Source organism: Zingiber officinale, chromosome 6B (genome assembly GCF_018446385.1).
Source record: "Zingiber officinale cultivar Zhangliang chromosome 6B, Zo_v1.1, whole genome shotgun sequence".
Taxonomy (NCBI): Eukaryota; Viridiplantae; Streptophyta; class Magnoliopsida; order Zingiberales; family Zingiberaceae; genus Zingiber; species Zingiber officinale.
In genome coordinates, this window is record NC_055996.1 from 129,748,057 (window position 1) to 130,004,044 (window position 255,988).

The window sequence follows — 255,988 nt, forward strand, 5'->3', positions numbered from 1 at the left end:
AAGAGATAAACAAATTGAATTAATGAAAAAAGGTATAGAGAGAATGGAGGATAGAGGAATGGTCTGATTGTACTCTCCCTCAAACAATCATGTAGCTATTTCCCTTTTTCAATTGCTCAACTTTCAATACAAACGGGTTTGGACCCTATCATTTCAGTAAAACTCTTCAATTACTCATTTTATGATTTGGTGATTTGGTAGTACAGAGAAAATACTAACATATTAAACAGGGTTGACTATATTCTTGTGACTTCTTCAATAAAAATAACGACTTTAAAATGAAAGTGATGCATGTCCATGGTTAAATTAGAAGCAACATGAGGTAAGACGAGCTTAAATCATTCATCCATAAGTTTGCTATAATCATGTCTCCCAAGATTTAGTACTATGTATCACATAATTCCATCAAGGCTATCAACTATCAAGGATTACTAAACAACATGAAACAACAAGAAATAAAGAAAATGAACGCTGTTTACAACACCTGATTAAGGCATTAGGTTGTTAGAGAATTAAGGATGGTTGTAAATACACTTGTTAATCACTGGAAACTGGAAATCTTAAGATACGAGAGAATGAATTGTGCCACAAGTGTGAGTTTCATGAACATGACATGTCTATCTAGACTCCCAGTGTAACTCCGAGACCACAGATCTACTATTGCCATTATAGTAGTATTGTACTTTACATAGATTCTCAAATATACCCATAGAAAATCACCCCCCCCCCCCCCCCCCCAAAAAAAAAAAAAACATTTTTCTTGCATTGCCTTCATCACGTCATAGTTAACTTAGGGGATGATAGGAAAGAGTTTGTAGCTTATATAATGACAGCTTTATGAGCAGCTACATATGATTAGGAAAATCCAAGTAGATTGAATCCAAATCTAAAGTTAATACAGAAATTTGCAACAACAAAAAAAACGCTATTTTATTTGCTAGAAGTGTTGGGCCATAGGACTAAATTGAAACAAGGATGAATACTTATATAATTCGTTAAAGATATCCTTGGAGGATCATGTCTGCTATAAAAGTAAAATTAACATGATTGTCAAAAAAGAATTAGAGTTAGCAATTCGGTATAAAACTTGAACATCTGATGAAACTTAATAGCATTGCTCCTCTCTCCTTTTAGAATAGCAATAGATGAGCCCAATGCCTACTAGCCTATGGACAAATGCATATATCACACAACACAAGCCATACAAAGCTGATTTCCGGCATCTCCCCCATATGATCAAATTTCTATATCAGTCACCTGTTGGAATGGTATGCATTATCCATGTCAAGCAATACCTACTGTACCGTTAGTCTGAACGAGGGAGAAGTTAGCATATAAAATGAATAACAGAACCACATTCAAATCTTCTAGAACTGATTGCGCCATCAAATCAAAACTTGGACATCTAAACTTAAATTTAGATTTTAAAACATAATGATGCCATATCCGTATGTAACAAAAGGGCGTTGCAGTTAACATTTTGGCATTAGGAGTATCCATTTGCCAATGAAGTTAGCGTCAGAATGGCAGCTGAGAAACACCATTGGCCAAAGGATGGATTTAAGCAGAAGTATAAAAAAAACGAAGCTTTATAGAGAAGTAGTGGACCTGTAAAGGGATCCAAAAGCCAAATTGTCCTTGTCACCATCAGCATCGAAATAGTAATCCTTTACGGGCTTCATGACCGATCCAGACCACGCTCGAACCGCTGACTTCCTCGGAGCACCATCACCTACCCCCTCTCTTTCCCTCTTCCTCTTCTTCCTCCTCGCCTTGCGCTTCGAGCGCCGCTCGTCCTCCGAGGAAGAGACCGACGGCGAGGACGGCACGAGGTCGTAGGATGGCGGAGGAGGCCGCGCGGCTGCGGGGACCTCATCGTCCGAGTCCAGGTTTGCCGGCTCCTCGCGAAGAGCATCCCCGGCGCCGCTTCCGACAAGGGAGGAGACGTCGAAGGTGAAGCTGGTGTTGGCGAGCCACTGGGAACCACTGGAGAAGGGCGGATCGGAAGGAGAAGAGTTATTTGGGAGGGGGAAGAGAGGAAAGAGCGAGGGTTTGGGAGTGTTTGGATCTTCCCCTTCTTTTGCTTCTCCGCCTCCCGCCCGCTCCGCCTCCATTGTGTTCGATCTTCAACAGAAGAGGAACGCGAAGACTATGATATCGTGTAATCCGGCCACAGGATCGGGAAAATATTCATGATTCCCCTTGGCAGTTTCATTATTTTAGTTTTGCCTCCCACATAATTTTTTAAAAAAATTATATTAATATACTTGCGTTTTAATTAATAGTTCAATTGTTCTTAATGCTTCAAATTTTATACAGTTAGGAAGTTGTTTTAGTTTCTTTTAGCAGTGTATAATATTTAAAAATATAAGAATAAAACCAAAAACTTGTAAAGTAGGAGAGGGGGAAATAAAATTTTCTCCTTATTGTTTATTCAAATTTTATTTATAGAATTCAAGTAAATATTTTACTAATTATTTAAATGATTTTCACATAAAGCGATTGCTTCAATAGGAGTCTTCTTGCTATGTATTTTGTTTTAAATCCAAATGTTCAGTTCTTGATATCTGATTAATTTGAAAGGTTTCCACAAAAATTTCTCACATATCACATACAATAACTTTTTGGTACTTATTCATAGGATCATAATTTATTAATTAACCAAAATAGAGAAGGATATAAAAGAAATTTTTAAACCTAATTAAATAATCAGGTATTTGGGTATGAATATTTTTGGATTCAAGATGGATATGGTAAAACCCTACTCATACCCTATCTGATATCTGATATATATTTTTATTCAATAAAAAAAAATTTTAGTCTGCTTCCCGCATTAAAAAAAACTTAGTCTGCTTCCCGCATTAAAAAAAACTTAGTTTGTTTCTTTATCCAGTCATCAACACGTATCTCATTTTCTTTTCTACGAAAAATCTTCATCCGATCAAAGGAGTGAGAGACGAGGAAGAATAGACTAGTACAATAATTTAAAAAAGTTTTATAAGTTTATTGAAATATTTTTTTTAAAAAAAAAGAATGGTATATAGTAATAGAATGATTGATAGTATGAACAAAGCAAATAATACAAATAGAATGCAAAAGACAACACAAAGAGAAAGAGGTAGCCGCAAAAGAAGACTAGCGAATTGTATTACAAAAAACTTAGGTTTACAGAGGAAAAGAAAATATAAATAAACAATACAGTAATAACAAAAGACTAATCTACCCTTATATAATAATTTATGATATACTAATATCCCCTCAACTCACGATGCACTAACAGAAAGTATTGAGTGTTTGTTAACCAAAAATTGAGACCATGTAGTGGAATGCGCTTTGGTGAGCAAATCTGTAATTTGCATAAAAGATGAGACCGATGGCAAAGTGATGATGTCATTCTGATAGTGATGGCGAGTGAAATGACAATCAATTTCGATATGCTTGGTGCACTTATGAAAGACAGAATTGTGAGTAATTTGATTAACACTGGAGTTGTCACAATGCATAGGGGTAGGGTTCGAGAGAAAAATGTTAGGACCTTCAGATGGCTAGAGAGGGGGTGTGTGAATAGCCTCCTTTAAAAATTCAATCAATTTCCTCACAAGAGTTTGTTAGCACAGCGGAAATAAGTAAAATGAAAACTGATGCAAGGAAAAGAACAAACCACCACCAACAAAACGATGTACGAGGTTTGGGGATAACTTACCCCTACTCCTCGGCGTGTCCGTAAGGTGGATGATCCCTTGATCTTTCGGTAGATCACACCCCGGACAAAATCCGGCTAAGTGTTTCTCCTTCTCGGTGGAGTAACCTCTCCACAAAAGTCACAGAATTGATTTGAAAACAAAGCACAATGACTTACAGAGTTTTGGTGGCTGAAGGAATGAACAAATGAAACTTACAGCCACGAAGTGAAAAACGCAAAGACAGAAGGAAGCTTCAGCCAAGAGCTCAACGACACAGCCTCTTGCTTGAGCGACAGAGAGTTTTTCCAGAACCTTAGCAAACCTCTCTTCTTCCTTCTTTTATTCTGCTTTCTCACTGTCCCGAATCACTGTCACCTGTGTCGAATCACTGCAACCAACCCAGGCGTCGCCAATCACTCTTCCTTCTCATCTGGTCCTCTGAACTCACACCAATACCATCCATGGTCTTCACTGGTGTCTCTGAGCTCGAACCAATGAGCAAGAGTCCAACTGATCGCGGCCAGTGAACGTTGAAGCTCGAAATGCATCACTTGCAGTGAAATACAGCATAAAGGGCATTTGTTCTTATTCTTCTTATGGAGCTTCATTTGAAATTAACCAATGGCACGATACCTGCAACCTGCAACTTAAAAATCTCACAGCAGATGATTTGATCAGGTGAATCAGAAGTGAATCAGAAATATCAGAGAAGCAGCAGACACAAACGACATGTTGTGGATCGGTCAACAGACCGATCCATAGCTCTCTGGACCGATCAGGACTCATCCTAATCGGTCTGGGAAGTGTCTGATCGGTCTGTGGACCGATCAGCCTATGGGTGGATCGGTCCACAGACCGATCCCCCCTAGTGCTTTGAGTCCCAGCGCATCCCAGCGCTTCTTTCTGATCGGTCTGTAGACCGATCAGATAACCCACAGAATGCTTCTGTGTGGTTACTGATCGGTCTGTGTACTGATCGGTCCACAGACCGATCAGATAACCCACAGAAACTTTCTGTGTGGTTCCTGATCGGTCACGAAACCGATCAGGTGACTCATATATCACTGGATCGGTCTGCCGACCGATCCAGATAACCAGAGTATCACTGGATCGGTCAACAGACCGATCCAATGTCCTTAGGTTAGTTTTAGAGCCTCACATCCCTAAACCCTAACGGCTTCCTGGTCCAGAGAACGAGCTACCAAGCCCTCTCTGACCTAGTCCGGAGAACGAGCTGCCGAGCCCTCTCCGACTTTGTCCGGTTCAGAGAACGAGCTACCGAGCCCTCTCTGACCTAGTCCGGAGAACGAGCTGCCGAGACCTCTCCGACTTCGTCCGGTCCAGAGAACGAGCTACCGATCCCTCTCTGACTTAGTCCGGAGAACGAGATACCGAGCCCTCTCCGACTTCGTCCGGTCCAGAGAACGAGCTACCAAGCCCTTTCTGACCTAGTCCGGAGAACGAGCTACCGAGCCCTCTCCGACTTCTTCCGGTCCAGAGAACGAGCTACCGAGCCCTCTCTGACCTAGTCCAGAGAACGAACTACCGAGCCCTCTCCGACTTCGCGTGCCAAGTATCCGTACTTGGACTTTTCCTTTCCACATGATCAACCTTGATCATTAATCAGTCTGAGTTTAATTAATATCTGATACAAACTTAAATCAGTGTCAACATCAAAACAATAGCCAGGTCAGACTGTATCAACAATCTCCCCCTTTTTGTTGTTTGACAACACGATTTAAGTTTAGATCAGAAATGTTCATATTTCCATATTTCCCTAATTTTAGGGGAATCAAGATCCTCCCCCTAAGACAGATACAACATCATGTAAGGATAGGGGAATCAAGGTCCTCCCCCTAAAGCCAAACTTTCATTTATCTCTAAACTTAGTTATTCTCTCCCCCTTTGTCAAACACCGAAAAGGTACGAATTAGGTAAGAAAACGTTAAAGGACTCCCCCTCAACCCATACTGTCTTTTTCTTAATTCACCTAGAGTACCCTCGAAGTGTATTATAAGACAGGGATAAAGAGATAAGAGACATACAAGACATGACATATGAACAGCATATTAAAAACTAATAAGAGGTGAAACATAAAGAAAGACAAGAAAATGAACAGCATAAATAGATGAAAGCAGCAAGTATCCAGGTCTGACATAAAAATCCAACAAACAACATCCAAAACATAGGTAATCAGAATGACAGCATAGAACAATGTGTATCAATCAGCCTCCTCATCCTGAGGAGCATCAGCATCATCAACGGGAGGAGTGGGTCCTTGAGGTGGCATGCCGCCGCTCGAGGATGGATAGCCCGGGAAATCCTACGGAGGTGGGTATCTGGCCATCCATCCCATAATCGCCTGATGTGTCGCCAACTGCTGACTGCGTAAATCATCGAGCGCTGGTCAATCCAGACGCGCAGCCCGTGAAGCTCAGCAACCAGCAGCTCATCGTGCCGATCAAAGCGACTCTCCAGCTCGGTGATCTGCCAGCGCAGATCAGGATCTAGGGGTGTCAAAAATGAACCCGACCCGACGACCCAACCCGAGTCGACCCGAAAAAAATCGGGTTCGGGTTGGGCATTTTCGGGTTCGGGTCGGGTTCGGGTTGGAGGGTTGGAGAGTAAATGAGTCTCGGGTTGGGTCGGGTTGGGTTCGGGTTGACCCGGGTTGACTTAAATATACCATTTTATGGGTTTTTTTGGGGTTAAATCAAATTTTATTTTAAAAATTTAGATGTTTTTATTTATATTAATATCATGTTTGTATGATAATGATGGAATATTGAGATAAAAGTGAAGAATTATAGGGAAAATAGCCCAAAAAAGTCGTTTTGAATCGAATTTTCGGGTTATATGGGTCGGGTTCGGGTTAATCGGGTTGGTCGGGTTCGGGTTCGGGTTGAGGTGTTTTGGGTTGAACTCGGGTTCGGGTCGGGTTCGGGTTGGGTTAAAAAAAAAAAAAAAAAAACTAAACCCACCCAACCCGACCCGACCCACCCGAATTGACACCCCTATCAGGATCGGCCTCTCCATCGTCAGCAGCAGGAGGAGCAGCAACAGGAGCAGCTGCAACCTATCGTGGAGGTCCCCGTGGTAACTCACCTAGAGCTCTCCCATCCTTCCACCAAACATCCCCATTTTGTCCTATGATTCCAGACTTGGAAAATGCCCTCTTCCCAAGTCTGCAATCCTGTCTGACCATCTTGACTATTCTACCCTTAGAGACATCAATCTGAAGGGTCTCGAGCCAATCTATAATTATATGCTCATAAGGCATATAAACAGTGTAGCCGCTCGGCTCACTATAGGAGATGATCGAAGAGTAGATGCTAGATATGATGTCAAAGTCGAGACGCCGACGCAATCCATAAAGCATCAGGCAATGATATGGTTGGATCTCAGACAATGGTTTAGATGTGATAGGCAGAAGGCAGTTTGTGACAATTTTAAAAAGAATGTAGTCTTGAGGAGATAATCTCAAGGCTGCAAAAGTAGGAAAGTCAACATCTAGCTCATCAAGGCCACCCGGTCTAGGATGTCTGAAGAAATACTCATAAATATAATCAGATGAGATATCAAAGGGTGGAGGTAAAGGATCTGGTAAATCAGGAAATATCGAAAAGACATTACCGGAACACCTCCAACAATCGAGGTAGCTAAAGAAGGATGAGAAACTGAAATCAAGAGTCCGCTTAGCAACTCTTGTTTTATAACCTACATCATTAGTCTGATGAAAGTTGTTATAAAACTCAGAGACCAAGTCATAGTTGATATCCCGTTCTAAGTAGACAAATGAGTCAAGTTTGTAGTAGGCAATGATTTTAGACACAGTTGGACAAAATTCGTCCATGAATCTACGATCTACAGACCTACAAGGGAGTAATTTAAAGGTTCTTTGTCTAAAGGCTTCCTCAAAATTGTGGTTCGGGAATCTCCCGGAAACAGATGGTTGAGGTCGGGAAGGAGCCTTAGACTTCGACTTCTCAGGTGACTTAGAGGTCCCCTCACCCACTGGTTTATTTCTAAGAGTTAACAAAGTGATATAATGGGGCAAGTAAGTGAGCACCGGAGCCACCCGAAACAAAAACCACAGATATGGTTAGAAATGAGACCGAAATGCCAAGTTCTAGAGAAGTAAGGAGTTACCTTGGTGCCATTGAAGTTTTGGCTAGAGCTTTGGCTAGGGTTCCGGCGTGCAAAGAGAAGAGAGGAGGTGAGGTGTAGGGAAGAGGCGGCTAGGGCTTCCGCGTGAAGAGGGAAAAGAAAGGATCAGGAAGTTTTAAGGGTTTTCTGATGGGTGTACAGTTGATGAAATGATCAGACGGCTGCCCGATCAGGAGGTATCAGGAGCCTCCTAATCGGTCTGTAGATCGATCAGGAGACGATCAGTACTCGCTGATCGGTCCCTGGACCGATCAGGGAACTTCCTGATCGGTCGGTAGACCGATCAGAGAATGATCAGTGGTCGCGTATCGGATTGATTTGATCGGTCTCCGGACCGATCAAGGAACTCCCTGATCGGTCTGTAGACCGATAAGAAAGTGATCAGTAGCGGGCTCTGCGTGCCAGGCTGACCTGATCGGTCCGTAGACCGATCAGTGTCTGATACTTAGATCTCTCCAGTAGTTTCAGTAACTGAAATTAGATAGAGATGTTCGATAGTTCGTGGAAGTTTCTCTAGGAAAACTTCCAAGTTCAGAACCTAGAACTTGGAGGATCTACAAGCATAACGATTACCTAAAAATTATGGTCTGAACTTGTTTATAGCCCTAAAGTTACAGACATTTAGAAAACAAACAACTTAAGGCCTGAAAGCTGAAATTTTTGACCTTAGTTATGTTCAGTTTCAAGTTTGTCAAAATATAACCAACTTGCTATCATTCTTTCAAGGACTTGTCCTAGTATTAATCAAAATCATGTAAAGCATCGTTTAAGTGTATCAAACAGTCCATCAACTAAAGTTTCATAATTTCTAGGTAAAGGTCCAACCAAATTTCCTTGGTTGGAATATATAAGTAAGATCTAGGAACCAAATACACATGAATTATGTAATGGTCTTCCCCATACTCAATTTATGTCTCTTCAACCTAATTATTCAAGGGATGCATGATACATTTTGAATAATTCGGCTGATCCTAGCATCTCACCCCATTTCTAGCAAACAAAAATCATTTGTTAAACCTTATAGTTTGTGTGAGATGTTCCCAAGTTGCCCAAATTAATTTCCCTATTTCTCTTGTTGTTTTAATTGTCCTTATTGATCATGATGAAGTCCTAATGGCCTATTGAGCCAAACACATTCTCAATTCTCTCCTCAAATGACTAAATTCATTTTTCGGAAGAGGTTTGGTGAAAATATCGGCTAGGTTTGACTTTGACTCAACATAGGTGAGTGCAATGTCTCCCCTAGCTACGTGATCTCTAATGAAGTGGTGACGCACTTCAATATGTTTGGTCCTTGAATGATGGACTGGGTTTTTTTTAGGTTTATTGTGCTGATGTTGTCACACAGCACTTGCATTCCCTTATATGAAAGTCCATAATCTTCTAGAGTATGGATCATCCACAACAATTGTGATACACTCTCTCCCATGGTAATGTATTCAGCCTCGGTCGTGGAGAGAGCAACACAATGTTGCTTCCGACTTGACCAACTAACTAATGATAAACCTAAAAATTGGCAACCCCCACTAGTGCTTTTCCGATCTAATTTGCACCCAGCGTAATCGGAGTCGGTATAACCTATCAAGTCAAAAGACTCCGTGCGAGGGTACCATAGACCTACTCGAATTGTGCCCTTAAGGTATCTCAGAATTCTCTTAACTGGAATTAAATGAGATTCCTTGGCACAGACTTGATATCTAGCGCACATGCCCACAGCAAAAAGTATGTCCGGCCTACTAGCTGTGAGATATAGAAGACTACCGATCATGCTTCTATATTGCGTTAGATCAACTGGTTTTCCATTCTCATCATTGTCAAGGCGAGTGTTTGTCGCCATTGGAGTGGATACTTCCTTAGAGTCACTCATTTTGAATTTCTTGAGCATCTCTTGAGTGTATTTTGTTTGATGGACATAAATGCTATCTCGAGTTTGTTTGATTTCAAGTCCAAGGAAGAATGTCAATTCTCCCACCAGACTCATCTCAAACTCACTTTCCATGTGAGTGATAAATTCATTCAAATAGCCCTTGTTGTTTGAGCCACAAATTATGTCATCGACATACACCTGGGCTACAAATATGCTTTCATCATCTCTACGTAGAAATAGTGTTGGGTCTATTTGACCTCTCACAAAACCCTTTTCTAATAAATAAGTTGACAACCTTTCGTACCATGCTCGAGGTGCTTGTTTAAGCCCATAAAGAGCTTTCTTGAGCTTGTACACGTAGTTTGGAGCTTCGGTATTCACAAACCCCGGTAGTTGTTCAACATAGACCTTTTCTTTAATGAAACCATTTAAGAAGGCCGATTTAACGTCCATTTGATAGAGCTTGAAACCTCTATGTGCAGCAAAAGCTAGCATTAAACGAATGGACTCTAATCGAGCCACGGGAGCATAAGTCTCATCATAATCGAGGCCTTCGACTTGACTATAGCCCTTGGCTACAAGTCTTGCCTTGTTTCTCACTACTTCTCCCTTTTGGTTTAACTTATTTTTGAAGACCCATTTGGTTCCAATAATGGTGGTCTTCTTAGGTCTAGGAACTAAGTCCCACACTTGGCTCCTTTCAAATTGACCTAACTCATCTTGCATAGCTATGATCCAATCAGGATCGTGCAATGCCTCATCAACTAATTTTGGTTCGATTTCTGAGATCAAGGCGACCTAATTAGACTCATTTCTAAAGAATGACCTAGTCCTAACCCCTTGTTGAATGTCTCCCACAAGCTGGTCTTGGGGATGACTAGAGGCTATCCTAGATTGCCTTGGTGTTGACGGTGCCTCATGAGTGATTTCACTAGACACATGCAAGGGCTCAGTATCAGGTAAAGGATCAGACTGAGCTCTCTCTTGCCTTTGCTCATCGTCATCGGAGTCAACTTCGACTCTCTCTATGTTTTGATCATTTAAACTTAGTTTTCTAAGTTCAAATTGAATTTCTCCTACATCCCTTGATTGATCATTTGATTTAGGGATTTCTTCAAATGCTACATCCGAGGACTTTTCAATCAATTTAGTCCTATTGTTGTAGACTCGATAGGCTTTACTGGTGAGAGAGTACCCGACTAGTACCCCTTCGTCAGCCTTAGCCGTGAACTTTCCAAGATGATCCTTGGTGTTCAAGATAAACACCTTACAACCAAACACCCTAAGATGTTTAATTGTAGGGGGTTTCCCAAACCAAAGTTCATGGGGAGTCTTTCCTAAAAACCTATGTATCAAGACTCGGTTTTGCACATAGCAAGCGGTATTTACCGCTTCAGCCCATAAGTAGCTCGGTAATGAGTACTCATTGAGCATGCTTCGTGCAGCCTCTTGCAAGACTCGGTTCTTTCTCTCCACAACCCCATTTTTTTGTGGGGTCCTTGGAGTAGAGAACTCATGCCTATATCCTTTTTCTTGACAAAATTCTAAAAATCTATGGTTTTGAAATTCTCCACCATGATCACTTCTAATTGTTTTAATTGCTGTTGATTTTTCATTTTCGGTTCTTCTACAAAAAGAAACAAAAACATCTATGGTTTGTTCCTTATTTTTTAAAAAGAAGGTTCATGTATATCTAGTAAAATCATCAATGATCACTAAACAGTATCTACTCCCATTCAATGAAATAACATTACTGCAATCAAACAAATCCATATGCAATAAATCTAAAGCAGTAGATGTACTTACAGCGCTTTTAACTTTATGAGCTGCTTTTATTTGCTTACCCTTTTGACATGCATCACATAGTTTTGTCTTTTGATACTTGATGCTTGGTAAGTTTCGCACTAATCCTTTGTTGGCCAGCTTTCGAATGTTCTTCATGTTTACATGGGCCAATCTTCTATGCCACAATCATGATTCTTCTTCTTTTGACATGAAACACTTAGCAGAGGCATTAGTAGCACTTTTAAAGGATACTTGGTAAATGTTATCTACCCTTGTGCCTACTAGTACCGTGTCAAGTGTGTCAATGTGTTTGACCAGACATTGACTTGAATGAAACTCAATTGTGTAACCCGTATCACACAATTGGCTGACACTTAGGAGATTAAAAGTCATCCCCTTGACTAGAAGGACATTTTTGATTTGAAGACATTCGGATATTTGAATATCTCCAACTCCTATAACCTTAAGACTACCATTATTACCAAAGGACACATTACCTCTATTTTTGTTTTGAAGGGTGGTAAAGAGTGACTTGTCCCCGGTCATGTGCTTGGAGCATCCACTATCAACAAACCAAGTTGATAGATGCTCCCCCTTGACAGATGCCTACAAGACACGAAAGATAGATGTTTTAGGTACCCAAATCTTGGGACCTAATGCATCTACAATGAAAGACCTAGGAACTCATGCCTTGGTCACACTCTTCCTAGTCTCATGAACCATAGAAGCATGTGATCTATGAAATTGGGTTCTATACACTAAGGAAATGAAACTAGACTCCTTAGGTTGGTATCCTAATCCAGCCTTGTTGTAGACCGCCCTTTGGGCATTTAGAATCATATCTAAGGTCTTAGAGCTAGTTGAGAATTTCTCAAACATTTTCTTGAGTTTCTCAACTTCACTCTTTAGGGCATTATTTTCATCCTCAAGAAGCTCTTGATGAAGGTCATCAACCTCATCTTCCCTAAGAGTCTTCAAGTGTTCTACTTCTTCTTTTAATAATTTGATTTCAGTTTTTTATTTCTTAAGCAGTGTAGATAAATGAGCAATAGTCTTATAGCATTTTTCTAAATGTGGAGAGGTTACCTCTTCATCATCCGAAGATGATGAAGCCGCGGTTGATGTATCACTTTCGGAGTCCGATTCCTCCCTTGCCATGAGTGCTAATTGACGAGTGCTTTTCTCCTTCTCTTCCTCCGATGAGCTTGAGGAGGATTCATCCCAAGAAGCTTTGAGAGTTTTCTTCTTCTTGGCCCTTTCTTCCTTCTTCTTGAGTTTCGGACACTCGCTCCGATAGTGTCCTTTCTTGCTACACTCATAACAAGTAACGTTAGTCTTATCAATATTTTGATCAATAGACTTACCTTTCCCTTTGTATCTTCGGCTCCTTCTCATGATTCTTCTCACGAAGTTGGCCATCTTGCTTGATGATGATCCTCCTTCATCATCGGACTCGGAGGAGGATGAGGATGTAGGAATTTCTTTCTCCTTCTTCTTTTCTTTCTTCCTTCTTCCATCCTTGCTCTTTTCTCCTGCAACTAAAGCAATACCTTTCTCTTTTTGACTCTTGTTAGCAAGCTCATGAAGTTCCATTTCACAAAAGAATTCATCTAACTTAACAATTGAGAGGTCCTTGGAGACCTTGTAGGCATCTACCATAGATGACCACAAGGCATTCCTTGGAAAAGCTTTGAGAGCGTACCTTACGAGATCGCGATTTTCTACGCGTTCATCCACGGAATGAAGACCATTGATGATCTCCTTGAACCTTCCGTGTAGTTCACTTATCGTTTCGCTCTCCTTCATGGTGAGGTTTTGTAGTTGGTTTAGGAACAAGTCTCTCTTGGCGATCCGAGAGTCTCGAGTTCCTTCTTGGAGCTCGATGAGCTTGTTCCACAAATCCTTTGCACTAACGAATGGACCTACCTTGACAAGCTGATCTTTGGCTATTCCACATTGTAGTGTGACCACCGCCTTGGCATCGGCTTGTCCTTTGCGAGTTTGCTCGGCGGACCACCTCGACGACTCTAGTTCCTTACCTTCTTCATCCTTCGGAGGTGTGAACCCTTCCTTGACCGAGAACCACATGGAGATGTCGGTCTTGAGATAATACTCCATACGACTCTTCCAATATTAAAAATCTGCTCCATCGAAGTAGGGTGGGCGATTGGTACTAAAGCCTTCCTTCATAGCCATCTTCTTGCTCTTTAGGGTGTTAATCCGGATGAAGAGCGTCTTGCTCTGATACTACTTGTTAGGACCTTCGGATGGCTAGAGAGGGGGGGGGGGGTGAATAGCCTCCTTTAAAAATCCAATCAATTTCCTCACAAGAGTTTGTTAGCACAGCGGAAATAAGTAAAATGAAAACTGATGCAAGGAAAAGAACAAACCACCACTAACAAAATGATGTACGAGGTTCGGGGATAACTTGCCCCTACTCCTCGGCATGTCCGTAAGGTGGACGATCCCTTGATCTTTCGGTAGATCACACCCCGGACAAAATCCGACTAAGTGTTTCTCCTTCTCGGTGGAGTAACCTCTCCACAAAAGTCACAGAATTGATTTGAAAACAAAGCACAATGGCTTACAGAGTTTTGGTGGCTGAAGGAATGAACAAATGAAACTTACAGCCACGAAGTGAAAAACGCAAAGACAGAAGGAAGCTTCAGTCAAGAGCTCAACGACACAGCCTCTTGCTTGAGCGACAGAGAGTTTTTCCAGAACCTTAGCAAACCTCTCTTCTTCCTTCTTCTTATTCTGCTTTCTCACTGTCCCGAATCACTGTCACCTGTGTCGAATCACTGCAACCAACCCAGGCATCGCCAATCACTCTTCCTTCTCATCTGGTCCTCTGAACTCACACCAATACCATCCATGGTCTTCACTGGTGTCTCTGAGCTCGAACCAATGAGCAAGAGTCCAACTGATCGCGGCCAGTGAACGTTGAAGCTCGAAATGCATCACTTGCAGTGAAATACAGCATAAAGGGCGCTTGTTCTTATTCTTCTGATGGAGCTTCATTTGAAATTAACCAATGGCACGATACCTGCAACCTGGAACTTAAAAATCTCACAGCAGATGATTTGACCAGGTGAATCAGAAGTGAATCAGAAATATCAGAGAAGCAGCAGACACAAACGACATGTTGTGGATCGGTCAACAGACCGATCCATAGCTCTCTGGACCGATCAGGACTCATCCTGATCGGTCTAGGAAGTGTCTGATCGGTCTGTGGACCGATCAGCCTATGGGTGGATCGGTCCACAGACCGATCCCCCCTAGCGCTTTGAGTCCCAGCGCATTCCAGCGCTTCTTTCTAATCGGTCTGTAGACCGATCAGATAACCCACAGAAACTTTCTGTGTGGTTCCTGATCGGTCCACAGACCGATCAGATAACCCATAGAAACTTTCTATGTGGTTCCTGATCGGTCACGAGACCGATCAGGTGACTCATGTATCACTGGATCGGTCTGCCGACCGATCCAGATAACCAGAGTATCACTGGATCGGTCAACAGACCGATCCAATGTGTTGGATCGAGACGCGCTAGAGGGGGGGTGAATAGCGCTCGCGGCTATTTCGTTCGATTACCGGAATCGTAAAACGTTTGTAGAGTAATTAAAGCAGCGGAAAATGTAAATAAACACAAACACAGAGACACGGTCGTTTACTTCGTTCGGAGCCTAAGGCGACTCCTACTCGAAGGCCCGCGATCCTTGATCGCTTCCGGTGGGCAACAACTATAAGCTCGATAAACGATTACAAGTTGAAGTACAATAAACGACAGTAATTAATTATACCAACGACAAAGAAATGAAGATTCGGAGCTCCTGGTCGTCGGGCACAAGTAGCAGCACTTCGGAACGTCGTTTGGAGCAGCACGTAGCACTTGAGTCACTTGGAAGAAGATATTTGAAGCTGCTGGTCGAGACCCCTTATAAAGGGGGTTCAAGGCGCCTTACACTGTTCATCAAGGCGCCTTGAATGAGCCGAGTCACCCGCGTGGATCAGCACTGACCTGGTCGAACTCTATCTGGTTCAAGGCGCCTTCAGCCTATCCAAGGCGCCTCCAACCTCCGGTCCAAGGCGCCTTGAACTCCATTCAAGGCGCCTCCAGTCTGCTGCGCTGGCCTTTTCCGAGGCGCCTCCAAGCTCCATGGAGGCGCCTCGGACACTGTTCATCCGAGTTGTAACTTGCTCCTTTGTTCCTGCAAAATGTGTTAGTCCCAAACACATACCCTGCAAAACAAAGTTAGCACAGAAACATAATGAATAAAGGATTTGACAGCATTCGAACTGTCCGGGTCTGACTTCGGGTTTCCAACCGGAAACCCTAGGTCGACCCGACGCCTACTGTTCCCTCTACGGGGAACGCGTCCTCACCTACTCCACTCAGGAGATTTACCTGTTGCCAGTACGATCCTCCAGATCGACTGGACTTTTGCTCGGCACTCGATGCTTCCGGACTTTCTGCTGAACATCCGCTTCACCGGCCAGTCCAGACTTTCACCTGGTTCGCGACACCAGGACTTTCCACCTAGGGTTACCACCCCCTAGGACTTTTGCCTGAAGCCATCGACCTGCCAGGACTTTCCGCATAGGGTTACCACCCCCTATGACCTAGGGTTACCACCCCCTAGGTTTTTACCTTGCCTAACCGCAGTTAGGACTTTCCTGAAACACTCAGCAAAAGCTGTCAGATAACAAAGCACCTTAACTTTGAATCCTTTGCCATTATCAAAACTTAGGTTCGGTCGTCGGATGCTTCCCGCATCAACAATCTCCCCCTTTTTGATTATGGCAACACGTAATTCAAAGTTAAGAAAAATAACATATGTAATAACTGCATAAAGTTAACCAAGCTTAAGTAAATAACCTTCAAATGCAATAACAGTTAAGCTGGAAACTTTTAACTTTGTAATATAAGACTCCCCCTTAATAAAAGCCCTCCTTTTATTCAATACTTGAATTTAACTTTACTTTACCTACTCTCTGCCTTGAATTTTCCTTTAACTTTAATTTACCTACTCTCTGCCTTGAATTTTCCTTTAACTTTAATTACCTACTCTCCCCCTTTGCCATATATCAAAAATAAACCAGTTTGAGAGTAGATTTGTATTTTCTGAAGGAAAGTTTTCAAAAGAGGGAAAAAGAACAATTTTCTTCTTAGCAAAAATGACTTAGCTTTTTGAGTTTTGGAATTTGCCAAATTTGAAACTACTTAGCTATATATTCAGCTTCAAAATGATTTGTATTGAGAAAATATTTTGCCAAATAGCTAAGTACAATCTAACTAAGTCTAGTTCAATTAGTCTTTAAAATTAATTAGGTTTGAAAATATGAGCATTTGAAAATAAAAGGATTTGCTTAGAAGTTATAAAATATGAGGTCAATTGGATGAAAATATGAGGTCACTTAAAAAAAATAACTTTAACACGTTCTAAAAAGTTTACTAGATTTGAAACTATTTGAGTACTCAATTACATGGACAAGTTTTTTGAAAAAACTGTAATTAAGTTTTGAATACTCATTTTGAAGAAACTTTGATATTAAAAAATGTTTAGTTTTAGGACAGAGGGAGTAGCAGTAGTTTGTTTTCTAGTCCAAGCATGAGTCAAATTAAATTATTGAGTTTAATTTGATTAAGTATCAGAGCCTTTAAAATAATCAGGTAAAGTAATTTGATTAGAACCTTAAAGTACAATCATGCTTAAACAACAAATTGAAACACACTTTTCCCAATTGTCTAACCTTTAGCTACTTGCTGATTGCCTAGAGGGCAGTAGCTTTCACATGGTTAGTCAAATTAAGTCCATTTGGTCCAGTTAGAGTTGGCTAGAGCTGGAAGACTTGACTTGATTAATATTTATGATGTATTTAACGCCCAGACTCATATCGATGCACAAATATAAGCATTCCTGAGTCCAGGCTGTACCCTATGCATCTCACGCCTTTCTAAGTTTTTCAAACACAAGCAAGGTAGACCTAGGTGTTTGTGAGATGCTCTGGCTTTAATCTAGGGGTACATAATATCTAAGGGAGAACCTAAGCTAGATCCAAATGTTGAAAATTCTAAGAAATTGGAATTTTGAAATCATTATTTTCCTAGAACTTTTAAAAGCAAATGATAACCAAACATTGTCTATTCTACCCAACACATTCCTATTTGTCTTCTAAGTGAGCTGAACTCAAGTTCGGGTAAGGGTTTTGTGAAGATGTCAGCTAGATTTGATTTTGACTCAACATAGTTGAGTATAATATCACCCTTAGCTACATGATCCCTTACAAAATGGTGCTTTACTTCTATATGTTTAGTCCTTGAGTGATGAATTGGGTTTTTTGTTAAATTTATGGAACTTATATTATCAATAGAGATTTTTGTGTTATGATAGTTCAGTTGATAGTCTTTAAGAGTGTGCATCATCCAAAGCAATTGTGATGTGCATTCACCTAAGGCTATATATTCAGCTTCAGTGGTAGATAGAGCAACACAATGTTGCTTTCTACTTGACCAACTTACTAGGCATTGTCCTAGAAATTGACAGCTACCACTTGTGCTTTTTCTATCTAACTTGCATCCGGCGTAATCCGAGTCAGAATAGCCAAGAAGGTCAAATGTGCAAGTTCTAGGGTACCAGAGTCCTATATTTAGAGTACCTTTAATGTACCTAAGTATTCTTTTAACATAGGTTAAATGTGACTCTTTTGCACAAGATTGGTATCTTGCGCACATTCCAACCGCAAATAATATGTCGGGTCGGCTTGCAGTTAGGTAAAGCAAGCTTCCTATGGCACTCCTATAGTACTTTAGATCTACTGGTTTTCCTTCAGGGTCAGAGTCTATGTTAATGTTGGTTGTCATTGGAGTATTTATTATTTTTAAATTTTCCATGCTGAATTTTTTAATTAATTCCTTTGCATATTTAGTTTGATAAATGTATATTCCATCTTTAGTTTGTTTTATTTGTAGGCCTAAGAAAAAATTAAGTTCACCAACCATACTCATTTCAAATTCATTTTCCATTAATCTAATAAATTCTTTTAAAAATTTAGAGTTAGTTGAACCAAATATTATATCATCAACATAGATTTGAGCTATGAAGATGTCTTTTTCTACAGTTTTTACAAATAGAGTTGGATCTATTTGACCTTGGTTGAAGCCTTTGGATATTAAGTGATTTGATAATCGTTCATACCATGCCCTAGGGGCTTGTTTAAGTCCGTACAAGGCCTTTTTTAACTTAAATACATGATTAGGATATCCTAAGTCTTCAAATCCTGGGGGTTGGCTTACATAAACTTCCTCCTTGATAAATCCATTTAAAAATGCTGACTTGACATCCATTTGGTATAGTTTAAATCCTTTGTTTGCTGCATAGGCTAACAACATTCTAATGGATTCAAGTCTGGCTACTGGGGCATAGGTTTCATCATAGTCCAAACCTTCAACTTGGCTAAATCCTTTAGCAACAAGCCTAGCCTTATTTCTAATTATTTCGCCTTGATCATCTAGCTTGTTTCTAAATACCCATTTTGTATCGATTATTGATTTATTTGAGGGTTTAGATACAAGTTCCCAGACTTGATTTCTCTCGAATTGGGCTAACTCTTCCTGCATAGCTATGATCCAGTCCGGGTCAGGTAGTGCTTCTTCTATTGTTTTTGGTTCAATTTTAGAAATTAGGGCAATCTGACTGTGGATTCTATAGGAGGATCTAGTTCTGACTCCTAGATTTGGATCACCCAAAATTTGATCAGATGGGTGAGAGGTGCTGGCCCTAATTGGTCTTATAAGTGGGTCAGGGGCTGGTTCCTCTGGTTTATTAAGATTTGGTTGAATTTCATCATCTTCTATATTTCTTGGATTAATATCAATATTCTCATTTATGTTTGGTAGATTATTTTCTTCATCAAATATTATATTAGTTGTTTCTTCAACTTTTAGGGTGTTTTGATTGTAGACTCTATAGGCTCGACTGTTTGAGGAGTATCCTAAAAATATTCCTTTGTTAGATTTGGGTGTGAATTTTCTTAAATAATCTTTAGTATTTAAAATGTGAACTTTACATCCAAATACTTTTAAATAATTTAAGTTAGGAATTTTATGATAATATAGTTCATAAGGGGTTTTCTTGTGAAATTTGTTGATCAAAATTCGGTTTTGAATATGATTTGCAGTATTTATTGCTTCTGCCCAAAATTGGTGATTTAAATTATATTCATTTAACATGGTTCTAGCGGCTTCTTGTAGAGTTCTATTTTTACGTTCCACCAGACCATTTTGTTGGGGGGTTCTAGGACATGAAAATTCATGTTGATATCCATTTATTTTACAAAATTGTGTAAACCTATGATTTTCAAATTCTCCTTCGTGATCACTTCTTATTCTTTTAATTTTGGTATCTTTTTCATTTTCTATTAATTTACAAAAGTTATTAAATATTTCATAGGTTTCATCTTTAGTTTTTAGGAATTTTACCCATGAAAATCTAGAGTCATCAATTATTACTAAGCAATACTGGTTCTTGCTTAGTGACTTAGCTCCATGTGAATCAAATAAGTCAAGGTGAAGGAGCTCAAGCAAGGAACTGGTTCTTTCAAGATTTGTTGATTTGTGTGTTGACTTAGTTTGTTTTCCCTGTTGACAAGCATTACAGATAGTATTTTCAATGAATTTTAGATTTGGTAAACCTTTAACTAGACCATTATGACTCATTTTTGAAATGAGTCTAGTGTGAGTGTGACACAGTCTTCTGTGCCACAAAGCAGTTTCCTCTTCTTGTGTTAGAAAACACTTTGTTGAGGATGTCGGTAGATTGATTGAATACATATTATTTATCCTAAGTCCCTTAAGTATGATTTCAAGATTTTCAACGTTTTTAACTAAACACCTGGTTTTGTCAAAAGTTACTAAGTATCCGCTATCACACAATTGACTTATACTTAGTAAATTAAACTTGAAATTTTCAACTAAAAGGACTTTTCGAATAATAAAATCGGAGTTGAGTTCGATATTACCTCTTCCGATTACCTTAAGTTGACCTTCGTTACCGAATGCAACTGATCCTAAGTTCTTGTACGTGAGTTTAGTAAACTTCAATTTATCTCCAGTCATGTGTCTGGAGCAGCCACTATCCAACATCCATTGATCCAATTCCTACATAGGAAGTGGTTGAATTGTTTTAATGGATTTCACGATAGTTAAATTGAAGTAAACTTGTTAGAGATAAATTTTGAAATTGAGTTTTTAAAGATAATTTTGAAATTGAGTTTTTAAAGATAGTTTTGAAATTGAGTTTTAAAATAATTTTGAAATTTAGTTTTTAAAGTTAATTTTGAAATTGAGTTTTAAAATAATTTTGAAATTTGAGTTTTAAAATTGATTTTGAAATTTGAGTTTTAAAATTGATTTTTAAAATTGATTTTGAAAATTGAGTTTTAAAATTGATTTTGAAATTTGAGTTTTAAAATTGATTTTGAAAATTGAGTTTTAAAATTGATTTTGAAAATTGAGTTTTAAAATTGATTTTGAAAATTGAGTTTTAAAATTGATTTTGAAATTTGAGTTTTAAAATTGATTTTGAAAATGATTTTTAAAATTGATTTTGAAAATGATTTTTAAAATTGATTTTGAAAATGAGTTTTAAAATTGATTTTGAAATTTGAGTTTTAAAATTGATTTTTAAAATTGATTTTGAAAATTGAGTTTTAAAATTGATTTTGAAATTTGAGTTTTAAAATTGATTTTGAAAATGATTTTTAAAATTGATTTTGAAAATGAGTTTTAAAATTGATTTTGAAATTGAGTTTTAAAATTGATTTTGAAAATGATTTTCAAATGAATGTTATTACTTAGTCATCTCACCCGATCTAAATTTTCAATCAGGGAAACCTATGATTGATGTGAGATGATTTATAATTCAATTTTAAGGTTTGGGTTAACTTTGTGTTAGATTCAGGTTTAGCTTTGGGTTCAACAAGTAAGCATTCTTTGGATAAACTTCTGGGCTATGGTGAGTCACAAGGAACTCATTAAAGTAACCATGCCTTCGAGGTTTTCCAAATAGTCCTACCCATTGAGCTTAGTACTAAACCTTGGTCTAACTAGTTAGGATCCATTTAAGGGTAGCTTCGGTCAGTTCCACTTGGCCAAATGCACCAGGTCGAAGCCATATCTTCCTAGACATGCGATGCCCAAGCTTCCCTAACGTACTATCATCCAAAAACTTCACCAGTACTGTGGTTCAAGTTAACCTTAGTCCGTTTTAATCTAACCTTAATTACCCTGCTGGGTAATCTACTCTTGTTTTACCCATTTCGGGTAGATTAGGTTCAGTTACCCTCCCGGGTAGTTTAGTTGGGGGTGCCAGCGAGTCTGGATCCCTTATCTTCATCTTGAGTTTTAATTTCTTAATTTGAATTTTGAATTTTGAATTTAATTTTAATTTTGAATTTTGAATTTAATTTTTAATTTTAATTTCAAATTTTGAATTTAATTTTTTAATTTTAATTTCGAATTTTGAATTTAATTTTGATTTCGAATTTTGAATTTAATTTTAATTTTGAATTTAATTTTTAATTTTAATTTTGAATTTTGAATTTAATTTTTTAATTTTAATTTCGAATTTTGAATTTAATTTTGAATTAAATTTTCTTTCGAATTTTAAAATTAAATTTTTAGGATTGTTTTTCTCTTTGCTCCCCCTGGATCATGGCCTCGATATGGTCTATCGAGGTAGTATATTTGATCCTTTGGAACCCAGTATTGGCCAAGTCCAACTTGATTAACCAAGTTAGACTTGGAGACCCATGCTTGGACTGTTTTAATACTTTGTTTGTTTATTAATGATAAATAGGATCTATATTTACTTTTGTAACCCAGCCCAGTTCTGTTGTAGATGGCTCTTTGTGTCCCAAGAATCAAGTCCAAATTCTTGGAGCCCAAAGTAAACCGTTCTAAGGTATTTTCTAAATCTTTAACCTTATTTGTTAAACTTGAATTTTCTTCCTCAAGTTTTTGAACTTGAGTTGGAAATTCAGTCTGACTCTGGTCAGGTAAGGGTTTGGTGTCACCACTTCTTTAAGGACACTTACTTCCTTTAGAAGTGACTTAACTTTCAGGTTTGACTTAGCTAATTTGCAATAAATAGCTAACTAAACTGTTCAACCGGGAGATACTTACAGTGGGTCTGGTCCCTTCGAAACGGATACGGATCCGTGGCTTTGCTCGGACTCGCCTCGGACTCGCTCTCGCATCCGGATTCGACGACTTGGTCCCGGCCATTAATGCGAGTAGACTCGTTTGTTCGAGCTCGTCGTCGTCCTCTCGATGAAGATTCGTCCCATGTTGCCTTGAGGACCTTTTTCCTTCTTTGCTTTTGATCTTTCAGTTAGGGCGGTTGGTTTTGATGTGCCCTTTTGGTTACACGTAGCATGTAACTTCAAACTTCATCTTTGTATTTTGTGGGCCTTCCTTTGATTTCACTGCCTTCTTTAGATCTCTTTTGTCGAATCCTTTCGTCTTGTAGAGCTTCTTCACGAGATTTACCAGCTCGGTTGTAATGTCACCTTCTTCATCATCAGAGTCTGGTTCAGCTTCCGATGCTGGTTCGGTTCTCCGTCGTGGTCTCGGTTCCCGGGTTCGGCTTGTACCTGCAACCAACGCAATACCTTTCTCGGTAGGCTGTGCATTAGTCTGCTCATGAAGTTCAAATTCACTAAAAAGTTCATCTAGTTTTAAAGAAGATAAATCCTTGGAAACTTTGTAGGCATCTACCATTGATGCCCACAATGTATTCCTTGGAAACGAGTTTAGGGCATACCTTATTACGTCCCGATTTTCTATCTTCTGGCCAATTCCGTGAAGAGAGTTAAGGATGTCTTGTATTCTCGCGTGAAGAGAACTCGCCGTTTCGCCTTCCTGCATTTTTAGATTATATAATTTATTAAGTAAAAGATCTCTTTTACTTACCTTAGTGTCGTCAGTGCCTTCGTGGAGTTCGATGAGCTTTTCCCAGAGTTCTTTTGCGGAGGAGAATGGACCGACTCTGTTGAGCTCTTCTTTGGTAAGACCACATTGGATGGTGCAGGTGGCTTTTGCGTCAGCTTCCACCTTTTTGATAAATGCCGGCTCCCAATTTTCACAAGGTGTAGGCTTACCGTCGGTACCAGTTGGCAGTTCCAGTCCTGTTTTGATGATCATCCAGGTATCGAACTGGATCTTCAGATATATCTCCATTCGCCCCTTCCAATACCCGAAGTCTTCTCCGGAAAATAGTGGGGGACGAACGGTGCTATATCCTTCTTGTTGGGCCATTTTAGATCTAAAAGAACAAAAACAACAAAATCTATTCTAAGACTGAGTCTTGGATTAGTAGTGCGAGAGTAAAGGATAATAAAAACGAACTCGAGTGGTGTTGCACCTACTTCGAGCAAAAGTCGATTCGAGGGAAACAAAAATTAGAATATAGCTATAAGGCTAAATTCTAATTCGACTCCGAAAACGAAAAAAACTGCGAAAAAAAATTATTTTGAAAGGTGGTTGCACCAATTCAAAACGACCCCGCTCTGATACCAATTGTTGGATCGAGACGCGCTAGAGGGGGGGTGAATAGCGCTCGCGGCTATTTCGTTCGATTACCGGAATCGTAAAACGTTTGTAGAGTAATTAAAGCAGCGGAAAATGTAAATAAACACAAACACAGAGACACGGTCGTTTACTTCGTTCGGAGCCTAAGGCGACTCCTACTCGAAGGCCCGCGATCCTTGATCGCTTCCGGTGGGCAACAACTATAAGCTCGATAAACGATTACAAGTTGAAGTACAATAAACGACAGTAATTAATTATACCAACGACAAAGAAATGAAGATTCGGAGCTCTTGGTCGTCGGGCACAAGTAGCAGCACTTCGGAACGTCGTTTGGAGCAGCACGTAGCACTTGAGTCACTTGGAAGAAGATATTTGAAGCTGCTGGTCGAGACCCCTTTCAAGGCGCCTTACACTGTTCATCAAGGCGCCTTGAATGAGCCGAGTCACCCGCGTGGATCAGACCGACTGGTCGAACTCTATCTCGGTTCAAGGCGCCACCTATCCAAGGCGCCCAACCTCGGTCAAGGCGCCTTGAACTCCATTCAAGGCGCCTCGAGTCTGCTGCGCTGAGGCGCCCCAAGCTCCATGGAGGCGCCTCGGACTCATCCGAGTTGTAACTTGCTCCTTTGTTCCCGCAAAATGTGTTAGTCCCAAACACATACCTGCAAAACAAAGTTAGCACGAAACATAATGAATAAAGGATTTGACAGCATTGACTTTGGGTTTCCAACCGGAAACCCTAGGTCGACTGACGCCTCTGTTCCCTCTACGGGAACGCGTCCTCACCTACTCCACTCGGGAGATTTACCTGCTGCCGATCCTCCAGATCGATCGGACTTTGCTCGGCACTCGATGCTTCCGGACTTTCTGCTGAACATCCGCTTCACCGGCCAGTCCAGACTTTCACCTGGTTCGCGACACCAGGACTTTCCACCTAGGGTTACCACCCCCTAGGACTTTTGCCTGAAGCCATCGACCTGCCAGGACTTTCCGCATAGGGTTACCACCCCCTATGACCTAGGGTTACCACCCCCTAGGTTTTTACCTTGCTTAACCGCAGTTAGGACTTTCCTGAAACACTCAGCAAAAGCTGTCAGATAACAAAGCACCTTAACTTTGAATCCTTTGCCATTATCAAAACTTAGGTTCGATCGTCGGATGCTTCCCGCATCAACACAATGTCCTTAGGTTAGTTTTAGAGCCTCCTATCCCTAAACCCTAACGGCTTCCTGGTCCAGAGAACGAGCTACCAAGCCCTCTCTGACCTAGTCCGGAGAACGAGCTGCCGAGCCCTCTCCGACTTTGTCCGGTTCAGAGAACGAGATACCGAGCCCTCTCCGACTTTGTCCGGTTCAGAGAACGAGCTACCGAGCCCTCTCTGACCTAGTCCGGAGAACGAGCTGCCGAGCCCTCTCTGACTTTGTCCGGTCCAGAGAACGAGCTACCGAGCCCTCTCTGACCTAGTCCGGAGAACGAGCTACCGAGCCCTCTCCGACTTCGTCCGGTCCAGAGAACGAGCTACCGAGCCCTCTCTGACCTAGTCCAGAGAACAAGCTACCGAGCCCTCTCCGACTTCGCGTGCCAAGTATCCGTACTTGGACTTTTCCTTTCCATATGATCAACCTTGATCATTAATCAGTCTGAGTTTAATTAATATCTGATACAAACTTAAATCAGTGTCAATATCAAAACAACAGCCAGGTCAGACTGTATCAACAAAAAATACTCATATTAACAAGTAGCCAACGTAACCAAACAATTTCAACAGTAGCAGAAGCCATAGCACCGATATTTTACTTCGATAGAAGAACGAGAGACGATATCTTACTTTTTACTCTTCCAATAGATAAGGAATCTCCCAAGAAAGCACAAAATCCTATAGGAGACTTACGATATGTAGAATCACCATCTCAATCTACATCTAAATAGGCACGCAACTCTAAAGTAGAAGTGGAAGAATAAAGAAGACTATAAAACTAGGTACCTCGAAGATATTGAAAGATGCGAGACGCAGCTCCCCAATGTATTGAAGTAGGAGAAATAACAAACTGACTGACAATATGTACAACATAAGTAATGTCAGGTCTAGTGATGGTGAGATATACTAGACTGTCAACTAGAATGCGATATATAGATGGATCTAGCAAGGGAACACCATCAGCATAGAAGAGTACAGAGCATTAACTTCAAACAGAGTATCAACAGTACGAGTGTTAGATAGATGAGCTTGCTCCAGAATGTCACCAATATATTTGGATTATGAGAGAAGATAGTCACGGGGAGAATAAGCCAGTTCTTTAACTCCTAAAAAATAACGCAGAGGACCCAGCCAAATCTTTCATATCAAACTCACGAGTTAAATGCAATTTCAACTCTTCTATTGATGGTGTTCCCTTGCCAGATCCATCTTTATATCGTACTCTAGTTGGCAGTCTAGTATATCTCACCATCACTAGACCTGACATTCCTTATGTTATGCATATTGTTAGTCAGTTTGTTACTTCTCCCACTTTAGTACACTGGGGTGTTGTGCTTCGCATCCTTCGATATCTTTGAGGTACCCAGTTTCATAATCTTATTTATCCTTCCACTTCTATCTTAGAGTTACGTGTCTATTCAAATGCAGATTGGAGTGGTGATTCTTCAAATTGTAAGTCTGCCATAAGATTTTGCATTTTTTTTTGGAGATTCCCTTATCCCTTGGAAGAGTAAAAAGTAAGATATTGTCTCTTATCCTTCTACCAAAGCAGAATATCATGCTATGACCTCTAGTACTACTGAAATTGTTTGGTTACGTTAGCTACTTGCTGATATGAATATTTTTCTCTCGAACCCTATCCCTATGCATTGTGACAACTCAGTATCATTCAAATTACTCGCAATTTTATCTTTCATGAGCGCACTAAGCATATTGAGATTAATTATCATTTCACTCACCATCACTATTCAAATTACTCCACTGAGACACCTTCATATTATTCTATTATAGTAAAGTTATGATTACAAAGATCTCTCACAACTCTCATTTGTTGCTCCTCGTGCGTTTCATCACCAAGTTCTTTAGCCTCAACCACCTAGACTGATCTCATCCTCCTCCTCATCTGGTCAAACCTCCCTCTTGAGGAGAGTCTGATTCGAACATGTTAGTATATGATAAATTATTACAGAGGGGTAAATTAGTCTTTTTGTTATTTCTTTATTATCTATTTATATTTCCTTTAAAAGTTAAGTATTTTAAACGAGAAGAAGAAACATGTCCAAAATGAGAATGTCATAAATAAAAATCAAAAGAAAAATACAACTTAACTAAAAGAATGACAAATCAACATTAGAAGCTGCAATATCCGGAACTTTCAACTCTTCTAATACATATTATCTCCTTGCCTACGACCTATCCCAGTCAGCTTATGGGATCGCAAATCCTGTACATAACATGAAGATGAAGTAAAAGAAACTGAGAAACCAGAATCACATAATTGACCGACCGAGATAAGATTCAAAGTAAGAATAGGAATATAATATACATTAGACGTAGATAAATTAGACGTACAAATAGAACCAACATCAACTAATGACATGGGAGAACCATTAGCGGTAATGACCGACACAAAAGGAGATGAATTTATAGATATAAAAGAATTAACATTTGGTAACATATGATGTAAAACTCTAGAATCAAGGATCCAAATAGGGAAATGAATACCTGAGATACCACTAGAGGACAAACTTATGTGAGAAGAGGCAGATATGGCATGTGGCTGAGATGCAAGAAACTTCTGAAACTGTTTGGTAGTAATAGCACCAAATGTAGGTTGACTGGATTGACTGAATAGGGTTGTGGAACCAAAGAGGCTGCTCCTAAATGCTGGTTGTGTTGGCTGAAATATACTACTAAATGGACTTGATTAGTTTGGAGATGAACCAAAAGCCCCAAAGGCTAGCTTCTGTCCAAACAAAGAAGAGCCACCAAATGAAGAGGAAGCACTGCTAAAAGCAAGAGTTGATGATGCACGAAAGGCAGGCATTGAGCTCCCAAAAGCCAGAGTTGGTGAAGCACCAAAGGTAGGTGTTGATGGTTGTCCAAAGACCCCAGTAGACGTGCCTCCACAAATCGAACTCCCATTCTATGCACCAAACAGATTTGGGCTTCCAAAGAGTTTGGGAGTAAACAGATTAGTAGCAATATTGTTTGTTTACCCAAACATCGGTTGTGAACCAAATGGAATAGTTGAAGATTGACCGAAAGTATTATTGGAACTAAACATGGTTGTAGAGTGACGGAATCTCACAGGTGACCGAATAACAATTAGGGTTCCTACAACACCACGAGCATAACTTACAAAATGGCTGAGAAAAATTGACAACCAAGATGGACAAGGAATGCCTAATCTGTCGCATCGCTTCACTTGATTGGATCGTCAATATCCAGGAGAAATTTGCAGCCTAATAAAGATTTTTGTGCTTGACTACCAGATTTTCATGAAGATGGCAAAATCAATAGTCATATTTTTTTTTATCATCAGGTGGATTCAAAGAACTCAAAATATGATCTCCACTGTTCAAAATGTAACCCTGGATGTGAGGAACGTTCTCTCAAAGTTTCAAAGCGATTCAACGATTGAAACTCAAGAAAATATAATTCTTCTATAGATGCCTCAAAGAATTCTGAAAATAAAACTATTCCATAATTCAGCAAGAGAAAAGATGAGGAGATAGATTGACTCTGATACCATGTAAACAAAGCAAATAATGCAAATAGAGTGTAAAAGGCAATACAAAGAGAAGGAGAGAAGGCGGTAACCGCAAAAGAAGGCTAGCATATTGTATTACAAAAAATTTAGGTTTACAAAGGCGAAAATTAAATATAAATAGACAATAAAATAATAACAAAAGATTAATCTACCCTTATATAATAATTAATCATATACTAATATATAGGACATGGATAGTTGATCCTTCGATGGGGATAGGAATGATGATAAAAGTTAAATACCCAATGGATATAGAAATAAATATAAAAATGAATATTGATATAGGTTGTATCGAGCAGGTTTCAGAGAAGACAGGAAGATTCTGGTTAAGGTAGTGTGGTGATTAAAATTAAGATAGGAAAGCAATCCCCACCTGGTTCAGTTGATCACCTAATTATCGGGTCTCGCTTAGATGATTCTAATGTAAAATACTGGGATGGGGTAAACCTAAACGAATATTAAACTTCTCTATCAACACTAGGTCGGGCAAAGCCCGGACGGATACAGAGATACTGAACCTTATATATAGTTCTTGATATGCATTCGGTCGGGTAAAGACTGAACGGGCATAAGGTTCTCTGTGAACACCTGGCCAGGTAAAGCCCGAACGGACCCAGAGATACCTAACCTTATACATAGTTCTTGATACACGTTTAGCAGGTAAAGGCTGAACGGACATAATCTTCTCTGTGAACACCCGACCGGGCAAAGCTCAGATGAATCCAGAGATACTTAACCTTATATATAGTTCTTGATACGCGTTCAGCCGGGTAAAGGCTAAATGAACATAACATTCTCTGTGAACACCCGGTTGGGCAAAGCCTGGACGGACCCAGAGATATTTAACTTTATATATAGTTTCTGATACACGTTTAGCTCGATAAAGGCTGAACATACATAAAGTTCTCTGTGAACACCCAGCTAAGCAAAGCCCTGACAGGCCCAGAGATAATTAACCTTATATATAGTTCTCGATACGCGTTCGGTCGGGTAAAGGCTAAATGGACATAAGGTTCTCTATGAACATCAACCGGGCAAAGCCCAGACGAACCCAAAGATACTTAACCTTATATATAGTTCTTGATATGAATTCGACCGGGTAAAGGTTGAACGAACATAAGGTTCTCTGTGAACACTCGACCGAGCAAAACCCGGGCGGACTTAATAACATTTTATCTCATAAAAACTCTTTATACATACACTATCATTCGAATGAGGATAGATTGAACATATGACTCTCTATATATGGCTGGTTTATCAAAGGTTGGGTAGGTTTAAATTACCTGAAGGTATAATACCCCTATAATATAGTTCTAACATACGTGCTTTATTATACGACTCCTCAAGTGAACTTATGGCATAATAAGAGTATTATATTAGTTTCTGAGCAGGTTTTTACAATATTTAATGTATGGTCGAGCAGATTAATACAATAACAAGTAGGGCGGCCGGCCTGGTGGAGCGGCTGAGATGCATTCAGCAGGTAAACAATAGACAATATTTTGATAGTCTGTCATAATTGTCTGAAAATATTTCCTTGAAATCTCCTTTGAAAACTAACTAATTTCCCATTAATAAGTCAGTTATAACAATGTTTTCCTTCAACAACTTCAGTAATAGTGTGGAGCATAAACGACAAAAGAGGTACATCCGTGGGTAGAAAAAAGATTCCTCAGAACCATCATGAAACATCAAATTATATTTTCTTTCATCACCTAACAAACTCTAACAAATTAGAGCATGATATGGAGGTTATGTGAGGTGGTATAAAAAGGAAAATCCTCTCCACTAGGAAGATACGTAAACATTTGCATCTGAAGTCTTACTTTCTACTACTTTCTCTACTGTTCTTTTTCGACTTTCAAGAGAGAAGACTGACTTGAGCATTGGAGGGTCTAGCCAGGGATTTCTACCGCAGTCTTAGGTCACTAACACTTTGTTGGCTCGTCTGATTGTGCACAGGATCCTTTCAGATCGTGAGAAGCTTATTATTTTTCGATCAATTATCTATCGGAGTCAACGCGCCATCTTATAGTCTTCAGACATGATCAAATATAATAGATGAAGATGGAAAATCTGACACAGATTCTACCTAATGTTATCCCCTATTTGTTTAGCTCATGCCTGATTCAGTTTACTAACACAATTGCTACAAGTTTTCTAACACAGTTGCTACAAGTTTAGCGGATAGCTGGAATTCCTGTTCAAGCTTTTTATCTCCAGCTGGAATTCACAGTGCATTCACATTCCTGTTCAAGATATTTTCCCCCCAAAATTAATAATAATAAATAAAATGAACATTTTTTCCCCATAACATATAATCTGATTAATTAACAGTAATTGATTTTCGGTAATAAGAAGCATCAAATCAACCAAACAATACAGTTGAGTGTAGTAAAACACCATCTAACTCCAACAAGCACAGGCAACAGCTAGCTTTTATATTAATTCCTCGTGGGGGAATTGGAAACGCCCCAGCAGCTTCTCATGTTCCATCTCCACTCACATCTTCCGTAAGTAATTAATTTCTTGATTTAATTCATATTTTTTTCTCCAAATAATTGTACAATTACGTACCCTAATTACATAACCATTACCCACTAATCGTATCTTAATGATTTGCCGAAACACCACCATCATGCGATGATCTCGTCCGGCAACGCCACGAACCTCGTCCTCTTCTGCAAATCACAAAATAAAGAAAAAAATTAATTAATAATAAAAAAAAGGGGAATTGAATTGTGATTTAATGCACAGTGTGGGATCGTGGACTTATTTAACCGCCTCGTTGACCTTTTCTACGGGTCTACATTTATGTAACACAGTGTTGTTATTGTATCAAACACGACTTTGACACGCTGCTTTAAATTGATTTTGACTTCCCCATTAATCACGGGCAAGCTTTCCTTTCGCTACACTTCATTCATTTAATTTGAGGAATTCACGAGGAAGCTTCTAATTCTATATATTTTTTTTTATCAGACAAATTGTTTTTGAGACTAGAATCCAGACAATAATTTCATGATTTACCAAATTTATTGAATTAAAATTATTTGGTAGTTTGATCATTTGAATAGAATAATAGAATTGTGTGTGTGTGTTTTTTTTTGTGTTTATCGAAAATATTGAGAGGGGAAAAGGCATCAAATTATCAGCATTTTGAGGTTTCTTATCTATCACTTACCTCCGTGCGTGGAGTGCGAGGGGTGCGCGGGGTCCGGAGCGTCGGAGTCGCCGGCTCCGGCGACGACATGACCGACGACGAGGGCGTCGGGGCCGCGCTTTCTCTGGCGGCGCACAGCTGCATGATCCTCCGCGCGGCGTCGGCGGCGTCCTTGCTCTCCAGCATCAGCTTCTCCACCTCGGCCTTCGGCAGCCTCATCTTCAGCCGGAGCCCGCCGTCCTTGGTCTCCTCCGCCGCGGAGATATTAGGCGACTGGCCGCCGGATCCCGCGGGGACCGAGAGGTCCGACAAGGAGCGGCGGGTGAGGCGGAGGCTCTCCAGCCGTTCCTTGGCGCTGACCTGGAGCGCGCCCGACCAGGCGCGGCGCGGCGTGCGGTGGCTCGGCGCGCGGGGGAGCTCCACCAGGAAGTAGAGCCTCCCGGGGAGCAGCGGCGCCTCCGGCTCGAGCGGCGGCGCGCGGACGCCGAGACGCTTTACCTCGTCTGCGTCGAGGAGGGTGTAGCCCGGGTGGTCCCTGAGCACGGAGACGGCGTGCGCCGGCGGCTTCATCCTTAGGGTGGTGCCGTCCACCTTCATCACCTTGGCGATCTTCTTCTTCTTCCCTCCCAAACTGTTCCCCATACGAGCGAGCGATCGATCGATCTCCTTCTATTGAATTCTAGCTAATTGCAATTCAAGAACAAAGAACAAGAACAAGCTCTTGAGCAATTTAAAATTGTCGTTGTTGTTGTTGCCGTGTTGTGTGAAAGAGAGAAGGAGAGAGGAAGGGAGGGGAAGGATTATAAGGACGGTGAGGTGGGAAGTCAAAGAAGGAAAGCAAATTGGATTTTCAATTGATAATTTAATTTCCATCGATATTGCGAGATGTGCTTGGAAGGTGAACCTTATTATTTTTTATTTATTTGAATATTGTATTTGTATTTTTTTATAAATTATTTGGAACTTTTCATTTTGACCCTCGAGTTTGTTGTTTGACCATACAGAGAAATAAAGTTTAATTTTGCTTAACTCATGTGCAACCCTTTAATATGTTTTTATTGCTTTTTTAGTGAAATAATATTTTTTTTTTATAAAAAAATGGAAGCATTCTTAAAGGTCGATAAACTCCGAGGGCAGAATTGAAAACTTACAAACATAACATATAAATCCTTTTTGATATATTCCGCTGACGTAAGAATGATGGACATGAGTCATCATGGTTGAAAATAACGGTCGTTTGGTTGGGCGTAACAGACCACAGGAGCGTTATCTGATTAATGATGCCGATTTGACAGTCACTGAAAGCGATATATTTTCAGAGACGGCTGCCTTGTCGATTTCGGAATTTTATCAGCGTCACAATAAATAAATAAATAAAACGGAATCGGGCGGTATTTGATGCAAATAACGTCATTTTAATATGTCTGTAACAGTTTTCTTTTGTTTTTTTTTACCGATAAAAGAATGTAACGGTGGTGCAATATGCATAAAGAGAAAAAGCGGGCTTCAAAGCATGATCATAGCAAGTCAAATTGAGACCTAATTTGTCATTAAATAATAATTTATTATGGATATGGTTTGAAATCTTAGATAATTTATTATATTTTTTTATTGCACCAATCTATTTGAGATCCACTTGGGTCTCAATTTATTCGATAATGAAATAGTAAAAGATATGAATGAGTGAAATAATCAAGTTGAGGTTAAAAGATATGGTAATTTAGTGAAAGTCAAATCGAGGCTAAAATTAACCAATTTATTGAAAGCTAAAATAGTTATTTTTTGAGCTTAAGGTTGGTTTTGTTTAATTTGATTTTGATTCATTTAGATATTATAGAGTTTTAACTTAAATTTATTTTTAAATTTAATTTAAGGTTGTCACTAGCTCTATTTATTTACAAGAGTTTTTTTTATATAAATATGATTGATAAGTTTTGTTCACAAATATAAAAAAGTTAAAATCTTTAAATTTATTTATTTAATTTAACGAATTATTTAAATTTATTTAATTAATCGATAAACTTTTATCAAAAGTTTGATTTATTATAGTCTTAAAATAAGGTTCAAATCAGAGTGAAAAGAGATGCCATTAGATCTAAGTAAAATTGGTCTCATTAACTTTAATCATTAATCAAATGACGGCTAAAAATTAATTTTCCTTATCATTTATTTATATTCAAATATTATAAAAGATCGATCTTCACATAAAATAATATAAAAGTTCTAATATTTCTTTATGGAGCCAAAATAATGTGAAACGGATCTTTAGATTAGATCTGAACAAATTTAAGGTGATCAATTTTAATCATTAGTCAATTGTGTCCTTTTTTTTTATAATTATTATTATTTATCATGGTTGTTGTTGAGACAAATTAAGCTATTTTAAAGAAATGGTGGGGAACACTTGCATTTCCTACTTCTCTATTTAGTCGTCAAGGTTTAAATAAATTGGCATTATAGTGCTTGTCACGTATTTTCGAAATGAAAATATAAAATATTGATATTATTATTATTTTTTCAAATCTTCAAACTCAATTAATAGATAAATAAGTAAAATCCAAAAAAGTACTATAGCTCGTGACGTCTTAATTTCATTATGTAAGAATTGAATTTAAATTGCTTGAAAATGTACTATGTCATTTATCATCGTAGCAGAGTTAGTCGTGTAAATGAGCCAAGCCGCTCGTGAGCTATTCGAAGCTCGATTCGATAAAAGTTCGTTTGAGCTCGTTTAATGAGGCTCGTTAAGAGAAACAAACCAAGCTCAAACTTCACAATATTCGGCTCGTTAGCTTGTGAACATGTTCGTTAAGCTCATGAATCAACTTTTAAATAAAAAAAAATAATAGTTTTGATATGAAATTTATAGATTTTACACTCTACTTATGAAAAACATAGATAAATATATTAAATTTATTTATTAGAATAAAATTATAAATTTTAACAAGAATATTATAATTTTTTAAAAATATATAATTTAATTTTTAATAAATATTTAAATTTATAATTTAGATTTATTAAGCTCGTTTAGGCTCGATAAAAGCTCGTGAGCCATGAATATATTCGTTAAATAAAACTCGAGCTCGGCTTGATTATAAACGAGTCAAACTCAAACATCCAAGAGTTCTGTTCGGCTATTACACCCTTAAGCGGAGCTATTATTATATATGTTTTTTATTTTTTTATTAAATAGGTGGAATAAGTGGGCATCAAATAGACGCTTGCCGTCCATCTCATAGAAAAAAGCTTGGAAAAGAGATACGCGACGTGTTGAGTGAGGGCGGTGGTGGAGAGTTAATGTGGAGGCATCAATCAATTTTTATTTTCCATCACGTTTAATATTTGTATTTTACTTGGAAAAAAAACATAAATACTTATCAAAAACATCAAAAACTATTAACGAGGATCAATGTTATTATAATTAACATTCACAGTCCTTATATATAATTTACATAAAATATTTATTTAACTCGTGAAATTTACATTGTTTTTTTATTTTTGATTTATCATAAATAATTTAAGATTGTAAAATTTTATAAATTGGGTATTTAAATAAAATATTTTTGAAATAAATTGCAGATTGCCAAAATTATAAATTATCACTGAATATTGAATTAATGTGCGTACGATCACGTACCACGTGGTCCATTCGAGATACGTAATTTGCACATTAATTTCTCATGTGTTCTCATTTCATTAATAAAAAAATAACTACGTGTGAAATACTTGAGTCAAAATGTATTTTATTAATTTTTAAGATGTCTCAAACTAGTTCATCTATCTAAACTAGTTGTTTATTAATATGAAAGGCAATATTTTTAATAATAGAATAAAAATTTTAAAAGTGTTTTGACAATTTAATATTTTGAAAAAGATGATGAATGTTAGAGGTATTTTGAAAATCATAATATATGTTTTTTTTTATTATTATTAAGTTGGAGCTACTAAATGAATAGGACATTTAGGATGAATTCATATTTCATACTATTAAAAACTCAATTTTGGATATGAAAAGGATTTAATGTGGATCAAAAGAGATTTTATTTTAATTTTTTTTTCAAATAAATTGCTCTTACATTCATATCTATTAGTGGGGACTTTGACTATAAATACCGACGGTCATCTTTTAGTGTGAACTATCACAAAAGTTCATGTAAACGGTCATCACAATTTAGAATTTTATGTGATAGTTTTTTAATGCTTATAGTAGAGTCATCGATAATTATGATTATTTTAAAAAAATATAGAATCATCATATCAACAACCCCTAAAATCAATCTTACGAATATAAATCTTACGAATATAAAGAAAGATAATTATGATGATTTTAAGTTCTATCTTAGAGATGACAATTTTCCCCACGGATTTGGAGTTCCACGAGAAAAATCCAAAATGAAAATAGAGATCTCCAATGGTGGATCCAGGAATTCAAACATGGAAGGATGATTTTTACGTGAAACAAGGGGCGGTATCTTCTATCTCCACAGGTGGAATCCCATACTACTAGGGGTTCCATTACCGACAAAGGGGGGAGGGGCGACCGCCGATGCCGCCCCCCCTCTGGATCCGCCCCTGGGGATCTCCGATTTTTTTGAAATGGGACGAGTTCGGGACGGGTATGAGAATACTATCCTCATCCCCAAACCCGCCTCGAATATTATTATTATTATTATTATAAATAATAATAAGATTTTTTTAAAATATTAATAATAGTGTTAATATTAATATTAATATTTTTTAAAATATTAATAATAATATTATTAATAATATTGATATTAATATTAATATTAATATTATCATTAATAATAATATAAATTAAATTTATGGATGGGGCGGGGATGGGAGTGGGATGAAGATTTGATCTCCGTGGGTCAATGTTTAGGGAATCTTTGAACTCGAAAAAATAAAGACGGGACAGGGATGAAGATGACAAACTCACCCCCACCCCGCCCCATTGCCATCCTTAGGTATATCATAAATAATCATTTTTTTTTGTCCCTAGAGCGTAGCACGATTGGGGGAGCATGGTTTCGTGATCGAGAGGTCTAGGGTTCGATCCTCGAGGTGTCATTGCCTGGAGTTAGCGTCCCAACCATGCGCTTTCAGCTGTGTACTTGCATTTACCTCCCTCTATATCAGTGGGACTGACTCTAGGGGCCGCTGATGTGGCAGTTCCACATAAATGATCATTTTTTTAATGTTTCCTATGTCGACTATAAGCAAGATCATGATGAACAAATAGAAAGCGGTAAGCGGCCCTAACTCCGCCAAATTGTTACGACTTATTCAAATGAAAAACGAAGACCAATCATCTATGATTCATTCGACTAATATATGGCAAAAAGTGATTCGTTCGCTCTTAGCACCCCCACCAATATGTTCTTAGGCTAACAAGAAGGAGGTAAATCACGAAACCTCATGGGGGAGGGCATACTCAGACGCGCTGAATTTCAACCCCAAGATCTCATATGACAACACCCATGCCTCAACCATCGCACCATCCCAAGAGGACTACACTTCGACTAATATGTGGTAAAAGGTGATTCGCTCGCCCCCAACACCTCCACCAACCCGTCCCTAAGTCAACATGGAGGAGGTAAATCACGGATGACTACTAACCATTGGTACAAGTGACAAGACATGGGAGGAGACATGCTCGGATATACTGAATTTTAATCCCAATACCTCATATAACAACATCTTATATTTTAATCATCACATCACCCCGAGGGGACTGCGCTTCGACTAATATGCTAAATCTTCACGTTGCTAATGAATGAAATGGACATATTAATTGTACCTAATATGAATGTGATGGCAAAGGCTGCCACGTGGCAAGTTCTATGTTGATTAATTAGTGACATCCATGTTAATTAATTGAAATTGATGGTTTTATAATGGTCAAAAAGTGTGGGCTCATCTAACTAAGAACAAAGTGAGAGTGGGCATAATCGAGCCCCTAGTCGATAGGAACGACTCGATCAAAGCATGCTTAGATTCACACACATTGGCCTCCTAAAGATACACATGTCACGGAGAAGTAGTCCAAATTTGATTATGTATCGACATCTTAATTTGACAAAATGTTCTCCATGACATATTGACATTCATTCAAACACATACCTAACTTGGATGACATCAAAAAAAAGGAAAAGAGAGATCTCTTTCGTAGGAAAGAAAAGGCCCCTGCTCTATAAGCTTCGTCTGCCAATCAAGCATATTAGTCCTATCTGCAACTATCCCTTCTGGCTGATAAATGTCGATATCATAACATATCGATCTTGATCTAACCAATCAGCTTGAACTACGAGTAGATGTTCTCAGGCTCCACAATGATACAATTTTGCCCTCAATCACCACAATCCTGGTGTGCACTATCAAAACTAAGTTGGTATTATGATGCTCCTCAGTAACAGTTGGTCACAGTTGTGCCAATAAAATAAAGAGCCTAGATCAAAGAACATGAACAAAAACTGAAATCTACTTCTAGTTGAATTCAATTTAATAATTCCTAGTCGGGCACGACAAATTGAAGCCCGAGATTAACGGGATAGATGACTAAGTTAGTTAACTAGTCAATTAGGGAGACATACAGCCAAGCATGGATGCCACCTACCCAAACTTTGACTCCTCACAATATGACAACCATAATCTCCTTTTAATAAAATGCAGCAAATAACGTGGCCCCAAGGAAAAATTGAATTTTGTAGTCCTAACTTTGAAACTGATTCCGTTTGATGTTACCTGTGTATGATGCCAAGCTCCATGCCTGCCCAGACAACCAAAGGGAGGTGGCCCTTGTTCAACTCCAGTCTGAATATATGTTTGGTGCTGTGATCAGTAAATTGTGAAGTTTGGCTCTCATTCTTGTTTTCTCTTTGAACTTTCACCAACCATGAGTCAACGAGTCATCAAGAGTGTGAAAGCATGAGCTGCATGATGATGACTGGAGGAAAATAAAGGAGCAATTTTTTGACTAGTTATAAGCAAAAACACATGAGGAGGAATCTTACCTCCTCCAGTTTTTTAATCCTCACAGTGAAGGATAATGTGCATGGTAAATGCAAGTCTTTGGTAGCATATATATATTATATGTAAAAGAAGATTATCTGAATTAAAGAAACTGTGTTGATCTCATATTTACCTTTTTAAATATCTAGAAAACATAAAGAACTCATTAAAGTATACAATTCGCATGACATACAAAGAAGATTTCCATTGGAATAGTTGGGCTATCTAATATCAAAGAGACAATTAATAGCTTTAAATCCAAAGAGGGTTGCCTTTAATTCATTCACGATATCATCCAATCTTAGAGATCATTTGAATGTTAAGCTATTCTAAATGACAATTTAGGATCAGATATTCAATATGCAAGGTGTTCTTGGTGTAGTGACATTACACTATCAAGTAAGAAGAAGATTGAGATAACGAAACATTTAGAAGATCCAATAGTGAAGAAAAAAATTGGTATCAACTGCCTGTGAAAATCAATTTCTTGGTGGGATTAATCAATGGGAAAGAAGAATGAGTTAGTTAAGTAGATCTTGTCCATTTGGGACACTAAAATCCAGAAATTCCACCTACCAAAAGTTTGACTGCTACTAGTTAATTAATGCCACCTTCTAATAAAACCAAATATGCCTCATGTTGGTGTGCAATGTCTACCATGGTTGGTGGATTAAGTCTAGTCCTTATCTTTCCCGTCTTTCAGACTGAATCGATCAATTCATTGGCATTTTGATCGAATTGCCTACTGGTTCTCATTCTTTGATTTAATCAGGTTTGGAAGACTCATGGTCCTAGCAGGAGGCACATGCTTAATGTGTTAAAAATTAATCCTTTCACCATGCAAGGTGGCGTAAAACTTAAAAGGGATTATTTTTTTGACTTCCAAAGAGGCTCAGAGTAATCGGTCTTCATGAGTGTGAAACCTTGGACTGTAGGATGACTGACCGAGGAGCAATCCTTGAATTGACTAAACAAACAACAGCCCATAAAATAGTGTTATTTAACCTATTTATTTATATGTACACTTTATTTTAATCTAAAGAAAAAGCATGCTCATGGAAATTGGAATGGACCAAGAACAACAATATGATAGAATTTTGTAAGCCTATTTATCAAACACTGGGCAATTTTTTTTAACAAATTTTGATGAGATTGTATTGTTGGTGTTTTGAGGTATTGCTAACTTATACTAAGGATTGACACTGTTTACTAGAATGAACAATAAGTCAATTATAACTATTTTGTTTCTTTGCTCATATTCTCCTAGAGACAACAGATTCCTTATGTTTCATACAATATTAAATCATGAAGTATGTCAACCATTTTTGGGGTTCTATATTTGGACCATTCAGAAAACCATAATCTCATCTATGGCGAACCTGAAGTTTGCCTACCTCATCAAAGGTGTGAAACATCATCCTCTTTGTTAGCAATAATTTCATCCATTTGTGCTCCATCAATTCATGGCTGGCTTAGTTGGAGGAGAATGCACATATATGCTTCGTCGGTGACACTAAAACTAAAGCCTATATCGATGTCATCCCCTTCCCTAGTTTCATAAACCTAACAATTAAAGGAGAAATCCTTGTGCAAAGTTTGTAAGTACATAGTGTGCAAATGCACACGAGTGAAATAGAATCAGATGGGCCTCCTTGTGTAGTTCCACATTTTCTTGGTTTTAGTTTCTTGTATAGTTCCATATTTTCTTGACAAATCAACTGTCAAGAAAAATATATCTCACCAAAAGAATCATTTTGTAAACAGTGAAAGGAAGGTGATTTCTAGTACAATGCTTCATGAGATATAATCTTATCCGTTGATAAATGGACAAACAAACCTTCTTGATCCTCTATGGTCTAACAATATAGGAAACTTTATTCTTTCCATCATCTAAATGCCAGATGTGTTCAAGATGAAATTACCTATATAAAAGCAAGTATCAAAGTTAGCATAGGTGGGAAACCATCCTTGCACATGAAGAAGCTGTCTACTTGCCATAAAATGGAAACGGCCAGTGAATGACATCAAATTTTAATGATGCATGAATTGACTCCAAAAATGTTGGATTGCTGAATCACAGAAACAGACACTCTTTCACTCAGAAGACAGTATTAACAAAATGTGAAACTTGCAGCTCTAAGGAACACAGACAATACCTGTGAAACTGGAACTTCTCTTGAATACGAAGATGGATGTCAGTTGTCAGCAATGAGAAAGCGCGACTTTCCTAAGGAGGTAGACAGCCAAAGAAGTGAAGAATAAAACACAAAAGACTATGAATCAACTTGGCCTAGGGTTTGCGACGTAGTGTCCACAGCCGATCTCGATCCGCCACCCTCATCAATCTCATATCTTCCACGCAAGGCCAATCCACAAAGGGGAGCAGGAGCTTGTGGCACTGGAGGCCTTGTGTGCGGGGGAATATAAGTTGGGCCAGCCCATCAATAGCCCTTGAACCGGCCCATTACATTTCTCGGACCTTATCCAAAGCAAATTGAGATCTGAAGGGCGTGAAACTCGCCAGCGAGAGGGGAGAACGGAGCAGCGAGAGATTGGCGGGGAAGATGCAGTGCGCGAGCCCTGTCACCGCCCAACCCATCCTTCCCGCTCTGCGCCATGGCCGAGTTCCATCCCCCAAATCTCTCTTCCCTTCTCTCGCCGGCGGAGCAACCGTTACTTCCGAATCCAAGGCCAGGGTACGTTTCCAGCGGCGTACACTGTCGGCGGCCGCTGCCTCCGCCTCCGCTCAGGTCGTAGAAGCCTCGTCGGATGTTGACCAATTTGAGGACGGCGAGCAATCCGCGGAGAAACAGGTAGTTGTGTACTTAGATCTCGTCTTCCTGCGGTTACCGTTGTAAATTAATTTGGTTTCGTATGATGGAGGGCGTGGTGGTGAAACCCATAGAGAAGCCGCGGCTGGTTCTACGGTTCATATGGATGGAGAAGAACATCGGACTGGCGCTCGACCAGGTGATTCCCGGCCACGGCACCATACCGCTGAGCCCTTACTTCTTCTGGCCGCGAAAGGACGCGTGGGAGGAGCTCAAAACCAAGATCGAGGAGAAGCCTTGGATTTCGCAGAAGCGCATGATCATCTTCCTCAACCAGGCCACAGATATCATCAACCTCTGGCAACAGAGCGGTGGCAACCTGTAGCACTCCCTCCCCTTCCTCCACTTGCTTCGACCTATTTCCTTATTCTCCATGGTATATAGGTTAGTTTGATGTTGTTACTTTGTTGTAGAATTTTGTCTATTATGCATTTACTTCAAAGATATTTATGCTGGATCAACGAAACCTGGAAGATATTTTCCATAATTCAAAGATCTTGTGCTCAAAAGTATTGTTGTGTGGCTTCAAGTAGCTTAAAGTTCGTCAACCGGTCCTAAAGTCAATACGGAAGAGGTAATTCATGGGCGGCTATTAATCTTTGGAATAATGACTAGTACATGAGGGAGGTATTTATCTCGATTTTATCGAGATTCGAATCCCAGATTTTATTATGACAATATCTCATGCGCTAACTATTAGACCCATCCGAGGGGACAAATTTAATTAAATGTTCATGAGGCATGATTGCATTGCATATCTTCTGCTGATCAAAGATAATTTCATTCCTTGATTCTCAAATCTTTTCTTCAGGCTGTTTGTCTAATCTGTCTTATTCACAGCTACTGCATTCACCACACTGGTTAGGTTGTTCTTGAGGCCACAGCACTAAAGCTTGTAGATCATATTACAATTTGTTATGTCATATTAGTTACATTTGATTGTAGCTACAGTTAGTCGTTAAATTTTTTGAAGTTCTCAAGGATTTGTGATTTAACAAATGTATTCCGGAATTCATTATATTATTTTGTTTTTGCCAAAAACAAACTATAAATAGTATTATGATTCATTGGTATATAAAATTTAAGATACTCCTATATAAATTAGTGAGGAAGATGTTAATCAATTATTTATTTAATCAAATTTTTAATTATATATATATATATATATATATATATATATATATATATATATATATATATATATATCAGAGTGCCCATAGTTGGCAATCACAGTGAGCACCTTTCACATGGGAGGCACCTCGATTGGCGACCACTGTGTGCGCCTCTCACATGGGAGGCACTTCTTGTATGTGAGAGGCACACACGATAGTCGCTATATATATATATATATATATAGGTTTTTTAGTCAGAGTGCTTATGGTTAGCGATAATCGTGGGCGCCTCTCACATGGGAGGTACCTCGGCTGGTGACCACTATGTGGTCTTCTCACATGGGAGACACTTCTTGCATGTGAGAGGTATACACGATAGTCGCTATATATATATATATTTTGTGGCACCCTTATGCTATACACCCTGTGAATACTTCAATTTGTTAAGCTCTCGATTAGATTTTATCTTTAGAATTTAGTGATTGAATTATAATATTAAGCGAAAGAAAAAAATTAAAACAAAATTTTTTTTGAAGTGCCCAGAGGTGTGTATAGTGCACATCCACATCATTTTTTTTAAACTTCCTATTATGCTAATTAAATTTTATTTTTAAAATTTAGTTGTTGAATTATAATATTAAATTAAAAAAGATTTAAATATTTTTTTTTAACAAAATGCTAATGGATGTGCGATTCGACATGTCAAAATTATATATATAATATAATATAATATTTTGATATAATGTAGACTCGTTTATACCTGAGGCGCCTCAAATGAAATACACAGATTTTTTTTTTGTTTATTTTTTTTAGCTATGGGATTAAGCCAATTAAATTTTATAGGGATTGAGTTATAATATTCAAGTTAAAAAAAAAATAAAACTAAAAATTTTTTAGGTGTTCACATGATATAATATATATATTTAGGATGTTTAGGGTTTAAAAATTTAAAAAATCGAAGTCCCTAGATCAATTACCTCGGCTAAAAAATAAAAAAAAATTTAAAAAATCGATCAAAGGGTATATATATATAGAGAGAATTGTTATAGTACGAACTTGATCCTGCGAATTCTTACGGACCTGCCATGTCACCTTATTTAATTTTTTAATACAATATTTTCTCTCTTTTTTTTTTTTATTTCTTCCTTCGTTCTCGCTACAGACTCACCACACCTCGCCGCACCTCATCACCGCACCTCGCCGCGCCTCGTCACCGCTTGCCACCCGCCCGACCGTCGGCCACCTGCCCCGCCGCTGGCCACCCGCTAGGCCGAGCCTCGATTCCAGCCATGATCATGGCCGTGTTGGGCGTGCGACGATCACGAGGGATTCCGGACGCGACCGCGCCGGAATCCAGACGTGACCATGTCGGAATCCGGACGCGCGTCCGTGTTGGGCATTCGACTGGAATCCTACCCAACACCTCGTCGCCGCGCATGCACATCGCACCTCGTCGCCGCGCATGCACATCGCACCTCGTTGCCGTGCATGTTCGTTCTCGCTTTTTATTTCTTCTGCTTGTTCGTTCTCGTTGCATGCACACCGCACCTTGTTGCCGCGCCTCGCCGCACCTCGTCACCGCTGGCCACCCGCTCGACTTCCGGCCACCCTCCTGGCCGCCGGCTACCCGCTAGGCCGAGCCTCGATTCTAGCCGCGATCCGGCGTGATCAGAGCCGTCACTACAACAAAAATGGCTTTTCGCAGTGCGCAAATTCACTTTCCGCAGCGCACATTGCGCGCTGCACAATTAAAAGCTGTTGAAAGTCATAAATTATCCGCGGCGTACTTTGCGTGCTGCAGAAAATATTTTCCGCAGCGCACAATGCATGTCGCGGAAAATATTATCCGCGACATGCGTTGCGCGCTGTGGATAATATTATCCGTGGCATGTGTTGCGCGCTGCGGATAATCTTTTCCGCAGCGCGCAAAGCAACCGCGAATAATATTTTCCGCGGCATGCAAACGTACGCTGTTGATGGTCTTAACTATATTAAAATAAATTAATTTGACGAAAATAATAAACCAAAATTTTACAACAAATTTAGTACAAATCAAATCCATGCAAAATTCATAAAAGTCATAGTTTTTCATTATACCAATAAACTCTAAAGATCTAAAACAAGATGTGAAATCTCTAACAAACTAGCAATTACATAACAATTAAACTTACAATCCACACAAATTAGTATAATATGTATCAATCAGACAATACTATAAATTTAGACAACCATGCGACCATGCTTCCTATTGCATAATCGAGAAACTGCATTTTCATCATTTGGTCGAATTAGGTCCACATTTTCCACCAAAACCTTATCAACCCAAACTTTCCAACATGATCCACCAAGAATAACATGATGCACTTTTGTGTTTGGATCCGTGGATGCAATTCGACCTTCTGCAACAACTAATTCATCGGCAGACCAATGAAGCATCTTACATTTAGTATTAGCACAGATATCTCCATGACTCACATTTCTCAAATTTGATTGCAAATAAATAATACAAAGTTATTACTTCAATCATGTATATTTTTGTAACAATTTTGTGATTTAGAAATACATAATTTTATGATAATTACCTGGAAAGCATGACCAAAACCACCATTATTTTTTGCACCAATATTGGAATCGCTATTGCTACCAAAATCATTCCCAATACAACTACAAATGCCACCACTAGCAATCTAATTTTATAATCAAATAGTGTCAAACAATGTCATCATGATAATTCAAAAACATTTAAGTGTACATATCAAACTTATTTTATATATGTTGTTTATTTACTAACCTGTTCCGGATGATTTTGTTGCCTCATACTTTGTAAAAACATTGACCTCATTTCTTGCATTTCTAGTTGATTTTGTTGCCTCATTTCTTGCATTTGTTATTGAACATTCTGTACGATAGTTTGAAGTTGTTGAACCGTTCCATTTTGTTATACAGAAGCTCCAACTTTCGATGGTGTTACTCCAAAGTCCATTCTGCGCACTCTACCTTGAGCTTCCTTGCCAAACACAATGCTAATTGCATCATCAACAATATTAGTTGTATTTTGAGATTCGGATGAACATTCTAATATTTTTTTCTGCAACAAAAAAAAAATCAATATATTATCATTAATATAATAAATGACTATAAGGGTGACATCAACATGTAATGCATGTAATTCAAACATATAATGTATATAGTTCAATGAAATCAACATATAATGTATGAACGTGGTGAAGTTATAACAGTGGTGAAGTTTGACTTTTCTTATTCATTCTCTTCTTATGTCAACATATGCACTAATGTAAAGTGGTGAAGTTATGACTTTTCTTATTCATTTTCTACTTATGTCAACATATATGATGTAAAGACATTTAGATATCACCTTATAATACATTGTATTATCTTTATATTTATTTATGCTTCTAACACGTGGATAATTATTCAATACTATTTTAGGATCCATATCAGCTAGAAGGTGCCATTGTTTTTAAACCAGTACATGACTATAAGAAATCTATAGCAACAATCATTGAGCTACAACTCAATCTATTGCTATCATTTTGTAATGATGGAAACAGATGATCAAAACAATAGTACTGATTAATAAGTTTTGTTTCTTTTGAAAAAAATACTAATGTTGCACATGCAGCAGCTAATAGATGGATAGTCATGAAACTGAACACATGTACCAACTCACAAGTAAAAAATAGCTTGAACACATGTACAAAGAGGTATAGAAAAAACATTTTAGGCTGTAAAATATAATATATTGTAATTACAATGGATGAACCATCTTTTATAGAGTTGATATTACGGAGACAATGGTAAGAGTATAAATAGAGATTTTAAGTATAAATGCTTATGAAAAACAACATCAGCAGAATAAAATGTCAAAGAAATCTAAAATGAGTGGACATGTGTACCATTTTCTCTCCAACAGTTTGAGTACTAGGTTCCTTTTTTTTTTTTTTTGCGTCCATTCATTCTTGTTACCCGTATCAATCATTATCTCAAATGATATACTAGTGTCAAAAGATCAAACAAAATATATCAGTGCCAAAAACTAAATAATGTGCATTTCATGTAGAGCAAGGGTGACATAACTAATAGAATTGTATTAATATATTCATGTAACACACAAGATCAGTACTCAATTCTAATTCTAAGCTAATCAACGTGCATTTCAGTCAATTCTATGCATGTAACACAAGATGTAGAGCAAAGGTGACAACAAATCGAAGCATTAAGCAATCAAAACTATAAAAATCTTTTACTTAGATCGCTCACAAAAAGAGGATGTGAAATTATAATTATTAATTCAACTCCTCCACCATACTATATAATTGATCATCCCTAACCGATTCGGTTAAATCAGAGCATTTAAAAATCTTTGATCCATTTCTAAAATGAGCAATTAAGTGTACAACAATCAAAGTCGAACAAAGTTCACAAAAAATGAAAGCATCAAACATTGTCGCCCAAATAAGTTTAGGGACTTAGAGATTAGGGTTACCTTTGGCTTTGAACTTTTGGCTTGATGCAGAGTGTGGAGTGGTTAGTAGAGGGCTTGCTTACTCTTGCTGTGGTCCTACGATGCGGAGTGATGGAAGTATTGCGGCAGACGACGACGAGTGCGGAGAGATAGAGTGGAGTCGTGCGGCCGACGATGGTCAGTGCGGAGAGGCAGAGAGGAGTCTTACGGCCGGTGACGGTGAGTGCGGAGAGGTAGAGAGGAGTCCGGTGACGGTAGTGAAGAGAGGCGGAGAGCTGTTGTGGAATGAGGCGATGGCTTCGAGCGGCTTCGACTTGTTTTTTTAACCTAATACAATTCGTGCGTTCTTTTGATTTTAATGGTATTTTTTATTTAGTTATTACATTTTTATTTTACTTTAATTTTTCTTTACTTATTTTTTAACCAACGATTACTTACATTTTTAATCAATGTGTTTTTTATTTAATTTTTTTAAAGATAACTTTATTTTATTATTATTACATTTTTTTACTTTAATTTTTCTTTACTTATTTTTTAACCAACGATTACTTACGTTTTCTTATTTTTTTTATTTTTTTAAAGATAAATTTATTTTATTATTGTCTTTTCTTAATTTTTTTAAAAACTAATCGCAGCATGCTACATGCTATTGATAATAAATAAAAGTATTCACAGCGTGTCTATTTTTTCACGCCGTTATTGTTATTAAATATTTATAGTATTAACGACATGCTTTTAATGTGCACCGTTAATATCTGGATGCAATTTTTTTTTTCTTTTAGTTTATATTATTAACAGTGCGCATCAACATGCACGTCGTTAATAATACTATTAACGGTGTGCTTTTAATGTGCGACGTTAATAGCAAGCTGCGAAAAATTATTTTTATTGTAGTGCGTGTTGGGCATGCGACGATCACGATGGATTCCGGACGCGACCACGCCGGAATTTGAACGTGACAGGCGTGCTCTCTCTCGTTGTCAAACAAGCACATCTGCCAGCAGCAGAAAGCGTGGCATCCATTATCGCAAGCTGCAGCAATCATCCTCTCAGTACCACAATCAAAAACCCAAAAAAAAAGGCATATCGATCGAGAGCGGACAGCTGCAGCAATCATCCTCTCAGTACCACAATCAAAACCCCAAAAAAAAAGGCATATCGATCGAGAGCGGACGAATGCATTACTATCTGCAATACTTGACCTCAAATCCACTGAAGAGGATCCAAAGCTGGGAGCAGTGAGGCATCGAAAAGCAAATCTGATATCAAACCCTAAAGCGAGGAAGAAAAAAGGACCGATTCAAGGAAGGAGAGAGGATGATGGCGAGCAGCATCACTTCACCGTCCTTTCATATATCGCAGGAGGGTAGAGGTGATGAGGCGCCGCAAGGTGCGGTGATGAGGTGCGGCGAGGTGACGAGCGAGGCGTGGTGAGTCTGTAGCGAGAACGAAGGAAGAAACAAAAAAAAAAAAGAGAGAAAATATTGTATTAAAAAATTAAATAAGGTGACATGACAGTCAGTCCGTAAGAATTCGTAGGATAGAATGTATAACAATTATATATATATATATATATATATATGCGCCTGAATATAAGTCTCGAGGATTCATTATAGTAATTTTTTTTTTCTAGTTTTAATTGAATAAAAATGATGTTTTTTTAAATAATAGAATGAGATATTTAGTAAATTGCCCCACGTTTATTGGTTAACTCGACCGGTTCATATATATATATATATATATATATATATGCGCCTGAATATAAGTCTCGAGGATTCATTATAGTAATTTTTTTTTCCAGTTTTAATTGAATAAAAATGATGTTTTTTTAAATAATAGAATGAGATATTTAGTAAATTGCCCCACGTTTATTGGTTAACTCGACCGGCAGCCGAACCAAACAATTAAAAATGATAATTAAAAAAAATTTGAATGAGATATTTAGTAAATGGCCCCACGTTTATTGGTTAACCCGACCGGAAGCGAACCAAACCGATCCGACGGAGAAAACCGAGGCGTCGAGAACGGAACAGCGAAAGAAGACCCACGCCTTGCCAGTTGCCATTTCCCTCGCCTCCCTCGCGAACACCGAAACGCCAACAAGAAAAACCCGGAGAGAACGAGCGTTTCAATTTTGATTCGATCGAGAGAGAGAAAGAGAGAGAGAGTGTGTGTGAGTGAGAACGAAGAAGTCGGAGCTCTTCCGTTTCTTCTCCTGATAAGCCGCACGAATCGCCCCTGTCGCCGCCGCGCTGAACCCAAATCGAATCGACTATGGCTTTGTGGAATTGCTCCTCCATGCACTGAGATTTCCTCTTCGTTCTCATCGATCTGAATTCCCCTTTAGGGTTTGGACTTCGCTGCAATTTTTCCGTTAATCTTAGATTTTTTTAGCCTTTAAACTGCTGGATCTTTCTAGAGAAGTGCTTCTCTGGAGGGGGTGCTGTGTGCGGGTTTAAAGGGTTTGGTAGATTGGTCTTCTGATGATGCTGATTTGCAATTCATTTTCGGCCAAGTACTCTATGATCTTTTGAAAGCATGTTTAATACAGAAACTATTTTGATTTGTGAGTTGGTTGTATAGGCTGTCGATAGATAAGAGGGTATTTTCTGTCTATAGATAATGTTCTATACTATAAATGGAGAGAAGTGAGCCTGCATTGGTTCCACAATGGTACAAGTTAGCAAATGGGAGCAGTTCAAACAACGCCCTGCGGATCAGCACTTCCAAACGTCCAGGTACTTCTTTTTCTGCATTCTTTGTGATTCTCATTGTGTTATTTCTTTCAAGTGTTGAGACAGCAAATTTTTATCATAGTCATCCGCCGTTCCTGTAGGTGATAATTGTACGGCGTTTGGATTAAGGGATAAATTAATCAGAGACCAAGATAGGAATTTGAGGAGTTTGAGTTCTAACAGTTCTATTAATCGGGATAGAAGTAGCTTTGTTAAAACACAGACTTATGGCAATTTCCAAAGGTCTCGTGAGAACAACCAGGAGAAGAATTTTGATCACCTTAATCGTGAAAATAGGTCATCTTTGATTCACAATGGCTTCGACTATCATGATTCATCTAGAGTAAGAGCTAAAAAAGATTACATGAGACGCTCCCACTCTATGGTCACAGGAAGGCAACTCAACTTACCTAAAAGAGAGGAATTTCCATCACTTCAAATTAAAAGGAGGCAGAGCTTTTCAGATGCAGATGCCGAATTATCTATGGGTCCTAAGACTGCTGTCCACAGTCTTCAGGTTGTCACTCCTCTCATAATTGGAACCTCAGCTCTAGCAGAAGCGCCTGTAAAATTTGAAACTAATGAAAATGACGTAGCATCTGCAACTAAAAGCACTATGGCAGAGACATTAGCGCATACTCCATCATTGGTTGGCAACAATCTTCAGGTAATGTTAAAATGCGGTAGTTGTTTCCTCTTGTCAGTTGGTTCAGAGCATGTTCTTTTTTATTGACATGACATGTATACACTCAGAGGATTGAAGAACTGGCTATGAAAAAATGCAAGCAGCTGATTCCTGTGACACCTACACTGCCGAAATCCTTGGTAAAATAACTTCCTAACTTCTGCCTCATGGTAAAATGTTTGCTTTCTTAGTTTCATAGTTGCTGTATGTATGGAATCTTTTCCCTCGTTGCTTATCAATTTTTTGTTCTTTTTTATTTATGTTAGTAAGAATTTCTATCAGAATTGCTAAAAGTTTCTTCCAAATATTTGGTTCATGGAATGAATGAGCAATACGTTTCTAGAATGTGATTCCTCATAATACAAGGAATATTTGTGCAAGATTAACATGTTTGGCCATTGGTAAATTTACAGGAATGTTAAATTTTATGTCTGGGGATACAAGTATCCCATTTTACTATGTTGAAATCAATTTTTTTCTCATTTTATTCACTCTTATGCTATTGAAATTAAAGGTCGCACAGTCTTCTTACAACCTCAAACAATGAGATTAATCTTATGCTCACATTTCACTTGGATCATTTTCTCCCATTTGTCAAACAACAATTACACTTCCCTTGCTGCTGCCAAATCACATTGAAAGTATGTATATTATATGATGTTGATTGCTCATACTAGATTTGTCCTGATTGGTTTCTTTCTAAACCACCTAGACTGACAAATTATAGATGTTATAATATATTTTAAATGGTAGATCTTAATTGTTTGTGGTCTTCATTCTCTTATGTTGACTCATGTCAAGATATTGGTGTTGGATATTTGTTTGAATTGCTCCAATGTAAGACCTTACACCTTGTGTTTACCAACTGTTTGAGGTCAGTTACACACACCGTATTAAACCATTTAACTCGTGTAAGGCTACTCCACGCATACTACCCAGGTAAATTAATTACTGTTTGTATATATTAGTTTGTTGATTTTGCAGTTAATCTTTGTTAGGAAACTGTTTGGTGTTCTGTTTATTGATCAATTATTTGCATTCTCATGTTCAGCTTTCGTTTGTAGAATTTTAACTTATCAGAAAAGACAAAAATAATAACTGCCAAAGGCAGAGGTGGGGATTTAAGTTCTTTTACTAAGGTTGGCCAGCAGATGAACCTTGCTGGTCGGCCACCATCTAGGTCTGATATTACTAAGACATCTCAAGCGGGAAACTTTCAAATTCTTAACCGAGAGAAGAATAGCATCCTGCTTGCTGCCAAAGATGGTTCCAGTGTTAGCAAAGTTATCGATCATGCTGGGTTTGTTCCATCTGTTGCAGTTCCTCCAAAGACCCTAGCTGATCTTAAGCTTAGAGTTGATGACAAGAATGGCGCCTTCACACAGGTCTCCAATGGGGAAAGAAAACTCCTTTCTCGCGCTCAGAACAGGAATGATTTCTTCAATTTGTTGAGGAAGAAATCATTAACTACTTCAAGCTCTATTTCAGACTCGGAATCCATTGATGTAATGGAGAATCTGCAAAGCAATTCACTTGTCAATATACAAAAGCATTATCATCAAGGTCTGGATTGTTCAACAGAAAGTGGAAATTGTTCGAATGAAGGTTTTTTATCTACTGATGGGACTGGTAGACTGTATGTTGACAAAGAAGAAACTAAATTGTGTCTGGATGGCACCATTGACCCGGAAGAAGAAGCCTTCCTACAATCTCTTGGGTGGGATAAAAATGCTGGGGAGGATGCTTTGACACAGGATGAAATTGATTCTTTCCGCAAGAAGGTACTTTTGACTTTGCTTTGCAAGCTCATCTCCTCATCTTTATATTGTGTTCTGATTCAATATCCTTTTGCAGTATGAGTCTCAGCGACCACTAAAGGCTTCCATCAGCTAGTTTTGCACCTGAATTTGGCGAACAAACGTGAGTTAGTTATTAGTTGGTGAGAAGGATTTGTGTTCTTTTTTGCCTTAATCTCAGAGTGATTTAGAATATATAGACTAATCTCCTATCTTATGTTCCATGACTATATATTGAGGTTCCTTATGCCGTGTTTATCGCAAGAATACTTCTGAGTAGACTTTTCTTCGTGCAGATGACAAAGTTTGTTTTTTTTTGAATGAAACTAATTGACAAATGAAATGAAATGAAATAAAATAAACAAGACTATGTTTCCATGCCCTTTTCACAACTTGGAAATTCATTGTCTTTTCTTTTTTATTTAGAAAAAAGAAAATTAGTCGGAGAGTCCTATTCTCAGTCTGTAAAATCACAATCCAGATTATCATATTGATCGTATGATCTTATGATCTTTACGAATCAGAAGTAAAAAAGTAGTAAACGTGGCTGTATGCTGTGCTATTAGATGATCAATCAAGCCAAGTCTAATTTTATGATGTTTAAATTTATTTAATGAGATAATCAAGTTAAGTCCCCCCATCCGCTCTGTCACACACACCTCTTTCCTTCTCTTCTCTCTCCCTATCAAAGGACGCACGTAGCCTCTTCTATTTTTTTTTATTTCATTTAATTTTTATTTAGTTTTAATTTTTTAATTAATTTTGTTTAAAATTAACTCTCAGTATATTTTAAATTTTATTTTTTAATTAATTTAATTTATTATTTTTTATCAATACTTATTTTTTCAGTTTTATATAAATTTTATTTAGTTTTTATTTTTTAATTAATTTAATTTATTATTTTTTTCATAATACTGTAATTTTTTCAATTGCTTTTTTTAAATTTTATTTTTTATTGATTTTTTTTGTTAATCAATTTTTTTATCATTTTTTATCCGTTTTATTTTTTTTAATAATTTTTTTATATGTTTATAATTTATGTTTATTTTTACTTTATATTTAAAACTAACAAAAATGCTAACAATTAATAATGAACACATTCATAATTTAGGAACAAATATAATTTTTTCAAATGAAGAGTACATGTAATAATACAAAAAAATGAAAATATATAAAAATAGAAATCTTAATCAATATTGCCTCCAAATTCTGCTCCCGACGCGTTTGGTGGTGGTGCACCTATTACTTCGTACCACAAATAAACATTTGTCCTGTAACGAGTTGCTCATCCTTTACCTTCATACGATGAATGTTGCCACCACCAAGTTGGAATGGGTGGTACAGGATAATGAGGATGTAAAAAAACTTGTACGAAGTGATTATCAACATGAGCAATAGCTATTTCTCAACGTTCTTGGTTTGAAACTAGAAGAGTTCTTAATGACAAGTGAGTAAAACAACTCCCAATATTCTCACCAAATGTATGAAGTACAAGATTGTACCTTGATGCGATGACAATTCCCAAAGGCATAGCGTCCATCCAATATATTTCTGGTGCCTACGGCTCGAAATAATTCAATGAGAATAATAGATTGATTACCAAATTTGAATCTGGATAAAGTTGATCATATAGATCCTTATTTTGTTGAATATCTTCTATAAGCTCAAATCGTACTTGAACCCAACCTTCTTCAAAAATAATAAATAAAATTGATTAAAGAAATAAAACTAAATAAATATTAAAAAAATAATAAATAAAATTAATTAAAAATAAAACTTAAATAAAATTTAAAAAATATAAGTATTAATGAAAAATAATAAACAAAATTAATTAAAAAATAAAACTAAATAAATTAAAAATATATATAAGTATTAATGAAAAATAATAAATAAAATTGATTAAAAAATTAAAATTAAATAAAAATTTAAAAATATATAAGTATGAATGAAAAAATTAATAAATAAAATTAAATTTAAAAATAAAACTAAAAAAAAAATCAAAAAAGATAAAGGGGCAAAACAGACATTTAAAGGGGGAGAGAGAGAGAGAGTGGAGGGAGGTGCGCGTGTCAGGGGAGGGGGGGGAAAAGTAATTTACATATTTAAATTTTTTCGAATTGTTCAAATTTATTCATTTAATTGATATGATATATATATTAAATAAATATAAATAATATTTTATCAAATCTAATATCAAATTTATTCGGACTCATTTACTACTTTAAGAACATCCACAATAGGAGGGGGGATTTTTCTCAAATATTTGTAGTCTCCACTTCTACATCATCATTCAAATATCTCACTTTTCAAATATCCCAAATCTTACAATCAAATATTTATGAGTCTCATTCATCAAATATTTCATTTCCAAATATCTCTAATTTCATAATCAAATATTTCACCAACTAAATATTTATGAGTTTCACGATCATTTTATTAATCTATATCTAATTTTACCTTTATATAAAATTAATTATATTTTCTAATTCTTCAATATAATATATTTTATCAATATTTTCTTAAATATTTTTTACTTAATATTTATTTAGATACAATCTTTTTAAAAATAGTACAATATACATGAATATAAATGTTTTACAAATTCAAAATTGAAATATAAAACTACAAACCACCATGTTAATAAAACGAATGATAAACCATAGAAATTAAAAACTATAATTAGTTAATAAAATAAATAATTTCACTACATATCAATCTTTTCTTCAGTTGCTCATATATCACTAGATGGTTCTAAAGTTGTTTATCTATCAGGCCTCTATGTCGATTATAAGGAGTTGATGTGCTTGGATGAGTTGGGCCACTTTCTTATTATTATTATACTCTTTCAAATATGTTGCTAATTGTTGCACAACCTTATTCAATTCATCCATTAGGCTCATTCTTTCTTTGTCTTTCTTCTTTGTTGTCTTCTGTCTCATTGGATGAGATTAGACTTCTCTATCATCCATATCATGGTTGTGTTAGGATTTGAAAAGTTAGTATGCACATATGATGATTTTGATATCCTTACTTTCTTTGCAGCCCGCCACCCTTAGGATTGAGGAGTGTACATTGGATTATCTTTCACAATCATTCACACATGTTCAAATTGGAAAATAGATTTAAAAGTACTCTTGTATTCTTCGTGAGCCTATACCATCAAATCCTCGTCGTTCCATTTGCTTTGTCAATCATTGTATCATTTATTATAGATTCTATTATATCTATTCACAATCTTTTTTACTAAAGCCTAATATGATTTTGCTTCATCCTCAATACGCATTTTAGCTTCCTTATATCGATTGATATTATAGTATGTCACCACCTGTTTCCAAAAAAACCTCGCTCTTCTGAATATTATCAACTACTGAATCTTCCCTCATGATTGTATATGCTGCTGCTAGGAGCTTATCATCTGCTACCGTCCACATTATTCACTTGCTATGATCTTAATCTGATTCGTTGTTTGTCTGAGTTGTTTGATAAAAAATAATATTATCAAGCCTTATTTGAGATGAAAATGAAGGAAATTGTGAATTAGGGACTGCATGAGATATTTCTATACCTTTATCACTATCACTTGCATCAACACTAGCTATTCTCAATTCATTTGATTGAATCTCCATGATTGAAGCAGATTAATTTCATGAGATCGAGCTTGCATAAAATGTTAGTTATTTTGCCAATATTATGGGGACATGTATAAAATGGAGCTTGAGGGTCGCTACTTGAAAATTTTGGATAACTTAAAAAATTATGATAATATGGTGGTGGGAATGGAAAAAGTTAGAAATTTTATGGTTGTTGTGTGAGAAATGGAAGTGAAGGAGGTTGTAGATTAGGACGAACTCAAGAATTTTTTCCACTTAAATTTTCATCAATATTTGAAGAATTCAACAAATCCTTAAAATAATGACCGAAATTTCTCCATTTCTCTCTAAATTTTGGATACGTAGTGGTTTTTTAAAGTAAAAGATGAATGAAAAAATTATGTATATATAAAAGAAAAAAATGACCATTGTCCAACGTTCTAAAAATTGAACGTTGAATATAATTAATTACCAACGATTACATTCAACTGTTTGAAAATAATAATAAAAAAATTAACACCTAAGTGGGCCCTCCCACTCATGTGGCCCACAACTCAAATTTATTTATTTTTAATTCCAACTTTTTATTGAACCGATAAAATATCAAAATTATTAAATCTCATAGGATAGTTTTAAAATGACAAAATCATGTACCCACTTCCCATTTTACTCCTATCAGTCAACTGATAAAAAAATTAGTTAAATCAATTTTATTTTTAAAAATTAGTTAACTGATATTTTCTACCAGTCGAATCGATGTGTCTGCCAAAATTTTAAATTTTTGAGCAAATAGACTGATTTTAAAAATCAATTGACTATTTTTTAATCAAATTAATTTTGGGCAAAATCGATTGATAGACCAAACAACCTAGGATTGACATGAAATTAGTTTCTATATGTTTGATTAGTTCTCCTAATTATATCCATGCTATCAAACATTAATTTGACCCAATATATTAAAAGCAATGATTTTTTAACGTAAATTAAAATTTTCAAACATATTCATGTTCAAAAAATTACTGTTCTCAATATATTAGGTTAAACTGATATTTGAGGGCATGAATATAATCAGGAGAAGTAGACAAACACATATGAACTAGTTTCATATCAATCCTAAGATATTTGGTCCATTAGCTATTTTTGGACATATTGAGAGTAGTGATTTTTTGAACACAAATGTATTAAAAAAATTAATTCGTGTTCAAACAATTATTGCTCTTAATATATTAGGTCGAATTGATGTTTGAGGATATAGATATAATCAAGAGAACTAGACGAACACATAGAAGCTATTTCATGTCAATCCGATGTTGTTTGGTCAATCTATTAGGGTCGATTTGTACCTAGAGGAGGGAGGGGGTGAATAACTCGTCGCGCTTCATTGCCTTGCTTTGATGATGATGATATGCAGCGGAAATACACACAAAGCACACTCATAATGCTAACGCCAAGATTTACTTGTATCCACCTCAAGAAGAGGTGACTAATCCAAGGATCCGACCCTCACTCACTCATCCACTAATAAAACACTCCTTCTCGGTAACTAGAGAAGGCGGAGAAGCCTTGTACAACCTCTCAATACAAGAAGAAAAAAAAACAAGCTTCTTACAATACAAATCTTACAAGATTTACAAAACCCTACCTTGCTTCTCCTTGTGTGGAACGCCTCTTGACCTTGGAAGTGCAGCAACACTTCACTTTAAGAAGCTTCAAGATCTGGTGTGAACATGTTAAAAATTGTCGCAAGAAGTAGAGAGGAAGAGATGCGAGGAAGACGCTCACCAACGTAACGGTCTTCTCCCAATCGATTGACTGATCGATTGGGGAGGCTGAATCGATCGACTGATCGATTCAGCCTTCTTCTGTGCTCTCGCGTCTGTATGAGAAAACTTGCCCTAATCGATTGACCAATTGATTGGGGACCCATCGATTGGCCGATCGATTGGGGAGCATTCTGTGCTCGCGATTTCACTTCTCAATCGATTGGTCAATCGATTGGGCCAACCTTCTTCGCAGCACACCTTCAATTGATCGGTTGCTCGATTGACTTCCCTTTGACTTGCTTAACTCAAGTCTAGGGTCCCCAATTCTAACATTTGGTCAACTGTAACCTGTTGGAACTCCTCGTACCTAGCATCCGGTCAACCTTGACCTGTTGGGATTTCTTCACCAAGTGTCCGGTCAATCCTTTGACCCACTTGGACTTTTCAACATTAGGTGTCCAATTAATCTTGACCCACCTAGATCTCCACGTGTTTGACTTCACTCACCATGTCTTTCCATTTGTCTAGCTTCACTCACTAGGACTTTCCATCTGTCTGGCTTCACCACCAGAACTTTCACCTAGGGCTGCAAATGAGTCAAGCCGCTCGGTCAAAGCTTGGCTCGAGCTTGATTTTGACCGAGCTCGAGCCAAGCTCGAGCCGGCTCGTTTAGTATTCGAGCCGAGTTCAAGCTGCAATAATACTGGCTCGATGACTTGTCAAGCTTTTTCGAGCCAGGCTATATGTAGAATATATGATTTTTATTTATTCATGTAACCATTAGTAAGTTCAGTGCCATTACATAATTAATGATAAGTACTAGATAAAACTGTAAATTTTAAAAGTTTAATTTTAAAATCTAAATCCAATTCTTAAATTCTAATTCCTAAGTTCCCAAATATCATATTTTAGCTACAACCCTAATTTCAACGCTCATACCTCTCAACCCTCACCCTTCGTCGCCGCCTTCTCAAATCTCAACCATCGCCGCTTACTCAGCAGTCACCGTCGTTCCTACTCAGTAGTCGCCGCTGTGCCTACTTAGGAGTTGCCGCCGTGCCTACTCAGCGTCTCAGCCGCACCCTCAGTCGGAAGCAAACCTCTTGCATGCATTTTTTTTGGTGAGTTTTCGGAAAACACTATGTTCTATGCGTTTCTTGTTTCTTCCTTTTTCTTGATGCCATAGATGCACAAACTTGGTCATTCAAAAGATCCACAGTCCAAACTCTACCGTCGAATCCCCCAAATTTCTTTTGTTGTTCTGATAAAGTCCACGCTTGAAGTAGATAGAAGGATAATCATCTGATAACAAAGAAAAGGTGAATTAATACCTCAAAGTGATTGGTCTCTACCTGATAACAGGTGGTACAAAGGTAGCATTACTTTTAATCTTAAACTGAGCTCATAATTTCACTTATGGATCCTTGTTTTTTCGTGCTATGATTATCATTGTCTCATTGTTTAACCTAATTATATGAGGGTGGCTAATTTTTTATACTTTTTATAAACCTAAATAAATCTGATTTGGAATTGGTACGAATAGTCTTGTTCAATTCAAATCTGTATCATGTGTTAAATTTGTTTGGGCAAACATTATTTCATAAGGTTAAAATTCTTAGCAAATGACACAATCGATATTTTCTTAACACTCCTATCTATGGTGTTGGGATTACAACAAATTGCCTGAAGTTCAATACTCGAACTAGTTTAATTAAGGTTATATTTGTTGGAATTTACAAAAGAGAGTTTTAAGTTTTATTAACATTTCACCACCAAGGGGAGGTCTTCAAATTTCCAATGTCATTTTCAAGTGTATGAAAGAGTGGGGCATTGAAAACAAGGTTTTCACTATTACAGTTGATAATTTTTCAAGTAATGATTTGGCTATTCGATATATGAAAGATATCATTCAAAGGTAAAAAACATTGGCATGTGAAGGAAATTTATTTCATGTTCGTTGTTGTGCACTGATCCTGTCCGAATGCTGAACCAACGGACGCTGGGCACGTGGCGCTCCCCTGCTGCTGATGTGGGTCTCTGACATCCAAACCTTTGGCTGGGTAATCTCTGGTTCCGCTCGGACGGGACCCCATCTGTGGGTCCCCCATTCTTATCGCCGGATCATGCACATATCTTGAACTTGTGCATTCAAGATGGATTGAGGGAGATTGAAGATATTATTGGTAATATAAGGAAAAGTGTAGAATATGTAAATCGTTCAGAGGCAAGACATGTGCAATTTGCAGAGTGTGTGCAACAATTACAGTTGAGGGATAAAAAATTGATTCGTGATTGCAAAACCAGGTGGAACTCGACTTTTGAGATGTTAAGTTGTGCACTCAAGTTCAAAGAAGCTTTTAAGATGTTCAAAGAACGTGATCCCTTTTATGGTTGCTGCCCTCAAGAAGGAGAACGGAATAAAGCTCAAAAGATTTGCTCATTGTTAGAGGCTTTTTGGACAACCACACACATTATTTTAGGTAGTGAGTATCCTACTTCAAATTTATTTCTTCAAGAAGTTCAAAAAATAAAGTCAGCATTGGATATTTATGCACAACATAAAGATTTGTTGATGGGGTGACTGTATTGGGGTGACTGTAATTTATTGATGGCTACAGCTGCTGTGTTAGATCCAACCAAAAAAATGCTTGCGGTTGAATTTTGCTTTCCTAAGTTTTATTCTGAATTGGATGCCTCTAAGCATATCTCAAAAGTTAAGGAGACAATTAATTCTCTTTATGAGGAGTATGTTGTTGAAGAAACTAATAAAGGAGCACCTCATTTATCTGAGTCTGAGAGTTTTGGTTCTTCAAGTGCTAGAAAAAGTCAACAAAGTTCTTGATTTTGATGATTATTGTACAAAAGTTGAAATTTCGGAAACTAAGAGATCTGAATTAGTAGATTATCTTGAAAAGGGTCCTCTAAAGAAGAATGAGATTTCTAAAAAAATTTCGTGTTTAGAATGGTAGAGAATGAATAGAATGCAGTTTCCAATATTATCAAAGATATCAATTGATATTTTAGCTATTCTGGTGAGTTTAGTGACTTCAGAAGTAACATTTAGTACAAGAACAAGAGTTAATACTCATTTATAGCCCAGACGATGAATGCCCTAATCTAACCTATTAATTGGCGGGATAAATATTCTTTCGTTGTTTAAATTTAAAAAAAAAACACTAGCACAAGGTCGATCTCCTTTTCCTTAAAAAGAAACGAAAAATTAAAAAAAAATCCTCTGACGGTCTCACCTGTCCTGTCCTGCCAATAAATCGATAAATGCAAAATACCACCAAAAACCACGTCACAAATTCCAACACCTCTCTATCTCTATCTCTCTCTTCCAGCCCTCACTTCTCCCGACGAGAACACACTCTCTCTCTCTCTCTCTCTCCTACTTTTTGTTTGCTAATAGAGTCCATGTCAATTCCGGCACCCACACCGCTGCAACGCCGTCAGGAGCAACGCAGAGAGACGTTGCTCTTCCTGCTCCTCTTTTTTTAATTATATACGGCGAGCCAGCAGCAGGCAGCAACGACACCACTACAGAACCCTAGAGCAAGAGAGAGAGAGAGAGAGAGAGAGGGAGAGAGAGCGAGATGGAGAAGGCGACCTTAGCTCTGCTGCTCTTCCTCCTTTCCTCCTCCACGGTCGGCGCCAAGTCCACCATCGAGCCCTGCTCCGGCACCGAATCCTGTCCCGCCCTTCTCGGGTACAAGCTCGACGCCGATCTCAAGGTCTCCGAGGTCGCTGCCCTCTTCCAGACCGACCTGCTCCCCCTCCTCGCCGCCAACGCCATCGACGCCTCCCTCCCCGGCGTCGAGCAAAGCATCCTCCCCGCCGGCCTCTTCCTCCGCGTCCCTGCGTCCTGCGCCTGCTCCGGAGGCATCCGCCGCTCCGTCTCCACCCGCTACACCGTCCGCCCCGCCGACACCCTCGCGTCCATCGCCGCGTCCGTCTTCTCCGGCCTCGCCTCGGCCGAACAGATCCGTGATGCCAACGGCATCCAGGACCCCGCCGCGCTTGACCCTGGGCGAACCCTGCTCATCCCCCTCCCGTGCACCTGCTTCAACTCTACCGACAATTTCCTCCCCGCCGTGTACCTCTCCTACGTCGTCCGCGCCGCCGACACCTTGCCTGCGATAGCCGTCCGCTACTCCACTACCGTCACCGACCTCATGAACGTGAATGCGATGGGGAGCCCCTCGGTCCTGGTTGGGGACATACTCGCCGTGCCACTACCAGGTTAGATGAATAAACTGTTGAGCAGATGAGGTAGCTTTTCTTTCTAGAACTTTGAATGCTTGCCTTGTGTTTTAGGGTTTAGGGTAATGAATAGAATAATTAAAGAAATAGAAGAAATATTAATATTATATTAATAACATTAATGTGAACAATGTTTGGGGGGAGAGTGAGGGTGGAAAACAACATTGATGGGGCTGTTATTATTAATAATATTCTTTCCCAGGGTTAAGTTGTATATTTCCTCTTCTTCTTTAAATGCAGCTTGCCCGTCAATGTTTCCAAGATATGCCTCGGATTATGGCTTGATTGTGGCTAATGGAACCTATACCATCACTGCTGGTCACTGTGTAGAGTGCAGCTGTGGACCGGGAAATCTCAAGTAACTATCATCTTTTCTTTCTTTGCTTTCTCCCCTCCTTTTCATACTTTGAACTAACAGCAAGCATTTTTTTTTTTTCAGTTTGTACTGCTCCCCTGCATCCCTATCAACATCATGTTCGAGCATGCAGTGCAGTAACAGCAATCTTATGATAGGAAATTTCACTTCCCAACAGACCAGCGCCGGTTGCAATATTACTTCTTGTAATTATGCTGGCTTTGTTAATGGATCTATCGTAACCAAGTAGGTTTTGGTGGTATTTTTTCATCAGTTGTGGAACAAGTTACATGACCTTTGATTTATGTTGCAGGTTGACCACATCTCTGCAACCTCAATGTCCAGGTGATGGCTTCTCAGCCAACTATTCATTTAACACTCGAATTCTGACTTGAAATTTCATACAGGAGAACATCAGTTTCCTCCGGTGATACCGCCACCCACCACGGTGGTTCATGAATCATTGGTTGCCCCTTCACCTTCACCTTCACCTTCACCGTCCCCGGTCCAAACAGGTGGTGGTGGTGGTGCCCATCTGACTCCGAAAACATCAGTTCCTGGAACATTGGCACTACCAGGTGCATCTGCTGCCTCCAGCCCCGCTGGGAGTGCTTCTCAGGCTGTTTGCGTTATACCATTGAGCTACATTTCTGCCGTAGTATTCCCTTTAGTACTCGCTTACTTCTTTTGAATTGTTTTCTTGCTTTTCCATGTTTATACTGGCATGGAATTTTGTCTGTTTCATCGCCAAGCTTGTCTGATTTATGCAGCTTGATGAGGCGCAGAAACGACTAGGAAAGACTTTCTTTTTCTTATTGCTATCTTTTTCCTTTTGTGTATGCAAAACAATTATTAAATATTAACAAGTTAATGTAATCTTTAATCCTTAAGTTCACTTCCTGTGGAGTTAAACAATGGCAGCATGGCATATGTACAGAGGCCTCAAATTAATAATCACGAGTATCATAGAATTGAGATGAAAACCAAAAATGGAATGAAAAGTAAACCTCTTATTAAATTCATAAAATTTCTGCCAAAACAGAAGTAATATGGTTTCCTCTCTGAAATTGTATTCCTTACACAACTAGAAACAGAGTTTTCTAATCGCCTGTCAAAACTTTCTAACAGTATTTATTAAAAAAAATACTACTACCTTTCTGCAAGTCGAAATATGTTGTGTACGCTTTAGCAATCAATCAGAAACTGCAAGTATAACAATAATATACACAAGGAGACATTTACTATGTACACTTGACACAAATTTAGCCAGCATGATGCATCAATGCGGAGCGCAGTGTCAGGGGCTGAACCATTGCCTGATGACACATTAAGATGAAAGCCACCTATGCACACAAGCAATATCAAGAACATTAGACAGCGTTAAGAGTTCAAGGCCTCGATAGACTAAAGTTAACATTGGTGTCCAATGTACAAACTTGGAGCTATTTTTGGAAACTTCCCAAAAAGATTAAACACAGATGAACCTGCATGGATTACAATTGGGAAGAACCACTTACAAAGGAAGAATTATAACCATTGTTTGTTTTGTTTGCCTCAAATTATTTGGATTTCAGTCTGCTGCTTGTGTATTGAATAGGGAGATTAAGATTCAAAAATTTTGCGAGTGAAACAAAGCAGGTACTGACCTGCACTACAATTGAATCTTGTATCTACAAGCTCAAGTAGAGAGGAGTTTTTAGATTGTTATTTCTCAAAGTTAAGAGGGAAAAGCTATAACTCTTCCATATGTTTATTCAGTACTGTCCCACCTCATCAAATGATAATTCAAATGCAAATAAAACAATGAAAAGTTCTAGTGAAAATGATCAAACTATATGATAGTACAAGGGAAAAAATATCACAGAAATTTTATTTTATATGACATGTCTCATACCTTTAATAATAGATGCAGAATAAGAGGATAGCAACAGCAGCTTCACTTATACACTGTGCACTTGAATCGGTATGGGGTTGCTTTATTCATACACTGTGCTTGTCTCATTTCTGATGTTCTTGCTCAGACTGCGCTTGCATAATTGAAGAACCACAATCAGATTGCACTGGAACAGACACTTGATTGTCATGGAATCCTAAGCTCTGAAAATTTTCCTCAGAGAACACTCCAGAAGTAAAAGATGCTTTATGTGGGCTATATGGTTGTGGTACCTTCCTTCTCTGTCCTTCCTGCAGAATGTAGTGTGCCATGTTCAAGATTACATGTTATAGGGGTTCATTTCTATACTTAACAAAATATGATTTGCACTATTTACCTTTGATGCATGAGGGCCGTATGCATTTAGTGATTTTTGAATGGATGAATAGACATCAGTAGCTTGTTCAGACCCACGGTAGCACTTAATCATACGAATAGCATTTGAGTCAACAGATCTTGTTTGCAGGTATAGAATGAGATGTGAAGGTAATGATCCCTGGTGATCTTTTTTGCCATGTGTCAACTCCATTGTCACCAAATCGTCCAAAAGAACATCCCACAAGACTGAGCAAGGATCTCTAGCTGGACTGAATTTTCTTTGTGCCATGATATTTGTAGGTTGCTGGTTCAAAATTAACATTCAAACAGGTTTGCAATGAACTATTCGACAAAATTATTATAGATTTTACTAACCTGAAGTAATAGAACTCTTCGGTGAGTGACTAGAAGTATCTTTCCTTTTGGGAGCAAAAAATGATCTTCATAAGCATCAGATAATGCAAATTTCCCTCGGACTTTAAAGAGATCAACTTGGCCAAAGAAGGTACCACATTCAGCAAGTTGCAAGATAGCCTTCAAGAAAATACATGCCAGTCAGGTTACTCCATAGAAATACGTTGCATGCACAAGTTTGCATGAATAATATATAAATTTGTTATTCAACAAGATGATATGGATATAGATACAATTAATAAAACAATGGGATCAAAGGAGCTTCTTGAGTCTTGAGGGATTATCGTGCACACCTTGTATAAAGAAAATCTTATAAAAAGTGATTCAAGGGTAGAGAGAGTTTTTTTTTTTTTTTGGTAATTCATGCCGCTGGATCCAAATATTTAGGATTAACGTGGTTTAAAGATGTTGAAAATATGTTATGTAGAGATGCCATTGTTAAAGATGATGCTGTTTATTAATCCACTAAACAGGATTGTCATAAAGGAGGAACCCATATTTCTTGTTGATGAGTTTAATGGATCCAATCATTGAACATTTTCCTTAGTTTAACGCTGGCTGATAACTCTTTTATCTAGGCTTGGGACCAGCCATGACAGGGTAATTCGTCATAGTAGGTGGACATCCAATTGCGAGAGAGGATGGACAATAATGTACATATACAAGTTTACAGTGTTGAAGGCATTCAAAGTAAGTTTGAAAACAATTATTGGGTTTATGAATCAAAGAAGTGAGATAACTTGAGTATTCACATAGGTGTCTCCATTTCACCTAAATCAGTTGCATTTAATCCATAAATTGCTAGTGTTAGCAAATCATTGAAGTTTTAAATGGTTACCAAGAAAATATTCATTGCAATGCACTGCAAAGTTAATTTTAAATGTGCAGTCATAAAAGAATATGACAGAATTATTATGGAGCTTGATTCTCCATATCAAATGCCTGATGTAAAGCCATAATGGGACGGTTGGGTTGACTTCTTGAACTGAGCTACAATAAATAACCCTACCCTCATCCAATGTCAAGGTTTCCTCTTCAGTTATTTGACTTATGAGATATGGATTCTATAGTTTAGACTTTTTTTTTCCACTTATGTTTATGATGGGTGAGGACGTGTCGAGGCGATATCTTTTTACACTAGTTATGGATGAACTCACTAGATATATTCAAGATATGTTATCAGTGCATGTTATTTGCAAATGATATTATTTTTGTCAATGAGACACATGAAGAGTAAATACTAAGCTCGAATTTTGACGGAAGACATTGGAAGTTAAAGACAGAATATATAAAATTTAAGTTTAATAGTAGTAAAACGTAACAAGACAATTGTTAAGATATGAGACAATGAGTTCCTTGTAACCAAAAGTTTTAAGCATCTAAGATCATTTTTTGTATAAGGATGGAATGGTTGATAGAGATGTTTACATAGGATACAAGCAATATGGTTGAAATAGAGCGTGTCAAATGTTTTTTGTGATTGTAGTATACTTATAAAGTTTAAAGAAAATTTTTACAAAACAACAATTAGACATGTTATCTTAGATGAAATGAATGTTGAGCTATGAAGTAAGCACACGAGTAAAAAACGAGAGTTGCAGTGATGAGGATGTTAAGATGGATGTGCAAATATATGAGTATGGACAGATAGGAAACGAAAATATTAGAGAAAAAGTTAGGATCACACCTACAAAGGACAAACTTCGAAAGACACATTTAAGATGGTATAGAAACGTACTTAGGCATCTAATGCATGTCCTAGTTTGGCGATGTGATATGAGACTATGATAAATACACATTAATAGAGGAAGAGGGAGACCAAATAAGACAGTTAATAATGATAAAACATGATAAAATTCATTTAAATATAAAGGGGATATGATAGGGGATTGAGCCTCATGGAATGGGAGCAAGATCCATATGGCCGGCTTAGTGGGATAAAACTTTGGTGGTTGCTGTTTTTGCTTATGATTGGTGACCATATATCCCAGAAGCTTAAAACCATGAAAAAAAATAAATCAAAGTGCTATTTTTAACACCATGGTTATAAAAACCAGCCACATAAGTCGTGTAGGTGGAACTGAGGTAACACCATGGCTATTTTTGACACCGTGAACCTCTATTAGGTTCATTTGGACCAATTAGACTTAATTGACTTGCCAAAAAAAATGATATTCTATCAAATCAAGGTTTATTACCTGTCCTTGTGCTTTATATTCATCATAAGGACGGAGCAAATTATCTCCCCCAATTGCTCGAGGAAGTCGCTTACGAAGCAATTGCTCTTCTGACATGATAGCTGATGCAATACGCATCCTTACAGCATTGGCACCTTCGGTAGTTTTTGACAAAAGATCAAGCACCCCACTCACAGGTTGTGTAGCCGCACCGATTAAACCTTTGCCTACACCCTGGACAAAGCCTTCAACACCAGAACTTTTTGCACCTTCAAGGGGCTTTGTTAGTATGCCTGTCACACCTCTAAAAAGCCCTTTTGCAAGAGCTCCACCACCTTCTCTAATTACATCACCAATGTCTTCTACACCTTTGTTATCCTGGAAGAAACATGATAATCTTATACATGAATTTGAATTTCACTAAAAGAAGATGCCATAACAAGAGATCAAAAGTTCATTTTAATTATATTGCAATTTCACACACCTGTTTTTGCCTGCTTTGAATAAATTTCTTGTCCATGGATAAAGCTGCAACACCTTTACTCATGTTACTAAGTGCACTGCTGGCATTCCCAAGAATATCAACACCAGAAAGCAACTGAAGGGGTTGGCTAAGAAGATCCTTTTGGATGTGGGATACTGCAGTACTCAAAAGAGTACTTTGGCGCATACAAACTTCCTCGCGATATCTATGAGCTATGCGCACCTATGAAACATTAAACAACCATTTAGGAAAGAAAAGGAACGAAAATTGTTTGCATCAACATCTTGTCAGAGACTGTTTGAAATTCAGCTGGAAGAAGTAAGACCTACCGGCATGTGTTCCATGTTACCAAGTGCAGTCATTAAAGATGACCAAAACCCAAGAACACCTCTTGGTCGTTGGGATGGCGACATTGCCATGGACACTTTAAATCGAATTTCAGAGATGTTAAGAACCCTGATACAAGAAAACACCTTGATTGAAATCTACATATGGAAATTGGAAAAATATTACTAAAATACAGGGTCAACCATTACAAAATATAGGCAATTTTGATATACCCAATTTTTATTACTGGATCTACTGAAACAGCAGTCGTAGACGAGCTTGATGTTCTGCCCACCTTCACTTGCTGGAACATCTCATGAAGACGCCAAATAATTGGTTCATGAATATTAACCAAAAATGCAGAATTATCTGGGACCTATTAGCAAGTGAATGGTATAGTGCATCACTGATCCATCATAAAGAATAAGTGGTTCTGAGTTATTGAGGTAGATTTAAAATTGAGAATCAGAAATCATCCATTGACTTACCTGCAGCCCTATATAAGGATATACGCAAAAGTCTAGGGAATTATTAGTTTGCATAGTCATAGAGAATTTCAAAGCGGAATCCGTCTGTTCCCCAACTCTTTGTAGTCTAAATAGAACTGGCATAGGGCTTAAAGGGAGTTGATTATCTACTTGAATTTCATCCATCCGCAACTTGCACCTGCACAACAAACAATAAGCAAATCAGAAAATCAATAAACTTAAAGCTAGACGAAAATTCTGTGATTTTTTTTTCATGTGTGAGGTTTCGTTCTGTTTGTGCTGTGCCAACAACAGTTACAGTTTATCTTCTTTTTGTTGAAAACATACCTACTGACTCCAGAACCCAGACCCGATGAATAAGAAAGGAGAAGATTCTGTACTGATAGAAAGAGCACTTCTTCAGGCATATGATCTATCAAAGATAATCCCAGCTCTGTTAGCTCAAAGGTCACATGAAATTCATTCTCCAAGGTCGAAGATGATTCCTTATAATCAATCAGTGGAGGATGATGCACATTTAGTGGTAGTCTTCCATCTACAGATTCTCCATTATCATTTTCTGGCATCCAATCACTGATTTGAGTAATCAGCATCTTCCCTTCTTTATGAACAGAAACTCGCAAAGCTTTGATTGGTCCACTTGATTCCAGGATAGGGTGACTCTCCATTATCTCATCAATGTTATACTTGGCAGAATTTAAGGGATCTGTTCCATCAACTAAGACCTCTAATAATCGTCGTTTACCAAGATCTTGCCAGAAAAATGGAACAGCAGAATTAGGAGGAAGACTTTGCCAGGAATCATCACCCCCGTCAATTTGGCGGACACGGATAGGTAAGAACATTGAGCGATTTTCAATTCTGTTAAAAGAAGTTAGTGACTCATATAAGCCTACAAGGGGAAACCAAATAAAATGAGGGAGAAAATATACCTGTAAGGACTTGTTAAAGTGTCAAGACAAATAACAACCTCAAACTGTGAGCTTTTTGTTCCTCCTCTTACTTCCACTCTTAAAAAAATCATATCATTATTGCCTTGACTTTTCAAGGAAACACACATCATACCGTCATTTTCAATGCTAAATGGTGTACTCCACTTGTAAGATTCAAGCCGTATCTGTAAACAATTTTCAGATAAACAATAATTAACATCACAATGTTTCCCTGCAAAGAATATTAACAGAACCAATTGAGAATCCTCACCCTCAAATGTTCATTTCTAGCATTAGAATCCCATTTAAATAGCATCGGAGTGTCAGTTGGATGAATCCATTCTTCTAGAAGAGAGTTGCACTGTGACAAACATATGCCGCATCCAATCCTGTTGATAAATAGAGTCCGTGGCAGTATGTGAACAACCTAAAAAATGCAAGGTTATATCATCTGTACCAATAAAAGTTTGATTCACAAAAAATTACATTTAAATTTCACATGGCAGACTTCTTGCAACTCATCAATTGTTTAATATAGGAAAAGAATATTGTTTTAGTCAAAGATGTGAACTAGTCTGCATCTTAAGAAAATGATTACACCATTTAGGGATCAAGTGATACCCTACACCTTGCTTTGATAGGAGCCTAATACAAAAGGGTAGTCCTTGGCATCAATCATCCAGTATTCCATTTGTTAGGATCGGTTGAGCTAGGGCTTGATTTTGCGCAGCGGAAACTCGAAGGCAATGCTAACTCGGATATTTACTTGGTATCCACCTCCCCAAGGAGGTGACTAGTCCAAGGATCCACACCACTCACACTCTTCCACTATCAAAACCCTCCTCGGAATCACGCCGAAGGTGGAGAAACCTTACACGGTTACAACTCTCCCTCTCCAAAGTAAAGGATCACACTCACCACAATGAAGAATATGTACATCTTCACTAGTTTTCTTCACTAATATCTTCTAGCTCATCTAATAATTAATACACTTCTCTTGATGAAACAACAACTAACGGTCAGAAAAGATCTGAGAACCATGTATCCAGAGGATCTATATACTACCATACTAAAAAGAAGTGAGAACTTAGTAGCAAATATGTCCATATAAAAGGCACTCTCATACAATCTAAAATTGGATAAGAAGATATACACATAAAAGAGTCTGAAACAAATATGATTCATAATGCATCTAAATAATTATTGCAGGAGTATTAAATATTATATTGCAAGGTATATCATAAAGGACAATTACATTTATTTGGCTCATAAAGGATTCAAGCATGACTAATTCTATTAAGATAACTAATTTTATAAAAATAATATAGACATTAACTAGCATAAATATTAAATTTTTATCTAACGCACCAACTCAAGCTAGAGTACAGATATTAGATATATCTAACTTTCATATAAACAACAACCAAGCCTTATCTCACTAGGTGAGGTCGACTCTATGGATCCTTTTACGTCATTAAGCTCTATCTATCACTATATCATCATCTATACTTAAATAAATTTTATCTTATTTTATTATTGCTAACCAAGTCTTTTTTGGTCTTCCTCTTCCTCGTTTGATATACATATTTGTCATAGTTTCACATCGCTTAACTGGAGCATTTAATGCTCATCTAAGTACATGTCCGTACCATCTTAAACGTGTCTTTAGTGTTTTTCCTCAAGATGCAACTCTGACTTTCTCTCTAATGCTCTCATTTCTTATTCTGTCAATTCTCGTCTAACTTTCATGTAAAAAAAATTAAAAAAATTTGAAATTCCATCAATATGGAAACCAAGTGAGCGACAAAGAAAGAACTTTAGATGATTAGGTGTTGGCTATTTCTTCATCTGATTAGATGAAAGGATGACAAAGAAAGGCACTTGAGACGATGACAATATAGGTCCATATCTCCCTGTTTAAGTGGTAATAGATGATGAGACCTTCAACATTTGAGTTGTTGAAGCGGAAGAAGAGATTTAGAAAGAAGTGTAATCTTCGCTGTCATTGTTACCATCATGGATTGCACATAATACAAAAGAAACATAGGGTTTGTAGTGTCAGATGTGTGCTTGGGATGACATGTGAAGAGATGTCCGTAAGACACACATCAAGAAAAAGTAGAGAAAAGAGAGAGGATCAAGTGAACAATAGAGGAAGGTTAGCATCCTCTCCCATAAGAGAAATACCTATTTCAGAAAACCCTAATCCAAAAGTGGCTTTGATACCATATAGGAGAATAAAATATTACATTGCAATATATTTCATAAAAAACAATTACATGTATTTATAGAATCATACTAAACATGACTAGTCCTATTAATATAACTAATTTTATCAAACTTAGCCTACTAAGTTACATATTATATTTTGCTGTAGTTTATGTTTGTCACCAGAAGTATTATGTCAGAAATGTGTGAATAGAATTTGTTAGTATGAACCCTTAGAGCCAATTATGAGATGATTGACCAGGGAACTTTTATCTTATATCATATTTCATTAATAAAAAGGCAATGGTTATTATATTTACTTCAGATCTGTGCCAGATGAATAAGTATAATAATGTCCTAGGGTAGTAGGTTCTACTCTATAGCATATCAATTGGTTGAATTGATAATGGGAGACTGTAGATATATATTGAACACTACTTTTAACTATTCCTAATCAAGCATTAATATACAAGGGCAATATTAATACGTTGAGACTAACATGTAAGTCAATTGATGACTTAATCTCACAAATCATGGATATTAAGATATCAAGTTGACATATAAGTATACATTAGAGAATATGTATTAAATTGACCCGCCATGAGAATACTTCATGGATCATTATATGAGTGTCATAAACATTCTCATAGTGACTTAGTATGAATAATTTTTACACCTAAAGTCACTACAATTCCCTATATAAGGAGTTGTGTACTTTGGTATTGGCAAATGTCACCTGTAATAAGGTGGACTATAAAGTTGATATGTGGGTATGCAATATGTTATGCGGAGGGATGTAAGTGATGTAAATGGGATCTATCCCTTCTATATGACGGAAGTTATATCTGTAAGTCCCTTGATTAAGTAGGACTACTAAAATGCATGGTTATGCTCAAATAAGTCAATATAAGATATTGAACTCATTTGATTAAGTGAGTCTACTTGAAGATCAAGAAATACAAAGATTGATAAGAGGATGACACGGTCTATGCCTCATTGATCAATCTAGATATCGCGGATAGAAGGACCAAGTCATACAAGATAATAAACACAGAAAGGTTAGATTAGATCTCGACATTCTCGTCACTTGAGTAGTAATGATGCATTACTAGATGTCACTCATTGCATATGTATTTAAAATGATTTTAGAGACATTGCCAACGTTACGAGACATATTGGGTCGCACACATAGAGTACATGTTGATTTGGAGATAGATTTATTTTAGTTTGACTAAAATACTATGGCCTTAAGATTAGTGGGTTAATCTAAATGAATCCGGATTAGACTCATTAGATTAATGGGTTACACTCATTGGCTTATTGGGTTAATGACTTATTAGATTAATGGTTAATCCAATATATTAGCATCCAACTCACTAAAAGGATTAATATCCATTAATAGAGATCAATGGAACATTCATGAAAAGGGAGACCAAAAGCCAAAAACCTTTGGTTTTCATTGGATGAGTACAAAAGGATTTTGCAATGCATTTTCATGGATGACTTTTCTTTTCTTCTTCCTCTTGTCTTGGCCAAACACCACTTGTGATTGTTGTTAGCACAACATAGTTTGTGCTTCTCCGAATACCAAGTTCGTGCGACAAACGAAGGGCGTGTTCGTGTGGATACCGTAGAGGCGTAGACGTTCTGATCACGCTGAGATCTACTAAAGTCAAGTTGTTGCCGGGATTGTTTTGTTCACACAAGAAAAATAACTATTCTATTTGATAGAGTAGAAGAAATGTGTATACTGTATTTCTCTTGGATCTCATGTTATTGTCTTTCGCAAAAGATCCCTACAGAATTTCACAGAAGAATGTCAGCACTTCCTAAAACTTAAAATAAATCGAACTAGTAGGCTGCAACTTGTTTTTAAGAACGGTCGGGCAGAATGTTTGAGCACTACATTTTCTAGAATTCTATGGGTTGTCCACTACACAGAAGAGTTCCAAAGATAACTCTTGCAAATTAATGCATGTCATATTCAGAATCGATATGAGCTTAGCCTTGGCCTGGTCATTCCAATCAGAACAAAAAGCAACAGGATATTGATGGGTTTGTCTGTTCTAAATGATCTTATCTAACTCTTCAAATGATAACTATGTGAAAAATCACCTTTGTTCTATCTGTAGCCATCTTAAGTTGTGCAGCTAACTTGTAATAAGACCCGTCAGATGCAAATGCATTAAAATCAACCCGCTCCTGCACAAAATTACCATATCATCCATCTCCATTGCATATTATAACATAGAATACCATTAATTTTCCAAAATAATCCAAGACGAAACCACATGTGTAAATATAAAATTACCTTTCTTTCAAGCTCAAGCAGAGAAATTCCAGGACAATAGGTATTAGAATGGTTAACAGCTATGGATATTCCCACACGTGCTGATGCACCACCACTGCTACGAGCTTGAAGTGGTAGATTTCCACTTCGGCTAATATAGTCCTGAGGAGATAACATAACAAATTTTGGATTAACGTCATCTATAACATCCAATATCTGGATATTCTTCCTTGCACTAGAGTTTCTCTTATCCAAAGACTTTGAGGAGTTTCTCATGACAAATTTTGCAGATTTAACTGCCCTAGGAACTAACAGAGAATCACCATCCATGCTATCCACTGGTTCCACTTCTACAATGTGATATGAAAGTGGAACTTGTGAATCATTCTGGATCCAGTAAGGTACAAAAAGCCTTATCGTTTTTGGAGCAGATTCAGTTCCTCCGAGATCATGCTCGACACTCACCCTCAGCCTCCTAAAAAAATAAATTAAATACATGATCATCAAGAAATTTAATGCCATCGTATAAAAGAATTGATCATTATGTCCAGATAAGAATCAATATTTACATAACCAAAATGTGCATGCCTTTCCTAGTTAACAACAAAAAAAAACTAGAGCAGAAAAGGATTAAAAAAAATAAAAGAAAGCAACATGAAATGATAATTTTCTTTATGAAAACAAGCATCACAAAAGATTGATCCTAACAACTTCCAAATGTTGTAAGACCTATAGCTGATTTCTAGACTTCTCCTTTTTAATATCCTATCCTTGACATTGCTCCAAACAACTAATGCTTTGACTACAAAAAGAAAAAATCAAGCTAATTGACTATGACATTAATAATAAAAAGGTGTATCCTGCCACTGGGATGCTAACTCAGATTTACAGTACTCTTGTACCTTCTACAATGATTGCATGCATGAACAAAACAACCACTCTTGCAGGCAACAATGGTAGGATGTCTTGGAGTTGGAGCAGCACCAAAAATTATTCTGTTTATTCACATGGGAAATAATGGTAATGATATATCACAGAGCAAGAGTCGAGGGAAGCAACAAATTCTGGAAATGATAAAGGTACCACTGACAATTGGATCTTCTACTGATTCCTTTTCTTGGGTGAACACTCAACCAAAAATTACTTACCCAATTTGGACTCAATATTCTCACCAGTTGCCCAGCATGGGAAGGATACATGGGAACTACTGATTGCCTATTTGGTAAGTTCACAAGCATAAAATTGCTCCAGGTTAAGAATTTACCAAGAGACTGACAATGTCACATGTTCAATTTAAACACTAAAGAATCAGTTTGGATCTAGGGGATATGGTGTGTTGAATGTGATTAATTCCTTTTTAGAACCCTTTTACCTTTACTTTTTATTTCTTAAACTGAATCATATTTTTTTGATTCGTTGAATGATATTAGGCCTCAATGGTATGCCAAAAAAAAAAAAACAACAATAAATAATCATTTTTAATAAAAATGTTTAAAAGGAGAATAACTTTATGCAAACAAGATATTCTTCATTGACGTTTAGCTTGTCAAACCTAATATGTATTATAATTTATAAATTTCACAACTGAGCATGTTAGTGTTGATTATTGTTTTAAATACTGTTTTGTGTTAGTCAACACGAACGAAACATCTCATTTCACCTGCCAATTGGCACACGAGAAGCTATGAAACTCTTGGTATGCAAGTGGACAAGCCAACGACATAGTCTTTCTAGGAATTTATTATAAAAAATAGGAATTTAGTAAATTTGGATTTTGTTCTTTTAAATTAGGACTTTATAAAATTTCAAAACTGAAATAATAAAATTTATTAAAAAATAATTTATAATTTAAGAGAATTTAAATTATATATAAAACCCCAGACTTATAAATTTATTTAATTTGTAAGATTTTGTAACAAATTTATATGATTCATACATTTCCTTAAGTTTATATTTGTACTATATATATACTGAATAAAAATTTAAATAATATTTAAATTAAAATTAGTGTTTTATAACTTATAAGTTTATAATTTATGCTTATAGTACAAAAAGTTGCATAGTTGAATAACTTACACTAAGCTATATAAATTACATCACTTATACTATGTTGTATAACTTATATGTGGCATATGTGGTACACTAAGCTTACAAATATAATTAAGTCAATATTAATTATTTCAGTTATAAATATCTATCTTATTTATTTTTATAGGCTCCCACAGAAGGCACTACACTCCTTATGATTTAAACAAGGTGGTCGAGAAGGCACTGCACTCCTTATAAATATCTCAAATGTTTTTAATTGACATATTCTTATATTCGAATTTGAAAGTAAACAAGTAGTGCCCACGACATAGTACCAAATCTTCTGTTCACAGATTGAAATTGTAGCACAACTCGAGATTCTAACCCACAATAGAGGTCAAACAAAAGGTGACTTTCACATTTGTGGTGTTCTGTCTTTGAAGTTCATTAGACTACCTAGGTGTTCAAATTTGCTCAGACATATAAATAATTATAAGTTAAATAATGTAACCCATGAATTTTGTCCATGAAAGAAGATAGAAAGTGAACATCTTGCTTATAGAGAGAATCAGATGAAGATTGCTAATTTGACAAACCTATTAGTTCGCTGCTGAACCATCCAAAATGAGGAAGCGTGATTGGAGCCAAGTAAATCCAAAATTAGAATAGCATCCTGGATAGAAGGTTTAAGTGTCAGAAAACAAACATCTTAAAAGCTACCCTTTACATTCTATTTATAACTAAAGCTGCTGCATTACCTTTTCCAAAATCCAACCACCTTGAACAAACAAAGTGAGGTATATTGGTTTCCTAACGTCTGCTGAATAAATAAATGCACTTTGACCAGATTGGATAATACCATTCTGGCGTTCGATCATTTTCCCATCGAATGTCTTTTCCCAAACAGAATATTCACTTTCACTAGGAAGTTTATTTTCCAATCTGAGAGCTGAATTAATGGATATTTTCCAATCATAAACAGGAGTATTTAATTCTGTGTGAAGAACTGAGGCATCAGTTCCAACATTAAGCCAAAAGTATTGTCGAGCACTACTGTTCTGAATACAATACAGAAGAAGATCTTTCTTCTCAAGTTGATTTAATCTAAGAACATAATTCTGTGTTGTAAAATCAGAAGATTTTGAGGTACTGTGCTTAGAAACTGGAGATTGTATATTTGAATACTCCTTTCTGGAACCAAGTGTGAACATCTGACCCCAGGAATAAGATTGATGCGAGCTTTCGGCGTAAGGACGAATTTGCAAGCACAAATCCTTATCCTTAGTCATACTTGACCAGGGTAAATAAGTTGAAGAGCCTGGGCATAAAACACAAAAGACATCGCTCCTGTTATCATTCTCCTCAGGTAGACACTGCCTAGAACGTGTCCATCGCCTTCTCCGCACAAAATCAGAAGGAGACCTAGAAGATGATCTGGAAGAACTTGGAGGCCATTTGAAGCTTTGGAAGTCTGTCCCATATGCCCAACCATCAACATCCACGAAAAGAGACTTCTCAATTTTCCAGGGTGAAGTCCACCTCCAACCACTGGGGAGAGGAGGCTCAAAGAAGTCCTTGAAAGATAAATTACTATGTGAGTCATGCAATATAATATAAAATTAATCCTAAAAGAGTAATCTATCTGTGGTTATTAAATACTCACCTTAGATGAATAAGAATAATCTTTGGTACTCCAGTGTGCAGGGTCATTGGCATGGGTATTTGATGACTTGCTTCCCCAACCGGAAATTGGTTGATATCGCTGATTTTCAAACACCTCTTCTGTGTACATAATAGAGCTGTCATTTCCAGTGTTTGATGGAGAATTGTTGATTTGTAGAGATCGGCACAAGGACACTTCAAGTTTGATGCCAGTATCATTGACAAGAAGAGCAAGAGATCTAAGAACAGCATGCTTCGTACTATTTGTCATGCTAACTTCAAAGGCAAGAGGATTCTTTTTGAGCATTTTTGGTACAACTGAAGATAATGGAAGAACTGAACTAAATGTCTCCCAAGGTCCATCAAGGCCGAGCCCCACCAAGAAACCCACATCCCTTTCATCAGGTGCTGTTCTATCACCAATTTGAAAATTCATTTCAGCATTTTGATCAATATATGAGACAGACACTACGAGAGAGCCACAATCTTTATCTTCTTCATCACTAACTAATTGTCCCTGAATCCAAAAAAGAGCATTATTTTATGTAATTTAAACACTTTGGTACTAACAGTAACAGCAAAAAAATCAATAAATGAATGTTTACAACAATTTTTTTAACAGGCACACAAGATCATGAACATGCCAAATGCCAAAGATTTGTTTAAGCACCTTTCTTCTAAGAGGATGGGATGAAAATTTATGAAATTCAGGTGCTTGTTGCAGCATTTTTATCGAAGCAGCACGCTTCAGCATACTTGCACTATTACTGACTGGAATACACAATGACCCAATCACTTCGCCTACATCAATCATCATTAGTCAGCACAAGGTAGACCAAAATAAGAAAGCATCAATGTTGAATATCAATTCAGAAGTTTGAAAACCAAAAAAAAAGAGTCCGATACGAATATCATTACTAAAACAGCTAAGAAAACAAAGTAAACCACAATAGTAAAGGATCAACATAATTGTAAGAGTATATATGATTGAACAATGAAGCAAACATTAGTCAATTGAGCTTTACACTAGTGGCATTCCAGGACTATAGAAACAAAAAATGTAGTAAAAATGGCCAATAAACCCTCACTTCCTCCAGCAGAAGGTAATATAGCAATGTCTTTCGAAGCAACGAAAATATTAATTCTACATGTATACATGTGTACACATAAGAGGTACCAATTAGACATGTGTGCTATAGTAATGATATCAAATCTAACTTTGACTAAATTTCTTAGATCTAAAAAGTAATTGAATACCACCACTAACAAAGTTGATAAAGGATGAGTAATATCCACAATGACATCTTTACTACTATTATTTATTGGCGTAAATTGGGCAGTGGCGCGGGCAGTACAACCTACATGGTCTGGCCTAAGCCAGATCATACCTCGCTTAAGCATCCTAGTGGATTTGGGCCAAGCGTTGAAGTCACAACCAGCAAGGCAAGCCAGAACCAAGCCTGAATTGAGTCATGTGTGACCTGGCATGACTTGATTTCTTAGTTATAAGTTTATAATAATAATTATAAATATTAAACATTTTAGATAGAATTTAATAAAATATAAATTTTATTTTTTTTATTTTTCAATCATTTAGATTTTATTAAATTTTTATTATTCATAATTTTTTAGGTCCCTAGGCTTGAATTAGAGTCAGCATAAGCACGGTGCTCATGTGCCCAGGGTTAGAATAAGCGAATCAAACCCAAATTCTAAGCCGTGGTTGGGCCAACCCATTTAGAATCATCTCGTGACAAGCACAGTAAGGAAAATACCGAGCCATTGGCCCATGTTGTGCATTGCCCAGACATGACTTGCTGACACCACCCTTACTGTTATTTCTATTGATCGATAAATGGCTTGAATACTAGAACCAAATTATCAATATCATTCCAATTGTCTCAAAATATTATGCACTCAAACAATATAGTGCACGTCGCATACAGAAAAGAAAAATATGATAAAGTTGTGTTGTAAAATTCAGCTATCTTACCTACAAAACAAAAAGGGGTCTACAAACTCTGTTGTCAACTCATGTCATCCTAAAACCAAGTATTAATTACTGAAATTATTTACCTATATTTCGACTAAATAAAGTTACAGCATAGACTGTAAAGTACTCTATTTGAAGATAAACAATATATAAGTTGGTTCACAACTTACCAACTACAAAAATAACAACTAGCCCATGCTAGAACATAAAGAAATGAACAACAACAAAATTATCAGGCAGCAGTTCATTTCATTAAATCAACTCAAGTCCAGGTGGACTGGCAATCTAACTTGCTTGAGTGAATTTGGGGCATATGTCCAACTGATCCTATACTCTAGAAACTCCATACCACTAGTATATATGCTGACTCATATGCCAATAGAGTCACTGATTGAAAACATTTTTAAGATTACAATAGAGTCAGTAAAATAATCATATTTGAGATGCAAACCCATGCATAAGCTCTCTTACCTGGATTTGGTTCCATGGAGAATTTGCAATCTTAAAGTGGCATCTAATTTTTTTTCATTAAGATGCATTTAATCTACTCTAAGTAAAATATGCACATAATCTTGAATGATTATTCACATGAACTGACTGAATAGACGTAAAGCCCGTTAAAACCACTTGACTTTGAAACTCACACTTTATTTTCACCTTTATTTTCTAAAGTCCCTCTTATGGAGAGTGAGCAAAGTATACTATGAAAACTCAGCAAGCGCAGAGTGGAGTGAATTTGGCCAAATTCAATAGGTGGCTAACTTCAGTGCAGATACATTTTTTTCAAGCAACTTACATAAAGTTTGATCACAAGCTACAATATCATTTACAAGGAGGAATTTGATGAACTTTTTAATGAGGTTTGATCACTTTGGCATATGAAGTTTGATCACAAGCTACAATATCATTTATAAGGAAGAATTTGATGAACTTTTTTAGGAAATAATTATGGATTCTCCTTACTTTGCTGCCTGACTAATTTTACACAAAAAGAACAATCAGATTAGTAATTTATTGATGGCCAAATCTTTAATACTAGAAAATATAATCAATTCTTAAAATATTTGGCATGCCAAAGTTTCTCAGCACCACTTCAAAGCCTACCAAGATACAACACTTGGCAGCCCATTTATACGCCGTTGAACATAGCTTCTGCATGCGACGTGCTAAGCTGGGATACTTCAAGCAAGTGGACCGCAATTCCTCTTGTTTTCATGCACTTGTAAAAACAATTAACAAAAGGAATGAGGTCACAGTTGTGGAGAAGGAAGATGGCAGGCTTATGGAGTTGTTTACAGAGGTGGTGCAGGCATTCACAGCATACTTCCAAGGCATGCTCGGTACAACAAGAAACCAAACAGCATTTCCTTATGATTGCCTGCGGTTTGGACAGAAGTTAGACTCTGCCCAACAATAACAGATGGTTCGTCTCCCCACAGCTGAAGAAATCAAGGCAGCACTTTTTGATATAGGGGATCAGAGGGCGCCGGGATCCAATGGCTATGGTTCAAAATTTTTCAAACAAGCTTGGAGCAGACTTTACTGCTGCTGTACTGGAGCTTTTCAACAGTGGTAAATTGCTCAAAAGATGGAACCATACCTTGATATCTCTTGTCCCAAAGTCAGCCCATGAGGACAAAGTGACAGATTACAGATGCTGCTGTACAGTTTTCTACAAGGTTATTTTGAAAATCTTAGCGAGCAAAACGTCTGCCGTATTGGATCAGATATTGTATCAATCCCAAGCAGCTTTTGTGCAAGGTGTCTCATTACTGACAATATTCACATGGCCCAGGAGCTTTTTAGAAGGTACAACAAGAAACAGATCTCTCCGAGGTGCATTACGAAGATCGATCTTCAAAAGACTTTTGACTCAGTACATTGGAACTTCCTGCATGAGGCCCTTATTGGACTGCATTTCCAGGAAAAAATTTGTTACATGGATTATGGAGTGTGGGACTACCACATCCTTCTTGGTAGCCATTAATGGGGGGACATTTGGTCTTTTCCAAGGAGCAAGAGGCCTGAGACAAGGTGACCCTTTGTCACCATATCTTTTTTGATATCTATGGAAATATTTGGGAGACAGATAAATAGTGCATAGGTAGCCCTAGTTTTAATTTCCGTCCCAAGTGTGGCCACCTCAGACTAGAGCACTTGGCCTACGCAGATGATCTACTTCTTTTCAGCAGAGGCGATGCAGGTTCAGTTAGTGCAGTGCACTGACTACTTTCTTACTGGAGTTTGGTGCGGCATCTGACCTTCAGATCAACTGACTAAAGTCATGTATCTATCTAGCTGGGGTTGATGACATGACACGTATGGAACAACTTTCCATTATGGGCTTTTAGGAGGGTTCCATGACGTTAAGGTATCTCGGGAGTCGAGATTCCTCTAGCTGCAGAGAGGCTATGAATTTCTGATTACAACCCACTGCTAGATTCACTAGTCCGACAGATCAATACTTGGCCTAAAAAACACTATCTTATACGGGCAAGGCGTAACTCATTACCTTTGTACTCTAGGGAGTGGAGTGTTTCTGGTGATCTATTTTACCACTTCCTGTGGATATTATTGATCGTATTTAGAGCATATGCAAATCTTTCATGTAAACATCTAAACATCTGCTAGTCTCTCAAGCAGATATGTGTAGACCCAAGGATGAAGGTGGTTTGAGGTTTCCAGACTTACGTGCTTGGAACTTAGCTCTCTTGGCTAAACTGTCATGGCGGATACATGCCAAGGAGGATGCGCTTTGGATAAAGTGGGTGCATCGCATTTACCTCTGACACACGGATGTATGTTCTTGGGAGGTCATCCACACAGACTCCCCACTGATTAAGCGGTTGCTTCAGATACGAGACCTTGTCCTATTGGCAGCTAGGCCATCGAAGGCTGCTGGACAGATGCTGGCAGATTGGTTTACTCGAGGTAATGGAGTGGCACGGGCTTATGATTTCTTTATGCACCCTAGCCCTAAGAAACCATGGGTCCAGATAATGTGGAAGGCATATATTAGCCATGTTATTACATTTTGGATGTTGGCGCAGCGACATCTCCCCACTAAAGAAAGTCAGCATACTTGGAGGATTAACAATGCACCTTCTGCCATCAAGTGCTAGAGTCCCAAGAGCATCTTTTCTTTGGGTGTCCCCCTATTGCGGAGCTTTGGAGGAGGATTAAAGAATGACTTCATATGCGACAGGAGATGTCTACGTACAGACGGATGATGCGAGTCTTTGGGAGATACTATCGAGGGAGTAGGGTGTCAACAAAGGTCTGTCACCTTGCCTTGTCTTCCATGATTCATTATGTTTGGCGAGCCAGAAATAGTAATTTCTTTGGAAAGGGACAATTAGATATTGAGAAGATCTTCAAGAGTGTATAAACTCATGTGTCGATCTTTGGAAGTATACTCTGATATGACATTGTGACAGACATAAGTAACTCACAGACACTAGTGGTTTGATTGGAGTGTGTCTGATGGCTTCCCACTAGCTATATGAGACAGTTGATGTTGGTGATTGGACTTGACTAATCCAGTTTGTACCTATCTCTTTGGATTCAATATATTTTTATTTATCCAAAAAAAAAAGATCAATTCAATGAGTTTAAACCTTATAATTCCTTTTCACATGTTAAAAAAATGTATCTTAACTAATGATTATGTTTTACTAATACCAAAATAAGTCTCATATGGTTATAGCATCCCAATGAGATTAATCTTCTAATTTCATATCTAAGTTAAATGATGCTCCCAGAATCCCAGGATATATATTTTTTTTAAACTAGCTTCTTTATATATATCCATAAATATATCTAAGGTATCCATTAAGAGCTGGACTTAGATTAACACAATTGAAACTCAGACACACATAGGCGCAAAATATGGACCTTATTAAAACTTGAGGACCTTTAATCCGATCTGCATAAGTTTACCACAGGTAAACGTCTCCTGCGTCCAATAACACTTGGCAGTAATGGGACTATAATTTGCAAGAGGTAGAGTGAGAGAGGAGAGGGTTAAGGAAGAGAGCAATAGAGTGGTCAAACAAACAAGGATAGGAGGAAAGGTATGAATGAAAGAAGAGAAAGCAAAGCAATAAAACAAAAGAATCAGTAAACAAGTGTTAAGAGGGAAGAACCAATGTATTTTTAATGGTCAAATTGATAGTCACATGACTCGATTCATGTAACAAAACCCAATCAAATTCGTTTATTCACACAATCGATAGGTTAAACCTGGTTGGCAACCTCATGGTTACCTGCTTTCGTCTAATAGTAGTAAAAGCTTCAGTTAGCCCTTCAGCATTGTCAACTCCAACACCCCTCTCCCTTCAAACAACCCCCTATTTTTCCAGTTTTTACAATGCCTTCCTCTGAATTGCAGCGTCCACCTTCCAGTCATTGCTTATTGTGCCACCATTGTCACCATCACCTCCTCTAGCTGATACAGATAGTATCTGCCTCGTCATAATGGCATTCCATAGTAGAACCTGATTCCCATGAGGTCATAAGGTGATATTGGAACAGGCCCTCATAGTTATATATGATGACATTTACATCAATCATATTACAAAAAAGCTTATACAATATATAAACAATAAAATAGAAAACCCCAAGAAAAACATTTGGCATAATTCCCTTATTCCCAAATGTTCCAGATATTAAAACAAGAATACATGTAAGCAAATTAATACCTTTTCCAGCTTTCGAAGCAAGATTTGTAACCTCAACTTCGAGATTAGCCATTCCCTGAAATATTGAAGAAATTATCAGTCTTGATATCCAGTCAATAAATAATAGTGCTTCTTAAAGAAAAAAAAAATCCAGAACTGAGAAGACTAAAATGAAATGTTTGGTTAACAATAGTGGATCAATGTTCGGAAACAATTTGAAAGTAGTGAGATAACTCTCAAACAATTTTGTTAGGCAGCAAATTCAAATGAGAAAAGCAAGTCACATCGCAAACCAGACCAAGCTTGACTACCAGAATGACTGCATTGGAGAAGGATTTATGGACAGAAGAATTTCCATCATCAACAAAGGAGTTAGGTTTTCTGAATTACATGTACTCTAGACCTCTTTGAGAAATCGGCTTGACAATAACAACAACCAAGCTTTTATCCCGCTAAGTGGGGATTTGAGAAATCATCTTATGTTATAAAATATTAGAATGTATCAATTTGGGTCTAGAAACATAGAAGGTGTTAGAGGTATTAGTATCAATAGGGATATTAGTCTAGTTGGTTTATCTCACATCATTAGTTCTAATATTAGGGATTTATCATCAGTCTATGTATACTCACGCAATGATTATCTCATTAGGAAACAAGAATTCATTCCCCAAATTATAAATCGAATAAAAAATCAACTTCTCCATCCTTTCTCTCCTCCTATCCCTCACCCATGTGAAACAATGGTTCCTCGTACTTGATCATGTGACACTTGCACATGATAGCTGGCCACTAACATGAATGAGCCTCCTTCACATGCCATGATTCTTCCCCATGTGGTCAGTGCCTTGCAGCACAGAAGACTAAAGGAACAGAAATGCTTGTTCTAGAGAGTTCTCTGCCAACGTGATTCCTTCATGCAACTAGATCCGACAAGCAACCTCCTTCATGTGTCTGCGATGCAAAGACACCTTTGCATAAGCTCCTTCTCTACATGCGAATTTCGCTAGCCCATAAGAACCACCACTACTCAAGCACCTCATGCTAGATCTGCACTCACCCATGGTGCAGCTCCTATATTTAATGGTGAGCTTTTGTCCTGCCACACACCATCAATAGCTTCTATTCTCGATTTTGACCTTGGATTCCCTCGATCTTCCATAGTGCTGTGACCAGGTTGTGTCGTCTCCATCACCAATTGGCACGAATGTGTAAATCACTCTATTGTGTTTGAGTGATGCCACTCTTGGTGATGTAGTTGCACATGCTGGTCACACATTTCAACGACCACACTGCAAGGATCTCCTACGAGGGGAGAACAACCTTTACACAATTCCAGCACACTTGATTACTATCAATAAATTTTAGATCTCACTGCTCCTCATTTATTAGCCTTCAATATCATCCATTAATCTCTTTAGTGTTATTCTCCAAGCGAGTATCTATTTTCTTTTACTCTCTTATTATAAGAGAAGCCAGTTCTAGACCTAGAAAATCTTCTTTATTCATTTTGGAGTTGGTCTAGATCCAACTTGTTCTCCTACATCTTCTCATTTCCTTTTACATATCTTATTCTATCTTATTTGCATGTTGCATATGCAGCTTAATTTATAATAAATATTTGAATAGCTATTCTCATGTTGTTAAGTCTAGCAATGAATCTTATTCTATCTTCAATGAAGACCTGAACAAAGAATATATCTTATTCTCATGTCGCTAACTGTAGCAAAGGGTCACTATCTTTGTTGTGCACTCTATCCTGTCTCTAGGATTTCCCTTGGTTTATAGCTTTAGGGAGAAACCCATTTGAAATATAAAGTCCTTGAAATTCTCTTATCCTTCTCTGTTTCTGCTCTCTTTATCTATGTGCTAATTTGAGTCAAAGACATAATTGGTTGTGTTGAGGCTCCTTAAATTTTGTTTCACTTGTGTGCAAATTATCAGTGTCTAGAGCATTGTTTGAAATTTCGTACCGTGTCAAGCGAAACGGTCGAAACTTATCATTCTGATAAATCACCAAAACTAGATACCACTCGGCATTAAGATTCAAAATCTGGACTCGTGACATAGTTTCAGTCTGACGATCATGCCAATGCTATAATGTATGGTTTGGTAACAGATTGGAGGTTGGAGGAAAGAGATGAAACAAAGGAAGGAAATCTTGTTTATGCTGAGTGGTATTGAGTTTTGATAATTTACCATAATGATATGTTTTAACCATTTTACCAGGCATGGTACAAGATTTCAAACCATGCTCAACACATACAATGTCTCTTTCTTTGGTTCATCTCCTTCTTTCTTCAATTCCAATCCATTACCGGCACCATGCATCGAAACATCAACATGATACCAAAACAATATCGTTTTAGTCAAAGACCGAAATTTTGACACGACTCAAGATTTTGAGCCTTGGTCTATGAGTTTATGAAAGCTTTTCTAGTTTATATAACATGGCTATACATAGAATCTATATTCTAGCTTGAAGAGAGTGTTAGAGGTAGTATGCATAGGGTTAGTGTAGTACATTTTGTTCCACATTAAAATTGAATAAAAGGTTTAAAATTTTCATTATGAGAAGGTTTAGGTACTCGACCAAAGTATCATTTGTTTCACCAATGCCAAGAAATGGTGCTAGTGGCACCTATGAGGAAGGAATCACAATCCTGAATCAAGAAGGACCTCGGTTCATGATCTCAAGTGATACATGCAAATTCGGTAATTTTCTATCATGATTTATTTAAATTTCAACCTATAAAAAAGTAGAATGTGTCAACTGGCATGAAATGAGATCCAAAATTATGATTTTGCATAAAGTAATCAAAACAATAATATAGATCAGAAATTTTTCATGGTGCAAAATGTAGTTCTTGAATTGGGTTTGCATTTTTTTTCTTTAAAATATAAAAAGCAACATGAAAGGTTAATATAAAACTCAAAAATCAAAATAACAAAGTAATTCAGAAAAAGTAACTATTATTTGATGGGAATAAATAGGCCGTTTTAGAAGCACAGAATCTTGAGATATGATCCATACTGATTAAATCCAGAAATATGAGAAAGTAGCTTGACCCCAAACAAGCACTTCCCCATAAAAGAGCTTGGAATTGATTTTTGATTAAAATTCTAAAATATGGAACAGACATATCCGTTAGCACAATAATGTTATACAGACATTCATACCCTTCCATGATCAAACTCAAATAAATTACCCAATCAAACAAAATATAATAGTAATACGAAATATACAAGCGCACATAAAATGGGGACAGCCAAGGAGTAAAAGAAGAAAAAAAATTGCTTAAATTGAATATGTTCGAAATCAAAGTTGTTGATACTTGCTAAGCTATAATTAAATAAAGAACAGAAGTTAGAAGCAAACCTTCTCAGGAACTTCAAATATGAAGAGTTCATTCCACCTAGCACGACTCTTGATGTTCTCTGATACCAATGGGCTCACGCATCTTGTCCTTGCACTCTGTGGGAAAAGTTTGTATTGATCTGATACCTTACCATCAATAAGCAGCCGTAATGCACAAAAGTAGTCATGGCTATTGCCATCGTTCACTATAGTTAGCCCCTGCAGATGTGTGAAACAGGATCATATCCAGAAATGCTGATTTATAGTACAAGTATAAGAATAAATATAGTTGTATGACCTCAGACTCAAGAATCTGTATAGCAACATAATAGCGTGATTCCCTAGAATTGGCCACGACATTTAGCTTATCCAAAAATCTTGGAGTAGGCAAGAACAGTGAAATATGTCCATTGTGCTGTAAAAACTTGGTTGTCTCTGAATTTTGTTCAATTTCTCTCAAATACACATCACATCCGAGTTTGTTCTCAAGAATCACTTGTTGAACATCATCATCTAATGCAGAAGATATTAAATTGACTGGATTACTATAATTTTCAGCTGTTTCCTGAAAGAATAAAAACATTTAATCAGTTCAACTGCAGACACAGGAAATCTCAATGGAGTAACAGGTGAATTGACATCATACATTACCTCGCTTTTTCTCAACAATTTGTGCTCCACGTCATTTTGCCTACCCCAGGAAACAATAGTTTCGGTGAGAGTTTCTAGATTTGCAGCACTAATGTTAACATTTAGAGCACTTGTTGCAGAAAAACGAATTTGCTTGCTGACCATGGATTGTGAATTTTTGCTTGTGTGATATGTTTCAATCCTAAAGGGTCAAAAAGAACCAATAATGGAAATACTAGTAAAGTCCAGCATATACCATATTTAAGAAAGTATAGGAACATATGGAACTGTGAATGAAATACCCTCCCATTTTTTAAAACCTTTTTGAAATCCAAAAAAATATATAAATTACAAAGAATTACTTGAATATGGCATCAAATGGTTCAATTAGAGGCTCCCATGCCTCTATTTGTCTGTTGAATGTGGATGAAGCAATTGAACATATTAGAACAGCATTCATTGCTTGAAAATTCCCATGCGTAGCAAGATTCATATTTGTCACTGTTGTATCGAGAAGTGGCGTCATCTGAACCAAATCAAAAGTAAGCATTAATATAGTAAATAAGAAGATTGAAGCGTCTTCTTTCTAAGATCAATGTAAGCATGACAAGGCTACTCACTGTTCCACAAAAATTGTCCAAAACGCTCAGTGAGAGAAGTCCCAACTTCAACTCAGCAGCAACATTTTCACGTGCTTTAGGTTTGGCATAGTCACTAAATTTGTAAGCCAATCGGGTTGTTGGTATAATGTGATCAGAACGTGCAAGAAAAGTACAGGCCTGCAAGATAATAAGAACCAATGATGCAAGAAAATAAGAAGACGTCAGGATGTGAAATAGAAGCGAATTACAAAAAACTTGGGGGATACCTGATTCTCAACTTTCCAGATACTCCAACAATTTGTGCCCTTTGAACTGGATGACCTAGAAATGGGCTCACTAGCAACATTTGTTTGGCTAACAAGATCCAATCTAGGACAGCAGACAAAATCCTTTTTTGGTGGATAATCAGTTGTTGTCACCACGCATCCAAATGAAACATAACCAGGAGGAGGAATTGGATACCAGAAAAAGGCTTCATCGAATCCTTTTCCAGAAATATGTGCAACTTTAGTGAATTGTACAGGTCTTGCAGAAATTGCTGGATTGTCACACTTGAAGATCAATCCTAAAGCAATCCTAAAGCTGGCGGTTCTAAACTGAAACAAGTAACTCGTGAATTATGATATACACAAATTATGTTATCAATCCTAAAGCTGGTGGTTCTAAACTGAAACAAGTAACTTGTGAATTAATATACACACAAATTATGTATCATTTAGAAAACATAAGAAAAGCCAATGTCTAACCCTTCTGTCACACAATCACCAAGTGTGCCAAAAGCTGGGCGTCCTACTGGTCGCCATATCGAAATCGATCTTCTCATGTCACATCCTTTATCCCACCAAATTCTTTCAAATCGTGGAGTAGACATACAATATGCAGTTGCACCTGATAAAGTTCTCAAAATATCCCATCCAGAGGAATTTGAACTGCTATTCCCATCTTGCTGATATTGTGGCACCTTGTCTGCTATTTCCTTTGAGTAAATGTCATCAGGATTGCGCAAAAGAATCTGGTGCAAATCAAAACTTTCTGTCCGAGGAGGACAATCCACTGAATTATGTGCATAAAAAGAACCAACAACGTTATCAACGCGCCATAAGCTAAATGCAGAAGGAACCCTACAATCATATCAAAGAAAAATTAGTATATAGTTATTCAGTGCATGTACAGAACAGAGAGGTAGGGAAATGTACCTAGAACTAGGTGGTGAGAGGGAAATGCAGCTTGAAAACTTAGTTGATGTTACAAGATCAGCACGAAGGCAATAGACAATGTGATTCGGAGGAGGTTGGTTTCCAGGATGAGCTACACATCCTACCGCCAAGTATCCTGGAGGTGGGATTGGCATCCATATAGAGCAGTCTGTATCCTTGTTCAGTTGGGTTGCACTTCCCAAATCCAGAATACTAGAAATGAATGCTATAAACTTGAAGCCAACAGGTTTTCGAACCCGACCATAGGTATTGCTTACAGCTAGTACAACTTGAGATGGAGGAATAGGCCTGCGGATGCATTTCATAATTTAGCATCTTTAACAACATAGTCAAGTGTGCAGCAGAAATTCCCTTCACTACAGAAAAAAAGATACAAGTAGCTTCTTATCAAGCACCATGTCGTCCAGCATGGGCAATAAATATAAGTTCAATAAACAATTCAGACATGGACCATCCATTTATGGGCAGCTCAATTGTGCAATGCAAATTTTAAAAATCCTATTCCCTGTATGAAATTCTGTACCTTAGCCACTACAAAAGATGGCTTCCATGAGAGAGAGGAAGAAAAGAGGGAGATCCATGTGAAGATGAGAAGGCATGGGTAAGAAGAAGATATGTAGCAAGTGTCCTGTTCACCAAAGAGATCCCCTTACTCTCCCTTCATGCTTGTCCAGCTTGTACACAAGAATATAGTAAATGCTCCCTACCTAAGATATTGCCTAGGAACACCCTTCTATGTGGTTCCTCCATGTGCAACTGTTGTCACTCTCTTAATATTGTTTTTCAATTCAATGTGAATTGCTGATACTACCCTAGGAACACCCTTCAATGTGGTTCCGCCATGTGCAACCAATGTCACCCACTCAATATTGTTTTTCAATTCAAAATGGATTCCTGATGCTACCCTGGGAACACCCTTCAATGTGGTTCCTCCAAGTGCAACTGGTGTGGATGACTGGTGGTTTCTATCACCCATTTTAAGCAAATAAGAAATGATATTTCAATCTATACTTGGGGTTACATCTAGTTTATTGATACCAAAAAAAAAAAAAAGGACAGCCCGGTGCACAAAGCTCCCGCCATGCGGGGTCCATTGTACGCAGTCTTACCCTGCTTTTTGCAAGAGGCTGTATCCAGGATTCGAACCCGTGACCTTTTGGTTACATGGCAACAACTTTACCGTTGCGCCAAAGCTCCCCTTCTAGTTTATTGATACCAGGGATTAAAAATTATTATTCCAGTTGGTCCCCAATAAGAATGGTGCAATTTCAGTATGTACTTGGAATACTTTGGCATGTGTTGAAAGTTGAAACAACATATGCTAAGATGAATTTAGAAGAGTTTCACTAGTTAGGTTAAAAATGAATATTACATAGTAAAAGCATATTCTAAATGTGAATGATCAATCCCTTATAACGATAAAACTAATGTAATTAAATAGTTAGTTGGATAAAAAATTTATTGTATCATATCATGTCGATAATGAGCATGCGTCAAAGTCTGATAGATTTACTCATTTAATTTTCTTTGACTTACAGCTTTTTTACTTCTATATTTGAGATTAGATCAATTAGACAATTGAATTAAAAATGAGTTTTACTCAATTTTTTTTACAAAGATGAATTCAAGATGATTTACTCCTACACTTAATTACTTTTAAAAATAAAACTAGCAATTAAATTAATAATTTAGATAAACAAAATGCAAACATATAACATTACTCAAGATATCTTCAATCTAAATTCATCATATCACATTCAGATGCGTGTAAAAGCATAGCAAGTGTTCAACATGATATGGTACTCCTCAAAATGGGCAACACTGAAGATTATGCATGCTAACTAGTATCATGTTTTTAGTCATTTGCCAGAACAATAATTATTGGCTATGCTAGATGACATGACATGAGTGGATGATACATTTAGTTACTACCCTAGACTGAGTGGTACAAGACAATACATGAGGACTAGTTACTTTAGTAATTTTATAATTTTAATATGTTATTGCAAATTGCACTAATCACCCTTGAACAACTTCGACATTGAGCTTAACACCTCCCTTTTGGTTTCAAAATTAACTTATATTACCTACATAAGATTATCAGAAGAGTCCCACTCTTAAGCTTATTAGCATTTTTGAGCTAATATTAAATCTTTGTGCCTTTAGTCTTATCTTTTTATGTATTTTCTGAAAATTATTTATGAACACTGAAATTCTGTCATTTTAATTAAGATTAAAAGCAGGATAGATGAAATATCTGTGATGCAGTAGTTTCATGAACACTTCGGTGCAGAATTGTAAATATTGCACTGGTGCAGAAGGGTTATCTCATTTTGAGCCAAATGAAATTGTTTGTGATTATGAATTTGTAATCTACTTCAACTCTGAGTTTCTTTTAGATCTTACTTTTAACTAGTTTTCCTTAAAGTTAATTGCATACTAGAGCTCTGAGTCTGCACACGATGTTAGCTATCTTTTCTTGGGAGATTATTTCATATATTTTGCCTATCATTCAGTTTGTCTTTAGGCCATAGATTCTTATATTCCCTTTTTGTTGGAACAATTCTGGCATAGGGTAAATTGCACTTAACCAGTGACCATCCTATATCTACAGAGCATGGCTCTCTCATATAAAAGTGGGTCGGCACAAAGATTTAATATTAGCTCAAACATACTAATAAGCTTAATATACCATGGAAAATGTTTTCAGAAGAAATAAATAAAAATGAATATGACTTAATGAAAAATGTTGCTTACTCTGTCAATGGATCTGATCAGATCATAGGAACCAAATAGCAGTACTATGCAAGGTTTAAAATTTCGACCCGTGCCGAGGTTTCGGTCCCAGACCGGAATGATACGGTTTCGGTATCGTATCGTACCGATACAGTTTCGGTATTTTTTTTATTTATATATATATATATATAGTAATTATTAGATAAATATATTTATTGTGTATAATTTAAAAATAAATTATATATTGATTTTATATAAGTTCTCCATTATTAAACAACTTAATATTGTTATGAAAAATAATTAAATATAATTTTGTAAAAAAAACAATTAATGTATAAATAACTCTAATTAAAATTGATACATCATAATATAATATGTTAAATAGAAGCAATAATTCTTGTAATATTTTACTTAGATAACCTTTATAGTTCTCCAATGTCCAGATTAAATAATCATAATTATATAAATTAATACAAAATACTATTTTATATATAATAATCATATAAATTAACTATTTGTTTATTTAATTAATTAATAGTTTAAATAGTATATATTTAAAATAATAAAAAAATAGAATATCAATTAAATATTAAAACAGTAAAAAAATATAAAATAATTAAAAAATATATAAGAATAAAAATTTGATTTATTAGAATTTTTTAGAATTTTTAAAATAGTAAAAACAATTTCAGAATATTATTTAATAAAATTTATTATTATTTTTTAAAAAAATTAAATATATATTTTTATATTTTATTAGGATAATTTAATTAGGGTTTATAAAAGTCTCTTTAAAATATCACAATTGAGTGGGAATGGGAAATGTTTGATTTATTTAAATTGCAAAATTAATTTTGCACAGTAACCCCGAAACCGCGACTCACCCGCGACGCGCGACGCGCGACGCCGCGACCCATCCGACGCCCCAAGGACGCCTCCGACGGCGCCGGAGGCGTCCGGCGACGCTTCCGGTGGCGCCGGAAGCGTCCCGTGACGCTTTCAACGCCTCCAGAAACGTAGCGTCGCGATGCCTCCGTCGCCCCCTACGCGTTTGCCGCCCCGCGATGCTTCCGACGGCACGGGAAGATTCTGGCGACGCTACCACGCGACGACGAGCGACTCACAACGCAACGAAATCTTCCCTGGTTCGGTGCCGGTTTCGGTGCGCGGGCGGAACGATAAGTTTCGCCTGTTCCGCCCCGGCACGGAATGAAATTTTAAACTATGGTACTATGAAAAAGCAATGAATAAATAAAAATGAATATGACTTAATGAAACAATTGGATTGTGTTGCTTACTCTGTCAATGGATCTGATCAGATCATAGGAACCAAATAGCAGTACTATGAGAAAGCAGTGAAGATGACATTTGAAGTAGATGGAAATACAATGTAAAATTAATTGTGGTAGGGTCATAAGTTTCATAACAACAACCAGATATGTCATAGTTTTGGAAAAAGAAAACCATGGTTAAAACCTATCATTTTCAAATGCCATCTTTTTTTTGACATAGAAGTTAACTAGGAAAGCCAATGCACGGTTAAAATGTTATTTTGAGACAGTATAATCCCCACCAGAACGATACAATCTCAGTGCCATGTTGGAGTTCCAGGATGAGTGTTGTCGGCCTTTAGTAGAAGGAATGAATCAAGAAGAAGCGGCAGAAGAAGAACATGAATTCAAATCTGGATCAATGCATACAAACGAGAGAGAATCAATCCATCTACAGATGTTTGTGGAATGATGCATTGTAGAGGAAATACTCATTTGGCTTAGGATTCACAGAAATGATGCACGCAAAGAGAGGATTGATCCCACATAGTCTGTAAGAATGACTAACATGGAGAGAATTAATCCGGCTTGAAGTATCTGCGGAATGACATGTGGAGAGAGGATGATCTGACTTGAGACTCTATGAAATGATGCATGCAAAATGAGACATGTGAAAAGTGAATTTATTTAACTTGAGATCCACTAAATAGCACATGCAGATGACACGACAGGCAATTGACAACGATGATGCAAAAAAAGAACACATGTAGGAGCCCCCATCAACAATAATATCTATAGACTGATAAAGGTGCATATGCGAAACCAATAATGATGATGGGTAGAATGAATATTTGTAGAGGCATAAGGAAACATAAAAGCTTAGCTAATGACGATTATGTGCAGAACAATGCACACATGGGGGACTAATCCAATTTTAGAATTCGACAAAATGGTGTGGAGACAAGACACATCAACTTGAAATTCACAAAATGATGAACATAGACAAAGAAGAGTACACCAAGCATAGTTGAATTTATCCATTGACACAAAAAATAAATGAATGACTCAGTTTCATTGGGCCTTAACAGGATTACACAACATGATTGGATCAGTCCAACAAAATTCCACATACCCAAAAAAGCAAGGTTGGGCGAGTTTTGGTGATGAAGCCTCACGAGCATAGAAGGCAGTAGTGGATCTAGATGGCATCGACAACATTCGTAATAGTCAGTAAGAGGCAAAGGTAGGAACTATAGTAAACTTTGATGCAAGGAAGCCAAGGCGCCTGGAATCCCTAGGGGTGAAAAAAGACAAACTTTGTACCACTGGAAGGAGCAACGTTGGTGTTGGTGGTAGGAGTGGTAATGGTGCAAGGCTAGGAGTGTTGTGGGGTGTACAAACGAGACTATAGGCAAGACGTTAGAGCAGAGGGTAACAATACCAATCATGATGTAGCACCTCTATAGGCAGTTGATATAAGGAAGAAGGCAAAAAATGTGAGCGCAATGGAGGTGCAATAGCCAGCAGCAGAGCAAATCCTCAACTCAGGTAGTATGTAGGAGGTGACTCTCATTGAGAGAGAAGCTCACATAGGAGTTGTTACATGAGGGAGAAAGAGATGTCTTCAATACCATGTGTGGGAAATATTGATAAATAAGGGATATTACATATCAAACAAGGAAGAGGAAGACCAAAAAAGATTTGGTTAGCAACAATAAAACAAGATAAAATTTATTTAAATATAGATGATGATATAATAGAAGATAGAGCTCAATGACATAAAAGAATTCATACAGCCGACCCACCAAGTGGGAAAGGGCTTGGTTGTTGTTGTTGTTGTAAGGAATATTACAAATAATCCTCTAGCCCTTGCATTATGACACATACCTTCTTAATATACATATGCATATTAATTTATCAATTATTAAGCTGTGATTCAGATTTCCTTATATTGGATGATATATGCTATATGAGTATCCGATATAAATGAAACTCAGGGTTCAAATTCCGTGAATACACTACTCAACACACGCAAACACAAGGACCGTGTTGCTATGCAATAAAAAAACTCACATTCAACAAGGGACTGTGTTGGAGTGTGAAGCGTGGGTTAGAACAGGATGCTCTTCTACATATTCTCAAATATCATTGAAAAACAAAATAAGACCAACATATAAAGAAGTGACTTATCTCATTGATGTTTACGCACCTTGATGTCACACAATCACCAAGTATAGCATAATTTATAGGTGCCCGGGGCCTCCAGAATGTGAGCTTGTATCCAGGTAAGTTGCCTGCAATAATCCATAATGAAAATTAAAAGAAAAACAAAAAAGGTTATATTACTATCAATATCACACAGCTTAAGTCTCCACTCTTATATATGTTAAAGGAAATCAAAAACACTAATGAAACAATCATAACCTTTTGGTGAGACCCATATTCTTTTGAAGTTAGAACAAGAAGCCAAAGGATTAATATTACCAAACTGCAAAGCGCTGAGAGCCTCATTTTGCAATTTTAATAAAAGAGAAGCAACACTGAGAGATAGGTGGATACATATATCTGTAGATGTAATTGATATATTTGTCTTCTCTTTAACAGAGGTATATCCTGCAGAAATATTGACCGGAGCAAGAACAAGAAGTCCTGAACCAGACTCAACAGTCAAATCTTTCACAAGAGACCGTGCCCAAGTGTCATTTTCTTTGGAAGCGTACCTGTAAACAGAATCTGTGAATATGCATAGAAACTATTCTATCGACTTAGTGTATAAAAGGACATCCCTTTTTATACTCGAAAGAATATAAAATACTTACATAAAACTCAAGTCCATCTTTACTCGGATTAACTTTTCAATGTGCAAGGAATCATTAGAGTGCAATTTGGAACTATAGTAGAGAGTAAATTCAGGAGAGACAATCTGCAAAAGAAGCAAAAACATAAAAACTATGAAGTACTTCCAGATCAAGTTTCTTGATTTCTCTAAAATGTCAAAGGTACTGTTTAATGTTATCAAAACTCTGATGCAAAATTCAACAGATGCAAAAACTTGGCTTCAACAAAGAATAATCGCAAAGAATCTGGTGCAAGCAAATAAAGTTAAAAAAAAAAAAGTATGCTAGAAGGAAATTAGTAGAGATACTGATGTCTAGAGATCATCTCGTGTGAGAAGCTAGAAGAGACGTCACATAGAGATTATGGTTAAATGATAAGGTACCATATGAGATGCAAAAAACATTTTATATCAAACACAAGCAATATCCTTACTTTACACATGCTGATTTGAACCTAAATTGATACTCCTAATGAACAAACATTTTAAACTGTGTTTGTGTGGCATATGCCATTCTGAAAGTTAATGAAGATCCCTTGTGGTTGCAGATATTTCAGGTAAATAATTATCATAGTGACTATAAAGAAAATAAATTGTAGATCCCTTGTGTACCTGGACTTCAAAAGTAACACTAAGCATTTGACTTGAAGATGATATTAAATCCGAACTTAGATCACTCTTCTGTTGGCCTTCTTGAATTTGACGAGAACCAAGCTGATCTACACCTGAGGAAAGATTATCCAATAAAGAAATCTCAACACCATCATCGGCAGACACTGAATAGCTGCTACCATTACTTAGGTGTGTACACTTTCGTAGTAATGCGCCATTCTGATGAAATAAATCAAAAGAAAAAAGAAGTCACCAAGAAAGGAAATCAGACATGTCCCCAAATTGTTATATCAATTTGGGCATCAACCTATGTAAACGTAGTCAATAAAAATGGTTGGTGACAAAAACAATTGAGACAATCTGAAAGTAAACACAAAGTTTAATGAAGGTGATAAATTTTAACTTCAAAATGACAGAAAATAGAGGATAAACAAAATAGAGCCATGTAGAAGAAATGTCAAGATTATATCCAAAAAGAAACCAAAAAAGGCAATCTGACCCAAATGTCAAGGCATTCAGGTGGAAGCTGAGAAAGTCTCATTCAATCATGTGGGAGATGGTTACCGTTTATTATTATATCCTCTTACTCTTTATGCAATCCGTTTTCTGTTACAAACCAGATCAAACTGCCAGCTAGTTCCCGGTTTAAACAGATGAATATTTGAAAAATAAAGAAACTGAATAATATATAGGTTTAAAAAAAATCTAGATAGTTAATTCAAATCTCTTAGAATATATATTTTCAAAATTAATTATTCAAAACTTTACAAAAAAAATCTTTTTAAATTGACAGCTAATGTGATCAAACCATCATGGCTTCATTCTCCCATTAGAAACTCTAATGACCCGACCACCAATCCAAGCAACCAAACTCTACCTATTTTATTGGGTTTATTATTTTTAGCCCCTTTTTTGGTTTTCATTGGTTTTTATGCAACCCGTTTTTTTGTTACAAACCAGTTCAAACGGCCAGTCCAGTCAGGGTTTAAAAATACTGATCGAGGGTTCCACATCTTAACTAATGAACAGAATGTTACATGCAACAGGCAACGCTGAACAAAATTTTAACCCTTAGCTAGCATCATTTTCAGTTCAACTAATAAATGAGTTCGTACCAAGATTTGAAGGTACCAGTTCTCAAACAGTACTACACTGATCAAATTATAGTACTTGCTCTTCACACTTAGTCAAAGATAAAAATTCCAGTCAATAATATTTTAGCTAAAAAATTACAGGGCACAAAAGCTAGCAATCTCCATCTTATATAAACTCAAACACACTTACCTCAATTTTTACATTCCTGAACCTCAATCTCTTTCCACGCCCAATTATTAAAATGGGTCCTGTATATGTTTGTCCTTTGATGTAAATATCTTCATTCAAAGATAATGTGCCTCCCTGACCATCATAAATGAACTCATCCGAAGCACAGCCATCTACAATTAACTGTCTTCTAGGAGAGAGGTGCACAACTTGGTTTCTTTGCAAGTAAACCGGTTCTGACAGTATTATGTTGTCTGAGTATATGAGTGGATCATTCTTTGGATTCATAGTCTCCTCGCGGCCAGTAATTGAACCCAAACTAGGGATAAAAAATTCAGCAACTGCAAGAAGAAAATCAATAACAACAAGAACACGTGGTTGCTGAATTCTAATTACAGCAGATTGAAATGATGGCCTCCATCGGTAATCCAATATCAACATTGTCAGGTAAGAAGCATTTGAACCAGTTCCATTGTCCAAATTGTTGGCATATGAATCATCTCTTGGAAAAATCAGGTCGGTACCAGTACAACTGGGCTTATATATATTTGTGTGAGAACCAAGCATCAATCGCATTTCAGGTTTCGTATCAGGGCGGATATCCAACACAGAGAACTTCGGAATTGTAACATACAGGTCTGCTTCGGAAAAAGACGTTGTTCGATATGAAACCCAAAGACCATCGAACTGCCAAAAACATGAAACATTTCAAACACAAAACCAGATAAAAGAAACTCACTGTCAAAATAAAACAAAAAATATGTATAAACAATGGAGAAACTGAAATATTGTCAGTTTTAATGGGGAAAAAGGTAACATATATCTAGAAGTAAAAGGACAAAAAAAAATGCATGCATATAATAAGCCAAAACTATACAAAACTTATAAGAAGTTTAGCAGAATTTACAGCAATCTGAGCTAATGGAGACCCCTCTTCAAGACCATTCAACAGCTCCAACAAAGCATGGTGAATGTCAACAGCTAGAATAAATACAGTACGTGAGAGTAAGAGCTGACTGTTCAAATTAACTTTATCCGCAATCATTCGAATGGATTCTATTCCAGTTCGATGCCCACGGAAACTAGGAGGGAGTTTAGGTTCTTCTGAAAGATTCATGTAAATGCAGTTTATTATGACAGCATATTCCTTATCAGACATCACACCATGGAGCAAACCAACCTGCAAACAAATAAAGGAAATGATTGGTATACAGGATGATCCAAAAAATTTAACCATTAAATTATTAAATTTGAACATTTCTTGAGAAAAGATACATAGAATCAATAATCAAGAAAGTAAATGGTAAGATATGTATGGATTTCCCATTCCCCCAAAATTGCAGACCTCTACCTTTAACCAACTAGGGCGGGGCTTAAAGAATAGTCCAAATCATCTTTTAATATTTAAGTTAGTTCTTTCTTTCAATTTCTAAAATTTCTAAAGATAGATGAGTAATCTGACATTGTCAAGTACTTGAAGGTTAAAATCTTCACCACATGAGATCCATAGAGAACAGGATCATACAATGACAGAAACCATTAACATGCATCGTAGTTCCATGAAACAGAAAACTTCTGTGAAATCTTTAAATTAAATTCCCAAATGCAGCAAATAACTGAGAAAGATAGACGAAGAAATTTACAATCATACAAGATGCTAAAATACTTCACCATTCATGTGCAAAATTTCATCTAAAAATCATAATAAAGAGGGAGCAGATTCTCCTGGGCCGTAACGACATATTTAAATAACTGACATATGTATGACCATTAATATTCAATGAAAGAAGTTAACATGTATTTCTTCAACTTTCCAAATTATTCCTTATTATGGTTTGGAATTTCATTATGCGCTCGTTGCTGTTGGCATGGGCAAACAGAAAAATTCTGTGAAACCTTTAAATTAAGCTCCCAAATCTAACAAATAACCTCTGAAAGATACAGGAAGAAATTTACAATCATACAAGATACTAAACTATTTCAAGCCATGCATGTGAAAATTTTCAACTAAAAATCATGATAAAAAGGGAACAGATTCTCCCCACAGTAATGACAGATTTGGATAACTGACATGTATGACCATTAATATTTAACAAAAGAAACATATATTTCTTCAACTTTCTAAGTCACTTCTTGTTAAGGTTTCAAATTCCATTCTATGCTGATTGGCATAGGCAAACATTTTGTTCCGCCCATAGACCAAACCCAATACTCAATACCTTTCCTTTGCAAACCGTCTATGGCAAATAAGAGTATTCGAGCAAAGTAAACTCTTTTAGCGAAGTTGACAAATGTTTGGCTCCCCACTGTCTGTGAAAGTAGAAAAGTCTCACAACAACAAAACTGGAGTGCATGAATCACTGGAGATGAAAATCTCGAAATGCAGATCCAATGACGTCTGTGCAGTTTCGGAACTAGTAATGTTCATCACAGACTTATATCAACTAACTTTAGTACCATATGGAATATTTAGCTACCTAATGCTGCTACTTTCAATCTTATAGTAATGTGAGCGGTTATTATAAAATTAGTAGATGTCTAAGTGTTTGTTACTAAAGAATAATTTATTTTTATATATGGTGACCTTGCTAAAAAGGTATACAGAATGATCACAATTTATGTTCAGACCCAAAAAAAAAAAAAGCAATATTTTAAATGTGGTTTCAAATATAGTAGCAAGGAGTTAATGATTTTAGTCAATTTTAAAAAAACAGTGCCACCAAAATAGAAATTATGGCCATCTGTGAACAATATAATTTTATCAAGCAATAAGGCTCATGGAATTGCAGGAGTTAGCGGACATCAGGAAGTCAAGTCTGTGATGTTATGTAATATAATATAAGTTGCTTACAGCAATGTTTTCTTTTATACCAAACTGGCGATCAAACAGGTCAAGCTACAAGGCAAATGGTACAACCAGTCGAACTGGTTGAATCGGTCAACCCCAAAAATGATATCGCAAATAGTTTATTCTTATCATATCACTAAAAAAATTTATGAGTTTAATATTATATATATATATATATAGTAATTGAACAAGAAAAACAAAAAGGACTCGAGGAAAAATCCTCACAATGGTTTCAACCATCAGGGAATGGAGCACTCTATAATTAGGAAACAAATTATAGCTAAGATAACTAGTTAAAAATTTTCAAACATTATTAAACTGGTTTTATACAAATCAGTTCGCTTCAAAATCACTAGCTTAATGTCTGAAGGGGTACCTCTATCTTAAATATGATGCTAATCTTTTGCAAGAAATAGATCTAATAAAAACTCCAATTTTACAAATTGTCTAATTTAGGATATTGCACTAATGTTGGATTTGGGGACAATTTGGTAGCATGGAAGTGCAAGAAACAATATGTTGCAACCACTTCATCTGCCTAAAAGATAAAATTTAGAAAATGGCTCATAGCTTGTGAGATGATGCTGGTCGAGTCTTTAATTAGTTACATTAGTTTAAAAGGGTTAAATTGGCATCGTTCAACCATTTCTAGTGCGAATAATGTGATTCATGAGTGCACTAAAAACATTGAAGTTCGGTTACTTTGTTAGAGATGTTTCATGCGAAAAAAAAACAGTACACCTTACATTCATTTTGAAGACTAGATTGCCAATAATTTTATAGAGTTATAGGTGGGCTGATGTTTAAGCTTTCCAACAAGTTAGGCATGAAAAATATCTACTCTCCAACTTGGTTTTAAAATAAATGGAATTAGTCTCACATTGCATGTGTTTGATGTGTTGTAAAGGGGTAGGTATAATATGCTCGTGTGGATATCTCAATAATCATATATAATAAACCCCAGTTTCAAGTACCCAAACTGATAAGCAATATCAAAATAAATTGTATTTTAAAGCAAAAAAATATATCACATGTAATTTTAAGATTTATAAAGAAAATAAATTAAGGTTTATTTCCATAACAATACTAGTGAGTTAAACATGTAAGCTCATCATCCCAATTCTAATTTCATCATGCGCATAACAAATTCATGAATTCAATTAAAAAGCAAGATTTCAATTTGGATCTTTAATATTATTACAATAATGAACAAAATATTACTTAGATAAAGCATTAGTTCCATTTAGCATTGTGACTTTTTTATATTCACGATTATCATTTCTCCAATTTCTGAATTCAACTGCCAACTAGAGATGGTGGGGTGGCTCGAACATATGACTTCTTTAGACATCCTAGTCCTAAGAAGCATCCCAAACAATATGGAACACCTACTTACAGTTGAGTCATGCAATCACACTCTGGATGTTGGCAAAGAGGCATCTTCCCATCGGAGACAGACAAGATTACATGGAGGATCGATAGTGTACTTTTTGTAGACAAGTACTAGAGTTGCAGGAGCACTTATTCTTCGAGTGCCCCCTATTATGGAGTTATGGAAGAGGATCCGGGACTAGCTACATATGAGGCAAATGTCTACCTACTGGAGGACATTGAGAGTCTTCGAAAGATACTATCGTGGGAGTTGAATATTGACAAAGGCCCGACATCTTGCCTTGTCCTCTTTAGTCCACTATGTGTGGAGAGCAAGAAATAGTAATTTCTTTGATGAGGTACAGTTGGACTGTGAGAAAATTTTTAGATGTGTGCAAATTCATATATTCTGATCTGACACTTTGTCAATCATGGGTCACTACTAAAGTAGGCTTATTGCACTTTGTCAGTACTATATATAAAATTTTACTTATCCAAAAAAAAGAGATTATCCTAGTTGCATTGGTGACTCTTACACTTCCATTATCACTTTCACATTTAAAAAAAAAATCAATGTAACAAATCAATACTAATGAAAAAATATTTCACAAGACTATAAAACAATGTAATCAATAATTCAGTATTTGCAATTCAAGGATAGAATAAATGATTCTGAAGTAGTAGTAAGTATCAAAGAAAATAGACAAAATTCACAAAATGATAATTTATTCCCAGAAATGAATAGCACAACCAATAATAATAATAATAAGTTACCAAATTTGAAGAGAAAAAAATGATCAACGCTTATTTACCATAGGAATAAAGACATCAACATAACCAGTAAAAAATTAGTAAAAGCATTTAACTGTAGTACCACGTGATACTTGATGAGAAAAAGAAAAAATAATGAAACTGTTGTACATTGCAAACAATGAATAGTTCACTGTCAACTTCGTAAACATTTATAATTTTTTTAAAAAAAAAACAGAAACATGATCAGTGAATTTCAAAGTGATTCTAAAAAATATAATAAAATATAATCAATTAAATCATCAGGAAAAACCAACAGTTCAACATGTATAATGTTATTCTCTATGTAGTTAAAAAATTGCAATAAGTAGATCTACACCAAATAGAATAATCACCTTCACTTTAATAGACAATGTTGGAACCTTCCGGAAGACATCTCTCAAGCTTCGTCGCACTTCAATATGAATATCATGGCCTTCTCGAATCAGAGGTTTGCCTAAAATTCCATCAACTCCAACTTCCATGTTAATTCCATTGATCTGCAAATTTTCAAAATAAGTAGTCGAATGCTATTTATTTTACCACAAACTATACTACAGATTACAGAATTGGTTTTCCTTATCATAAAAATACCACTGCGTGAAGAATATCAAGATGTATAGCAGCAGGATCACTTTCTTTGCATCCATGCCAAGCAAAACTGTTCTTGATTTGAAGTTGCCCAAGATCCAGTTGCATGTAACTTGACAAAATGGAGTTGTAAGTGAGACATACACTACCTCAAAATAGAAAGGATAACAAAAACAAACTGTATTTTTTAACTTAGCCTTCAATATTTCACGAAAGTCAAAATTTGGATGAACACAAGTTTATCCATCAAGTCTAACTTTGTGCATGAATAGGTTTCCATATGATGGTTTTCTTGCAACTAATCTTACCATATAAGAAATCATATTGAACATGTAAATACTAGATAAAAAACAGAGATGCTCTTTGAAGAAACATGTGGCAGAAGGTCTTCATAAGTGGGTCAAAACACAATTCAAGTCGTAATGAAAAATAAAATCTACATGAGTAGGGCTAAAATATACCTAAAGTAGCATTCAGTTTAAACAGGACTAAATACAAGATTTGGGAGATAGTATCTAGATAGAATTTGCATACTTGTTGACTAGAATAAAAATAAATGAAATATAGGGACTCAGCCAAATTCAAAATGGGATTGAGCAGATGAAACAAACATATTCTACAATATAAAAGAAGGTTACTCGACAAATATTGTGTAAAAAGAAGAAAAGAATACTCGACCTGTTGAGATTAGGGGAGATTATTCTTCAGACATTAGAGGATACTTAAGCCTTTGCCTATATGTGATATTATTAAGGAAATAGAATTACAGGAAACTGCTACATCTTAAATTTACACAAATTAGCTTAATGAGTTCATAACGCTCCTCTCAAACTATTTTGAAAACATTGTAGAAGCCAACTAGTAATAAATATATTGTGTTGGATTGTTGGTGAGGCTGGGGGAGGGGGTGAATTGGTGAACGCTTCCTTTTCTTTCTTGATTCTACAATCACGATTAATATGCAGTGGAAATAAAAAAAAACAATTAGAGAAAACAAGGCTACCACAAATCCTGTACATGGTTCAAAAGCAATGGTTCTTATTCGATGGCCTATGATAAATTGGTAAGTCACTCCTTGAAATCCACTATCTTTCTTCTTCTCAAAAACCTTTGGCTTCTAGAGGTGCTGAAACTTCTTACACCCTTCTAGTAAGATTTTAGATTAAGCAAAAAAAAGAGTGAAACAAATGAACACAAATGGAAGAGAAGATAACTGAGACAAGGATCAAAAGACAAGCACTTTTGTACTCTTCAGGGTACACCCAAGTGGAGAAGAAGATAACTGAGACAAGGATCAAAAGAGAAGCATTTTTAGTAGTCTTCGCATTAAACCCATGGCCTATATTTATAGACAAATCTTTCGACTTGTTTTCAGCCTTCAATTTGCCTTCCAACATAGATCAATGATCAATCCACTAATTCATGTCACATGTCAACATCAACCTTTTACAAAGCAAGGATATTCTTAGTCAATTGAAGTGTGACATCAATCGACTAATCAATAGGTCATTAGACTGTTGCAAACTGTTGGCGTCAAATCAATGGCTCTCTTCTATGATTTCCATTATTAACTGATTGGACCACCAGTCAAATGATTCAGTTAATCAATGGTTAGAACCTTCGAACAAAATCATTCTAAAACATTTTGCTCGAGACTGAGTCAGCTAACTAGTCTACTCAAGTTTCAGTCAATTGAAAAACAAATTCAGTCGACCGAACACTCGACTCATATTATTTCTAGGGTCAAGTCCCTTCCTCAGAATAGCGGTAACCCATTAAACAAGTGCACTCAACTCTCCTTCATAGAAGTTACTTGTTCATCAAGAGATTTCACCTCCAGAACTTCATATGTCAGAAAGCCTTGCTTTAAGGTTTTCCATGCCAAAAGGCTTTGCCTCTAGGACTTATTATCTTGTCAAGTATCTAGTCCTTCATGACCTACTGAAACTTCAATCTATCAAGTATTAAGTCCTTGACCTACCTAGACTTCCATTTACCAAGTATCTACATGACTTCCACTCGCCAAATATACAATCCTCAACCTACTTGCACTTCCACTATTGCACCTACAATATAAATGTCAAACATCCTACACTTACACACTTGACACACCATATAAGTAATCACAATATAATCTTTATTTAAGCCTTTGCTGGACATCAAAGCCACATGCTTAAGGGGGCATAATTGCACTAACATATTCAATGTTTTATTATGATTGTCAGCAAATCTATTACTTGATCAGTAGGACTAACAAAAGAAATTATAATTCTTATAATTCCATTAAATTGCACTTGTTGTCTAATGTAAGTGATAATCAATCTCTCTTCTCTAGTGAAACACACGATTCGATGTTATAAAAATTGCAAGTTCATTGTAACAATAAAGTTCCATTTACTCCACAAGCGTATTTCCAAGCACAATTTTCTTGCCCAAGCTCAATTTTCCTATCTGCCTTCTGTATTTCTTTAGTGGCTCCCCATGTCTTGCTAATAATCTACCATTAGGATTTATAAGAGTATCTCCCTTGAATGCCAACCTTCTTCTAAGTGAGTAGCCTTTGTACCAAAGGATGTAGTTAGCACTAACCAAGTCTTAAGAATGGAAGTGTTGATGTAAATGTAAGTGGTCTTTTAATTTTTAAATCCCGATGGAGTCCTCACCAATGATGATAATATTGTCCACATAGACAGCAAGAAGAATGAGTCTGTGAAATGAGCTAGAATATTAAGTAATTGCTGATACTCCTAATCATGTTGTGTTGCAAAGCTAAGTTGAATTTCCTAAACTAAGCTCTCAAAGATTGTTTTAGTCTATACTACTTTAGTTGACACACTAGCCTAGTCCCTTCTTGAGTAACAAACCGCAAGTTCACCAAATGGACCTTCTCCAAAAGGACATCATATGGAAGATATTTTTTCTGTCAACATAATGAAGGAATCAATGAGAAAAACAATAGCTAATGGGAAGAAGAGACAAACTCAAGCAATCTTAGCCAATCAAGAAAATGTGGGTGTTGCCCTTGGCCACCAAGTAAGTTTTACTAAAAACTCTTATTTGCAAACCACAATGCACTTCCTTGAAGGAAGAGAAATCAAATTGAAATTGATTGAAAGAATAATGGCACAAAGCCACAATGCACTTCCCTAAAGGAAAGGAAGAGAAACCAAATTGAAATTGATTACAAGGATAATAAGGACACAAAGCCAATCAATTTGGGCAACAGACATGCATAAGATATAAAATGACAAAATCGATATAAAGTGAAACATTTCTAAGTACCTTTACAAGAAGCAATAGGAATGCTCAAATTAGGAGGATATGGAACATTGATTGAAGATTGGAGAGCAAGAGAATCTCAAAGAGGTGTTGCAGTCTCTCCACGACATTATCGTACGGTGCATGTATACCCGCAAGGGAGGTACTTAAAGTGTTAAGTCAGCAACAACCGTGTGTGGAGAGGTCCATAGGTGAAGGCGGAAAAAATAATGGAGTACGAATAAGGAGAACTTCTTGCAATGCATGGACTCAAATAGAGACGGTGTAATGGGGAAGAAGGGAGTGGATTGAAAAAAATGTATCGTTAGGAGAGATAAAGACACACTATGTCTCAAAAGAGAAACAATGGCAACATTATAGACAACAATAAACAAGGAAAATACACTTCATCTAAATCACAGACTGTGGGGATAACTTATAACAATCGGAATACTAGCTGAACAAAACAAGTGTATTTAAAGGCTCGTGCCAGAAGAGAATACATAGCATTGTGTGGAAAGATAATAGTGAAGGGACTTTGATAGTGCAGAAGGTGGAAAATGACATGTGGTTGACAAAATATGTGCAAGAGTAACATTTGAATAGTCTCGACAAGAAATTGTTTCTTTCGTTATGCTATGTCATTTTGTAAGGGAGTATATCGATGAGGACTCATGAAGAACATCAAGACTAGATAGAAAAGACTGGAAATCTAGCATTGTCACTGAATATACTAAATAAAGATGTCATGCGGAGAAAAAATAAAGAAAAATTTAGAATCATGTTTCATTAGAAAACACTGAGTCAATCAAGAATCATGTTAATGAAGGAAAAAAAAAATTATAAACCAAAGGTAGAGTTGACTTAACCTAGACCACAAACATGCAAATAAACTGAAGCAGAGGGTGCAACAGCTAGCTTACGAACACTACCAGGGAAAAGGGACCTAGTATAGTTACCTAACTAACATGGTTAACATTCAAGAGTTTGAAGGTTAGATGAATTAGGAATCATCTGCCCAAGCTTTAGAAAGAGGAATCTAGAGAGATGAAGATGTAACTAAAAGAGTTAAAGGTAATACAGGCACATGCAACTAGTTAATCCATGAGATTAAACTTCCTTACCATTCTTAAATCAAAACAAAAGTAGTGTCAAAGGTGATTGAACAATTTAATGATCTAGTATATTTACAAATCAATAGCAACTTCAATAAATTTAGAAATATAAAGGACAGAAGACAAATACAATACAAGCGATGAGGAAAAATCTCTAATATCTTTAGAATGGCACTGTGTGCTAGTAGTGTAAGGGCAAACAAAGAGAATATCTTAATAGATATATGTTCATTCATAGACGCCTAAATGTATGACTTAAGGAGACAACTTGGACATACAAGGTAGACAAGGAGTCAAGACTTCAGCCTAGAGTCGAAGGAGCTTTAAGTACTCCTATGCCGGAATGAGGACTAAGTTTCATGTTGGGCTGACATGATGCTAAGGTGGGTTGGGTGATTCAGAAAAGTTGAATCATCCTAAAACTCCTAACAGAAGGATGGTTATTGTTCACAGTGGACTAAATCCGATAGGCCCAAAAAGGAAATTTGTTCGATTTAGGCTGAAAAGGTTCCAGTGATGTGTTGTAGCCTCTTGATAGGCTTAGGCTAATGAGTAGATCTCTGAAATGGGTTAGCCCTTTATCCAGCGAGAGATGGTAGAAGGGCCAACACTACTGTTGTAGGATGGCAGACTAGCTGTTTAGCAAACTGGGTTATAGGAGATCCGTGTAGGGAAGAAACCTACGGAACGATTTCAAATGCATCAGCAGAAGGATTAGGGCGGAATTGCTTCACCAAAGGAGGATCAAGCTCAAGACCGAAGGACCATTAAGTATTCCTCTACTGGAATGGGACTGAGTTTCAAGTTTGGTTGACATGATGCTAAAGTGGGTTAGTTTGCCCACAGGAAAGATGAATCCTCCTAACAAAAAGGATGCTTATTATTCACAGTGGACTAAATTAGACAAACCTAAAAAGAAAATATGCTCAACATTGGCTGAGAAGCCTCCAGTGATGTGTCGTATAGCCTTTGGACAGGCTATTGAGTAGTCTCTGAAATGGGTTACGCCTTTAGCTACCAGTAGATGGCAGAAGAGTTGACTACCATTGTACGATGGGCACACAGACTATGCTGACCAACTAGGTTATAGTAAATCCACATCAGGAAGAAACCAAAGGAACAGATTTGAAGGCATATGCAGAACAACCATGAGCCATATTGCTACACTGAAGAAGAATCTAAGCTCAGATTGACCAATCAAGATGCTTAAGCATCTGCCTCCTTTTCTGGAGTTCCACTAGAGGATTCTTGATGGAATCCTAAAGAAGGGTGCATGCGGTTGGAAGCTACAGAGGATGAGGATGAGGATGATGAGGCGTGTGATGCATGAACAGGGAAGGGCATCCGCAGATGGGACTTGCATGGAAGGACAGGCAGTGCAAATGATAAGCACAATAAAAAACAAGAGGTTAGACAAGGATGGGAGGCATCTCTAGTACTATATTTAAATTAGGAGCATAGCCAGCCCCCCTCTCCTATATATATGTATGATATTATTAAGGATATAAAAATTAAAAGTATAAGCCTACATCTTACATTATCTACAAAGTTGATGGCAGCAAACTATTATTTTACTAAATAAATAAAGTAGGACTGAAGTAGAAAACAGAATCCATATGATAACTTGAAAGATATGAAAGCTTTTACAAAATATAAAACTAGAAAGACTCACTGCAGCTTTAAAATAATAATAATAAAGAAACAAAGAATATTGACAAACAGGTTGATTCAATAGCCACCAAAGACAGCATATATCATGTCAACTTTATTAATGACAAATAAGATGCACATTGCAAGAATTGAGAATGCTTAACAGAATTGAAATACTAACTCAGTACTAAGAGAATTCTTGGGTACAATAATTGTTGGAGTGTCTAGAGATAGGTCCAGCTTCACAGCAGTCGCACCATCAATCTCATATTTCTGAATAAGCCATTCAAACCCCCCAACCTTATCAACAAACTTAATTGCTTCTTCTGTGTGTGGCGAAGCAAGCTCCATGAAGTAAGAAGTTATCTGAAGATTTTTTTTTAGGTTAGCATGCAATAATAATATAAGCCCTTTCAATAGATGGCAGTAGGTTTATCGATATGTCAATATGCAAGAAAAATCAGGCAAAGACCAGACATGTGGTTTCCTTGAAGTTGGCTTAAACCACATACCTCCTGAACAAAACGGTATAGAAAAACAATGCGAACAGCAGAAAGCCGTCCAGTCAAGCTATAATCGTATCCCTGGTAATCATCGTCCTCAATACTGTACGATTTGAATGTGAACTGCCAAATGAGAACATGCAAGATCCATAAAAAACATATATAGGAATGAAATTAGATACATCATGAATGTACGGTTTTTCCTATCCCAGAAAATTTCAGGACAATTTACCAACTAAACAAATTCTTAGGACATTAAATATTCGCCATAAATTTTTTTTAAAACTACACGCGATCAAATCCAAGCTATAATATTACCTCATGTACATTAAATGCTTTCTAGCAGTACTGTCTTTTTCACAACTAAATTATTGTCCATTAGCTAACATCTTTTCAAAATTTAGGAAAAAAAATCCACTAAAAACAATTATTGAAATTGATCAGATTATCACTTATCCCAAGGAAAGACACCAATTATATTTATATAATGGGCCACTGCACTCCATGTTAAACCATTGAGTATTGGGTCTCCTAGCTTTAACATGTCTCATCATATTCTTCATGACTCAATGGTACAAGGCTATTTTTAAATTTAAGACGCATAGCATTTGCTCTGGCTTTGATACCATGTTGAAATTGATTAGCTAACCACTCATTCCAAAAGTTAGAGCTCTTAAAAAAGAGACCAATTTATATTTATATAATGGTCTACATCACTTGACATGTGAAACTAATGGACATTAAAGGATGATAAGCATTTCCAAAAGTTACCAAGATTCTTTAGTTAAACAAATTGAATCTAGGGTTGTAAATGAACTAGATGTTCGTAAACAAGCTTAAGTTTAATATTAAATTTGATAAAGCTCATTTATGTTTGTTTAATAATAAAAGAATATAGCCCCCAGGGCATAGCCGAGCCGGACACTATGTGGTAGATTTGTAGAAATAGGCAAGCGTCAATTCTCGATGAAGCCGCCAGAAAATATCCTCCCACGTAGTGGCATGCTCTATTTCCTAATTTACCTCTCTACATATAATTGTAGGGCCAACCATGTGGGGGGTGTCCAGGTCAGCATATGACCTTTTGTAGAAATAAAAGAATATAAAATAAACAAGCTTAAACACTATTAAGCTTAGTTCGTTAACGTTGATGAACAAAGTTCATAAATGAACTTTCTTACTAACTTCTATAAAATTTAACTGTAAATTTATTTCCTAAATTTTAATTCAAATACATAAAAAATATAGTAATTTCTAAATTTTTATATTCTTAATTTATTCATAATTTGTTAAAAATAAGAAAATAATATAAGTTTCCTAATTAGATAACATTTAACCTACAAGAGCTTGACAAAATTTTTAACAAGCATAACAAGCTCAATAAGTAGATAAACAAGCTTGAACACAGCTATGCTCATCTTGTTTACACCCCAAATTGAATCAATCCAAGTTGAACGAGGGGAAGTGGGTGACTAAAGAACACTCTAATTGATGTAGTAAAAATATGATATTTGAATCTTAGTAGCGATTTAGTCTCGCATAAAATTCAATTGAATTATCAAATTCATGTTGCGTAGACTAACAAAGCTTCATGATGAAAATCCCACAAAATTGTTAGGTAAGGGAAGGAAAAGACTACAAAGTAGAAATCTTAACTATATTGACTAGGAGAATAATAGCAGACTATATGTTGCAATTCAATTTGGAGTTATAGGCTGCAATGATAGACTTCGGAGTTTTGCAATGCACTGAAACCATAGTTGATACTTTAGTGCTTGCTGCAAGCTAATAAAGTAGACACTAAAACTATTATCATGTCATTGCGATCTTAATTAAATAAGACCTGAAATTATCTCACTATTTTCTAAATGTACAAGATTCTATTTGGGACGCCTAACAATAACAGCTCAGCTACATGAGCTTTCTTGTCCTATTGAATCTGATCCACATCATCAAGATCCATATAATCATCGAACAGCATGTGTAAAAAGAAGTCATTTTGTTGTTGAATATTATACTTAAACTAAAGTAGGATGTGATAGAATTTTAGTCAAGAGACTCTTAATTACTCTTGGTAAATCTGAACCTGACATAAATTGCAGTCGTTGACCAAAAATAGTGGAAATTCACAAATATTTGCTTAATTTTCCTAGCCATAGTTTATTTTTAAAATAATCAGTTATTTCTATGCTGATCAAGGATTTTAATCCATTCATCAAAAGATTTCCCTCATCATCTAGGAAGTAGTCAATATAAAATATCTAAGTGGTTTATATCTTATATTTGTATTTAGTTTCCGGTCTATGATGCAAAATAAAAGATGGAATATTCAAAGTTCAAATCTCATTCACAGGATTAACTACTTGCTCTTATCTTTTTCATTCAAATTTTACTAAAGCAAGAACAAATTCTAGTATGTTATTTTTATTATTGCATGTAAAAACAATCATGTTGGAATGAAGTGACAACTAATTGAGTAGGTAGAGCCAGATGAAACCAATAAACACTCAATAATATGAAGGTGGTAACAGTCTTAATGCCCCATGTCAAGTGTCAGTTTGGTACCATAGCAAGCCTACACCAGTAGTGACAAATTGAAATTTAAAATTAACCTAAGTATGTAGGAAAAATTTTGAGCAGTATGCTATGAAAGATAAATCAACTGGACCTCTCAAAACCTAGTTAACAGGTGCAAAGAATTCATTTGCACAGTTGCAATCAAGGTTCAAAATCTCAAACTGTGCCGAAGTTTTAGTCTTTGATTGGAACGATACTATTTTGGTAACATGCCGATGTTTCGATGCATGATGTCAGTAATAGATTGAAGCTAAAGAAGGAAGGAAGATGAATATCAGGCGAAACAGATGAAACATATCATTCTGATAAATTACTTAAACTCGATACCACTCGGCACAGACAATGTCTCCTCCCTTTGCTTCATCTCCTTCCTCCTATAACCTTCAATCTGTCACTGGTACCATGCATAAGAGTGTTGGCACAATACTAGAATGGTATATTTTCGATCAAAGACCGAAACTACAACACAGTTTGAGATTTTGAACATTGATGTCAAGTGTTATTGAGTTTCAGTGATTTCTCATAATGAGAAGTTTCAACCGTTTCACCCAACATGGTACAAGATTTAAAACTATGGTTGCAATCGAGGAGAGCCAAGTGAAGCATGACAGTGTCAACCAAGCTTCATTTTATTATCAAGTTTGTGCATGCTTCTTAGTAAAAATCTCTTTGAATATGAACCAATCTCGTGCCTTTTATCAAGCTCAACTAGATACATTATCATTGTAATTTAGTTAAAAGATTAATCTAATAAATCAAACATATATTACTTTCTAAATTTTAATATATTATAGATAACTATAAATGATTTTAAAAAGTTAGTATTATAATTCTTATGTATTTATTAAGTACGTAAATCATAGAATATTGTATTTCTCACTTTTTTATTGAGATTTAGACAGATTTATAAATTGTTAATGAGTTTTATTCATGTACGTTAATGAGGCAAATTTGTGCTCAAATTTGTTTATTTTTATATATTTTATATTTTTATCAATCTAGGTAGTGAGCTTATTCATAAACATCCTATTCATTTATACTGCTATGCACCACAGAACAATTTAGGTGTAATATAATCAAGAGAGCCACATTGGTGAATAAAAATATATACCTTAATCAGAGATTCAGTCCCTGGGTGACGTATATCACAAAGCCAGCCCCAGCGACTATCTAGACCAAGGGTCATATCACGAAGTTTCATATTTCCTACCGTACCATCAATGGAGACACAACTTGGATGGACCTGGGGTAACACAAGAAGAAAAGATTATAAACATTTTTTTTTCTAAAACAAAGTTCTCAGGTTCAATCACTCAAGAATTTTTCTTTCCGATTGTTCACATTTATCAATGCTAAATCTATCAAAGACATAAATAAAAGGTAGTGCTTGATACCTTAAGGTCCAACAAAAAGCTTTCTTGCATGAACATTGCTAGTTGAGAACCATCCTCCTTATTAAGAAACATGCAAACGCTGTCTACATCCATTTTCAGGTTGAAAATCACACGGCCCTTTCCATGACCAAGTAAACCTTTCACTAAAGTTCGACAAGCTTCTTCCTTCTCTGTATATCTAGGGCTAGCAGTTGCACTAAGAGTGTTATTTTGAGGGATCTCCATAGAATTAGTGAGACTTAGATCAAAGCCAAAGTCAATCAGGGCAACAAGTGTGGGCCTGTTGCAAAAAAACTCCAAAGCAGACATTCGGATGCTCATCTATAACAAATTCCATATCAGACATGGATCAAATCAAAAAATCTAGCAAAAGAGGAAAAAGAATACAGAATCATCTTATACCTGTGTGTCAATTCCATCATACAAAGATGAATCAGGATTCCTTGATGAAAATGTAATCACTACAAAATCAGACATAGTGCTATCTTGTGCTTCATAAAATATCTCAGAGAACTTCTCATTCACAAGGTCTTTCTCATGCTCTGAGGCATCATCATGATTGTACCCAAAATATGCCTCCCTACCATCAAGGCCAGACTCTATATTACTTCCTAAAAAAACTGGTGTTGAGGGACTTTGATCAAGCGTAGAGAGAAAATCAGACAAAGCGTCATCAAAGTTATCATCTTCCATAGGAAAAGGTTCAAACCCTTTTTCATTGGCATCCAATATACCAGATTTTCCAGCTTTTAGTTCATCACTTAACACAGAGCAAGCTAAATATTCTGAAAAATTCAGTAAATGACCCTGAAGTTGATCTTTAACCTTCAACGAGTGCAGCTTCATCTTCACAGTCAGATCAGTTTCAGAACGAGAAAAGTTTACCTATGTCACAAATCATACACTCAGGTAAAGAATATTATAGCATGAGGTATGGTTTAGGTCATAATCAACAAAGCTTCTAGATATGAAATGAGTGGGCACCAAAAGTTGAATCAGAAGCATTGAATAATAACATCGAATATTAACGAGAATAAAAAAGAATAATAATAGAAGTGTTGACCTTTCCTCCACTTGCAATTATTTCTATAATGGGTTTCTCTGCATGTTTTGATTTTCTATCCAACTGCAAGAAACAGAAAAAAAAAAAAAATCAGAACATCAAGATCAACAAATATAAAAAGAAATACTAGGAACTAAAAGCCATTTACTATGAAAGGGAATGTACACCCAATCTTACTTTTCCATATATTGATAGTTTAGTTTCAATCAATGTGCCATTGATAACAAGGTCTGATGATCCCAAATTACCCAGTGTCTCTTCACCAGATTGTGTTGAAGTGTTGCCTGATTCTCCAAATATGTCCATTGAAAGAGGAGCCTACAAAAACATGAGAAAAAACAAATAGCAATGCAAAATTAAAATCAGATCCAAAACTGGATCAAAACATAAATAGCACTGAAGAGTTGTACAGAAGCTCTATAGGTTGCTTGCACAAGTTTTTTCAGCCAAGTAGATTTTGATTCGTCATCATGAAATTCAATAATAAGTGTATGAGTTGATTCCAATGCCTGCACAATAAGATTGGTGCATAGATAAGAGATGCACAAAATAAGAGAAGGAATTTTATAAATGAATCAGCAATGTAGAAAAAGCATAGTTGATCAAAAAAAGAAAACATATATGAATATTTAGCATTATAGAACATGCATCAAGGTCACATGCAGATGACTGCACGGATATAAAACCAGATAGGTATTGCCAAATATGGCAAAGTGTATAGTTCGAAACATGGATTAATACTTTGACTCATGCTACCATGTCATACAAGCCTTTAACTCAGCTTGCATCAAGCAAGATGAACTCCAATAGTTACAGGTACTTTTTCCTCTTTTTTGAGTTTCAACTTTCTACCTAATGATGAAGTGACATCAATTAAATTTCAGATGCCTTACAAGCAGTTTATAACCTTGGTAACAAAGACGTATGGGGCTGAACTCACATTGCATATAACAAATCATAGCAGCCATACGATGGAAGATGCTCTTTATATTATTAGTGTGCTTATGGGGAACAAAGGTCAGCATAGTCTAAATCATTTTAGCATAGTTACCAGAATGGTGTCATTCTATGTAGAAAACAATTTTAAACCATACTTCAATGATCCAAAAATTACAAATCATTTGCCTGACTAAATTCCAGAAATTGTTATGCAACTTGACAAATAAATCATATGCATTAAGAGTAAAATTTGAGTGTAAAAGTAATTTTCATGCATTTTGTACACAGTTTCAAAGTGTGAACCAATATTAGTTTGCATGGCCGAATCATATCATTCCAGTTGCTGATTCATTCTGATGGCAAGGTTTAAAATCTCAAGCCGTGTCATAGTTTCAATCTTTAATCAAAACAATAGTGTTTCGGTACCATGCCGGTGTTCCTATGTATAGTGGCGAATTAGAGGGAACGAATGAAGAAGATGAACAAGAAAAGAAAGAAAAATACACAATTATATAGCTAAATTTGAACTGTATCCCATGTAGAATTAGAATGATATAATTTTTGACATTGTGTTGTGCAAACACAAAGTATAAAAAATTAATAAACATGTTCCATTCATCTTGGCATGTGTTGTAGAACGCTAAGGGGCGTCGAACATCAGCAAGATACGAAACTTATAAACATGATTGACACAATGACACAGATAATGCGTCAAGCAGTATTATGTTTCAATAATTTATTAGAACAATGCATTTTGATTATGCTGCCTAGCATGGTACGAGATTTCAAACCATATCAACATGGTAAATATCATTGTGTCATCATATCGATATGATTTCAGTGAACATACACACTTTGTCTAGGGGAGGGGGGAGAGAGAGAGAGAGAGATGCACAAACAAAAAGTGATACCCAACACAGGAAGATTCTCTTTCTCAAAATTTGGAGATGTTAAAAAAATCAAAGCGAAGAACGGTAGTTGGAGAAATCAAGATATATCCTTATCCGCACCGGATCTAGTTTCACTTTGTTGATCCAAGTACAATTCCGAATGGTTAATCAAGATATATTTGTTAACTTGAAGATAATCAATTCTAAATGCTATATGTGCTGAGAGTATAATTCAAAATGGGTCTTCTATAAGGAGCAAATGCTCAAATCTAATACACACTATTCATTTTCATATAAGAAAGGTATTTGTTGTGTTTTTGTAACTTATTGCTTCAAAAGTGTAATTTAATTGCCTTTATAATAGTCAAATAGACAGGGATTATTTAAGATTATCCAAACTAACCTAAAACATCTAAACTATGTCAGATCCAATGCCTACTTATTGTTCTAGTATCTCAGTCTTACCGATAGAATATCTTTATATTCAATGGACATTTTAAGGGTTGGCATTTAATATAGCAAATAGTTTATACAACTCATAAAATTTGAGATTTCAAATACTTTATAGCTCTTAGAGAATCTTTTTCAATTATTATTGTTATCATCCATCTTATGCTTGATATATAAAAAGGAAACCTTTAAGAATTGGATTATATTTTTACTGAGATGACCGGAACTTCCTTCATTCCATGTACAACATGCAACTTCAAATGAAGAAGGCAATGACTCACATAGAATTGTCTTATACGAGAAACACACTAAGACTGTGATGATGCAATTCTTCGTGCAACTCTATCTACTTCAATGCCAAGTTATCATGTGTAACTCTGCCTGGAGTTGGTGCTTTACATGAAACTCTGCCTCCTAGGAAGGCAAAGATTGCTTTATATGGAACTCTTTCTCCTTTGTCACTTAGTTCACCCTTGTTCATCCTCAGAGACACAACAACAAGAGGTAAGGTACACAGCTCCTCTTCCTACTTGGAGGTGTAGCAACACAAGGTACAAATGTGACTCCTCTTCCTTTTCCATCTAGTTCTCTTCTGCCTAGGATAGATGCTCAGAACAAGCAACATTAGGTGACCTCTTCCTAAACCTAGGGTTGGAGCTCAGTACACTCACCAGCATTGGCACCAAGCACAACCCTACATCGTATTCCAGCCACAGAACAGCTTAGAACAAGATCTCAAACCTTGCTTTATATTACTATATATTGAAATTAATATATCTAATAAATTAAAAATACTAATATTTCATGATACAAGATCTCAAATAATGCAATAAAACATAGTATTTCAAGTTAATCCAGAAAATAAAATAAAATGCAAAATATGCCAATACAGAAACCAACAGAAAACTTGGACCAAAAACAACAGAAAAACAATGTGTTATGTTAAAAAAGATATTAAGATCTTTTAGTGTAAAAGCATTAGCTTCTGTAAAGAAACCTAGTTTTACATATTACACCCTTAGCATGAGCAACAGGCCAGAGAAGTAATAGGATGCATAACTAGTATCAAATAAGGCATGATCCACTTTAAAAATTACCTTCTGAATATCAACTCCTCTGTAGTTAATAGAAATAGCATTAGCTGATCCATCTACACTTGCAGGTGGAACTTCAAGTACTTGTCGACCAGCCATGCTGCAAGTTTCCCCAAACATCATAAGATCATACAGCACTTGCAATTTTTCTCTGGAAGTAATTCTGACTTGCTTTCAAACAAAAAGCAAACAAAACTTTGAACCTACCCTAAGCATCTTTGATAGTCCTCAGAAGCTTCAGCCTCCAAAACATACAGATATAGACCGGATAAAACAAGATAACAAGGATGCCACTCAGCCAACGAATTTCCAAGACCCTTAATATAGAGGGAAAAAACATAAGCCAAAAATGGGGCTAAGATATGTATGAAAACTTAGATGAATATCAACCATTTAAGGATCATACCCGCCAAACTAGAGTTCTAGCATTAGTTGCAAGATCAACAGGATGCCAAGGTTTATCACCAGATTGCAGATGGCTACCAAGGTTTTGCTCTATGATTTTACTTGACCCATGCAAAATTCCCAAGAGTTCCATGATCCTGAAATATCTTTCTGGAGAAAAATGAACAAGGAGATTGGGCACTTGTACAGAAACTCTGGTTGACGGATACCTTGGATGGGGTACTTTAATCTTCAAAAGCACATTAGGAGAAAAGCATTAAAAAGGTTGATAATAATCAACAACAAGAGTTAGCAAGTCAGCAGAGTAATATAACTATTCTGCATGCGTTCATTTATCTAGAGTTTTAGAGGTATGGAGGTAGTACCTATGTATAAATAATATATGCTAGAGAACAAAGGAATAAAACCATTTTAAACCAGTGTACATCTATCCATCATATTTTTTTAAGCCTCAAGTTCTACTTAGTGCAAGTATGATACTGCATAACACAGCTTTGATAATCCTCTTGAGTTGTGAAACTACATCAATTTACAGCAGCAATAACCAATAAGCATGGAGCTACATCAATGAATAGATAATGCCAACAATTGGACAAACAAGTAATTTCTACATCATCTTAGCCTCTTACATTCTCATACTTAAGTGTCTTTTCGTCTTGCCTATGTCCCCTACATAGTAATTCTGCATGTCCATTTCTAGAAAGAATTTGTATAGGGGTTTAGAAGAAAAGAAAATTTAACAGCCAAAAAATCTTGAAATGCATGATAGAGAATTTCACAATTCACGTAACTAATACAAAAACCCCATCAACTTAATCAGGAGACCACTTTACCTGGTCAACCACAACTGACATGCCACAACGATCGAGAATAGAATAGAATTGATCGGTGTAATCTGAAGTGGGTGGTAACCTTATTTTGCTTAAATCATTCATAATATTAGCATCATTGTCACCAGAAAATTTGTCGACAAATGAGGCAGACATATCTCTTCCTGAAATATAAAAGCGGGAGTATAGACTCTGTCTTTCATCATGTAAAACATCCTGCAATTTGACATAAATAAACAGATTAAACAGAAAAAGGCAAGAAAAAATTACTCAAGTAAGAACTTGATTCAAACAACTAACCTTGGTATGCAATGTAAAATGTCCAAAATCCAGCAGGAATATACTACCATTCACAATAGACTCACTAGGCTTCAGAGGAACTCTTACTTTTGGAGCATCAATATCAATATCAAGGGCAAATCTAAAAAACAAGGACACAATTGGTTAAAGCAGACATTTCTTTTTCTCACCATAAACCAAATATGCATACCATAAAAGAAATTAGACACCATAGTTAACAAAAAAGAACGTATCTCGCCAACAAGACACTCATAGTGCTAGTGAAGGACCAGCATTTCCCAAACTGTACAACGACCAGGTTCAGAAATGTCAGCCTAGAATTTTGCAGAACCTCATTATCACATATAAAAGGTGTTTGGTGCTCATCTAAAAAAATATGATGTTCTTCCCATGATTGTTATCATTCTTGGTAGACCTTGGTTGTAGGACTTCCCCATCATACAAGATCAAAGAGTGACATATGCTTTTATATAATGGAAGAACCATTAATCTCAATTGATGCAGACATATCCAAAAGGAAACAAAATCAAGACAAAAACAAAAAAAGCAAGACCCTTATCTCCTTAGTCAGACTCAACAAAACAAGATCAGCATTAGCACCCAAGGAGATACAATCTCTCACCCATGATTTAAACAACCATTTATCGATGGTCTGCACGAATGAAACAAATGGTTCCGATCTATCAGTAGGTGAAATCAGGGGAGATGTGATGTCAACAAAATACTTCCACACATGAGAATTTAAGGCAAGCTGATGAAAAGTGAGGGCATGAAGCTTCCTCCACAATGCAATGTGAGGCGCAACAACTAGGGCTTACCCTCAATCAAAGAATTGGTGTCTTGCCTTTGATTAGACTTGAAAAGGAAATCAGAAATAAAATATTAGCTCCCTTATTAATTTAGAGACATTCCCTAAGATAAATCTTTACATGAGTCCTAAGATAAAACACAAAGACAAACTTGGCAAATTGCCACATTTGAAGAATGTTAGCCTGCTACTGCTTCTATTCCAGACTCATTATTGTCAAATCTAGAACTGTCACAGATGACTAACCCCCTATTTCAATAATGTCTTGCATGTTATTAATCTTAGCTGAGGAAAAGTAGTCAAATCATCCACATTGCTTCATGATAAACAAGATACATATAAGAAATATAGGACTGCTTTTCTCCAAATGGCAAATTTTTTATAATATTTCTATTATCAAATATTACTATGTGCCCATTTCCATTTATAGTACTTATCTTATCAAGCTACTTGGTCTACTAATTTAATTTCTTTGTCAATTTTCCTGATAGTTGAGTATATATAAGGCAACCACATCAGTGAAGGAGAAAATTTGCATAAAAAAATATTATAAGATACCACTGCGCCTTGTAACATATAAAGAGTAAAAGATTGGAGACTGTGTTCTTATGTAAACAAATCACAAAAACATAACTAGAACATTCAATTTGGGTTTCATATAATGCTGATATGGTTTTGAAGCTTAATTAATTGAATTATTAATAATAATATGATTAATTTTACTTAATATAACTTGTAGCTTTTAATTAACTTTTTATTATAATAAATTGTTAACTTAATAATTAATTTGATTGCAGCGGAAAACTAAGTAAGAAAACAAACACAATAAAACACAATCGGTTTTACTTGGTTCGGAGCCTTCGGCGACTCCTACTCCAAGACCCAGGTCCCGCGAACCTATATATGAGTAATCCACTAAAATATCTCTTTAGGTACCTCCAGAAGAGGGGATCGAGTATAAAGAAGATAGGCGAAGTGTAACACGCTACACTTCCCTTTTTCAGTAATTAAGTACAAGGAAATAACTTCGTTATTGACACATAGGGATCAAAGTGAAAAATGCTCATGTATCGGTGTTGGTGTGGCTGCCGCAATCGGAAGTCCTCAGAGCAATAGTTGGGCATAGCAGCTTCGCAGCAGAGTCACAGTAAGAAGTTAGAGTAGTTGGAACGTCAAATGAACACACGGTAGCTTGTATATCAGTTGTGTGTTGATGCTTGGTCAAGATTGACTTATAAAGGGCATGGAAAGCGCCTTCCATAGCCATTGAAGGCGCCTTCAATGTGGCAAATCTAATCCCGATTTCACTAATTTAATTACCTTGGTCTTAAAAATATTAGCAACCAATTAAGTTTTAGTTTTTAGCTTTATCACCTTTAGACTATTTCCGTATTTCATCTAATAATGATTTACACATAATCTATTGAAGTAGAACTTGGAATAAACAACGAGAAAATGAATACTTTCCTTGATCCTCTATAAAAAAGGGACATGTTTTGCTTTTGAATTCCATTACATCATAGCAATTCTGGATTTGAAGGTTAGAAAGACTTTCAATGTTGAGTATGAAATTTTGTTTGTAATAAACAAATATTTACATGGATTTATATAAGTGTGTTTAGAAAGAGAGCCTTGACGCGACAGTAAAGTTGTTATTGACATGGAGTCACGGGTTCAAGTCTCAGAAACGGCCTTTTGTAAAGCAAGATAAGCCTATGCATAATATACCCTTCCCCATAACCCCGCATTAAGGAGTTTGGTACACCGAACTGCCCTTCATATAAGTGTGTTTAAAATTTGTTCTTAAGCTTTTGACAAAACCTTTAACAATTACATATTACTTTATTTCTTGTATTTTGTTATATGAAGCTTCAATAAAACTCTTTGAAACAATGAAATAATTCAAAATTTATATCATTTGATTTAATTTGATCTTGTTTCTTTCTCATTTGACTGTAAAGTACCTCTAAAACTTCATGGGAAATTCTACAAAACGGCAGTTAGACCTACTATGTTATACGGCGCTGAATTTTCGACTATGACTCGAGCACATGAAAGAAGATGAGAATTATAAAGATGAAGATGTGTGGACATACGAGAATAGACAGAATAAGAAATGAGAGCATTAGGGAGAAAGTTAGAGTTGCATCTATTGAGAGAAAACTCCTAGAAGCACGTTTAAGATGATACGAACATGTACTTACACGGTCAATAAATGCTTCGGTTAAACGATATGAAACTATGACAAATACGCGCATCAAACGAGGAAGATCAAAAAGACTTGATTAGCAACAACAAAACAAGATCAAATTTATTTAAATATAGATGATGATATGGTATGAGATAGAGCCCAATGGTGTAAAAGGATCGATATAGCCGACCTCACCTAATAGGATAAGACTTAGTTGTTGTTATTGCTTGTTTCTTTCTTTCACTTAACTGCAATAATTAGTATGAATCAAAAATAGAGACGTTCAAGATTTATTAAATGTTCAGATGTGAATCATAGTTTATTTGAGTTTAAATTAGATCTTGAATTTTTTTTAATTATATTTATTTACTTTATAAGTATTTCTAAAAAATAAAAATATAAACTTCGATACAATCAAATTAAAAGCTTTAGATTTAAGTTTTTTTTAGAAAATCAAATTCAAATTTGAAAACTGTGTTTACCTTCATATTGAACTAAACATTATTGAAAAAAATAATTGAATATGATTGATGCACACATATTACAATTATTATGTTCAATGGCATACCAATGAAATAAACTGAAAATAGTGAAAGAAAAATTAATTAATTAATTTTTTACTTGATTAAATAAAATTTCACTTTATCAAAGATGAATGGAATCCTAGTTGTTCCTTGACACTCAAACCTAAACTAAGAGAAGACAAAAGAGGAGAAGAAGCTTGCCGCGATATCGTTAAACCCTAATTTTCCCATTATTTGCTTGCACAATCTCTTTTGTTCTATCCTAGCATTCACATGAAAAAAAAAATCAAGCAAAAATCAAAAGGGCACCCCTAATTATCAAAATCATCAAAAGAACACCCTTTCCTTTAAAAAGTCAAAAGGGCGCCCTACATAATTTTAGTACCAAAAACATTTTTATTTCAATGTCGTTGTAATAGCCATGGAGAAGCTGCTACAACGTGTTAAAATAATTTGTTTTACTTTTTAATTCAACTTCGTCAAAAATATTATACATAGAGCATTTTTATACAAAAATTTATTTACCAACTTGATCAATATTGCTTACACTTAATTAACATCGCTTTTAAAAAGTCAAAATCATCATAAAATTGTTATAGCAGGCACTAAGTCGATGCTACAACAGTGTAGCAGCCATTAAGTTTAAGAAATTTACAGTGATTTTAAACATGTTGAAATGATTTTAATCAACTTTAAGCAATCTTGACCAAGTCAGTAAAAACAATTATATAAAAGTGCTCTCTATATAATATTTTTAACCAAATTGACCCAATCTAATTTAACACATTGAAGCAGCTATGGAGTAGCTGCTACATCAATGCTGAAACAAGAACACATTGTAGCAACTATGGAGTAGCTACTACAACAACTTTGAAACAAGGAAATTTTAAAGATGAGAAATATGTTGGGGCATTGTTTAGACATTTTAAAAGCAAGGGCCACCCTTTTGCCGATTCTAATAATTAAGGGTGTCCTTTTTTTATTTTACCGAAAAAAATTTTAATTTTTTATTTTTTTTAAAAAAAAAGTTAATAGCTAATTAAATAAAAGCAAACCAATATTTTAGGTTTTGCGTTGAGAGGAAGGTGATATAGAGTTAGGTGAAGCTCATCAAGTAAACATGGTCATTATGGTGATTAATGTCAAGTGGATTTAAACTAAACACGTTTTAAATTTATTTTGGGTCATTTAGAGTTGAACAAAAGTGCATACATATAGAATATAGTCCACTTCAATCGTATTTAATTAGGATAGTAATTTAAATGGTTAGGAATTATTAATTCCCCTCTCTTTTCTCTCTCCACACACTCCTCTCCCCTAATCCCTCTCACTCATTCAAAGTGTCTGTCACTCGCTCTCTCGCTCAGGTACTCCTTTCTTTAGTACATTCTCCCCTCTTATCTACCTTCCTCTTTCTTCTCTTCCTTCCTCGCAGCACCTCAATCCATGAAATAGATTCCTTAAACATTTCTCTAAGAAAGGTTATGTTCCACTCCATTAACCCATGCACAGTGTGTGAAATTTAGTTCATGTTTAATATGTTGACTTTCTAGCCAAGATAAAATTAGTAAAATATTCCAAGATATAGGATTTGCTATCTCATAGAGAAGCATTCAAAACATTGAGAGGATAGTAACTATACACAAACAAAATTTTTGTTTTGTGTTAAATTGCAGTGCTTCCAAGTTCATTCAAAGGGACAACCCAATTAAAGATGGGTCAAAGGGCATATGCCCCAATTCCCTAAAATTAATACCACTTCAACTTAACTTGTCATGAATCACGCGAGTTTTAGAGGTGGAGACTTGTGCAATCAAAAATAAAAGAAATCTGATAAAATAAAAACAAAACAATTCAAAACCTAAAAATTTTGTTTTGTTTTACTTAGCTCCCTGAAAACAATACAACTTCAACTTGTCATAAATCATGCAAATTTTGGGGTGGAAGAGACTTGTGCGAATAAAAAAATCATTTTTAAAAATAATCTTGATAAAATAAAAATAACACGGTTAAAAATATAAAAAAAAATAATTTTAGTTTCTTTCACTTATTTAATATCTTATTTTTATTTATTTACAGTTTTACTATTTTAATTTTAGTCTCACAATTTATCTCACATAAGTCTTATGAGACAAGGCTAACATAAAGTATATAAAGAGACCTCATCTCACATTCTTGCTATAACTAATCCAGTCACAGGATAACATAGTTTTTATTTACAACCGTTACCTTCTCCCACAAAAAGGTATCTACAAGACACCACCCCAAAATCTAGGGGTTTTTGTGGATTGCTCGGTCACCTGCAATGCAATAACTTTAATCCGCTTCTAAAAAATATACCATCCATGAAGCATGTAAATAACCAAAGCCCGTCATCAGTTGCATCTAGATTGCATAGTTGCTAGCAACCCAACAACTCTCATTCATTCAATATGACATCTGTTGCCAACAACCAATAATGGAACCTTCTTCTAGCTTCCATTTTCCTTGGCCACAAAAGTACTAGTGGTTGAGTTGCAACAATTTGAGTTGGCACATTGAAGAAACATAATTCCTAAGGGTAAGATGAGCCTTTTTTGCTTAGCCTTCTCATATATGAGACTTAAGCTATATTTTACTTAGGTGGTTGATGAGAGAATGGCACAAAGGAGGGAATGAGAGAAAGGGAGAGAAAGGACAAAAACGTTCTATTGAGATGTTCAGTAACACAAAAAGGGAGACAGAGATCGAACACAATGAAATCTTCACCAACTCACTTTGTTCACTTCTTCCTTATTTATTACATTCTTATGAGAGAAGCCCATTGTTTCCTTTTCATTTTTTAGATCATTTGTATGCCAAAAAGAGAGCTTGGAGATAGCAGGAGGAGAAGAGGAAATGGCACTAGCACTTCGTTTAGAGAGAACTATTACTCTAGCATATCCCCTTAGTCATGGAGGCAGCCGTAGAGGAAGAATGAGCACAGGTGGTCTTCATTAGTCACCAAGCAAAAATCTGTCAGGCTCATCATTGTCTGCAAGGGAAATGATTGCATACCTCCTAGTGCAAGGAAGGAGTCAACTTAGTGGGTGATCCTCACAACCATTTCATGAGTTCCCTGCCCTGATAAGGCTTCTTAATTTAAGCAAATTCCTGTCTAGCTCATGATTGTTTGTGAAGGAAACAACATACCTCCCAGGACAAGGAGGCAACTTAGTGGGTCAGCTTCTCCACCATACACCGGAGTTCCTGCCCTGATAAGGCTGCTTACTTTGAGCAACTTCAAGTGACAACTGGTGCCTCCACTCCTGTGTCACCAATAATTGCATGTTGCATGGCAAATTAGCATTTATGGCATCCACCCATGGTTTAAAATCTCAAACTCCATCAAAGTTTCGGTTTATAACCAGAACGATACGGTTTTAATACCATATTGTGTCGTGTCGATATAGTTTCGATTTTTTTAATATAAAATAAAAATAAATTTTAAATTTAAATATTAAAAAATAAAAATAATAGTTTTTAAAAAAATATGGGATCGTGATGCCTACATATGATAAATAAATAAATAAATATTGTTATTATATATTTTCAAAATTAAAATTATATATATATGTATATATATAGGATGATTTTATTAGGGTCTAATTATTAGGGTTTGAAATTATTAACCTATTTTTCTTCTACATCCCATAGGCGGGCACACAGCATCCTCGTCGTGACCCACGGAGGTCATAGCAGCCTCCACAGCCCCGTTGCGACCCTACGGAGGTCACCGCAGGATTGCGACACCTCCATGACCTCGCAGCGGCCAGCAGTGTTGGTGTCAGGCAGTGGGCAAAATGGTAAATTTTGCACGACACAAAACATAATTTTAAACCATGATCCACCCTTTCTTCTCTCTCCTTATCTGTCCACTTTTATAAAGATTGGTTAAAAAGAAACAAGGTTCTTCTTTCCTCCCTCTTCTTCCCATCTCATTTCATTGGATGATGATTCAATTTTTTCCTCTCTTTCAATCCCTCCCATCTCTTTCAATTTGTCATATGGAACATCTAGATTCCCTCCCCTAAAGAAAAACACCATCCAACAGCGTATCAATTACTAGAATAACCTTATAATTAATTAACCACCTAGCGCATCAGGTGGTTTAGATTCAGATACCAAAATTGATTATGGAACTGGTATGCTAGATATAGCATATGTATTAAAGGTACAATACTAGGTACAACCCATATTCTCATCAAGGTGATGGAAAGTACAAGATACAAGATAAGAAGTTCCTGCATTTCTCATTGATTATGCCGAGGCATTGTCAATAACTGGTTTTAATTATGATAAACATGCAAAATAACATTTCAAATTTAAGCATAGTGAGAAAAAAAAATGTAAGGGCAGTGCAACCAAAACCTGTTTCTCTCTTCAAGCACCATTTGAATTTGTTCTTGGGCTCTTCGAGTCACCTGCTCTAGCTTCATCTGGCCATAGTACACAATAAAATAATAATCCATTAGCCAACATAATTTGAGACATCAGGAGTTCCAGAAACCAATAACATACCTGTAAAGCAGTAGCAGTTTCCATTGCCACAGTTGGGCTAACAGCATTGCTCCTTTTAACAAAATCTAGAAGCTGTTCATAGCTCTCCATCAAGATCTAATAGGCCAAAAAAACAATCAATATGAGAAAATAAGGTAAATTAAAGATCCACTCTTATATTTTCACATCAATTATTGGCAAAGCAATATTAGAGACCAAACAGACAAGAACATAAACCACAATAATAAACCATGGGTAATCTCTTGTAATTCAGAAGATTCTGAAACTCAAAAAAAAATACTATAGAGCCTTTGCTGCAATGAATTCATTGTGTGAAAGATAAGGAAGAATTTGTCATTGAACAAGATGGACCATACAATATCTTCTGTTATATACCTTGAATTACGTTATTACATGTTTAAACAGGGTATTTTATTTTTATTGGTTAATTTTGGCTGAGTTAAACAAATTAAGGTGACGAATAATTTGTACTCTTGAGAAGTTTTCAAGAGATAAAAGTGTCTGCTTTTCTCTAGAAATAACTAATCAAAGTCCGTAAAATCAAGCATTTACAAGTATTGTAAATCCACTTCCGCTGTTCATCAAAACGATATCAAATGATGGGAAATGAGTGATGATTCGAATATATTCTGATACAACATCAACATGCAAGATAAATATAAGATTTTCCTCATTTGGTGATAGGAATCCACATGTATGATAGCAAATGAAATTACCGTTACATGACATGGAGCAATAGTTGCTGTAAGCCGCCAAGCTAAATCTTCACCAACAGGTGCGTGTATAAAACTAGCATCCAAAGCATTAGCCTTCCATTCACTAACAACACTCTGCAATATATTTTTGAAACATGAAGGAGCGGCAAAAAAGCAAAACCACAAAATTCATCTCATATATAGCAAAATAACCTCAGCAAGTGACCCTTCAGGAGACGATAAGCCGCAGGACTTTAGAGTCACATTACAGTGAATGCTTTTAGGATACAACATGGTGGTAACATGAAGTTGCTCAAATCTGCTACAAATAATTTCTGTTTCATAGATATTGACAATTCGTGTAGATGCCTTCCCAACAGAAACTTCTATGAGGTATTGCATCATATTATGTAAGTCCTTTCCTAAATGGGCATTGGAATCTTCATCAGGCTGATAACTCAACATTTCATTGATTGCCAGCCATTCTTCTTTGGTTAATTTTTCCTCTTCAACCAACTGTGTTTCATTTTCTTTACTAGCCTCCGAAGAAACTCCAGAAGCTCGCCTATGGTTTCATGAAAGTAAAAGAAAAAAATAATAGTCCATGTCTTAAAAAGTCTGTCTATGCAGAGTAAATTGCGGAAAAGGTAAAGTGGCATTTTTTCCAGAAACACAAATAATAGACGGGAATTGTTCCTACCATCTGAAAGACCACCAACTTTTCTTCAAATTTTCCCGCTGTTCTGATGCTTCTTTTGACTTGGCATATCCAAATTTAGCATGTGCTAGCAACCTTAGTAATATGGAAGTTAATAATTCTGTTTAATTATTAGATAAACTCACCTATTTAAAACCCACCTCCACAGTAATATCACTTTGGAATCAAGGATTCTCTCAATCTGCCGAACTTCAAGAATATCCACATTGGATGACTGTTGCAAAATATTTACATACAGTTGGACATAGCGTCTCCGGAGCTGGCAATGATGCCTTATTTTATCCCATGAGAACCAATAGCTGAAAGCAAGAAAAAACGGCATTTCAGTTAAACAAGGAAATGGAACAATCAAAGTGAAACAAAAGACATTCTGATCTTTCAACATTAGAGGACTTATATCATCCATAGCTTATGATAGTCATCGATATATTGGCATAGAAGATTATATTAGCTCAATTAGCAGCCTGAATATAAATGTTCTCGATGCAAAAGAGGCACAACATAATAACAGACTTACCACAGTTTCCTTTGCTGCAAGACAGCTAGCATAGCAAACCGCCACCAAGCCAGAGGATCTTGTGAGATTGATACTACAGGCCTCAAGTGTGATATATCAACACGTGTTTTATATCTGGAAAAGGTTTCTAGGAGCTTTATCCCATCATAATATTGAGACTGTGAGAAGCAAGAGAATTAACATAGAAAATGATGATATTGTGGACATGGACAAAATTACTCAAGCAAAATGTGCAATACCTCAGAAACAGAAACAGAAACATCACTAAGAACGAGCGAAGCTTTCTCAAAAGGTATGTCAGGGTCATGCCTTTCTTGCTTTCCAAGACGATGATATTTAAGAACTCCATTAATAGGTGATAACAAGTACCTCCGACTGAATGTCTGAGTTGTTGCTCCATTTGGAGAATGTTCATTGATCCCCTCTTGAAATATCTGCCAAGAGAAACAAAATACATTATTTCTTTTTCTTATGGTAACATAATGCACAAAAGTTAAAGTTCATATTAAGTAGATTAAACATAAACCTCAGTCCATTCTTTAGGGGTCAAATCCTCCCATTTCTGATTGAGCTTCCAAGGAGTGCTGTCAGAATCATGATATAGAGCAAGCCTCTCAAGATGCAATGACTGGCATTAAGAGTTTCCGTACGTTAAAATGCAAGTTATTAGCAAACTTATACTAAAAAAATTCATACTTTGTGGAACAGAGGAGCATCCAAAATTTCAAAGAAACTATGCTCAAAAATTGAGCCATAAGAAGTAAAATGGACCAACATTGTAAGGAATGATGAGAAATTAAGAGGCCAATTCATGCATATACATACAAGTTGGCCGTTAATTTAGTCAAACGTGGCACATAATAACTGGACTTCCATAATGATATATGGATTCATCAAAAAGATATAGCCCAAAGTTGATCCATGTCGATCCATCATACAACTTGATTTAAGGAACTAACATAATTTTTTTTAAGAATGTTAATTTGAATAAGACATGATGTCAAAGGACATCTAACAAAAAACAAACATAATAAATATCAATGACCAAGGCTTCTGCCAACACAGAGCATCTCAATAGTCAATGCATGCAGTGTATTTGCTCAAGGTATTAGGTATTAATCTGTTTAAGGTATTAGGTATTATGATTATTGTTGTTGAATTTAATCCCACATTAGATGTTTTAGGTTTAGATTGATATCATGAGTCCTATGTATATATGTAATTGTCCTCATACAACAATAACAATCAGTACAATTTAATGTCACCTTGAAGGAGGCCGCCAATTTCATCAATGGCACCTCTCATCCCTTGATTTTCCTCTTCTTCTCCATGAGCCATTTCCACCAGATCTCAGATGAACCCCTTCTACAAAGGAGATGAACTTGCATAGTTGCATCTGCAACCTGTGTCTCCTTCTAACTAGTATGCAAAAGGGAAGGGTACAGAAACGGACAACAAGAAAGTAGATTGATGTGCTAACTCCATTACTCTCTCTTTTCTCTCTCTCTCTCTATTTTCCCACCACTAGATAGGAGTTCTTTGGTCAACAAATACATTGTGAATCTCTCCTCTCAGATCTCTTGATCTTCTTCATTAATCCTAGCAGCAACCTCTCCCTCTCAACTTTGAAACTAAATTATTCATTAGTTTACTTCAATCATTCGGTGAGAAGCTTCCTAGGACCTCAATTCCTTTGTTCCACCGTCACTACAAGGAAAAGGGTTCCTTCATTAATCTCCTAAGTATCAGTTCTTTTTGAAATGCCTTCTCGTCTTTTTCACAGAATCTCCCTAACTTGCATCAGCTTCAACCATCTCTATGCAAGGAACCTTTGTTTCTCAGATCTCAGAGATCCTCTCTTGTGAACTGCAACTCCATGAGGCTTCATCTCTTTCCTTCTCTATCAATATCCCAAGTGCAGGTTATTCTAGAATCCCTTCTCTTCTTATTGTTGGGAATACAATCAAAATCCCACATTAGAAAGACATGAAAATGATCATAGGTTTAAAAGGATGAAGATATCTTTATTGGTATGAGACATTTTAGGTAGAGCCCAAAAATAAAATCATGAGGGCTTAGGCCCAAAGTGGACAATATCATACCATTGTTGAGATATGTGAATTTTTTTGACCCCTACAAGTGGTATCACAGCCATGGTCCAAACCGGATATCATGTGGGATGGACTTGAACGAAGTTGAGAGGAAGCTCGTAACAGGCCAATAGTGACTGGATGCTTTCGAGGAGGCCCAAACCATGAGAGTAATGGTAATGGTGGTCCTTCATTTGAGGGGAGGATTGTTGGAATACAATCAAAGTCCCACGTTGGAAAGACGTAAAAAAGGTCATGGATTTAAAAAGATGAAGATATCTCTATTGGTACGATATCTTTTGGTATAGCCCAAAAACAAAATCATGAGGGCTTAGATCCAAACTGGACAATATCATACCATTGTTGAGATATGTGAATTCTTTTAACCCAACACTTTTCACATTAGCATCCCTGTCATTTGCATCATCTTAATCCATCTCTATGAGAAGCACCCCGCACCCCTTCCTTCTCAAATCTCCAAGATCCCTTCATCTGCTACAGCTGCAACTGCACTAGATTGCATCTCCAACATGATCTCTAAAACAGCACTATATCAGTGTTCACCAATTTGCATTTGCCATCAAATCTACAGCATAGATGACCGACCCTTCTTCATCATAGATGACCCTTCTTCTCCCATGTCTCTATGACCTGATCTGCAACCCAAATCTACATAGAGGTAAAATCGCTTTGATTCTGACTAGCCATATTTACCATCATAGTTTAAAATTTCATACCATACCGGACAGCATGGGCAGAATTTGCCGTTCTGCCCACTGCCCGGCACCAATACCAGCACCGCGGGGCTCCGTGATCCCAATTGCTGCTTCTATAATGCTCCAATATCATGGTGAATTGTGGGGCTAATAGTTTTATAAGCTTAGATGAGTTAGTTACCGTTATCTTAAGCTTAAGCATTTTGAATCAGCAGTTGTGCCTGGTAAGTTAATGGTCAGTAATCCCATCTGAGCACATCATAACAACTTCCTTTCCTGCCACAACTTCCCTGAGCACCAAACCCCAATTTTTCTCATTTCATTGTTAATCTATATTGCCAAAGTAAATCACTCGTTACGTCAACTTGCAGTATCAATCGTCTTTGGCAGCAAGCACCCATCCTCTTGTGGTTGTTGCATCTATTAAATCCAATAAAGTCATTCAAAACTATCTCCAACCTTCCTAAGTTCTACTTCTTTGTCACTTTGCTCCTTTTCAGATATGTTATCCCAACTATTTCTTCTTTTGACACTTCTTCAGCGATAAATCTTTTATCTCCTTCCTTCTTCCTTTCTTGCATGTCTTCTCCCTAGTCATTTTCAACTTTCAACATCAAGAGGTAATCACTGGGGTGGAGATCAAGAAACAATCAATATTAGACCATAATACAACAATGACCAAAAGTTATTTTTTGTTTTTGTAATTACAATGATATAAACTATTGTGAAATAAAAAAAATACTAACTCTCATAGAATTTCATGTCATTTTAAATGGAGATACAGGCCTATAAATTATACTAAATACATATTTTAACCATTTCCCTAATTGGGTAAAAAAATAAAAGCTATCCTTCTTCTGTAGTGTTGAACTAGTAACAACATGTTTTTTTCTCATGATAGACAGTTGAGTATTGCTCACATATGGTGAATTTCATCTGTTGTCATTCAAATGAACCCTTTGACCTCAAGACCACCCTAAATCCAAATTAACTACACAAAAATCACTAGAGAAGATTGTGTACTGACAAGTGAATACCTAAACTAAAAGATAGTTGATCAAAAATCATACTCTAAAAACTAATAGGAGCATACCTTCCGCAGCTTATCAAGAGCACCACTGGTATCAAATGTTTCATTACCCTCTTCATCCATTGTAACAGCAGCAAGCTTTGATAAAGTAAATCCAGTACAAAATGGATGTCCTGGATTGCTGAGATGATAAGAAAGTTTACATTAACTCATTAAAAATATATGAAGAAGACAAAATATCAAGCTTAATGACATAAATGATGACTGTGCATACCTGATAGTGTCTTCATATCTGATATGGACATTGCTAATACTAACTTTAAGGTTACCAATTATAGTGGAAATAAGAGAGCCCAACCATGAGTTTCCACCAGTTGCCTGAAACAATATTATCAGCATGGATCAAGCCAATGACCTCCTTAATAACCAAAGTTATAGAAATACCAAAAACATGATAGTTTAGCCCAAAAAAATGCCAAGTAAAGATTCCAATATGGAAAATAAATCACAAAAATACCAGACCCACATAAAAACAATGAAAGAATAAAAAATGACAAAGTACTTCGTAGCGTTTCTTTGTATCCATTAGTACTGTATCAAAGTACAAAAGAAGCATACATAATCTTCACAAGGATGTCAATTTTACTATTTTCATCGACAGCCAGACTGTCAATAACTTCCAAACTGTCTGTCTAAAGACCACAACTCATCTTCATAGATAGATGCAAAGATATTTCACAGTTATACATTTCCATTTATAATTACAAAAGAAATATTTGATAGAACTTCCCTGCTATGAATGACTGGAGAAAATTTACAAAGGACACACAACCTTGTTCTCTTTATCATATAAATTACACAAGGAAGAGTTAAATTATCAAAAGGATGCAACATCAATTCAGGACTCAAAACAGCATCAAAAGACACCAACCATCTGGCCAACTACTTGAACATAGCAAGGTAATCAATCAGGAATCAGAAATATCACAGGGAGTAAAATCATACACTTCCTGCTCGTGATCTCCTTGTTGCTTCAAGGGTTGTCAACTCTGCCTCCTGCGCACCAAAACAGCAATCATTTAAATAGCATTGGACCCAAATCATACCCACAGAACTCAACACAAAACAGCATTAAGTTATCCAAGTTCCAATAAAGAGTTAATAAATGGCAAATTAGGGAAGTATCCCAAATCCCAAAATGAATGACAGTATTGACGATCACCTACACTTGAATAAAAAGGTGATTTACCCTATAGAAGAAACTAAAGAATACAAACTTGTAATCTGATTAAAGAAAAAAAGAAATCCTAAGATTGAGTAGTAACTCAAAATACATACATATAGGTCCATTTCAAAAATGTTCAGCAATATTGCATGGCTAACATATGTATGTAGAAGAGTATGCAAAATGCATAAAGATTATTCATATGCTAATGATAGTGAAATATGGTGGAAATATAAAGGGAACCCAAGGAAACCATAGCAATGCAGCCAGAAATCTGGAATGTCAATAGCGGCATCAGCATTTTAATTGAAATGGTAAAAGACTCAAAAGAGTAATAGAAGAACTAGGAGAAAAGAGATCTGTTTATTGTCAAATAATCAAATCAAGGTCCATGTAACAAGGAAATCTTGTGCTCAAACTGAATCATAGGTAAAATAATATGAACCTCAATTTGCTGCAGCTTAGCTTGAAAAAGTTTTTCTCTATCTTCATCCTGGAAGGTGAAAAGGGCCCTATTAGATAGATACACAATAAGAGACAAAAATATATTAGAGAAAGGAATAGAAATAAGAAAAGACATACGCTAAGTGTTTGCCTATCAGGAGCAGGATGAGCCAGAACAAAAACACGATCAATAATAACAATTACAGGTTCTTTTCCAAGGCCTTTCCACGGAACCTGCAATCCTAATTTTCAATTAGAATAGGAAACACATTGACAAAGCCTAAGACAAAGCTAATGGATACATAAATAGTGAAAGCAAAGACATTAAGCAGTCACGAAAACAACTTTCCAACAAATAAACATGTAAAAGTTGAGAATCTGAGGTTGCCCCTACCAGGAAATTTTATAGACCACTAATCAGTCGACTCCTAAATCTAATCCATAATAGCAGACAAGGAATTGATTCAAGAAAACCAAGCACAATAGAGGGATTTTGAGTAGAACACTAAAGCTGGGTTTGATAAAAAAAAGTGTATGGAACAGTCAGTCATTTGCTTTACATGATTTATCAATAAACACAAACACAGCCACACAATGCAAGCTTTATGTTAAAATTCACAAATATACACTAGTAGTCACACAAAGTCATAATTAATTGGAAAGTTAATTTGTGGTATATAGATCAAGACTATAAAGATTGATCATAATAACTTTCTTTTTATCAACTAATAAATAAATGATATGATCTATTGGAGGTTATATCTTTCTCTTTTGATATGATTAACCATTATTTGATTATGTTGTTGATTAATCATTATTTAATGTAACTCCGCCAGTCCCAAGCCCGGATAAAAAAAGGAGAGTTGCGTTAGGTTGCCGGCCAACGTTAAACTATGACAAATGCTCAATGAATGGATTTATTAAACTATTGTGCTAATGCTATGTTGTTCCCCGGAAAAAACACGTTGCGGGTCCGACTGTAACGTCTCGGCAAGGACTCCTACATCTCCAGAAATATGGTGTAATACTAAATATGCAAGAGTTCGCGTTACAGGGAGTTCGCATTGCAAAGTCCGATTGTAACGTATTGACAAGAACCGCTAAATCTCCATAAAAACTTGAGTGTAGTATTAAATACGCAAGAGTTCTCACACCATAGGTTGGATAAGAACAAATATTATAGAAAAACTAATAGTCTAAGATTTGGAACATGGAACATAGGAACCCTCACGGATAAATCAATGAAGATAATAGATACAATGATTAGGAGAAAATTAGTATTTTGTGTGTACAAGAGACAAAATGGGTAGACGAGAAGGTAAAGATGATAGAGAACTCAGATTTTAAGTTATAGTATCCAGAAAAGAGTAAAATAAGAAATGGAGTAATAAGTATTATTGTAGATAGTTGTAGTTAGAAAAGGGGATAGAATTATAGATCTTAAGATAATAGTGGCGAAAAAAACTATGAACGTAATTAACATATATGCAACGCAAGTAGGATTAGATGAAGCTACCAAATCAAGGTTTCGAGACAACCTCGATGAACTATTAAAAAACATTATGTCAAATGAAATGATTTTAATAGGAGGTGATATAAATGGGCATGTCGTGAAAAATGCAGATTTTGCAATAGCATATGACCTTATATTAGCTAATACATTTTTTAAGAAAAGAGAAGAACACTTAGTCACGTAAAGAAAGATAGAAAGATTTGTAAAGATTACAAGGTCATCCCCGGGAAAGTTTAACTACCCAACATAAGTTAGTAGTGTTGGATATACACCTTAAGCATAGTATTAATAGAAAGAAAATATATATGACTCCTATAATTAATTGGTGGAAGTTAAAGAAGAAGGTAAGAGTACATTAGCTAAAATATATGGTGACTATAATATGACATAGGATAAGATAGTATCAAAGTTGAAAATAGTAGCCAAGAGTGTACTTAGTAAGTCAAAGGGACATGCACCACCAAGAAATCTTGGTAGTAGAATGAGAAAATATAAGAGAAAGTAAAGAAAAAATCAACCGCTTAAAAGAAATTATATATTTATAAGAACAAGAAAAACTTAAAAAAATATACACTAGCCAAGAAAAATGCTAAGAAAGTAGTGAATGAAATAAAGAATGAAACTTTTAACCGATTATATCAAAAATTAGATTAAAAAAAGGAGAAAGAAGCGTTTATAGAATAGCAAAAGTGAAAGAACGGTAGATAAGAGAACTTATCCAAATAAAATGTATTAAAGATGAATGCAATAGGGTACTAGTAAACGATGACGAAATAAAAAAACGGTGGAATATGTATTTTTATCAACTTTTTAATGAACTTTTAGGTGATCAACATAACTTAGTTAATTTAAGTAAATCAAATGAATATAAAAATTAAAATTTTTATCGTAGAACAAACTTTAAATGGGATGCACAATGGAAAAATAATTGGATCAGATGATATTGGAGGTATGGAAATGCCTAGGAAAACAAGAAATTGAATGGCTTATAAATTATTTAACATGATATTGAAAACTAAAAAAATGTCTAATCAATGGAAGATAAGTACTCTAGTTCTCTTATATAAGAACAAGAGAGACGTACAAAATTGTGCAAACTATAGAGGTATTAAAATAATGAGTCGTATCATGAAAGTTGGGAAAAAGTAATAGGAAAAAAGATTAGGAAGGAAACATGACCAAAAATTAATTTGGATTCGCTTGGAAAGTCGAGAATAGAAATTATACATCCAAAAATATTATGAGCAAAAACAATATCTGCACATGGTATTCATTGACTTAAAAAAAGTTTATGATAAAAGTATATGGAGAATTTTAGAAAAGAGAGGTGTTAGCATAATATATATTAAATTAATTACGGATATGTATGAGGATATAACGACTAGAGTAAAAACTTCAAGCAGAGTAACTGAAACATTTCCAATAAAGATAAAGTTATATCAAGAATCAACTCTAAATCCCTATTTTTTTAGACTAAATATAGACAAACTCACTACACGCATTCAAGACACATGACCGTGGTGCATGTTATTTACAGATGATATTGTTTTGATAGATGAAACGCGTAAAGAAGTAAATGGTAAACTAGAATCTTTGCAAAAAACACTAGAAGGGAAATGTTTTAGACTTAGTAAAATAAAAATATAATATATGCATTTAAGTTCAACAATATTAGACATAATAAGACAATTGTTAAGATAGAAGATGACGAGTTGTCTGATTAAGAGCTTTAAATATTTAGGATCAATTTTGCAAAACGATGCAAGGATTGAGAAATGTCTTACATAAAATACAAGCAGGATGGTTGAAATGAAGGAGAGCATTGGGTGTTTTAAAATACCTCTAAAACTTAAAGAAAAATTGTACAAAATCGCAGTTAGACCTGCTATATTACATGGAGCTAAATGATGGGTGACTCGAGCACATGAGCAAAAGATGCGAGTTACAGAGATGAGAATGTTACGGTGGAAGTGTGGGCATATCAGGATGGATAGAATAAGGAATGAGAGCATTAGAGAAAAAGTCAGAGTTGTAGCTATTGAGGGAAAACTCCGAGAGACACCTTTAAGATCGTACAGACATGTACTTAGATGACCGATAAATGCTCCAGGCGATGTAAAACTATGAGAAACACGTACATCAAACAAAAAAAAGGAAGACCAAAAAAATTTGGTTAACAACTATAAAATAAGATAAAATTTATTTAAGTATAGATGATATAATAGGGGATAGAGCCCAATGGCGTAAAAGGATCCATATAGCCGACCCCGCCTAGTGAGATTAGGCTTGGTTGTTGCTGTTGTTAATTAATGTACTGATTCTATAGAGTTGTGCAATTCAAGAGTGATGACGGTGAAGGAGATATTTAAATCAATAACAATTGACAATTGATTTTGGGTGATTCAAGAGAGTATAATGGTTGGAGTCTCATCCATGGGCTTCCCATTTTCTAAAGAGAAGAATTGAGTATGCACTTGCAGTTTGGGTTTTGATTTGAGAATTAAAAGTGGTTGACATTGTTTAGAATGTTTAGCCCATGGATTGAACACATGTGTAGGGTTGATTGGAGCTTAAACCAAACTCAACAAAGAATCTAAATTTACCTTAATACTCTAAATTTGTTCTATTTATTTTGTTCATTTCATTTGAATTCATAATATGTATTATTGATCACGGGATAGACAATCTATTTTAAGTCTTTAAGTATAGTTATTATGGTGCATGTTGATGGGATATAATCAACTGTAGATATAAGTTTCATAATCATTGTCTACCATACTAATATCATCTTGTTTAGACGTGTTATTTCTATCGTTGCTAGTTAGTATGATAATATATCATAACACTTTCATTTAAAACTAATGCAAGTAATATACTAATATCTGTATAATAATGTCATTATATAATCTAAAAATTTTGCCCATGCTTTTCTTAGAATCCATGGCATTCAAGCCGTATATATTAGCCATTCATTTAGATAGTAAGGGAGTTGTTGGGCAAAATACAGTTGTGTATTGTAGTGGGTTCAACTGCACCCCTACTAGGTGAAGACTAAGGCCCACTTCGCATAAGACTGCCCAATTGATTTTTAATCCATGCTCGTTTATGACTCACATGATTTTAGTATGTGCACCATAATTATTAATCTCACATACAAACATTAGTCTCCTATTTGAAAGGTGTTTAGATTTTCATTAATATTTTAGTTGATCATGCACTCTTGCGGGTGGTTGTATAGTGGTTAGTGTTCTCATTGAAGTTGTAATTAATTGTGAAGTTGCATTAATTAGGTTCATAATGCATCGATTAGTAGTTTGTTTGTTGCATTCATGATGATCCTAAGTTTGTTGAACTTCATACTTACGATAATACATCCATAAACTAAAAGCTCATTTATGCCAGGTTCAGCTAAGCATATTTGCACTTACTCCTCATTTTGCCTTTAATTCCAGGAGTGGATGTTAAATTTTATCTGATGAGGATATAATTTTGTTTTACCACATTCTGTCATACCGCTAATCGTTAGCATTGTTGTATTAAGATTATGTGGGTCCAGATGATGTCTATCACTCGATAATTGACCCTACATGGGATGTAACAAAAGCTTGGTAGTTGAACATAGTTGTTTGTGCAAATAAACAGCAAAACAAATCTCACAATATATGATAGGACTTTACAATGTATTTATTCAGCATATGTTTAAAAGATAAAACTGCAATACAAATATTAAGGGAAAAGGGTGAGAGATCTACTTGAATACCGCTTTGTCCTAATGTATTTATATGCAGGAATGTAAAGTACTACAGTGGAGACTTACCTTTAATGTTATTGATCCAACAAAACCAGCTTTGACAATGACAGGTAACCTCAAAGAATTCAATGCTTCAGCTTTCAGATTCAAATCCTTAAGCACAACATCACCTTTATAATAAAAACAAATAAGCAAACAAACAAATGACAAATAAATGATGTGGGTAAATAACAAAATTTGAATATATAGAATGAGAAGTGCAAGATACAGATGAATTGAGCACTACCTGATGGCAAAATGTAATCATTATACACAAATAAGATTTTCAATAAAAAAACTAGATGAAGTCATTAGACGTGAACCATGAGCAAGATTATGCAAAGATTAATCCAGTGGTTAGTCGATAACTCTGTTAACAGGAATATTATGCCTTGTGCCTGTGTCGACACCATAGTCCGTCAGAACGGACGTGGAACGGCCGGAACCGGCACGGGAACGCCCCATGACGTTCCAACATATAACGTGAGTTGATTTGGGACGCCATTCTTCGGCGTTATATAACGGCCAGAACGATAACAAACATCTTGATTATGGATTAAAAAGCTTTGGATTCCCATTTTTGGCTTCTGACGTTGCTTTTTATTCAACCAGCACGTGATTAAGAAACCTTGATTCCATTTTTACGCTTGATTAATTGATTAAGAAACCTTGATTCCATTTCTTATCACTTTGCTTTTCATTAACCTCTTGATTAATTGATAAAAAGCTTTGGATTCTATATTTTTTTTACCAGATTTGCTTTTTCATTCCATCTTTTACTGTTTTGTCTTTATTGAAAAAGAAAAAACACCACCATCACATCACTATCACATCTTTTTTTCTTTCAGTCTTTGCCAATACGAGTACCCTCCATCTATTAATTGAGCATCTACTATTAGCGTTAACATTTGCATTTTTTTTTTTTTGCATGGTCATCAGTGTCTTTCGTTTCACTTGAATAATTGAGTTCTTCTATCATTTCCATCGTATTCGCAAACAAGGTAAGTTTTCTAATTTTCCATCCATTTCTATTAATTAAGCATCTAACTTAAATCAGAGTATACAAATCTTTTTACTTATAGTCATCAACTCCTTCATTAATTAATTTCTTATATCATTCCCATTATATTCACAAACACATAAGTTTTCTAATTTTTTAGTTTAATATACTAAATTATTCACATCATTTTTTCTCAGCCCTTTGAAAACAATGCTTGATTGCATGAATACCCTCCAATTCAATTAATTAAACATCTACCATTAATTTTAATATTTGCATTTTTTAGATGTTGTCATTAGCTCGTTTCATTTGATTAATTAATTTCTTATGTCATTTCTATCATATTCACAAATAAAGTAAGTTTTTTAATTTTTCATCCAATTATATTAATTAAGCATCTACCTTAAATTTTAATATATGCATCATTTTTACTCAAGGTTATCAACTCCTTCGCTAATTGATTTCTTCTGTCACCTCCATTATATTCACATAAATTTTCTAATTTTTTAGTTTAATATACTAAGTTATTCACATCAGGTTTTTTTCCAGGCCTTTGCTAAAAATATTTGACTGCATGAGTACCCTCCAATTCTATTAATTGAGCATCTATTATTAATTTGAGTATTTGCATCTTTTGGCTCTCGTCATTAGCTCCTTCATTTGATTAATTGATTTCATCTATCATTTCCATCATATTCATAGACAAGGTAAGTTTTCTAATTTTTTTACCAGTTTTATTAATTGAGTATCTACCATAAATGTGAACATATGCAACTTTTGGCTCACGGTCATCGTTTGATTAATTGATTTCTTCTATCATTTCCATTATATTCGTAAATACATAAGTTTTCTAATTTTTTAATTTAATAAATTAAGTTATTAAGAATTGTTTAATTTTAGGTGCTTCATTATCATTATCATGATTTTTATCATTATCATTAAGTCAAAATTATTTATTATTATTTATTTATTTATAATGGCACCAAACCTTGATATTGGTTGGCAATTTGGTCAAATTGTGGGTGATAATATAAAACAATACGATGCAAATTTTGTGGAAAAGTTATAACCAAAGGAATTACAAGATTAAAACAACATATTGCACATGTTACTGGAAATGTTGAAATATGTCACAAAGCTCCTAAGGAAATATCATCAATGTTAAGAAAACATCTTCAAGACTCTTAAGGCAAGTAGAAGTTCAATGCAAAGAAAAAAACAAATAGCCTTAGATTCAATTACACAAAATATATGTGGATCAGAAAGTGGTAGTAGTGGTGGAGATGACATAGAAGATATAGAAAATCGAGAAATACAAAAAGTCATCAAAGAAAGTCTTAAAACAAGAGCGGAGCAAATGCGTAATCGCTATGGTCAAGGTAAAATATATAAATAATATTTTAAATTTATGTGTATATATCTTATCAATTTAATGTACTTAACTACTCCAAATTTTATAATTATAGGATTTTCTGGTTCATCATCTAGCTTAGATCCTAGTTTGAAAAAAGGGATGTCTCGAAGCTTTAGTGTAAGAGAGGATTCTTGATTACCATCAAAAGGAATTGACTCTTTTATGTTTCCCACAAAACAAAAGAGTCTCAAAAACAAGTTTGGTGCTGAAAAAGTAAAAAATGTTGGTAAGGCAATATCGAAATGGTTTATATATAATGTTATTCCATTTAATGCAGCAAATAGTGGTCCATACTATCAATCCATGATAAACAACATTGTTGAGGCACAATAATGTGGATGAGGTGGATGAGATAAATGGATATTTGAACACTTTAAAATCAAAATGGTCAAAGTATGGGTGCACAATAATGTGCGATGGTTGGAGCACACACAACAACCATCCAATCATAAATTTAATGATATATTGTGACCGCAACATGGTATTTCATAGTCCGTTGATTGCACCAACAAAGCAAAGACAGCTGATTTTATTTTATCTTTATTAAGTAAAATTATTGACAAAATCAGAGAGGAAAATATTGTCCATGTAGTCACATATAGTGAAGGTGCAAATAAAGCGTCTGGTGCCAAATTGATGATAGAAAGGCAACATTTGTTTTGATCCCCTTGTGCAACATCTTGTATTGATCTCATGCTAGCAGATATTGGTAAGACAACAAAAGTAAAAAAAAGTGTGTTGAGAAAGCCAAGCAAATAACGAGCTTCATATATAACAGCGATAAAGTTTTGAATTTGATGAAAACATTTACAAATGACCATGAATTATTGAGACTAGGAATAACCCGATTTACGACAGAATTTATTTCAATTGAAAATCTTGTTCGGCATTCTTCATATTTAAAAAGAATGTGCACTTCTGGTGATTGAGAAACATACAATAATACAAGAAAACGAAGGGAAAAAGCATAAAACATTGCAAGCATCGTAATGGATGGAAGATTTTGGAAGAGAGCTCGTGATATTTGTGCTGCAATTGAACCATTAGTAAAAGTTTTGAAATTAGTTGACTAAGATTAAAAACCAACAATGTCAATTATCTATGAAGCAATGGATAGAGCAAAAATGACAATAAAAGATAATACCAGAGATTGGCAATCATATTGGGATATTATTGATAATCGATGGTATAATCAATTACACCAACATCTACATGCGCAGGAAACCATATAATTTATTTGCTTAAATTGTAGAGTACAAAGTATGTCATCAAAATTATTTACAAATTCCTCATTTCTAATTTCATATTATCTTATTGATATTTCAGCATATCTCCTTAATCCGTTACTTCAATATTCTGAAACTTGTGTTTATAATGATGAAGGTAAACGAGGATTAAAGGTTGTAATTAAAATATTAGAGTCAGACTTAAATGCACAAGCTTCAGCCATCAGTCAGGCAATTTTTTTTATGTTCCTATATTTTTTTTCCAACCATAAACAATAATTATTTATTTTTTCTTGTAATTTTCAGAATCTGCCGATGCCAATGATAAAGAACATTCGATTGGATCTTCACGACAGCATATAAGTGTTGAAGAACATATGAAACATTTGCTTTTGAGAGGGAACCAACAAATTCCACTAAGAGTTGATTATGGATCAAGAAGTTATAATTGGGAGTCTCAAGATATTGGGCATGGTCCAATTGGATATCAACAGGTGGATATGGATACTATAGTAGCAATCAACCCAGATATGATTCATATGACAGATCATCTGATTATTTACCATCCTATACAAGTGGAATTAGACATCATAAATCTTAGGGTTATTTTGATAATGCACAGAGTGTAATCCCGGATTATTCAACGTCTCTTGGGAGCAATATTGGACATCATAGTCGTGATCGTGAATCGTCAAGTGGTACTGGTAGTTCTATTGAGTATCATAGTTTTGAATATTACAATCATCGTGATAAAACATTATTACAAAGTTAATCATCTATTTCTGAATATATTTCGTCAACTCAATCAAATGAATATTCATATGGACAATTTAATCCAAATTTATATCAATGCCCATATGTTGAAGATCAATTTAATCAGCATGATACTCAAGGAGAATATAATGAAGATTTGGTTCCTCCTCGTCACTCTTCATGGTATTAGCTTTGATTACGTATAATTATCATTATATTTTTTTCATTATGTTATATTATTGTAGGATAATTATACACTAATGTATTGATTTTGTATGCCTTCGTGTATTTTATTTTTTATTACTAGTTTTATAAATTTTTTGTGATTTTTTGATAAATCCGTGTTGCGACCGTTCCGCGAAATGATATTGGAACTGGAATGGTAGTGTCCGCGACGACGGCCACGATCGTTCCGACAAACCATGGTCGACACAACAGAAATAGTATGCTACGTCAAGCACTTAGATCATTATGCCACTTGATAATTTGTTGTGTTCCATACCTCAAATTCAGACCCATCTTGGTTATCCTTAGCTAAGTCCGAGTAGCATAGATAGCAACCAGGACTTGCAAATTACAATATCATCTTAGGATTTCTTTTTGATAGCCATGAAACCATTGATCACAATTTTTTTCCAACTCTCAAACTCTAGACAAAACTCTGCCCATGAAAAAACCAGTCATGTTCAGTCTCAAGCCCGAATAAAGGAGGAGGATTGCATTAGGTTGTCATCCAGCATTAAAACTATGACAAATATTCAATGAATGAATCCATTAAATTATTGTGCTAATGCTAGGTTGTTCCTTGGAAGGAACACGTTGCAAGATCCGACTGTAACGTCTCGGCAAGGACCGCTTCATCTCCAGAACTTGGATGTAGTGCTAAATATGCAAGAGTTCGCGTTGCAGGGTCCGACTATAAGGTATCAACAAGGACTACTACATCTTCATGAGAACTTGGATGTAGTGTTAAATAGGCAGGAATTCTAATACCATAAGTTGGGTAAAAACAAATATAAAAGGAAAACTAATAATCTAAGATTTTGAACATGAAATATAAGAACCTTCACTAGTAAATCAATGAAGGTAGTAGATACAATGATTAGGAGAAGAATTAGTATTTTGTGTGTACTAGAGACAAAATGGATAGGCGAGAAGGCAAAGATGATAGAGAATTCAGATTTTAAATTATGATACAGGAAAAAGTAAAGCAATAAATGGAATGGACATTGTTGTAGATAGTTCATTAAAGGATGAATTTGTTGTAGGAGTAGTCGGAAAGGGGATAGAATTATAACCTTTAATATAATAGTGGCGAAAGAAACTATAAACATAATTAGCGTATATGCACCGCAAGTAGGATTAGATAAAGTTACCAAATCAAGGTTTTAGGACGACTTAGATGAAGTATTATAAAATATTCTGCCAAATAAAATGATTTTAATAAAATGTGATCTAAATAGGCATGAAAAATGAAAAATATGAAAGGGTACATGGGGTTATGGGTTTGAAACGAGAAATGAAGAAGGGAAAGCTATATTAAATTTTGTGATCGCATATGATGTTATATTAGCTAATACGTTTTTTAATAAAAGATAAGAACACTTAGTGATGTTCAAAAGTGAGAATAATAAATCGCAAATTGACTTTCTTATAGTTAAGAAAAAGGATAGAAAGATTTATAAAAATTGCAAGGTCATCGAGAAAGTTTAACTACCCAACATACGTTAGTAGTGTTGTATATACGTCTCAAGCATAATATCAATAAAAAGAAAAAATATACGACTCCTAGAATTAAGTGGTTAGAAGTTAAAGGATGAAAAAAATATATATTTAAGGAGAAGGTAGAAGTACAAGCATTAAGTGAAATATATGGTGACTCTAATACGACATAGGATGAGATAGTATCAAAGTTGAAAATAGTAACTAAGAGTGTACTCTGTGAGTCAAAAGGACATGCACCACTAAGTAAGGAATCTTGGTGGTGAAATGAGAAAGTATAAAAGAAAGTGAAAGAAAAACGAACAACTTATAAGGAATTATATATTTGTAAGAATGAGGAAAACTTAAAATAATATACAATAGCCCAGAAAGAGACTAAGAAAGTAGTGAATGAAGCAAACAATAAAACTTTTAAACGATTATATCAAAAATTGAAAACAAAAGAAGGGGAAAGAGACATGTATAGAATAGCTAAAGTGAGAGAAAGGAAGACAAGAGATCTTATTCAAATTAAATGTATTAAAGATGAATATAACAGGCTACTAGTAAACGATGGAAAAATAAAAGAGCGATGGAAGAAATATTTTCATCAACTTTTTAATGAAAGTTTAGGTGACCAACTTAACTTAAATAATTTAAGTAGGTCAAATGAGTATAGAAATTTAATGAGTCATACCATGAAACTTTGGGAAAAAGTAATAGAAAAGAGATTAAGGAACCCACGGTGACTAAAAAACAATTTGGGTTCATGCCTGGAAGGTCGACAATAAAATTTATACATCTTCTTAGACAACTAATTGAAAAATATCAAGAGTAAACACAAGATCTACACATGGTATTCATTGACTTAGAAAAATCATATAATAGAATTCTAAGAGAAATTATATGGAGAATTCGAGAAAAGAGAGGTGTTAGCGTAACATATATTGAACTAATTAAGAATATGTACGAGAATGTAACGACCAAAATAAAACTTCAGGTGGAGTAATGGAAGCATTTCCAATAAAGATAGAGTTGCATCAAAAATCAGCTCTAAGTCCCTATCCTTTTACACTAATTATGGGCAAACTCAATACACACATTCAAGGTATAGTACTGAGGTGCATGTTGTTTGCAAATGATATTATTTTGGTAGATGAAACACGTGAAGGAGTAAATGCTAAACTAGAATATGGACGGGAAACATTATAAGGGAAAGGTTTTAGGCTTAATAGAATAAAGACAAAAAATATGGAATTTAAATTTAGCAATATTAGACATAATGAGACAATTGTTAAGATAAGAGATGATGAGTTGCCCGGAACCGAGAGGTTTAAATATTTATGATCATTTTTGCAAAACGATGGAGGGATTAAGAGAGATGTCTTACACAAAATATAAGCAGGATGATTGAAAGAGAGCATTGGGTATTTTATGTGACCATAAAGTACCTCTAAAAAAAACTTAAAGGAAAATTCTATAAAACCGCAGTTAGACCTGCTATGTTGTATGGAGTTGAATGTTGAGATATGACTAGAGCATATGAGTAGAAGATGAGAGTTGCAGAGATGAGAATGTTAAGGTAGATATGTGGACATACGAGAATGGATAGAATAAGAAATGAGAACATTAAAGAAAAAGTCGGAGTTGCATCTATTTTGGGAAAACTCCAAGAGACGCGTTTAAGATGGTACGATAAATGCTCCAGTTAGGCGATGCAAACTATAACAAATATGCATATCAAACGAGGAAGAAGAAGATCAAAAAAGACTTGGTTAGCAACAATAAAACAAAATAAAATTTATTTAAATATAGATGATGATATAGTAGAAGATAGAGTCCAATGGCGTAAAAGGATTCATATAGCCGACCTTACGCAGTGGGATAAGGTTTGGTAGTTGTTGTTGCTAATTGATCATTTTTAATATCAAAAAGTAAATTTTCCCCTTCAACATGAAAATTTAAATATTATATCATCTTATGAATCAAATTATATATTTTTTTAATTCAGGCATGTATTCAGACCCGATTATTCTAGGAGATGAGCGACTTTCCCCTAGTTAGCCCACTGGGTAAATCTGGAAGCGCTCACATCAGTAGTCAACCTCCATAGCTCACCCCCATTGTAGAGGCGCGTATGTTTGTTAATTGAGTAATCGTACATTGTGTCATTGGCACAGCCGCTCCATCAATTATTAGCTTTGTTGCATGCCCCAAATGGTTCAAACCATGGTACTCTAAGAATCCATCAAACGCCTTACCGCTGCACCATGCTCGAAGGCACTTATGAATCAAATATTGGTTGTTTAATATATAATGTGTGATGTGTGATTATTGAGTGGTGTCAGATTCATAGTTAGTGTGACTCCAAGTGCAGAGGTTTTAGATAAACTATAAACCTGTTGGATGGGCAAATTTGAGGGTTCACTTTGATTTGACTCGGTCCCGATGACTTAAGAGTAAAGTCTCATCTAAATGTGAGTTAGATGGAACATGACTTAAATGAAGTCCGACAAAGAACCTCAATTTTTCTTATTGCATCTTCTGTTTGGCTTGTTCTAAATTAATTGTACTCTTATATGCATCCATTGCTCATGCCATAAGATTGCTGATTTTCATTAATTTGCATTCATGTGGAGTCACATGATCTATGTTGATTATAGTGATTATTATACATGTTCTCAGGATTGTAATGCATTGTGGCGGTGTATCATGTTGATATTGGTGAATCATGATGTCATGTTTGCATCATACTTAGTTGTGTTGGTTGATATGTGAGGATTATTAATGGTAGTAATGTCATGATCAAAGACTTTGGCCATTTTGTTTTTGGAACTGATTGTTTGGCTTCCAATCCTTATATATTGATTATTCGTATAGACTTTCAATTCGATGTTTGGACACAACAGAAACTGACAATAGTGTGTATATTTATACTCCTGTTGGGCTAGCATGTACCACTCTAAAGGAGTGAGTGGGTAAACTTGAATGATTTGGGTTCATGATTGCCCATGATTTTAATTATATATCATGATTTAAGATGTGTGCAAGAGGTGTTTGAATTTTTCATTCCGTTTTTGTTTATCATACACACTCGTGTAGGTTGGTTGTAGTGATATAGTGATTAGTGATGTAATGCACCTATTAGTTGCTGAGACATAGTGATGTGTGGTAACATTGCTGATGGTGTTGATGATGTACCCATGTTGATGATCATCTTCTTGTTGTATTTCTATTTGGCATATTTGTGCTTAATCCTTGTTTTACCTACCAATTTCATAATAGGGTTAGTTGCCGCATAGAGATACTATCTACCTTTATATTTTTCTCTAATTAATTATTAGTAATTGTTGCATCAAGATTATGCACACTTAGGCATGTCTACTAGTTGGTAGATTGAACCAAAAGGAGGATTATTTACTGCTACAATAACAACCAAGCCTTATCCTACTAGGTGGGATCGAGGATTATTTACTAAGAATTAAAAATAATATCAATTGAAAAGGTAAACATAAAAAAATATATGTAATAGCTAAGGGTGGCATGGAGCAGTGAACATATAATCTAAGTCCAGTTCAAATAAACAATATACAACAAATTTAAAGCAGGAAATGTAAGCAACTGAAGTAGAAGGAAACCATAGAAAGCGATTTTGAAATACACAGCAACGAATTTATAAATGATTTTACCAACCTTTCCAAACACTTATTCTTAGAGCATCGACAGAAAGTCCCTCAACGTACTCTCCCAAATATTTCCGAAGTAGATACAAAACCTAGGGTAGTTAAAAAGGGGGGGAAAAGTGAGAGCTTGTCGACTTAGAATTTTAACATGAACTAGCATTAGAATATGATTAATCATCCAAGAAATGGAATGAACAATAGTTACTGTTCTAATAAATGGTTCAGTAAAATGCTCAAAATGAAACCAGTGAAAATCTGTTAAACATATGCTACAAAAAAATAAATAAATAAATAACTAGAGGAGCCACCCTTCTCTCTATGATCAAGGTCCTAACGTGCATATAAAGTGGTTACATGTTCAGTGTTTAAATAAGTGACAGGGTACAACCTTATAACAGATTTCTGTTTTTATCAACCTTTACATTTCATGAAAATGCTACAGACCCTGCAAATGCTTCAGTATATTGTTTTTATCTAGTATCACCAACTAATCTGGTTGTAGATTTATAAAAACAAATGAAAAATAAAAATGAAAATCAAACCTGTTGAGAAAGTCATTGTTCTAACAAAAATGTTTTAATCTAAAATTCATTTCTCAAGAGGTGCAAATTACAAATATAATTTCACACAATCCCTTTTATATTATTCACTTATCTATTTCTGTGGCTTGCCTCAGAATCTTAACTCATAGCACAAGACTATACCAAAGGAGAACATAGTGTTTATCAATGGATGTATGAATCATTACTAGTACTGTTGCTTCAACATCTTCCCGCCACTGACATATTTTTGTGCTCAGATAAATAACCTCTAGTGCAATAGATTTCATAAATTGATTGTTATACTGTTAATAAAACAGAGTCTAGATACTGTTAGCTATTTCTTCGTTGTAATTTTTACTATAACAAAATCAGATCCATGTCAATTTGAGGCTAGGTATGTCAAACACTCAATTAGATCAAAATAAATAAACTAGATTCTATAACTAATCAAAACAAATAATTTAGATTCTATAACTAACTCTGTCTCGACCCCTGGCCAATGATGAAGTTCAGGATTTACATTTTTGTTACTAGTGACAAATTACTAATGATGTTGTAGTAAATGGAACGGGACGTGTTTGTATTTCTGATCCGAGGTGCCCTAACTGCACAGTCCGTCGCCCGGAAGATGAATAAGTAATAGAAACCCACAGAAACCGATAAAGAGCAGAAACCCCGCTAATTATTTCCCTTCGTCGAGAATTCTGGAAATAAATCACAAAATAACTGAAAACGATCGAGCAAATTCTTACGTGAGCTTCAAACATCGTGCCTCCTGAAGGAACGGATTAATAGGGCACGCTAAACATCCATGCCCAAGAAGACTACGATCCATGAAGTAGGCGAGCGCTTCACCAAAGCGGGGACAGAGTATGGCGGGATGGCGATCCTCGAGGTTCCTGATGGCGGCGGCATGGATCTCGAAGTAGACAAGGAAGGAGCGGGAGACCTAGGCCAGGGATCGAAGGACTCAAAGACCTGATTGCCGGTGAAGCGGACGAACTTGAAATGAAAGCGAGTTAGTAGATGATCTCGCAGACGTCGACGGCGAGAGAACGGGATCGAGAAAAACAAATCTCGCTAGTCGTGGAAGCGCAGCGGAGACGGAGGCGGGAGAGGCGACGATCTAAAGGCGAGAGAAAATGGTCGAGAGAGAGAGAGAGGAGGCGTTGAGGAGAGGAGAGGAGAGGATTAATGCCGGATTGACAAAATGATGCTTGAAGCAAATATTTAAGGAAATAACACATAATAAAACTAATGACTGTTTGCTTGCTAATGTTAGTAAATTAAAATAGTAATTTACGTATTATTCACAATTGTTGAAAAAATTCAAATATATCGATTAATCAACACAAACTAGTCAGAATTGACTAGGTTACGTTTACCAATATGTTTATGAGTCAAGGTCATAAGTAAAGATATGTATTAGTTGAACATAAATTGGGATGATAAGAAATTATAATACTCATATATTACAGCAATTATTTTTGTCTAATAAAAAAGTGTTTATACATATTGTAAAAATATAGTTGATCAAAAAAAAATAATGAAACTTTAATATTATGGTAAAGAAATTAGTTCCAACTCATTTTGATCTTAGACTGATGATGGTGTGATTTTCTATTTGATCCTTGGTAAAGGTCAAAATGAGACTCAGACTCTTTATAATTTTGATATTTATAAATAAATATTGAATAAATAATAATAATAATTATTATTATTATTATTATTCCTATTTGAGATCGTCAACGAGTGAGTCATTAGTGGGTTGTCTTGAATGTTGATCGAGTTGTCGAACTTCAAGGAAGAACATGGAGGAGAGAGCTAGATCAACAAAAATGTCAATGAGGGAAAAGGAGAGCTAGAATGGAGGTTAGGATTGCTCCAACTCGATCACCCGAATGCTCAAATTAGTCTTTGACGAGAGAGAGGGAGAAGATGTAATGGTTATGTGGGTATATGCATGAGCATGTGTACTTGGCATGTAGGAGCGAGCTCCCTTTTATATCGCTATTGGAGAAAGAACAGTGTCTCTTTCCTCATTAATTGAATGTCATATCATAATAGGAAAAATGCCCTATTGTATCGCTATCGTATCATACAATCATGTCGCCCATATTCTATACTTATAGAAGATCTTGTGGAGTCATGCTTCAATAATTACACTGTTACACTTGTTCTGACAACTCACGTGTTATCTCTTATGACATGCTAGCCCATGTGCTAGGCCAACCAACATAATATTGAAATAGTTGAGCAAAAGGGCATGACTTGTTAAGCAAAAAAATGTCAAATTGATAAGGGTGAAATAATTAGGGGATCGGTGAAGACGAGCGAATAAAGACGAGATGAGTGGCGTTGGCTTGTTAGATCGGTGGAGCTAAGTTGAGCGTTGGCTTATCAGATAGCCAGAGCTAAGCTAAAGGAGTTAAAGAAGCCCGAATTAAAAAAGTCAGGGGAGCATATCCCAAGGAGTTAGGTAGACCAAACTAAAGGAGTTGAGGGAGCTGATCGAGCCCAAGGAGTCAGGTAGACCGAATTGAACGAGCTGAGGGAGCTGATCCCAAGGAGTCGAGTAGATCAAACTGAAGGAGTCCAGATAACTGAGCCCAAGGAGTCAAGTGTCAAGAGTCCATTTTGACTTCCATCTCTGCTTGACCATTAACTAGGCAACTAGAATGAACCTTGTCACATGTAGACCTCTACTATCCTCCACATCATAAGTCTCTCCATCGAGTCTAGTAGAAAGAAGTTTGTGTCTGAATAACTAGTCTGCAATGTGATTTGTTCCACCATTCCATTTAATCTCTAGGTCTAACGTGGTTGAAGAACCTTATCGCTTCACTGGTACTTGCCTAGAAAATCTGTAAATTATGTGTCGTTAATGTGAGTGATATATGCAATGGCATATCTAGATCATGATTAGCATGTCCCATCGACCATCAATGTTGACCCATCCAAGGTTGACATGTGGTAACATCATGCCTAGGATATCAACTCAAGGAGACTGTTGAAATTTTATGGATTCGAGTTCTTGATCTAACAGCTCCATATAATATCGCGCCTTTTTTGCTTCTAAATTGGTCGGCTAAGGATGTAGGCTCGGGCTTTATTAGGGTTACAGAGGGGAGAATGTCGTCGTATTTTCCTTCATCGTTTTCAAGCCCTAGCAGCAATGTCCATTTGCGTCTCCATTGTTTTTCTTCGTAGCTATGAGTTTTCTCGTGACCCTAGTACTTCGACCCTTGATGCTCTATTATTTTCTCATGTCTATTTAATCTACTCTTCTATTCATATCCATGGAGAGTGTTTCCACCCTTTGGTACACATAGCTGGAGTAAGATTTTAATAGGGGATTTAGACCAACTGTGATTGTAGTTCGAAATCCTAACCGACCACTAAATGGTAATCCCGAGTGTCATTGAACGACTGCATCCCTCTCCTCCCGATCTCGTCACTTTTTTTAGGGGTCGACTGTTAGGTGACCTCCGATTTTGTCTCGAGTTTCTTTACAGAGATCTCCCAGTACTTTCATATCTCCTTCCAACAGCTAGCATTCAACTCTTTTCAATTGCTCTAGGGTGTGGTCAATACCTTCCATTTGTACCAAATACCCCTCACACCCTAGGCCTTTTATATTTCTTCTACCCAAAGAAGATGGGTGTTGGGATCTTCTACTTCACATTCAGACCTCACTGTTACTTCCTGGTTGAACTACCGACCTCATATAAGGGATAGAAATCTCATTATGTATTCATCCAACCTCCTACTTGTTGGAGCAATCTAGGTGCCCTAAGTTTTGATGTTTGGGCAAAGGTTTAAGTTAGGTTTATTGTTGTATTTGATATGCATTGTGAGTGTGCAGGATACAGGTACAACAAGGAAAGTCCAAGGGTGAGTCATGGCGGTGTAAGTCCAAGCATGTAGTCTTGGCAACGTAAGTCCAAGTGTGATCTTGGCAAAGGAGGAAAGTCCATGGATGAGTCTTGGCGGTGTAAGTCCAAGCATGTAGTCTTGGCAGCGTAAGTCCAAGTGTGACTTGGCAATGGATGAAGTCCCGGAGGCACGACCTCTTGGTAAAGGAAGACCCGACAACAATAACAAGGCCGATGGAAGCTCCAGAAGGCAAGACGTGAAGGATGGGGAGGCATCTGAGGGACGCAAGGCTGATGGAGGAGGCTAGAAGGCTAGTTCTAGGTTGGTCGGGCGAGAACGAGTGCTGAGTGAATGTACTCGAGGTAAAATCCTAGAATTAGGGTTTACTATAGCAGTACTGTAGCAACACCGTAGCAATTCTATAGCGTTACTGTAGCAGTACTGTAGCAGTCGACTGGTGACTGTAGCAGTCAACTGGTGCACTGTAGAGAGCCGTTGGGCTGACACCAGTCGACTGGTGCGAGGACCAGTCGACTGGTAACGGGCAAATCAGCTTACTGATTTGTTCCAAGCTCTATAAGAAGGAGCTTGGGATGGCCGGCCAAGGTGACGAAATTAGACTTGGTTAAAGCCTAATTAGTAGTCACCAAACGTGCTCAAGGTTCTCTTGTGTCCAAGTGTTCTTGGTTGGTGTTGTGGTGAGGTTTCTCCACCCACAAGGAGTTGCTTGAGTAGCCGGAGTTTGCCGGGGGTTAATCCACCGAAGGATCGGGATCGTCCACCTTACGGACAGTCGTGGAGTAGGAGCAAGTTATCTCCGAACCACGTTACATTGACGTGCATTGGTTTGCATTTCCTTTATTTGTCTTTTAGCTTTTATATTCGTATTTAGTTTCGTATTATTCCGCTGTGCAACTAACGAATACGTAGGAAGCCATCGATTTTGGTGAGACGCTATTCACCCCCCCTCTAGCGGGCACATCGGTCTCAACACTACTCTCTTTATATTACCCACTGGTTAGCAAATGAAATTGGCCAAGCGCCAAGACTGAGCGATTATAAGTCAGGGGACACTTATATGATAGTAATGGGCAGTCTATCTGACCTTCAATTTGACATCAAGTTTTTGCTCGAGGAGGGACTTCTCATCTGCTTCGAGTTAAGCCCTATTGACGTCGAGCTCTAATTTTATTTTGGTAAGAATTTTCTATCTTTGCTTTATATTATAGCTAACTTAAGATTTTCTTTTTTATGTGCACATCAAATCATGTGAAAAGCTTCTATGATCAAGTCTTGAAATTGAGCAACACCGAGTTGGAAGAGCGTGTTGTTGGCGCGGTTAGCACTAACGGTCTAACTCAGATTTTGATGAATAACAAATTAGATTAAGTTAGTTTTGTTGTTGATCTAACACTCTGACCAAGTGTGCAGGTGAAGTCCAGACAGGTCGACGGGCTGATCAGATGTCTGGCACGAAGCCCAGCTAGGTCGACGGGCCGACCGGATAGTTGGCACGAAGTCCAAATGGGTCGAAGGGCTGACCGGACATTTGACACGAAGTCCAACTAGGTTGACGGGCTGACCGGATAGCTGGCACGAAGTCCAGACGGGTCGAAGGGCTGACCGGACGTCTGGCAGGTAAGTAAAGGTAAGTCACTGGAGGAGAGTGACTGTGAGGACGCGTTCCCGGGAAGGGAACTTAGGCGTCGATCCGACTTAGAATCATTTCGGAACTCTAAGTCGAGATCTTGACTAGATTTCGGTCTCGGAGAGACGGAATCTAATTAATACTCTTTTTGTCAAATTATAAATTGTGCTAACACTTTGTTTTGCAGGATATACATTGCCTCGAACTAACCTTGTCTTGCAGGAGAAAGAGTTTCTGAAGAAAGGTTGTTCGGGCGCCCAGAGTCAAAATTTATCTAATTCGCGGCGTCAACATGCGGAGCTCGCTGGTTGGGTCGGCTACGTCACACTAAGGCGCCCCGAGCATCCTATAAAAGAAGGGTCAGGGGTGGAGCTTCAGAGACAACTCAGAACAAACGATCTGCTCACTTGTGCTCCTGCGACGCTGCGAAACTCCGACAACGCGCTCTTTTCTTTTAATTTCTTCCTTGTCGGTACTGCCTTATTTTTCATTAGAAACTGTACTTTCAATTGTAATCATTTTCCGAATTGCTAGTGAATTGTCCAACGAAAGTACTCGACGAGTGCGGGCCTTGGAATACAAGTCGACACAGGTTCCGAACCAAGTAAAAAGAACTTATGTTAGCCTTGTTTCTTTTCACTTATATTTTCCGCTGCGCTTAACTATTTTCGACGAAAGTTTTTAAATCGATATTCACCCCTCCCCCTTTCTATCGAAATTCACAATCCAACAAGTAGTATCAGAGCAGGTACCGCTCTGACTTGGTACAACCATCAGTCAGACAAGGGGGTGACGTTTCTTTCCAATTTTTTTCTCTCTTCCAGATTTTCAATTTTTTCGCATCATTCCAAACTGGTATTATTACCTTTTTGGGAATTTTTTTTTTGTTGCAATTAAATCTAAATTGGTGCAACACCAATTTGGTTCTTTTTATTCTTAATTCTTCCTGCACTACTAATTCAAGACCAAGTCTTGAGATTATGTTTGTTGCTGCTTTATTGTGTGCAGGGTCATCATGTCTCAGATCAAAGGTTTCAGTACGGTGCGTCCTCCCATATTCAACGGAGACGACTTTCCGTACTGGAAAAAAAGGATGGAGGTTTACTTGAAGACGGACTTCGACCAATGACTTAGCGTCACAAAAGCCTATAAATCGCCAGTTGACAACTCCGAAAATCTGCTTAATCCAGAACAATGGACGTCAGACTTAAAGAAGAAAGCGCCAACGGAAAACAAGGCGATCAACACGTTACAATGTGGATTGACAAGGGAAGAGTTGAACCGGGTAGGACCACATCAGAACGCTAAAGAGCTATGGGACAAGTTGATCCAGCTGCACAAAGGGACCAGTGACGCAAAGGTAACGAAACGAGATTTACTTTTAAATATAATATTTAATATAAAAATGTAGGAAGGAGAAACGGCGAATCAGCTCCATGCGAGAATCAAGGGCATCCTCAACGGGCTCCACGTGATAGGCCACTGGATGGATAACAGAGATTTGATAAGGTACGCGTTAAACGCATTCCCATGCAATAGTTTGTGGGCATCCATCTTGGATGCCTACAAAATCTCTAAAAACTTATCTAAACTAAAATTAGATGAACTTTTTTGTGAATTAGAACTACACGAACAAACTAATGCTAGATCTGAGAAAGGTATAGCTCTGTTTGCAGGTTCCTCCAAAGAAAAGAAGAACAAGCCTAAACCTGAAGAAGATTCTGACCAGAACTCCGAAGATAAAGAGCACTTGGTGAACCTGGTAAGGAAGATGTTTACCAGGAAGAAAATGAGCTTCAGCAAGAAGGACCTTTAGAAGATCAACACTCTAACCGATTCGAGGAATGTGACGTGCTTCGAATGCAACAAAAAATGGCACTACAAGAATGAGTGTCCGAGATCGAAGAACGACAAAACGAAGCCGACCAAAAAGAAGGCTCTCAAAGCAACGTGGGATGACTCATCTTCGGAAAAATCGGAGGACGAAGATCAGAAGAACCAGAGCTACCTCGCGCTGATGGCCCGCGAAGCAGAGTCGGAGGACGAATCGAAAGACGGGTCCGAACCCGAATCGAGCCACGAGTTCGTACTCGTTTCCGAAGGTTCCAAAGAGGTATACTTTAATTTGAACAAAAAGTTTTTTAAAATTATTTCGTGTTTAAATAATAAATTAATGAAAATTGAAAAATAAAATACATTACTCCTTGAGGAAAATTAAAACCTCAAGGAACAAATCACAAATAACAAACCAACTCAAGATCTAACAGCTGAGGAGGAGAATTCATATTTAAATTAGAAATTAACAATTTAAAAGGTATGTTAGAAAAATTTACTACAAGATCAAAAAATTTAGACTTAATCTTAAATAATCAAAAAGCAAGTTACAACAAAACCGGACTTGGCTATAAGTCAAGTTCAAATAAAACATTTAATTCATTAATAACCCAACACAAACCAACAAGAAAAGATTGGGTTCCGAACGCGTGCTTAACCACGCAAGTAGAACTTAACCAATATTACATACCTAAAAATAAAATATATTACGTAAAGTCAAATAAACCAAATCAAAAACCAGAATACAAACCTAGACCAAAAAACTCAAAATCTAAATATTCTAAAAGTCACCAAAACTTAGACTATCATCAAGTAAATTATAACTATAAAAGAAATAGACATAAACCTAAAACAAAAAATTAAATTAAAGGCCAATAATTCAGGGGGAGGCTCCAGAATAGTTGGCACCTCCAAAACTAACGTACCCGGAATGGTAACTCAAACTAATCTACCCGGCAGGGTACTTAAGACTAATTAGAAAGGGGTTCAAGTTTAACTTGAAAAATGGTACTGGTGAAGTTTTGAATGATAGTACATTAGGGAAGCTTAGTCTATGCATGTCTAGGAAGATATGGCTTCGACCTGGTGCATTTGGATAAGTGGAACTGACCGAAGTTACCCTTTATGGATCCTAATCAGTTAGACCAAGGTTTTGTATTAAGTCTAGTGGATAGGACTATTTGGAAAATCTCGAAGGCATGGTTAATCTAATGATGTCCAAGTGACTCACCATAGCCCAGAAGTTTATCCAGAGAATGTCTATCTGTTGAACTCAAAACTAAACCTAAATCTAACACAAGTTAAAAACAAAACCCTAAAATTGAACTTAATTCATCTTACAAAATTATAAGATTCCCTGATTTAAAACGTAGATCAGGTGAGATGACTAAGGACCCAATTAAAATTAAATTAAATTAAATCGAATTAAAATTCAAATTAAATTAAATCGAATTAAAATTCAAATTAAATTAAATTGAAATAAAATGAAATTAAATTGAGTTAAATAAAATTTAAACTTAGTTTTTTTAAGTTAAAAATTCATTTTAAAATTATTTTTTTTTAAATTAAACTTAAATTTTTTACAAATTCATCTTAAAATTATTTTTTTTAACTTAAAAATTAAACTTAAATTTTTTCTTAAAAATTCATTTAAATTTTTTTTTAAACTTAAAAATTCATTTTAAAATTAAACTTATTTTTTTAACTTAAAAATTCATTTTAAAATTTAACTTATTTTTTTTTAACTTAAAAATTCATTTTAAAATTAAACTTATTTTTTTAACTTAAAAATTCATTTTAAAATTAAAACTTTTTTTAACTTAAAAATTCATTTTAAAATTAAACTTAATTTTTTTTCTAACCTAAAAATTCATTTTAAAATTTAACTTAAATTCATTTTAAAATTAAATTTTTTTAACTTAAAAATTAAACTTAATTTTTTAACTTAAAAATTCATTTTAAAAATTAGACTTATTTTTTTAACATAAAAATTCATTTTAAAATTAAACTTATTTTTTAAAAAATTTATTTTTAAAACTTAATTTTTTTTAACTTAAAAATGTATTTTAAAACTTAAATCCTTTTAAACTTAAAAATCTATTTTAACTAATTTCTTTAAAAAAAAAAAAAAGGGCGGGCGCCCCTGGTATACCCTTCCGGGGCACCCGGAAGGGACTCCGGGTGCCCGGGAACGGTCCGGGCGCCCGGAGCCCCCTATAAATAGAGGGGCAGGGGCACCCTCAACTCTTGCACCACCTCCCTTCACTCTTGTTAAGACTCATTTTGAGCGTTACCATGAGAGTGATCAAATATAAAATTTTATTATACGGTTATTTCGTTGCTGTGAATCAACCGAGGTCGTCATCTCTAAAAATTCTTGTCACAATGCCTCGGTAAAACCTTTCCTCCTATGCTCTTAAACATTTCATTGAGTTATGCTTACTATAGTTTCTTCTTAATTATTATTGTAGAAAACGTTCTAGATCTGGTGTTGGGCCCTCGACTGCTAGTATAGACCCTAGGTTCTCCACTGATGAACTTAGGGTTAAGTTTGAGTCAACCATTTACGTAGCCATTAGGACTAAGTGTCTAGATAGAGCGTTCTTCTTACGTTCTTGTGTTCCAGTTATAGAAGTGATTAGCCACTATAACTTACGGAACCTTATTTACTGTACCAATTCAGTAAACATAGATTTATGTGCTGAATTCTATAATAACTTAGTGAGGGTAGATGATCTCACTTACGTTACTAGAGTAGCTGGTACAGATATGACACTATCCCTACCATTATCCAGGATTTCTTAGGATTACGACCATCTACGTGTCGCTTTCAGTGTTACCCCCCTAGGGATCTACCATTTGGTGATCCCTACTCACACATCACCCTGGATACGATTTATTCGTATTTTTTCGAAGAGGAGCGTGTACCCACCGTCACTATGTTTAGGTCAGTTGGACTTCGAGTTCATGACTATGCACTGTATAGGGTCTTAGTTTACTGCATACTCCCATTATCCACTCGCGACATAGCGATGATGCGTCCATTCCATTCCTTTCTGTTGTACGCACTTTACCATAGACTAGATATAGATATTAGTCTACATATATTTCAGACCATTATCTACGCAGCTGGATATGTCACTAGTGCTCGAGTTCATATGCCATATTGTCACATTTTGATAGCATATTTTGCTCACCTCCACACTAAAGTCGCCCTAGGTAATGTTCGGGTCATGACTGAGTTCGACGTCATAGGATCTAGGAGTTTCTCATTAGCGGGTGTCCACGTAGATGAGGATGATGGCGTCATGTCTTGGCGGAGGGGGCCACAACACCGGCCATACCAGATGCCCAGGAGGCAGCAGAGCATGATGAGTTTATAGTTGCATTGTTCGGCGACAACGCTCCAGCTCTGGCACCAGCTCCACCTCTAGGCCGAGCACCCCGTCCTGCACAGCGCACTCTAGGAGATTGAGTTGCTGGACTCGAACTATCCATGACGAGTCTTTAGCAGGAGGTCTCGGACCTGAGACGAGACGGGAGACAGGACATCTCGGACCTGCGACGAGACGTGCGACAGGATATCGCGGATCTTCGACACGATCTATCTAGTTCCCGCGAGGATGCCCGGACCTGTCACGCTGAGTTGATCGAGATGTTCCGTTCCTTCGGAGCTAGACCACCCGGATAACACCCCTCCTCTTCATCTTGATAGACATCCCGACCATTATGTATATTTTATCATTGTACCTTGACCTTGAGTTATGACATTTTGAACTTCACCTACTTAGGTATATCTTAATATAATTGATTCTGACTTGTCTAATAGACTAGGAATTTTAAAATTATTTTAAAAAATGGTCATTTTCAAATTCTAAGGTAAAATACTTTTATGTTTTCAAAACTTCCTATCTTTAGAATTTCAAAACAGTTTTTGCCTTAGACTAGAATAATTCCTTAGAAATCATGTTCCCCTAAGACTAGTATTTGAGCATCTCACCGACACCCTAGGATTCCCTTGTTTGTGATTGCTAAACATAGAAAGGGGTGAGATGCATAGGCAGATTGCCTAGACTTAAGATGTTTATTTCAGTGCATCGACATAAGTTCAGGCATTAAATACAAATAGATATTAATCAAATTAAGTCATTCAGTGTAGTCAAAAACTAACTGATACTTAGACTTAATTTGACTAACCAAGTGAAAGCTTCTATCCTCTGAATAGTCAGTAAGTAACTAACTGGCTAGACAAATTTTGTATATCAAGTTCAGGGGGAGAAATTATTTTTGAAAATTGAAATTTAAAAAATTACTTTTAAAAGTTAGTTCTTTTAAAAATTATATTTTTCAAAACCTGATTTTACTTAGTTGGATTTTGTAAACTTGAATTTAAATTTACAAATTAAGTTTTCATTCAAAATAATTTTCCTTAAAACTAGAATCGTGTCAACCTACAAAATTATTTTGAAAATTGATCTCTATAAAACTCATGTTTTAAATGTTTTGAAAATTTGGTTAACTTTTTAAATTTTATCTTTAAAAATATATTATAAAAAGTTACTAAATTATCCTTTTAACTTAAACCATTTTTTCAAATCTAGCTATTTTGAAAAGCTTGTCAAAAATTACTCTTTCAACGCTATCTTTCTAACTTAACATGTTTAGCTACTTTTGAAAATGTTAAGAGATACTTTTAGAGTAAAATATTTAATTAAACTCCCCTGAGTCAATCTGGTTAGTGTTTACATTTTTTTTTCAAAATTTTATTTTATGTTTATTTGATCCTTGTTTACATTTGATGAATGCCAAAGGGGGAGGGTTAGGTGGTTAAGTTAGCTAAAACAAATTGAAATAAAAACTAACTTAAAAACCTGTTAATGCTTGTTTTACTTGTATTTTATACTAACTTAACCAAGTTGTCATTCCATCAAAAAGGGAGAGATTGTTGGTGCGGTTAGCACTAACGGTCTAACTCGAGTTTTAATGAATAACAAATTAGGTTAAGTTAGTTTTGTTGTTGATCTAACACTCTGACCGAGTGTGCAGGCAAAGTCTAGACAGATCGACGGGCTGACCGGATGTTTGGCATGAAGCCCAGTTAGGTTGACGGGCCGACCGGATAGCTGGCACGAAGTCCAAATGGGTCGAAGGGCTGACCAGACATTTGGCACGAAGTCCAGCTAGGTCGACGAGCTGACCAGATAGCTGGCACGAAGTCCAGACGGGTCGAATGGCTGACCGGACGTCTGGCAGGTAAGTAAAGGTAAGTCACTGGAGGAGAGTGATTGTGAGTACGCGTTACCGGGAAGGGAAATTAGGCGCCGATCTGACTTAGAACCATTTCGAAACTCTAAGTCGAGATCTTGACTAGATTCCGGTCTCGGAGAGACAGAATCTAATTAATACTCTTTTTGTCAAATTATAAACTATGCTAGCACTTTGTTTTGCAGAATATACATTGTCTCGGACCAATCTTGTCTTGCAGGAGAAGGAGTTTTTAGAGAAAGGTGGTCCGGGCGCCGGAGGTAAAATTTATCTAGTTCGCGGCGTCGACACATGGAGCTCGCTGATTGGGTCGGCTACGTCACACCAAGGCGCCCCGAAGGGCTGCGGGCGCCCCCGAGCATCCTATAAAAGAAAGGTCAGGGGTGGAGCTTCAGAGACAACTTAGAACAAATGATCTGCTCACTTGTGCTCCTGCAACGCTGCGAAACTCCGACAACGCGCTCTTTTCTTTTGATTTCTTCCTTGTCGTTACTGCCTTATTTTTCATTAGCAACTGTACTTTCAATTGTAATCATTTTCTGAATTGATAGTGAATTGCCCAATGAAAGCACTCGACGAGTGCGGGCCTTGGAGTAGGAGTTGACACAGGCTCCGAACCAAGTAAAAAGAACTTGTGTTAGCCTTGTTTCTTTTTGCTTATATTTTCCGCTGCGCTTAACTCATTTCGACGAAAGTTTTTAAATCGATATTCACCCTCCTATCGAAATTCATGATCCAACATGTGTCCCTCACCCGACTGGTTTCTCAGGCGACGTTACGACTAACACAAGGTAGTTGTCGCCACCCTGTCCTTCAATGGGGGTTGTGCAGGTGCCTTTTGATAATTCGAGGGAGCATCTAAGGATAATCCAAAAAGTACTACCACCACGAGAGCCCCTGACTGACCCCAACTTGCCAACCGCTGCTCCAGCACCTTCACACTCCGATAGAGCGAAATCTCCATTGGTTGCACCGAGCGTGCAACAAGTAGAAGTGAGTTCAGCTCCTCCACCCGTCGACCTGAGTTCCTCCCATCCACCTGAAACTCTCATATCCTCGACTCCTTCATGGGGAGTCCCCTCCTAAGGTGATTGCTCGAATGTGTCCCAGGGACAGGACCTCCTGCCAGAACGTTCGCCTGTCATGGTAAGACTGACCAATTATATGACACATATGTGGACTAAATCTAATGAAAATAGTGAATTACATAACTTTCTATGGGTTAGCAGAGTCATTACCCTAGACTTGATTGGCGTAAGTATTCATTCAAACTGTAGTATGTTGGGATGAGGTGAATATTCCAACCTACCACACTTAAAATCTAATACTCGTTGCATGTATGGACCAAGGGCATGGCTCAATGACTTCTTTAGTCACAATGAGCCATGCAAATAAAGTTGGAAGAGTTGGAGACCCGGCAGATCCAACTCAGTAGAGAATTGGAGGTGAGGACTGGGTTGGAAAATCTAAAAGTCAAGATCTTGGTTTAAGCAGAGTAGCTATGCCAAATGACACAAGAGTTGGGCATGGCTAAGCTTGAGGCAACCTCCAAAATAGTCTCCTTAGAGAAACATGCATCTAAGCTCTAAGTAGGTGTGAAAAAGGTTGACTCCCAAGCTTCTATTGAGAATAAAAGTGAAAGAAGACACTTGTTAAGTTAGAAGTGAAGAAAATAGAGTGGGGACTTGGGGAGAGGAGGTAGATACCCTCACCCTCACATCCGAGTTAAAGGGAAAGGAGGTGGCGTAGAAAGTTTAAGGATGGACCTGGAGGCCCGGTGTAACGATCCGACCCCTCGGCCCCTTGGGCGGCCCAACTGGCGGCCCATTTGGCGGTCCCTTGGGCGGCCCAACTGGCGACCCATTTGGCGGCCTAATTGGTGACCCCTTATGTCGTCGGCCAACGACCCTCGATCGTACCGTTACTCACTAGGACTTTCCATCCCTGGCCAGTGGATTTTTGCCTTCCCCAGGATTCGAACTCTAGACCTCCAGGCTAAGTACTAGAGTTTATGAATTCTAGTAGCCAAATGAGCTCACTTGGCTACCAGAATTCATAAACTCTAGTACTTAGCCTGGAGGTCTAGAGTTCGAATCCTGAGGAAGGTAAAAAATCCACTAGCCAGGGGTGGGAAGACATAGTGAGTAACGACACGGCCGAGAATCGTCGGTCGACGGCATAAGGGGTCGCCAGTTTGGCCGCCCAAGGAACCGCCAAGGGGCCCCCAAATGGACCGCCAGTTGGGCCGCCAAAGGGGCCGAGAGGCCGGGTCGTTACACCCGGAAAGTAGAGTTGGAGAGCTATTAAGCTAGGGAGACGAAGTCTTGGGCTACTAAGAAGATGGACTACCTGAATCTAAAAATTATATGATATTCTCAACACTCGCACTGTTAACATACTCATATGTGGTGTTGAGGGGCAGTCAAAAACTCCAAGAGGTAGGATATCTCTCCACCGAACTTAAATCTTAGTAAGACCTATAATGATATTCCTCCTGAGCCATTTAATGATGTTGTGTAACTCCTAATGTACTTCATGCCTAGATCAGAATTTTGTAATGCACTTAGTGCACTTTGGAATTTAAATGAAACATTTGTTTTCCCTAAAATTCTTATGTTATGTTGGGCTAAAATCCTGAGTGAGGGAGTTAACAAGGCAAGTCTGAGTTAGGCAATGATGAGGAGAATCTCACTTAGTCGATAAGGAGAATTCGACTGAGTCGATGAGGAAAATCCGACTGGAGTTAACGAGGAGAATCGGAATGAGGAGTTGATTAGGGAAAATCTGATTATGATGATTAAAGAGAATTTGACTGCAATCGAGCCAAGGAGCGATGGACCCTTAGGATAATATTTGAGTTCAATCCGTGACTATATCCCAATTGAGAAAGATTGGACTTTGAAAAGGAAATTACGGATAAAGTTAGCCTGGGATCAAAAGAATAGGAGAATAAATCCACGACTATGTCCAAGTTGAGAAAGTTTAAATCCTGAAAAGGGCTATTGCTGAGGGAGTTCTTTAAAGACCATAAAAATATAAGGGCTTGATTTGTGACTATCACTACGTTAAGAAATATTAGACCCTGAAAAGTGCAATTGCGGATGGAGAGTATAAGGGCTTGATCCGCTACTTTATTTGAGTAAGAAGAGATTAGATTCTGAAAAGGAGAATTATTGATAGAGCTAGTCTAACACCAGCAAAATATAAGGGCTCGATCCGTGACTATGTTTGAGTCAGAAGAGATTAGATCCTTAAAGGGTAATTGCTGATTGAGTTGGTCTGAGACTAAAAGAGTATAAGGGTACAATCTGCGACTATATCTGAATTGGGAGAGATTGGACCTTGAAAAGGTAATTGCTGATAGAGATGATCTAAGACAAGAAGAATAGACTTCGAGAGGAGATGCTAGCCAGAGCTTTTGTGCATCAAATTGATTCAACTTTTCCATAACCTTACCTGGACTCAAATTACCTTGAATGGAGTTAAATTAGGTGGGTTGGATTCATGTACCAAACTCTATATACCTAGAATTAGTTTGGCTTGTTGTGATTTTAGTGTAGAAATTGTAATAGAACTAATTACACTAATGCAGTAATCTATAATTGCACCAATAAATGACGAGCATGCAATAAACGTTAATAACAGTAAGGGTTAAGAAATTGTGTATCTCCGGTCGAAGCGTCGGACGTGCCGACTGTCTTTAGAGAATTGATTGCCGCACACGGTGCAGAGGCTCTCCGGCAAAATCCTCCCAAGATCCGACAACCGCTCACGTCGCTCGTAGGTGCACTCCAAAATGAGTGTCGTACTCGAACTCAACCTCAGATTGTGAACCAAGCCTCAGAACTTAGAAAGAAGGAAGAAGAAGTAGAAAGCAAGGGAGAAGGAATGCTTTGCTTTCTGGAGTGAGTTGAGAAGGAAGTGAGGAAGTGTATTTATACACTTGAAGCAGTGCAGAGGAAGGGACGCACACTTTGCTTCTGCTTCCTCTTCTCACGCGCGGATGCGTTGTTTCGCATCCTCACGCGACGCGGACAGTACCGAAGCGCTGCTTCGCTTCCTCACGCGCGGAACCAAACTGGTTTGGTTCAGACTGAACCAAACCAGCAAAAACAGACCGGGCCGCCCGTGAGCGCAAGACCCACGGGCTGGGGATTTGCACCCCCCCCTGCGTGCGTTAATCGGGCACGTAACGCCCGGTTTATGGATTTCCGGCTCGAACCCTCCAAATCCACTCGATTTGGGCTTGGCCCGCGCATGCGTGTAGGTCCTCTTATCATTGCTAAGCAAGGATGGAAGGGCTTCCTATATAAGCCCTTCCAAGCTTCTCTACTTAGCAATGTGAGACTAAAAATACTAAAAAAAAAATAAATGCTTTGAATTTAAAAACAAAATTCAACATTTAGATATCTCTACTATTAATGTCGTAATTTTCAAACATGTAGCATTTATTTATTTATGCATTTCATCTCTAATTAATCATGGTCAAATTCTACATTTTTGTATACTTTTCTTTCAAATTAAAAAATATTCTTATTGACACCTCAACCGAGCATTGAATAAATCCATGTTTTAACTTACCATTATTCTTTACACAAATCAAAATACCACAGCTTTTTAAAGAGATCGCAATTATTCGTTATCCACATGTTGGGGAGTATGCATTTGGTTTTATTATATTTACAGTGGTTCTTCAAGTATTTGTATTAATTCTCACTAATAGCTTTGGATAGTCAACTGCTAAAAATTTAGTAATTTCTTGGTCATAGCTTAAGTTTGCAACTTTCTGACAATAAATTGGTTAGATGGGTGTGTTTGACATGATTAATGACATTTCATTTGAGTACTCATTCTTTTGCTTGCTCTCCTAGCTAACATACCTTTTTGGTCTCCTATTATGCTTGACAGATTTTTATATTACTCCATGTCCTGTAAAAAAAGTCTTTGTGATGTATCACTTGTTTGATAAGCAATATATCTATATATCATAGGTCTATTATTATTCAAGCATGTATCTCTAGCACTCATTTATCTTTACAGCAGTTGAAAGTAATTACAATAGTTGAAAGAGACATTCAATAAAAAAAATTATATTAGTTGAATTCTTGTTTAAACTCTCATGGCAATTAAGTTAGACTAGATTATATTTCTTTACTGCTTTAGATTTGGTGAATATTTCATTCAAATTAATATATGAGAATGATTTTATTTTGCTACTACTCTCATTTTCCCACGCCATGGATTATGAGAATGACTTTATTTTGCTCCTCACTCTCGATTTCATTAGTTGAGTTTAGTATATTGATTATATTAGGAAGTGCAGAATATGTTCATTGAGTTTTATGTATTAATTATGTGAGTTTGCTTATTGTCTTGACTTTAATATATAGATGTTGCATCTATTGTTAGTTTATTGTCTTTGTTAAATATGTTCATTGGGTTTAATGTATTGATTACGTGAGCTACTTTATCTTAATTGTAATATAATAATTTTCTTTCTAGTATATGAATGTGGAAAGAAATTGAAAGTGGAGTTTTTTCCAAGAAGGATACTCATATTTTATGAGAAGATGTAATATTGTCAGAAAGATTCAATCCAAGAAGATTTTTTTCTTTTGTATAGAATTAATATTGATCCAAAGTTTATAAATTATGTGTACATATTTTATATTTGAATTGTATGACATATTTTTGATTTAATCAGTTGTACTTTTATGCTATTTTAATTGGTGTTATTTATAAGGGTTTAATTAAGTAATTCATAGTATAAATATAATAGAGAATGACTTATAAATAAATTTATCTTTTACTAAAAAGTTATATTTTAAAAATGACAATGTTTTTTATCCATTAAAAAAATTTTGTATTAGCTAAAAAAGATAATATTTTTTAAGCATTGCAAAATCACTATTTTTATAAAAAATGATAACATTTTTTAAATGTCGTGTCTTTGCAATAAACGACAACATTTTTTAAGTATTGTCTTTGCAATAAACGACAACATTTTAACAATATTTTTTCAGTTACATAAACAATACATAAAAGTCATTATCTTTTAGTTTTTTTATTTTAGTGTTCCAATAATTTAGACACCTCTATTCGGATTATTTTATTTTGATCAAGCCCGAAGTGTCTTCTCTTATGTTTGGTTGGTTGAGCATCCGAAAGTATGTTGAGTCGAAGCACCATCATTGTCGGGGATATGCAGTGACCTCTTGAGCTGACCAATCAAAGAAATCTTGATTGCATAAGAGACAAGCAATCAATTCCTGCTTGAGTCCCGGGTGGAGATCCGCAATGACTCATGTAATTTTGTCTAGCTGCTCAGGAGAGATTTGTATTTCTTCTTGCCCCTCAATCGGTTGAGATATGGGTACATCCCACACCATGTGTACTTCTACACCCTAAGTTCTTCGAGCCTTGTGTGAGTCGGTTAAGGCTATATCAACATAAAATCTTCTGGTCACTACTTGATCTCATCTCACTTCCTTGACTCGGTCTCCTATAGAGAATTTCACTTTTTGATATAAGATGGAAACCACTACTTGAAATGAACTTAGTGTTGGCCTCCTCAAAATGACATTGTATACAGAGGATATATCAATGATAGTGAAGGGGTTGCATAGAGTCCTTCACAAAGGTTCTTCACCCAACGATAATGTAAGGTTAATTTGCCCGAGTGGGTGCATTTCATGCTTGGTAAATATGAACAAGGGGGTTGCCATAGGTTGCAATTTTTCTTGTCAATTTGCATTTGATCAAAGACATTCTTAAAGATAATATCAATTAAACTATCGATGTAGATGAAGACTCTTTTCACATTATAATTAGAGATGACAGCATAAATTACCAAAGCATCTTTGTGAAGGGCTTTAGGGTTGTAAACGAGTTGAGCTGAGAAAAGATTTAGGATGTGCTTATTTGATAAGGTAACCGAGCAAAGCTGAGCCGAGCCGAGCTTAAAATTAACCAAGCTTTTCAAATGATTGTTCAAGTTTTGTTTGATTTATTTTTTATGAGCTTGAGCTTGGTTTGTTAGATGTCATCGAGCTTTCAATTCAAGCTTGGCTTGAGTTTGGTTCGAGCTTAGATCATTTAGTTATTATTGAGCTCTCAATTCAATCTTGTTTGATTGGTTATTAATGTTGACAATTCAAATTATTTTTTATTTTATTGTTTATTTAGCATATTGATAAGGGTTTTATTAATGAATATGATTCGTCAATATTGTTCACAAACGTTATTCACGAACATTGTTTATGAACGTTGTTCACGAATATTAACGAGCTGAACACATATGTGTTTAAGTTTGTTATTTAGTTTAACGAGTTGTTCAAGTTTGTTTATTTAATTAATCGTGTGTATATTGAACGAGCATAAATAAGCTCTTACCCTAGAAGTTTATCCATGTCCGGGCGCCTGAACCGTTGACGTAGATAAGCTTCTTTCCTCTGGGTGCTTGGACTGTCCGGGTGCCTGCCCGGTGCTCCATGGAAGGCCTTGACCCACTCGGAGCATCTCTAGGCGCTTGGACCTAGTCCAAGCGCCTAGACAACTCTTTTCCAACATCTTCTTTCCTACATGAGTGTTAGTACAGAAGCAAATATGGAAATAAAAATAGCAACTCATTTGACAGTATTCGGATTGTCCAGTCTTGACTTTGAGTTTCGCTAAAACTCTAGGTCGGACCGCGCCTATTGTTCCCTCTTCAGGGAATGCGTCATAACCTACTCCTCTCAGGAGAGATTTGTAACAACCCAATTTCCTCATTTCGGGTCCTAATAGTAATTAAAAATATTTAGAAATACTTTAGAAATATTCTATAGATTTTTAGAAATTTTTAGAGTATTTTTATGTAATTTTTGGAGTTTGTTTGGTATTTTTACCAAAAGAAACAAGTTGCAAAAAAATAAAGAAATTAAACCGAGGTTCGAACCGGAGACCTCCGGTTAAGCAAAGCCTTTAATTGCCTCGGCTGACCAGGTGCCCAAGCGGGCGTTGCTGATTAAAGGAAGAGTGAAATTTATTTAAGTAGTACTTAATAAACAGGAAATAAATAGGAATAAAAGGGATTCGGCTGAGGCTCGAACCCGCAACCTCCGGCCCGACCCGAATCTTAAGCGAAGCGTGATAGCCAAGTGCCCAAGCGGGTCGTGCTGTTTAGAAAAGATAGGGAAATTTATTTAAGAAGTAATAGTTAACAGAATGCTGGAGTTATAAAGGGAGAACTTAGGGGTTATGTTCGGGAAAACCTAAACCTCTCCTCTCCTTTTCTCTCTCGCTCGCGACGGCGGAGCTCGGGTGGAACCGAAGGAAGCTAGGGTTTTTGTCTCCGGCAGCCGGCCAAGGTTCAATCCGAGGGATTCTTCACGCGGTTGCGACTCTTCCGGCAAGGTGAACGCATAGGCACAAGAGGAGGTCGAAAAGCTCGAGCTAACCGGAAACCCTAGAGCTCTTCTTCTCGGTTGTGAGTCCAAGAAGCAAGGTAAGTTACTTCCTCACCTGCAGTAGAGTAGTTTCGGATTCATGTTAGCTTCTTCTTCTTGATTTTCGTAGCATGTTTGTAAGGAGGATTGCTTTGTGCTTGCTGCCGTGAACCCTAAAGAAAGAAAGACAGAGGATGATTAGTTTAGTTTAAGCATGTGGGTTGGATTTCTTTCAAGCCTTGAAATTAGTATTCTCAGATCTCGGTTTAAATCCTTTCTGTTTGTTACCTTAGTAGGCATGATCGGTTCATGTAGAGCCTTGTAGATTTCGGATTCTGTTATTAGGCAATGAACATATAATGATTTGAGCATGCAGTATAGTTTCTTCCTTACTATTTGATTGGAGCTGCTGTGAAGTTTGGTTATGCTTCAGTCTCCTTGCCGTGGTACAGGGCCTGCAGAATAATGGTGTTTTGGTTTGTGTTTTTTTTCCCTTACCGTGACACTGGGCATGTAGAATAGTTGCACTTTGGTCCCTTTTGGTTTTCTTGCCGTGGCATTGAACAGGAAGATTAGTTGCAGTTTTAGATATGTTTAGTGTTGTAGTATTTCAATTGTTTAGCGATTACAGTTATGAATTTTTATGGGCATGATCAGTTAATAGAAGGGTTACAGATTTTGGGATTCCTGCCACTGGGCAAGGAACAAGAAAGAGTTTAGTTTTCTTCTAAAGCCTGTAGGTTTGTTTTTTTGTAGCTTACTGCATAATGGATTATGCTTTGTTACTGAACATAAAGAACAGTCCTTATAGTTAGCATTTCATTCTACAATTCTTATAAATAACATGCTTAGTCTTGCTTCAGTTCATATGGGACTACGGTCCAATGGGTGGGCTCTCATAGTCGCCCCTAGGTTCATATAACCTAGCTCGAGGTTCAGATAACCTAATAAGAGCGAGATAAGATAAATCAGCTTATGAATCAGTATTTTACTTTTATCAGTGACACTGTGCTGGACTCTTAGTTGTCCTTGGGTTGGGCTCCCATAGCCGTCCCTAGGTTTAGATAACCTAGTAAATCCTACTAGATTCGGGACTAGCTACCTCGTGTCTAGTTAGGGATGCGCGCATAACAAGTACAGTTGTCGGGCCCATCAGCAGCATGATTATTATTTTTATCTATTATGGAAATAGTTTTCAAAACTTCACAAATCAGTTACGTGAATACAGTTCAGATTCAGCATTAGCCTAGCATCAGTTTAGCTCAGCTTATGTATCAATTCAGTTAAACTTATTATTTTGAAGTATAAAAGTATAAGTTTTGAACAAGTGAAATAAGCTTTACATGTTTAGCATTTCAGCATGTCTTGTTTCTTTTGATATTAGATGAGCATGTGTAGTATTTCCTTTAAAACATTAAGTTGCAGATTTATTTTATTCACATGCATATTCGAGTTTTGTGAGTTAGATAGCGCTTACTAAGTAATTTTACTTATAGTTGCATTTCCTCTTACTGCAGATAAAGGAAAGGAAAAGTTATAGCAAAGGAAGGCGACAAGGAGGTGCGGATGGATGTGCGATGTCTGGACTATGGAAGCCTTGAGACCTAGCTAAAGAATTTATTAAGATTGTCATGTATTTAGAATTCTTTCATTTAAATTATTTTGCACATTAGACCTATTATCTGAGTTGTACAATGGTTGCATACATGTTCAGATTAATACATATATTTCAGCATGTTTAGATTGATGTATAGTTTTAGTTGTGTATACATGCTGGAGTAGAATGTAGGGATAAGTTATTCATATTTATGTTTTCTGCTGCTATCAGTTGCATGTTCAGAGAGTTTATGTATCGATCTTTACATGTGAACAACTCTAATTAAGTAAAGTTAGTAGTCTAGTAGCGCTCCACCCTCGCAGACTAGTAGTGAGGAGGGTGGGGTGTTACAAGATTACCTTTTGCTAGACAAGTCCTCCAAACCGCCTGGACTTTTGCTCATCTCCCGAGACCTTGAGACATTCACCTAGTGTTCTCGAAAATAGGATTTCCCGCATGATGTTCGCAATCCCCAGGACTTTTACTTGGTGTCCCGCCTAGGATTTCTAGTTCAACAAAGTCCTCGACTTGCAAAATATTTTCCTAATCCCATAGACTAGAACTTTGTTGCCTAACTGCTGCTAGGATTTTTTTCACATTTTACCTAGCATCAACTAAGAAGGGGAGCCTTGGCGCAACGGTAAAGTTGTTGTCATGTGACCAAAAGGTCACGGGTTCGAATCCTGGAAACAACCTCTTGCAAAAAAGTAGGGTAAGGTTGCGTAAATGGATCCTTCCTCAGGACTCCGCATAGCGGGAGGTTCGTGCACCGGGCTGTCATTTTTTGCCTAGCATCAACTAGAACTTTCACTTTGCCTAAGTTCACTTAGGACTTTTCTGCACACTTAGTTCAACTCGTTAGATCACAACACAGCTTAACTTTAAACATTTGTCAATGTCAATATCAAAACACGAGTTTGATTAGCTAGTGCTTCCAGCACCAACAATCTTCCCTTTTTTGATTTATGACAATCTAATTCAAAGTTAAGTAAAAATATTCAAAATAATAAAGTAAGATTTACAGAATAAATAAAAAATAACAAGTAAATTTTCAAGTAACATTTTTCAATGCAAAAAGAAATAACTTTAAATGTTACTCACTTCCCTTTAAATGTTATTTTTTTCTCAAAAATAAAACTTTTTAACACTTTTTCCCCTTTAACATATATAAAAAAACTACTAAGTAGACACAATAATTGTTAACTTATAAAAAAAATAGTATTTAAATTTAAAAAGCTAATTTTTAATCTGTTTTAAGCTTCCCTAAAAATATCACTTAACTTTTGTTTCAAAAAATATTTAATTTTTTTAAAAAATTGAAAAATGCTTAGTTAAATATTTTTACTTTAAAATAAACTCTTTAAATAAGAACTTGACCTTAAATTTGAAAAAAGTGCTTGATTTTTTTTTTAACTAAATCTTAATTTTGAAATCAATACTTTTGAAAATATTTAACTTTCAAAAAATACTTAAGTTTTTACAAAACTCACATTTAAAAAAATACTTAAAATTTTATTTGAAAAATACTTAGCACTTATAAATACTGAAAATACTTAAATTTTAACCTCCTTTTTTCCCTCCCCTTATTAATGTCTTTTAAAAAAAATTATGTAATTTGTTTAAGTTTGAGAGAATAGTTAACCCTAGAGTCCAAGTATGAAAAAGTCAAAATAAGTTTTGAAAAAAGTATTTAAAATAATCATCTACTTCCATGATTTCCATTTCATCCATTCTATATTATCAAATATGTTAAGCTTATGAGTTTGTGTAAAAAGGAGTTAAGTTAATTTTAATTTTAAGTTGATTTTAAGTTTTAAAAAATATTATGTTTAAATTTAAAAAAATATATAAGTTTGAATGATTAAATTTGAATTTCAAAAAAATATTTAAGTTTGAATGATTAAATTTGGATTTGAAAAATAATTAAGATTTTGTAATTAATTTAAGTTTTTAAAATTTAAAAATTAATTAATATTTTGAAATTAATTAATATTTTAAAAGTAAATTAAGATTTAAAAATTAATTAAGTTTAAATGATTAAAGGAAGTGCCTCCGGATCCTTTTGCTTTAGTAGTGGCATGCCCTTTACCTCGGAGAGGTCCCGAGAAGGCGTTTCTACCAACAAATACTCAAGAGACTACTCGTATCTCATGGACATTCTAGTGGGAGTCAGGAATGGAGCTTGAGGGATTTTAGTTGGTCGCAACAGTCTCCAATGGGGAATTTGAGGTACTTTAGCGATGCCGAAGGTATCTTTGAAGGAAAAAATATTCGATATTTATTGCTTCTGCAAAGCCTTTTGTACTTTGGCTGTTATAAGTTGGTTGAAGTTGTTGGAAATGTGAATGGAATAAAGAGGTGGAGATGAAGAGACTCTATTGTGCATGAGTTTAGTCCCACATTAGAAGTCTCTTGGCTTTATTATTGGTTTAAATTATGACACATGCATTGTAAACATATGCATGAGGAGAGACTCTCTCACGCGTGAGTGCGCAGGGGTGGGTGCAAATCCAGGGCCCAGATTGTACTGAACCAAGGTTGACTCGTGCGCGAGCACAACTTGCGCATGTCGAATGTCGGACCGGTTGAGGCAAAATTTACCCAAAAGAATGAACCAACATATTACCACTTGAATCTTGCTCAAGGGTGTAATGGAAGCATTAATGTGAAATTAATGCTGATTCCGTAGCATCCCGACATTAATGGCGGCATTAAACTCATTAATGGTGATTTCGTAGCGTCTCAGTATTAATGGCGACATTAATCTCATTAATAATGATTCTGTAATGTCTCGACATTAATGAAGACATTAAACCCATTAATGACGAAATTAAACTCAGCATTAAATGATCATAATTTGATCATTTATTGCAGGCAAGATGAGAGCTCCTATATAAGGAGGTTGGATCTTGAGCAAAGCGAAGAGGAAGCGAAAGCGAAGCAAAAAGCAAGAGAATTCCTCCACCTTCCTTCCCCGATTCTTTTCTCTCAGTCGTGCATCCGCTCAGCTAAACTACTTGTGATAGCACTTAGGTGCATTCTCAGTTCGCCACGAACAACCAGTGCTTGGTTGCGTTCATGGTTTTACCGTTATATTCTGGGAAACAGACGATCCGAGAAAACCTCGAAGCACAGCCGGAGGTGGGACGAATCTGTTTCAAGGAAACTGCGTCGATCGCAGGCCTCGATCCGCTGCTCTGTTTGTCCACTCGGTTGGACTCTTCATCTGCTGGGTTGGCCACTCGCCCTTCTGATTTGCCCGACCGGTCTCCCGCTCTGCCTGTCTATCCTTCAGTCTGCTCGGACGCTTTGATTGCTCAGACTCTAAGGTCAGAAAACCAGCCCCTGCTGGCAGCCTGAGATTATCTGCTCAGGTCATCTTAACTGTGAGTTGAATTTAATTCAAGTATTTAGATTCAGCTAATTTCCTGTAAATCCCCGGCTACAGATTGTTTGGTTTGCAACAATCTTGAAACATATTTGATTCTGTTGAGATGACCACGGAACGAAATGTTGAGGTGCAACAGACTCAACACGTGCAGGCCCCCTCCGCCCCGATTGGAACTGTGTCAATCAGTCATGGGAAAAGCCAGAGAAGTTCAGTGGACTGAACTTCAAGAGGTGGCAGCAGAAGATGCTCTTCTACCTGACCACGCTAAATCTGGCTCGGTTCTTGACCGAGGACCCTCCCAAGTGCACTGAGGATGCTGGTGCGCAAACCATCAGTACAGTGGAGGCATGGACTCATTCTGAGTTCCTTTGCCGAAACTATATCCTCAACTGCCTTGCCGACTCGCTGTACGCTGTGTATAATATGAAGAGAACGACTAAGGAGCTGTGGGAGTCCCTGGACAAGAAATAAAAGACGGAGGATGCAGGGGCAAAGAAGTTCATCGTGGGCCGATTCCTGGACTACAAGATGGTTGACTCCAAGACGGTGATAAGCCAAGTCCAGGAGCTTCAGGTGATCTTGCACGAGATCCACTCAGAAGGGATGGTTCTGAGTGAAACCTTCGAGGTGGCTGCTATCATTGAGAAACTGCCTCCCGGCTGGAAGGACTTCAAGAACTACCTGAAGCACAAGCGGAAGGAGATGAATGTGGAGGAATTCATTGTTCGACTTTGCATTGAAGAAGACAACAAGAGTTCAGAGAGGAAACTGTTCTCTCAGGGTACTGTGAAAGCCAACGTGGTCGAGCTCGGTCAAAGCTCGAAGCGGAAGAACCCCAAATCTTCCAAGATGAGACCCAGAGGAGGCATCAGCAAGAAGTTCTCTGGGGAGTGCTTCAACTGTAACAAAGTGGGTCACAAATCTTCGGAGTGCATAAAGCCGAAGAAGAAGCAAAAGTCCAACTTGAACGAGGGACCAGAAATGGACGATCTTTGCGCTGTGGTCTTTGAGTTGAACCTGATCGGTTCAAACCCGCGGCAATGGTGGATCGATACTGGAGCCACCAGACATGTGTGTTGCAACAAGGAACTGCTCCACAACTTCGAGGAAGTCACTGGAGACAAATTGTTCATGGGGAACTCAATAACCTCGGACATCATGGGCCAAGGAAAGGTGGTGCTGAAGATGACCTCGGGCAAGGACCTCATTCTGAACAATGTGCTGTATGTTTCGGAGATTCGGAAGAATCTAGTGTCCGGATCACTGTTAAGCAAGCATGACTTTCACATTGTTTTTAAGTCGGACAGAATTGTATTGTCCAAAAATGGAATGTTTGTAGAAAGAGACTATGTATCTGATGGACTGTTTAATTTAAGCTCAATGTAATGGTCATTAGGCCCAAGATAAATAAAAATGAAAGCTCTTCCACTTATATGTTTGAGTCTTCGTGTTTGTGGCATGATAGACTAGGACATGTTAACTACGATGTGTTGCGTAGATTAATAAACATGCAAAACATATCTACACGAGCCGAAGGAGCTGAGCCGAGAGGTGTTGGCTTGTCAGATATGCAGAGCTGAAGGAGCCGAAGGAGCTCGAACTAAAGGAGTCAAGGGAGTTGAGCACAAGGAGTCGAGTATACCGAACTGAAAGAGTCAGGAGAGTTTAGACAAAGAGTCAGGTGTCAGGATCCACTTTGGCTTCCACCTCTGCTTAACCTTTGACCGGGCAACTATGATGGACCTTGTCATGTGTAGGCCTCTACTATCTTCCACGTCAATAATGATTAAAATGTATTTTTATTTTGAGAAACGTTCTTGTAAATTATCAAGAAGTCTCCATTTGTATTCCTTAAATTAATCATTATCTTTTATCATAGTAAGATGATTACGTTCATCATATACACCTCTTATAATTTGTCTTTGATTATACGAAGAAGAAAGATAAATTTATTGATAATCGTCAAATAGTAAAGAGCGGGAGGAATTTTTTCTGGAGGCATCTGCCCGCCAAAATCAATCACTACTATCCTTGATTAAAAGATAGAACCAGATAAATGAAAAAAATGGAAAGTGATCAAATAACTAGGCATCAACCCACTAACGCGTTGGTATTTGATTTTTTCCATTTTAATTCAATTGTCCTTTAAATGAAAAGAAAAATACGAATTCAAATGTTTGCCATTAATAATCCATATCTTTGAGGTGTAAGTCAACGAGTCATAATTGTTGACCGCGTTTTCTTAATTTCTTAAATATTTAATAATTGTGTTTTTATGAATTAATAAATATTATTTTAATAGGTGAATTAATTTTAAAATACCAAGCTGATAGGACCTCTCGATTTATACTATCATCTGATAGTAAAGTCAAAATCATGATTAATACATAAGTAAGATAATCATGATAAATAAGATACTTAATGTCAATAAAAATATAAGTAGGGTTATAATGTCATAGGATATTTAGATTGTCATAAATTTTTATGAGACTAACAAAATTTATTATTATTTTTTAATACTAATAAAAATAAATAAATAAATAAATCATAACCAGTAATTAGTTTTATTAAAGCAAAGGACTGACTTCTCGTAGGAAGTCGACAAGTTGATAAATCTTAGGTCGGCACATTAACACGTACAGTTGTGGAAATCCATTAAAAAAAAGTCACTAATTATCTTAAGGAGTCTTTAGGTAGCAACCTTAACGATAATAAAAATTTTACAAATTAATTGTGTTCAATATCTATCCCTAGTTATAGGTGACTGAAGAACCGTTATTGCATAGTACACTTTGTGAGGGCCTTTTAAAATCGAAGTTGCCACGAGTCAAAAACACAATTATTGGTTTTGATCGTGAAGTCCAAAGATGGGGAGGAGTTTAGGGTGCGTTTGATTTGCACCGTTTTCATTTTCATTTTCTGGAAAACGCGCGTTTTCTAGAAAACAGAAAACGACTTTTTGTCATTCTCTGTTTTTCTAGAAAACGATAGCCAATTTTTTAGAAAACGCGAGCGGAAAACGCAAACCAAACACCATTTTCCAGAAAACGCGCGTTTTTCAGAAAATGAAAATGGAAAACGCGCGTATCAAACGCCCCCTTAATGTTTTTCATTCTCTCGACGAGCAACTAAGCGATTGCAAATGAAGTTAAAAGGCTGCCCCGGGCTATGATGCATTGGATGCTCATGCTGTAGTCTTTTAAACTTCTATGATTTAATTTGTAATTATAGAAAATATTTATAAGATCAAATAAATTATCTCTATAATTAATTGGCCGAAGACTTATATATCTAAGACAAAAACTTCTGAGGATTTTTTTTCTTAATAATTCGTCGACGCTTCTTGTTTCTTTTCATTGACCCACAGGTGTTTCATCCATCTCTAACCGTTCAAATAATTTTTTTTATATCGCTTATTTCTCTTTCTTCTTCTTCACTTTTTTCTATTTTTTCTTGGGGTATATATTTTGGATTGTAGTTAATGGTTAATTGGATTAAGAGTTAGTACTAGCCAACTAATATGTTGAGTTAATTCATAGTCGACTCAAGTTGCATTACAAATTGAGTTGATTAAATTTTTAGTCATGGATCGAATATTTTTTTATAAAATAATTACTCTTAATTTGAAGTCTTCTAGATTCTAGAATATTTGACTATTAAAAGTCTAGTCGATAGATAATCAACTAAAGTATTCTTGAAATATAGGATAAAAACCAACAATGTCGTACAAGAATTTTGTGATCAACACTTTAATTAAATAAAAAAAAATAATCATGAAGAATTACATGATCAATATTTTAGTCTACTAAAATTAAATTCAATATAATATAAAGTTCTAAAAAGTTAAAAATCTTTACCTTGAAGAGTCATTGACTTACATTTTAATTTACTTAGTTCTTTCAATATGGTCGTAAGAGTTTTTCTGATTAGAGGGGTTTCGTCTCAAAAAATTAAAAAATAATAATAATAATTTTATTTTGAAGAAGGCTCATCTTATAAGCCGTTGAATAGAAATTTATAAAATTCAAAGTACGGTTCAAGATATTAATAACATATCAATATATCACACAATTAATATTAGGCTAAATACTTTTAACCTCCCTGTATTTTTAATTATGTAGCGTTTTGCCCCCCTATGTTTAAAAAATAACATTTAACCCCCTTAATCAAAGCCAAACATTAAAAAATTTATAAAAAAGACAATTATACCCTTATCTTTTTATAATATATATTTTTAATAATTTTGAAAAGAAGTTAGCTTTGACTAGCAATTAAGTAGCAGGGACTAATGAAAATCCTCGAGTATGTTTCTTATTCACATTTACTTAGCAATTTGGTTATCTAGTTTTTTGGATCTATGAGCATCATATTATATCTGTTCACAGTTTATACACTTTAATTTTTGTAGCTTCAAGCACATATGTTTGCACGTGGTGAATACTTCTTGTCCACTCAACAGTCATCAAGTGGAATGCATTTTGTCAGGGATGCTGGTCCAGAAAGTGGAGAAAATATGTGATCTATTGTTTCTTTAAGTTATTTTACATACAAGTTTCATAATTTTGAACAGTAGTATGTGTGCTTATGGATTATACTTTTGTGAAGGTTGTACCTTCTAGATGTTAGATTCAATACATTAACTTTTGGTTTGTCTTTTCGTATCAAGGTAAATACTTGTAGCAGTTTGTCTTCTTTTGTGAGGTATAATTAACATAATATGGGTAAAATAGTACTAAAGTTCCTAATATGAACTTTTTCTATTTAGATGCATTTGTTTCAGTTTTCGTTCTTTTATCAATTCTCACATCGGGTCAATTTAATGTGTTAATTTTCTTTTTTACCTCGTCAAAGCTTTTTTATAATTTCCTCACATCCGGTTAATTTAATGTATTAATTTTTTTTACCAAGGACATAATCATCAATTTAATATGTTTTTTCTCTTAAAATTATCATATCACAAAAGAGAAGGGCACAATTGTCTATTAATTTTTTTTTAACATTTGACTTTTAAAAAAGGGTGTTAAATGTAAGTTTTTTAAATAAGGGGGGTTAAATGCTACTTGAGAGAGAATAAAGGGGGTTAAATGTTAACCCTTAAAAATTTATAAAATGCGTCCCCTTCTTGTTAAATGGGCATCCCATTTTACTTTTTAATCTCAGGTACTGTTTTCATTATAATCTCTCGCTTAAATTTTGAATTGATTGGATTTGTTATAGTAATTTCTATTTATAATGGTTATATATACTAAGATTTTACATTATAGTGACTACGATTCAATGATATTTATATATCATTTATTTTACTACCGTTATAATTTAATAACTATTATAATACATTTGATCAATTTAAAATTTAGGACGGAGATTACGCAATGAAAACGATATGAAAGGGTATGAGAGTAAATCTAGGACGAGAGGTTTGATGATTTGTCAAAAAGGAGTATTTTTTTTTTTTTTGCCCATTAACATTTAACATAGTTTTTATTTAATTGCGTATTTTAGATTTTATTTATATTTTAGATTGCCCAATCAATATATTATCTTTGCCGGTCGCGATCAAAGTCGTGGATAGTTTCGTGACGCTTGGCACATTTAGATCGAAAAGATACGATCGGTGAAACACAGATCGATGATCGTTTTGGAGAATTAATGTTTCGTTACCAAATCTAACTTACTCTAAATCATACCTTCGTTTTCGTTCCGGTGGACTGTTAAGTATTTATTTTCCAGCTGGGGTCAGTACGTCTAACCAATCCTTTCAGTGGTACAGAGAGTTAATCTTAGGCTTTTATGTGGAATCAGTGCAAAAGATCTGGTTACCGCGGTTGAAAATAATCACGGAGTTTCGGTAATCCCAAAGCATTCGCGTCGTTCATCTTTGCTTTCCCTTCTTTCATCTTTCTCCTCCCTCTCCTCGCCATGACTTGCAGCCTCGAGTAGAGGTCAGGTTAATGGAGTCGCAGAAGGGTAAGCTCACCCGTACGCACTCCTCCATCCTCCGGTCTCCCACCGTCCGATCCTCCATCCACAGCCTCTCCTCCATCGCCGCCGATGACGAGGAGGAGAAACCCCATCGCCCTCACCGCCGCCCGCCCTTCCGCCGCAACCCCCCGACGCATGCCCTCCTCCTCACGCTTCCCTTCGCCCTCATCTTCCTCCTCTTCCTCTACCTCCGCAATGATTGCCCCCTCTTCGCCAACGTCCTCCTCTTCTCCTCCCTCTTTACCGCCGCTTCCCTTGCCGCCCGCCGCTTTGATCTCTTCCGTCGTGGAGCCACCGCGGTGCGCCGGGTCTCGTCCGTCGAATGGTCCATCGGCGGCGTGGAGAGGAAGGAGAAGCGGGCCGGAAGGCGGATCGTCCGCGAGGGGGTCGAGTTCTACAGCAATGGGGATTTCTACGAGGGCGAATTCCACAAGGGACAATGCAACGGAAGCGGTGTCTACAACTTCTTCGGCAAGGGGCGATACGAGGGCGACTGGGTCGACGGGAAGTACGACGGATACGGGATCGAGAGCTGGGCGAGAGGGAGCCGCTACCGAGGGCAGTACCGGCAGGGGTTGCGGAACGGGTACGGTGTGTATAAATTCTACAGCGGTGATAGCTACGCGGGTGAGTGGGTCAGCGGGCAGAGCCACGGAGTCGGGGCGCAGACGTGCTCCGACGGGAGTTGCTACTTTGGGGAGTTCAAATGCGGGGTCAAGCATGGCCTGGGTTACTATCATTTCAGGCAAGTTTCTTTGTTTTTGCTCTATTAAGTTTCTGTCATTAGTTTACATCAATTCGCCACCGTCTTTGGTGTTGATTGTTGCACTACTATTTGATTGAGACCCTTTGGTTGGAAATTGATGAGTTTTCTATGTGATGCATTCGTCAATTACTGCTTTAGCTTCGTTGCCAATTAATCGAAAAAAGTATGTTGTCTTTGGTATTCTTTGTTATTCTTCTCATTTTGTTTCTCCATTCAAATGCCTTTCTCATTGTAGAAAAGTTAGGTTCTTTTCATTTTGATGGTCGTGGAATATATACGGCTTGATAATCCTGAAAGGAAATTCCTCTAGAAAGCAAATAACTGAAAAGTCGAATTTGGGAATTTTCACTTGTTTTAGTCTGCTTCTTTTCGTTTAATCTTTCTAATACTTATTTGCTTCTCCTGTTTGCTACTGGTTTCCCACTCGGCGATACTGTCCATGACGGAGTCACAGTAAATTGGTTGCTTCTAACATCGAGCTTGGTGATTAAGTGTTGGCCAACATATTACATTGATGGTAATGGATAGCTTTTAGTATTTTACGTTGCTTGTCCCAGCAATATGTTACTATTTTCTGATGCCCAATTTCTCGTTGATTGAGTTATCGGCGTTCTTCCTGGTAGAGGCTTTTAGTTTTCTGTCAATCGTTGGACTGTCCTTGCATTGGGGGTAAAAGTACATCGGCATAAAAGTTGTTTTACTTTTGCAGCTATACTCTTGTTTTTTTCACTTTTAGTATGCTGTAAACTAGTTAGAGTATTGCTTTCCTTCCTGTCTGTCGAATAAGCATTTTCCCATTTTGCCAAAGCCCATCTTTGTTTTAGTTTCTTTCTTTGTTTTTTTCAAAGCCTAATTTCTTGTATTGGTATTAGTTTCTTCTCAGCTCCATTGAATATCATTCCCTTGGAAAATGTATATGATTCTTATTGAAACTTCAATATGCGACCTTAGTAATTGGTAACTTGAATTGTCAATAATTTATTTGTCTAATTTGCTTGGTGAAGTAATACACTATTGATAGGAAGACCTGTCTTGGGTGTAGGAATGGTGACAAGTATGCTGGGGAGTACTTCGCTGACAAGATCCATGGCTTTGGTGTTTATCATTTTGCCAACGGCCATTGCTATGGAGGATCATGGCACGAAGGCAAGAAGCAAGGTCTCGGAATGTACACTTTTCGAAGTGGAGACACGAGGTGTGGAGACTGGGACGCTGGAGTTCTAAAGACTCCCCTTGCTCCATCAGATCCTACCGTTGAGTTTGTTGTTCAGGTATTTGAATGCTCACTCATCTTTCCACTAATTTCCTTCTGTCCATAGTAATCCTTCTGAAAACTTGCTGAATTTAAATGTAGGCTGCTCGGAAGGCTGCAGAAAACTCAACGCTGGTTCCGAGGGTAGATTCACAAGTAAACAAAGCAGTTGCAGCGGCAAATAGAGCAGCCACTGCTGCTCGTGTTACTGCAATAAAAGCCGTACAGAATCGGATCGATGGCAGGTTTTGCGACACCCATGTTTAAGTTTGTTTTAAGTGTACATTTTGCTAACAAAATCTCAAGAGTTTTCGGCCAGGTAGGGAATTACTCAACTAGTTACTCGAGTCAGAAGCTAGGAGAGTAGTTGGCGATAGTTACTCAATTGCTGCACACAAATTGTGGTAATCCTAATTTGTTAAAATATATATACACATCTGATTTGAGTATGAATTTTCATAGCAACTTCTTCAATTGCTGAGCTTGTTCACTAGTCTGTTTTTTAAGGTTCAAAAGTATAGTTGATCTATTGGAGAGAAGGATGATACAATGTTCCCTCTGGGATCATTCTTACCCACTCAAATCAATCCTTTCAGTCTTGGAGTCGTTTATACTCAACCAAATCATGCAATATTCTTACATTTCGCCATTGTAGCATGTGGTGGCCCTCTCGATCTTTAGAATCTCACAAGTATTCAAAGGTTGAATGAGGAGGATGGAATAAATGATCTCTGCCCAGTCTCCACCAAAATTTCCTCTTATTCAACAACTCCCATCTGTATCTCCTCATTCTCCCTTTGAAAGTATGGCGGAGTCATCATTGCACGGAGTCATTCTTTTTGCATCAGTGGATTTCTTGCGTGTCGTGTCTTTGGAGCTACATGGCCTGCAGTCTTGTTTTCATCTTTGCACATGTTCTTTCTCGTCTGCTGTTGTTCTATTTTTGGCTGGTAGTTTTTGGTTCTTATGTTTGATCGTGTTGTTTGGCATCGAGTATCACGGACAATTCTTCATCTAAATGGGACCAGCTGGTTCATCTCGAGATTGCTGACCCAATCTAGTACGTTGTGTTAGAGTCTAAGTCAAAAGCCCAGAGGAACACTTTGCACTAGAGAAATACATTCTTTTCTTTTGTTCCTTTTTATTCAAAAAAAAAAATTTTGTTCTTGAGTTGTTCTGTAGTTGGTGTTGACCAAGTTTACTAACCTTCTCTGATACGGCACAATTTTTTTATTTGCTTCGATGAAATCATGTTTATAGTTATCGTCATATAAACGCAGTGGCAATAGTTCTCACGACCTACCCACACAACAGGAAAAAAAATCGGATTAGTTGGATCGCATCGTATATAGTCAACCATATTAATTTAGTCTTCACATTTTTTTGTTATAAAAAAAAATATATCTGTTAAAGTCCTGAGGCAAAATTTTGCATATTACTACTTCAAAATTTTAAATTTCATAATACATTATTCTAAACTGTGTAATTTTGAGTAGATATCATTAGTGCGCCAATGTCTTGAAGTAAGAATTTAAATTTTTAGTCCTCGGAGCAGAGCTTAAGTGGCAAGGCAGTAGTGATATCAATAGAAGCTTTTGAGGTCAATTCTGGAAGGGTATTTACCTTGTGTGATTAATTTTAAAAAATTTGTTTTTTATCTTAGTCATCAATGAAAAATTTATTGTACTTGTTCATATGGAAAAAAAAAATTGACATGGGACATGGAGTCTTAAACGCGCACCCTCTGCCAATTAAAACCCCAAACCTCCCTCCAAATACCAACCTAAAATTAATTAGTATTCACTTATCTTAAAAGGTAGACTTCTTAAAAAGCATTTATTTTTTAATAAACCGTCACACTTGTTAATAGATTATGATTCTATTAAAGTAAAAGAATGTGGTCCTTCTTCAATGATCAAGAAAATCATAGCAAAGTCATTGGTAGATAGATATAATAGATGAGTCAAATCACGTTTATTCTTATTCTATAGGCCATTTTCTCCACCCACTAGAAACCTAGAAAAAAACTAAGCACCGTGTGATTTTTTTTATTTTTTTTTATTTTTATGAATATAGTTGGAAATAGCCAAATATGTGATGACAATTACGCTTGAGAAAAAAAAAACAACAGCAAACGTTTTTAGGGCATCTCCAATTATTAAATTATAAATATTTTTTATTATTATTTTCATATGTCATGTCAATAATATGAAATTTTGTTAAAATATCTCTATTATATCAAATTTAAAATAAAAAATAAATTTATATTTTTATTACTGTTCTTAAATTATAAATCTTAAACTTCATCCCTATAATAGTTCAAAATTTTTTATTCAATTTTTAAAATTTTACCAACTTCTTATAAATTTTGCATTTATATGTTAGGATTATTTTGAAGGAACGAGCTAGTATTGGAAAATTGAGATGATGCCTTCGTAATTAATGAAAACAGTTGCTATTGGAGGAGAGATCACGGCAGAAATGTGGTAGTGGAAACAAGCTTCCAATAGGGATTTTTCAAAAAATCAAAAATCAAAAATCAAAAATCAAAAGATAAAATTACGAAGGGTTGCGGTCCATTCAGTATCAACTGCAATAATTATATGAATTTAATTTTAAATTCCGCATTAAAAAACCTTTTTTTAAATATATTTTTCACCAGCGTCAAGATGTACCAGTAAACATGCAGTTAAATCAAAATCCTTTATTATCCATGCAACAATAACCCAAATGCGTACTTAAAGTGTGGAATTTTAAAAAGACGCATATAATTTTCAAAATTTTAAAATGACTAATTTGTTTCATATTTTGTCTTTTCTATTCATCAAGATTCAAGAACAACATATACTGATTTTAAGATTTATGCAATATTAAAATGTTATTAGTTTTTAAAAAACATTTTTAAAAACTAGTAATACATTGATATTATTCTTCGAATTCAATGTAGTCTTTTATAATTCCGCAACATTAAGTGTGACATTTGATAAATCACGGTTATCAATCACAGACATGTAGCATGGTAAGTTATTTTTACTTAACCCGTATAGAAATATGTTTAACAAAATGAGTATATTCTTGAGTAAATTGTTTTCTTAGCTGAATAAGAAAATCTACTGAAATAAACTTTTACAAATCTAAAACTAATTCTTTAATTGCATCAAATAACCTAAACATCCTAAGTAGATATTGTAAAAAAAATCTCACTTTATTAATGAACCGAGACATTTTTATAATGGGTAGAAATTAAAAGTGCGGCCTCACGGCAATGAGAGTAGGGTGCCTTTTCAATTTCTTACGTATTTAAGGATTGGATTATAATTTTGATAAATTAATAGATAATATTTTTTTATGAGTGATTTATCTAAAAATGATGAATTAATGAACCGTCTAATACAAGTACTTTCAGATTTACTCTATTAGTAAGAAATTTATGTGGGATCAGATCGATCACATCATGATTAATCGGTATAAAATGAATATTTAGTGCTAACTAAAAAAAATATGTCGACAAATTAAGAGAAACATCGTATCATATGAACATTTTTAAAAAAAAAAAGTTAAATGGACTCTCCTCACAACCCAAAAATTCTCTTTGATCTAGTAATATTATAGAAATTACAATATATTTAAAGTAAGTTTAACATTTTAGGTCTAAAATTTATAGAGTATAAAATCTATCAAGTAACTATTATAACATGTAGAAATTATTCAATATATGTTATAAACATATTTATAATGACTTTAGATTAAGATTTAGGGTCACAGAAGCTACATAATAGCTTTTACAATTGTTTAAAGTGATTTTGACGAAGTTTAAGTAATCTTGACCAAGTTGATAAATAGTATTTTTATATAATAATATTTAGAGATCCTAAACCCTAAATCTTAAATCCTAAACTTATACCAAAAATATTATAGCAATTACTGAGTAGCTACTAAATAATTTTTATATGGTATATATGTTAAATTTTAAATCCTAAACTTACTTTAAATATATTGTAGTAGCTACTCGGTAGCTTCTGTAATAGTGTCCGATCAAAAGATATTTTGAGATAAGATCATGGGAAGATCACCTATTTGAATTTTTTTTTAAAAAAAAAATCGCAAGTTTGATGATTTATAAAAATTTGAGATGGTCTTTTATTTGCCAATTTATAATTACCGATCTTGTCCGGAAGTCGATGAGACGGATGTTGGGGGCGTGACACTCCTACTGACCTCCGGTGGACTTCGCTCCCGCCTGTAACACAAGCAGCGTCTGTGCCGAACTAGGGAAGGGGTCCCCAGTGATGGTCCTCCGACGCTCAAGTCAGCCTCCGACAAAGTAAGAAGAAGCAAGAACTGTAGCGCAACAGTAGAAATAGCGAGAAGGCATACCTCCGTCGATACTTGGACCCCCTTTATATAAAGCCATGGGAGCGCGCATGCACGCTTCCCAAGGTGAACACGCATCTCAAAACTTTCCTTGAAAAGACGTGTTAGTAAAGTGGTCCTGACACAGTACCTTAATGGGCCGAGCATATATCTGAAGTGGCAGTGGAAGCTTCCGTCGTACGATCCTCTGTTTGACCATGCCGCTTGTCAGCGGCACTAGCTCCAAAAAGGATGTTGAAGGATACCCTGTTGTGCCTGTTGTTTGGCCGAGAGGAATGGTCGCTTAACCAGAATTCTGTTGTCCTTGCGCGGTCTGTTGTCCTACCGAGCTGGATGGTCGTGTTCGTGTTGGTTGCTACTCGGAATATCGTTCTAGTTTCCCTGTACAAAAATTTGTACAAGCACAGAACTATCGTAGCTACCCATATGTTCTACTAAAGTTAAATTTGGATTACAAACGATGCTTCACATTATTAATTCAAATTTTCCCTTTAGAAGTTAAACTTGAATTGGGAACGAAACTTAATATTCTTACTTCAAGTTCAACCGATGTGATCTTCCTAAGTTAAATCATATTACAGAAGTTGATCAAATATCTATTTCAAGGATCGACTTCCAGGTCAAACGTGGCGATGCACTAGGCCTTCTTGGATATGGTATCATCCACCACTGTCTAGACAAAGTCTTTTAAAGAAATCAGATATTTAAACTTCTCACAATAAACTAGGTTTAACAATAGAGACCTCAATAGAAACACATTATCTAAACATGAAATCAAAACAAATATCGAAAACAAAAATGATAATTAAAATCGATAACCTCTTGTGTTTGGTTTTACAAGATCTATATAAAAGGATGCTGATCCGGCAGTAAGGTCGGGGGACCCCCTCTGGAGGGGAGTCAACGGCACGTGGACGCCAAAAGTCAAAAAGGGTCAGCATGAGTTCCGGCCGATCGGAGAAGGGGTGGGTCGACCGGCCAAACAGGTCATAGCGGAATCAAAGAACCCGACGGGGAGTTGGGTTTCCAACGCTCATGGTGAACAGGGTCGCCGAGCCGAGCGGGTAGCCCGCTCGGCCGAGGCGTAAAGCAGCAATGCTGTGAAGGAACAGTCTCAACCGAGCACGCGATGGAGTGAAATCTTCCCGGTCGGACCGATACCTACATCTGGTCGGGAAGATGCCTGCCGAGCGGATGGACGCTCGGCTCGGGGAAAGAAGAGACAAGGACAAGGGGACATTAGGGAACATCTTCTGACAACAGGCATATTCGACGACCAAACCATACGCAGAATCCTATGACGGAAGGTTCTGTTGTCCCATCAAAGATGTGCTCGGACTGTAGCAGTATGGTGTCAGGCATGCTCCTCTAGTAAGCTCATACTAAGGTATGGTAAAGGACACGTGTACACCTCGGTAGGTGTGCATAAGCCTCCCTACAGCTCTATATAAGAGCCCTCAGACTTCGCCGGAGGTACGCGATCTCTCATCTTTGGAGCCACTTCATCGTTTTCCTCTTGCCTGACTTGGCGTCGGAGGGTCGTCGCCGGGAACCCCTTCTCGGCTCGACTTCCTTGCAGGTTCGCCGGAGATTTGTGCAGCTGGTCGAAGATAGAGGAGAGCGCCACGTCCCCAGCGTCCGTCGACTCAGCGTTCGGACATGATCAAATTGGCGTCGTCTGTGGGAACACACCTGCATCCGACGGAAGAGATGGACGAAGCTGGACGACCTCAGAACGTGATGCTCTCCCCGAAGGAGCTCGACGCTCTAATCGAGGCAAGAGCAGCTAAGCTCGTGGAGTAACAGAAACAGAAGGCGCAAGCCGAGCGACCAGAGCAACAAGCGACGTCAGCGTCAGGAGGCCGAGCGGCAGCATGGGGCCGAGATAAGGATCCGATCGGCATCCAAGGAGAAGCACCGCCTGCCCCGATTCCATTTCATCGGGCCTTATTCCGTACGCTTCCTGAAGTCGCACCAGCTAACCTTGATCGAGGATCTTCATCCGATGAGGCGCCCAGGCGAAACTACAGAAAAGGCAAGGCTCCCCGAACGGACGCCTCCCCCGAGCGGATCAACCGGCAGTTTTCAGAGGCCATCCTGCGGGACCCTCTGCCAAAGCATTATGTGCCCCCGGGGATCGGGGAATACAACGGCACCACCGACCCGGACGACCATCTAGGTAAGTTCGACGACACAGCTACACTATATCAATACACAGATGGAGTGAAATGCGGGTGTTCCTTACCACCCTCTCGGGATCGGCGCAACGATGGTTCCGAAGGCTGCTGGACGGATCCATCACCAGCTTTAAAGAGTTTCGCACGACCTTTCTCCACCATTTCGCAAGCAGTCGGCGATACCAGAAGACCAGTGTCAGTCTGTTTGCCATCAAACAAGAGCCCAGAGAATCGCTCCGAGCTTACATCCAACGATTCAACCGGGTGGCCATGGATATTCCAACGGCCACCTCAGAAACAATGATGAATGCGTTCACGCAGGGCCTCGTGGACGGTGACTTCTTCCGGTCACTTATTCGGAAGCCGCCCCGAGACTATGATCATATGTTACACCGAGCCAATTAGTACATTAATGTGGAGGAAGCCCAGGCGGCCCGAAGAAAAGAAGCTCCAACTGAGCGGCTAGCCCCTGCCGAGCGAAAGCCTCTCACTGGCCACCAGCCGCCCAGAGGACCACGAGCCGAAGCAGTCCGCCCTCATCACGCAAGGTCCCACGCCATCCAAGAGGTAACCGCCGAGTGGCCCAAACCAAAGAAGAAGGTATGGACCCCCATGTTTTGCTCGTTCAACCGGACCGACACGCATAACACATGAGATTGCCGAAGCCTTCCCCTGATCGCCCACCCCGCTCCCCGGAGTGGCCTGTTGGAGGATCTTGTGGCCGGCTTGAAGGGGGGTTGGATAGACGGCACCCCCAAATCGTTGCTTCCTATGATGTTAGCGCAGCGAAATACAAACAAACACAAATAGAAAGCTAAACACAAATACAAAGAACAAGAAAGAGCAAGCAAACCAACACGCGCCGATTTACATGGTTCGGAGATAAAGCTCCTACTCCACGGCGTGTCCGTAAGGTGGACGATCCCTATCCGTTGGTGGATTACTCCCCGGAAGACCTCCGGCTAGCTCAAACCTCCTTGTGGGTGGAGAAACCTCACCACAAACTCACCAAGACCTCTTGGATACAAGGGAAACTCTTGAGCACTTGTAGACTACTAATTAGACCTTAACCAAGTCTAATTTCGTCACCTTGGCCGGCCATACCAAGCTCCTTCTTACAGAGCTTGGAACAAATCAGAACCTGATTTGCCCGTTACCAGTCGACTGGTCAATGCACCAGTCGACTGGTGCCAACGGCTATCTCAACGGCTCTCTGCTACAGTGCATCAGTCGACTGCTACAATCATCAGTCGACTGCTACAATCATCAGTCGACTGCTACAGTACTACTACAGTAACTCTACAGTACTGCTATAGTAACTCTACATTACCCCTAATTTTAGGATTTTGCCTCGAGTACATTCACTCAGCACTCGTTCTCGCCCGACCAACCTAGACCTAGCCTTCTAGCCTCCTCCATCAGCCTCGCGTCCCTCGGATGTCTCCCCATGCTTCACGTCTTGCTTTCTGGAGCTTCCTTCGGCCTTGTCCATATTGTCGGGTCTTCCTTTGCCAAGAGGCTCCTCACCTCCGGAGCTTCATCCATTGTCAAGTCACACTTGGACTTACGTTGCCAAGACTACATGCTTGGACTTACACCGCCAAGACTCATTCTTGGACTTTCCTGCTTTTGCCAATATCACACTTGGACTTTCCTTGTTGTACCTGTATCCTGCACACTCACAATGTATATCAAATACAACAATAAACCTAACTTAAACCTTTGCCCAAACACCAAAACCTAGGGCACCTAGATTGCTTTAACAATCTCCCCCTTTTTGATGTTTAGCAACCTGTTTAAGTTAGGGAAACATAAATGTAATACATATGCAAATAAATATGCAAATCAACTCATGCATAAATAATAGAACCTAAATTCTTAGGCTCCCCCTTCACCTAAGCTCTCCCTTGAGCTAGGATTTCCCGCAAAGGTAAACTTCTCCCCCTTTGCCTAAACAATCGCTCCCCCTTCACCTATGCTCCCCTTCGAGCTAGGATTTCTTGCAAAGGTGTATAGGTTTTCCACTTAAACCTAAAATTCTCCCCCTTTGCCATACATCAAAAAAAGCTCCAACAATATCCCAATTGTTGAAAACATGTCATCCAAATTGACCCTAAACTCATGTATTTATCTCCCATGGATCTCATACATTTAAACAAGTTGACACGGTCAAGAACAACGTTGAAAAACACCTTTAGGCTAGTATCAGTCGACTGCCCTAAGTGCCAGTCGACTGCCCCCTTCGACAGAACCTTACAGAAATATTCTGTAGTTGAAATCTACTGTTACCAGTCGACTGGTCTTGGCACCAGTCGACTGCCCTCATAGAAATGAGCTTACAGAGATATTCTGTGCTCAAAAACACTGTTACCAGTCGACTGGTATCTGCACCAGTCGACTGGCACCTTATTTCTGAAAAAATCAACCTTTTCTGACCAACTTCAGAAATGCACCAGAAATTCTACAAACCTCCAAAAAATCTCAAATTTTGTGGAGAGGTCTATTTTAACCTTGTCTACTTGGGAAAAATATATATATAAATATATTTATCACAGATCCTAAGATTGACACAAAATTCAAACCTAGCTAAATTGTTCAATTGAACCTTGACCTAAAGTCCTAGTTTTGGCTTCCTCTTGATGTATCTGCCCATACTAAACCACAATACTTTCCTAGCATGGGTTTATATGACATCTATACATCAAAAACTAATTTTCATGTAATATGAACCCAATTCATATTTTCATGCATAAAACTTAACCCAATTGTGCCAACCAAGTATAGTAGAGACTCAAATCTATCTCTAATCCCTTTGGCACATCTTGGTTCACTTAAGATCATTTACCATATGTCCCAAAGACTCTTTGAGCTCCCCCTTGAGCTCTTAATCTTATCCACCTCCCTAGGTGACTCATTTACTATGACTAGGCCATTTTGGTGCACCTCAGGTGACACTTGGCCTACAAGACTCACTTTCTTAACCTTAGACACCTTGTCTTTGGGAATTTCTTCTTGTCCTTAATCTTGGACACCTTATCCTTGCTATAATTATATGCTACCCTAGCATATTCCTTCTTATTGGCCTTGGATGACTCTCCCTTGCCCTTATCATGTGCCACCCTAGCACATGGTCTCCTTTTGACCTTGGAGGGACTAGATCGGTATCCCAAGCCCGATCTATCATTGTTGGGTTTTTGGCTACCCAACACCATATTTAATCCCTTAGATCCAATAGTGAATCTCTTAAGGAATTTCTCTAAACCATCAAGCTTTGCCTTCAAAGCTTGATTCTCCCTTTCTAGGTTCCTAACCCTAGAGTCAACATGTCCACCTTGGACATTCCTAGACCTACCCTTTCTAGGCATATGTCTCCCCTTCTTGGGATTAATGCCTTGGGTCTCCTTAGGTCTACCATTTCTAAATTTATCATGCATAGATTTCCTAGGGTTATGATCCACATTTACCCTATTCCGATCATGATATCTAAATCCAAAATTTTTCATTGCTACATAATGATAATCAATATTTTTCCTAGCATTCATGGGAACATAAGAATTTGAATTTGAATTATACTTCAAATTAGGGTATACCTCCCTTACCCTTGAAGCTCCCCCTTGACTTGAGCTCCTCTTCTTCTTCTCCCACTTCTTTAGATGCTCCAACTTCTTGAACTCTCCCTTCCTCGAGCATCTTGTGTGGTAATGTCCAAGTTCTCCACACGTGAAGCATCTAATGTGCTTCTTCTTCTTCTTCTTCCTACAACTCAAATTAGATTCTAAAGAGATTGAATTGAGTTTAGGAGATACCTTCTTCTTACCCATTGGACACCTACTCTTGTAGTGTCCCTTTTTATTGCACCCGAAGCACACAATGTGGTCCTTTGACTTAGCTTCGGTGGAGGTGCTCACTAGGTTGACCTCCAAGACCTCTTCTTCATCCGTCTTGGATTCTTCTTCAACCCTTGAGGATGTCGATGATGCTACATCTTCCTTCTCCTTCTCGGATGTTGAGCATGGCTCAACTTCCGTTTACTCGTCCTCAACTTGAGCAATTAAACCCATCTCCTTGGGTTCTTCTTCTTCTTGTGTAGGTTTAGGTTCTTCCCGTAGAACCATCTTCACCTTGCTCCACAAATCATGGGCGTTCTCATATTTACCTACATCACTTATCACATTAGGAGGCAATAAATCAATTAAAATTGCTATTACCTTTGAGTTTGCCTCCGATCGTGAGGTTTGCTCTTCCGTCCAATGTCGTGTCCGGAGCTTCTTTCCTTTCTTGTCCTTTGGGACTTTGAATGGCTCTTTGACCACCATCATTATGTCCCAATCCGTATTGAAGAAGATCTCCATCTTCATCATCCAATAGGTGATGTCCCCAAGGCTTCCTTCTTTGAACTTTGGAGGGACAATCAACCCGGCCATCTTCTTATGTGTTGCTCTTCTCGGCGGTTAGTCCGATGAAGTGCGCCCTCGCTCTGATACCACTTGTTGGAGATCTTGTGGCCGGCTTGAAGTGGGGTTGGATAGACGGCACCCCCAAATCGTTGCTTCCTATGATGTTAGCGCAGCGGAATACAAACAAACACAAATAGAAAGCTAAACACAAATACAAAGAACAAGAAAGAGCAAGCAAACCAACACGCGCCGATTTACGTGGTTCGGAGATAAAGCTCCTACTCCACGGCGTGTCCGTAAGGTGGACGATCCCTATCCGTTGGTGGATTACTCCCCGGAAGACCTCCGGCTAGCTCAAACCTCCTTGTGGGTGGAGAAACCTCACCACAAACTCACCAAGACCTCTTGGATACAAGGGAAACTCTTGAGCACTTGTAGACTACTAATTAGACCTTAACCAAGTCTAATTTCGTCACCTTGGCCGGCCATACCAAGCTCCTTCTTATAGAGCTTGGAATAAATCAGAACCTGATTTGCCCGTTACCAGTCGACTGGTCAATGCACCAGTCGACTGGTGCCAACAGCTATCTCAACGGCTCTCTGCTACAGTTCATCAGTCGACTGCTACAATCATCAGTCGACTCCTACAGTACTACTACAGTAACTCTACAGTACTGCTACAGTAATGCTGCAGTACCCCCCTAATTTTAGGATTTTGCCTCGAGTACATTCACTCAGCACTCGTTCTCGCCTAACCAACCTAGACCTAGCCTTCTAGCCTCCTCCATCAGCCTCGCGTCCCTCGGATGTCTCCCCATGCTTCACGTCTTGCCTTCTGGAGCTTCCTTCGGCCTTGTCCATATTGTCGGGTCTTCCTTTGCCAAGAGGCTCCTCACCTCCCGGGCTTCATCCATTGCCAAGTCACACTTGGACTTACGTTGCCAAGACTACATGCTTGGACTTACACCGCCAAGACTCATTCTTGGACTTTCCTGCTTTTGCCAATATCACACTTGGACTTTCCTTGTTGTACATGTATCCTGCACACTCACAATGCATATCAAATACAACAATAAACTTAACTTAAACCTTTGCCCAGACATCAAAACCTAGGGCACCTAGATTGCTTCAACATGGCCGTCGTCGATCGCCATCATCCGACAGGCAACAACAACACCATGAAGCCATTCGACGGATCTAAGGAGCGGTATCATCCTCAGGGGTACGAGGACAATCCCCGGGTATCTAAGGAGCGGCCTAGGACGTCCGCACGGGAGGAAGAAAATAGAAGCAACACGTCCCGGGGTGAAATCAATATCATCGCTGGCGGACCGACCGGAGGTGACTCCAACAGAGCAAGGAAGGCAAGTGTCAGGCAGCTCGAGATCCATGCGGTCGGCTGCAGTCGAGAACGGGCGAGCGAGCCCGAAATCAGCTTCGGGCCCCGGGACCTTGAGGGAGTCAAAGTGCCACATGACGACACCCTCATCATCAAAGCGGTAATAACTAACTATACTATTCACCGCATTTTCATCGATACAGGCAGCTCGGTCAATATTATATTTAAAAAGGCTTTCGACCAACTGCAAATTGATTGAGCCGAGTTGCTGCCCATGGCAACCCCCTCTACGGGTTTACGGGTAATGAAGTTCTACCGGTCGGACATGTCCGACTGGCTATTTTGCTGGGAGAAGAGCCGCTCAGAAGGGCGCGGACTGCCAACTTCGTCGTGGTCGACTCTCCCTCATCATACAATGTTATCCTGGGGCGACCGGCGCTCAGTGAGTTCCGAGCGGCCGTCTCTACCTTCTACCAGAAAATTAAGTTCCCGGTTGAAGATAAAGTTGGAGAAGTGCGAGGAGACCAGCTGGCGGCTCGGCGATGCTACATCGAAATGGTCCGAGCCGAAGCTAATTCCGCGCGGAAGATGTCACGGATCGAGGTTAACACCATAACCGAAAAACCATCCTCTTTGGTTTATGAAGAGAAAGAGGAGGTGCAGATCCACCCGACCCGACCGGAGGCCACCACATTCATTGCGACCGATCTGGAGGCAAGCCAGAAAAAGGAGGTGATCAAATGTCTCCAGAGAAACTGCGACGTCTTCGTTTGGTCGACGCATGAGCTGCCGGGAATTTCGCCAAGTATAGCACAGCATGAGCTTCACGTCCGACCGGACACTCGGCTGGTGAAGCAAAGGAAGAGGGACTTTAGCGCCGAACAAAACGCCATCATTCGAGCGGAGGACGAGAAGCTCCTGGAGGCCGACCATATAAGGGAGGTCCAGTTCCCGAGCTGGCTCGCGAATGTAGTGCTAGTCTCCAAGCCGGGCAATAAGTGGAGGGTTTGCATCGATTTTCGGGATCTTAACAAAGCATGCCCAAAGGATTTCTACCCTTTGCCCCGGATTGATCAACTGGTGGACTCCACAGCCGGGTGCGAGCTGATATGCATGCTGGACGCTTATCTGGGCTACCATCAGGTGCCGCTCGCCCGAGAAGATCAAGAGAAGGTTAGCTTCGTCACAGCCGACGACACTTACTGTTGCAATGTAATGTCGTTCAGACTGAAGAACGCGGGAGCAACCTACCAGCGCTTAATGAACAAGGTATTCAAGGAGCAGATCGGACGCAATTTAGAAGTGTACGTGGATGATATTCTCATCAAGTCTGTCCGAGCGGCTGATCTTTTTACGGACATGGAGGAGACCTTCCATACGCTGAGGAAGTATGGAGTCAAGCTGAACCCTCAGAAATGTTTGTTCGGAGCAAAAGGCGGGCGTTTCTTGGGCTATATAGTGACCGAGCGGGGCATTGAGGCAAATCCCAGCAATGTAATGTTAGAGTGTATACTAAAAGCCTAGCTTTTGGTATAAACATTTATCTAGAAATAAGAATCACATTGGTCAAATGTCTACATTTATGATAAATGTAGTTGTTCAATTAATTTATATTGTAGATAACATGGTGTGTGGTGTCACACACAGAGGATCATGTTATCAGTACCTTATAAATTATAAACAGTAACTCACGACCATAATGGAAAGGAACAAACCATTGGAAGGTCGTAGTGTAATTAGGTATTAGTTTATCTTAACTATATAATTACACTAGTACACTTAGAGTGTATTGAGTAGGACCATTTGAGGTCATTCCTTTTATACTGACTTTATGAAGGAACAAAGACCTCAGTTATTATGGAAGTGTGTGCTCTTAATCCTAATATAATAACAAGCACATATATTTGATATTTATTTCTTTAATTTATCAATGGGTGAGATTTAGTTCGATAAATCAATAAACCCGATAAGTTGGGAAATGATATCACTTATAGTGTGTGTTGTTGATTATAGAAGGAAACTGTGTCCTAGTAATCTAGGTTGAGAATGTCCCCAAGAGGAACTCATAAGGATTGTCATGTTAAACCCTGCAGGTGGACTTAGTCCGACATGATGATGAAGTTGAGTGGTACTACTCTTGGAGCTAGATATTAATTAAGTGAGTTGTCAGTGACTTACTTAATTAGTGGACATTTGATATCTTAAACACAGGGAGACTAACATACTCATAATAAGAAGGAGCCCAAAATATAATTTGGGATTGGTGCGGTAGTTCAATAATAGTTCTCTAGTGGAATGAATTATTATTGATAAAATTAAGTTGTGTGTTCAGCGAACACTAATTTTATCGGGAGACCAAACCAATTCCTCCTCTCGGTCCCTATCGTAGCCTCTTATTTATAGAGTACTATACCCACCTATACCCACCTTCATACCCATGTTATAGGGGCCGGCCAAGCTAGCTTGTGGATCAAGCTAGGGCCGGCCAAACCATTGGTTCATGGGTGGCCGGCCCTAGCTTGAATCCAAGCTTAGGTGGCCGACCCTATTTAATTTAAAAAGAATTTTAATTTTAAAATTTTCTTATGTGAAAGATATAATTTATTGAAGAGATTAAAAATTAAATTATCTCTTTTATAAGTCTCTACAAAAGATTAAAGAAAGAGATTAAATCTCTTTCCTTATTTGTAGATTGGAAAGGATATTTTATTTCTCTTCTTTATAAATTATTCACATGTTGAAAAATTAAAATTATAGAAATTTCTTTTTATAAACCAATCATAAAAGGGATAAAAATTATTGGAGAAATTTTTTTATAAAATTTTTGGAGACAAATTAGGAAGTTTTAATTAATTAAAACTCTTCTTGTTTTATTTTTTAAAGTGGCCGGCCATTGTTTTTAAAAGAAGAAAAATTGTTTTAATTAAAATAATTTTTCTTTACATGGCAAAAGAATTAAGGAAATTTTTTAATTAAATTTCCTTATTTGCCGAGACCAAGGATTATAAAAGAGGGGGTAGAGGTGTCTTCAAGGTAACAACTCTATTCTTTTTCTTCCTCTCTTTTCTTCCTAGGTGTGGCCGGCCCTTCCCTTTCTTTTCTTCTCCATCTTGTGGCCGAACCTCTTCATGCTCTTGGAGTTTTAATTGGTGGCTGGATTCCAGCTTGGAGAAGAAGGAGAGAAAGTTTGCATCCCTTGGAGCTTGATTGGTGGAAAAAGTTCTTCATCCTTTGGAAGTTTTTGCTTGGCCGAAACTTGAAGGATGAAGAAGAAGGTGCTAGGTGGTTCTCGTCTCGGAAGATCATTGCCCACACAATGTCCGAGATTAGAAGAGGAATACGGTAGAAGATCAAGAGGTTTTTCTACAAGGTATAACTAGTAATTTTTCTTTCCGCATCATGCTAGTTATTTATGGAAATAATACCAAATACAAGAGGCTTACGTTCTAGAATTTCGAATATGTTTTTCGATGTTGTGTTCTTTTGTTTTTTCTTTTCCTTGTGATTTGATTGTTCTTTTTGGTTAACCTAAAGTTATTTTAGGAAATTAAATATTAGATTTCTATAAAAGGTTTTGTCTAGTCGGTGGTGGTTGCTCCCATATCCAAGAAGGCCGTGTGCCTCGCCATGTCAGTACTGGGAACCAATTATGGAAATTAATATTTAATGGAATTAATAACTTAAGATGATTTGGGTCGAACGTGTTAAGTTCCGCAGGAGATCCAAGTCAAAACCTAAAAGAACAAATAGATTAAGTTTTGGATCAAACGTGTTAAGTTCCGCAGGCGATCCAAAATTTAATTTAAAAGAGCACATGGTAGCTAGGAAAAGGTTCAGACCTTTGTACAAAATTTTTGTACAGTGGAACCTCTAGGTTTTCCGAGTAGCAACCAACAGGTAAAAGCGTTGCAAGATATGCCGCCCCCAAGAAATCTGAGGGAAGTACAGCGCCTGACCGGGCGGATAACTGCATTGTCAAGATTCATCTCTAAGACTGACCGGGCGGAAATCTAGAGTCTCCCTTTTTTCAAGATCCTACGCAAAGCTACTAAGTTTCATTGGGACGAGGAATGCGATCGGGCGTTTGAGGAGTTGAAGACATACCTGAACTCCTTGCCCGTGTTAGCCAAGCCAGCTGTAGGTGAGCCGCTCTGTATTTACTTATCTTCAACCGAGCAAGTAGTAGGCTCGGCATTAGTGAGGATGAGCGGTGAAGAACAACCCGTGTACTTCTTGAGCCATATTCTAAAAGATGTTGAATCTCGCTACATTGGGCTCGAGAAGCTAGCTTTTGCTTTGGTCCTTGCCGCTCGGAGACTTCGTCCTTATTTCCTAGCACATACAATCATCGTCCGGACAAATAGCCCATTGGGAAGAGTGTTGCTGAACCCAGAAGCGTCCGGACGGCTCATCAAATGGACAACGGAGTTCAGTGAATTTGACATTCTGTATCAAGCTTGTTCGGCGATAAAGACGCAGTCCTTAGCAGATGATCCGGCGGTAAAAATCCGGAACCCCATAAAAAGGAGTCAACGCTGAGGGGAGGTCAAAGGGTCCAGTGGCTCGCCGGAAAAGGACGAGCCGACCGGACTCGGAAGAAAGGGAAATCTGATAGTAAAAGGCACCCTGGTAGGGACCAGGGTTCCGACGCTCAAATGAAGCAGTGCATAATGACCGAGCGGAAGGATGTGCCGCCCGGCCGTCGCAAAGAATTAAGGCCGTCCGGACGACGTTCTTCGCCCGCCCGGCAGGCCGGGCGTCCCGGTCAGACGGTGGGTAAAAGACGGGGACATCTTCTGACAGCCGTCAAGTCATATGGCTATGCCGTACTTCTAGTATGACAACGGGGGGTCCTGCTGTCCCATCGAAGAACATGCTCGGACTGTAGCAGTATGGTGTCAGGTAAGCTCTCTGACAAGTGCATACCGGGGTATGGGTTGCTGACACATATGCACCTCGGTGGGCGGGCATTAGTTCCTTCTCCGTCCTATATAAAGAGGCTATTGCTTCGCCAAAGGTACGTATGATACAAGCTTGGCAGCCCCTTTTTCCACCACTTACCTGACTTGAGCGTCGGAGGGTCGTCGCCGGGAACCCCTTCCCGGCTAGACTCTTGTGCAGGATCGCCGGAGCTTCGCTCGACCAGCCGGAGATTCACTTCATCGACTAGGAGCGTGCCACGTGCCCAGCGTCCTTTGGTTCAACGATTCGGACAGGATCAGCAGATTTTGTTACCGAAGTGCAAAATCCCGAACCGGAAGCTATGTGAAAAATATTTGTGGATGGATCGTCCACTCGGCTCGGGAGCGGGATTGGTGTGCTATTGCTCTCTCCCCAAGAAGAACGGATGCACCTATCCGTCCGACTGGACTACAAAGCCACAAATAATGAAGCGGAGTATGAGGCTCTCATAGCCGGCTTGCAGGCTGCCCGGCACGTAGGAGCCGGTCGGGTGACACTTCATTCAGAGTCTCAGTTGGCCGCCCAGCAGCTCTCGGGCACTTTTGAGATTAACAACGCTCGGCTCAAGCTCTATGCTGAGGTCTTCGAAAAGCTCAAGACCCACTTCAGAGAAGTCATTATCCAGAAGATACCCCGAGCAGAGAACCAGGCGGCAGATGAGTTAGCCAAGCTCGCAAGCTCAATATCACCGGTCGTCATCCAACAGCCAATTGAGCAAGTATCCTTGGTGGTGCACATTGACCGGATGGAGGGCCTCGCATTCCCGAGCGATTGGAGGACAACCATCATGGAGTTTCTGCGCTCGGGTGTGTCACCGTCCGATCGGGAGGAAGCCCAGCTATTGAGGAGGAGAGCCGGTCGGTTCACACTCGTTGGAGACCAACTCTACAAGAAGGCTTTCTCTCACCCACTTTTGAAGTGTGTGAGCTCGGAGGACGCGGAGTACATCCTCCAGGAAGTGCACCAAGGATTGTGCGGGGGACATCCGGGCGGGCGATCGCTGGCTAGGAAGATCCTGCTGGCCGGATACTTCTGGCCAACCCTGCAAGCAGACGCCGCTCGAACCGTCGCGACGTGCCTCTCCTACCAGAAGTACCACAACGTCTCCCATCGACCGGCGGAGGAGATGAAAGCATCTACAGTATCCTGTCCGTTCGATCAGTGGGGAATGGATATCGTAGGTCCGTTCCCAATGGCGACCGGTCAGCGGAAGTTTCTACTAGTGGCGGTCGACTACTTTTCCAAATGGGTGGAGGCCGAGCCACTGTCCAAGATCACCGAGCAGATGGTCAAAAGGTTTATCTGGCAGCATATAATCTGTCGGTTCGACATTCCTCGCCGGCTCATATCTGATAACGGGCGACAGTTCATCTGGAAGCAGCTTGAAGAATGGTGCAAAAGTTATGGCATCGAACAACACTTTACTTCCGTGGCGTATCCCCAGAGCAATGGTCAAGCCGAAGTAGCCAACCGGGAGATCCTTAGCATTCTTCGGGCTCGGCTCGACCATATGGGAGGAAGATGGGTGGACGAGCTGCCGGGCGTCCTATGGGATATCCGCATGACCCCAAAGGAGGGAACGAGCGTCACCCTATTCTATTTAGTGTACGGCGGTGAGGCAGTTATCCCAGTTGAAGTCGGAGTAGAGTCTGTCCGGATCCAGAACTATGATGATGACAATGCCGAGCGGAGGGAGATAGAGTTGGACTTGATCGACGAAGAGCGAGCCAAGGCGTCCGTCCGTCTGATGGCGTACCGGCAGAGAATGAAGTAGAACTACAACCGGCGCGTGATCCCTAGAGCATTCCAGGTCGGCGACCTAGTGTGGAAGAAAGTAAAGTCGGTCGGGGAAAGTAAAGCTGGAGTCGAACCGGCGAACTCCGACGTTAAATGTCGAGAGTCGAACCGGCGACTATAAACCCTCTGGCCGGAAGACCGTCGAGCTCCGACGTTAAATATCGAGAGTCAAACCGGCGACTATAAATCCTCCGGCCGGAAGATCGTCAAGCTCCGACGTTAAATATCGAGAGTCGAAACGAAAGACGCTTGAAGATAAAGCGGCAAGGGAAAATAGTGACAAGTCGTATGCCACCTACGCCCGCTCGGGAGGCCTAGTTGGCCAAGTTGTGTGTCATAGGCTCAGACCAATCACCCACAAGCATGCAAAGTAAAAACGAAGTTGCATAAAGATACATTTTTCATGGAAATTAGAGAAATCAAGGCCGAGCGGCCGAATTACAAAAAGGGAAGTTTTTTGGTCGAACGGCCGAATTACATAAAGACTTCTACTCCAAAAAATCATAAAGGTCCTTAGGGATGTTGCTGAGGAGCGCCGCATAGTCTTGAGCCGGGATGCTGGCGGAGTCAGGGAGCTGACCCTTGGACTTCAGATAGTCCGTCGTGGCGGTGATGGCAAGCTCAAAAGCAGTATACATCCGCTCGCATACTTTTTCTGAAAATTTGGTCGAGCGGATGTGCTTCGACCTCAGGGCTGCGACTCGGCCGGGTTCCACCTCTTGATATTCCTTGAAGGCAATTTGAGAAGCTTCGAGAGACTCCTGCAAAGTCTTCAGTTCATCCTTATGTTTAATCGCCTCGGCCGAGCGGCTCACCTTCTCGCCATCCAGCTGCTCCACCAGCTTTTTGACTCGTTGCTTTAGGCCCCGAGCCTCGACATTTTTCTTCTCCAGATCGGAGATAGCCGTTTTCTTCCGCTCGGTTGCCAGGCTTATTTTGCGGTCCAGTGATTTGACTTGTCGTTCGAGTTCGGCCAGAATATGCGCCTGGCCGGCCGTCTTCTTTTGCTCAGCCGTCAACAGATCTTGGGTCTTTTTAAGCTCTTTCTGCAGCTCGGCATATGATGGACCCTGAGAAGGCGCGCCGCCCGAAGCCTTCAGCTTCTTTATCTCTTCTTCCGCCATAGCCAAGCGGTTGGAGACAGCGATCTCCTCCACCCATCTCTGGCATGAGACGGAATATTAACAGCCGATCGGAATTACGGCATAAAAAAACTTCGGAAGAAAACGTACTTACCCCAGTGGTCTGCTGCATATGACTATTGGCCAAGTTGCCAAGCGGAATCAAGGCAACCCGAGCCCTAACATCGGCCCACATCTCGGCTAGGGGCCCCTTCATAGTAATCATGTGCTCGGGCACAGTCGGCCGAGCGGACTCGGCCATAAGCTCCTCGGTAGGGAGATGCAGCGTGGCCCTGATGGTACGTCGCCGGCCGGGAGTCGTCTGAGAGGAAGCTGGGGAAGGGTCGGAGGCCGGTGCAGAAAACTGGGACAAAATGGCCGATGCAGCGTTGGACTCAGCGGGGAGAAGGCGGAAGGACGCTGACAGGTACGACCTCGAGGGGGTCCACGGGCGCATACAGTTGGGAGGGGGTCCGATCGGACGAGATCGCCTCCACCTCTGGGGTTTTGCCGCGAGAATCGGCGGTGGTCCGCTCGGACGGCTGGACCGCGAAAGTCGCCGATCGAAGGGGTGTCTCCGTTCGGTGCCTCTTTTGTCGGAGAAGGCGCTCTTCCTCCTGAGCAGAACCTTCCTCCCGGACGGAAGGCCCTCGGCCAGAAGTTGCGTCACCCGCTGGCTCTGAGGGAGAAGCTTGAGCGGCCGACTCCCCTGCATTCGTCTCGCTCTCCCCTTCGTGTGAGCCGATCGTCTCAATGCCGAGCGACTCCATCTCTTTGGCAGCTGCGGCCTCGAGTGCCGCCGCTTTCCTTTTCAAAATTCTGGCCATCACGGACTCCATGACAATGTCCGCTGCAAAGGAAAAAGAAGAAAATCAGTTAGCAATCAAGGCGAATGCACAAGTAAAATTCTTACCGAAGCCGCTCGGGAGGGGAGTCCGGATCAGACTCAGGCCGAATATGTACATCACCCCTTCAGGTAAGAACTTGTTGATGTCAAACTTCAGACTGGCTAGCATGTTGGCAGCGTGAAGATAGTCCGGTCGGGTCTTGAACCTCTTTAGCTCAGGGGAGATTGGCGGTCCGACCTGCCACTGGGTTTGGAAAAGAGCCCGCTTAGGAAGACGAAGGTAGAAGTAGTACTCTTTCCCTGGAATATGTAAGTACCCAGCTCGGACTGTTTAGGATAATAAAAATAGTAGAAGACCTCCGGTCGGAGGGGAATGTTGTGGATTTTGAACAAGACAACAACGCCACAGAGAAGGCGGAAGGTGTTAGGGACTAAGCTTCCGAGCGGAATGCCGAAAAAGTTACAAACTTCTACGATGAAGGGATGGATTGGAAAGCGCAAACCGGATATGAACTGGTCGCGGAAAACACAGAAAGCTCCGCGCGACGGTTTATGCGGCCGAGCGGAGGGTGAGGGTAAGATAATTTCAAAGTCAGAAGGGATGTCAAAATTTTCCATCAGAATATCGGCGTCGCGTCGATCGAAGCGAGACTCCATGGTGGTATACCACGGGCCGAGGGATGAGTCTTAAGGTTGAGAGGAACTAGCCATTGTCCGAACGGGCGAAACCACAAAAGGAGAAGAAAGGCAGATGATGGAAGGAAGAAGATGACAAACGAAACAGTGCCCAGAGGACCAAAACTCGGGAAAGAAATGTAAAGAAAACACAAGAACCAAAGATAGAAAAGAAGAAGAACCTTACAGAGAAGAATGAAGATCGACGAGGAACACGGAATCACCGGAAAAAGGAGAACCGAAGCTGCCGAAGCACTGAAACGCCAAAGGAAGCTTCTGGGCACGCGAGAGCAGAAATGTGGCGAAGGAAGAAGGCGAAAGCTTTATAAGGTCGGGCCCGATCGGCCTCAACCGTCCGATGCAGGTCACAAGAGCCGAGGCCCTTATCGAGCCGTTCATTTTAAACCGTCGATGTCCCGTCGGACATCACGCCGCCGTCGTACAATGATGGCAGCAGCGCCACGTGGCATTCAGCTACTGGAATGCATTTAATGAGCGCATGCCGGGCCTTAATATCGAAGATTGGCACAAATCTCGAAGAGATCCGAGGAATGTTGGCGTTGACTGACGTTATAGCTACCCCCGTGGGGGTCGAGCGGAGGATAGTTTCACAGAAACGTCGCTCGGCGTAACTGGTGGTCCAGTCAGTCGGACTAATCGCCTCCTTCAACTAGACTTGAAGGGGAGGCAAGTGATCCGGCAGTAAGGTCGGGGGACCCCCTCTGGAGGGGAGTCAACTCCACGTGGACGCCAAAAGTAAAAAAGGGTCAGCATGAGTTCCGGCCGATCGGAGAAGGGGTGGGTCGACCGGCCGAACGGGTCATAGCGGAATCAAAGAACCCGACGGGGAGTCGGGTTTCCGATGCTCATGGTGAACAGGGTCACCGAGCCGAGCGGGTAGCCCACTCGGCCGAGGCGTAAAGCAGCAATGCTGTGAAGGAACAGTCTCAGCCGAGCACGCGATGGAGTGAAATCTTCCCGGTCGGACCGATACCTACATTCGGTCGAGAAGATGCCTGCCGAGCGGATGGACGCTCGGCTCGGGGAAAGAAGAGACAAGGACAAGGGGACATTGGGGAACATCTTCTGACAACAGGCATGTTCGACGACCAAGCCATACGCAGAATCCTATGACGGAAGGTTCGGTTGTCCCATCAAAGATGTGCTCAGACTGTAGCAGTATGGTGTCAGGCATGTTCCTCTGGTAAGCCCATACTAAGGTATGGTAAAGGACACGTGTACACCTCGGTAGGTGTGCATAAGCCTCCCTACAGCTCTATATAAGAGCCCTCAGACTTCGCCGGAGGTACGCGATCTCTCATCTTTGGAGCCACTTCATCGTTTTCCTCTTGCCTGACTTGAGCGTCGGAGGGTCGTTGCCGGAACCCCTTCCCGACTCGACTTCCTTGCAGGTTCGCCGGAGATTTGTGCAGCTGGTCGAAGATAGAGGAGAGCGCCACGTCCCCAGCGTCCGTCGACTCAGCGTTCGGACAGGATCAGATGCACTAGTTATGATGTGGAAACTTTTAACTAGTTATACCTCTTGTATCTTATAGACCTCTTGATCTTCTATTATATTCCTCTTCTTATCTCGGATGTCGTGTGGGTGACGATCTACCAAGATGAGAATCCACCCAAGCCTTCTTCTTCCTTCCAAGTTTCGGCTACCAACTTTCTCCAAGAGATGATGAAGTTCGGCCACCAACTTTCCTGCAAGGGATGTTAGACAAGAGAACCTCCTTCTCTTCTTCTTCTTCTTCTTCTTCAAGCAACCGGTCATCAATGGATCTCCACACCAATATGCCGCCGGCCACCAAGAGGGAAAACAAAGGAGAAGAGAGAAAGAGTAAGGGCCAGCCACCACCAAGGAAGAGAGGAGAGGAATAAAAGATGTATTGTTATGAGGTGAGACACCTCTACTCTCTCTTTTATATTCCTTGGTCTTGGCAAATAAGGAAAGTTTTAAACATAATTAAAACTTCCTTATATTCCTTGCCAATGACTAAAAAGGAAAATTTTAAAACAAAAAAATTAAAACTTCCTTTTCTTCTTGTCATGGCCAGCCACATGCTTGTTCTCCAAGCAAGGAAAGATTTTAAACAAAAATTAAAATATCTCTTTTAAAATTTCCTTTTGTGGATAGTTCTAAAAGGAATGTTATATAAATTAAAATCTCTCTCTTTTAAATCCTTTTATGGATATCTATAAAAGATAAAATTTAAAATAAAACATGGTTTCAAGAAAGGAAAGTTTTATCAAAAAATTAAAATATTTCTTTCACATTATAGATAATTACAAATAAGGAAAGATTTCAAATATCTCTTTTATTCCTTTGTAGAAAACTCTAAAAGGAAAGATTTTAAAATTTTAAAACTCTCTTTTAAAACCAACATAAAAGGAAACTTTTCAACAAAATAAAAACTTCCTTTTATGACTGATCTAAAAAAGGAAAGTTTTATATTAAATAATCCTTTTAAATACTTTTAATGGATCTCTATAAAAGGAAAGATTTTACAAAATAAAACTTCCTTTTGAATTCAATGTGGTCGGCCACCCTTACTTGGGCTCCAAGCTAGGGTCGGCCACAACTTGAACCCATCTAACCTTAGTTTGGCCAACCCTAGCTTGGGCTCCAAGCTTGGCTTGGCCGACCACCTTAAGGTGGGTAAGAAGTTGGGTTTGGGTGGATATAAGATTTTATAAATAAGAGGTTATAATAGGGATCGAGAGGAGGAATTGGTTTTGGTCTCCCGATGAGCTTGAGCTTCCCGTGTTCGCCCCGAACACCCAACTCAAGTTCATCAATAATATCTCACTCCACTAAAGAGTTATTATTGCACTACCGCAACAATCTCATATTACTATATGAGTTCCTTCTTATCATGAGTGTGTTAGTCTCCCTCTGTTTAAGATATTGAATGTCCACTAATTAAATGAGTTACTTACAACTCACTTAATTAATATCTAGCTCCAAGAGTAGTACCACTCAACCTTATCGTCATGTCGGACTAAGTCCACTGCAGGATTTACATGACAATTTTATGAGCTCCTCGGGGACATTATCAACCTAGATTACTAAGACACAGTTTCATTCTATAATCAACAACACACCATATAAATAATATCATTTCCCAACTTATCGAGTCTATTGATTTAACGAGCTAAATCGCACCCTTTGATAAATCAAAGGAATAAATACTAAGTATATGTGCTTGTTATTATATTATGATATTATGATTAAGAGTACACACTTCCATAATAACAAAGGTATTGTTCTTTTATATAGTCAGTATAAAAAGATACTACCTCAATTGGTTCTGCTCAATACACGCATAATGTACTAGTGTAATTTATTAGTCAAGATAAATTAATACCTAATTACACTATAATCACTCCAATGATTTGTCCCATTCCATCTTGGCTGTGAGCAACTATTTATAATTTATAAGGATCTGATAACATAATCTTCTGTATGTCTCCTCACACCATGTTATCTACAATATAAATTAAATGGACAACTACACTTAGCATAAATATAGGCATTTGACCAATCTGATTCTTATATTTTATACAAAAAGTTAGACTTTTAGTATAACACTCTAACAGGTCGCTCGACTGAAAGTCCGCTGTCCAAGTGTCGCCCGTTGTCGGGCCAAGCGAGATGGCAACTCGGCCGGAAGCCCACTGTCCATATGCTTGATTGATGGGCCGAGCACGATAGTCGCTCGGTGGGTAGATCACTATTTGTGTGCTCAGCTGATGTCGAATCTGCTACTAGGCCAAGCGGAGGAGCCGCCCGGCTCGGCTTCTGCACATCCCTTGAGCGTCAGTTTGATTACTTTGTACCCATGGTCGGGATATGCCTCGCCCGACCGGTCAACACCGTGCGCCCGTTGACCATCCTGACTTTGGCCTCCACCTTGGCAACAGGGTGGGGTCTCTCCTAATCACTGCATTACAAGCCTTCCTTTCAAGTCTAGTCGAATGAGGCTTCAGTCCGACTGACTGGACGAGTGGGAGTCAACTCCCTCCCGATCGACTTTTGACCCTGTGTGACACTTCTCATCGATTGACCTGTTGAAGCTTGTCGTTCGGGGCATGAGTGTGCTCTGTTGATTCGACCGGAAGGACGAAGGAGTGCACTTGTAGATTTTTCCCCTTGCACTGTCTCAGGTGAGTGCGGGCTAGACTGACGTCAGTCAGATTTCTTGGGAATCATGCAAATCACGGCTCATTAAGGCTGAGCCGCTTCCATGATGCCATTAAATGCCTACCCATGGGAAACTGCCACGTGTCACATCCGCCGAAACTGCACGCCTGACGTGACAGGCATTGATTGCGACGTTTGACGGTTTAAATTTAACGACCAAATCTTGACCTAAGTTTTAGTGACCTAGATCTGACGGCTCCGGTCGACCGAGCCCGGGGTATATGAATCCACTGCGTCGTTGCCTTCTTTGCGCTTCCGTTACTTTGTGTTTTCGGCGACCCTTCTGTGCTTCTGCGCAATTTGCTCCGACGGTTCCTCGTGTTTCTTTCCCGTCGATCTTTTTACAGTAAGCTCTCTTTCCCGTCACTTTTGCTTTCGAGCTTTCCGCTGTCCTCTGTTCCGATGACCTTCTGGTGGTCGCCTTTCCTCGTTCGATTCACCTTTCTTCCTTTTAGTCCCTTTTTCCGCCTGTTTTTGTAATGACCAGCTCCTCATAGCTGTCGCCCTCCATCCCTGGGCTCTGGTACACCACCATGAAGTCCAGGTTCAATGAGGACGACGCTGAGGGCCTTAGGAACGCTTTTGAAATTCCGCTCGACCACAAAATCATTCTACCTTCCTCGTCCGATCGACCAAATACCCCGTCGATCGGATGCATTTGTATGTTCAAGGATCATTTCACCGTCGGTCTACGATTCCCTATTCACCCCTTCATTCTCGCAATCTATAAATACTTCCACATTTTCCTTCCCCAATTTGTGCCGAACTCTTTTCATTTGTTGTACGGCGTCGTTGTCTTATTCCGGCTACACAACATCCCTCTTATCCCTCGGGTCTTTCATTATTTTTACTACCCGAAGTAATCCAAACCGGGGACCTTCCTATTCTAGTCCCGGGTCGTCTTAGTGTTTTTTTGATAAAATGCCAACTTCCAATAAATATTGGAAGGAGTATTTCTTCTTCCTGTGTCTTCCCGAGCGGCCAGATTTTTCGACCCACTAGCAGCTCAAAGTGGCGCCTCAGCCCCCACTGAAGACATATAAGAGTCAATTGGACTACTTGAATGCTGCAGCGATGCTGGCCGGTTAGAAGTACGACATCCACAAGTTGCTATTTGACGGTATCCTCTACATCTTCGGCCATAGTCCGATCCACACCCGGTTGCCGACCAGCCTAGGTATGAAACATCTTTACCTCTTCCTTTGATGCTAACTGATTTTTCTTTTTCTCTTGCACCTGAAGTCATGAAGCAAGAGCGTATGGCCGGCAAGGCGAAGCTTACGAACATCGTGATCGAGGCGGTGGCTACTAAAGAGATGGCGAGTCGAGGCGCAACGCCCCATCATTCCTGTAGAGGAGCCATCGGGCTCGACCTCCTCTGATGTGCCCCTAAACCGACGCAAGAGGCGCCGAGCCAAACCCCCATCGTGATCCACCACCTCGAGGGCGCAGTCGATCGAGCAGGTCTAAACTTCGACCCCAACTCCGGCTCAACCAACGGCGGCCTCCGTATCATCTGAACGGATGTCGTCCCTTGCCGAACTATCGTAAGGGACTCTAGCCACTCCACCGACAGCCTTCATGCCATCGACTTTGAAGCCTTCGAAGGTGAAGAAGTCCGACATCCGTCCAGCATCCACCTCTCGGCCATCCGGCCGGGCGACTTCGACGCAGTCGACCCCGAGCGGCCAGCGCCACATCACGGTGATCCTCCACTTGCCTACCGAGGAATACACAGCCCCGGTCCTTCGACTCAGGAGGCCTTGGGCGAAATAATAAAATGAGATCTTAAATAAATTTTTAATAATATATAATTTATCTACAATGACTTCTTCTAGCATTTCTATTTGCAAAATCTTCTATAATATTATCAGTTTCAAGATTTTCCAAGATGTCTTTTTCAATACATAAAATTGCCAATTCATTTAATCTTTCTTGAGACATTGACGATCTCATATATGTTTTTAATAATTTTAATTTTGAAAAACTCCTTTCAGCCGATGCTACTGTAACAGGCATAGTCAATAAAATTCTATAAGCAATTGCAACATTTGGATAACAATCTATACTTTGAACAAATTTAAGAATATCAATTGCAGACATTCTCATATTTGGTAAAGTCGTTTGTAATATTTTTAATTTAGTAAATAAATCATCTAACTCAACATCTGATGAGTTGTCATGAGTTATAGTAGATTTTAAATTGACACAATATTTTCTTAATTCATCATCATTCAAAATTCTTAATGTTTTTTAATCAAATAAAAAGCCAAATATATTTTCAAAGGTTTTCATTTGCTCGAATCTACATTTTAAAGAAGCAATTGTCATGTCTACAACAACAATAAAATAATCAATTCTAAAAGACTCTTCTAATGATAGTGAAACTTCATCATCTTCTCTTTCATTAAATTGTCTTTTCCTAAAAATACGACGCTTTGTTGTAAATATTGGCTCTATATTCATATCTAATGCAAGACTCTTAGCAATAGTCAAACTTGCAGCATAACCATCATTCCTATACTTTTCAAAAAATGAGATTACACCTTCTAATTGTTTCATGGCAGAGTCCATGCACATAGATTTTGATTGTAATTTCTTACTCGCCATGTTTATAGCAAATAAGATATCATACCAAATGACCATACCAAGTAAAAATTCAAATTTTTCGATTGAATTAGCTAAACTTTCAGCTTCACTTATTGACTTTGCATCATCAGAAATATTATTTAATTCAAGTAAAGCTGCTCTCACTTCCACAATTTGAAATCTAATATCTTGAACACTTTTAATACGACTTTCCCAACGAGTATTCGACAAAGATTTGACGGTTAATCCCTTCACATTATTAAGTAAATTTTCCATCTCTTAGGAGAACTTGAAAATAATGTATATATGCGTTGCACTACTCCAAAAAAAGAAACAACTTTAATACAAGAATGTGTCATATCACTAAGAGTTAGATTAAGACTATGACAAGCACATGACATGTACAACGCTCTTGGATTTATTTCAAGTAACCTCTTTTGAACTCTTTGGTGTTTTCCTTTCATATTGGAACCATTATCATAACCTTGACCTCTAATATTTTCGATACTAAGATCAAGTGATTTTAACACATTTTGTAATTCGTTAAAAAGTCCTAAACCAGATGTATCATCTACATTTAGAAACTCTAAAAAGTACTCCTCTATTTTCACTTTATTACCTGACATATTAACACATCGTACTATAAAAGTCATTTGTTCTTGATGACTTATATCTGGGGTACAATCAAGAATTATTGAAAAATATTTTGCTTCTTTAATTTATTAATGATAACACTTTTAACATTATTAGCTAAAATAGAAATCAACTCATTCTGAATTTTATGACCTAGGTAATGATAATGAATTTCATTACTTTGAATACGTCTAATATGATCTTGCATCACATAATCAAATTCAACAATCATTTCAATCAACCCCAAAAAATTTCCATTATTGTCTTGATAAAGTTTTTCATTAGATCCTCGAAAAGCCAAACAACGTTTAGAAAGACATTTTACAGTTGTTATTATTCTTGTTATAACTTGTCTCCAATGCTCTTTTTCTTTGGAAATTTCTCGTTGTAAGTCTTTATCAATTATTAGATTTTTATCTAATCGCATTTTTAATTCATTCCAAGTGTTCATGTTAGTTATATGTTTAATAGTATTTTCATGTTCTTTAAGTCGTTCACTAAGATGTTTCCAATCTCTAAATCCATCCTTTGCTAATGAACTTCTATTGTTTTCAGATTTAAACAACTTGCAACAAAAGCAATAAACTTTATCTACATATTTACTATAAACCAACCACTTTCGGTCTCTTATTTCTCCATTACTTAAATGTCTAGAATAATGAGCATAAGAAAAATGCTTAGAAGTATCGTCCAAAGGATATACAATATTCATTTCTCTTATAGGCCCTTTTTCAACTAAAATATCACGTGCATTGTTATTAAGATTTTCCCAATTTCTTGGATCATATATATCAATTGAAGAAATAAATTGTTCATCAATGTTAATATTCTCATTATTTACCCTATTTATAACATTTTCATGCTCACTCAAATTTTCCCTTTCTTCATTAACATCGTGAATCTCATTACACTCATCTACATCATTCACAATCATAGTTGAATTTTGTGCATTATCATGAGAACTTTTATTAAAGAATTTATTAATAGCACATCTTTGTGATTCAGTCAATTGTTCTAATTTTTTTCTTTTTTTCCTTTTCTCACATCCAGAAAGATGTTTTTTAGGCAACATATTATAATGTACAAACCCACAACAATTACAAAAAAAAAAGATAATTCAAATTATTTCACTAGTAAAGGAATAATAGCACCTGGAATATGATAGTTTTCAATATTAATGGAAACGTCCTAGGTCGTTAAGTTAAGCACCTCGTCAGACAACACCTGTTAAAAGAAAATCAAATCATTATCAAATTAAAACTAATTAGTAAAATTATGGTACTTAAAGAAACAATAATACTAATTATAACAACACAAGTTCAAGTGCATAGAAACAACACCCTTTGTAAAACACATTAAAATAAGTAATTCAGTTAAATAAAACTTGGCCACTTAAGAGTATCATTGTACCAACAGACTTAGCATTTCATTTCCATTTGAAAGGAGAGTTATTTTGTAATCATTCTAACATCCTAAGATCAAGTCCAAACTTTGTTTGTGCTAAATTTTTATATTAAGTTTTCAACTATAAGTCCAACTATATCCATTGCACATTGTCATTTACACTATGGATATCTGAGTTAACAAACAACAAATATGCAAAATGCAACCAGTTTTTCTTGTAACTGCATACAATGGATGCATGATCAATATGAGTTGACTAATTAAATCATTAGCTTAGCTGCATGCAACCAAGAGCAATTCTTCAAGTGAGTAAAGAAAAACAGTACCTTGAGAAGCTCACAAGAAAGTGGATACTGGAGATAAAACACACAATATAAATTAGCAGTTCAAAATTATTTGGTGGTCGATCGGTAGGTCATATGCTCGAGTGAGGCGCAAGGCGTCTTCCTCGTCGAACCGACTTTCCATGTTCGAGTACCAAAGACCCGGAGTATCACCGGTTGACTGCGAGGTACTGGTCATGATCGAAAGGCCAGAATGCGGGATAGAAGAGGAGGGTTCAAGCAATGGAGGAAACCCGACTGAAAAGGATGATTAACAGAAAGAAGAATGTGGTTGGAGCGAGAAGAAGGGTCTTACAAGCGAGGGAGATGATCGGAAGAAGCCGTGTGATCGCCGGAAAGCCTGAGCACAAGGTCGCCGGCGAAAGGAGGAACGACAGGAGTCTGGAAACGAAGAAGACGAAATGCGGCGGAAACGGAGTCAATGGCCTTATATCGTCGCCCGGGAGCGATCTCCACCGTCCGATCCAGGTCGTCGCTATCGAGGTTGTCATCTGATCATCCGTTTCAAACGGCGGCTGTCCCATCGGAAGTGACGCAACCGCCATACTCTGACAAATACACGATCGCCACGTGTCAGCCGGTCACTAGCCACATTTAATGAGCTCCCCTTACCGTGCGCAGAGCACGTGACGGGTAGTGTGGAAGAACAACGGACGTCGATTCCAAGAAAATACAAGGCATGGACAAAGTATCGCCGAACGGACAGATATCGCCGCACGGATAAGCATCCTTATGCCTGGCTGAGAGGCCTAATGCAATGACCATTGTTCGGGCAGATCGGCAGTCCAGTCAGTCAGACTTTGCCTCCTTCGACTAGACTCGAGAGGAAGGCAAGTGATCCGGCGGTAAAAATCCGGAACCCCATAAAAAGGAGTCAACGCTGAGGGGAGGTCAAAGGGTCCAGTGGCTCGCCGGAAAAGGACGAGCCGACCGGACTCGGAAGAAAGCGAAATCTGATAGTAAAAGGCACCCTGGTAGGGACTAGGGTTCCGACGCTCAAATGAAGCAGTGCATAATGACCGAGCGGAAGGATGTGCCGCCCGGCCGTCGCAAAGAATTAAGGTCGTCCGGACGACGTTCTTCGCCCGCCCGGCAGGCCGGGCTGTTGGTTGCTACTCGGAAAGCCTAGAGGTTCCACTGTACAAAAATTTTGTACAAAGGTCTGAACCTTTTCCTAGCTACCATGTGTTCTTTTAAATTAAATTTTGGATCGCCTGCGGAACTTAACACGTTTGATCCAAAACTTAATCTATTTGTTCTTTTAGGTTTTGACTTGGATCTCCTGCGGAACTTAACACGTTCGACCCAAATCACCTTAAGTTATTAATTCCATTAAATATTAATTTCCATAATTGGTTCCCAGTACTGACGTGGCGAGGCACATGGCCTTCTTGGATATGGGAGCAACCACCACCGACTAGACAAAACCTTTTATAGAAATCTAATATTTAATTTCCTAAAATAACTTTAGGTTAACCGAAAAGAACAATCAAATCACAAGGAAAAATAAAACAAAAAAACACATATCGAAAACAAATTCGCAATACTAGAATCGTAAGCCTCTTGTATTTGGTATTATTTCCATAAATAACTAGCATGATGCGGAAAGAAAAATTACTAGTTATACCTTTTAGAAAGACCTCTTGATCTTCTACCGTATTCCTCTTCTAACCTCGGACGTTGTGTGGGCAACGATCTTCCGAGATGAGAACCACCAAAGCATCTTCTTCTCCTTTCTTCAAGTTTCGGCCAAGCACAAAGCTTCCAAAAGATGAAGATCTTTTTCCACCAACCAAGCTCCAAGGGATACAAGCTTTCTCTCCTTCTTCTTCTTCCTCTCCAAGTAGTATCCGGCCACCACAAGAGCTCCAAGCCAATAGAGAAGGTTCGGCCACCACCAAGAGGAAGAAAGGAAGAGAGGTTGGCCGGCCACAACACCAAGGAAAAGAGGGAGAGAAATAATAGAGGTTGTTCCCCATGAAGCCTTCTCTACCCCCTCTTTTATAATCCTTGGTCTTGGCAAATAAGGAAATTTAATTAAAAACTTCCTTAATTCTTTTGCCATGAAAAGGAAAATTTTATTTAATTAAAAACAATTTTCCTTTCTTCAATTTACATGGCCGGCCACCATCAAGCTATAAACAAGGAGAGTTTTAATTAATTAAAACTTCCTAATTTGTCTCCAGAAATTTATAAAATTTCTCCAATAATTTAATCCCTTCATGATTGGTTTATAAAAAGGAAATTTAATAAATTAAAATCTTTCTTTTAAACATGTGGATAAAAAGAAAGTTATCTCTAAAAATTAAAATCTCTTTTAATCTACAAATAAGGAAAGATATCAAATCTTTTCTCAATCTTTTGTAGAAACTAATAAAAGAGAATTATTAATTTTTAAACTTTCTTTTAAATCATGAACATGGTTAAAAAGGAAAGTTTTCTTAAAATTTAAAATCCTCCTTTAATCAACAAATAAGGAAAGATTTCAAATTTTAAACTCTCTTTTAAACATGTAGATGATTTACAAATAAGGAAAGTTTTACCAAAATTAAAACCATCCTTTTAATCTACAAATAAGGAAAGAGATTAATCTCTTCTCTTAATCTTTTGTAGAAAGTTATAAAGGAAATTTTAATTTTAAACTCTCTTTAAAATCATGATATCCACATAAGAAACAATTTTAATAAAATCCTTTTAATATTCTAGTGGTCGGCCACCTAAGCTTGGGACCCAAGCTTTGGCGACCACCATAACTCATCCACTTGGTCTTGGCCGGCCCTAGCTTGGGTTCCAAGCTGGCTTGGCCCCCATTGGATGGGTAAGAAGGTGGTATCACGGTGGGTATAAATCTCTATATACTAGAGGCTACGATAGGGACCGAGAGGAGGAATTGGTTTTAGTCTCCGATGAAATTAAGCATCCCATGTTCGCCCGAACACACTTAATTTCATCAATAATAATTCATTCCACTAAAGAACTATTATTGAACTACCACAATCCCAAATTACATTTGGGCTCCTTCTTATTTTGAGCATGTTAGTCTCCACGTGTTTAAGATATCGAATGTCCACTAATTAAGTGAGTTCTTGACAACTCATTTAATTAATATCTAGGTCCAAGGTAGTACCACTCAACCTTATCGTCATGTCGGACTAAGTCCACTGCGAGGATTTAACATGACAATCCTTATGAGCTCCTCTTGGGGACATTATCAACCTAGTATCTCTAGGACAGTTTCCTTCTATAATCAACAACACACACTATAAGTGATACCATTTCCCAACTTATCGGGTTTATTGATTCATCGAACTAAATCTCACCCATTGATAAATTAAAGAAATAAATATCAAACATATGTGCTTGTTATTATATTAGGATTAAGAGCACACACTTCCATAATAACTGAGGTCTTTGTTTCTTTATAAAGTCAGTATAAAAGAAACGACCTCTAATGGTCCTACTCAATACACTCTAAGTGTACTAGTGTAATTATATAGTTAAGATAAACTAATACCTAATTACACTACGACCTTCCAATGGTTTGTTCCTTTCCATTATGGTCGTGAGCTACTGTTTATAATTTATAAGGTACTGATAACATGATCCTCTGTGTGTGACACCACACACCATGTTATCTACAATATAAATTAATTGAACAACTACATTTATCATAAATGTAGATATTTGACCAATGTGATTCTTATTTCTAGATAAATGTTTATACCAAAAGCTAGGCTTTTAGTATACACTCTAACACGGGCGTCCCGGTCAGACGGTGGGTAAAAGACGGGGACATCTTCTGACAGCCGTCAAGTCGTATGGCTATGCCGTACTTCTAGTCTGACAACGGGGGGTCCTGCTGTCCCATCGAAGAACATGCTCGGACTGTAGCAGTATGGTGTCAGGTAAGCTCTCTGACAAGTGCATACCGGGGTATGGGTTGCTGACACATATGCACCTCGGTGGGCGGGCATTAGTTCCTTCTCCGTCCTATATAAAGAGGCTATTGCTTCGCCAAAGGTACGTATGATACAAGCTTGGCAGCCCCTTTTTCCACCACTTACCTGACTTGAGCGTCGGAGGGTCGTCGCCGGGAACCCCTTCCCGGCTAGACTCTTGTGCAGGATCGCCGGAGCTTCGCTCGACCAGCCGGAGATTCACTTCATCGACTAGGAGTGTGCCACGTGCTCACCTCGGGAAGCGTGCATGTACGATACAAGAGCTCTATATAAGGAGGGAGGGGTCCAAGCACAACAGCCTGCGACGTCGGCTGTCGGGAGACGAGCGGGGTAGGAAGACCGAGCGGACCAAATCTCTGTATGGAGGCAGAATAGGAAGCCAACCAACACACAGTGGGAAGCGCTGCCTGCGCCAATCCCCTTCCATCGTGCCTTGCTCCAAACCCCCTCTGAGATAGCCCAGGCAAATCAAGAACAGAGATCATCTTCGAACGACGCACCCATTCGGGATGCACAAAAAGGCAAGGTGCCCCGAAGCAACGTATCGCTCGAACGGATCAATCAACATTTCTCTAAGGAAATCTTACAGGACCCTTTCCCAAACACTACACCCCGCTGGCGATCTGGGCATACAACGGATAGACTGATCCAGATAATCATCTGGATAGGTTCAATAATGAAGTCACGCTGCATCAGTATACGGACGGGATAAAGTGCTGAGTCTTTCTTACTATCCTCTCCAGATCGGCGCAGTGTTGGTTTAAACGATTGCCGGACAGATCTATCTGCAACTTCAAGAACTTCTGAGTTGACTTCTTACATCATTTCGCCAGCAGCCGACGCTATCAAAAGACGAGCGTCAGCCTCTTCTCACTGAAGCAAGGGCCGAAAGAAGCGCTCCGAGCCTATATACAGCGTTTCAATCAGGTAGCCATGGACATCCCCTCAGTCTCATCTGAGATGATAATGAACACCTTTACTCAAGCGCTCGTCGAGGGAGACTTTTTCCGATCGCTCATCAAGAAGCCGCCCAGGGGCTTCGACCACATACTCAAGAAGACCAATGAATATATAAATGTAGAAGAAGCCCAAGCGACAAGAAGAAAAGAGGCGTCGACCGAACCCCCAGCGGCGACTGAGCGACGACCGACAAGCAGCCACCAACCGCCCAAAGGACCGAGGGCCGGCACTGATCCTCCACGCCGCATTCCACGTATAAGAAGTGGTACCGCTCGGCCAAACCAAAGAAGAGGTGGACCCATGTTCACTCCTTCCACCGAAGACGGATACCACGAGGGATTGTCGAAGTCTTCCCTTCGTGGCTAATCCCGTTGGAAAGCGAGCAGCGGTCTCCTCCCATCGACGAGAGACAAAGGACCCATGAAGGCTGGCGGACCCGCACCGAGAGGCAACATCACCGGCCGACCGGCACGATCCCAAGGCGGAGAATCGTGGGCGTCCAGAGCGGTCCCATGTCCGCGGAAGAGAAAATAGAAGCAATACTTCCCAGGTGAGATCAACGTTATGGCCGGTGGGCCGACGGAGGAGACTCAACCGAGGCGAGAAAAGGCGGGCGTCCGTGATTCTGAGATCCACCGATCATGTAGCCAAGAAGCAGGCAAGTGGACCAGAAATCACTTTGGGCCGGAGACTTAGAGGAGTTGAAGTGCCCACGGCGGCCGCTCATTAAAGCGGTAATAGCAAATTACACTATTCACACATATTTGTTGACACAGGGGAGCTCGATCAACATCATATTCAAGAAGGCGTTCGATCGGTGCAATCGGTCGGCTGTCGCCATGACCACCCGCTCTATGGGTTTCTGACGCGAGGTCCATCGGTTGGACGGATCCGGTGGCTACTACTGGGAGAGGCCGCCGGAGGACCAGGACCATAAATTTCGTGGTGGTGACTCCCCATCATCCTAGCGTCATTTGGGACGACCGGCGCTCAGCGGTTCCGAGCGATCTTCTCAACCTTCCATCGTAAGATCAAGTTCCCGTGGAGGACAAAGTGGAGAAGTACGGAGGATCAGCTAGCGACTCGGCGATGTTACATCGAAATGGTCGAGGAAGCTAATTCCGCTCGGAAGGCGCCCGAGCGGTACATGCCATGGCCGAGAAACCTCCTGCTTTAATTTATGATGAAAGGAGGTTCAGATCCATCCACCCGATCGGAGGCCCGACTTTTATCGCCTCGATCTGGAGGAAGGAGGAGGCGATCCAATGCCTCCAACAAAATCATGATGTCTTCGTCTGAGTCGACACATGAGTTGCAGGTCGAGCTGGCGCGGCGATGGCATGTCGGTGCAGACGAAGGACGCCGGACGCGCTGAAGTGAGGAAAAGGATTTCGGTGCCGAAAGACGCCATCATCCGGCGGAAGTAGAAAAACTTGGAGGCCACATACGCGAGTGCAGTTCCCAAATGGTGGCTAACGTAGTATTAGTCTTTAAGCCGGGCGGCAAGTGGAGAGTCTGCATCGACTTCGGGACTTAAACAAAGCATGCCCCAAAGATTTTTATCCCTGCCTGGATAGATCGGTTGGTGGACTCTACGGCCATGCGAATTAATTGCATGCTTGCGCTATCAAGGATATCATCAGTGCAGCTGCGAAGATCAAGAAAATGTCAGTGACAGCACAGAATGTGATGGTTCGGATTGAAGAATGTTGATGCCACCTATCAAATGAACATAAGTGTTCCAAGCAGATGCCAGCCTAACCAGTAAGATCAAGCATAATTTAACGATAGAAAGCTACACGCGTTGCTTAATGCAGAGTTTGCCAAAAGACAAAGAGAAGCATGGAAGCTGCTGAGGCTGTTAGACAAAAAAAGAAAGGTTAAGAAGCAAGTACCGCAGTTTTGGGGCAGAGAGAGACGAATACAAGAGAAGTGCGAGAGTCCACAGCTCCAATTCACGAGAAATACCAGCTTGAGCAGGCTCGTCGGAGAAGCGGCGGAGACGACCCCGGAAGAGACCGGCGACGGAGCGCCCAGCGACTGAGGAGAATGGCGGGGAGATGCGCTGCTGCAGCGGGAGGACGATTAGGGTTCAGAGCACTCAACATACTTGGAATTTGTAGTGCAATTGAACCTCGTGGCCGAATAAGCTGAACAGGTTTCATAAGCCACATTTTAAAAGATGCTGAATCTCGTTACACTGGGCTCGAGAAGTTGGCCTTTGCTTTGGTTCTAGCCGCTCGGCGCCTTCGACCGTATTTCTTGGCTCACACCATCATTGTCCGGACGAACAGTCCACTCGGAAGAGTACTGTTGAATCCAGAAGCATCCGGACAGCTCATCAAGTGGACGACCGAATTAAGTGAATTTGATATCCAATATCAGCCCCGCTCGGCGATCAAAGCCCAATCCTTGGCTGATTTTGTGACCAAGGTGCAAAGGCGAGGCGGAAGCTATGTGGAGAATATATGTGGATGGATCCTCCACTCGGCTCAAGTGGGATCGGAATCTTACTACTCTCACCTGGAAGAAAAGATGCACCTATCCGTCCGGCTAGATTACAAAGCTACTAACAATGAAGCAGAGTATGAGGCCCTTATAGCCGGATTGCAGGCGGCACGGCATGTTGGAGCCGGTCGGGTGACACTTTATTCGGATTCACAGTTGGCGCTCAGCAACTTTCCGGCACCTTTGAAATCAAGCTGCGTTAGGCTTAAACTCTGGAGGCCTTTGAAAACTCAAGCTACTTTCCAGGAGGTGCTTATCCGAAGATTCCCGAACGGAGAACCAAGCGGCGATGAGTTAGCCAAACTCAAGCTCAATAGGCTCGCCATTCAGCAACCAATTGAAATAATCTGCTGGTGGCGCATGTCGTGGATGCAAGGCCTCGCGTTTCAAGTGATGGAGGGCGCCTATTATAGAATTCCTCCGTTCGGGCACCACACCATCCGATGAATATGCAGCCCGGCTCCTCAAAAGAAGAGCGGTCGGTTTACACTCATCGGAGATCGGCTTACAAGAAAGCTTTCTCGCCTTTGCTGAAATGTGTAAGCTCGGAGGACTCAACTTACATCCTCCGGAAGTACATCAAGGATCATCGGGGTCATCCGGCGGGCGCTCGTTGAAGATCCTCTTGGCCGGATACTTTTGGCCAACTTTACAAGCAGATGCCGCTCGGGCGGTAGCTACCCTTCGTGCGAAGTATCACAACTTCTCCCATCGACCGAGAGGAGATGAAGGCATCAATCGTCTCATGTCCGATTCGATCAATGGGGAATGGATATTGTGGGTCCATTTTCGATGGCGGCCGGCAGAGAAATTCTTACTAGTGGCGGTGGACTATTTCTCCAAGTGGGTGGAGGCCGAGTCAGCAAAGATCAGAACAAATGGTTAAAAATTCATCCGGCAACACATCATTTGTCGGTTCGGCATCCCTCGCCGACTAGTGTCCGACAACGGGAGGCAGTTCAGGGAAGATGTTAGAGGATTGGTGCAAAAGCTACGGATGAGCAACATTTCACGTCCGTGGCCTATCCTCGAAGCAACGGTCAAGCCGCATTCTGCGCGCTCGGCTCGACCATTTGGGAGGGAGTTGGCGGATGAAGTCTCGGGCGTCTTGTGGGCCATCCGAACGACGCCAAAAGAAGGAACAGGAGTCACGGTTCCATTTGGTATACGGAGGTGAGGCCGTCATTCCGGTTGAAGTCGGCTCAGTCCGGATCGAGAACTACGATGACAAGGAAGGAGGAACATGGAGCTGGATTTGGTAGAAGAGGAGAGGGCAAAGGCGTCCGATTCGGTGATGGCATACTGTCGTGGATGAAGCAAAACTACAACCGCGTCATTCCTGGATCATTCCGGTCGGCGATCTTGTGCGGAAGAAAGTCAAGCGATCGGACGTCGGCAAGCTTGAAGCTCGGTGGGCGGGTCCTTCAAAATCAAAAGCTCGCTCGGGCGTGTATTATTTGGAAGACGAGGACGGTCGGCAGCTAGATAGACCGTGGAGCGCAAACCATCTAGCCTTACCAGGCGGGGTGAAAGGTGTATCACCGTAAATCACCCTGTGTACTTCTTTTTTTGACACTGGAAATGCGGAAATGAAGAATCAAGAGAATGATATAAGGCATTGTCAACAAGAATCGAAGGCCCGTCCGTTCGGACGGAGTAAATTCGAGCCAAATGCTCGTGAGCGGACTGAGCCGTTCGGCGGGTACGTTCTCCACTGGGTGAAAGGGCATATGGATTATCCGAGCGTGCACCGAATAGCGAAGCCCCTTGAACCGATCGGTGGGAGGGCATACATTTAGATGCGCAAGGAAAATGACCCGTGTCGTTCAGTCGGGCATAAAACCTGTTCAAGCATGAGATAAGTTGTGAAGGCCAAGGTCGCTCGACTGGTAAGGAGTTAATGGAAGCCCGTCTAGCCCAGACGTTAAGCCGTAGAGCGCCGGCTATAAATATCCGTGCTGTCGAGCTCCGACGTTAAATATCGAGAGGCGAGCCGGCGTCTATAAATCGAGCGGATGAATCGACGAGCCCGTCGTTAAAGATCGAGACGACCGGCTATAATATCCGGCGTCGAGCTCAGGCGTTAAATATCGAGAGAGGCGTCTATAAATAATCCGGCGGATGAATCGACGTCGTTAAGATCGAGAGCCCGGCTATAAATATCCGCGCCGAGCCGGCGTTAAATATCGAGAGGCGAGCCGCGTCTATAAATAATCCGGCGGATGAATCGCGAGCCCGTCGTTAAAGATCGAAACGCCCGACCGGCTATAAATATCCGCGTCGAGCTCCGGCGTTAAATATCGAGAGCGGCGTCTATAAATAATCCGGCGGATGAATCGACGAGTCCGTCGTTAAAGATCGAGCCGCGGCCGGCTATAAATATCCGGTCGAGCTCCGACGTTAAATATCGAGGCAGAGCGTCTATAAATAATCCGGCGGATGAATCGAGCCCGTCGTTAAAGATCGAGAGCGCCCGCCGGCTATAAATATCCGCGTCGAGCTAGCGTTAAATATCGAGACGAGCCGGCGTCTATAAATAATCCGGGCGGATGAATCGATGAGCCCGTCGTTAAAGATCGAGAGCCGCGCCGACCATAAATATCCGTCGAACTCCGGCGTTAAATATCGAGAGACGAGCCGGCGTAAATCGAGCGGATGAATCGACGAGCCCGTCGTTAAAGATCGAGAGCCGCTCCTGAATACCGTCGAGCTCCGGCGTTAAATATCGAGAGAGCGGCGTCTATAAATAATCAAGCGGATGAATCGACGAGCCCGTCGTTAAGATCGAGGCCAGCCGGCTATAAATATTCGTGTCGAGCTCGGCGTTAAATATCGAGGCAGCCGGCGTCTATAAATAATCCGGCGGATGAATCGAGCGAGTCGTTAAAGATAGAGAGCCGCGCCGACCGGCTATAAATATCCGCGCCGTCGAGCTCCGACGTTAAATATCGAGAGACGAGCCGGCGTCTATAAATGCCTGAGCGGAAGGCCTTGTGAAAATCCAGCAAAAACCCCTGAGGTAAGGCGCGAAGCAAAAGATGGTTAATCGGAATTAAAAATGCGAGCAACGGAACGAGCGATGTCCGTGCGCCGAACGGCTACTCAGTTGCATTATGAAATACATTGAAGACAATTCGCTTGCCTGGTATAGCAAGGTACCGAGCGGGAGAATTTTAAAGAACACTTAGTCGCGATGAAAAAAAAAAATGCCTGGCCAACATAAAAGATGAGAGGAACATAAAATTATCTATTATGCAAGCCAAAAAAGGTCACTACAGCGATAAGTAGGGCCGAACGGCGGGAATACAAAGAAGTTTATAAAAGCTCTCCTCACACGTCAAAATCAAAAAGAGCGTCGGGGATGGTGTCCATCACACCCGCTAGATCCTCGGAGGGGATGGACAGATCGGCAGGCAGGTGACCTTTGGTCTTCAGATAGCCCACCGCCGCCTTGATTGCCTCCTCGAACGTGAGGGATATCTTGTCGGTAAACTTCTCCCCGAAGTCTTCCGAGGAGGCGCCTTCCTCACGCCGTCCGAGGGGCCGACTCCCCTCTTGATATTCTTTGAGCGGCATGGGCGGCGTCGCTAGCGACTTGGAGATCCTTCAAGTCTCCATCGAATCTTTGGAGATCAGCCGGGCGGCTCTCCTTCTCGGTGGCAGCAGGGCGTCCAAATCCAGCCCCCGGATCTCCACCTTCATGTGGTCCATATCGTTGATGGCTGTTGCTTCAGAGTGGTCGCCGTCTTGATCTCCTTGTCTCGTTGTTTAATCATCGTTTCAAGCGAACGACCTTGCTCGATGGCTTCGTTTCGTTCGGCTAGCGATTTTTGGCTTTCTCTAAATGGCCGTTGTTACTGGTATCCCCGCTTTTTGTTGCTTGATTCCTCCTCTTCGGCCAACCAATCGATGGCGATCGCTCCACGCTATGCGTAGGGTTAAAAACTTCAAATAGGAGAGAGAGGGGGAGGTATACCGGTGGTGATTGAAGGTTCTGTCGTGCAGTCAACAGCTATCCGACTCGAGCATCTATCCAAGCTTGTGCGAGAGGGCCCGTCAGGGTGATCATGCTCAGGAAACACCGACCGATCAGCGGCCATGTATGCTTCCGAAGGGCGTAAAACGGTTTTAAGTAAATTTTGGCCGCTCGGCCCGCTCCGAGACGCAGCGGAAGAGGAGGGAGCTCGCCTAAACGCCTGATCGTCGTCGAGTCCTTGAAGGGCTGGAGGGCTGGCCCTCGGAGAATCTCGAGGGTCGGGGTACTCTCGAGGGAGACTATCCGCACCCCGCTCGGGTTGTGGCTCATCAAGTGTAGAGGCAGGGGCAGATTCCGGTCGTCCGCTTCCGAGTGCGTGGCGGCACATCATCGGCCGGCCCTCCACTTCAGCTTCGGTCGTGGGTTCTATATTGCCCGCGGCCTCATTATGAGGCGGGGGCGTCAGGGCTTTAGGGACGTTGGCGTCCCTCACCTTCTTCGGTAGGATCGGTAGAAGCAAGGCCCGTTCGGTGCCTCCTTGCTTGTCACCGCCTCAATCCGGCCTTCAATTTGACTTTCTCGGTAGCTCTGGCGCGCCACATGACCTTAGCTGCAGAAGCAGAAAATAAATCAGTTAGAACAAAATAAAGGGGAAGATAAGGGAGCTTACTCATGCTACAAGGCAAATCGGCTGGAGTAGAAGACAAGCCGAATATATGCATTACTCCCGGGAGGAGCATCTTGTCAATATGATAGCGCTGACCGACTAGCTGTTCGGCTGCATGGAGATAGTCCGCGTCGCCTCTAAACTTGCCGAGCTCCGGTTGCGCGGGCATAGCCGTCTGCCACTTGGTGCGGAAAGTGGGCCGCTCGGGAAAGCGTATATAGAAAAAATGCTCCTTCCAATGTTTGTTGGAGCTCGGCATATTATCGAAAAGGACGAAGCCTATCCTAGACTGGAAAACAAAGGTGCCCCACTCGGCTTGCTTGGGATAGTAGAAGTAGTGGAAGATTTTTGGGGTTAAGGGAATGCCGTTCAGTTTGAACAAAACTACCACTCCGCTCAGCAACCTAATAGAGTTGGGAACTACCTGGCCGAGCGGAATGCGGAAATAGTTGCAAACTTCTAAGAAAAACTTGTGAGGTGGAAAACGTAGTCCGGCCAGGAATTGGTCCCGGAAGAAAACAACAGTGCCGGGCGGAGGATCGTGAGGCCGATCGGAAGGTGTGGCTAACACTATTTGGTGGTCGATCGGTAGGTCATATGCTCGAGTGAGGCGCAAGGCGTCTTCCTCGTCGAACCGACTTTCCATGTTCGAGTACCAAAGACCCGGAGTATCGCCAGTTGACTGCGAGGTACTGGTCATGATCGAAAGGCCAGAATGCGGGATAGAAGAGGAGGGTTCAAGCAATGGAGGAAACCCGACTAAAAAGGATGATTAACAGAAAGAAGAATGTGGTTGGAGCGAGAAGAAGGGTCTTACAGGCGAGGGAGATGATCGGAAGAAGCCGTGTGATCGCCGGAAAGCCTGAGCACAAGGTCGCCGGCGAAAGGAGGAACGACAGGAGTCTGGAAACGAAGAAGACGAAATGCGGCGGAAACGGCGTTTCAAACGGCGGCTGTCCCATCGGAAGTGACGCAACCGCCATACTCTGACAAATACACGACCGCCACGTGTCAGCCGGTCACTAGCCACATTTAATGAGCTCCCCTTACCGTGCGCAGAGCACGTGACGGGTAGTGTGGAAGAACAACGGACGTCGATTCCAAGAAAATACAAGGCATGGACAAAGTATCGCCGCACGGATAAGCATCCTTATGCCTGGCTGAGAGGCCTAATGCAATGACCATTGTTCGGGCAGATCGGCAGTCCAGTCAGTCAGACTTTGCCTCCTTCGACTAGACTCGAGAGGAAGGCAAGTGATCCGGCGGTAAAAATCCGAACCCGTAAAAGAGTCAGCGAGGGAGGTCAAGGGTCCATGGCTCAGGAAAAGAACGACGGACTCGGAAGAAAGGAAATCGATAGTAAAAGGCACCTGGTAGGGACTAGGGTTCGACGCTCAAATGAAGCGTGCATAATGACGGCGGAAGGATGTGCCCGGTAAAAATTAAGGTCGTCGGACGACGTTCTTCGCCCGCTTGGGTTGCTACTCGGAAGCCTAGAGGTTCCAGCATAAAATTTTGTACAAAGGTCTGAACCTTTCCTAGCTACCATGTGTTCTTTAAATTAAATTTTGGATCGCTGAACTTAACACGTTTGATCCAAAACTTAATCTATTTGTTCTTTAGGTTTTGACTTGGATCTCCTGCGGAACTTAACACGTTCGACCCAAATCACCTTAAGTTATTAATTCCATTAAATATTAATTTCCATAATTGGTTCCCAGTACTGACGTGGCGAGGCACATGGCCTTCTTGGATATGGGAGCAACCACCACCGACTAGACAAAACCTTTTATAGAAATCTAATATTTAATTTCCTAAAATAACTTTAGGTTAACCGAAAAGAACAATCAAATCACAAGGAAAAATAAAACAAAAGAACACAACTTCGAAAAACATATTCGAAATACTAGAATCGTAAGCCTCTTGTATTTGGTATTATTTCCATAAATAACTAGCATGATGTGGAAAGAAAAATTACTAGTTATACCTTTTAGAAAGACCTCTTGATCTTCTACCGTATTCCTCTTCTAACCTCGGACGTTGTGTGGGCAACGATCTTCCGAGATGAGAATCCACCAAAGCACCTTCTTCTCCTTTCTTCAAGTTTCGGCCAAGCACAAAGCTTCCAAAAGATGAAGATCTTTTTCCACCAACCAAGCTCCAAGGGATACAAGCTTTCTCTCCTTCTTCTTCTTCCTCTCCAAGTAGTATCCGGCCACCACAAGAGCTCCAAGCCAATAGAGAAGGTTCGGCCACCACCAAGAGGAAGAAAGGAAGAGAGGTTGGCCGGCCACAACACCAAGGAAAAGAGGGAGAGAAATAATAGAGGTTGTTCACCATGAAGCCTTCTCTACCCCCTCTTTTATAATCCTTGGTCTTGACAAATAAGGAAATTTAATTAAAAATTTCCTTAATTCTTTTGCCATGAAAAGGAAAATTTTATTTAATTAAAAACAATTTTCCTTTCTTCAATTTACATGGCCGGCCACACCAAAGCTACAAACAAGGAGAGTTTTAATTAATTAAAACTTCCTAATTTGTCTCCAGAAATTTATAAAATTTCTCCAATAATTTAATCCCTTCATGATTGGTTTATAAAAAGGAAATTTAATAAATTAAAATCTTTCTTTTAAACATGTGGATAAAAAGAAAGTTATCTCTAAAAATTAAAATCTCTTTTAATCTACAAATAAGGAAAGATATCAAATCTTTTCTCAATCTTTTGTAGAAACTAATAAAAGAGAATTATTAATTTTTTAAACTTTTCTTTTAAATAATGAACATGGTTAAAAAGGAAAGTTTTCTTAAAATTTAAAATCCTCCTTTAATCAACAAATAAGGAAAGATTTCAAATTTTAAACTCTCTTTTAAACATGTAGATGATTTACAAATAAGGAAAGTTTTAAAAATTAAAACCATCCTTTTAATCTACAAATAAGGAAAGAGATTAATCTCTTCTCTTAATCTTTTGTAGAAAGTTATAAAAGGAAATTTTAATTTTAAACTCTCTTTAAAATCATGATATCCACATAAGAAACAATTTTAATAAAAATCCTTTTAATATTCTAGTGGCGGCCACCTAAGCTTGGGACCCAAGCTTTGGCGAGCCTATATGACTCATCCACTTGGTCTTGGCCGCCTAGCTTGGGTTCCAAGCTAGCTTGGCCGGCCCCATTGGATGGGTAAGAAGGTGGGTATGCGGTGGGTATAAATCTCTATATACTAGAGGCTACGATAGGGACCGAGAGGAGGAATTGGTTTTGGTCTCCCGATGAAATTAAGCATCCCGTGTTCGCCCCGAACACACAACTTAATTTCATCAATAATAATTCATTCCACTAAAGAACTATTATTGAACTACCGCACCAATCCCAAATTACATTTTGGGCTCCTTCTTATTATGAGCATGTTAGTCTCCCTGTGTTTAAGATATCGAATGTCCACTAATTAAGTGAGTTATTGACAACTCATTTAATTAATATCTAGGTCCAAGAGTAGTACCACTCAACCTTATCGTCATGTCGGACTAAGTCCACCTGCAGGGTTTAACATGACAATCCTTATGAGCTCCTCTTGGGGACATTATCAACCTAGTATCTCTAGGACACAGTTTCCTTCTATAATCAACAACACACACTATAAGTGATACCATTTCCCAACTTATCGGGTTTATTGATTCATCGAACTAAATCTCACCCATTGATAAATTAAAGAAATAAATATCAAACATATGTGCTTGTTATTATATTAGGATTAAGAGCACACACTTCCATAATAACTGAGGTCTTTGTTTCTTTATAAAGTCAGTATAAAAGAAACGACCTCTAATGGTCCTACTCAATACACTCTAAGTGTACTAGTGTAATTATATAGTTAAGATAAACTAATACCTAATTACACTACGACCTTCCAATGGTTTGTTCCTTTCCATTATGGTCGTGAGCTACTGTTTATAATTTATAAGGTACTGATAACATGATCCTCTGTGTGTGACACCACACACCATGTTATCTACAATATAAATTAATTGAACAACTACATTTATCATAAATGTAGATATTTGACCAATGTGATTCTTATTTCTAGATAAATGTTTATACCAAAAGCTAGGCTTTTAGTATACACTCTAACACAGTTTGGAAGCCAATTATTGAAATAAGTATTTAATTGACTAACTGTTAGCATTTAGTCTGACAACGGGGGGTCCTGCTGTCCCATCGAAGAACATGCTCGGACTGTAGCAGTATGGTGTCAGGTAAGCTCTCTGACAAGTGCATACCGGGGTATGGGTTGCTGACACATATGCACCTCGGTGGGCGGGCATTAGTTCCTTCTCCGTCCTATATAAAGAGGCTATTGCTTCGCCAAAGGTACGTATGATACAAGCTTGGCAGCCCCTTTTTCCACCACTTACCTGACTTGAGCGTCGGAGGGTCGTCGCCGGGAACCCCTTCCCGGCTAGACTCTTGTGCAGGATCGCCGGAGCTTCGCTCGACCAGCCGGAGATTCACTTCATCGACTAGGAGTGTGCCACGTGCCCAGCGTCCTTTGGTTCAACGATTCGGACAGGATCAAATTGGCGCCGTCTGTGGGAACGCACCTGCATCCGAACAAGAACGATGGACGAGGCTGGACGACAACACACGGTGGCGCTTTCGACGGAAGAACTCGAAGCTCTAGTCGAGATAAGGGCCGCCAAACTTGTGGAACAAAAAGCAGCCGAGCGGCAGGAGCAACAAGCAACATCTGCGTCGGGCGGCGGCGGAAGCACCTCCGACCACCGTCAGATTCCACCGGCCTTATTCCGCACAAGCCGCCCACGGAGAGATAGAGGCTCTTCTTCAGACGAAATGCCGCGATGACAGAAAAGGGAAAGCTCCCGGGCGGACTCATCTCCCGGGCGGATCAATCGCCAATTCTGGGAGGCTATTCTGAGACCCTCTACCAAGCACTACGTGCCTCCGACGATCGGCGAGTACAACGGAACAACGGACCGGATGATCATCAGGTAAGTTTGATCTGACTACACTCCATCAATATACGGATGGAGTAAAGTCTGCGTTTTCCTTACAACTCTCTGGATCGGCTCAACGGTGGTTTGCCGGACGGATCCATCGCTAGCTTTAAGGACTTCGAACGGCCTTCCTCCACCACTTCGCTAGCAATCGGCGTTATCGGAAGACAAGTGTCGGCTTATTTGCCATCAAGCAAGAGTCGAGAGAATCGCTTGAGCTTACATCCAGCGATTCAACCAAGTGGCGATGGATATCCCACCACATCGGAGACGATGATGAATGCCTTCACTCGGGGCCTTGTGGATGGGGACTTCTTCCGGTCGTGATCCGAAAGCCGCCGAGATTATGATCATATGTTGCATCGGGCCAACGAATACATAAACGTGGAAGAAGCGCAAGCCGCCGGAAAAGGAAACTCCTGGCGGGCACTTATTCATGCCGTGAGCAGACCCGCGCTCGCGCCCAAAGGACCAGGGGCGAGTAATTCGATCCTCCACGCCCGGATCGCACGTATAAGAAGTGGGCTGCTCGTCCAAACCAAAGAAGAGGTGGACCCCATGTTCGCTCCTTCCACCGACGGATCGCACAACACGAGGGATTGTCAAGTCTTCCCTCCGTGGCTAATCCGTTCGGGAAAGCGACGACGGTCTCCTCCATCGACAGAGACAAAGGACCCATGGTGGACCCGCACCGAGAGGCAACATCACGAGCCGCGATCGGCACCGATCCCAAGGCAGAGAATCGCCGAGGCGTCCAGAGCGGTCCCCGTCAGCGGAAGAGGAAAATAGAAGCAATACTTCGAGGTGAGATCAGCGTTATTGGTGGGCCGAGGAGACTCCAACCGAGCGAGAAAGGCGGCGTCCGTGATTCTGGATCCTGATCAGTTGTAGCAGAGCAGGTAAGTGGACCGAAATCACTTCGGGCCGGAGACTTAGAGGAGTTGAAGTGCCCCACGGCGCCCTGCTCATTAAAGCGGTAATAGCAAATTACACTATTCATCGCATATTTGTTGACACAGGGAGCTCGGTCAACATCATATTCAAGAAGGCGTTCGATCAGCTGCAAATTGATCGAGCCGAGCTGCTGCCCATGACCACCCCGCTCTATGGGTTTACGGGCAACGAGGTCCAGTCGGTTGGACAGATCCGACTGGCTACTACGCTGGGAGAGGAGCCGCTCAGGAGGACCATAAATTTCGTGGTGGTCGACTCTCCCTCATCCTACAACGTCATTTTAGGACGACCGGCGCTCAGCGAATTCCGAGCGATCGTCTCAACCTTCCATCAGAAGATCAAATTCCCCGTGGAGGACAAAGTGGGAGAAGTACGGGGAGATCAGCTAGCAGCTCGGCGATGTTACATCGAAATGGTCAGAGCAGAAGCTAATTCCGCTCGGAAGGCGCCCCGAATCGAGGTACATGCCATAACCGAGAAACCTCCCGCTTTAATTTATGATGAAAAGGAGGAGGTTCAGATCCATCACCCGATCGGAGGCCACGACTTTTATCGCCTCGATCTGGAGGAGGAGCAGAAGAGGAACCGATCCAATGCCTCCAACAAAATCATGATGTCTTCGGTCGACACATGAGTTGCCGAATTTCGAGCTGGCGCGCATAGAATTGCATGTCCGACCGGACGCCGGCCGATGGGAGAGGAAAAGGATTTCGGCGAGCGAGCGCCATCATCCGGGCGAGTAGAAAAACTTCGGAGGCCGCCACATACACGGTGCGGTTCCATGGGCGGCTAACGTAGTATTAGTCTTTAAGCCGGGCGGCAAGTGGATCTGCATCGACTTTCGGGACTTAAACAAAGCATGCCCCAAAGATTTTATCCCCGCCGGATAGATCGGTTGGTGGACTCTACGGCCGGTGCGAATTAATTTGCATGCTTGACGCCTATCAAGGATATCATCAAGTGCCGCTCGCCGGAAGATCAAGAAAAAGTAAGCTTCGTAACAATGTGATGCCGTTCGGATTGAAGAATGCCGGGGCCACCTATCAACGCTTGATGAACAAAGTGTTCAAGGAGCAGATTGGGCGTAATCTGGAAGTCTATGTGGACGACATTCTTATCAAATCCGTCCGAGCGGCCGATCTTTTCAAGGACATGGAAGAAACCTTCCAAACGCTGCGCAAATATGGAGTCAAGCTAAATCCCCAGAAGTGCCTGTTCGGAGCAAAAGGAGGGCGTTTCTTGGGGTACATAGTGACCGAACGGGGAATCGAAGCAAATCCTAGCAAGGTGAAAGCTCTGCAAGACATGCCGCCCCTAAGAAATACAAGAGAAGTGCAGAGGTTGACCGGTCGGATAATTGCTTTGTCCAGATTCATCTCCAAAACCGCCGACCGACTGGACTATAAAGCCACAAATAATGAAGCGGAGTATGAGGCCCTCATAGCCGGCTTGCAGGCTGCCCGGCACGTAGGAGCCGGTCGGGTGACACTTCATTCAGAGTCTCAGTTGGCCGCCCAGCAGCTCTCGGGCACTTTTGAGATTAACAACGCTCGGCTCAAGCTCTATGCTGAGGTCTTCGAAAAGCTCAAGACCCACTTCAGAGAAGTCATTATCCAGAAGATACCCCGAGCAGAGAACCAGGCGGCAGATGAGTTAGCCAAGCTCACAAGCTCAATATCACCGGTCGTCATCCAGCAGCCAATTGAGCAAGTATCCTTGGTGGTGCACATTGACCGGATGGAGGGCCTCGCATTCCCGAGCGATTGGAGGACAACCATCATGGAGTTTCTGCGCTCGGGTGTGTCACCATCCGATCGGGAGGAAGCCCAGCTATTGAGGAGGAGAGCCGGTCGGTTCACGCTCGTTGGAGACCAACTCTACAAGAAGGCTTTCTCTCGCCCACTTTTGAAGTGTGTGAGCTCGGAGGACGCGGAGTACATCCTCCAGGAAGTGCACCAAGGATTGTGCGGGGAACATCCGGGCGGGCGATCGCTGGCTAGGAAGATCCTGCTGGCCGGATACTTCTGGCCAACCCTGCAAGCAGACGCCGCTCGGACCGTCGCGACGTGCCTCTCCTACCAGAAGTACCACAACGTCTCCCATCGACCGGCGGAGGAGATGAAAGCATCTACAGTATCCTGTCCGTTCGATCAGTGGGGAATGGATATCGTAGGTCCGTTCCCTATGGCGACCGGTTAGCGGAAGTTTCTACTAGTGGCGGTCGACTACTTTTCCAAATGGGTGGAGGCCGAGCCACTGTCCAAGATCACCGAGCAGATGGTCAAAAGGTTTATCTGGCAGCATATAATCTGTCGGTTCGACATTCCTCGCCGGCTCATATCTGATAACGGGCGACAGTTCATCTGGAAGCAGCTTGAAGAATGGTGCAAAAGTTATGGCATCGAACAACATTTTACTTCCGTGGCGTATCCCCAGAGCAATGGTCAAGCCGAAGTAGCCAATCAGGAGATTCTTCGCATTCTTCGGGCTCGGCTCGACCATATGGGAGGAAGCTGGGTGGACGAGCTGTCGGGCGTCCTATGGGCTATCCGCACGACCCCAAAGGAGGGAACGAGCGTCACCCCATTCTATTTAGTGTACGGCGGTGAGGCAGTTATCCCAGTTGAAGTCGGAGTAGAGTCTGTCCGGATCCAGAACTATGATGATGACAATGCCGAGCGGAGGGAGATAGAGTTGGACTTGATCGACGAAGAGCGAGCCAAGGCGTCCGTCCGTCTGATGGCGTACCGGCAGAGAATGAAGTAGAACTACAACCGGCGCGTGATCCCTAGAGCATTCCAGGTCGGCGACCTAGTGTGGAAGAAAGTAAAGCCGGTCGGGGAAAGTAAAGCTGGAGTCGAACCGACGAACTCCGACGTTAAATGTCGAGAGTCGAACTGGCGACTATAAACCCTCTGGCCGGAAGACCGTCGAGCTCCAACGTTAAATATCGAGAGTCAAACCGGCGACTATAAATCCTCCGGCCGGAAGATCGTCGAGCTCCGACGTTAAATATCGAGAGTCGAAACGAAAGACGCTTGAAGATAAAGCGGCAAGGGAAAATAGTGACAAGTCGTATGCCACCTACGCCCGCTCGGGAGGCCTAGTTGGCCAAGTTGTGTGTCATAGGCTCAGACCAATCACCCACAAGCATGCAAAGTAAAAACGAAGTTGCATAAAGATACATTTTTCATGGAAATTAGAGAAATCAAGGCCGAGCGGCCGAATTACAAAAAGGGAAGTTTTTTGGTCGAACGGCCGAATTACATAAAGACTTCTACTCCAAAAAATCATAAAGGTCCTTAGGGATGTTGCTGAGGAGCGCCGCATAGTCTTGAGCCGGGATGCTGGCGGAGTCAGGGAGCTGACCCTTGGACTTCAGATAGTCCGTCGTGGCGGTGATGGCAAGCTCAAAAGCAGTATACATTCGCTCGCATACTTTTTCTAAAAATTTGGTCGAGCGGATGTGCTTCGACCTCAGGGCTGCGACTCGGCCGGGTTCCACCTCTTGATATTCCTTGAAGGCAATTTGAGAAGCTTCGAGAGACTCCTGCAAAGTCTTCAGTTCATCCTTATGTTTAATCGCCTCGGCCGAGCGGCTCACCTTCTCGCCATCCAGCTGCTCCACCAGCTTTTTGACTCGTTGCTCTAGGCCCCGAGCCTCGACATTTTTCTTCTCCAGATCGGAGATAGCCGTTTTCTTCCGCTCGGTTGCCAGGCTTATTTTGCGGTCCAGTGATTTGACTTGTCGTTCGAGTTCGGCCAGAATATGCGCCTGGCCGGCCGTCTTCTTTTGCTCAGCCGTCAACAGATCTTGGGTCTTTTTAAGCTCTTTCTGCAGCTCGGCATATGATGGACCCTGAGAAGGCGCGCCGCCCGAAGCCTTCAGCTTCTTTATCTCTTCTTCCGCCATAGCCAAGCGGTTGGAGACAGCGATCTCCTCCACCCATCTCTGGCATGAGACGGAATATTAACAGCCGATCGGAATTACGGCATAAAAAAATTTCGGAAGAAAACGTACTTACCCCAGTGGTCTGCTGCATATGACTATTGGCCAAGTTGCCAAGCGGAATCAAGGCAACCCGAGCCCTAACATCGGCCCACATCTCGGCTAGGGGCCCCTTCATAGTAATCATGTGCTCGGGCACAGTCGGCCGAGCGGACTCGGCCATAAGCTCCTCGGTAGGGAGATGCAGCGTGGCCCTGATGGTACGTCGCCGGCCGGGAGTCGTCTGAGAGGAAGCTGGGGAAGGGTCGGAGGCCGGTGCAGAAAACTGGGACAAAATGGCCGAGCGTTGGACTCAGCGGGGAGAAGGCGGAAGGACGCTGACAGGTACGACCTCGAGGGGGTCCACGGGCGCATACAGTTGGGAGGGGGTCCGATCGGACGAGATCGCCTCCACCTCTGGGGTTTTGCCGCGAGAATCGGCGGTGGTCCGCTCGGACGGCTGGACCGCGAAAGTCGCCGATCGAAGGGGTGTCTCCGTTCGGTGCCTCTTTTGTCGGAGAAGGCGCTCTTCCTCCTGAGCAGAACCTTCCTCCCGGACGGAAGGCCCTCGGCCAGAAGTTGCGCCACCCGCTGGCTCTGAGGGAGAAGCTTGAGCGGCCGACTCCCCTGCATTCGTCTCGCTCTCCCCTTCGTGTGAGCCGATCGTCTCAATGCCGAGCGACTCCATCTCTTTGGCAGCTGCGGCCTCGAGTGCCGCCGCTTTCCTTTTCAAAATTCTGGCCATCACGGACTCCATGACAATGTCCGCTGCAAAGGAAAAAGAAGAAAATCAGTTAGCAATCAAGGCGAATGCACAAGTAAAATTCTTACCGAAGCCGCTCGGGAGGGGAGTCCGGATCAGACTCAGGCCGAATATGTACATCACCCCTTCAGGTAAGAACTTGTTGATGTCAAACTTCAGACTGGCTAGCATGTTGGCAGCGTGAAGATAGTCCGGTCGGGTCTTGAACCTCTTTAGCTCAGGGGAGATTGGCGGTCCGACCTGCCACTGGGTTTGGAAAAGAGCCCGCTTGGGAAGACGAAGGTAGAAGTAGTACTCTTTCCCTGGAATATGTAAGTACCCAGCTCGGACTGTTTAGGATAATAAAAATAGTAGAAGACCTCCGGTCGGAGGGGAATGTTGTGGATTTTGAACAAGACAACAACGCCACAGAGAAGGCGGAAGGTGTTAGGGACTAAGCTTCCGAGCGGAATGCCGAAAAAGTTACAAACTTCTAGGATTAAGGGATGGACTGGAAAGCGCAAACCGGATATGAACTGGTCGCGGAAAACACAGAAAGCTCCGCACGACGGTTTATGCGGCCGAGCGGAGGGTGAGGGTAAGATAATTTCAAAGTCAGAAGGGATGTCAAAATTTTCCATCAGAATATCGGCGTCGCGTCGATCGAAGCGAGACTCCATGGTGGTATACCACGGGCCGAGGGATGAGTCTTAAGGTTGAGAGGAACTAGCCATTGTCCGAACGGGCGAAACCACAAAAGGAGAAGAAAGGCAGATGATGGAAGGAAGAAGATGACAAACGAAACAGTGCCCAGAGGACCAAAACTCGGGAAAGAAATGTAAAGAAAACACAAGAACCAAAGATAGAAAAGAAGAAGAACCTTACAGAGAAGAATGAAGATCGACGAGGAACACGGAATCACCGGAAAAAGGAGAACCGAAGCTGCCGAAGCACTGAAACGCCAAAGGAAGCTTCTGGGCACGCGAGAGCAGAAATGTGGCGAAGGAAGAAGGCGAAAGCTTTATAAGGTCGGGCCCGATCGGCCTCAACCGTCCGATGCAGGTCACAAGAACCGAGGCCCTTATCGAGCCGTTCATTTTAAACCGTCGATGTCCCGTCGGACATCACGCCGCCGTCGTACAATGACGGCAGCAGCGCCACGTGGCATTCAGCTACTGGAATGCATTTAATGAGCGCATGCCGGGCCTTAATATCGAAGATTGGCACAAATCTCGAAGAGATCCGAGGAATGTTGGCGTTGACTGACGTCATAGCTACCCCCCGGGCGGCCGAGCGGAGGATAGTTTCACAGAGACGCCGCTCGGCGTAACTGGTGGTCCAGTCAGTCGGACTAATCGCCTCCTTCGACTAGACTTGAAGAGGAGGCAAGTGATCCGGCAGTAAGGACAGGGGACCCCCTTCGAGGGGAGTCAACTCCACGTGGACGCCAAAAGTAAAAAAGGGTCAGCATGAGTTCCGGCCGATCGGAGAAGGGGTGGGTCGACCGGCCGAACGGGTCATAGCGGAATCAAAGAACCCGACGGGGAGTCGGGTTTCCGATGCTCATGGTGAACAGGGTCACCGAGCCGAGCGGGTAGCCCACTCGGCCGAGGCGTAAAGCAGCAATGCTGTGAAGGAACAGTCTCAGCCGAGCACGCGATGGTGTGAAATCTTCCCGGTCGGACCGATACCTACATTCGGTCGAGAAGATGCCTGCCGAGCGGATGGACGCTCGGCTCGGGGAAAGAAGAGACAAGGACAAGGGGACATTGGGGAACATCTTCTGACAACAGGCATGTTCGACGACCAAGCCATACGCAGAATCCTATGACGGAAGGTTCGGTTGTCCCATCAAAGATGTGCTCAGACTGTAGCAGTATGGTGTCAGGCATGTTCTTCTGGTAAGCCCATACTAAGGTATGGTAAAGGACACGTGTACACCTCGGTAGGTGTGCATAAGCCTCCCTACAGCTCTATATAAGAGCCCTCAGACTTCGCCGGAGGTACGCGATCTCTCATCTTTAGAGCCACTTCATCGTTTTCCTCTTGCCTGACTTGAGCGTCGGAGGGTCGTTGCCGGAACCCCTTCCCGACTCGACTTCCTTGTAGGTTCGCCGGAGATTTGTGCAGCTGGTCGAAGATAGAGGAGAGCGCCACGTCCCCAGCGTCCGTCGACTCAGCGTTCGGACAGGATCAGATGCACTAATTATGATGTGGAAACTTTTAACTAGTTATACCTCTTGTATCTTATAGACCTCTTGATCTTCTATTATATTCCTCTTCTTATCTCGGACGTCGTGTGGGCGACGATCTACCAAGATGAGAATCCACCCAAGCCTTCTTCTTCCTTCCAAGTTTCGGCTACCAACTTTCTCCAAGAGATGATGAAGTTCGGCCACCAACTTTCCTCCAAGGGATGTTAGACAAGAGAACCTCCTTCTCTTCTTCTTCTTCTTCTTCTTCAAGCAACCGGTCATCAATGGATCTCCACACCAATATGCCGCCGGCCACCAAGAGGGAAAACAAAGGAGAAGAGAGAAAGAGTAAGGGCCAGCCACCACCAAGGAAGAGAGGAGAGGAATAAAAGATGTATTGTTATGAGGTGAGACACCTCTACTCTCTCTTTTATATTCCTTGGTCTTGGCAAATAAGGAAAGTTTTAAACATAATTAAAACTTCCTTATATTCCTTGCCAATGACTAAAAGGAAAATTTAATTAAAACTTCCTTTTCTTCTTGTCATGGCTACCACATGCTTGTTCTCCAAGCAAGGAAAGATTTTAAACAAAAATTAAAATATCTCTTTTAAAATTTCCTTTTGTGGATAGTTCTAAAAGGAATGTTATATAAATTAAAATCTCTCTCTTTTAAATCCTTTTATGGATATCTATAAAAGATAAAATTTAAAATAAAACATGGTTTCAAGAAAGGAAAGTTTTATCAAAAAATTAAAATATTTCTTTCACATTATAGATAATTACAAATAAGGAAAGATTTCAAATATCTCTTTTATTCCTTTGTAGAAAACTCTAAAAGGAAAGATTTTAAAATTTTAAAACTCTCTTTTAAAACCAACATAAAAGGAAACTTTTCAACAAAATAAAAACTTCCTTTTATGACTGATCTAAAAAAGGAAAGTTTTATATTAAATAATCCTTTTAAATACTTTTAATGGATCTCTATAAAAGGAAAGATTTTACAAAATAAAACTTCCTTTTGAATTCAATGTGGTCGGCCACCCTTACTTGGGCTCCAAGCTAGGGTCGGCCACAACTTGAACCCATCTAACCTTAGTTTGGCCAACCCTAGCTTGGGCTCCAAGCTTGGCTTGGCCGACCACCTTAAGGTGGGTAAGAAGTTGGGTTTGGGTGGATATAAGATTTTATAAATAAGAGGTTATAATAGGGATCGAGAGGAGGAATTGGTTTTGGTCTCCCGATGAGCTTGAGCTTCCCGTGTTCGCCCCGAACACCCAACTCAAGTTCATCAATAATATCTCACTCCACTAAAGAGTTATTATTGCACTACCGCAACAATCTCATATTACTATATGAGTTCCTTCTTATCATGAGTGTGTTAGTCTCCCTCTGTTTAAGATATTGAATGTCCACTAATTAAATGAGTTACTTACAACTCACTTAATTAATATCTAGCTCCAAGAGTAGTACCACTCAACCTTATCGTCATGTCGGACTAAGTCCACCTGCAGGATTTACATGACAATTTTTATGAGCTCCTCAGGGGGACATTATCAACCTAGATTACTAAGACACAGTTTCATTCTATAATCAACAACACACCATATAAATAATATCATTTCCCAACTTATCGAGTCTATTGATTTAACGAGCTAAATCGCACCCTTTGATAAATCAAAGGAATAAATACTAAGTATATGTGCTTGTTATTATATTATGATATTATGATTAAGAGTACACACTTCCATAATAACAAAGGTATTGTTCTTTTATATAGTCAGTATAAAAAGATACTACCTCAATTGGTTCTGCTCAATACACGCATAATGTACTAGTGTAATTTATTAGTCAAGATAAATTAATACCTAATTACACTATAATCACTCCAATGATTTGTCCCATTCCATCTTGGCTGTGAGCAACTATTTATAATTTATAAGGATCTGATAACATAATCTTCTGTATGTCTCCTCACACCATGTTATCTACAATATAAATTAAATGGACAACTACACTTAGCATAAATATAGGCATTTGACCAATCTGATTCTTATATTTTATACAAAAAGTTAGACTTTTAGTATAACACTCTAACAGGTCGCTCGACTGAAAGTCCGCTGTCCAAGTGTCGCCCGTTGTCGGGCCAAGCGAGATGGCAACTCGGCCGGAAGCCCACTGTCCATATGCTTGATTGATGGGCCGAGCACGATAGTCGCTCGGTGGGTAGATCACTATTTGTGTGCTCAGCTGATGTCGAATCTGCTACTAGGCCAAGCGGAGGAGCCGCCCGGCTCGGCTTCTGCACATCCCTTGAGCGTCAGTTTGATTACTTTGTACCCATGGTCGGGATATGCCTCGCCCGACCGGTCAACACCGTGCGCCCGTTGACCATCCTGACTTTGGCCTCCACCTTGGCAACAGGGTGGGGTCTCTCCTAATCACTGCATTACAAGCCTTCCTTTCAAGTCTAGTCGAATGAGGCTTCAGTCCGACTGACTGGACGAGTGGGAGTCAACTCCCTCCCGATCGACTTTTGACCCTGTGTGACACTTCTCATCGATTGACCTGTTGAAGCTTGTCGTTCGGGGCATGAGTGTGCTCTGTTGATTCGACCGGAAGGACGAAGGAGTGCACTTGTAGATTTTTCCCCTTGCACTGTCTCAGGTGAGTGCGGGCTAGACTGACGTCAGTCAGATTTCTTGGGAATCATGCAAATCCTGGCTCATTAAGGCTGAACGCGCTTCCATGATGCCATTAAATGCCTACCCATGGGAAACTGCCACGTGTCACATCCGCCGAAACTGCACGCCTGACGTGACAGGCATTGATTGCGACGTTTGACGGTTTAAATTTAACGACCAAATCTTGACCTAAGTTTTAGTGACCTAGATCTGACGGCTCCGGTCGACCGAGCCCGGGGTATATGAATCCACTGCGTCGTTGCCTTCTTTGCGCTTCCGTTACTTTGTGTTTTCGGCGACCCTTCTGTGCTTCTGCGCAATTTGCTCCGACGGTTCCTCGTGTTTCTTTCCCGTCGATCTTTTTACAGTAAGCTCTCTTTCCCGTCACTTTTGCTTTCGAGCTTTCCGCTGTCCTCTGTTCCGATGACCTTCTGGTGGTCGCCTTTCCTCGTTCGATTCACCTTTCTTCCTTTTAGTCCCTTTTTCCGCCTGTTTTTGTAATGACCAGCTCCTCATAGCTGTCGCCCTCCATCCCTGGGCTCTGGTACACCACCATGAAGTCCAGGTTCAATGAGGACGACGCTGAGGGCCTTAGGAACGCTTTTGAAATTCCGCTCGACCACAAAATCATTCTACCTTCCTCGTCCGATCGACCAAATACCCCGTCGATCGGATGCATTTGTATGTTCAAGGATCATTTCACCGTCGGTCTACGATTCCCTATTCACCCCTTCATTCTCGCAATCTATAAATACTTCCACATTTTCCTTCCCCAATTTGTGCCGAACTCTTTTCATTTGTTGTACGGCGTCGTTGTCTTATTCCGGCTACACAACATCCCTCTTATCCCTCGGGTCTTTCATTATTTTTACTACCTGAAGTAATCCAAACCGGGGACCTTCCTATTCTAGTCCCGGGTCGTCTTAGTGTTTTTTTGATAAAATGCCAACTTCCAATAAATATTGGAAGGAGTATTTCTTCTTCCTGTGTCTTCCCGAGTGGCCAGATTTTTCGACCCACTAGCAGCTCAAAGTGGCGCCTCAGCCCCCACTGAAGACATATAAGAGTCAATTGGACTACTTGAATGCTGCAGCGATGCTGGCCGGTTAGAAGTACGACATCCACAAGTTGCTGTTTGACGGTATCCTCTACATCTTCGGCCATAGTCCGATCCACACCCGGTTGCCGACCAGCCTAGGTATGAAACATCTTTACCTCTTCCTTTGATGCTAACTGATTTTTCTTTTTCTCTTGCACCTGAAGTCATGAAGCAAGAGCGTATGGCCGGCAAGGCGAAGCTTACGAACATCGTGATCGAGGCGGTGGCTACTAAAGAGATGGCGAGTCGAGGCGCAACGCCCCATCATTCCTGTAGAGGAGCCATCGGGCTCGACCTCCTCTGATGTGCCCCTAAACCGACGCAAGAGGCGCCGAGCCAAACCCCCATCGTGATCCACCACCTCGAGGGCGCAGTCGATCGAGCAGGTCTAAACTTCGACCCCAACTCCGGCTCAACCAACGGCGGCCTCCGTATCATCTGAACGGATGTCGTCCCTTGCCGAACTATCGTAAGGGACTCTAGCCACTCCACCGACAGCCTTCATGCCATCGACTTTGAAGCCTTCGAAGGTGAAGAAGTCCGACATCCGTCCAGCATCCACCTCTCGGCCATCCGGCCGGGCGACTTCGACGCAGTCGACCCCGAGCGGCCAGCGCCACATCACGGTGATCCTCCACTTGCCTACCGAGGAATACACAGCCCCGGTCCTTCGACTCAGGAGGCCTTGGGCGAAATAATAAAATGAGATCTTAAATAAATTTTTAATAATATATAATTTATCTACAATGACTTCTTCTAGCATTTCTATTTGCAAAATCTTCTATAATATTATCAGTTTCAAGATTTTCCAAGATGTCTTTTTCAATACATAAAATTGCCAATTCATTTAATCTTTCTTGAGACATTGACGATCTCATATATGTTTTTAATAATTTTAATTTTGAAAAACTCCTTTCAGCCGATGCTACTGTAACAGGCATAGTCAATAAAATTCTATAAGCAATTGCAACATTTGGATAACAATCTATACTTTGAACAAATTTAAGAATATCAATTGCAGACATTCTCATATTTGGTAAAGTCATTTGTAATATTTTTAATTTAGTAAATAAATCATCTAACTCAACATCTGATGAGTTGTCATGAGTTATAGTAGATTTTAAATTGACACAATATTTTCTTAATTCATCATCATTCAAAATTCTTAATGTTTTTTAATCAAATAAAAAGCCAAATATATTTTCAAAGGTTTTCATTTGCTCGAATCTACATTTTAAAGAAGCAATTGTCATGTCTACAACAACAATAAAATAATCAATTCTAAAAGACTCTTCTAATGATAGTGAAACTTCATCATCTTCTCTTTCATTAAATTGTCTTTTCCTAAAAATACAACGCTTTGTTGTAAATATTGGCTCTATATTCATATCTAATGCAAGACTCTTAGCAATAGTCAAACTTGCAGCATAACCATCATTCCTATACTTTTCAAAAAATGAGATTACACCTTCTAATTGTTTCATGGCAGAGTCCATGCACATAGATTTTGATTGTAATTTCTTACTCGCCATGTTTATAGCAAATAAGATATCATACCAAATGACCATACCAAGTAAAAATTCAAATTTTTCGATTGAATTAGCTAAACTTTCAGCTTCACTTATTGACTTTGCATCATCAGAAATATTATTTAATTCAAGTAAAGCTGCTCTCACTTCCACAATTTGAAATCTAATATCTTGAACACTTTTAATACGACTTTCCCAACGAGTATTCGACAAAGATTTGACGGTTAATCCCTTCACATTATTAAGTAAATTTTCCATCTCTTAGGAGAACTTGAAAATAATGTATATATGCGTTGCACTACTCCAAAAAAAGAAACAACTTTAATATAAGAATGTGTCATATCACTAAGAGTTAGATTAAGACTATGACAAGCACATGACATGTACAACGCTCTTGGATTTATTTCAAGTAACCTCTTTTGAACTCTTTGGTGTTTTCCTTTCATATTGGAACCATTATCATAACCTTGACCTCTAATATTTTCGATACTAAGATCAAGTGATTTTAACACATTTTGTAATTCGTTAAAAAGTCCTAAACCAGATGTATCATCTACATTTAGAAACTCTAAAAAGTACTCCTCTATTTTCACTTTATTACCTGACATATTAACACATCGTACTATAAAAGTCATTTGTTCTTGATGACTTATATCTGGGGTACAATCAAGAATTATTGAAAAATATTTTGCTTCTTTAATTTATTAATGATAACACTTTTAACATTATTAGCTAAAATAGAAATCAACTCATTCTGAATTTTATGACCTAGGTAATGATAATGAATTTCATTACTTTGAATACGTCTAATATGATCTTACATCACATAATCAAATTCAACAATCATTTCAATCAACCCCAAAAAATTTCCATTATTGTCTTGATAAAGTTTTTCATTAGATCCTCGAAAAGCCAAACAACGTTTAGAAAGACATTTTACAGTTGCTATTATTCTTGTTATAACTTGTCTCCAATGCTCTTTTTCTTTGGAAATTTCTCGTTGTAAGTCTTTATCAATTATTAGATTTTTATCTAATCGCATTTTTAATTCATTCCAAGTGTTCATGTTAGTTATATGTTTAATAGTATTTTCATGTTCTTTAAGTCGTTCACTAAGATGTTTCCAATCTCTAAATCCATCCTTTGCTAATGAACTTCTATTGTTTTCAGATTTAAACAACTTGCAACAAAAGCAATAAACTTTATCTACATATTTACTATAAACCAACCACTTTCGGTCTCTTATTTCTCCATTACTTAAATGTCTAGAATAATGAGCACAAGAAAAATGCTTAGAAGTATCGTCCAAAGGATATACAATATTCATTTCTCTTATAGGCCCTTTTTCAACTAAAATATCACGTGCATTGTTATTAAGATTTTCCCAATTTCTTGGATCATATATATCAATTGAAGAAATAAATTGTTCATCAATGTTAATATTCTCATTATTTACCCTATTTATAACATTTTCACGCTCACTCAAATTTTCCCTTTCTTCATTAACATCGTGAATCTCATTACACTCATCTACATCATTCACAATCATAGTTGAATTTTGTGCATTATCATGAGAACTTTTATTAAAGAATTTATTAATAGCACATCTTTGTGATTCAGTCAATTGTTCTAATTTTTTTCTTTTTTTCCTTTTCTCACATCCAGAAAGATGTTTTTTAGGCAACATATTATAATGTACAAACCCACAACAATTACAAAAAAAAAAAGATAATTCAAATTATTTCACTAGTAAAGGAATAATAACACCTGGAATATGATAGTTTTCAATATTAATGGAAACGTCCTAGGTCGTTAAGTTAAGCACCTCGTCAGACAACACCTGTTAAAAGAAAATCAAATCATTATCAAATTAAAACTAATTAGTAAAATTATGGTACTTAAAGAAACAATAATACTAATTATAACAACACAAGTTCAAGTGCATAGAAACAACACCCTTTGTAAAACACATTAAAATAAGTAATTCAGTTAAATAAAACTTGGCCACTTAAGAGTATCATTGTACCAACAGACTTAGCATTTCATTTCCATTTGAAAGGAGAGTTATTTTGTAATCATTCTAACATCCTAAGATCAAGTCCAAACTTTGTTTGTGCTAAATTTTTATATTAAGTTTTCAACTATAAGTCCAACTATATCCATTGCACATTGTCATTTACACTATGGATATCTGAGTTAACAAACAACAAATATGCAAAATGCAACCAGTTTTTCTTGTAACTGCATACAATGGATGCATGATCAATATGAGTTGACTAATTAAATCATTAGCTTAGCTGCATGCAACCAAGAGCAATTCTTCAAGTGAGTAAAGAAAAATAGTACCTTGAGAAGCTCACAAGAAAGTGGATACTGGAGATAAAACACACAATATAAATTAGCAGTTCAAAATTAGCTTGTTAAGTACATTAGACAACATCATAGTGAGACTTCTCTTTGGCCTTATTAACTAGTTTCTAATCACTAGTCACCGTGCTACAGATTTTAATGTCATTTCTGTAGCAAGCCAGCAAGTAATGCAAAAATCATTTGAAGCAGATTTTAATTCTGCAGATTTTAATGCTATTTCTGTAGCAAGTGATGCAAAAATCGTTTGAAGCAGAAACAAAGTTTAGATGTATAGTTGAAGAAAGACAATTAAATCATTAGCTTGAGTAAAGAAAAGCATCACTTTGAGAAGCTTACAATTAAATCATTAGCTTAGTTGCATATAAGTATACAACCAACTAACCAAGAGCAAGTCTTCAATTTTTTCACAACGACAACAAACAAGTAGACAACCAAAGCAGAGCTCACAGTTCAGTAGTTCACAATGAAAAATCTAATTCAATGTGCTATATTTATCATCTCTGTGGATACAAAAACAACAGTAAAAAAAATCTTAAGAAGTGACATAGATTTGAAAGGAGAACTGAAGAAGAAGAGATGTGACAGAAATATGTTGGAGCAATCTAGGTGCCCTAGGTTTTGATGTTTGGGCAAAGGTTTAAGTTAGGTTTATTGTTGTATTTGATATGCATTGTGAGTGTGCAGGATACAAGTACAACAAGAAAAGTCCAAGTGTGATCTTGGCAAAGGAGGAAAGTCCAAGAATGAGTCTTGGCGGTGTAAGTCCAAGCATGTAGTCTTGGCAACGTAAGTCCAAGTGTGACTTGGCAATGGATGAAGCCCCGGAGGTGAGGAGCCTCTTGGCAAAGGAAGACCCGACAATATGGACAAGGCCGAAGGAAGCTCCAGAAGGCAAGACGTGAAGGATGGGGAGACATCCGAGGGACGCGAGGCTGATGGAGGAGGCTAGAAGGCTAGGTCTAGGTTGGTCGGGAGAGAACGAGTGCTGAGTGAATGTACTCGAGGCAAAATCCTAAAATTAGGGTTTACTGTAGCGTTACTGTAGCAGTACTGTAGCAGTCGACTGATGATTGTAGCAGTCGACTGATGCACTGTAGCAGAGAGCCGGCATTGACCAGTCGACTGGTAACGGGCAAATCAGCTTTCTGATTTGCTCCAAGCTCTATAAGAAGGAGCTTGGGATGGCCGGCCAAGGTGACGAAATTAGACTTGGTTAAAGCCTAATTAGTAGTCACCAAAGTGCTCAAGAGATCTTTGTGTGCCAAGAGGTCTTGGTTGGAGTTGTGGTGAGGTTTCTCCACCCACAAGGAGGTTGAGCTAGCCGGAGTTTGCCGGGGACTAATCCACCGACGGATTGAGGGATCGTCCACCTTACGGACACGCCGTGGAGTAGGAGCAAGTTATCTCCGAACCACGTACACGCCTTGTGTTAGGGTTTATGTTTGGTTTGTTGTCTTCTTCCTTCTTGTTTTAGGTTAACTTTCGTATTTGTTAGTTTGTTTTTGTATTCCGCTGTGCACTAACATTATAGGAAGTAAAGTTTTGGGTGAGACGCTATTCACCCCCCCTCTAGCGGACGTCAAGGTCCCAACAAGTGGTATCAGAGCGAGGTTAGCTCTTGTTGGACTAATCGCCAAGAGAGCGGCTAGAGGAAGAAGATGGAGTCGGAGGGACCTCTCGGATGGGACATCCGAATCCCACCTCCATACGAGCGCGAGGACTTCGACTATTGGAGGAAGTGCATGGAGATGTGGTTCCAAATGAATTGGGACCAATGGATTGCGTTGGAGGAACCGTTTAAAACTCCAACTGACAAGAAGGGAAAACGTCTCCGACGTCGATATTGGACCAAGGAGCAAAGGGAGCAATCGGAGACGGACAAGGAGGTAACTAGAATTTTAATTAATTTATTACCTTCTAATGCGATATTGAATGTAGGTGAATACGAGAATGCAAGTGACCTTTGGAAAAAGGTAATTGCGCTTCATGAGAGTCCTACACAAATCCAAGAAGAGGAGGAACCCAAGGAGAAGGACTCATTGGTCCAAGAAGAGAAGGACCAATCGAATGTTGACACGAGCTCAACATCCAAGGAGGAGAAGGAAGATGAGGAGGTATCATCCACATCTTCAAGGGAGGAAGAAGTGGAACCATCCACATCTTCAAGTGAAGAGGAAGAAGAGCAATCCAAGGAAGAGGAGATCTTGGAAGCTCAACCCTCCACCTCAACTACCAAGAAGAGTAAAAAGGACCACATCAAATGCTTTGAGTGTGGTAAGATGGGGCACTACAAGAGTAGGTGTCCTTCGCTCAAGAAGGTAAAGGAGGTAAACCCTAAACTCACTAAAGTTAATTTAGAAACTAATGTGAGTTGTAGGAAGAAGAAGGAGAAGAAGCACATTAGGTGCTTTACATGTGGTGAGTGGGGTCACTACCACACAAAGTGCCCAAGGAGAGGAGAGCTCAAGAAATTGGCGCACTTGAAGAAATGGGAAAAGAAGAGGAGCACAAGTCAAGGGGGAGCTTCAAAGGTAAAAGGGAAGGTAATTCCTATTTTGAAGCTTGATCCAAGCTCTAATTCTTATATGCTTGTTAGAAATAATGTAGATTATTTACCCAAGCATAATCATGGATTTAGGTATAATGATAGGAATAGGGTTAACACGGTAGATAACCCTAAGAAATCATACACTAAGGGTAGACCTATTAAGACCCAAACCACTTTGCCTAAGGGAAGGAAAGTGGGTGAAAACCTAAGCATTAATCCCAATAAAGGGAGACATATGCCTAGGAAGGTGGGTAGGTCTAGGCATGTCCAAGGTGGACATGTTGACTTTAGGGTTAGAACCCTAGAATTAGAAAATCAAGTCTTGAAGGCAAAGCTTGAGGAAATGGAGAAAGTCCTAGAGAGGTTCATTATTGGACCTAAAGGACTTGACATGTATTTGGGTAGTGAAAAACCTAAAAATGTCAAATTAGGTCCCTCCAAGACCAAAAAGAGGTCAAGTGCTAAGGTAGCACATGACATTGGTAAGGGAGGTGTGACCAAGGATAAGGGAGAGTCATCTAAGGCCAATAAGAAGGAATATGCTAGGGTGGCATATAATTATGGCAAGGATGGGATGTCCAAGGTTAAGGACAAGAAGAAATTAACCAAAGACAATGTGTCTAAGGTTAAGAAGGTGAGTTTTGTAGGCCAAGTGTCACCCGAGGTGCACCGAAGTGGCCTAGCCATAGTGGATGAATCACCAAGGGAGGTGACTAAGGTTAAGATTCCTAAGGTTAGGAAGAGCCTTTGGGACCCATGGTAGATGGGTTATCAAATGTGCCAAGTGGTTAGGAGACGGACTTAAGTCTCTAACATAGTGGGTTGGCACAATTGAGTTGAGTTTCATGCATAGAAATATGAATTGGGTTCATATTGCATGAAAATTAGTTTTTGATGTAGAGATGCCATATAAACTAATGCTAGTAATGCATTATGGTTTAGTATGGGCAGATACATCAAGAGGAAGCCAAAACTAGGACTTTAGGTCAAGGTTTAATTGAACCATTTAGCTAGTTTTGAATTTTGTGTCAATCTTGGGATCTGTGATAAATATATTTTTATATATATTTTTCCCAAGTAGACATGGGTACAATAGACCTCTCCACAAAATTTGGGAATTTTTGGAGGTCTGTGGAATTTCTGGTGCATTTCTGAAGTTGGCCTGAAAAGGCTGATTTTTTCAGAAATAGGGTACCAGTCGACTGATACATATACCAGTCGACTGGTAACAGTGTTTTTGAGCACAGAATGTTTCTGTAAGCTCATTTTGTCGATACCAGTCGACTGGTGCCGATACCAGTCGACTGGTAACAGTAGATTTCGACCACAGAATGTTTCTGTGAGGTTCTGTCGAAGGGGGCAGTCGACTGGTACCTAGTTCAGTCGACTGATACCAGCCTAAAAGTGTTTTTCGACATTGTTCTTGACCGTGTCAACTCGTTTAAATGTATGAGATCAATGGGGGATAAATACATGAGTTTAGGGTCAATTTGGATGACATGTTTTCAACAATTGGGATATTGTTGGAGCTCTTTTTGATGTATGGCAAAGGGGGAGAAGTCTAGGTTTAAGTGGGAAACCTATACACCTTTGCAAGAAATCCTAACTCAAGGGGGAGCTTAGGTAAAGGGGGAGCGATTGTTTAGGCAAAGGGGGAGAAGTTTACCTTTGCGAGAAATCCTAGCTCAAGGGGGAGCTTAGGTGAAGGGGGAGCCTAGGGATTTAGGTTCCATTATTTATGCATGAGTTGATTTGCATATTTATTTGCATATGTATTGCATTTATGTTTCCCTAACTTAAACAGGTTGCCAAACATCAAAAAGGGGGAGATTGTTGGAGCAATCTAGGTGCCCTAGGTTTTGATGTTTGGGCAAAGGTTTAAGTTAGGTTTATTGTTGTATTTGATATGCATTGTGAGTGTGCAGGATACAAGTACAACAAGAAAAGTCCAAGTGTGATCTTGGCAAAGGAGGAAAGTCCAAGAATGAGTCTTGGCGGTGTAAGTCCAAGCATGTAGTCTTGGCAACGTAAGTCCAAGTGTGACTTGGCAATGGATGAAGCCCCGAAGGTGAGGAGCCTCTTGGCAAAGGAAGACCCGACAATATGGACAAGGCCGAAGGAAGCTCCAGAAGGCAAGACGTGAAGGATGGGGAGACATCCGAGGGACGCGAGGCTGATGGAGGAGGCTAGAAGGCTAGGTCTAGGTTGGTCGGGAGAGAACGAGTGCTGAGTGAATGTACTCGAGGCAAAATCCTAAAATTAGGGTTTACTGTAGCGTTACTGTAGCAGTACTGTAGCAGTCGACTGATGATTGTAGCAGTCGACTGATGCACTGTAGCAGAGAGCCGTTGAGATAGCCGTTGGCACCAGTCGACTGGTGCATTGACCAGTCGACTGGTAACGGGCAAATCAGCTTTCTGATTTGCTCCAAGCTCTATAAGAAGGAGCTTGGGATGGCCGGCCAAGGTGACGAAATTAGACTTGGTTAAAGCCTAATTAGTAGTCACCAAAGTGCTCAAGAGATCTTTGTGTGCCAAGAGGTCTTGGTTGGAGTTGTGGTGAGGTTTCTCCACCCACAAGGAGGTTGAGCTAGCCGGAGTTTGCCGGGGACTAATCCACCGACGGATTGAGGGATCATCCACCTTACGGACACGCCGTGGAGTAGGAGCAAGTTATCTCCGAACCACGTACACGCCTTGTGTTAGGGTTTGTGTTTGGTTTGTTGTCTTCTTCCTTCTTGTTTTAGGTTAACTTTCGTATTTGTTAGTTTGTTTTTGTATTCCGCTGTGCACTAACATTATAGGAAGTAAAGTTTTGGGTGAGACGCTATTCACCCCCCCTCTAGCGGACGTCAAGGTCCCAACAAAATAGCCGTTGAAGATAAGCCGTGAGCGAAAGGAGAAGAAGAGATGCGATAGGGATAGAAAATTTCAAATAGAAAAGGAGGAGAAGACTTATCTTTTGAGTCCTCTTTCTCGTAGGCGCAGGTGAAGCCGAAGGCAGCAGCCAGCAGGGGCACCGCGACGAGTTCTTCATCGCACAGCACAGGTGTAGGCAGCGGAAGAAAAGCCCTAAATCTAATCCTGCACTACACCTATTAAAATTTAAACATAATATTTTTTTAAAAAAAATTTTGGGCCCCCCAAAACTCAAGGCCCAGGGCCATCGCCCAGGATGACCCTCCTCCAGAGCCGGGCCTGGGAATACAGTGAGCCAAATGCTGGATCTTGAGACCCCGAGCACCAGATTATCATACAAGGGTTGCTCGCCAAAATCTGGGAGGACGCCCGAGCCCGTGCGACAATAATGACTCCCAAATGCCCACTAGAGTAAGTACTTTAATGTAAATTCATAGTTTACCTCCGATTGACGCTTACGAACTCCTTTTTATTTGCCTGCAGTACTGGGTGAAAAGCTTGGTCATGTGCCACAGGCTCGCGTATCTTGAGGAGGAAGTAAAATAGCTTAAAGCGTCGAGCGACTAATCCTCCCCCGCTCAGGAAAAGACTGACGTCGAGGTGGCTAGGCTCCGAGCTGCTCTGGAGAAGAGCAAGAAGCTGCTCAAGGCCGAGCGGGCAAAGATCGCCGGTCAGGCCACCATGCTGGAGCGACTTAAC

At 38.6% G+C, this 255,988-nt stretch overlaps 6 protein-coding genes and 1 pseudogene across 10 annotated transcripts in view; 4 read left to right on the plus strand and 3 right to left on the minus strand.

Moving 5' to 3' along the window:
• LOC121989504 (nuclear exosome regulator NRDE2-like) overlaps positions 1–2,130 on the minus strand; it is a 20,109-nt gene extending 17,979 nt beyond the window's left edge. For all 3 annotated transcript variants that reach the window (XM_042543591.1, XM_042543592.1, XM_042543594.1), the window contains exon 1: positions 1,609–2,130. In XM_042543591.1, coding sequence (XP_042399525.1) covers positions 1,609–2,114 — 506 coding nt within the window. In that variant the 5' untranslated portion in view covers positions 2,115–2,130. The remainder of the gene's footprint in view (positions 1–1,608) is intronic.
• A 28,988-nt stretch (positions 2,131–31,118) lies between these two features.
• Positions 31,119–32,859, minus strand: LOC121989506 (uncharacterized protein At1g66480-like). The gene is made up of 2 exons (XM_042543595.1): positions 32,028–32,859; positions 31,119–31,524 (listed from the first exon to the last, which is right to left on the minus strand). The coding sequence occupies exons 1-2, from the start codon at positions 32,646–32,648 to the stop codon at positions 31,480–31,482; spliced, it is 666 nt and encodes a 221-aa protein (XP_042399529.1). The 5' UTR covers positions 32,649–32,859; the 3' UTR covers positions 31,119–31,479.
• A 5,514-nt stretch (positions 32,860–38,373) lies between these two features.
• Positions 38,374–42,341, plus strand: LOC121989507 (30S ribosomal protein 3, chloroplastic-like). The gene is made up of 2 exons (XM_042543596.1): positions 38,374–41,830; positions 41,901–42,341. The coding sequence occupies exons 1-2, from the start codon at positions 41,582–41,584 to the stop codon at positions 42,171–42,173; spliced, it is 522 nt and encodes a 173-aa protein (XP_042399530.1). The 5' UTR covers positions 38,374–41,581; the 3' UTR covers positions 42,174–42,341.
• A 7,107-nt stretch (positions 42,342–49,448) lies between these two features.
• On the plus strand, positions 49,449–52,951 carry LOC121989508. Of its 3 annotated transcripts, XM_042543597.1 has the most exons (7): positions 49,450–49,794; positions 49,866–49,961; positions 50,066–50,184; positions 50,283–50,848; positions 50,935–51,006; positions 51,931–52,647; positions 52,721–52,951. In XM_042543597.1, exons 3-7 carry the CDS (start codon positions 50,085–50,087, stop codon positions 52,757–52,759), a joined length of 1,494 nt encoding a protein of 497 aa, XP_042399531.1. In that variant the 5' UTR covers positions 49,450–49,794; positions 49,866–49,961; positions 50,066–50,084; the 3' UTR covers positions 52,760–52,951. The 3 variants fall into 3 exon arrangements, with proteins under 3 accessions (XP_042399534.1, XP_042399531.1, XP_042399533.1); XM_042543600.1 differs by having other exon boundaries at positions 49,449–49,794; positions 49,866–50,184; XM_042543599.1 differs by having other exon boundaries at positions 49,450–49,961.
• Positions 52,952–61,324: 8,373 nt separating this feature from the next.
• Positions 61,325–63,528, plus strand: LOC121989510 (lysM domain-containing GPI-anchored protein LYP6-like). The gene is made up of 5 exons (XM_042543601.1): positions 61,325–62,257; positions 62,519–62,636; positions 62,718–62,879; positions 62,947–62,978; positions 63,041–63,528. The coding sequence occupies exons 1-5, from the start codon at positions 61,612–61,614 to the stop codon at positions 63,322–63,324; spliced, it is 1,242 nt and encodes a 413-aa protein (XP_042399535.1). The 5' UTR covers positions 61,325–61,611; the 3' UTR covers positions 63,325–63,528.
• A 95-nt stretch (positions 63,529–63,623) lies between these two features.
• On the minus strand, positions 63,624–153,485 carry LOC121989509 (annotated as a pseudogene).
• Positions 153,486–184,126: 30,641 nt separating this feature from the next.
• On the plus strand, positions 184,127–186,784 carry LOC121989511 (junctophilin-1-like). The gene is made up of 3 exons (XM_042543602.1): positions 184,127–185,037; positions 186,101–186,329; positions 186,413–186,784. The coding sequence occupies exons 1-3, from the start codon at positions 184,262–184,264 to the stop codon at positions 186,575–186,577; spliced, it is 1,170 nt and encodes a 389-aa protein (XP_042399536.1). The 5' UTR covers positions 184,127–184,261; the 3' UTR covers positions 186,578–186,784.
• The last annotated feature ends 69,204 nt before the right edge of the window (positions 186,785–255,988 follow it).

Bases quoted from the DNA above. Each gene is read 5' to 3' on its own strand.
- LOC121989510 (XM_042543601.1), top strand. From the start codon at position 61,612: ATGGAGAAGGCGACCTTAGCTCTGCTGCTCTTCCTCCTTTCCTCCTCC. The intron at 62,258-62,518 runs GTTAGATGAATA...CTTTAAATGCAG, and splicing joins ACTCGCCGTGCCACTACCAG to CTTGCCCGTCAATGTTTCCA. The intron at 62,979-63,040 runs GTGATGGCTTCT...AATTTCATACAG, and splicing joins TCTGCAACCTCAATGTCCAG to GAGAACATCAGTTTCCTCCG.
- LOC121989506 (XM_042543595.1), bottom strand. From the start codon at position 32,648: ATGGGGAACAGTTTGGGAGGGAAGAAGAAGAAGATCGCCAAGGTGATG. The intron at 31,525-32,027 runs GTAAGTGATAGA...TGTGATTTGCAG, and splicing joins CTCGCACTCCACGCACGGAG to AAGAGGACGAGGTTCGTGGC.
- LOC121989511 (XM_042543602.1), top strand. From the start codon at position 184,262: ATGGAGTCGCAGAAGGGTAAGCTCACCCGTACGCACTCCTCCATCCTC. The intron at 185,038-186,100 runs GCAAGTTTCTTT...TCTTGGGTGTAG, and splicing joins CTGGGTTACTATCATTTCAG to GAATGGTGACAAGTATGCTG. The intron at 186,330-186,412 runs GTATTTGAATGC...ATTTAAATGTAG, and splicing joins CCGTTGAGTTTGTTGTTCAG to GCTGCTCGGAAGGCTGCAGA.
- LOC121989507 (XM_042543596.1), top strand. From the start codon at position 41,582: ATGCAGTGCGCGAGCCCTGTCACCGCCCAACCCATCCTTCCCGCTCTG. The intron at 41,831-41,900 runs GTAGTTGTGTAC...CGTATGATGGAG, and splicing joins AGCAATCCGCGGAGAAACAG to GGCGTGGTGGTGAAACCCAT.
- LOC121989508 (XM_042543600.1), top strand. From the start codon at position 50,085: ATGGAGAGAAGTGAGCCTGCATTGGTTCCACAATGGTACAAGTTAGCA. The intron at 50,185-50,282 runs GTACTTCTTTTT...CCGTTCCTGTAG, and splicing joins CAGCACTTCCAAACGTCCAG to GTGATAATTGTACGGCGTTT. The intron at 52,648-52,720 runs GTACTTTTGACT...ATCCTTTTGCAG, and splicing joins TTGATTCTTTCCGCAAGAAG to TATGAGTCTCAGCGACCACT.